At 46.5% G+C, this 288,358-nt stretch overlaps 1 protein-coding gene and 1 non-coding gene across 4 annotated transcripts; one reads left to right on the forward strand and one right to left on the reverse strand.

Annotated features, from left to right (window-relative positions):
* Positions 1–19,415: 19,415 nt before the first annotated feature.
* On the reverse strand, positions 19,416–19,521 carry LOC119806040. Its single transcript, XR_005284088.1, has one exon. It is a non-coding gene; the product is annotated as a U6 spliceosomal RNA (small nuclear RNA).
* An 11,593-nt stretch (positions 19,522–31,114) lies between these two features.
* Positions 31,115–213,224, forward strand: Tgfbr3 (transforming growth factor beta receptor 3). 3 transcript variants are annotated; one of them, XM_038329129.1, is made up of 17 exons: positions 31,115–31,424; positions 53,057–53,238; positions 102,729–102,913; positions 142,814–142,951; positions 163,120–163,303; positions 167,741–167,909; positions 169,401–169,548; positions 174,891–175,083; positions 176,151–176,494; positions 176,912–177,064; positions 179,379–179,522; positions 179,676–179,843; positions 183,578–183,874; positions 185,995–186,112; positions 195,377–195,430; positions 198,090–198,197; positions 211,603–213,224. In XM_038329129.1, the coding sequence occupies exons 2-17, from the start codon at positions 53,169–53,171 to the stop codon at positions 211,719–211,721; spliced, it is 2,592 nt and encodes an 863-aa protein (XP_038185057.1). In that variant the 5' UTR covers positions 31,115–31,424; positions 53,057–53,168; the 3' UTR covers positions 211,722–213,224. The 3 variants fall into 3 exon arrangements, with proteins under 3 accessions (XP_038185057.1, XP_038185065.1, XP_038185074.1); XM_038329137.1 differs by lacking the exon at positions 31,115–31,424 and adding an exon at positions 50,555–50,664; XM_038329146.1 differs by lacking the exons at positions 31,115–31,424; positions 53,057–53,238 and adding an exon at positions 64,806–64,918.
* Positions 213,225–288,358: the final 75,134 nt, after the last annotated feature.

Below are 288,358 nucleotides of genomic sequence, written 5' to 3' on the forward strand. Positions count from 1 at the left end.
CTACTGTTGGATTTTTTTATTCATTCTCCATAGTTATTCTATTATTCTCTTGGGCCTTGTATAACCTTACAATATGATTTAATTCTTTTTCCCAGTTCTTGAACCTTGTCCCAAGCATTCAAGGCTGCTGCATAGCATAGGGACAATATGTTTTCATTGTATGTAGCCTGACTATCTGGATCAGCATAAGGGCCCTCACCAAGAATTTGATTGTGGGAGATATCAAAACCTCTGACTCTACCTTGATATTCAAGGGCCTTAACCTCTTCTCTCCAAAAACTCTCCCTCTGAAGCTGTGGACCATGGTCTAGTGAAGCTGAGACCAGTTAAAGTCAGTCATCTGCAGTGACCTTATTTCTTGAAGCCCATGTTTTTACCAACTCCCTCACATATGGTGAATGCATGCCATAAGATACTACTGCTTGCTTAATATCTCTTAGGCCTTTCATACGAATTGGCTCCCACTTACATTCTGTGTATCTATTTGTGTATTGAGTATTTGCTGGCTTTTCAGAGGTAGTAACAGGTTAAGTAGCTAAAACTCTTGGTAAATCATCTCTGACTGTGAGAGATACTGGTGATGCTAAATCCCTTGCCTGTACTTCCTCTCCTTGCTTATCAGTTCTGACAAGTTCCTCAATCAATTCAAATCTTTTTATCACTGTCTTTTGTAAAGTTTGGATCTTTTTACCTGTAAATATTTCTAATATTTTGTCAAATCAATCAATTTCTGGTTCTCATTCTGCACATATGAATCCAAGTTTTTAATTTTTTTCCTTTAGTGATGTCTTCTCATCCTTAGAGATTATTTGGATAGTATGTAGATTGCCTTCCAGGAGGGATGTTCTATCTGCTACCTTATAACTTTTTAACAGATTTTAATTGTCAATTTCAACAGTATGGATCCTTTCAGATAATCTCTCAGTTCCCTTTTGTAAGGTTTCATAAGCCATTGCCATGAATTGAATTTTGCCTCTCAAATTATGGTTGTCATTTTCAATGGTATGAATCCTTTCAGCCAACTTCTGATTACTACTCTGTAAAGTCTGTATCATTTCTAAAGCTTCTCATTCTTGACTCCATTATTAAACTATTTCTTTAAAGATACATGAATTAGCAAACTGATGACAGCTATGACTAAGAAGGTTTAAGTCCCAGGTAGGTCACACACCTCTCCTAGAATTCCATCCATAGCAGAAACAAAAAGGTTATTAAATTCTTGGATGGTGATATTATCTTCAGTTATCATAGGGGTGGTTTACAAGTTACAAAAAATAATTATAATTAGCAGATGACTTACCTCTGCTAAAATCCTGGTTTAGCTGAGACTTTCAAGGTATGGTAATGGTGTGGGTGAGAAAAACCTGTGGATTTTCTAAGTAGAACTCAGAACTAAAACAGAATGGAGTTTTGTTAAAGAGATGCTGGTTAGGGCAGCCGTGAAGAAAGCACAGACATGTTATAGAAGTCATGGAGAGCTGTGGTAGCCATGTGGGAGACACAGCATGCAGGGCTGGGGGCAAACCACGGGACTGCAGGAGTCACAGTAAGATGTGGGGGGCTACCGGAAGCCATGTGGGTGCCCTATGGGGTGTCAGCAAGGACGGGCCCAGCAGGAGAGGAAGCTAAGCCTGGGCAATGGGAGCTGGGAGCACTAGTGCTCCTCCTGAACCCAGATGGATAGGTTTGGGTTCTGATTCTGAGAGCTGGAATTCCAGTCCCAGCCCTGGCCTGGGCTGGTGGCTAAAAAGTCTCAGGCAAATGGCTTTTTGAAAATTCATGCTCCAAAAAGTTGGGCACGATTAATAAAAGTCAGAGAGAGCAATTGGGGTTCAACCTGAAGATACGAAAAGCAAAACAGCCAGTCACTGGCTCTTACCTAGACCTCAGTCTAAAATGGCGATCCTGCCTCCAGGAATCTCAGATAAGACTGTGCCCGAGAGCTGCCTCCTCCCATCCTGTATTCCTCTCTAGGGCTGGGATTAAAGGCGTGCACCACCCGATTTGTACGGCAACTAGTGTGGCTACTGGGATTAAAGGTGTATGTTAGCCATCAGAGCACTGGACTGAGCTCCCAAGATCCAGTTGCGGGGTGGAAGGAGTGGGTGTGAGCAAGAAATTCAAGACCATGAGGGGTTCACCCACTGAGACAATTTGCATGAGCTAATGGGAGCTCACCAGCTCCAACTGGACTGGGAGTGAGTGAGCATGGGATCAAACTAGTCCTGAATGAGGTTGACAGTTGGGGCAGACAGAAGGGCCACTGACAGTGGCACTGGGATTTGTCTCTACTGCCTGAACTGGCTTTTTGGGATCCTATTCTCTTTGGATGTATACTTTGCTCAACCTAGATGTAGTAGGGAGGGCCTTGGACTTGCCACAGGGCAGAGTGCCTTGTCCTCTCTTAGTATTGGAGGGGAGAGGGGTCCCCAGGCGAGCTTTATTCATTACAACGTAATTGAAATGCCACTACAGGTGTCAACCCCACTAAGAGCAGCACTTTGCTGGGCTCTCTGACATATCCAGGTAATAATTACTCTCATGTTCAATGAGTACATACTGGCAGAAAACAGGTTGGACTTCAATGTGATGCTAGGCAACTCGTAAATTTTAGTTCAAATAAATTACAGTTATGTATTTATGTGTTCCTTATGCTGCTTTCACTACTGAATTAAAGACACAGAAGTCCAATGTCCCGCTGATACTGATGAAAATTGGATACATTGAGAGATCGGTTTGAAATGTCCGACAATATTAAGTTACTTTATTATTCCTTGGTATGTATTTCCCTGTAACCACTAGGTGGCAGAATATGCCCGTATTCTCTCCAAGGAGCCTTCCTCTCTTAACCTTGTTCAAGTTAGAGAAATTTCACATTTGAAGAGTACTTTGACAAACGAAGTCTCAAGGTGCTCCTACAAGCAAGGAAGGCAGTTATTAATTTTATATTATTATTTTTGTTTTGTTTTTGTTTTTTTGTGACAGGGTTTCTCTGTGTAACAGCGCTGACTGTTCTAGAACTTCCTCTGTGGACCAGGCTGGCCTTGAACTCTGCCTGCCTTTGCCTCCCGGAAGTGCTGGGATTAAAGGCATGCACCACCACCCAGTTTATCTGTTTTTGTTTGTTTTTGTTTTTTAAATTCACTCCAGAACCAATAACATTTGTTAGCAGTTAGAAGTGGAGTTCTGGTCCTGCTGCTGTCCTAGGATCTGCTGTGAGCTACGGGCTTGCCCTGGGAGCCAGTCTTTCACTCTGTAGCCCTGGCTGGTCTGGGATTCACGGCCCTCTTGACTCTGCCTCTGAAGTCTTGGGATAACAGGAGCAAGGTTTTCAAATCATTTAATTTAGGATGGATTCTGGCACACATCTGTTTTTGACTTCCAAACATGTTTAGGGGGGAAAGCAGTTTAAGTTTCAAGACCTCTGAATTGCCAGCTGAGGGTCCTTGGAGCCCCAGGGAGCCAAGACGTGTGAGTTTGTGCACTTGAGGTTTCTGCTTCTCCAGCAGCTGAGTGCTGTGGGTGTGTGTGTGTTTGTTTGTTTGTTTGTTTGTTTGTTTTTCTGTGGAGTGCTGTAAAATTCCTGGGAACTGTGCAGGCTTCAACCTGCCTGGGAAGGATCTGAAGGATTCTGAAATGGACCTACATGTAAACAAACTCATTTCAGTTCATCAAACATTAAGGTTGTCTGAGTTTATTACATGCAATAGCAAGGGGCTATTTAATAGCGGTGTCCCACTGAGGTGTGTGCCAGTTATGGAATCCTTCCCCTTGAGTCGTTGGCTAAGAGTCTCCTGGAGACCCCCAATACTGTACAGGCCATTGCCATTGATCCTGATAGTGAGACCTGGTGGTCATTTGAATGCAATTGGCCCCATAATCTTAGCAAGTGGCACTATTAGGCCATGTGACTTCGTTGGAATGGATATGGCTTTATTGGAGGAACTGTGTCACTGTGGGGGTGGGCTTTGAGGTTTCCTATACTTGGGATACTGCCCAATGTCTCAGTTGACTTCCTGTTGCCTGCAAGATGTAGGACTCTCAGTTACTACCCAGTACCACAGATGGGGGTTAACCCAGAAATTCAAACCTGCCGAAGTGCAGAGGCGTTTCAGTGGTATAGTCAGCCGCAAATGGGATGTCTGGGTCACACCCAAGGTTTGGAGACCATCATGGAGGAAGGGGCAGAAAGACGGCAAGAGCCAAGAGGTCAGGGGAGACGAGAGCGAAACAATGTGTCTGTCTTTGGACATGAACTGACCGGTGTGTAAACAGCATTTTGTCCCGACCACCTGGTCCCAAATAAGCACACAGAAGCTTGTATTAATTACAAAATGCTCAGCCAATAGAAACTCTTACTTTTAAATTAACCTATTTCTCTTAATCTATGTATTGCCACATGGCTCGTGACTTTACCTGTCCTCTAGCCTCTTGATTTTTGGGTGACTCTCTGGTGTCTCCCTCACCTCTGCCCTTCTTCAACCAAGTCTTCGGCCTTTGATTGTTCTGCCTAACTTTGTCCTGCCTGGCTATAGACTGATCAGCTTTATTATTAACCAATGAGAGTAATGCATATTAACACCATACAGAAGGATTATCCCACAGCAGTGCTGCGGTTGCCTGCACAAAATCTGTTGATCAACCCCCTCAACATTCTAATAAGGGGCAGGGAGCCCCCACTCCTAGCTGAGAAGATTTTGATAGTTGATTTCTGCTGGAAGAAGAGTCGGTTTTCTTTAAGGCAGTGGCCTCTTTTAGGTTGAGCACCACAGAGCCATGCAGTGAATGGATCCACACCTATGAGTCTATGGACGGCGCAAAGGGGACTTGGAGAGTTAGTTTGAAAGAAAAGAGGGTGTGGCATTGGGAAGGGCTGGGGAGATGGGGTAGTAGATCTGTGGGAGTTAGGGCAAATGCAAAAAGAATACATTGCATTCATGTGTGAAATTCTTGAAGGACTAATAAAAATTATTACATTAAAAATAAATTTGAGGGGTGGAGAGATGGCTCAGAGGTTAAGAGCACTGGTTGCTCTTCCAAAGGTCTTGAGTTCAATTCCCAGCAACCACATGGTGGCTCACAACCATCTATAATGTATTCCAGTGCCCTCTTCTTGCCTGCAGTGCAGGTGTAAATGCAGACAGAATGCTGTATACATAATAGATAGATAAATCTTAAAGAAGGTTTCCATGTACATAGAAATAAACTTAGTAAGGTGGAGAGGATGATGTATTGAATAACAATGGGGTGCTGTGGGATAAGGTTCCTGTACACTGTAAAGATTTGCCACCCATATTGGTTTAATAAAAACACTGGCCAATAGCCAGGCAGGAGGTATAGGTGGGGTGACCAGATTAGGAGAATTCTGGGAAGAGGAAAGGCAGAGATGCAGTCGCCACACAGACGCAGAGGAAACAAGATGAGAATGCCTTATTGGGAAAAGGTACGAAGCCATATGGCTAAACATTGATAAGAATTGTAGGTTAATTTAGTTTGTAAGAGCTATTTAATAATAAACCTGAGCTAATAGGCCAAACAGTTTATAATTAATATAAGCCTCTGTGTGTTTCTTTGGGATTGAACTGCTGCAGGACTGGGAAGGAGAGAAACTTCCATTTGCAATGGAGAAAAATCCTGTTACTACAAATGGATAGTTTATTTTAAATGAAAAGAAAAGAAATTTGACTCACGGAGGCTCTACATTATCTGTGCTGCTTTGGAGCCATACAGGAGTCGGGAAGGGAGTCATGAGCTTCAGAGGCTGAACTCTTGGGTGTGGCTGTCCTTATTGGTGGGTCAACCCTCAGCTGCAATTAAGCCTCGTTGAGCCGCACGTGTGGAATGAGCATGGTAACACCTGCTGCACAGAGCCGACCAGGGGAGGAGGCAAGACAATGATTACAGCAGATGTGCAGAAATGAAAATGTCTGGTTGCAAGGTGATTGTTACTGTTTTGGGGTGTGGTGGTGAGGGCTGGGATGTGGGGCTCTTAAACAACTGGGCCTGCCATTCTTGTCAGATGTTCACATGGAGTAGCTTTGCCTTGTATTCCCGAACCCCAGATTTCTTAAAGAGGAAAGCAAATGAAACCATCAACACATTCTTTATTGGGGGTTTGTTGTTTGCCTCTTTCATTTTTTGGAGCTGTAAATCATACTCAGGGCCTGCACCACACAGTGAACCTCTCCAGCCCTGACTGTGCACACTCGGGGCCTGGCACCACACAGTGAACCTCTCAAGCCCTGACTGTGCACACTCGGGGCCTGGCACCACACAGTGAACCTCTCCAGCCCTGACTGTGCACACTCGGGGCCTGGAACCACACAGTGAACCTCTCCAGCCCTGACTGTGCACACTCGGGGCCTGGAACCACACAGTGAACCTCTCCAGCCCTGACTGTGCACACTCGGGGCCTGGCACCACACAGTGAACCACTACTTGTAGTAGTCACCCAGATGCAGAGGAAGCAAGATGAAAATACCTCACTGATAAAAGGTACTGAGCCACATGGCTGACACAGACAAGAATTATGGGCTAATTTAAGATGTAATAGTCAATAAGAAGCCTGAGCTAATAGGCCAACCAGTTTATAATGTAGACATCTGTATGTTTCTTTGGGACTGAACTGCTGCGGGACCAAGCAAATAGAAACCCCAGTAAATAGCCAGGATTACACAGAGAAAACTTGTCTTGAAAAAAAAAAACAATAAATAAATAAATACCAGTAGAAGAAGAGGAGGAGAAGGACAGGGAGACCATTGCTGCCAAGAGGCATTTGAAGCTGTCCTAGGCATTATCAGCATCTGAACAGCCATGACTATTCGCGAGACTCTCAAGGTTGAGCCTGCTGTGTAAACAGAGGTGGTGCTTTCAGTCCCAAATAATCACATGGAAACTTGTATTAACCACAAACTGTTTGGCCAATAGTTCAGGCTTATTACTATCTAGCTCTTACATCTAAATTAACGCATTTCTATTAATCTTTGTATTGCCATGTGGCTGTGGCCTTTACCAGTCTGCTGGCATCTCTGGCAGATGCTTGAGTCTCTCTTCACTCTGTCTCTCCTCATCCGAGTCCCCAGCTCGATTGTTCCGCCTAACCCCATCCTGCCTGACTATTGGTCAAACTGCTTTCATTATTAATCAGTGGAGAACCATACATATTCACAGTGTACAGAAACATCCACAGCACTGTTGATCCTTGATGTTCCCTCATCTGAGAAGGGCGTGGGCGGGATCCATGCGCCCTCACCTGAGATTCCATCTACTGTGGGCAATTTGTATGCAGTTCTGTCTTGTTTGACTATGGCCTGTGGCTCAGGAGGTGCTAGTAGACAGAGACTGTGGAGGGCTATGGTGGCTTGAACGGGAATGCCCTCATAGGCTCATATTTGTACATGTTTACTCCCCAGTTGGTGAACTGTTTGGAAAGATTGGGTGTGACCTTATTGGAGGAGGTCAGTGCGGGTGGGCTTTGAGGTTTCAAAAGCCCACTGTGGCCCAGTGCTGCTCTCTGCCTGCCTACCCTGTCTGCTCTGTCTGCCCTGCCTGCCCTGCCTGCCCTGCCTGCCCTGCCTGCCTGCCCTGCCTGCCCTGCCTGCCCTGCCTGCCCTGCCTGTCTGCCCTGCCCTGTCTGCCTTCCATGTCTGCCTTCCCTGCCTACCCTGCCTGCCCTGCCTTATCTGCCTTCCCTGTCTGCCCTGCCTGCCTGCCCTGCCCTGTCTGCCTTCCCTGTCTGCCCTGTCTGCCCTGCCTGCCTGTGGATCAGGATGTAGCTCTCAGCTGCTTCTCCAGACCATGCCTGCCATGCTCCCCACCACAATAAAGATGAAACTAAGCCTCTGAGATCCTAAACCAGCCCCCAGTTAAATGCTTTCTTTTTATAAGCATTGCCTTGGTCATGGTGTCTCTCCACAGCCATAGAACAGTGACTAAATCAGCTATCCACCTCTGTAGCTATGGGGAAGCCATCATTCATTCTAGGGTAAGACATCTCAGTTACAGTATGGTTGCTTTGGGATCACCCATACTCCCTTAAGTAATCCCAACCCCATGCTTTGTAAGTAAGCCCAGTAAACCCACAGGTTCCCCAAATTGGACTTTGGGGGCTCTCTTTGTCTTGTCCTTGGTGCTCTGCAGGGAGTGGACAGATATTAGCTTATCTCTCCCCTGGGAGAGAGTTTCACCCACAGACGTCATGGCAGAAGTCCACAAGAGAGTCAGAAGTTCCTAAAGTTGGAGTCATAGCAATGGAGCAGGGAGCAATGAAAAGAGATGACCTGAGATGAGACACGCAGTCTAAACCCAAGCTCTCCAGAGGGGATCTAGAGTGTGAGGTTGAGTGGTGACCCTCAAAAGATCAGAGTCTCCACCTCCCAGTGCTGGGATAACAGGCACCTGTCCTTTTCACTCGGCTTCTGGGGGTGCAGCTCCAGGCCTCAAGCTCATGCTGAGTACTTTAGTGATTGGACATCTCCCTAGCTTCCTCCCCTACCTTTCCTCTGTAGCCCAGGCTGACCTAGAACTCACTATGTAGTCTAGGCTAGCCTTGAACTCGTGGTGAACCTTCTACCTCAGCCTCCCATGTGTTGGCATGTTACAGGCACGAGCTACCCAGACCAGCTCTGTGTGGTACTCTGAAGAACAGACTCATGCTGAGTCTGACCCATGTCCTGCCTGGTGAAGGCTTTCTTTGAATCTAGGGAGGAGACTGATGTGCATTGGTTTCTTCTTATGATGGAAATTCGTGTAGGCCCAGGGAGTAATGGAGCCATGTCTTAGTGACTGGCAGGCAGGAGGCCTCTGGGACTGTGGTTTATGAAGGAAGAGAAAATGCCCTGAACGATGTCTGTTCAGAATCTGACCGTGTCCACAGGGCATGCAAACGTGCCGCACACACCTGCACAATATGCCTGCTCATCTGGAAATGTTCGGCCTCCCTGAAAGGAAGAGGAGAGAAACTCTATTACTTTAGATTAAAAGGCTGATTAGGCATGGTGACACATACCTTTAATCCTAGGTCTCAGGAGGTGGAGCTAGGAGGATCTCTGTGAGTTTGAGACCAGTCTGATCTACATAGCAAGTTCCAGGCCAGCCAGAACTACATAGTGAGACCCTGTCTCACAACAAACAAACAAACAAATAAACAAAAACAGACAAGAAGGCACCAGACCTCAGCTTGACCAAATTGCTCAGATTTGGGAAAAGTCTCCAAGTGTTTCTTACAAATTTGAAGTCTCTAATTTTTGGCTCTCATCCTTGAAGCAAAGACAATATGGTAGACATCTGTGCATTTGTTTGCTTGTGGCTTGGGTTAATTATCTACAAAGAAAAAAATTCACAAAATGTTTCATGTTCTTCTCTTTTAACTGACAAGCCAGGAACCTCTGGGGCTTTAACAGTTTGTCACATTCCTTTGGAAGTTTTATTAACGGAGATGGAGTATGTTTTTAATCTTTTGCAATATGGTTACCGAAGTTTATTTTTCTGTGATTCATTTATGCTTGATCCTACCATATTTTAAGTAAACAAAGTCAGCACTTTTTGCCTTATAAAATATATCGAGCTTCATTTCTTTAAACACTGTGCACTCGTGATTGATGAACAAATCGTTTTAAACAGTGTTTTTTGTTTCAGAGAAACAGTCTTCCAAACTCATGAGAGATTAGTATCTACGCAGATTTTTGTGCCAACAGCAGACATTCCTCTGCAAACACATTTCTTTCCGATCAAGCTCTTCTGTGTCTGGGTGTTGTATTGCTATGTATCTGTGAATGTAGAGCCAGGATCAGACCATGTCCTTGTGTGTCTCAGGTGATGTTGTGACTTGGCAGTTGTCATTTCAAACAAGTAACCAGAGAAATTCCAAAAAGAAAAACATTTAAGAGAAGCCATCAACACTTCCTACTTTGAGTCCTTGATTATAATTGTGTGGTCATTCATGTTTTTGGTTTTTTCCACCCCCCCACCAAACCTGCCATTCACAGTTTACAGACTCACTGTTGAAGTTCTACTTAAGGTGTTTGGAGCACAAGTGTCTACTATTAGTCATTGCCTGAACCAAGAGCAGTGTTGTTCTTAATGATGAGTGTATAAGAGGAGCATATTTTGAACAAAATAGAATTTGTAATTCAACGGTCTTAAGCTAGAGAGTTTTAGTGAAATGCCCAAGCAGAGGCTATTACAGCAAAAACAAAGGCCAAAGCATGTACATTTTATGTCAGCTTGACACAGCTAGAGTCATCCGAGGAGAGGAAATCTCTATTGAGATCGGCTGAGGCAAACCTATCGAGCAGTCGTTCTTAGCCTGTGGGCTGAGGTCTCTCCGGGAATCATATATCATATATCCTGCATATCAGATATTTTGATTCATAACAGTGGCAAACTTACAGTTATAAAGCAGCAACAAAATAATCATATGGTTGGGGGTCACCAGGACATGAGGAACTGTATTCAAGGGTCGCTGCAATAGGAAGGTTGAGAACCACTGCTGTAGAGCATTTTCTTAATCAGTGATTGATGGCAAGGGCACACAGCCCATTGTGGGTGAGACCATCCCCGGCCTGTCAAAAGCAGGCTGTGCAAGCCGTGGGGAGTAAGCCAGTTGGCGGCACCCCTCCATGGCCTCTGCATCAGCTTCTGCCTCCAGGTTCCCATCCTGTCTGAGTTCCTGTCCTGACTTCCCTCTACATTGAACAGTGCTATGGATGTGTTTGCCAGATAAACCTCTTTCTCCTCTACTTGCTTTTGGTCAGGCCATTTTATCAAACAGTGGTAGCCTTAGCCGAGATAAGACTTTTGGTTGAAATATATAGTATTCTTTTTTCACAGCCTAGAATTCAGTATTTAGACCAGGCTAAGTATAACATACAGAGATCAGTCTGCTTTGCTCCAGAGTTCCTTTTTTAAGTTGCTTTTATTATATAGATTTTTCTATCCTTATTGTTGTTAAATTGGTACTATAAGTTATACATGATAAGCTTATAAGACAAAATTTTAAAAGTACTTATTGCCGTACACCACGCCCCCGTGTCTGCGTTCGGTGCACTTTTACCCAGTTCGCGAGATTCGGACAAGGGGCTGGAGGTTAAAAAACACAGAGAGACAGAGACATGGGCCATCCTTGAATTCTCCCAAGAATGCCCCCTTTATTGTGTTCAGGGGGCAGATTATATAGAGATAGCCACGCCCCAGCCAAACCCACCAGAAACCACTCTGCTATCAGGAACTCCTGAAGGTCTTGTGCTCAGAGCAGCCGTAGGCACGCAGATCTGGGATTACAAGAAATTCAGGATCTGGGGTCTCATTGCTCCCAACACTTTAACAGATCTCAACTCTATTAGTGACTTATCAAGTTTTAGAGAGATACAGATCCTCAGGCCTACTAGCCTTTAAGGAGTTGAAAAGAAGGTCTAGTAACAGAAAACGAACTTCTTTATATCAAAGCATCTGGCACAGAAGTCTCAGAAAATGCCAGAAAGAGTCACCTTCATTATTCATTTCTTCTAGTTCTGTAGTGCTAGGGTGGGACTCAGGCCTTCAAGCTAGCTGGACAATTGTTCGGCCACTGAACTACACACCCTCCAACCGTCATTATTGAGTAACTAACAGCAACTACTTAACTGCTCAAGGTTTTGAGAAGACAGAAGTAAACTAGGGGATCAAAATCTCACCCATAGGAAGTGTCTGTCAGTCAGATAATGTGAAACAGCCACCGTTTAAGCACATCTATTTCATCTTTTATTTCTTTTTATTTTGTTTTGCTTTGTTTTAAATCAGGGCCCTACTTTGTGGCTGTCAGATAGGCTCAGACTCACATGCCCCTGCCTCCGTCTCCCCCATGCTGAGGTTACAGGAATGTGCCTCAACCATGCCTAATGTAACCACACCTTTCTTTATTCTGTTTCTAAAGGGGAGAATGTAGCTTCTGGTTAGTCTGTGCTCAGCAGGTGCGGGGCCCAGCCTTGTGCCACAATGGGAGTCTCATGTCTTTGCTATGGATGTCTAAGAAAACCATGGAAGAAATGCTGTACCACTAGAATTTTAAGGTAGGTTTGATATTATTTTATGTGTATGAGTGGTTTCTTTGCATGTATGTATGCCACTTGCATGAGTGGTACCCTTGAAGGCCAGAAGAGGGTGTTGGGTCCCTTGGCACTGGAGTTACAGATGGTTGTGAGCTGCCATGTGGATGCTGGGAATTGAACCTGGTGGACAGTAAGATCCCAGAATTATAAACCTTTTTGTCAACAAGGGTCACCAGGAGGAGGTGATAGCACCCATGACACCAGTGACTTTTCTTTCTTAGGAAACTTGGCTGAGCAGTGAGAAGGGCTGGGGCGCTGCTGCCCTGGGACGACACTTAGAAGTATTTGCTAACTCATTACCTAGTGACTGAATTTGAGGCCTTCTCAATGAGGTTTGACATCCTAGTGTTACAAGGATTGAAATCTGGGATACATCATCGTTGGGAAGACACATACATTCAGAAGGTGCCACTCATTTATGAGTATACGTGGTGTGTTTTGTGTCTGTACGTGTGTGTGTACTCGTGTGTGCATGTGTGCACGTTCACTTGTTTCTTTTGCAGAGGGTGACCTTGCAGCATTTCTAACTTTTTCTCTGCACTGTTCTCTTTTGGATTGTGTGCCCACATGTATTCAGTTCAAAGAATTCAAAAAAATTAAGTTGCATTAAGGAATTTATGTAAATATTTTTCTTGTTTTCCTCCCTGATCATAAGCTTGCCTTCACTCCTGGGTCTGGAATGTAACCAGATGGAAGAACAAGAACATGTTTGCAGAGCACAGTGAGGTCGTAGCAAGAACCCTTGAGCTCAGTAGCATCGGCGGCCCCCACTCGTCATCTGAAAGATGTCATTTAAGCACTGAAATGAAGCAACACACATGGGATTTCCTTTCCACATTTCTTAATATTCCAAATAAGGCATTTTTTTGCAAATATGATTCTGTTTCCTTTAGAAAGATTGACTCAGGCAATAAGAGCTATTTGCTACTGCAAACAATGCCATTGCCTTCCTTTTCTTATACTGTATTTATTTTCATTATGAAAAGTTATTTTAATGTTAACTTTTGGGTTGTTTTTAAATTGGCAAAGGTTTTAACTCTCAAACTCTTCTTTACTAATTGACCAACTTAGCTTTTGAACATGGAGGACATTCCCCCCTTACTTAGCTTTTTTACTTGCATGTGGCTGCTGTCGTCTGTGCCAATGCCGGCTGAGCTGCTTGGGAGTTGGATGCAGAGCACATGAGGATCACTCTACTTTATTTATTTGCAGATGTTCACCACATGTGGAGCTTAGTTAGCATGGAGAGTAATCATGAGTCCAGAATGCTGTACCCCAATTCTGTCCTGAGACACTTTTTAACGTGGCTTCATGAAATGGCCGTATGTTTCAATGGATGCTGCTCTGGCCATGCTGAAGTCCTGTGGCAGCCAACACAAACCAGCCTGTGGCAGCTCCTGCCTTTCCCTGATATCTGCTGACCGTCTCTGTCAGTCCATGATGGGACTGGAGTGCTTGCCTACGGTGCAGGAAGCCCTGGCTTCTGTTCTGATGGTGCATGTTGATCCCAGCCACACTGGAAGTGTGCAGCCAGACTGAGATTGCAAAACAAAACAAAACAAAACAACAACAACAACAAAAACAAACTGGGAAGGAAATGGGAAAGAAAAAGCAGAGAATGAACAAATAAGCAAATTGTTCATACTTCTGAGGGGATCCTTGCCCTCCCTTGTACTCTGAACTAATCATTGCCTCAGGTTTGCTCTCAAAGACTCACTGTTACAGGGAAGGGAAGGCATTGTGAGACAGGGGAGATGGAGCTGCTTTGCAAGTGTGAGGACCTGAGTTTGGATCCCTGATGCCCACACAGAAAGCCTGGTGTAGCAGAGAGAGCTCGTTACCATCCCAGTGCTGGGGAGGAAGGGATGGGTGTACACATGGCGTTTATTGGCCAGCCATTGGAGTCAACCGTGAGCTTCAGGAAGAGATGGCGTATGCATGGCGTTTATTGGCCAGCCATTGGAGTCAACCATGAGCTTCAGGAAGAGATGGTGTATGCATGGCATTTATTGGCCAGCCATTGGAGTCAACCATGAGCTTCAGGAAGAGATGGTGTATGCATGGCGTTTATTGGCCAGCCATTGGAGTCAATCGTGAGCTTCAGGAAGAGATGGGTGTACACACGGTGCTTCTTGGCCAGCTGTTCGAGTCAACCGTGAGCTTCAGGAAGATGCCTCAGTGGGTAAAAGTGCCTCCCACCAAGCCTGAGAACCTGGTAAGGGACCCACATGGTAGAAGCAGAGGATCAACTCTCACATGTTGTACACAGACACACACACACACACACACACACACACACACACACACACACACAGTAAAAACTAATGACCTGGAGGTTAAGATACCCTAACTTTCCAATCCATAGTGTTGGGATTATAGTCATTTGTTCCCATGACTAGTTCAAACGTTGTTTTGAAAATCTAAGCATGTCTGTGAATGTTCAAGTCTGTGCTTTTAACCACTGAACATTCCAAGTCTCTAATATGTGTTCCTGACTCTGGTAGTCATGTTAGATTGATTCATTACATTTACCAGCCATATTTAATGATAACTTCATGAAAATTCATTCAACCATCAATTTTTCAAAATATTTTGGAAAAAAATGTTGCTTGCATGTACCATTAGCCAGATAAAAGGATTTTTAGTATATCTGGTAGTCTTAATTCAAAACTCCTCTTTTTTTCTTGTCATGCATCTGTGGTGTGTATGTGTGTGTGTGTGTGTGTGTGTGTGGACGTGGGAAACGTGCAGGCATACCTGCTTGTGTGTGCATGTTCTTAGGAGACCCGAGGTTGAGATCAACAATCTTCTTCAATTGTTCTTCCACCTTCTGAGACAGTCCTCACAATCGAAGCCAGAGCTGGCTGATATGGCTGGTCTCCACAGCCACCTTGCACTGGGATCCCTCTCCAACTTCAGGAAGCTGGACCAGCTGGTGGGGTCCCACGGGCACACATGTGGGTTGTGGGGCTCTGAACGCCAGTCACAGCTTACTAGGCCAGTGTTTTGACCTCTGCGACACTGCCCTGGCCCCAAAACTCTTATAATTTTCCATGCAAAACAATGTATTGAATTTTAAATTCTTTTCTGTAGAGGTCCAGGATAGCAGGAAAAAGAGGAGATGGGAAAGAGGGGAAGGAGAAGAGGAGGAGATGGGGAGGGGGAAGAAGAGGAGGAGGAGATGGGAAGGGGGAAGAAGAGGAGGAGATGGGGAGGAGGAAGAAGAGGAGGAGATGGGGAGGGGGAAGAAGAGGAGGAGGAGATGGGGAGGGGGAAGAAGAGGAGGGGAAAAAAGTGGGGGTGGGGGAGGAGACTGAGGTGCTGCTGGCTGCTTGCCAGCTCTGGGATTCCTGCTTCTTCCCCAAGCGCAGGGCCTCTGGGTGGCAATGGAGCCTTGGAAGGCCTGTGGGAATGGCTTGCCCCGGGCTCTACCCAGGACCTTCTCCTCTCAGGCCAGGCCTCTGACCCCATCCTCCGGGTGTGTGACGGTTTTCCTGTCAGCTTTTCACAGCGATATTCACTTGCATGAACCTCTCCCAGGGCCTTGAAAGATGTGGAAAAAATATTTTGAAAATATTGTTTCAAATGTAACTGTGGCCCTTAGTGAAAGAGTGAGAAGTCGGGATTTAGAGAGAAATCACTCAGCTATGAATTTTACCTATTTATTAAATATATGTCATTGAAAAAATTGTTTTTACTTCAGTTTTTCAATATACATGTATTTTGAGACAGGGTATTATGTAGTCCAGGCTTGGCTTAAGCTTACTATGCACCTTTGGATGACCTTGAACTTCTGACCCTCCTGAGTTTGAATTGTAGATGTGTACACCATGATTTACCTGGTGCCGGGATCAAGCTCAGGGTTTTCTGCATGGAGGCCAGCACCCTACCAACTGAGCTACATCTCTAACTCCTCGCAATGGTATTTATTTAGATCCTAAGAATACAGGGATGATTAAACCAGATCATATGATTGCTGGTGCTTTGTAAATTTGAAAGCACTGAAGTTATTATAAAACTAATATATCTGCCGGGCAGTGGTGGCACACGACTTTAATCTCAGCACTCGGGGAGCAGGGAAGGTGAGGGTGGGCAGAGGCACGTGGATCTCTGTGAGTTCGAGATCAACCTGGTCTACAGAGCGAGCTCCAGGACAGGCTCCAAAGCTACGCAGAGAAACCCTGTCTCGAAACAAAACAAAACACATCCTACTAATATTGATGATAAAACCCCCCTGGAGATGTTTTAGTATCAGTGAGCAACTCTGATATGTTTATAGTTATAAACTTTTGGGAGCAGCCGAAAAGCGATAACTTGAATAAACTATGTCACATTCGTGGTATTCAAGTGCGCAACACTAACATATGGTGGAGTGAAAACAGATGTAGATTTGCAGGCTTTGTTTTCCTTTCTTGTTCGTCCCACCAGGCTTCCAGGCGGCCTGAATAGTCCTGACTGCTTGGCGCTCCCTGTGGAGAGCAGGCTGGCCGCGATCCTCAGGCTTCTGCCCCCTTTGCTCTATGGGTGTACACCTCTATGTCCACCCAGTCCACGTAAGCTCAATCACAAGAATGATTCGGGAACATGAAAAGATGGCCTTTCTTATTCTTTCTGTAACTGTAAACCTGAGATGCTGAGTAGACATGAGGCGATCGGTCACACCCTCTGGTCTCCAGGGTTGATCCTCTCGGTGCGGCTGGGCTAGGCAGCTGTCCCGGTCCTCCCTGCTCCGTGTGTGCCCATAAAGCTGTGTTCACACAAAGAGGATGGCCCTCTCCAGTATAGGACTGCTCTCCGTCAGGGGCACACCAGAAACAACCTGCTCTCTCTCTGGCTATTGTGTGTGCTTGTGTGTGCAAATGTGCACATTTGCACACACGCATGCTATGGGACATGTGAAGTTAATAAAGACATTTTAATACAGGCCCGAGTAAGGAAGCAAGAGTCGGAGAGCACAGGCCAGGCTCTCCTTGAGTGTCAAGGTCAGTGCGCTGCACAGTGTGGCCACAGGCTCCTGAAGGACAGTCATGGAGCAGTCTTCGTCTTTACAAAAGAAGGAAGTTTTGCTACACACCACAGTGTGGGTGAACCAAGGACATTATGCTAAATGAAAAAATTCCAGCTACCAAACCATTATTTGTGATTCCATCTACATGAGGTAAGTATCTAAAGCAGACAAGCACACACACACATGCACGCACACACAGAAATGGAATGGGATTCCTAAGGGTCAGAAGGAAGGAGACGATAGAGAGTTGTTTCATGTTCTTGTTTCAGTTTTAAAAGACTCTGGACAAGAAACCTACATACGATAATGCAAATACAACATATACTACAGAACTTTATATTTTAGAATATAGGGACAGGGTACCATGTAGGCCGGGCTAGCCTGGAACTCAGGTTAGCCTTGGACTCCTGATACTCCTGCCTTCTCTCTCAAGTACAGGATTATAGCTTGTACTGTGCTTGGCTTCAAGACAGTTAAATGGTGATAAATTTCATTCTGTGTTTCTTTTTAAACCACACTTTTAAAAATTATATAAAAATATTTTTCTGTACAAGTTGTATTTATTGCTAGACATTTTAAACTTTCTTTTAAAGAAGTGTTTGAAAAGTAGGTAACATAGGAAAAAACAAACATAACTCAGAAACATTCTTGTGTAAATAGATGTAAACCATGGAGGGCCAGCAAGGGGACGCAGCCGACAAAGCGCCACTCCTGAAACTCGTAACAAGTGGGAGGAGAGAACGGGCTCCACAAGGTTATCCTCCGACCCCCACACACCAGGCCGTGGCGTGAACAGCGCCCCCATCATAATGCACACTAATAGTAAATTAGAAACAATTTAAAAGCCCCAAAATACTGACAGTGTGCTAAGAAAGGATGAAGTGCCTCAGTGGACACAGACCACTCAGGGGCTAGTGGGACAGCTCAGCGAGCGGCTGCGCTTGCTGGGACCCACGCAGCAACAGACGCCCTGTGACTTCCGCGTCTGCGCCATGGCCTGTGTGAAGCAAAATAATGTAATAACACTACTAAGAAATAATAAAATAAAAGCACTCAAAAGGGATTAAACTTGTGGCACCTGGTCATCAAGTCGACTGAACTTTCACCATGTCAGTGAGCCGACTTTAAGATGTCCAGCATCTTAAAGGTGGGTTCAGAGCAAGTCAGAGTCTGCATGTGACCGGCTGCATGTGTGCACACATACACGAACACACACACACACACACACACACACACACACACACACACACACACAGAGAGATCTGCATTGTGTTTAAAGCTGGGGCTTCCCGGATCTCAGCCTGATATCCCACACCCACTGAGACGTGCTAATCACCTCCCGGTCTGAGCAGGACAGCAACCTAGGACAGGTCCTCCTTAGCCTCTCCACCCACATCAGTCCCTTGAAGCAGATGGCACAGGCGGCAGCCCACCCTGAGCCCCTGTCATTCTCAGCGGAGGGACAGGGAGCTGTGTCCGTCCTTAGAGAGGAGGATGTCTCTTCATCAGATAAAGACAGGACGCTGTGGGAAATGCACAATTGACCCCACGTGTGGCAGGCACCACAGAAGGGTGTGTTCTGTGGCCCCGGGAACTCCCCAGAGGACTCTCCACCAAGGTTGCAGAAAACATTCCTGGCCTCGGCTGTTTAGAGGGATTTCTCAATAGCAGTGGTGGCAGCTCAGAGGCGTTGGTGAGGAGCTTCTGCACTTTGGGTCACCGAGCAAGCCGGACGGCCGCGGCAGAGCAAGCACAGCTCAGGGCGGCGGCAGCGCCCGTTAGCCACATAGTTCTCAGCGTGATAGAACGGGAGGATAATCACCGTCCATGTGGTCAGCCTCGCGATGTCCTCTTGACCCGCTGCGGGGAACAGGGCTTGGCCGCAGGCTGTACACGCAGAGGCGTGATTTCTTCAACATCAAGTGACCACACTCACAGTTTCTCAGCTGCCTGCAGAAACCCTGACAACAACGACCATCACAGCGGACAGAACTGCGGACATCAGAATGCCTCAGCTTAGTTTGCCCTAGAAGTCGTAGAGAAGGGTCTGGAACCTATCTGAAACCCCGGCAGGGAACGTCCCCTCTGGTACCTGCTCCCAGGCATTGCACAGGGCATGTAAACCTCGACCTAGAGCCGTTGTCGTTGGATTTTCAGGGACACTCAAAACACCCCCGAGTGCTGGGATTACAGGTGTTTACCATCACGCCGGGGTTCGGGACCAGCCACTCAGATATCTGATTCAGGTTACCAACTATGTCACCTTGTACAGTAAGGTAAGGGTTGTGGTCAGAGTTGTAATCAGTTTCCTATTATTTTTTAAAAACATGGAAATCTTCATGCGTCTGCCTGTCACCCTTGTAGAGAGGCCGTGCTAATATTCTCTGGATTGTTCTGGTTTTAGTCTGTGATGTTCAAGTGGACATTCTCACCAATTTGGAATGCTGTTTGAAGGCAGCATTCTGGAACTTCATTCTGTAGGCATGGTCACCAACACAGTAAATATTCCTTGATAAAATACATGAATAAAATGGATTGTTTAAATCAAATAATCACATGTATAGCCTTTTATCAGAACTTCATAAGCCACACTCTATGGAATATTAGTTGTACAAATTTTACATTTTAAAAAAGTATTTGAAAGTCAGAAAGTGCAGTAGATACAGGGCTTCCGTATGGCAGATTTGTGGTCCAGGCTGATGGATCTCAGTATCAGCAGGGTGGAGGTGGGAGGGCCGCCATTAGTTAGCCCTAGCCTGAGGACATAGTGAGTTCGAGGCCAATGTGAGGACATGGACTGAGATTCTATCTTAAAAAATAAAAGAAAGAAATGAGAGCGGAGTATGTTGGCACGAACCTATAGTTCCAGCTGTTCAGAAGTCTGGGATAGGAGATCACCCGAGGTCAGGAGTTCAAGGCTAGCCTGGGCCACACAACAAGACCTAAAAGAGAAGTTTAATTTTTTTTATGCAAAAGAAAGTTAAATATTTTTTCTCTGTAATTTCTCAAGGGCTTTATTATGCTCATGTTATTATACAAATATCATAGATAATCAACATTAATATTAGTTTTAAAGTGTTTATTTTCATCATTAGTGGGTGTGGCACACAGAGGCAGTCAGAGGACAACTTTTAGGAGCTGATTCTCACCTTTCGCTGTGAGTCCTAGGGATTGAACTCCCTCTGTCCAGGCTTGTACAGCAGGTGCCTGTACTTCCACCAACATTTAATATTTATGATTAATATTCAATGTGTTGTTGGGTATGGTTGGCACATGACTGTAATCCCAGCACTTGGGAGGCTGTCCTTGGCTACATATTGAGTTCAAAATCAATCCATGCCACACAAGACCCTATCTTAAAGAAACAAAACAAGAAAATTTTTAATGTTGATGTGTTTATATATTTTTCCTAACTTTATTTCATCAAGGAACCCAGGTTTGAGAATGTTCTCCTACGTTGTATAAGACAAGATGGCTCAGGAAGTAATGTGCTATTCCCTGCCTCCCCCGCAAATGTGTAGAAGGTAGAGGCGTGACATTTTGTAGGGTATTTTCCATAAGACAGTAATTGTCATTTCTCCTGACTCTGCTTCCACGGTGACCACTGGTGATGGAGCCGTAAATCTCTGTTTCTGTTGTTTTGGGATTGAGAGAAGACATCACAATGACTTTGCCGCGCTGCCATCTCAACGCCGGTTCCGTCTTTTCCAAGCAGCCTCAATGTTGAGCCGCGGCACGGATTTGCGCGGGTGTCAGTGTTGTCTCTGCCGCTGGCAGAAAGGATGAGTTAAAACACACATTCTGTGTTTCCAGTCATGTGTTATCTCCCGTGGAGAGCTCCAGCATGCTTTATCTTCTCAAGACCAAGACACAGCATCGAGGGACGGCAGGGAAAACCAGCAGTGGGGAGCCCCAAGTTAGGACAAACCAATGAAATGTGGAACCACCAATCCAAGCCCTTGGAAGAGATGATAGTGTCAGTAGAAAGGAAGGCTGTGTGTTTCTATACTTTTGGAGTCTTTCAGTAAATGTTTTTCTCTTTAGCAAAAGGGCTTTCTGAACCTCTCTTTCAGAAATCACCCTTGCCTTATTCATTTTATTTATGCATTCAAAGCGTATTCATTGGGTACCTACTGTCTGTTAAATATTGGGTTGGCAGTGAGGGTATTTGAGTTGGTAGCCTATCTATGAAGTGTGTCTTATTTGTGTTAACAATTTAAGAAGGCCCTGGGCATGGGGAAGGCCATCAGAGACAGAGAAGCTGCCGTAGTGAAACTCACTGCTTTTATGTTATTCTTTTTTGTTTGTTCGATTTTTTTTTTTGAGACAAGGTTTCTCTGTAGCTTTGGAGCCTGTCCTGGAGCTAGCTCTTGTAGACCAGGCTGGTCTCGAACTCACAGAGATCCACCTGCCTCTGCCTCCCGAGTGCTGGGATTAAAGGAGTGCATCACTATTGCCCAACTATTTGTACATTATTCTAAAAACTTAATAAAAAAGAAAAAGAAAACTTTCAACAACTTATTCTCTTTGATACTCCAAATTGAAAATATGTGTGTTTTTTTGAAAAACTACTTGTAATTTTCTGTTTTGGAACAGGGTCCACTCGTTGCTCTGGCTGACCTAGAATAGATGATATAGTCTAGTCTGGTCTTGAGCTCTCAATGATCTTCTTCCTCAGCTGCCTGAATGTTAGTCTTACAGGTGTGAGCCAGCACACTAGACTTAAAATTCTGAAAATCAAGCCAGGTGTAGTGGTATACATCTGTGATCCCAACATTAAAAAACTCAAACAGGTAAATAATAATTGTATGTTTTGTAGGCTGTAACAGGATACTTCTATATGTGTATACACTGTAGGATAATTAAGTTGGACTAATTAATATATCTATCTCTTTATATGTGTTTTGATGTTGTTTTAAGATAGTGTCTCATTGTGTAGCCCAGGTTGGCCTTGAACTCATGACCTTCCTGCCTCTGCTTCCCAAGCACTGGAGAGTAAAGTTTCTATCACCTGGCTCTATCTCATGCTTACTATTTCTTTGTGTGTGAGGTCAGAACATTTTGAAATGAAATATACAATACTTACTAGTAACAACAGCCATCCTATAATAAACTCAAAAGCTTATCCTTCCTGCACAGCTGAAGCCTGTGTTCTTTGACCAACATCTTTCTACAGTTTTGTTAAGCTTTGCTTGGTCTCAGGCTAAGATGTGCTGGAGCCACCAGGTCATGGCTACTATTTTTAAGCACATGGAACTGAGACAAGAGAAAATTTGATGAAGAAAAGGGAAGAAATATAAAGGAAGGGACAAACATCACACAGAATTATAAAAGGGCTGAAGATACAGTCAGAGGCAGAGAGCTGGCCTAGCACAGACAAGGCCTGGGTTTAATACTCAGCATCGTGCTTATCCACACACTCATGCGCACACGTGCATACGGTGTGCACACACCTGGTAAATCCTATGAAGATCTTTGTTTATTTACTCTTTGTCTTTCAGTACCGTACAGGCCTGGACAGTCAAGGAAACTTCCTTGAGTTGTAAATACTGTTGAGGATGTTGTCCTCTCAGGGGAGAGCTGGTGTGTGTGTGTGTGTAATAATAAGTTCTGCCTTTCTTCCTCTGATGGGGTACAGCCAGAGGCCTTTCGGGTCTTGTTTCTCCTTTATTTTCAGTGTCTTTAGTACTTAAGACAGCAGCATATTCTAGAAATGACATTCATACGTCATTTACAAATACAGCAACATGGATACGATTTTTGTCTCCACCAACACAATTCCACAGTGTATATTGGAAGCATTCCAGACTATATCCACCATTCAGGCTGCCTGACATTCCCAGCTAACTGCTCAGCAGGCCTGTTCGCACAGCCTCTTGTCTACTTTCTGTTGAGGTCGGGGAGCCCTTACGTTAAGAGCCTCTGGCTTCCTGGTCAAGGTTCACTCATGATATTTGCTTTTGAGTTTAAACACTACGTTTATTTATTAATTTATTTACTGTGTGGCAGTGTGTGCATGCCTGCATGTGTCTCGGGCATGCATGGAGGTCAGAGGACAAATTATGGTCTGTCCTATCCTCCCATCACGTTGGTCCCAGGACTTGAACACAGCTTGTTAGGTTGGGCAGCCCTGGGTTTGAAGGCTGAGCCACCTTACCAGCCCCTCATAGGTTTGACACTACTCATTGCTCCCAGTCTGGACAAGTTCCAGTTCCTTCATTCTGCTCCCTCCTAGATCCTTAGAGTGTCGTCTTAAAGTTGTCCTAAAGCTGTTCGGTCTATCAACATCTGACTCCAGGGCAAAGCCATCCTTTCACGGATGACATTCATCCCCCGATGGACGCTGAGGTTCCTTCCCCACTGCTCCTCTTTTGGACCCAGCAGAGCCACCTCTGCCAAGGTCAGCCTGCGCACTGACCAGCGGTGGACTCTTAGTTTTCTTCTTCCTGAACTGGACATGAAACAGAAATGCTGTGTGATGTAACTCATCTTGACCGCCAGGATGGATTTGTTGAGATTTAGACTCACAACTGAAACACGCTTCTGGGTGGGTCTATGAAGGTGTTTCTAGAATTGACAAAGGGGGGAAGATGTGGGTGGTGTCTCTCCACAGGCTGCAGTCCAAAACTGAGTAAAAAAGAGGCATTGAGCTGAGTACTGGCACTCATGTCTCTCGACTTCCTGGCTTTTCATGCAGCCTGACCAGCCACCCCAGGCTCTGGCTGTCATGACGTCTCTGCGGGACGGACAACACAAACTGCGAGCCAACCAAACTCTTCCTTCCTTGGGTTGCTTTCATCACAGCAACAGGAAGTGATAAATCGGGAGAGAGATTGGTGATTACACGGGGATGCTTGAGCGGTGAGGGAACACTTAGTCCTTTGTCCCCACCAGGAACTCGAACCTTCCACACCTTCCAGGCTTGGCTTCTTCCAAACACTGAAGTAAATGGAATTTTAAGGTAGTTCTTACTGAAATCAAGGCTTAGTTCAGTGTGATGTCTGTAACCGTTAAACCGAAACACTGCAGTTCTCAAGGTTCCCAAGCGGTGGCGCCATGAGGGGCAGCGGGGCCCAGGCAGGGAGCCGCGTGGGGAGTGGGGGTGGGGCAGGGAGAGACCTCAGCAGGTCAGCTGGTCCCAGGAGGAGCTGCAGCAGGTGAGAGACGAGACAGATAGGCATGCCAAGCAGTGAAGTTGGATATTTATTTAGTGGGTTATGAAAGGGAAGGGGAAAGGGGAAAGGGAGGGAGAAGGGAGATGAGGAGAGAGAGGCAGAGAGAGAGAGAGAGAGAGAATCAGAGAGAGCGACAGAGGAGGGGGAAAGCGGAGAAGGGGGGAGAAGGGAGAGAGGCAGAAGCTGGGAAGGAGCTCAGGCTGGAAGGGAAGAAAGATCTGCTTGCAGTGGAACAGGCAGCAGGTCCCAGGCAGGGAGCCATGCAGCAGGTGCTGAGGTCTCTTACCAGGTCAGCCAGTTCCATGAGGAGCTGCAGCGGGTGAGAGACAGAGACAGATAGGCATGCCATGCTGAGAAAGTAGGTATTTATTTAGATTTATTTAGTGGGTTGTGGAGGGGAAAGGGAAATGGGGGAGAGGAGAAGAGGGAAGAGCAGACACACACACACACACACACACACACACACACACACACAGAGAGAGAGAGAGAGAGAGAGAGAGAGAGAGAGAGAGAGAGAGAGAGAGAGAGAGAGAAAGAGACAGAGGAATGGGGAGAGGGGGGAGATGGAAAGGAAGGAGCTCAGGCTGGAAGCAGAAGGAAGATCTGCTTTCCTCAGTGGACAGGGGAGTGAATGGGCGGTGCTTATCTCTTAAAGGGACAGGACAGACCATTACAATGTCTCTATGGGAAAGGCCTAACCTGAGGACTTTAATTCCTGGAAACCATGTGGTAGAAGAGGACTTACTCCTGCAATTTGTCTGATGTTTATACATGGACCATGACATACACATGCACACACATAGATGCACACACAGAAATAAGTGTAAAGAAATCAAATTTCATCTGCCAATCATCAAAATCTATGTTTGGATCTTTGGCTGAGGATCCAGTAAGCTTAAGATGTTTGGGTATATTAATTGTATCTCTATAATAAAGAAAAGAATGTTTATAAGAATTTGTCATCTCACGACTTTGGTAAAAATTACATACATTTACTAGGAAACAAACATTAATAAGATAAAGACCCTTTGGGGCCAGGGGGAGGCTCACTCGGGACTGTGTCTGCCTGGCATGCAGTAGCATGCACTTGCACCAACAGTGGACAGAATGGGTGTAGTCTGCCTGGCATGCACTAGCATGCACTTGCACCAACAATAGGTAGACTGGGTGTGGTGGTACACACCTGCAATCCCAACACTCTGAAAGTGGAGGCAGGAGGGTCAGAAGTTTAAGATTTTCCCTGGCTATAGGGAGAGTTGGAAGCCAGCCTGGGGAATAGCAGATCTTGTCTTTAAAGAAATAAAAGACAAAATAAATGGTCCTTTGGCCCTGGGGATGGGTTCCCCAGTCACTCATATCTTGCAGGTCTTCCTGAATTTAGGTACAACACTAGAACAGAAGGTGTGAGCAGACCCTTAGTTGACTAAGGGACCCACAGTGACCCCGTAGCTTAAGTTATGAGCTAAGGTTTATAACATTTTGAGCTATTAATACATATCCTGGGTATCTCTGATCCTTGTATGTTGGCTTTCCTGGAGGGAGATGACATTTAATAATAATTCATAATACTTTATTTTTTTCCCTCTTATCTAGGCTCCAAACCCACAAAGAGGAAGCAGAAGAAGCAAAGAAGGGCTAATTCTTTGCTGTGGAAAGGGGCAGGTGTGTGTGGTCCCCTTTAGGTTACAGCTTTCAGTTACAAAAAAGAGCAAGCCCCACCCCCCATCCAAACCCCCATCTGCTGAGTGGAGACCACAAAGATCCCAAGTGGGGTTGCTGTTACTTTGAAATGGTACAAGTTTTCTGGCTTCATCGGAACCCGTGCTGTGGGGACACCGAAGGCAGTTGAATTCTGAAGTCTCAGGAAGTGGCATGTTGGTAGAGGCTGGAGTTTCAATAGCAAGGGAATCCACTCCCTTCTTTCCCTTCCCTGGCAGGAATCACCCAGGTCCCAGACAGGTGTTTCTGGCTCTCTGCCCTGCATGCAGGGTCATTGAAAGTAATCTTTCCTAATTAATTGGAAATTTGCCTGTTGCATATTTTATCAGCCCAGTCTCAGATACAGATATGGAAAAACGTGGCTCTGAATCTTTGCCTTTGATTTCGATACCATCCGAAACACTTGCAAGTGTGCACTGGTGTCTTTGGAAGTGGACCCTCGAAATGACGTCATATATGCCTGTGACTACATGCCAGCTGAGTGGAGGGTGAGCATGTCCACTGGGGTTCGTGGACCACATCCTGTCCCCCGCAATTTCAGAGCAGCATTTGGTTTGTGTCCTGTCACGCATTCTTTGGAACAGTTGTGCAATTTTCCCCAAGCTGCTCTGTGCTTGACAAACTTTATTCGTAACTGGGTGAAAGGGGCTTGCGTTTCTGTGCTAGTGGAGAGCAACAGTTCTATTCCACAAACTCTCTATCTTGTGAAGCCTCCAAAGAGCTGAGCTTTAAAAAACCAAAACAACAAAACAAGACTTTCTGTCACTGAAAAAGGCTCATTGTCACCTGTGGTACACAGTGCAGACTCAGAAGACGGACTCTGGAGTCAGGAAGTCACCCCGCTCAGCCACTTGCTGGTAAGTGACCAAACCTCTCTGTGTATCATTTTATACTCGGTGAAGTGTGGATCAGAGAGTAGCTTGTTTGCTGTTCTCTGACAGGCCTCACGGCACTCAGGCTGGCCGCATGATTGTTCACAGCCAAGCATAACTCTGCATTTCTGATCATCCTCTCTCCACCTCCCATGCGCTGGAAGTACAGGCATCTGCCATGTGCCCTGTGTACGTGGTGCTAAAGATAAAACCTAGGGCTTCATTTATACCAGGCAAGCCCCTTACCAACATAGCTAAATCCCCAGCCCTGGTCAAGGGTCCAGTGAATTAAATTTCTAAAGCGTAAGTAAATGGAGTTCTATATGAGGACTTATGGAAATGAGAAACAACCATAGAAGTTTAAACTGACTGAGTCTCTCAGAAGACTGGAGTTCTGCAAGGGCGGGATGCCCCTAAAGCATATGTTACTGACAACCAGGTCATTATGTGTCTGTTCAGTTGTCTGCTTATCAGGGGGATCTGGAGACATGCCATGAGATGTGAGTCAATTTAAGAGTGGGTCCCTGCTTAGGGAAGGCACCACTCCAGGGCTCTGTAAATCACGGGGACTCTGCTGTCAAGCATTTCTTGTGCAAATAAGATAACGTATGCTTCCAAAAAATGTCAGTTCTCTGTTTACAGTTCCTTTCGGGAATGGAGGGGCCATTTGTTTGCCTAAATAAGACCTGCACAACGACAGTACCGGTTGGAATGCCAGCGTGGATGGGGGAAAGTTCACAAAGCCCTGCTCTTGGATGAAGGGCTCCAGGCTATGAAGGACTGCTAAGAGAGAAGAATCAGTCTTCTCCAGGGGGGAGCCCCCCAGTAGGTTGTTCAATTCTGAATGGTCAACCTCAAACACACACTTACAGGAGCAACACTAAACAGACTCAGCAGGTTCTGTCTGTCTGTATGTGTCTGTCTGTCTCTCTGGGTGTCTATGTGTGTGTGTCTGTGTATGTGTCTATGCATGTGTATCTATGTGTATGTCTATGTGTGTGTGTCTGTGTGTCTCTGTGTGTGTCTATGTGTGTCTGTATGTGTGTCTCTGTGTCTGTGTGTCTCTGTGTCTGTGTGTATATGTCTCTGTGTGTGTGTCTATGTGTGTGTCTCTGTGTCTGTGTGTGTGTCTCTGTGTAAACAATAAATAAAGATCATAAGTTTGAGAGGGAGTGGGGGAATGAACACAGGAGGAGCAGGAAGAGAAAGAGGAAGGTATAGAAATGATGTATTCAAGGATGAAATTCTCCCCAAAAGAGTTTTAAAAACTTAAACTCTAACTGGTGGTGATGTAGAAGGTCCTTCTTTATATGTGTTGCTTTTATTGGTTAATAAACAAAGCTGTTTGGCCTATAGGAGGGCAGAATGTAGACAGACTGAAAGACAGAGAGAGAGAGAGAGAGAGAGAGAGAGAGAGAGAGAGAGAGAGAGAGAGAGAGTAGGTGGAGTTAAAGAGACGCCGTGTAGCTGCTGAAGGAGACAGAAACCCAGGAACCTTACCAGTAAATCACAAGCCTTGTGGTTGAAATGCAAACTAATAGAAATAGGTTAATTTAAGATGTAAGAGCTAGCTAGAAATACACTTAAGCTATTGGCCAAACAGTGTTGTAATTAATATGGTTTCTGTGAGATTATTTGGGTCTGAGCAGCCAGGAAACAAATGAGCAGTCTCTGTCTACACAGTGGGGTTTGGTGGTCCATGCCTTTTATCTTGGCACTTGGGAGGTAGAGGCAGGTGAATCTCTGAGTTTAAGGCCAGATTGGTCTACAGAGTGAGTTCCAGGATAGCCAGGGTTACACAGAGAAACCCTGTCTTGAAAAACTAAAACAGACAGGGGTGGGGCGCTGAAGGTTTAGCTTAAATGTTTGTCTACCATACATGAAGTCTTGGATACGTGGTGGCTCATGCCCAGACTCCCCAGAGGTGAAGACAAGAGGATCAGCAGTTCATGGAGTTCATGGTCATTCTGTTACCTAAGAGGTCGTAGGCCAAACTGGGATAGTTGAGACCCTGCCTCAAATCAAACAAACACAAAAGACAAACAAGCAAAAACTGAGAAGGGAAAAAATGATCAAAGAAATTATTAAGATACTACCTCAGAGCAAATACAACAACAAATGCTGACTGACATTTCAACCAATGAGATAGCAGGCAAAGGCACCTGACACCCCGGCCGGAGGTTGACCCCTGGAGTCTGCAGCAAACGTCACCAATGTCCACAAGAGTAGGAAGATGAGAGAGAACATCTTTAATGTCAAACACCAAACAGATTGAACTGTAGGGCGAGGCTCTAAAAGCTCAGGGATAGCCCCCTCCCCCAGAGATGCGCTACCTCCAGCAAAGCTGCACCACCCACGCCTACCTCTCCATAACTTCCCCAAACAGCACCACCCACTGGGGACATTTCCCACTCAACCACCACAGATAGGAAACCAAGAGACTTTCATAGTAACGAATCTGATCGATGATATTAACCTTTGTCAATGAATCTCTGTAACAAAACATAAAGAAGTATTTCCTGTTTTCTCAAAAACAGTGGATTCCAATAACATTCCAGATGCCAATTTACTTCCAGTCAGTCAGGAGGGTCCTTGCTTAACATGCATGAAGCCCCTTGTCCATCCCGGCCACGTCAAATCAGATGCTGTGCGGTGGCTCATGTCTGTAATCCTCCCAGAATTCAATAGGTGGAGGCAGGAAGATCAGAAGTTCAAAGTCATCCTGGGCTCTACAGTCAGTTCCGGGCCAGCCTGGGCTATGTGAGACCCCATCACAGAGTGAAAATAGAAATAATGTAAGTCATTCTATGAGACGTCTCCTCAGGTGGGTGTGCTGGCCGGCCCACACCTCTAGTCCGTGAACTTGGGAACTGGAAGGCAGAAGCCAGAGAATCGAGAGTTTAAGGTCTGCTTAAGGAGTTGGAGGCTGGCCTGAGTTACAGGAGACCTACTGGGGGGAGGGGCTACTATTCAATTCTGTGGTTAAAAGCCTGAGATCCCTGCACTTTTTTGGGGGGAGGAAGTCTAGCTGGGGTGACTGGCTTGTGCAAGGTTCCCTGGATATCCAGAAGCGGTTAAGACCAGAAACTTGTCTTTGAAGCCATCACTTCACAGCCACCCCATCTGCCGTAACACCTGTAAGAGTTTCCTGTGAAGTGGCTGGTGACATAATTCTGTGGGTAAAGGCTCTTGCCGCCAAGCCTGAAGAGCAACCTCAGCTGGATTCCTAGGTCCCATGTGATGGGATGGGAGGCAGTTGTGTTCTGATATCACACACACACACACACACACACACACACACACAGTAATTTTACAAAGTAAAACTTACTGCTAAGTAAACAGTTTATTATTTGTTTATAGACAGGGTCTTCTAAGGGACTGGCTCTGGTTTTATGTGGTGCTGGGATCAAACCCAGGACTCTGTGTGTGTTTAAACACTTTACTATCGGAGCTACAGCTCCAACGGGCGATTCACCTTTTAATTGGAAAGCGAAGTGTAAATTGGAGTATCAAATTTGTGTTGGTGATTGCACTGACCGCACTTAAGTCTTACAGGTGCAGTTCACGGGCAGAAGAGAACAAGACCTTGCACGCTCACCTAGCCTTTACATCCCGAGGGCTATGGGGAAATTGCAGCAACGAAATTTAGGTAGCAAAGCAACAGCTGGGGAAGACGCTCTGCAAAGATGCTCTGCGCTAGCCTGTAGAGAGGAGAAGGCAAGACCCTGTCTACGCTACCGGAACATATCTTTTGATAACCAGAATTGGAAAATAAAACCAACTGGGGTAGAATGAATGTGTGCGAAGGGACTGCGATGGGGAGCGGGCTTATCTGAGGTTATATATATATATATATATATATATATATATATATATATATATCAAAAACCACAACCAAATAAAATCCGTGTCTTCTCCAGAGAGCCCTGGTAGTTTGAAGGATTCAGGGAGAGGCAGCCAGTCCCGGTACCCCACTCTTTCCCAAGTTAGGGATGCCCACCCTCCACTTCATCCCAGGCCGCTTCCTAACTTCCTTTCCCTTCTTTCAGCTTCAGATTTCTCTGCCCGAAGGGACGCGCAGGCTAGAGCAGGCTCTCTGGGCTCATCCATCAGCAGGAGAGGAGGGGCAGGAGGAGGAGTTTCTAGGCGGCCGAGCCCCCGCGGCCCGCGGCGCCCTTCCCCCCCCCCCCCTACGCGCTGATTGCTGTGGCTGCGCGCCCGACCCCGCCCGCGCGTGTGCGCGGCCGAGCGAGGGCGCCGCACGGGCCTGATGGGGGTGATCCAGGGTTTCGGGGACGCTGAGCGCCACTTTCCTCCTCCCTGGCAGTGAGAGAGAGAGGGACAAGGGGGAAGCGGGCTGCTGTCCTGCCAGGCCACTTTCGCTGCGCTATTCCGCGAGCTCCCGGCAGGAGGTGAAAGTCCCCGGCGGGGTCCGGATGGCGCAGTTGAGCTACGCCTGCTGAACTCGCGGCCGCCAGCGCTCGCAGGGCGCGGGGACCCGTCTCAGCTGCTCCCCCACTTAGCGGCGGACGGACGATCGGTTCCTGGACACGCCGCCTACGAGGTACGTGCGGACTCTGCGCCTGGTCCCCTGCTGTGCAGGCTGCGCGCTGCGGGCTGGTGCTTGCTTCGAGGGTTTGCTCGGGCCACCCGGGACCCCGAGCTCAGGACCTGGCTTTGATCCGGCCGGGTTGACGTTGAGCGGAACAGGGATCCGCGGCGGTCCCGGGTGGGCAGCGCCGGGGAGGAGCTCTCCACCGCCGCCTTCGCTCTTCCTCTCCGCGGTTTCCTAGTCCAGTGCGGGGCACACAGGCCACTGCCCTCCCGGCGCGTAACAGCGTGGGTGGGCACTCGACGGTGATGGATAGCAGAGGCCGCGGTCGCAGGACACGCGCGCCCAAGCCAACCCCGGGTCCCAGCCGGCCGCGCCCTGGCACAGGGAGGACGCCCGGGTTAACCCAGCCGCGCTCCCGCTGATGTTAGAGGCTCTCTCGGTGTGTGAACTTGTTTGGGACAAACACGGGACTCTTGGATGTTGTTAGAAGAATTGGCTTGCAGACTTGCGCATATTAGGGCATTTGTTCCACTTTACGGCACCCGGATAGAAGTGCAGACAGCCTGCGTGCCAAGCCTGAACTACCTCGGCGGGGTAGAACCTGGCGGCTTAGGTGTGGGTGCCAACAGTCGCCCTGCTCGCTAGCTGTGGGTTGGGGGGACCGGGTCCCGCAGGGTGGCATTGAGGCTGGAGGAGTGCACAGATGTTCCGGACGAGGACCGCGCGGAGCGGTGCACAGGTGTTAGCGCCGCGTGCCGCGCCCTGCGGTGAGGGATCCTGCGAGTGACAGATGGAGATGGGGAATCAGGCGTTTCAAAGTTTCTTCTTCCCTCGCAGAACTGAAAGGCTTGGTAGAAGTTTCCAACATACAAAACCCAAAGCAAAACAAAAAACACACCATATCGTGATCCTTTAATATCCTTGGAATGGTCGTTTAGACCGTAGTTGGTTACTCCAGGGAGCACTCAGCTGGTTCTTTTGAGGTAATAAAGCGGGAGTGTATTGGTTCACTGCTGTGTGCTCCATAATGTCTCCAAGGCAGCAGTCGGGCTTAAGTCCCACCCCAACTCTGGTTAAAATCTTGTGATTTTAGTAGACCCATTTTACAGTTCGCATGCCAGACTGTAGCCGCTGGAGGCTAAGTCACTTGCCCAAGGTGATATACACAGCTTTCTGTTTGTTTCAGTCCAAGAGCTTCTCCGGTCCTGGCGGGAAGCGGCAAGTACGGCAGTAAGTCCTTGGCCCTCTGTCTTGCTTAGCTTCCTGTTTGAGTTGAATACATCTTTTGAAACACTAATTATCTGTGATTAATTTAGGTGATCATACACGACCTTTGCAGGGGCCAAAGCCCAGCTCCCCTGAGCCTGGCTCCAGATAATTATAAATAGAACTCTGACTCGTGTTAAGCCTTAGTCCTCATTGCTTTTATTAATCTACCAGACGTTGTTGATCAAGGCCACTAGGCTTCCTTAGGAAGCAGCTTGAGGTTGGCGCAGGAGGTAGGGAAATAATTCTTACCCCCTGAAGGGCCATTAAGGAGGAGTTGATTTCATGGGATCGTGTCAGCTAGAGGATGTTGCTCTTGTTTCTTGATGTCCTCCGCTTTTGGCTTGGATTCTGCATTGTCTAGCGTTTCAAGGCTTCAGCGTATTTTTTACTCTTGGCATTGCTGTTAACTTTAAAGTATCTATTGTGACGGAATATGACCACCCCACATCAGCTTTGCTTAGCTATTGGGTAAGAGATATACATTTTAAAAAGATAAAGTCGTCAACGGTGTTTTGAGCCCCAGTACTTCAAAGGCCAATCCCCTGGGAAATTCATTATTCTTTTTAACATTCGCCAGTAGGGGGAGCATGGTGTACTTATTGACGTCCTGCGGGCACCTAAACCTGTTTTACTGTATGTACTATATATATTTCAGAAATGGAAAGCGTTGTAGCTTTATCTAGCAAAATAACTAAGCTGATTTCTGTGGAGGGATGGGTTTAATTTCAACTGGTTAAAAGCAGGATGACCCTGAGGTCTGGGCCTGAATGTTAAATGTGTTTACAGTGGCTTGTAGGCGCTCTCTCTCTCTCTCTCTCTCTCTCTCTCTCTCTCTCTCTCTCTCTCTCTCTCTCTCTCTCTCTCTCTCTCTCTCTCTCTCTCTCTCTCTCTCTCTCTCTCTCTCTCTCTCTCTCGTTTGCTTTCCTTGAGATATGTGCCTGTAAAATTTTGTGTTGTTTGAATAATATTTCAGGTTTTTTTTAGGAGAACTGGCAACCCAAAGAGATTCATTTGTGAATCCTTTCGTAATGACCCCTATTTGTCTCATGTATAAAACTGCATAAATGAACTCTTTGGGGAGGCTGATGAATCCAGTACCGCCATCACTATCTTTCATTAACACCTTCCAAATTTGAGATAGTAAGAGTAAGCTCATTATTCCATGTAGCTGTGCATTCTCTAGATATGTTTGTTTCAATACACGTTGAGTTCCCTGAGCAAAAAAGTGCTTGGGGGATGGGGGGTAAAAGGGCTCTAGATTTTATATCTGCATATACATAATGATCTCTTGGGGAGAGGTGACCCAAATCTAAGCGTAATTTGGGTGTCATATAGACCATAAAGGTAGTTCCATACAATGTTTTTAGTGTACCTACATTATTACTCTGGCTAGTTACACAAGATCAGTGTAAATTTTCCACTTGTGGGGGTCATGTTTGTGCTGAGAAAGTTTTGGATTTTGGAACATTTTGGATGTTGGATTTTTGGATCAGGGTCCTTTACCTGTGTGTCAATAGTTCAAAATCCTATCCTGTGTAAGTACAGGTGTCTGTGGTGTGTTTAGGCAATTATGCCTATAAATATGTTTACAAAATATTACAAAAAGGATTAGCATGCCTGTAAATCAGCCAAACTGAGTATTTTTTATTAAGTAAAAGTTTTCCGTCTTTGTAGCTCCATTAGCAGTCTTGTTTCTTGTGTATCTTTTATTAAAGGTTTAACTTTCTATTAGCTGTTAGGGTCAGATGGGTCCTATTTTAAATCCCTTTAGAATTTAGCCCCTTTTCTAGCTTGCAACCTGCATTTGACATTACAGACTCGCGGTTTTCCGGGGTCTCCGTTAGTCTTCCATTCTTTGATCTACTCATCTCACAAATGTTTATCAGTCCCTCCCCCCTCTAATCAGTCCCCGTTTCCGGGCTTTGGAGTTCGGGAAATTAGAATAACGTCTTTTGATAGCTGGGGTCACAATGGTCTGAGGATGCCAAGGCTTTCTCACAGAAGAGCATTCACGTGGCAAAACTAGTTTGCTGGAAGGAAACTATTGTCTCCTTCTTTTTTAATACTCAGAGGAATTAATCTTTTCCTTTTGCATACAAACTTAATTTATAAAAATCTGCCTGCCAGCCAGGCTGTGGTAATGCACGCCTTTAATCCCAGCATTTGGGAGACAGAGGCAGGCAGAGTTTGAGGCCAGACTTGTCTACAGAGTGAGTTCCAGGACAGCCAGGGCTGTCGAGAAACCCTGTCTCGAAAAAACCAAATCAGTCAGTCAGTCAATCAGTCAATCTGCCTGCCTAAAAGCCCAGGGAAGTCCTGTGGGGTCACTTCTGGCTTCTTTTAGTTCTCAAGTGGTCTTAAAATTCTACAAGTCTATGAAAGGTGTTTTACACCTAAGGACAGACAGGTAGAATTTAGAGTGGGCAGGTAAGTGGTATTGTCACTACAGCACACACACCACCCCCCTGTTTTTGTTGTTTTGAATTAACCGTGTTCTTGACAAATCATTAAATTTCCTTTTTGGGGTGTGTGCATGTGCACATGTGCATGCACACGCATTTGCCCTATGCATGCATGTGAATCTTGTGCATGCCTGGTTGTCAGAAGAGGGTGATGTATCCCCTGGAACTGGAGTTGCAGACATTGGTGAGCCACCATGTGGCTGGGAACTGAGCCTGTGTCCTTTGAGTGCAGACTGTGCCTGTTGCCGTGCTCCAGCACCTCTACAAGTCATTTTAATGTGCATTTTCTATAGTCTCAGTGCTGCTAGGTGGAAAGTGATTATGGCTGCATTTGTTGGTTAATGGAGGACAGCCTTTCCACCACAGGCCATTTTTAGTAAGAATTTTAATAGCTTATTTCAGCCAGTTCCTTATTTTCTTATATTTTCAAACATTGATTTTTTTTTCTCACATTTAAAAACCTTAACTTCTTTTTGAAGTTTACATGTCTGGTTAGGTTTATGTTCTTAGAGGTCTTTAACTCAAAAGTAGTTTTTCACTTCCTCAGGAGTGTGGACTGTTGGGAATATGAGAGCGAGCCTAGGTTAGGTGGAAACAATTACTGTTACTATTGTGATTGTTATGTTGAGGAGCTGGGGTTTGCAGCCTTATGCATTTGAGACCCAACCCCAAATAAGGAACACCAGTGTAGTGATATTTTGTTTGTGTTTTAACACATAAAGCTTGCCTGAAGATCAGAGTATAGAGCTAAGCCAGTAGAAGCTGGGCAGTGGTGGTGCATGCCTTTAATCCCAGCACTAGGGAGGTGGAGACAGGAGTGAATGGCTGGACAGAGAGAGGACTGGAAGGCCGGAGGAGTCTGATGCAGTCAGTCTGAGGATGCGGTCTGAGGAGACAGTCTGAGGACAGGATCTCCCATTTGGTTGAGCATTGGTAGAGGTAAGAACTCTCTAGACCGCTTGGCTTCTCTGATCCTCCAGCATTGACCCCTATATCTGATCCGGGTTTTTAGCATTAAGATCGACTAGAATTTGTGCAACACATCAATGAGTGACAGACTCACTAAGGTGTCTGTGTCAGTGGAAGCAAGCACAGCCCATGGCAGGAAGTTCTGGTTTCCCTGTCTTCTGACCACACGTGTGAAATAATACCACTTCTTTGTAGCATTTTGTCAAAACAAACTGTTATTAACCTGTTCAGTTTCTAGTCGGGATGACATAAACCAACCACCTAGAGAAACTGTACAGAAAGAATCTGGGTCCATTTCCTGGGCCCTGTCTATCTCTGGATGTCTTGCCTTTATAGTGCCTGAAATCGCAGTTTAGTGACTTACTTGGCCTCAACATGGATCTCCAAGCATGCTCCCTCTCCACCTTAGGGACCAGTTATTTGGATCTCCAGCTCTCTCAAGAGTGTAATATTTTGGTTTTGATGCACTATTCATATAAATTCTGCCTGAGGCTACTCTTGTTTGGACCTCATTCTGCATTTTTCCCCTTCATTTTTTCAGAACAGAGATGGAGGCTGATATAGGTTAACAAGCAGTTATGAGGCATGGAGACTGTATTTAAGAAGATCCTGCAGTAGAGGCTTGGAACTATGCCTTTAGGCTATCCGAGTGCATCTGCTGATGAGAATTATGTGTTTGCCCTGCACACGTGGTGTGTATGCATGTGTGCATGTGCACAGGCTGTTAGCCGAGCGTGGTGGTGCATGCCTATAACCACAGTTCTTGGGAGGTAGAGGCAGAAGAATCAGGAGTTCAAGATCAACTTAACATCCACAATGAGTTTGAGGCCAGCTGGTTACATAGACCCTGTCTTAAAAAAACAAAAAAACCCAAACAAACAAACAAACAACCCCCCCCCCCAAAAAATCCCCAAAATCAAAAACGTCTCCCAAATCTGGGCAAAGGACTCTCGAGCAACATGTGACGGTGGGCAAGTTTCTTTTTTTTTTTTTTTCAAATTTGATGTCACCAGACTAATCATTTAGATTAAGTCAGAAATACTGGATTCTTCTTCAAGGCTTTAAGAAAAGATAGTACAGAAATGCCTCTTTCCCTGGGTGAGGAGGGCCTGCAGAGCTGGGTACTGCTCACACCGAGAACAACAAATAGTCAGTTAGTTCATTTCTCTGGCATATGTCGAAGGTCGGGTTTTTGTATAAAATTACAGTAGGACCGTTTGTGAAAGCACATTTCCCTTGATTAATTCCTGGAGAAAAAAACGAGAGAAAACCTCTCTAGAAAACAGCCTGGGAATGGAGCCCTTGGGCCTTTCTTGTCGATCAGATTGCCCTGGGAGCCGAAGTGCTTGCTGCACTGACGGCCCATGTGGAGGGTCTGGCAGAATGTTGGGTTTCTTTTTATTTTTTTCTTCTTTAGCTTTTTTTTTCATGGAAACTTGATGAATACTTAATTCCATTTTGTGTGTGACGAGTCCCTCTGGCTTCTGTCATCCTGTTAGCATCTTTAGCAATTTATGTGTTTTGACAGTATGATGTTGGCCCTTGGATACAACACCATGCTGGTGACTGTTTGCGGATTTCACTTCATAATTATCTAACTGTGCAATAATTGCCAGAGCAGAATATGACTTTTTCCCCCCTTTCACATTGGGAAGGTTATTTGAGGCGAGACACTTTGACACAAAGCCTAAATAAATATCATTGTGCAATCCTTACTCTGTTATGGGGAGTTATCTCTTTTGTGGCTTTTATTCTTTTAAAACAAAACACTCAACACAGAGACTTCTTAGTATCCAGAAAGGGTATGGGCCTCTTTCTCCTGCATGGCTTTGTACAGCAGGCTGACAAACTCGGTTTGACTGGGAGGGAAAGCATCGTTGAGTCATAACGTGCATGAGCATCAATGCAGTACAGGTCTTCCCTGTGTGGGAAGAAGTTTCTCATCTTCTGAATGTGCTGCTTGACTCTTCGGGTCTACCTCCTTCTGCCAAGGCCTCTTTGGCCAGACGTCCCTCTGCATTTTCCTTCCTTCCTTCCTTCCTTCCTTCCTTCCTTCCTTCCTTCCTTCCTTCCTTCCTTCTTTTCTTCCTTTGTTTTACTTTTATGACTTTAGAGAGAGGGTCATGGTCATATATTCTTAACATGACTTTCGAACCATGAATCCTGTATGAGTAAAAGCCCATTTTGGGATGAGAGGGCTGCATCCCTGTCTTGGTTCCTAATCCCTACTCATTAACTGCAGTTGCAGCCTGGTTGTTGGATTCGTGATGTTTCCCACAGCAGCCCAGGAAGGAGGGAACCTATGTGCTGTATTCCACGCTGATGGCTTTTCAGTTTGTGGCATCTGTTTCCTTTGCTAGACTGTTCACAGTTTTATTTTGATGCAGCGTGTGGGCTTGAAGAAAGAGATTTCCTTTAGAAGGAGTTCTGCTAAGTTCTTGAAAACGCCTCCAGAAAACGTCTCAGATAGATAACGTTGCTGAATAGGGTTTGAATGGGGGTTCATTGACTCAGAGCAGGATTCTTTGGAGTTTAACTGGCCTGGGAGGCTGGGAGAGGGGGTGGGGTGGCTCTCCTATAGGAGAGCTGGAGAAAGCTTCCCTGTTGTGCCACAGGATGGAACTGCTAGCAAGTCTCAGGAGGCCTGCAGGCAGGAGCTGTAAGGCTTGCTGAGGTTGTGAGGCTACAGCTGGCAACTCTTAGGATCCCAAAGACGATACTGTTCTCCAAAAGCATCTGGCTCGAGTTATGCACCTCTCTCTCTCTCTCTCTCTCTCTCTCTCTCTCTCTCTCTCTCTCTCGCACACACACATTCATTCATGCACGCATGCACGCACAGATACCCAAAATTAAGACAATAAAAATGATCACCTGGGTGTGGGGCTGTTATTTACAGTGGAAAAGACAAAGGAACGTCGCTACATGCCTTCAGGAATCTGCCGGGTTTTCTGCTCACTTTCAGATGCCCCTCAAGTGCTCTGTACCAGAAATTAGAAACAAGTTTAGGATGGACATTTGGTTTCTCAGAGAACAGAAGAGCAAGCAGCTAGGCAGCTTCCAGAGGTGCTAAGGTGTCAGGAGTTCTGGGACCCAGCTGGTGTGTTTGGTGTAGTGTTTTCCTGTCCTCATAGTGCCAGGGTAGTGTGCAAGGTCCCACAGTGTCCCACACACTTTCCCCTTCTTTCCTGTAGTGTCTAGGCTCAGTGGGTTAGGAAATGTGAGACCCAAGAGTGAGAAGATGAGGGAGACAAGATGAGTAAGGAGCTGGATGATGCTCATGAACACCTTGTCCTTCACACTGGGCAGACACACCTAGCTTTGCCTTTCTTTGTGAACACGGGGGCTCATGTCTCTCAGGCTGGCTTCAAACTCAAGTGTAGCAGAGGATGATCTAAACCTCTGGTCTCCCCGGTGTTGGGATTACAGGCATACATCACCGGGCTTGGTTTATGTGGTGCTGGGACTTGAACCCAGGGCTTTGTTTGTGTTAAGCAAGCACTCTGTCAGCTGAACTACAACGCAAGCCCAGCTGCTAGCCGTGTTGCAGTGCTTGCTGCTGGTTGTGGGATCAGTGGGCTCAGGAGACCCAGGTGGCCATGAACCTCTTTCCTGTTCCAGTAGCTCACACCCAGCATGTTGCTCACACCCAGCGTGTTGCTCACACCCAGCGTGTTGCTCATTGGAACACCGTCCCAGCCTGCTGCTTGCTTCTGCTCTTCTCTTCCCTCCATGTTCCCTTCTGTGGTTTTCTCAAAACTAGCTCTCCTGTCTTCTCCTTCGAGCTCCTGACCTCTCTTCATGCTTCCCTTTCAGTACTGAGCCCCTGTGTGCTGGCATTAGCATTAACCCACTTTCTGTCACTACAACCGAATTTCTAAGACCGAGTCATTTATACAGAATGAAGGTTTGCTCAGTTCATGCTTCTGAAGGCAGGGAGACCGCGCCGCCGATAAGGCGCTTGTTGCTGGTGGGCTCCACAGCATCTCCAGGTGGCGGAGGGGGAAGAGTGTCCCAGCTCAGGTGTCTCTCTGTGAAAAGCTGTAGTCAGGGTCAGGGCCCTCACTTGACGACCTCACTTTATTGCCATCTCTTGATCCCTCATTATGGGGATTAAATTTCAGCGTAAGTTTTGGTGGGAACATCTGAACTGTTAGCTCTTTCCTTGGCCCTTCTTTCTTCTTCTCAGTCTACATTTAACTGTTCATATTTCCATGTTCAATGGCCATAACTATTCTACAAACTTCTAGCTCTCTCGTTTAGACTCGGCTGGAGATAGTCTCGTGTGGTTTGAACAGGTCTTCCCGTTAAATTAAACCCACCCTCTAGTGCACCGTGCTGTTCTGTGACCCACCCACCCTCTAGTGCACCGTGCTGTTCTGTGACCCACCCACCCTCTAGTGCACCGTGCTGTTCTGTGACCCACCCACCCTCTAGTGCACCGTGCTGTTCTGTGACCCACCCACCCTCTAGTGCACCGTGCTGTTCTGTGACCCATAGTTTTCTCTTTTTCACTATACACGTCAGCAGTGGAAACCAGAAACGAAGCTAGCCTCTCGGTCTTGCTTCTCTGCTCCTCCCCCCTCCCCCCCCCCATCCATGGATGTGGTCTTAACTCAGCAAATCTCCGCAGATAACACTCTCTCCTCAACCCCCAGGACTTCCCAGACCCTGGGCTATTCCCATCATCATCGAGCGATTTTCATGGCGTCTACATCTGTCACGGCATCTTCTCAGGCCCATCTGACTGCGCCTCTTGCTCTATGCGGTCCCTGTGACTCTGTTCTCCATAGCGTGGACTGCGTGGTTAGTAACTTTCAGCCACTTCTCTGCCTCCTCCCTCTGCTTCTCGTGAACCTCATGGTGTTTCCCCAGTGTGCCACGCGTGCCCACACACAGGTCCTTCTGTCACTAACTGTCTGGTGTTCCCAGCTCCCCTTCCAGCCTCTCTCTGTCCCTAGCTCTTCACATGGTTCGTCTTGGAGATGCCCTCTCTCAGTGGCTCCTGAGAAACTTCCATTGCTTTGGCTTTTCTTCCTGAGGACTTTCCTGGATCAACACTGAGCTTTTCAGTCATCTTTTCATCACCATAGCCACGTACCTGAGATCGTTCTAACAAAGAGAGAAGGTTCTTGGCTCACAGTTTGGAGGGGCGCGTTCAGAGCTGGCCCTGCTGTCTGTGGTGAGGTAGCACACACGGTGGGACGTATGACAACAACGTTGCTCACCTTATGTCTAGGCAAGAAATAGAAGGCTGGGGTCTCGCCACCTCTTCAGGTGCCTGCCCTCAATGGTCTAAGGTCTCTCACTAGGTACCTCCTTCCTGAAGGCTTTACCGCTCCTTGTGGTCCTCCTGTGAGGAACCAAGCCTTTAATAAATGGGTCTTTTGGAAAACATTCTGTTCTCCCAGGTATCTGAAGCTCAATTCCTGTGCATCCTTGGTCAAAACAAAGAAAGAAGTGGAAGACTCAGATGCACACTTCCTTTCCCCTTCTCTGCTTTCATCTTCTTAGCACGCAGTTCCACCTCACATACAGTTGTGTGTTGTGCTCATGCTCGGTCTCCAGACCTCTTGGGGTTGGAATTCGCACATTTTCTTCCTTGTTGCATTTCTGTGTGTGAAGCAGTGGCCGACCGGCGAGGGACAAGTCCTTCAGAACTGCACCGTTTGTTGCATGAATCAATTAACTAGAAGATGCAGGCCTTTGGCAATTTTGGGGTACCTCTGGTTCAATATACACTCAGCTCTCTGTCCTGCTGGAAGGTGGAGAATCTGATTTTTCACAGCCCCATTGAAGACCTCATGGGCTGGAACACTGACGGCTCTCCCTGCCGTACAAGTGGTTTGGGGAGATTCCCATTTCACTCCACCAGGCATAGACTGTGGTTTCCCTCTGCCTGTGGTTTGCCCTTTAACCCATCCTGCTAAATAGATGAAAAGTAAACACAGTAGTGGAAGAAGGGGCTCAGGGAGAGGGGAAGAGGGTGGGCAGAGCTGAAGGCAGAATTTCATCGTGGCCCTGACATCCTCCTTTGGCTCTGAGCTCATCCTGTTGGCAGTTCACGGAACCTTCCAGAATTGCCCTGCCTGGGGCTACAATAGCTGGGAGACAGCCAGGCCTCATGTCTCTTGAGTGGTTGTTTTTTGTTTTTTGTTTTTGGTACTGTTTTCTTTGAAAAGAAATGTTCTACTTTAGGCAAGAAAGACATAGAAGGAAATTAAATTACCATCTCATGTAGCCCAGGCTGGACTCAAACTCAAGAACCTTCTGCATGTACCTCTTGTTCACTGGGATTACACATATGTACCACGATACCCAGTTTTTACCATCTTAGGAAACTTTTTTAAAGATTAATTTTTATTATGTTTTATTTATGTGCCTATGTGGGGGAGGGGTCAGAAAACAACTTTGTAGAAGCTGGTTCTCTCTGTCTGTCACCTGGGCTCCCGGTTCAAACTCAAGTTGTCAGGCTAGGCAGTAAGCCTCCCTTCCCACCTACCTCATCTTTAATTTAAAGTGAAGTTTCAACCCTTCTTAGATTGTCACAGTGTTTCTCTATCCTCTGCTTAACTGCCACCTCACCTGGGGGGGGGGGTCTTTCTTGACTCGTCTAAAACAAACTCAGCCTGTCTTTAACCCTTCACAGACCTTGTCTTCTGTTCCCCACTAGAAAGGTAGACTCCACAGAGTGTTGCTAACCTGTGCTTATCTCCGGGAACCAGCGTCCAACACATCATTGTTACTTTTAAATGTTTTTTAAGTTAATGAATGAAGCAACACATAACTGCTGGCCAGACCTTGCCATGCTGACTTCAAGACAAAGTAACTTGCCCTGTGTCAGCCCCTGTCAGCTAGAAGCTGTCCCTTGTCCCTGGCCAATGTCCACAGTGATATAGGAACCTGCACAGGCCCTTTCTTTCCTTTTCTTTTCTTTCCGTTTCTTTTCTTTTTTTTCTTCTTGATTGTGAGCTATTTCTGGCACAGCCCCTGTTTATAGTGGCTAAGAGCATGGGTTGTGGATTTAGACAGACTTGGGCTCAAATTCTGGTCCAGGGATGCTTAGCTGGTGATCTTGGGGTTGCTTAGCAACTTAAAGGAAGCATCAGTCTCTGTGGGTGGTTGAGAGAATCACTGAGATGCTATGTGGGGTCAGAGAAGAAAGTCAGGCAGGATGCGCATAGGAACAGGCTAAGGCACACACTCAGGGACAGCTGTAGCTGGAAAGCAGTCTGGGAGAAGTAGAGGACCAGTCATGGAGAGTTCTGAGTTCTTAATATGGCTATCTGTAAGAGACTGCAGTAGGTATGATCCATCTCTAACGCTGAGTTGGCTCGAAGTAGGTAACAAGGAACACATTACACACAGGAAGGATATCAAGGCTAGGATTAATTGTACATGGCTTTTAGAATAGGAGGGTGGAATGGGTAGTTCTTAGACTTTGAAGACTGGCATAAAATGGCAGTTTTAATTAAAAAACCAACTATTTATATATCCTTTATATATAATAAAAAATAAACAAAATGAGCATGTCTGACAGAAGTTGGATTTAAACGCTTGCGTTGCTGGGAGCATACTGCATCTGTGTTCACATAAGTTCTAGATGAATAGTGAGCATAGCAACAGTGCCATCGTTGGCACTGTGTATGAGGTTGGATGTTTGCCGTGGATGGTTTGTTATCCTGCTGGCCTGTGCACAGTAAGGCATTTGAGTCTTCCACAAGAATGCATGGGAGTTCATTTTCTGTGAGGGACTCTGTCAGCTGTCAGTCATGATGACGACTGTACGGGAGGTATAGAAGAAACGAGTTTTTATTTAACCTATTCATATTAAGGATGAAGAAAGTTAAAGCCCAGAATGCCTTGTGAGACCCTTGGATGGCAGAACTCTTGCCTTCTGTCCTCTTGAGCATACTCAAGAGTTCTTTCTTGCAGCTGCTTCTGGTTTGCTGGTCATTCACTACTGGAAATGTTCTAACAAATTCCTGGCTTTCCATAAATTTCCTATTGTAATGCATATAATAGTTTCATTTCTTTTAGTAGCGCTAGTGATCTAGCCCAGGGTCTTAAGCATGTTATAGGCGTGAGCCTCACCATTGAGCTATTCTCTTGTGCTGGTTGGTTTTAGTTTAACTTGATACAGACTGGGGTCACCCAGTGACTATTGCTGTGGAAAAACACCATGACCAAGGCAGTTCTTATAACAATAGCTGGAGCATGGTGACACACATGGCTTTGGAGCAGTAGCTGAGGGCTGCATCCTGATCCATAGGCCAAGAGAGAGATAGAGAGAAAGTTGGGGCCTTGCATGGGCTTTTGAAACCTCAAAGCCCACCTTGAAGATTTCAAAGAAACCTCAAAATAACACTTTGACTCCTCCAACAAGGCCATTCCTATTCCAACAAAGCCACACCCCCAATCCTTCTAATCCTAAAATAGTGCCACACCCTGATGACTAAGTGTTCAAATATATGAACCTGGGGAATCTATTCCTATTCAAACCTCCACACCTTGGAAGAGCCACAGTGAATAATCACCTCTATTACATTGGCCTGTGGGTAGGTCTGTGGCATTTTCTTGATTGACATTGATGTGGAAGGGACCAGGCCACAGAGAGTGGTGCCATTCTTGAGCAGGCCTGGACTGTAGAAGAAAGCAGGCTGAGGAAGCCACAGAGATCAAGCCAGTAAGCAGCATTACTCAGTGGTTTCTCCTTCAAGCTCCTGCCTAGAGTTCCTGATTTGGCTTCCTTCAGTGATGAACTGTAACCTGAAAGTCAAATAAACCCTTCCCTCCCTAGGTTGCTGTTGGTCAGTGTTTTATCACAGCAGAAGACAAACTAGAACACCCAGTTCTGTCACAGCTCGTCCAATGGGGAAAGAAGAGAATCGCAGTTGGGAATGTGCACTACACTGAACCTTGATGGAATCCCTTGCAGCTTTGTAACTAAACCCTCTTGATAACAGCTGGCTCCTCATTCTGAACAGTTTGGTTGGGTTATTGACCCTGATAGGCAGAGTTCCACAGTCCCCTGCTTAAACCTCTGAAGATTTGAGAACCAGAAGGTAGAAGAGGAAGTACATACAAATCCCTGCCTTAGCCATGTCCAGGCAGCAGCTCCTCTATTGGGGACAGCTTCACAAGCAGTTGTGAGGGGTGTTAGGGCTGTGTCTTTTCGTGTTGATTTGAGAAAACGTCCCCCTGTGTAGCTCTGGCTAAATTAGACATGGCTGCATAGATAGGCCGGTCTTGAATTGTGATAGTCTTCCCATTCATAGAAGGCAAACTAGAGCCTCTTGAATGCTAGGATTTAACCCACCATGCCTGCTTGGCTCAAGACTCTTTTGTTTTATTACTTTATTTACTTAGTGTGTGTGTGTGTGTGTGTGTGTGTGTGTGTGTGTGTGTGGTGTGTGCACGCGCGCGCACACACACACACCCATAGTAGCCATGTGGAGGTCAGCGGGGACTTTTAGGAGTTCTCTCCTACTATCTTGTGGGATCTGGCAATCAAACTCAGGTCATTAAGGCATATGTGCAAGCTCCTTCACATGTTGAGCTATCTATGCTGACCCAGGACTCATATTAAAAGTGTTTTATTTTTATTTTTAAATGTGTATGTCTCAGTATGGGTATGTGCTACTGAGTGAAGCTGCCCATGGAGGCTACAGGTATAGGATCCTCTGAAGCTGGAGTTACAGGTGATTATTGTAAGCCACCTGATGTGGGTTCTGGGAATCAACTCTTCAGCATATCTCTCTCTCTCTCTCTCTCTCTCTCTCTCTCTCTCTCTCTCTCTCTCTCTCTCTCATTCCTCTTTCTCCTCCTTCTTCCTCCTTTTTCCTCCTCTTCCTCTTCTTTGCCTTTCTTCCTCCTTTTCTTCCTCTTCCTCACCCTCCTTCTTCCTCCTGCCTCTTCCTCTTCCTCCTCTTCTCCTTCTTCATGACAGGGTCTCACTATGTGGCCCTGGTTGGCCTGAAACCTTCTGTAGAACAGACTGGCCTTGAACTCACAGAGATCCATTGCCTCTGCCTCCCAAGTGCTGAGATTAAAGGCCTGTGTCACTATGCCCAGCTGTGTTCTTTTGCTGATAGAATTTTTGAATTCTAGGAAATAAAGTCTTATCTCAAAATTAATAACTTTCCATAAATTAGTATCTATGCTTTTCACTGGCAGTTTGCCCATGAATTAGTATCTATGTTGCTTTTTGCTGGCAGTTTGCCTATTAAAGTCTTGTGCATATTTTAACCACTAACAACTGTCTCAAGTGTGGGTCAGGAATCAGTCTGTGAGTCTGAATTAAACATGGTCTTCCTTAGCCTTGGGACATTTCTCCCCATTTGCTTTCCTCGGGGTAGTGTGTTTTGCTTCCCTCCTGAGCAGACCAGAGACATCATCTAAACAGTCTTCCTGTAGCAGCTCCTTCTCCAGGTGGCCATGTGGGCATTCCAGACAGTGCTGTGTGTGTCCAGGACACTGACACAGACCCCTGTTAGTGCTGAGGTCATAGTGTGGCTGGATCAGGGGCTGGCATTGAAGTGGGATTTGATAGCTGGATTGTGGACTGTGTCGGAAACCCATCTCTCTTCTATACCATCTGGGATTTCCCTGTCTGAGGCCATGGACAACTCTTCTTATTGGTCATCGTCCTCATTCTCTTTACCAGGTGGGCTCCGTGGGGTCACAAGCCATGCCTGCAGCTTTGACTCTGTGCCAGCCCTGGTGCTGAAATGTGCTAACTTTTACCATTAAACACAATATTGAGAGAGAGAGAAAGAGAAACCCTTCACAGACAAGTGCACGCCCACAGGCCATCACAGTGTGGACAAGCCTCCATAAAGACTCTCATCCCATGTGATCCCAGGTTGTGGCAGGTTGACAGTTAAAACTAACCATCACAAAGGGGATCAGTACAGCCTGAACAGAGGCTGCAGGGTCCATAGGAGGAGGAGGAAGGGCCCTGAGATGTTCTATGGAGAGCTGACTGCAGGGATTACCAGAGGGCATGAGATTAGCTGACATTCTCAGAGCAGGTCAGACATAAAAGGATGGAAGGCAAACTCAGAATGGAGCCTTTGGTCTTCCCCTGTGCTCACACAGGACATCCTCAGAGCTCCTGTCCTCCCAGCACTTGAGAAGTAGAAGCAGAAGGACGTTTAGGAGTTCAAGATCATTCTTGGCTTTTCCAGATGTTCTAAGCCAATGGGAATTCTATGGGGACCCCCACCCCACCCTGGCCCATTCTCTCTCTCTGAGCTAAGAACATCAATGTACCTGGCCATAGCACTCTTGGTTTCTTAGGACTAAACCCTATTACATCCTTAAAAACCCAGGTATGCCTGATTAGACCCTTGGTGGAGAAAGGGGCAGTGTCTTGGTGCTCAGTTTTCCAATTGTTGGCAATTAACATGAACTGATGAGGCTCCATCTTTCTCCCTCTACGTGGCTCAGCCCACATCCTCATGGGCCCTGGACTCCTGGTCCCTAGTCACCTGAACTCCCACCCCTCACAGCCCCTGCTCAGCCTGGAACAGAGGGGTTTTTCATAATTGGTAAACTGAGGTGGGAAGAGTCACCCTGAATTTGGGTAGCACTGTCTCATGCCTCTGCGCAGTGCAAGCACAACAAAAGCAAGCCATGTGAGCAAACGTTCATTTAATCTGCTCAGCTCTTGGCGGATGTGATGTGACTGGCTGTCTCCAAGCATGTGACCCTTTGACTGTCAGGGCCTGCAACTTGGATCCGTGAGCTGAAATCAAAGTATTTTATCATAATAACAAAAGCGAAATAAGGATACTCACCCAGTGTCTTTCTGTGCCCAATATTTAAAGATATGTGTCTCCTAAAAGTCCTTCCTTTATAATTCTTTCCATACTGTGTAATCCATGTTTGTGACCATATGCCTGTTTGCCATACTGTAAATCCCTAAGTGTAAAAAGCATGCCTCTCAATTGATTGGCCACTATATTTCTATTATCTCATGCAGGGCAAATAGTAATAAAGGTCTGTGGACAGAAGAAATGATGCTGAGAAATTAAATGTCTCATCCCAAGAAGCAAATGACGTTGCTTTTATTTGGCCCAAACAAAACTCCACCACGCAGAGGCTTGGGCCCTTTTCACATCGCCATACCCTTGGCATCAGACCGGTTTGCCTGGCACACAGTGGCTGTAAATATTTGCCGAGTATCATCGACGCTTAGACACGGTTCCAGAGATTTCTCATCCAGATCCACTCCCCCACCCTCCCTCTCTGGGTACCTGAGTGATGCAGCTTCTCTCTGTATGGAGGGGAGTTTAGCCGCTGCTAGGCTGCGCTCATCTGTGTACCGTTCTAGGGCATCCAGGTGTTACCAGCAACTGCTCTGCCACCTCCCCGGCTACCACACGACACGCTGATGTTGCAGTCCACACTGCTGTCACTGAATAGTGGACAAAACAGCTTTACCTGCTTTAACCATTTTCTTTCTTTTTTTTTTTTTTTTTTTTTTGGTTTTTCGAGACAGGGTTTCTCTGTAGCTTTGAAGCCTATCCTGGAACTAGCTCTTGTAGACCATTTAACCATTTTCAAACACAAAAAAAAACCCACCTAATTGACAAAGTAGAAATGTTTTAAAATTTTGCGTATGTGTGTGAACATCTACATGCATACATGTGCACATGTGTGCACATGGCCATGGTCATGCATGTGCTGTGACACTCAAGTGGAAGATCAGAAGACAGTTTCCGGTTCTCTTCTTTCACTGTAGGTTCCAAGGATTGAACTCGGGCTGTTGGGTTGGTACAGCAAGCACTTGGTCTGCTGAGTTGTTTTGCCAGATCCCTTCATTTCTAAGCCATCAGAAACTCGAGTAACTCATTATTTGAGCTCAGGAAATGCCATTTCCCCTGGCAACAAAAGGCCTTGGCCTTCCTGATCCTTCTGCCTCTGGAGTGTTGCGATTTCAGGCATGTACCACCCGGCCTGCTCTATGTGTTATTGTGAACGAAGTGTAATATTGTCTGTGTAGCGGGCAAGCATCCTGATGGAGTGTGCACTGTCTGTGTAGCGAGCGAGCGTCCTGATGGAGTGTGTACTGTCTGTGTAGCGGGCCAGCATTCTGATGGAGTGTGTACTGTCTGTGTAGCGGGCAAGCATCCTGATGGAGTGTGTACTGTCTGTGTAGCGGGCAAGCATCCTGATGGAGTGTGTACTGTCTGTGTAGCGGGCAAGAATCCTGATGGAGTGTGTACTGTCTGTGTAGCGGGCCAGCGTCCTGATGGAGTGTGTACTGTCTGTGTAGCGGGCCAGCATCCTGATGGAGTGTGTACTGTCTGTGTAGCGGGCCAGTATCCTGATGGAGTGTGTACTGTCTGTGTAGCGGGCCAGTATCCTGATGGAGTGTGTACTGTCTGTGTAGCGGGCCAGCGTCCTGATGGAGTGTGTACTGTCTGTGTAGCGGGCCAGCGTCCTGATGGAGTGTGTACTGTCTGTGTAGCGGGCCAGCGTCCTGATGGAGTGTGTACTGTCTGTGTAGCGAGCGAGCATCCTGATGGAGTGTGTACTGTCTGTGTAGCGGGCCAGCGTCCTGATGGAGTGTGTACTGTCTGTGTAGCGAGCGAGCATTCTACCAGCTGAGTAACCTCCAACTCCTACTCATGACAGTTTTTTAATTCTGTTTGCTAAATCAATCTTCATATGATCTTCAAATCTGGGTCAGTGACGATTCAGCCGACTAAAGTGATGCTGACAACAGGAGTTCAGTCCCTGAGATCCTAGTGGAGGAAGAACATTGACCTCTGAAAGGTGTCTGCTGCATGTGTGAGTGCTGTCCATGTGTGAATCTGTGTGTACACACACATACACCACCCTCACACACACACACATCACAATAGACAAACTCACACACCAAACAAACATACATAAGACACAGATACACATTAACACACATACCACCACCACACACTCACACAGACACACATACTCACACATCACACACACAAGACACAGATACACACTAGCACACACACCATCACATGCTCACACCACTTATCATACAATACAAACTCACAACAACAACAACAACAACAACACACACACACACACACACACACACACACACACACACACACACACACTCTTTAGCCCAGAGCAGGTTTTTCTAAGCTGCTCCTTTCAAACCAGGGTTTCAGACCCTGGTGTTGTCAAGGATTCGGTTGAGTAGGCTTTCCCCAGCTAATCCCTCTATTTACCCACGTGCTTTGCTGGATCCGAGGAATGTGCAGCAGCCAGCTCAGATTAATGGCCTCAGAAGTAAACACAGCACGATCTGAAGTCAACAGACTTAGTGGCACAGTCCTCTCTGTTTTTAATCTGTGACTCCCGCTCTCCATGTTCTTCTGTTAATTTGTGGCGCTTGCTGCTCTCAGTCCCTCTGCTTTGAAGCTGTAAATGGTGAGCGGAGAGACCACTCCTCTACAGTAGCCTGCAAATTGTTCCAGGACCTCCGTGGGCCTTTTCGTGTATATTCTTGTCGCTCATGAGCCCAGAGAGATCGGATGACGTCAAGGAGGGTGAGCAGCCTCTGGTCTTTTCCAGATGAATGTGACAGACCCTCACCGAAAAGAGGAGCTTGTGTTTTCTGATTTTATTTGAAAGCTTCAACTTTCGGAGGCCTGGCTTCCCCCAAATTCTGCCGAGGGACCAAGTCTCTGAGTGTTGGCTGGAGATCAGCCAGGTAGGGCTCATGTGGTTCCCTTTTTAGTCTCCCGTGTCCTAGACCTCTGTCACCACCCTGGGGAGATTAGACCAAAGCTCTCTGCAGTTTGCTTTCTTCTTGGACGAGTTCTGTTAAAGAGGGACTTTAGCTCAAAGAAGGCCCCCTCTTTGTTTGCAACAGCTGTGTGGAGTTCCAACTTGTCTTGGACTTCCTCAGCGCTGTCTTGAGATCCGGCGTGAACTTGCTGTGGTTTGCCTTTGGGCATCAATCTGTTTAGCTTGGCTCAGTTGTATAATAATTATATAATTGCCCAATATTCTTGTCAGCAATTTGCAGTCCATATTTTTAATAGAATCACTTGCCTTTCTTTCCATGGGTTCCCTCAGAACTGGTGTAAGCTCCTGGATTAATGCAGCCCAGCCCCACGGGCCCCATGCAGTTGGGGGCAGGGGTGACCTGAGCCCTGTGCTGCCTGTGGCCATTCGCCCATAAAAATCCTCCTGTAAGCCATCTTCTAAGTGCTCCTTATGGGTTTTGCTTTATTAAAATTTCTGCTAGTATTTGTTGAAATGTTGTGTCCTTTGAGAGAGATTCTTTTCTTTATTAATTAACCCATTTAGGAAATCTAGTTTTTCAAAGAGGAAAAACTGGGACAAACTTTCCTTGTTGTTCAGTTCTTAAGTTAATAGATATTTTCGTTTCTCTGACACAGCGTGGAAAGATGGTGGAAATCTGAGGCTTAAAGGGGTTGTTGAAGCTAATTGCATGGCTTCCAAATCAGTTTTCTAACTCAGTTAGCATCGTGTCAACTCCATCTAAGCACTGTGCTGCTCTCTGGGCCTTCATCCCAGCTCCACTGGCCACTTTTCTCTCTCAGTGGCCCTGCTCTTTACTGTAGGTTCTCTCCTTTGCAATAGGCAAAACTTGCTGGGTTTGCTAAGAATTACATAAATAACCACGCCCTGATCCTTCCAGTTTATCAGTGAGAAGACCTTAAGGAGAATGGAGCAGTGGACAAAGTAGTTGACATTGATGTCTGATTGAATGATTGATTGTATATGATCTGGGAGCCACTTTTCTAAGCCTGTGCTTGCTTTCTGTCTCTCTCTTTCTCTCTTCTCTGTCTCTCTCTGTGTCTCTGTCTGTCTGTCTCTGTCTGTCTGTCTGTCTGTCTCTCTCTCTCTCTCTCTCTCTCTCTCTCTCACACACACACACACACACACACATATTTCAAAGCAAGACCCTATATTAAAGAAAACAACAGATCCCTGAAAACATACATATAAAAGTCACAAAACTCAACTGGGCATGGTGGCTCACGCCTTTAATTCCAGAACTCAGGAGACAAAGGAAGGTGGATCTCTGTGAGTTTTGGCCCAGCCTGTTCTTCATAGTGAGCTCCAGAACTGCCTAGCTTACACAGTGAGACCTTGCCTCAAGCGAACAACACCCCCCCCACACACACACCACAAAAGCAATAATAAAATCCTGACAGGGCTCTAGACAGGACGGGGTTAGAAAGATCCTTCTAGATCTCCTGGCCCAGGACTGAGTCTTCTGCAGGACAGAGGGGCAGTGAGGACTTTATTGCTTTTCAATGTTGGCAAAAAGGTGAAAGAGCTTTGTTTTTTTATGGTTCTGTGTGTGCGTTTTGCAGATCAATTTTCAGTGTAATTGAATTCAATCTTGGTGATAACTCTGTCACTTTGGCACGCGGCTCGGTTTCTAGGAACTATTTCTGCTTGCTGGCACTCTGAGCTACATGTCCAGTGTTACTGTTGGCACTCTGAGCTGGGTGTCCCATGTCATTGCCTGCTGCAGATAGGACAGGTGACCTGGAGTGTCTGTAATGGTCCTGAAACTACGCAGGACCACACAGGTCTGCCTGAGTGTGTTGGTACATGCCTGTGATACTAGCTATTCAGGGAGGCTGAGACAGGAGGGGCTTTTGAACCCCAGAGTGCTGGGCTAGTCTGGGAAACACAGACCCTGTCTCACACAATCTTCAACTCCCCAGATATTTAGAATGTCAAGTATAAACATGTCACTTTCAAAACTATTTTCTATGACGGCTTTGTTAAATAATCACCGTCCCCGCCTTAATTTGCCGGAGTGCTGTCCTGGTATGTTTCTTGACAAATTGTTTCTTTTCAGAAATTCTCCATTTAACTTTTAACATTTAATGTGTGCTTGTTGGTGAAATTTCAACACTGTGTTTTCTTACTGAAATTTGTTTATTTTTATAGACAATTTGACAGTTGCAGAAAGGGATTTTAAGGCCACTTCTGCCTTGCCAAGCACGCCTTCGACCTGAAAAACCAAAGGCTGCCGTCACTGGAGGGGACCCCCGTTGGAGAAATGGCATTGACTCCCCGCCACGTGATCACCACCATGTTCGCCCTGATGAGCTCCTGTCTGGCTACTGCTGGTAATGCTCGTTTTGAATTTCATCTTCTTATCGTTTCGAGTGCCTGATTTCTTCCCCTCCTCAGTCTCTCTGATGAGAAATATTTAGGCCATGTTATCTTTCTGTTCTTTATTTATGTTCTTTAGGCAAACAAAATACTTGACTACCACTCAGGGCCATAATGTATTTGCCTGTGTTGTAGTTTACGAGACTGGAACTAGACATTCTAACGTCACAACACGGAAGCCCAGCTACCTCTGTTGAGGCTGGCAGACAGCCAAGAGCCTGCTTGATTCTGATACATGTGTAGATAATAGCGACATAAGAATTTTATGGTTCTTTTTATTCTTTTCAAAGACTATTCTTGTAAAACAAGTAGGTCTTCTAGGTAGAGGTAGCCCTCTCATCATGAGATTTGGGGAGGGGGTGTTTAGTTTCAGCCGCTTCAGAGACATTAGTAAGGACTCTTTAAGAAGTCGAGAGAGGTCTAAGAGGTGTCTGGGAGTTCTTGTCTTGCTGGGTGAGGTCTGCAGTGCCAGCTCCAGCACGGAAGGGAGAAAGGGGGAGGGCACTTTGTGTTTCCCGGAGACCATCAGAGTAGAAGGTGGCGTTTGGGGAGCAGATGACCATGTGAGGACTCTCATCCTGCCCACCAGCATCTTAGTGTTTCACGCCAAGGCCATGCCGCTAATTTGGAAGATTAATTTACTCTATTTTGTCATCATTTGCTCTGTGTGTGTTCCGCAATGAGCCATACAAAAGCAATTCATTGGCTCAGGCCTGGAAACTGTCAGTTCTCAACAAGAACAATACCGACTTAAATAGGTACTACAGCCAGCCTCTGGGTGAAATGATTATAGCATATAAAAACGAGTAAAAATTAATTTAAATAAGCTCATGTAATCAAACCTCCGATGAGGTGTAATTATTTGTGACATTTTGTAGGAGATAAAATGAGAGATGGAGACACACAGTTCCTTTACACGGAGTCGTGCAGCTAGGGGGATGGAGGATCCAGATATCACACTTTACATCTCGAGTGGTGGGTGGCAGATAGCATCTGACCACAGAGGCTCCACAGACAGGCAGGGGCTGTTTGCAGACAGACTGCGGGAAGGCCAGTTGGCAGAAACCAGTGTGTAAGACTGGGGGATCAGAATGCCACCCCCCCACCATGGCAAACATTTTGAAAGAAAGTTATTATTTTGGGTTTCTGTTTTAAAATTGCCAGTGTGTGAGCTTGAACTGCCCATCCTTATTCTGTTAGAGCGACTTCCTGCCAGCACTTCTGTTCTGTGTCATTAGTGAAGGCTTTCGGTCTGCATGAAGATGAATTTTCCTTTCCTCTCAATCTTTCTTTCTTTCTTTCTTTCTTTCTTTCTTTCTTTCTTTCTTTCTTCTTTCTTTCTCTTTCTTCTCTCCCTCCCTCCCTCTCCTTCCTTCCTTCCTTCCTTCTTCCTTCCTTCCTTCCTCTTTCTCTTTTTCTTCTTTTATTTTTGAGGCAGGGTCTCTCTATGTAGCACAGGCTTGCTTGGAACCCACGGAGATCCACCTGCCTCTGCCTCCTGAGTGGCAGGATTCAAGGTATACACCTGTATGCCAGGCAAAAATGCATCAACTGGATCAAGAGGGGAGAGAAAGAACATTTGCTGTGATGAGGTGTGGAGCCGTGGCCGGGTTACTGGTGCGAGGCATGCGTTGCACAGAAAGCATGACTGGAGAGTTGCTTCATGGGAAAGTGTGGAGTGTGATGGCTTGTGTAGCCTTGGGAGTTTTGATAGTGGATCAGTCTTGCCAAAGCATCAGGGAAGAAAATTGTATACCTAGTCTCATGCATATCCAAAGCTTTGCAGAGCTGGAAAATACAGAAGAGGCACAGATCTTACAGAACCACAGGGTGCCTGGCAGGTAAGAGGGACAGACACCTCTTGTATTCCTGGTGTGTGTGCACGAGTGTGCAAGCACATGTAGGTAGGTGGTAGTACAACTTCAGGAGTCGTTTTGTGCCAAGACAGGCCTCTCACTGGCCCAGACCCACCGAGTAGGCTACGTTGGCTAGCCATTTGAGCCTGGGCCACTCCTCTGACCCTTCCTTGACACCAGTGGATCACAAGTGTGTGATACAACACTCGGCTTTTTAAAGTGTGGGTTCTGGGAATTGAACTTGCAAGTCAAGCATTTTACTGACTGAGCCCTAACCCCTAGGGTTGACTATATTTTTAACTATAGAAGTTCGATAATTGGTGTCATTTTGCACAATCTAATGGGGCCAGATGAATGGAGGAAGCACAGATCTTGCCTGTGCTGATACGTGGTTAGCTCCCTTCTCTACCCCCTCATATAGATAGCCCAGCCTGATGTCGTTTGCTAGTAGCTGAGGATTGACCTTAAGCTTCCGATCTAACGTCCTTCACCTTTAGAGCGCTGGAATTATTGCCATGTGTCCCCATGACCAATTTATATGGTGCTGGGCATGAAACCCAGGTCCTCACATTGCTAGGTAAGCACTTCACTGACTGGATCACATCCCAACATTTAACTAGCTCTCCACACAGACTCAGTTTACTTCACAAAATGCTTCCTGGGGAATTCTGGCTAAGCTGAACTCCAAGAAGATCATAATAATGAAAACTTACGGAGTAATTACTATATGCTAGGTCCCACTTCCAGAGCTTCCTACATATTATAATTTCATCTCCAAAGCAACCCTACAAAATGTGAACACTTTGATTATCCCTATTTTATAGATGAGGGAACAGAGCTACAGGAAGGCTGGGTCATCTCCTCAGGGCCATACAGTTCGCGAACAGCAGAATCAGCCATGGGTTTCTTTAGTTTTTTTAGGGTTGGCAATTGAGCCTGCACATTTCTGTAGTAGGACAGCATTTGCTTTGGCTTTGGCTTCTTTTCATTGTTATTGTTTTGAAACAGTCTTACCTTGTAGCGCTGGTTGGCTTGGAGCTCACTGTGTAAAGCATGCTGGCCTTGAACTCAGAGATCTGCTGGCCACTGCGTCCTGAATGCGGTAACTAATGCTGTGTCCCACCGCACCCCACCTGAAAGGCGATTGAGGGAGCGATGGTGGGTTCTCCTTGAGCTATCCATCCTCTCGTTTTTTAGTGTCCATTGGTTCTGTGAAACATCTCTGTCCTTTTGAAAGGCCACGCAGTCCTGGCCAAAGTACAAGCACAGCAGGAGGCAGTGGTTTGTGAAGGGATGGACACTTTATGCTCCTCTCAAATGCTTGGGCTTTAGTGAGACTAAATATAACCATATTCAAGGGTATCTGAGCCAGGCATGACCTGCCATGAGTCCTAGTGCTTGGGAGATGAAGGCAGGGTGATCGGGAGTTAAGGTCACCCTTGGTTGCATGGGTCTAGGCTAGCCTGAGATACACAAAACTCTGTCTAAAGAGAAACAACACCAATCAGCGTGTGAAGAATTGCCCAGAGGAACCCCCAGGATGGGAAGTCTTCGTGGGCTAGAGCCCCTGGGGACTCTTGTCTACTCTGTGTTCTGAAGGCTGGGCCTGCTTCAGGAAGGGGAAGAGGGCTGACAAGGTAAGAACATTGGCGTGGGGGCACTTGGGCCATGGCCTCTCTCTTCAGGTGAGAAGACTTGGAAAACTTTATGGGGATGGAGACAGGGCTCTTTTGGGACATGAGGAGGGAGTGGGGGCCTTGAATATCAGAACAAGACTCTGGATTTTTCTGTGCTTTGGGTTAACTCTTCTTCAGTCCACTGAGGTCAGGTGCACACCCTGATTAATAAAAGTTTAAGCACATACGCCCTGCTGTGCAGCCGAGGGTACAGACAGTCTCCAGGTAGAAAGACTACAGGCACACGTGCCGTGTGTGTGTGTGTGTGTGTGTATGTGTGTGTGTGTGCACATGCGTGTGTGCACGCTATGAAGACCACCTACTACATGATCATTGTCGCATGAATAATAATGGGATGGGGAGCGGAAGGGATGAAGGAAGTAAAAGTTGTCTTGTGTGTATTTATCACGGGGAGGGGCAAGCACATGAGACACAGCAGGGTTTTGTGTGTTGACCCCTGGCTTGGCAGGCCCTTTTGTGGAAGTCTTTTGCTCTTTGCTTGTGTTGGGGAAGAGGAAGGTGAAGTAAGGCAGGCTGTCGGCAGCCATGACCAGGTTACCAGCTGGTGTGACAGAACTCATTCATCTTTTCCTCCCAGCCTTTCTTCCTGGTATCACATGGCAGCGTGGGCGGGAGGGTGCCGATCTTGAAAGATGCACCGTGTAAGAACCAGAATGCCTTTTGATTGGAAACCACCGTAGGCTGTTGACTGGCCCCTTTTCAGAGATCCTGTGATCTATCTCACACCGAGAAAGCAGAAAGCTTGGAAATGAATGCTTGCCACTGCAGGCTCAAAGTCTGTCTTCGCTTTAAAGACGCGCCACACATCTCCAAAGAGTCGTGGTTGCTGCATCTGAAGTTTGCCGGTGTCCGCCGGGGCTTTGTTTCCACAGTCTCGGTAATGAGATAAAAGCAGGCAGAAAAAATTCAGGGAAGTCGGCTTGGCGAGAGGACACAGCCTTGGCTGCATTTGCTGGCTGTGTGCCGGGTCAGCAGGTCTGCCGAGGTGAGCTCTGCAGAAACTCCCCTGCCGTGGCACCAGGGGCAAGAGGTGATGCAGAGGTGATGCTGGCTTTTTCATTCCTGGCTTGATGTGGTGTCCAGGTGTGACCTTTTGGAAACTCGCCCACAACCGCACACACATTTTATCCATCAAACATGCTTCTTCTCATTCCATCTGGATACACCAGGGATTCCAGGTGCAGTCCACAGGGTCGCTGAGATGGTTTTCATCTACATTGCTTTCCTGCTGGGAAAGCTTTGAAGTCCCATGTCCTGGTGACAGACAGCAAGCGGAGGTGCTGGATGGGCAATGCTAGGTTTGGAGCAGACTGAGCTGTCAGCGTGGAGAGTGTCTAAGCCAATGATGCTATCCTATCGTAGCTGCCGTTATGAAGATGCTTTCTCTGCCTCCCATTTCATCTGAACCTCCCAGCAGTCTCAGGTGGGCAGATTTCAGTCTCATTTCTAGAGCGAGAATGTTGGGGCTTAGACGAGCGAGTAATTTAGAAAGATGATTCAATTCTTGGTCCAGCTAGAGCTCAAATGTTCTTCCACAGATAACCTCTTGCACCCTCTGCTAGAGACTACCCCCTCCCACACAAGCACACAACACCTCACCTCCCCAAGCTGTAGCCTGGCGCCTTTCTTGGCAGGTGACATAGATTCGTTCATTTAATCCTCACAGAAAACTCATGGCCTTGGCATTCAGCATTGCTCACCGCTGATGTTATTGCCACTGGCTCTGTGGCCAATATTTTAACTCCTGTTGCAAATGAGAAGACTGATGTGGGAAGGTTAAGTGCAGATGCATTGAGAAATAAATTCCTAAGTTAATGTATAGCCCTATGAAAGAGGGGTGGAGAAGTGGTGGTCAAAGTTCCGTGCTCTTGGGAGGCAGAGGCAGAAGAATGAGGTGTTCATCTTCAGCCACGTGACAAGCTCAAGGCTAAGTCTGCGTTAACTATGTGACACCATTTAAAAACAAAAATCCCCTCAACCTTCCCCAAAACAAAGCAAGCAAATGAAAAACAAGAAAAAAAGAAACCCAGAGTTTACACTCTTTCTGTTATGTTGTCCAAAGATATTGACACTCAATTTTTAATTTTATTTTTTAATTGACAAGTAAGATACGTTTGTGAGGCCCAACATGATATTTTAATATATGTACATTGTATGTGTTTATATTGTGAGGTGGCATATTTAATACCTGAATCACGTGTTTTAATTTATTTATTACTGTTTATGTATATGTGTGTGGTGTATTGCCATGGTTGGTGTGTGGCGATCAGAGGTCTCTTGTGTGAACTGCAGGGCTAAGACTTCCTTCTTTTTAGAGCTGACGACTCCACTGTGTCATGTGCCTCGTTTTCTTTGCCTATTTGTCCTGTGAATTCTCTGGCTTTTGCATTAATGGCCCACAGATTTCAGAATGGGGACCAGATACCTATCTAACCAACAACAAAACCCCTGCCAAAATAGCAACAAAAAGGATCAAGCGTTGGAGTCTTAAAGGTTCAGAGCAGATTGAGAAATACTTTCTCATGTCAACCTTGAGGTCCTGAGACACAGGAGTTGAATTGGTTTCTGTGGTGGTTTCAATGAGAATGGCTCCCATAGACTCATGTATTTAAATATGTGGTCCCTGGTTGGTGGAACTGTTTGGGAAGGATTAGGAGGTGTGGCTTTGCTGGAGGAGGTGTGCCACTAGGGTAGGCTTTGCGGTTTTAAAAGCCCACACCATTCCCGTGTCTCTCTCTGCCTCTTGCTTTCAGTAAAGATTTAAGTCTCACCTACTGCTCTAGTGTCTTGCCTGCTGCTGTATTTTTGCCAAGACAATCATGGATTCTAATCCTATAGAACTGTAAACCTCAAATAAACCCCTTCTTCTATAAGTTCCCTGTTCACAGGGAATATCAGGGATAGAGATGTAACTAAGCCAGCCTGTAATCATTTTTGTCTTCAATTCTTTACTTTAGTGTTTAATATTTCTTTTTGATATATAGAGAAAGCCTATTGTCAGTAAAGTATGAGCCAACACCAGGGTACTAAATTTTATATTTATTCTATTTTAATTATATTTATTTAGTGTGTTGTGTTTTGTGTGTATGTGTTTACATGTGTGTACCACAACATAACACACACGTATAAGTCAGAAGTCCTCTTGGGGTGGGGGAAGTCCATGTGGGTCCTTACATGCTGAGCCATTTGACTGTCATACCTGCCTATTCCATATATTCTAAAGAGCAAATGATTGTTTTTAAAAAAGACCCGAGTGGCTGCAGTGGCCTGCCTTTGGTCTGTGCTCTCTGTGGGGACACTGTACACATCTGCAGGTGATGAAATATCACCTCTCTCCTTCCCACAAAAACAACACACATACATACACATACAAATGGTGTAGCAAGTAGTTATTTCCCAAAGATTCTCTCATACTATACGTGTGTGTGTGCATATGTGGGGTATGTGTGTATATGCTGTGTGTATGATAGCTATTAATAAGAATGTGTGTGTGCGCGCGCGTGCATGTGTGTGTGTGTGTGTGTGTGTGTGTGTGTGTTTGCAAGGCAGTTTACTAACAACTTCTTGGTTGGGAAGCTAGATAAACCCACAGAATGGGAAGGGTGAATGGCTAGCAGGACAGCAAGTGAGATTGTTCACAGATCTGATGTCAGATTCGTCAGCAGCAGGTATTCTTTCTTTCTTCCATCTGTACCTAGACTGTGTAGCTGCTGCCCTGCTCCTATTTCTGATAATTTGAATTATTTTAGGATGCCAATGGCAGTCTGCTTTATGAACGGTGACTAACATTTTCGTCAGGACAGAGTTACCTGCATGTTCCCAGACAGCTGTGTAATGGCTAAAGTTTACGGTTCTGCACAGTTGTGTATGGAGGGAATTAGATAACGGATCCTTGCTACTTTGGCAGCGACACACACTGTGTGGCAAAGCAAATGCGGCTTAGCCCCTGTCTGGCCCTGTGCCTTTGCGAGCAGACGCAGGGGCCATTCATTTTTTTGCATTGGCTCTAGACTTTCAGATACCCTCTGTGCTTTAGATAAAACCTGTGGTCTTGTCAAGAGATCACGAGTAACCTGCTAAGTCTCAGGCACTTTGCTGGCTTCTGAGGCACAGAAAGGGGTGGAATTTAAGAGTCAGTGCTTTTGTCCAAGGTCTTTTTGTATAGTTAAACTTCTTAAATTGCTAATTGGTTGCTAATTGAATGCCAGGATTTGTTGAGAACTTCCTGCATTTAAGACACTCTTCTGGGTGTTGGAGATAATAATGGGGGGCAGTTCATTGTCTAGAGTGGGGAGAAATGAAGCAGAAACAATAATTATGCCTCTTTAGTGAGTCCAGTCTCCCCTGGACAAAGGCCAAGGGTACAGAGCTTGGTAAGGGAGAGCAATTTAAAGCTCAGTTAGAGGGGTGAGTGCTTGCCCTGTGTGCCCAAAGCCCTGGTTTAATCTCCACTACTAAATAAAACAATCTGAGTGGTGCATGCCTGTGATCCAAGACCTCACAAGGTCAAATGTTGAGGATTAGAAGTTCAAGGTCATCCTTGGCTACACAGGGAGTTCAAAGTCAATGTTGGCTTCCTGAAACCCTATAGAAAACAGAAGAGGAAGAGGAAGGGAATAGTTCAGTTGGAAAAACTTGCCTCAATTCCACTAGGCCCTGGATTTTATCCTAATACTACCCAAATATATTGATTAAAAAATAAAGTTGGAATTTGGGCTTGAAGCTTAGTAATAGACTATAGGCATCTAATGTGCAAGACCCATCATAGAAAAGCACATCCATCCATCCATCCATCTGTCCACCTGTCTGTCCATCCATCCACCCATCCACCCATCCATCCACGCATCCACCCATCCATCCACCCATCTGTTTATCCAACCTCCCATCTGTTTATCCATCCATCCATCCATCCATCCATCTTTCAGTCTACCCATACACCCATCAATTAGTGCGCCCTGCCACCTCTCACCCACCCACCTGCTGATCCTTCCGTTCACCCATCCACCCACTCATCCATCTCCCCATCCACGCACACACACACCACAGACAATGATTATGGTCAGGGAGGGCCTCATTGACTTGATGTTTATACAAAAGATGGAAGGAAGTGAGCAGAATGACTCTCTGGAGAGCAATAGTAACAGAAGGGTGTGGGTCCTGAGATGGGAGCTGGCTTGGAGTACTTGGGCTATGGCAAGCAGTGCAGGTATCTGCTGGTATAACTAAGTCGGAGAACTGATTGTGGGCTGAAAAAATCTTGGGGTGGGCGAGAGAGGTACAGTGTTGTATGTAGGACCGTACAATGTAGTTTTGTATGTAGGACCGTACAATGCGTGTAGGGTCTTTTAGGCCATAGGACGGCCCCACCCCTTGAGATGGAGCTTTGGAGGTTTTGAGCCAAAGAATATGATGGGGGGGGGGAGACTTTTCTCTTTTTCCATTTTCATATGTATATGCAAGTGTGTATGCATGTATGCATGTTTTGAATGTGTGTGAGCATATGCATGTTTTGCATGCATGTGGGTGTGCATGTGGAAGCTCAAGGCTGATGTGAGGAACTGCCTACCTTTGAGATCACTCTTCCACTTTACACAGTGAGACAGGTCTCTCAATCAAACTCAGAGCTCACTGATAGGGCTAGTCTTACTAGCCAGCTTATTCTGTGTATCCTGCCTCTACTTTCGGAGGCTGGAATTACAATGGGCAGCAGAGCCCACCCAACATTATCATGGGTTATGGGGATCTGAATTCCAGCTTGCACGCTTCTGTGGCTAGTTCCTTAATCCTTGAGGCATCTCCCCAGTCCTGCGAGCATGATCCCACAGGCTCACGTTCTGGAATACTGTTTGACAGTTGTAATTGCGTTAAGAGATTGTGTGCCTTTGAGGAGGGGGAGGCTTTCTGGTTTGCTTTCTTAAACCTCATCCTTGGCATTAAAAGGCCTGTGCAACCCTGTTTGCCAGCAGCCCCAGGAGGCAGTCTTTCTGTTTTAGAGACAGAACTAGGAAAGGTCAGAGGAATGCCATAGTATTTTCTCTTCTTCCCCCCAGGTATCTTCTACCCCTACCCATTTCTTTTTCTAGCCCCCCCATGTGTTTATCTTGTGGGCTGTAATAGGTTTCTGAGTGGCCTAAGATCATGAAGAATAGATAAAGTGTCCAACACATGGCTGAGCTTACAAGATAGGGGGCATCTTGGCTTTTGTAGGATTCTTTGAATAGAAGGTGGGGAATTAAGAGGAGGAGGGAAGAAGGGGGGGAGAGGGAGCAAGAGCGGAAGAGAAACTGTATTTTTATATTTTTAAGGTACTTTTTTGGGGGTGGGTATGGAGAGGGGATGGGGAAGTGACCTAGAAACAATGTCAAACAGGAAAAAAAAGTTTCTGGTAAAAGAAATTGTTTGAATTTCAGGCCTGTTAATGATCTAATTGGAGAGTGGGCCCTGTCCCCAGCACCTACCTTCCTTGTTGGCAGGAACAGCTCCGGGTCTCAGTTGTGGCTGTGGTGGGCGCCCCACAATCCTGCATCCTGCGCTTGCCAGGATTAATTAGCTCTAGAGGATGCTATCAAAGGCTGTCTGGCAATGGTTTGTTAATGATAGGGGACAGATTCAGAGGCACTAATTAATTGTTAGATTGTTTGCAAAGCACATGCTGGAAAACCTGAAGCCTGTAGTGAGCTTTGGCAGAGATCAGCCCCGACCTTCCAGGCTCAATTGCCTTTTGGAGCTGGGCCAAGGGGGGCGTAACTGTGCTTTGTGGAGAAACACACTTGGCCTTATTCTTCCCTGAATTGTCAGTTCGCTGTTCCAGCTCAGGGTAGCAGAGCTTTTGTGGCCCCTGAAAGACCCAGAATACGCAGAGGACACCCCTAGGAAGCTGTGTGTGGTTTTCATTTAGTAAGAGAAATACAATCACTTAACATTTATTAACTAAATAAATACTTCCCAAGGGCCTCTCAGAGAATGGGTAGGAAGCTGCAGTTTGATCTTGAAGCAGTTTAGGTCCTGAGTATTAAATGTTCAAAGGCATGGGGTTTAGGCTTTTAGGGGCTTGGTGTCAGGACACTTACTGATATCCCTGAGCCTCTGTCCTTCTTCTGCAGTCTTACCCAAAATACCTGCCCACATGAGAAAGAACACTCAGCATGTTTACAGCCTATTTAAAGGGGGTAAGCAGGAAAAAATGAAAAATATACATTCCTAGTGCATTAGGAAAATAATGCTTAAAATTTCAGAAAAGGTTAAAAACCCCTCAATTTGAAATTCTGTGTCCCAGCGGAAGATCAGTGTAGGCAGTGTAGGGGAAAGGGGAAAGAAATTGACGCTCTTTTTCTTTTGGGGGTGTATTGGCGTATCTTACAGAATCATAGTCCCTAGACTTAGCTCCATCAGATGACTTAGGAAATCAGTAGTGGTACCCTGAGGCCCCTTAAAGACGAGGGGATCTGAGACCTTTCCAGTGACCACCAGTTTCTGCTGCTTCGAAAGGCAATGCTGTGGAAGAAAGCAGGAAGAATTCGTTCTTATCTAAGAGCCAAGCAAGTCCATGTAAATAAGAGAGCTGCTGGAGCCTGTGTTAAAAACAGCCGTCAGAAATATTCCAAGACCCAGGCCTGGCCCTAATCCCACTGACCGGCTTCAATGTCACCCCCGCCTCCAATCCTTCCCTGCCCCAGAAGCCGAGGAGTGAGTGGCTGCAGCAGCCAGACCAAACTGCACTTTATTAACCTGATTCAAAAGAAAAGAATTCTAATGGAAGATCTCAGAGATCTGTGCTGAGCCTTTTCATGATATTGTCAGATCTTCCTGAACCCAAGAAAGGCCCAGGAAGGGCTGCTACTCCTGTTTACTGCTCAGTTTGGAATCTACTAGAAAGCGTTTTTCATGAGTCCCCCAGAGAGGGTGAGGCTGGAGGAAGGAAGCGCTCACCCCAGCTCAACTGGTGTCCTTGTTTACCTCGAGGCCCCAGGGGCTGGACTTTGAATCTTTCTGCCGGCATTTCCCAGACCACTCCATGGAGACTGATGAGACTGGAGCTCTCATTTCTGTGCAGAAGGGGTTGATAAACGACAAACTTTGTGGTGGGTATGTGCCGCGTGTGGATTAAACCCACGGCCTCATGTATGCCAAGTGTGTCCATGACCCTGCTGCTTTTGTTGCTGTCCATTTCTGTCAGCTTTATTGCACTTTTACTCTGGGATAGTGACGTGTGTCGGGGACTGGTGTACCCCAGTGAAGCTGTACCTGCGGCCAGTATCTAGGTTTTATTTTGTCACCTTTAAAGGCTTTAACTTAGCTGTTTTAGAAAATAACCATTTTTTTAATTTAAATAAATGAAAGTGGGGGAAGGGTCCAGGGGGAGGGAGGGAGGGAGGGAGGGAGGGAGAGAGAGAGAGAGAGAGAGAGAGAGAGAGGGAGAGAGAGAGAGAGAGAGCGTTAATTGTTGGGAGTCTGCAGCTCATTGTGTTTGTTTTGCTGTTCATGAACATGGTACACCTTTTTTTTTAAAGCATTAACTTTATATTATGACTCTGTATGCTCTTTATCATTTTTTCTCCCAAGCCTATGTGCTTTATCTAACACTGTGACCCATTTAGAGGTCATCTTTTATGTCTGAATCTGTCCTATTGCATTGTCTTTAATTTTCTACTGTCTTGAAGAGCTTTTAAAATGCTAAGCAGCTTGGTTCTGGCTGCTCTGGATGTTGGCTCTACCTCTCTCCAAGTTCAAAATGGTGGACATACCATTTCTGCTAGCTCTGGGGCTGCCAGGCAGGAGCTGCAGTCAGCAGTCCAACCGAGAGAATGAGCATGCCACAAATAAATCCTTTTTATCTAAGTTGCAGCCAAATCTGCCACGCAGAGCACTACACAGCCTGGAAATATCTCTCTGTATGGCCGCAGAAATCAGCCATGCTCTCCTGCTTGTCCCGCCGCCTGCCCAGGCAGGGAGCACTGAGTCACAGGCATGGTCTCAGCCAGTTTCCTCCCAACCCTAGTGGGCATAGAAACACCCGGATCCCACAAATGTCATTGAAATGCTTTATAGCCAGAGTTCGCGCTGGTGGCACAATCCAGGAAGCTGCATTTTAAAATGGCATGGATTTTTTCCCCCCTCCTGCAGCTGCTGAGTCAGGAAAATTTCTCTGCGGCATCCCGCCAGAAAACAGCAAAAGGCTGTGTTAAACTCTCTCTATTTTTTTTTTTTTTGGTCTAGAATTTCTTTTTAAGCCCTCTTAGGTTTTACGTGGAGTTAGTAGATCACGTTGGAGCGCCACTCTGTAGTAGAAGGAGTGGGCTGCATCCCACCGCCTGGCTAGCTTAATCCCCCCCGAAATAATCACATAGAAACTGTATTAATTAAATTACTTCCTGGCCGTTATCTCTAGCCTCTAATTGGCTAACTCTCATATCTTAGTTAACCCATTTCTATTAAATCTGTGTATCACCACATGACTATGGCTTACCAACCTACGTCTGTCTCAGGTCGGAGATCCATGGCATCTGCCTGACTCTGCTCTTCTTCCCAGCATTCTGTTCTGTCTTCTCTTACTACCCGAGTTCTACCCTATCAACTAGGCCAAGGCAGTTTCTTTAATAACCAATGAAAGCAACACAAATACAGAAGGACCTTCTACACCAAATATTTAAAAAGTATTCAGTTTATTTGGACTTTATTAGTATTTGTTTATCCAAATATTCTTTTTTGGTTCTAGGATCCTCCTAGGTTTTTATATTTCCTTAGGTTCCTCTGTTTGTGTCTGGTCTTTGGTCCTTTAATGATTTTAACCCCTGAGGAAAGCACTGGTGAACACGTCGGTTTGGCTTGTCTGTTGCTGTCTCACAGTTGTGTTGGCCTGGGGCTTTACTGGGAAAGAGACCATGGAGCTCCAGCGCCCTTTCCTGGGCATCAGATCAAGAGTGTATTTTGTTGATGGCACTTATGACTTGGTGATATTACCCTTAGGTCATGTGGTCAGAATGGCTTATGCCAGAATCCCTGCTCATTCATTAAGTTACTGTTTTTTCCCTTTAAAATGATTCAGGACTTTGGAAGGATGCAATGGATTTTAATGCATTGGAGTATGGAAATTTCATTCTGTGACTCAGAGGCAGCGTTGCAAGAAGCCTCACAAATGACTGTTGATCTTTGTTAGAATATGGACGAGGACATAGGGCACAACCTCATGGGGAGACTTGAGGTTTGCAGCTTCCAGTTGCTGAGACTGCTAGCCCTCTGCTTTGCTGCAGGATTCATAGCTGAGGCTTTAACCAAGCACAGAACGGAAGTACGTAAAACAAATTGCATCTGTACCAAACCTCTCATCATTATTACCCAAATAATTCAGTAGAAAAACTGCATTAGGCATCATAAGTAGTCTAGAGGTGATGTGAAGTACCTGAGGGGACGTGTGCAGGCTGTGCCCTCTGCATAAGGGTCTTGAGTTTGCCTGATGGCAGTGGGGGGCCCTGGGACTAGTCTCCTGAAGATACCTAGGGACAACTGTGTCTGTGTGAGGCCACACTTCTTCCTGTCTTTTAACCAGAGTAATACATTGTAACAAATTAAATGCAGAAGGAGGTCTGAAACCCAGCTGTCTTTTATTAAGCTGGACATTAAAGAGATTTGCAAAAATGTAGAACATTGTAATTCTACTCTCTGAATTGAGCTGCTTTAGAAACTATTTTTCCTGGGAGATGCTGTTTATGTTGGGATGCACTGCATTGAGGTTGGATGTGAGCAACTTAATAAGCACTTAGATATGTCTCTGTTGTGGTAAACATATATGTAGTGTAAGCACACACATATATGACTCAAAGAAACATAATCTGTTTGGAGTCCTCACTTGCCCCAGCTGGCCTCAATCTATTAGGCTCAAGTAATCCTCCTGCCTCAGCCTTCTGAGGAGCTGGGATTACCCATATACCCCCATACACTATGCCCAACTAGTCCTTAATAATTTTAGGGTACAAGCAGATTCTAAGACCACAACATGTCAATTGCTACTTTCTGATAATACAGAGGAGAAAGCTGAGGGGAACTTTTCTTTTGGCTCAAACAAAGGTTTAATGAGGGACTCTACCAAGGAGTCCTGGCCCTGGAAGAAGTCACTCAGCCCTTGACTGGGAGTTTACTCAACTGGCCCACAAAGGGGATGGGTCCGTTGAATTAATGAGTTTCCTTCAACTCTAAACTCCGTGATTCTAAATCAGCATGGCTTCAGGACGCCATCTTGTCAGCCTGGGCATTATGAGTAATGTCCAGTCTTGCTGTGTGGTGTGTGCAAGGTTGAGAAGAGGGCAGTCTACGATACAGTTTAGGGACAGGGATTCAAGGGCCTCACTCTGAGTTTGGGACCTGCAGTTGATTTCTCTGACACTGCCCTTAAAAAGCCCAAGTTTTGATGTTAATAGTATCTTCCTACAATGAACAAAGGACTTTTAACTATTGCTGAGTGTTTATAAGATATCACCAATTTAAAAGTATCCAATTTCCTAGAAATTATCTGCTCTAATTTTGTATGCAAAGTTATCTAATGTGAGGTAGTTGTTTTCATAAATCATTTTGTTAATTTTATTGACTTTTTGAGATTGATCCTACCCATATAGTCTAGGTTGTGATCCCCCTGCTTCAGCAGGGTTAGTCAATTGCCTGTGATGTCTATATTGAAGCAGTTGGTATAGGTGGTAGGTATTTATAACTGCTTATAATCTTTATAAAATTGTTTTTACTCTTTAAAATCTGACCACTAAGAAGATAGTTTTGGCAGCATTGATATTTGTAGAGAATTTTTAAAAGCAACAACAGCTGGACCACAGAGTCCAATACTTTAAAAAATTAATTAATAATCTCACACTTTGGAGCTATTTTGTTTTTTTGGTGTTCTGTATTAGTCTTTGACCGTTTCATACAGATGTACTGAGTTTTTGGGGCCCTTTTATCCCATATTCAACTCTCATTCCCGGGTTTCCCTCTGAGACCTCTTCTCAACAGTATCTTTCCTCCTTTGCTCTCTCTCTCTTTCTATCATGTTATATTAAGAATCCAAACCTCAGAATTGATTTTTTGGGGAGTAGGGAGTGATGCTGGGGATGTGTAGGGTTTTCACACATTCTAGGCAAGGACTCTCCCACGAGCTACCCTTTGTTATTTAAACAAACAAGGTGGGCAGGAGGAAAGGCAATACCTTAGTAAGTGCCCACTAAGTGTCCATCCAAGTCAGGGTGTAAACAGGATCCTGCATTCCATGTAGTAGATTTGTAACGGAAGCTGTCATCGTTGAAGTCCAGCGCTGTTGTATTTGCCCATTTCAGCGTATCTCATCTTTAGCAGAAACATTAATGTTTGTTGCACTGTCATGGGAAAATAAATATTGTCGCTGAGTTTGAGCTTAATTATTTTTATTTTCATGTGTATGAGTGTTTTGTTGGCATGTCTGTTTGTGTCCCAGGTGTGTGCACAGTGCCTGAGGAGACCAGAAGATAAAGTCAGGTCCCCAGAGACAGGAATTTCAGATAGTTGTGAGCAGCCTTATGGGTGCTGGGAATTGAAAATGGTTTTTTTTTTTTTTTTTTTTTTTTTTTTTTTTTTTGGAAGAGCAGTCAACGTCTTTAAAGCTGAACTATCCCTCCAGCCCTTGCACCAAATTCTTTTTATGTCTAAGCTACTACTTGGACCTCTGATCTCGGAGCTGAGCTAACTTTCTGAGCACTGGTCCAGTATGGCAGATTAGTTAGTAAGTTCCATGCATACTGCACGTGGACTAGAAATGTGTGGTGCTCTTCTATCAAAAGCACTTCAATAGACTGCAAGTTTTATTTTATGCTTTAGGGTATTTATGTGACCCAATCTAAAAGGAAAATCCTCCTCACCCCTAACAAGAGACCTGAATTGAGTACAGTGCTTTGGAGAGTTGATTAGAGCCAGATTCCTGGTGCACCCACCTCAGCTCTGCCAGGAAAATGGCCTTGTGACTTCGTTTGGTTTGATCCCGTATCTGTCCGGTGGCCTGGTTTTGAAGCACTAATAGCATATCTTGTTTTATGCACAAAGCCCTACCTGCCACTTAACTAACCCTGGTAAGTATTGGCGTGGTTTTATTAATCACTGTCTCGTTAACTTGTGGCTTATTTTGTCCTGACATTAGGATGTTCTGATGGCTGTACAGTGCACATACTCACAGGCCTGAAATGAACCTCGTGTCTTTCCCCATGAGCTGTCCCCTCTTTGTTGTTGTTTTCTGGAGATGAGAGTCTCTCACTGGGGCCAGAGCTATCTGCTGGGGCTGAGCCCGCTTGTCAGTCAACCCAGAGGAATCCTTCTGCCTCTGCTTTCCCGTGTCCCCAAGAACTGGAATTACAAGTGTGCCCCAAAGACCAAACTTAAGTACTTGTGTTTGTACTGCAAGCATTTTATCCCCTGATACGTCTCATCAGCTCTGATATCAGAAGTTTTATCTCATTAGCAGCATTATCCTCAAGCAAGTTATGCCTGGAAACTTATACCTATGAACCTAACGTAGGGCGTTATAGAAGTCTAGTAATATGTTAAGATTTTTAAAGAATCTTTATCTTGTTCAGTTCAGCCTGAATTGGTACAAATTACCTAATACTCTGTTGATGGAAATCCTCAGCGTTTGTTTAAATGTTTAAAAACTTCCTGGCTCACAAAATTCTTATGTTGTCCTGCAATCTTCCTCCACTCCTAGCCCCAGATCTGCCCTGCAGAGCTATATGGAACTTACTTAATGAAAACCCTCAATGTTGACAGTGGACAGATGGGTTCTGGACAGTTGGCTACTGGCTGAAAATGACTACATTTTGTCATAATTTAGATGGCTCAGAAGACTTTGCTTTCTAAAGATGAAATAACTACGCCTCGAGATTGTAGCTTCAGCATAGGGACTTTCCCCTTGAACCTGTGAGGCTGTGAACTAGATGGGCATGGACAGTGTTTTGATTTCTGGGCACCTCTCTCACAAAAACATCCCTTGAATGGTCGTCCTTTCTGGTGGTGGTCACTGTTGCCAACACCTGGGAGGACAAGTTTGGGAGGACAGGCTTATTTTGGCTTGTAGCTTTGGAGGCTCAGCTCTTGGTTACTGGGTGGCAGAAGGATGTATAGGAAGAGGTCCTTCATTTAATGGAGGACAGAAAGCAATGAACCAGGCCAAAAGAGGCCAGGGCTCATTTCCAGTGACCTACTCCTAGTTAAAGCTCCTTCTCAAGTTTCTAGAGCCTCCCCAACCTCCCCAAACATTACCACTATGTGGGGACCAAACATTTGGTGAAGGAATCTATGGGGGACATTTGTATTCAAATTCTAATCCCCGGCTGCTTTGGCTTAAAATTCAACTCTGGACGTTTGGTCTTTGTGTGTTCTCCTCAGGATGGAAGCTCTGTGAGGGTGGAGTTGAAGCCGCTTCCTATTGACCCCTGAAAGAGATCCTTGCAACAGGCAAGAGAGCCTGCTGGCCTGGAGCTCTCTGTGGTGAGCTGGCCTCCAGCTCATGGTGATCCTCCTGCCTCTCTCTCGGGTGCACCACCACACCCAGCTTGGAGCGGCATAGTTTATACAGCTTCCAGAACTTGGCCTACAATTCAGTATTGAAGTGATGCCATTAAAGGTGAACTAGAAATCTTCAGTGTGAACCTGTTCTTCACTTTGCACAAGGAAATAGTAACTAATCTCTCTTGTTTATCACAGCCAATCAGTTCTTCAGGTTGGGACTGAAAAGGACCCCTCTAAGGAAGGAGTAAAAGACCTCGCAGGAGGCATATCTGCAATTATATGCAACTTCCAAATACATTCAGAAAAGCATTTTTCCCCAGTGTGAGGATTTCCTAGAGAGAAAGGTTCTAATCCTATCCAAGGCAGGAGTATGTGTGCTATCGTTGGTTACTGGGTCAACCCAGCTGGCAAAGGCTTTCCACCACAGCCCCGGCCAAGTGTTGCGGGAACCTAGCCTGACTTTCCCTGCTAATTAAACAAGAAATATGAATCACGAGGTGCCATCAAGACATTACAATGTAGAAGAAAAATACAGTGTGGAAATTCCATCATTTTATGTCCAAGTAGTTCCATTTTTCTGGGGACTTTAATCATTTTCTTATGTAATTTGCAAAGACTACCTAGAATTGTAGAAAATATGTGTAAAATTAAAGTGACAGGCGCTGAGAACCTGAGCAGATAATTAGGGAAATGTGGGTCCCTTTTCCTGAGGTGTTTGTGCCTGTCTGCCACGCCAGTAGCTACGCTTGCTGTGAGTGAGGACGTATGTTTGGGTCAGTGCTTGCGAGCACAGTCCAGGGACTAACGGGATTGTTTCTTCAGGAAAAACCCCCTTTGATTTTGGAACCAGGAAGGCAGCCTGCCTTCTGAGCCAGCTTTCACACTTGCCCTGCAGTAGGATTGGTTTAATCGTTTGATTCAATAGCTTGGTGACTTTGAGTGAGTTCATAATAATTCAACGTGGACAGAATGTATAGGAAACAGAACAACAAAAGACTGAGTATCGGGAAGAGGAAGGACTGAGTACAGGTAATAGACATGAGTTATGGAAAGGGATTGAAAGCTAATCGTTTCTACAGCTCTAATTCTGTCCTGGAAATTCTTGTTTCCGGTGGTGGGTAAATGTGAAAGTGTAAAATCCCATGGAAGCTCTCTCGCTCCCACTCCAAACGCCCCTGCTCTGTGGTGTGGAACAAAAACTCCGTGCATGTTGTCTTATCATTTGGTCCCTGAAGAGAGTGGTGCAGGTTTGAACATGTCATCCACCAGCCGCTGCCCAGAGTCTACCCCCCTTCCCTGTTAAAATAAATTGGCCATTATATTTAATAACACTTTAAACAGAGGTAATTAATTGTGACATGTTTTGATGTTCCGTAGGGAGAGGAAACACATTATTTTGAACAAAGGTATAAGGGAGTCTTTGAAGGCTGAAGTTACTTGCCTAAGAACAATCTTAACTATTTGGTTTTTCTCTGGCTTGTAATAAAAATATAGGGGCAAGAATGGCAAGAATTCCAGGATTCGAACATTAGGTCTATTTACATAGCAGGTTCAGCCTATGTTTTCGGTTTATGAATTACTAGGATAAATTAGGGAATTTTCAACCCTATAATGATCTGATTGGTTCTTTTGGTAAAAACAGATATGTTTTTTGAGAATGGCACATCCTATTTTCATTTGTTTTTTAAATGACTATGTATCTGAATATGGTACCAAGCTTAAATGTTTTCCCCTTTGGGACAGTCTTACTATCTGTAGTCTAGGCTAGTCTCCAACTCACTACATATTCCAGGCTGACCTTGAACTGCAGGTAATCTGCGTGCTTCCGCGCCTCCCAAGTGCTGGGATTACAGGTGTGAGCCACACACTCAGCTGCCAAAGACTGATTAGTGCATCTGTTTTTCATATGAAGATGGGTCCGGAAGTTAGGCAAGTGGGGTTATGTTCACATGGATCCTGTAATTTCTGTGGGCCCCAGTCAGGGAGATTTGATTTTGCCCAAAGGAAGGGGCTTGATTTGTAAGTAATCTTACTGTTTTGTGTATGTGTGTATATGCATATTTATGAATGTGCATGCATGAATGTGCATTTATGAATATGCAGCAGTGGATAGTAGGTGCTCCTCTATTGCTCTCCACCTGATATTAAGGCAGGGTCTCCCCAGAGATTTCTGGTTGGGCAACTCTAGCTAGCCACCTTGCTTCAAGGATCTCCTGCTTGGCTTACAAGTTGGCTGCCACAGCTGATGTATACCCCCCCCCACACCGTATGCTGTGATTACCATGAATAAAGAAAATGAATAAAGAAAACTGGGTTGGCCCTGATAGGGTAGACCAGAGGCAGGGGAAGCTAAACTGAATGCTGGGAGAAAGAAGGCGGAGTCAGAGAGAAGCCATGGAGCAGTCGCCAGAGACAGATATGCTGAAACTTTGCTAATGGGTCATGACATCGTGGTGATGCACAGATTAAAGGAGATGAGTTAAATTAAGATGTAAGAGTTAGCCAATAAGAAGCTAGAGCTAATAATATAGTTTCTATGTGATTATTTTGTGTAATTATTTGTGATTATGTTGGTTCCTGGGCAGCCAGGAACCAACCAGTGGCCTCCTCCAATACCACACCCACCTGGCACTTACATGGGTGCCGTGGACCCAAATTCTAGTCCTCCTGAAGATACTTACTCACTGAACAGTCTCCTTAGCCTGGAATGATTCATCTCCTATAGTCTTTGTTATAAGCCGTGCACCCAGAGGACAGAAGTCGCACTCCCTGATTTTTTGCAGGTAGATATTCCCAGGACACACACACAGGCTCCTGTGCTTCCACATGGGCTGAGCTCAACCCTTCCTCAGCGTGCATCTCAGGCCCAGCAGATCTCTAGGCCTTTGGGAAGTGTTGCCTTAGGAAGGTAGAAACAGTAATAGTGGTTTCTAAACTGAAGAAGCCTTAGGATTTCAGTCCAGTTTTTTTCTCTGCTAGACGGAAGAAATGGTAAGCTCCTTTCTGTGGGGTACAAGAATGGGTTCTATCTTGTCCAGAAGGCGGAAGGGCATCAGTGAGCATATACCATGCATGTCTAAGGTGAGGATGCTACCGCTCCAAGGTGTGGTGGAGGGGAAGGTTTCCATTGTAGATATGAGGGAACATACAGCCAGAGGCGTCTGGAAGAGTCTAGAGCAGGGGAAGTCATCCACGAGTGAACTAGGCTGTGAGAGAGGAGAGAAAGGGGAAGAGCAAGAGACACCAAGAGAGGGGACCATGAGAAAGGGGCCAAGAGAGTGCCTGGACAAGATGGCAGGATTATAGGGAACCGATAAGGGGGTAGGGTGTGGGGCGAGGAGAGCCGAGAAGAGCCGCAGGTACCCAGTGAGCCTGGAGGCCAGCGCGTGCTTTGGTTTGCTAATAGGGACCACAGATAGCCATTTGTCCTGTTTCCTTTGGACCTGAAAATACACAAGGATCTCTGACCCAGACCCAATTTCACTTCTCTAAGATCTTTCTCTCCTCTGCTCCCTCTCACCACCCTGGGCACCACTGAAGCTCCCCACAGGAAGTCTCTACTCTTCCTATGCCCCTTACTCTTCCTGAGCCTCCGTGCCAAGATCTGTCAGGTGGGACAGACTCATGTCTGCATGGAGCAACTGGCTCTGGTGTCCCCAGGGTCTACAGTCCTGGATGAAGTCCTAGCCGGTGTGACGGCAGCACCCGCCCGCTTGCCACCGATGCCTAGGAACAGACCTTGGGGCCCAAGGAACGCTCTGGGTGACCTCTGCTATTAAGCAGCTGCGCACAGCACCCGTTGCCGTGGCAACTGGGCTCTGTTTACAAAAATGAATAAGGACTTCAAGCCTGGGGCATCCGCACCATGGATAGGGCTCCCCTTGGAAACTGACTGCCTGCCAGATTGCCAGGGCTAAACCAAAACAAAGACAAACTAACCAAAGTAGCCTGGAAGTATTCTGCCCTTGGGGGCATGGACCTGGCCCCCAAACGTCAGTATCGTTCTTCGCTGGGCAAAACATTCCAGGCTGAGCTTATCGCGGTTGTGTCAGAGAAAGACAGACGCCCAGCGGCCCCAGTGTGGTGCTGCACCAGCCAGCCTGGCTTCTCAGCTGTGGGTTCAGGTGGAAGTAGTGTTGGGTAGTATTAGGCACTGGAAATGCAAGGTTTTGAAATCTTCTTTTAGGTTATATCTTTTTAAAAAGGATTTATTTGTGTGTGTGTGTGTGTGTGTGTGTGTGTGTGTTTGTGTGTGTGTGTGTGTGTGTGTGTGTGCGCGCCTGCCTGGAGGTATCAGGTTTGCTGGAGCTAGAGTTATAGGTGGTTGTGAGTCATCTGTCATGGATGATGGAACTGAACTGGACTCGGGTCCTCTGGGGGAGCAGCGAGCACTCTTAACAACCTCTGAGCCACCTCTCCTGCTCCCAGACTGGGTCTTGATGCAACCAGTGTAGCTGCATTTAAGTCTGCACCCTCCAAACCTGTCAGGAGCAGGTAGCATTGGCGTATATCCTCTCTGAGTTTTTTTTTTAACGATGAGTGGTGGTCTTTTGTGTCCGAAGTCCCCTTCCCTCTAGAAATGGTGAGCTACTGACATCCTTGAGCATACTGTGAAGTGTGGAGCCTCTTGTGACCTGTGTTCTGGGTGCTTCTGTGTCCTCGGGTTTCATAATTCTGGGGCTGGAGCCTTTTAGCACTCATGTGTCTTCACCTTGACAAAGCAAAGTCAGTAGCTGGGTCTTCTGATGCCCTGCTATAGAGCTCATGCCCCAGACTCTGTCTTATCTCTGTGAGTCTCCTTGGGCTGTGGCCCAGAAGACCTCGTGGAAGGAAACGTGCTGGCATGGCAGAGAAGGTGGGCATCGGTGTTTTGTCAACAGAACACATGTCAGGGTTATGGACCAGAGGAAGTGCAGTCTTGGCTGTACAGTTACTGCATACTGCATACGTTCAGTACCTCCGGCCTTGTTCACTACCCCATGGCCTTGTTCACTACCCCATGGCCTTGCTCACTACCCCACGGCCTTGTTCACCACCCCATGGCCTTCTTCACTACCCCATGGCCTTGTTCACTACCCCCATGGCCTTGCTCACTACCCACATGGCCTTGCTCACTACCCCTTGGCCTTGTTCACTACCCCATGGCCTTGTTCACTACCCACATGGCCTTGCTCACTACCCCATGGCCTTGTTCACTACCCCATGGCCTTGTTCACTACCCACATGGCCTTATTCACTACCCCCATGGCCTTGCTCACTACCCCATGGCCTTGCTCACTACCCCATGGCCTTGCTCACTACCCCATGGCCTTGCTCACTACCCCCTGGCATTCACTACCCCATGGCCTTGCTCACTACCCCATGGCATTCACTACCCCATGGCCTTGCTCACTACCCACATGGCCTTGTTCACTACCCCCATGGCATTCACTACACCCATAGCATCTTGAGGTCCCTCAACTGCTCATCCTGCCCTCATCAAGAAGTTGAGAGAGACAAGAGGAGGGATCCTGGGGTGTGCCCTCGGTTGCAAAGACAGCGATGAGAACTGGTTTAAACCAGAATTCCTTCTTAGAACAATCCAGGTCTACCTTTGCCCCCTCAGCCCCTCCTTCCTTGAAGTGCGGTGAACCCTGGAGCTTGGCCAGGTGTTTGAGACAGCAGCACTACCTGGGAAGGTATTTAGCCCTTGAGGCCTGCGCAGCTCCTGGGCCAGCTGCTATTGTTTGCTCCTGATAGTTTCTTGTGAGGTCTCCTGATGATAAACCAAACCAAATCAGCATTAGTTTTCCTTTAACTAAGGATTTCAGTTAAAGCATAACTCAGCAGTTCCCCCGCTTCGTGGTGAATCATGGTGAATTTGACTCCAATAGCCCATACCACAAATTCCCTTTCTATTCACTTGCTAATGAGGCCAATATACTGAGGAGGGGTGGTAGGGATATCTATTGGCTGTATTTGAGAATTTCATCACATGGGGGAGGTGCTGGTAAATCTAATATTCATTTAGTCTCTGTGTATATGTGTATGCATATGCATGCACGTTCATGTGTGTCGGTTATACTAGTCCATGTGTGTATACGTGCCCGTGGGAGTCAGAGAAGAACCTGGGTACTAGGGTTCAGACACTGTACCTTTTGACTGAGACAGGCTTTCTCATTGACCTAGGACTTTACCAACTAGATCAGGCCGGCCACCGCCCCCCTCCGTCTCCATGGGTCTGCAAACGCTCTCCTCTATACTTGGTTTTTCACTTGGATTTTGGGGATCCAACCTCGGGACCTCATGCATGCAAAGCAAGTGCTTCATTGGTGGGGTTCTTGCTCCTTTGAGTCTAGTGCTTCACACCAAGGAGTTGTGAACCCGGGAAAACAGCAAGCTTTCCCAGGGTTATCCTGGAACTGCCCGGGAGTCCCAGATGCTGTTGGGGAAGAGTGTCCTGCCTGGTGCCTAGGCTGGTTCAATCTGGCACCAGGATGCCGTTCTGGACAGTACAGCAAACGGGTCCCTTGGGATCTGTCAGACCGTGGGCATGGCAATCACAAGTTGGTTGGAGGGAAGTCTTCACTGGCCATAGCTACCTTGATTCTGAATGTGAGTTGGAGAAACTAAATAGTCATTCATTTGGTGAGCAGGGAGCGGCAGCAACCTTGCTCAAACAGGCTGATTTTCAACATTTTGATGTTGCAGACTGTTGTTGTTGTAAATAGGAGTGGCCGAAAATGTGACCCTGGGGGATTCAAGGCTTTGTTCTGCTCTGTGCACAGATTCTGTTTCCCCGGTGTCCCTGAGCATTGCACAAACATCGATCAAGGACCAGAAACACACAGAGACGCCTAGAGAGGGGAGGGTAACCAGTCCTCTGTGTCCCCTCTTGTCCATCCTTTGGTGCCTTCCATCGGGGAGAGGAAATAGCAGTCCATTTCGATTGGCTACTTTGGTAATAGCAGTTTTAAGAAAGATCTGGAACAGGAAATTAAAACTCTTGAGAAACAGGTGGTCTGGGGCAACTGCTGAGTTGTATTATTCTCGTTTCCCGGGGACTCTATCCAGTTGCCACTGGTAATGGCTGCTTTTTATGTTTAACTAGCTTGTCGGTAAGTCAGTGACATAGACTGAGAATAGAAACCAGCACCGTCCCATGCTCTAACTGCCAGCCCGGTGTCCGCCCCGGTTGTGTGGCTCAAATGCTAACCACATTTAGCAATCTGGCATTGCCCTTCACACCTCCAGAGCCCGCACTGCAGAATGCTTCCTTCCTTGGTAATCTGAGACCTTCCACGATGGCACCGTGAGGTGTGGTTGAGAGGACGGACAGAGCTTTGCCTTGATACGGTGTCTTTACTGGAATACACAAGGGGACCCGTGCGCTCCAGTTTCAATGGGGAGGGCAAAATTACTTTTCAAGTTTGCTTTTTAAAAGTGTTTTCAGCCAAGTTCAGCAAGGATAGACAAACTAGGTCCTTCTGTTGTGTTTTCTTTCTTTATGTCACTTGTATTCTCTGACCCAGTGCTGAAACTGAAGTCGAGGTGCTGCCCCTAGTCCCAACTCTCCGAATGCTTCCTGACCGGGAAGGGAAGAAAACACACAGGCAGGGGGGAATGTTTTATACTAAGTGGGGTCTAGAATGTGCAAGGTCCTAGGTTCCCTGTCCAGCACTTGGCTTCTCATATACCTCAAGTCAGGATAAATATGCTATTTTGAGCATTTGATCTATTTGTATAGCTCCTGTACTTCCTGCAAAGTACAGATAAACACCATTGCAAATGAAAGAATGAAGCCTCAACATACAGGCAGAGCCAAGGTGCAATGCTAAGCATTTTCACAACTGCATTTTGTATGTGTATATTCAGATAGGGTCTCTCTTTAGCTCAGGGTAGCCTGGGATTTGTGGCAATCCTCCTGCTTCAGCCTGCCAAGGGATAGCACCATGCCTGCCGGCTAAGACTCCAGCTCTGGAGGACCAGACCAGAGAGGAGGAGGAAGTTGGGTTAAAGCTTTCAAGATGACAGAAGGGTGTTGTGGGGCAGGGGATGTCATGGGGCAGGGGTGTCGTGGGGCAGGGGTGTCGTGGGGCAGGGGTGTCATGGGGCAGGGGTGTCATGGGGCAGGGGTGTCGTGGGGCAGGGGTTTCGTGGGGCAGGGGTGTCGTGGGGCAGGGGTGTCGTGGGGCGGGGGTTTCGTGGGGCGGGAGTGTCGTGGGGCGGGGGGGTCGTGGGGCGGGGGTGTCGTGAGGGCAGGGATTGGTAGGGCGGGATTCGTGGGCGGGGTGTCGTGGGGTGGTGTGTCGTGGGGCAGGGGTGTCGTGGGGCAGGGACACGCGATTACCGAGTTCTGCGTCCTAGAGGGATGCTGGAGTTGTTTCTGTGGTACTATCCGGAAAGCGAGACAACCAGGGTGGAAGCTGATCCAGCAACACTGGCCTTGGTCTGAATTGCTTGTACCATAAAGGAGAGTACATGTTATAGCTTTAATGTAGCTAATACTCAAAAACATTTTCATGGCAAGAGTTAAATGACCAGGAAGCCTAGCGTGTAGCTCAGTTGGCAGAGTGCTCTCCTAGCGTGCGTGAAGCTCATGGATTCAGGTTCCGGCACAGAATAGTGGTGCATTGTAACATATGCCTGTGTTTCTAGCACTTGGAAGGTGGAGGCAGGACTTATGGGTCATCCGTGGCTACATAGTGAGATCAGGCTAGCCTGGGGCTACATGAGATCTGTCTCAAATACACACGCTCACACACATGTGTATACATGCATGCACGCACCCCAACATACATGCCCCCACATATACATGTGTACACCTGCATGTACCCCCAATATACATGCTCCCCCCACATACATGTGCACACATGCATGCAATGTAGAAGGACATAGAACAAAGTCATACTTCATTTCCCAGTTCACCTCTGGCATCAGTGGTCAGTGGCCCCTATCTTAGGAAAATGCTGTTTAGAATTAGTTATTCATTCTATCATTTTTCTGTTTATATATATGTGTGTGTGTGTGTGTGTGTGTGTGTGTGTGTGTGTAGTTATAAAGATTTAAGAAATCAATTTTTCTTTTTCTTTATTTCTTGTGCATGTGTGTATGCACACATGTGTGTGTGCACGTGTGTGTATGTGTGTGTGTGTGTGTGTGTGTGTGTGTGTGTGGTTTGAGCCAGAGTCTGACACTGTATCCTGGGATAGCCTAAGGCTACTCTGCAGCCCACATTGGTCTCAGACTGGTCATAACCCTTCTGCCTTGGTTTTCTGAGATCTGGAATTAAAGACCATGCATCATAGCAACCGGTTACTCTTTACGTGTTTTTCTACCACTAAAAACTTCACATCGTTGAGACACTTCCGTGAATGTATACCACTGAGAATGCAGCATGTGTATTTCATGGTCCTAGGTGTGCCATTGCTGATGGACATCTAGGTTTCTGCCCAGTGTTTTGTAAATACTGTGGGAGTTGTGGCCCTACGACAGCTTTGCAGTTACGTTGTGAAGTGATCAGGTGGCATGCTCACAGTTCTGCTAATTGTCGTATGGTATGTGATATGGCGTAGTCTTTTACAGAGAGGCTACACAGCTCATCTGATGCCAGAACAGGGATTAAATTCCCTTTATTATCAAGTGACCATGCTCTCCAAAAAGTATGAATGAGCACGGTGATAGCTCTCTGGTGACTAAGCACCTGTGGTGTTACTAGGTACTCACTTAGACATTCTTTCGTGATAGTACCATCTTGTGCGATGTCACTCCTATAAACTACCTGAAACTCACTCAGACTCAGAAAGGGCATGACCTTCAGCAGGTGATGCAGCTTCCTGGAAGTCAGTTCGAGATTCCAAACACCTGGGCCAGCCCTTGCAGCACCCACCCACAGACCTGGTGTTAGGAAGGCTGGAGCAGGGAGGCTGTGGAGTTCAAGGCCTCTTGGCACTGCCTAGCAAGGCAATGCCACAAACATACAAAAACACGTGGAACCCAAGTCAACAGCAAGCAGATCCTGCTTCTCGTCTCTCACTGACAGTGTTTTTGTTCCTCATTGTTCTTGGTCAGTCTATTCCCTTTGGGAATTTAAGGAGAAAGTACTGAAATCACAGAATCAGAAAATGAGTAGAGAAAGCTATAGTAAGTGGCCCTGAAGCTGAAGGTGGAGATTGTGTTGAAGCCTCCCGTCTTGTCACTAGACCCCAAGGTGTGACTGGTGACTCTGGAATCTGAGACCTTGGTATCCAACAGGGGAACCCTGCCATTTTAATTGGGAGATTCTGTGTCATTGTGAGAATCCAGTCACCCATGGAGGCAGCCCATCCTAGTGGCCTCTGCAAGCTGTTAGCGGAGGAACATGAACAGTAGTGTTGCAATCAACACTACTCCATGTCAAGAGACCTGTGTCCATAGGATGTAATTTTAGTAAAATAATTTCAAATTACAAAATAAGCCATTAGATGTGTTTTTGCAAAAGAAAGCTAATGTAGATTGAAGTTTCTGTCCCACCCCACGCTGGGCGCCATTTTTAGCTGGAGGTTTCTTTCCTGCCTGCCAGTTCTCGAATAACCACTCTGAGGTTTAGTATTAATTACAAACGGTTTGACCTATTAGCTTGGGCTTATTATTAATTAGCTCTTATAACTTAAATAATTAACTCATTTCTGTTAGTCTATATTTTACCATGAAGCTCGTGGTTTGTTACCTCATGGCTTGCTTCTCCTCTGACTGCTAAAGGCTCCGCCTTATTTCTTCCTGTATCTTTGTTTGGATATTCCACCTGGCTCTATTCTGCCTAGCCGTTGGCCAGATCAGCTTCTTTATTAACCAATGGTAATAAAACATATTCACAGCATACAGAAGGGCATCCCACATCAAGCTAAGAAAATCTATGGGACAAAATGCAAGCAACCCCCTCAAGACTAAAGCTTTTAGTAGCTAATAGGATACATAATATTTGAGTGAGCGTGTCAAAGGGCAGAGGGCGTGGCTCAGGGCTTACCTAGCATGTACAGGGCCCTAGGTTCAATCCCAAGTATTATGGAGAAAGGGTGGGGGCATGTCAGTTCAATATATACGTACATACATACATGCATACATACAAACATACACTTATACACACACACACAGTTTAATAGCCGTGTGGTCGTATGTGTGACTCTGCCGTGCTTATTCACAAGTGAAGAGCTTAAGTCAGAGCTTACATTAAACATCCAGGATGCACATGCACTAATACCCCCACAAGCGTGCATGTAATTACATCCCCGATTATTCCTCTGACCGCAGTTCTTCCCTGCTTCCCCAAACACACACTTTGGAACCTCTGTAAAGAAATGTAGTATCTCGGCCTCACGTAGACCCATTGGAGCATACTCAATTGACCCACACCTCTCTGAGCAGCGTAGAAACCGGGGATGAGGTCCTACAAGTCTGCAGGGGAATCCTGAATGCTCATTTCTAGCCATGACTATGTGTAATTAAAAACAGCAAGCAAGGAGGTGTGTGCAGAGTCAGCTCTCCTGTGTCTCCAGCCTCAGTTTCCCTGCTCTCCTCAACTTTAATAAAAAACACAGAGAGAGGGCTGGGTAGATGGCTCAGCAGGTAAAGGGGTTGCTGTGCAAGCCTGGCAACCTGAGTCTGACCTCCCCTGAGCCCACATAGAGGTGAAAGGAGTGTGTCCTCCGACTGCCATCTGCGTTTGTGCATGCACGCACGCGCAGTAATGAACAGTAAAGAAGTTTCTAAAACGATAAACGGCCGAGGATATGTCTCTCTGGATAAAGTGTAAATGTGAGGATCCAAGTTCCAATCCCTAGCACCTCAATAAATTCCAGGTGGGTATGGGGGCTGAGTGCTTGGGGCGTGGAGCAAGAGGCTGGCTGGACTGGCTTCCGATAGAAGGCCCTGTCTCAGGATGTAAGGTGCAGAGCCACTAAGAGAACATCTGATATCCTCCTCCATGTTCACGTTTATATATGCATGTGCATGCGTGCACGCACACACACGAAAAAGAAAGAACTGGGTGTTCTGGCAAATCGAGAGTCAGGCAGCAGGATTGCCAAAAGTTTGAGACCAGGCTTTTATTTCTTTGCTACTCACTTTGTTTAAAAAAAAATACAGTTGAGATTTCTTTTTGTTTTAGCGTGCCAGAGAGAAAGAATATTATGCTTAAATCCAGGCCTGCAGATTGCTCCCAGCCACATGCCTTAGTGTTTGGAAATAAAAGGGGTTTTGGCCCTTCATAAGAAGTAGAAGTAGACATCAAAGAGCTCTCTCTCTCTCTCTCTCTCTCTCTCTCTCTCTCTCTCTCTCTCTCTCTCTCTCTTTCTCTCTCTCTTTCTCTCTCCTCTCTCCTCTCTCTCTCTGTCTCTCTTTCTCTGTCTCTCTCTCTCTGTTTCTCTCTCTTTTCTTCTCTTTTAAGAGCCATGAGCACAAGGAAATCATTTGCTACAATAAGGATTTGTTGAAGCATATTTTTTTAAATACAGAAAGAGGAAAAAATGTGCTAAGCCTTTTCTACGAACAGTGTGGGAATCTGAGTTTCTATAGCATGGTTTTAAGCTTCGTGGGTGACAGGCTCATTCAGACATCTGTTGGTGCAGACATAATGCAAAGACCCAAGACAGATCTGAATATCAAGGCCAGTCACATTTCCCCCTTGTTATCAGTACTATCCTTCACAAAATACTGGTTAAAAATGAAGGCTGTTTCCACTTTCCCGTTTTTTAGTTTACTTGCCTCATGGTACACCATGTCACGGCTGAGCTGGGGCCCTCATTCCAGAAAGCACACTTCCTTTCTGGTTGGAAATTATCCATATTTTGTTTGACCTTCAGAAGACTTGTGGCCTTACTGGAGGGCATGCCAAAGTTTGTCCTGGCAAGGCCGGGGCTGTCGGAGGCTTGTCTCCATGGGGACTGCTTTACGGAGCCATTAGAAGCAGTGGGCGGAAGGTGGCTGAAGTAATACAGGCTTTCCAGTCCTTTCCAGCCAAAAAATCAAGGGGTGGTTTTAAGATGGGCAGTATTTTCAATCCCTGCCCCAGAGTTCCTGTTTGTCTGAACCTTTGAGGACTTTGCCAAGGTTAGGGTGTTCTTTGCAGCTGACCTTGGCAGGAAGAGGGCATCGTGTCCCATTCGTCACCGTGTTAGTGCCTGTAATCCTCTAAAGTTTGTCAACTGCAGAGCTCAGAAAACGGGTCATGTGCCTTTTGAGCAGTGTGTTTTTTCGGGTTCTTCATAAAGATGTCGTCAGCTGAGGATGTAGCTTATGCTGGCTCTTGCCTAGCTTGTGTGCAAGATCCTGGGTGCATGTGGGAGAGAGCTTCGTCCATGACGTGTTTGCTGCTTGAGCTTGCGTGCTTGTGTTCAGTCTCAAGTTCAGTTCCCAGAATCTACATAGGAAGTCAGACATGATGGTTCGTGCTTACTATCCCAATGCTGGGGAGACAGATTACTGAGGCTCACTGCTCTGTCAGCTTGGCTTGATGATAGGCTCCAGGTCCTAATGAGACACCCTGCCTCAGAACAAAAAACAAAAACCGGAACATAACAAAATGGAACAAACCCAAACTCCAAACCAAAATAAATGGCTCCTGTAGAATGATACCCAAGACTGATCTCTGGTCTCTGTTTCCATGCACATGTATGTGCGTGTATATCACACACATTCACATTTGCAAACATACATATACATACATATATGTACACACGCACGCAAACATGTAAATGCTCACATACACACACACCTTGGTTTGATAACTGCAAAAATATAACAAGTTAATAAGCCCGTATAAAAATACTGTCAGATCGTTAGGTGGCTAGAGATGGCTGCCATGGCATCTTTCCTCCCATTCCTCAAGTAAGAAAGAGGCCAAGGCACAAGATAGTGTTCAAAGTCCTTACAGTAAGCCGGGCGGTGGTGGAGCACACCTTTAATCCCAGCACTAGGGAGGCAGAGGCAGGTGGATCTCTGTGAGTTCAAGGCCAGCCTGGTCTACAGAGTGAGTTCCAGGACAGCTGTAACACAGAGAAACCCTGTCTCAAAACTGTAGTGGAGATGAAGATACTAAATACTTGGGGACTAGATAAAGCACACATGGTAACATTAAGATGTTTACTTTAATAAGAATATCCATTATATGAGAGTAATTAAAAATGATCATTTCATATAGTCAAGCTTTCAGATTCTTTTGGGGCAGGGGAAGTAAGTACCTTATATCACACTTACATAAATAGATATAAAAATATGGATTATGACATTCTTTAATAGTTCATGTCACCTTTGATGTGCTTGAACCTTACCATGTGGGTCCAAATTTCATCTGAGCCCAGTGAATGGGACACATTTCTCTCATAATTTTCAGAACATAAGGTTGGAAAGGCGCTACAAAAATCCTCCTGTGGGGTCAGTGATAATACGAACATCTGCCAATCCAGATGATTCTAGAAGGATTCTGATCTTATAGCTGTGTATCAGCCACTTTGGTTGGCTGCTGGTTGACTGTGTGTTTTCTGTCTGTTGTCAGTCACAAGGGGTATAAAAATATGCCCTGTGGTATCTGTGCAGCCCAGCTTCGTGCCCATCACAGGTGAGATGACAGGATTGGGGAGGTAAACCCCAGAATCCATTTAAATGATGTTGTTTCTGCAGTCAGAAGGCAGACATGAGATCCCTGGGGCAAGCTGGCTGGTACTGTGGGCTGTAGTGGTGAAATCTGGGCTCAGATGAGAGACCCTGTGTGAAGGGAGGGACACCATGACCACAGCAACTCTTATAAGAATAAACATTTAGCTGAGGTTGCTCACTTACAGTCTTAGACATTCAGCCCATTATCATCATTGTGGGGAGCATAGCGGCACGCAGGCAGACACGGTGCTGGCTACATCCTGATCAGAGGGCAACAGGAAGTGGACTGAGGCACTGGGTGTGGCTTGGAAATAGATGAGACCTCAAAGCCCGCCCCCCACAATGACACACTTCCTCCAACAAGGTCACACCCACTCCAGTAAAGTCACGCCTCCTAATATTGCCACTCCCTATGAGCTTATAGGGGCCAATCCCCTACCTCAGTGAACACAGTGGGTAGCAACAAAGGAAGATTCCCCGTATCAACTTCCACATTCATGTGCTCCACTGGGAACACACATACATATGCACGTATAACACACTTGTACACACATGCACATTCAGTGCGCACACACACACACACACACACACACAGGAAAAACGTTTTGCCGCTGACAAAGCGAAACTGGTAAGCGTAGGAAAATAACTAAGGAAAATGAGTAAAAAGAAAGATGCATGTTTTGATAATCTTGGCGAAATGTTTTTTCAAAGGCCAACCTCAGATTTAAAGTATTATCCAGATGTAGTCTTTGGCCTCCAGTCATTTTCTGATAGGAATCCAGCCTTGAGGTGAACTTGGACGCAGGCTGTTTTCTCTTCCTTTTAATTACTAAGTGGCTGACCTGCTCTCTTTCTGTTTTCTGTTTTCTCCTCTTGTCCCCTCTGTCGCTTTCTCCGTGAGCTGCTGTTTATTCTGGAATGCTGGACATCCACATTTAGAAATTAGGGTTTGTGCGCCTCTATCCTAACCAGGAATGGGGAAAATATGATCTGATGTCCTAATCCACAAGTTTCAGTAGACTCGGGGGGCTTCTAATCCACAGCTATGTGCCCAGAATTCCAATCTGCAAAGCTTCGGTTTGCTGGTAATTAATAGCCTTCAAGGCTCACTCTGTGGAGGTTTTCCACCCCGTCTTCATTGGCTACTCCCTCACCCTATTTAAAAGGAATCTTTCCTTGTTAGCTAGCATTAGGCTATATGCCATTAAAATCCAGATTTTCTGTTTTTGTTTTGTTTTTAGTGCTGGGATCAAGCCAGAGCCTTGTACATGTTAGACAGATGCTTTATGCATAGTCCCAAAGTTCAGATTTCTTACTGGGCAACTCTGACTCATTAATCTCTTACAGATATCTTTCTCTTAAATTTACAGAATTCTTTGATGCCCAGAACTTTAGTCCATTTCTGCAAGACAGGCAGCATTTGCTCCAAGGCAAAACTCAAGTAAAGGAAATAAAAGCCAGTTGAGGCAGCTTGTGTGTTGGGCAGGTCGGGGGAGGATGGATCTGAACCCCAGTCTTCAGACTCTCAAGTTCAGCCTTTCTCACTTGATTCTCATCGTATATTTTCGTCTTCTCTTTTGGAGCGTAAAACAGAGTAGAAGGATAAATGACATATTCTATTGCATTTTCATATGTGAGTATTATAGTTTGGTTTGTGTCAAACTTTCCAGTTAGTTTTGAAAACCCTTTAAGCTTAAATCTTATTTGTTTTGATAACCTCCCTAGGGTCATAAAGACAGTTATTATCCTTATTCTTAAAAAGGAAATACAAGGCTGAGGACGTAGCTTAGTTGGTAAAGTGCCCGCCTCGCGTGCATGGAACCCCAGGTTTGGTCCCTAGCACCCACACCACATTAATTGTGCCTGTCACCCTGCTAAAGATCATGGCTTCAGAACTACCTGTTTTTAAATTGTTCATAGTATAATGGCTCTTAGGACCTGGGGCTGCTGGGAAACACTCTGGGTGGGAATCATTTCAGTATGGAGAGGTGGTGACCGTGGACGGCTATGGTGTCGACTCAAACCTGGGTACTGTTTGCTTCTCTGTGTGCCTGTTTCCTATGCTGACTTATTTATTCTAATGCATTTAAATAGAAAAAAATAATATAATTCTGTTTTGGCTTTCAATACACTTTTTGGTGTTTTTTTTTTGAATTTTCTCACTTATTGTCTTTCATATTCTAAAGTTTTATTATGACTCATTCTGGCTGTGCAGCAATAGAAGAGTGGCCCCTCTGGGGGCTGGAGAGACGGCTCAGCAGTTAAGAGCACTTGCTGCCCTTGCAGAGGACTTGGGTTCAGTTCCTAGCACCTACAGCCCCTGTAATTCCAGTTCCAGGGATTCTTACTCCCTCTTCTGGCCCCTGAGGGTACTGCACACATGTGATACACATACATGCATGGAGACAAACATGCATACACATAATAAAAGGAAAAAAATGAAGGAGTACCCTCCTTTGAAGACTTCAGCAAGTAACCTGGAGAATTATATCTTTGAAGCACATAAATATTTATTAATTTTCTCTTAAGTGTTGAGACTTGTTTCTTAGTTATGAGCAGGGCATGCCTGGTGTTCTGGATGAGAGACGTTAAGATGCCAGGAGTTAAGTGAGCATAGTTAGTTTTTTTTCTTTCTTTGCTCAAATGTGTAGTTTTACTATAAACTACTGAAAATTTCCTGTTCTGGCTTGATTGAAAAAAAAAACCACTTCCATTCACCGTTTCTGTGTAACTTACTGTGCCTTTTATCGTAGAAAAGATTGGAATCCAGGATAAATTACCAGTTGCCTTTGGGAGCAGAGAGACTGTGGGTTTTAGAAAGGCACTTGTGAAGTAGATCTTCCTGAGTCTGCCTGTGTGTGTCCTCAGACCCCTGCTCCTCTTGTGGGAATACTTGGGGACGCTGCACCGTAATTTGGTTTCTAAAAGTTGCAGGAGTATTGCAGCAGAGAAGGCATTCTATATGGCAGCGTCTGTGTTTTCTTTATGAAATGGCACTTGCGGCCTGTAGCCCTTCCTGGACTACTTGGCACACGTCAGCCGTTTATATAGAGAGTACTGGCTAAAGGATCTCTTCTCTACGACGGTCCCTGCCCTGCTGGTGCAGGTCTGTGGAAAGGAGCAGGGAATCCAGATTCCTGGGAGGAGCTGCAGAGGAATAATTTTGTCCCTGGTTCTAAGATTGCGGTTAATCTGGAGTATCAGTTACTGTCAAGATAAAATGCCTGATAAAGGCACCTCCAAGAAGGAATGGTTCTTTTGTTCACTGTCAAGAGGACAGTTCATCAAGGTGGGAAAACCTGGCAGCAGGGGCGTGAGGCCTCCTGGTCACACTGTGGTGGAAGTCCAGAAGTGGAGAGATGGATGCTGGCACCCAGCTCACTTTCTTCTTGTGTCTGGTCCAGGGTCCCATCCCCTGGAATGGTGGCATCCACGGTCGGGGTGGGTCTAACCCACTCTAGGATCTCCGTCACAGACTTGCCCAGAGTTTTGCTTCCTAGGTCATTCTAGACCCTGTCAAGTTGATAAATAATACTCACCCCCACATCTGGGAGGCATCGGTTCAGGATGCTCATCATCCCACTGAGGTGTTTGGGGAAGGAAACCATGAGAACTTGGGGGTAGGGCAGCCACAGGAGCATTTTCAGCCCTACTTATCCGTTTAGGTTGAGGTCTCCGAGCAATAGGAACACGAATGGTCTTTAAATGCCATCTTGCTGTGGACTAAATTTCCAACAGTCCACCCTTCCTCTTCCTACGTGAGCTCACTTTCTTTTTTTTCACTTAGCTTTTTCTATTCAGACTCAGGGAGTGTGGGCCTATGGTCCTTCATGGTATCTAATTCCATATCAGTTGTAAAGATGTTTCTTGCATCATGAAAGAACCCATAATGTTTTAGTGAGTTAGAAGGAAAACAGATGTCAAAAATCCATATGGGCCATTGTGTAAACAGGCAGGGAGCAACTGAGTGTCTAGCCCTGGCTAGGGTGAGCTCACTAACACCAAGGAGTGTCTAGCCCTGGCTAGGGTGAGCTCACTAACACCAAGGAGTGTCTAGCCCTGGCTAGGGTGAGCTCACTAACACCGAGGAGTGTCTAGCCCTGGCTAGGGTGAGCTCACTAACACCGAGTGTCTAGCCCTGGCTAGGGTGAGCTCACTAACACCAAGGAGGGTCTAGCCCTGGCTAGGGTGAGCTCACTAACACCGAGTGTCTAGCCCTGGCTAGGGTGAGCTCACTAACACTGAGGAGTGTCTAGCCCTGGCTAGGGTGAGCTCACTAACACCAAGGAGTGTCTAGCCCTGGCTAGGGTGAGCTCACTAACACCGAGGAGTGTCTAGCCCTGGCTAGGGTGAGCTCACTAACACCGAGTGTCTAGCCCTGGCTAGGGTGAGCTCACTAACACCAAGGAGTGTCTAGCCCTGGCTAGGGTGAGCTCACTAACACCGAGTGTCTAGCCCTAGCTAGGGTGAGCTCACTAACACTGCTGAGTGTGAGAAGGAATGAGCTTGAGATGGACACAGGCCTTGATCCGGAGCTAGAAAGGCCTTCAGAAGTATGAGAAGTGCAGGCAGAACTTTAAGTGTATAAATATGAGGCCACTCTAGTGGAGATGGAAAGAGAAATATCAGGCTGACTGGAGGACTCAGAGGGTAGAAGCTGCACAAGCCTGATGACCAGGTTTGATTTCTGGAACCCATGGTAAGAGGAGAGTACTGACCTCTGAAAGTTGTCCTCTGACCCCCATATGTGTGCTGTGATATGTGCATGCAGGAATGTGCATGCGCATGTGTGTGTACAGACAAATACACACACACACAAGTAAATACAAATTACAAAATAAGGGGCTGGAGAGATGGCCAGTGGTTTACAGGGTCGGCCTCTGGTTCTCAGCAACCCCATGGTGCCGCACAACCACCTGTAACTCCAGTTCTGGGGTGTGTGACGCCCTCTGCTGGCCCGCCTGAGCACTGCACACATGTGCACATGTAGACATGCAGGCAAGCACTCATACACATAAACACATGAAACAAAGATAAATAAATATTTCTAAAAATCCTTAAAATAACGTGCCAACCTTTGACAAACTGTAATTAGTGTGTATAATGGTAGACTTGAATTAATTCAGAAAAATGCAAATAAGTATTTTCAGCAGGCTCAAAATACTTACGATGGCCAGAAAGTAATTATGCATTTGTATGTGTTTGGTAATTTTTCATTTAAAACATTGCCAAAGTTCCTTTAGTAAGATTTACCTGGGGGTGGGGTTTGCTTGTGTGAACTAACTCATTAAGCAGTGAGTTTTGAGTAGTGAGATGTTGTTGTGTGGTGGGAAGGAGCAAGAGTGATATGAAAAACTGAGAGAAGAAATTATTTCAAATATAAATATCACCTTATGATCGTTTTCTGTTATAATCTTGCAAACAAAGTCCCTTTGCTGTGGGATTTGATGTGCAAAGCATTTTTGTTTCAGGCTGGACCATTTGTGAGTTCCCACTGGTAGAGTGGCTTCCCCTCTCCACTCAGGAGGAAAAGACAGGAGCTACTTGATCCAGAGTGGAAAAACACTGAGGAAAACTTCCCCACAAAAAACACCCACAGATTCTAGAAAAACAGAAATTGCTCTGACTAATGTGACACACTTCAAAATAAATCCCAGAGAGCAGCTCCAGCCTGCCGCGGCCTGGCAGCCTCTCTTGAAAGGATGCTTTGTCTGGGCAGGTGTACACACAGCACGGTACCACGTGTGGTGTTGCCACACGCGTGCTCAGTAGCTGCTTTGTGGGACTAGTACTGGCTTTATCTCATGTTTAAATTTGGGGGAAGATCTTTTTTAAACCACAAGACAGAAATCTCTGTGAAGCGACTCCTGAACCCACCGCTCCTTAACAGTGTGACTATAGGGTCTCTTAGATTCAAATCTAGGAAAAATACTTCCCTGACCTAAGAACGTGTTTGTTTCCTTTTTAGTGAGATCTACGTAAGCATCATATGTTCAGGTAATGTTGGTTAACAGTTAAATGCTGGGTTTGACTTCTTTAGATAGGTTCTTAATAAGATTTTTCTCTTGCCAGCGTTGACTTTTAATTGATCGGCAGCAGGAGTGGGCTTTCTGGGAATTTTTGCTATTGTTATGAGTCCTCTGATTTCTTTTATAGGAATAAGTACATGAAAAATGAAAGAATATGCATATTGGCATCAATGTTTTAGCTAGCTCACACTGGGGTCTGCTTAGGCCAGTGTGATACATGACCTGGCAGATGATATCTGAAAAATAGGGTGGGTTTGGAAGACTCCTCTGCTGGCTTGTGTGTAGAAGTCCTTTAAACCCACAGGACAGCAATGAGGTCACTGAACAGCATGGCATCTGCCGTTCATTGGGCTCTACTGTCCTATGCTTGCTATGGCAGAGGGAGGCTAAGCTGGATCAGGATGCATTTTTCCTTGGAGCATATCCCAAACTTGGACAGTTTGGTACTGGTGGTTATGGCCGTGTAATAGCCGAAGCCTGTTCATCCCATCGTATGGATGGAGAGATGGTGTGGGGTAGTTAAATAACTGCTCGAAGTCATATGAGCTAAGATGGGGCACGGTTTAGATTTAGATGTAAGGGAGGCACTGTGGTAGCAGATCCATCACTAAGAAAGACCTTGGGAATGCCTGCTGCATCTCAAGTGTGGCGCCTAGCAATGCAGAAGAGAGCAAACAAAGGAATGTGGTTCTCACCTTCGTGGATGTACAGCTAAGGAGTGTGAGTCCTCCACCCCATTCCCTCTCTTCTTTTGAGACAAGGTTTCACTACATAGCAGGGCTAATCTGGAGCTCACTATGTAGACCAGGCTCGCCACAAACTCCCAGCAATCTACCTGTCTCTGCTTCCTGAGTACTGGGATTAACGATGTGTGCCAACATGCCCAGCTCAGACAGTAGATTTCTAAGGGCTGGCCTTTTCTATAAAGGAAAACTCTAATACTAGGTTAACAGGCTTAAGGACTGTCTGAATTGAACGGGCCATTGACTATGCTTCAGGACCTACCTTAATGAGCTGGGAATGGCCCTGCTGTGTTTCCAAGATCCTTGGTGTCCACAGAGAAGTTCTGTGACTCTTGAGCCCAGCACTTCCATGAGCTGTGGGAAGTCCAGCTCCCCCAGAGCCGTAAACTTCGCCATGGAAGCAGCTAAAGGACAACTGTCCTGTGGTCACAAAACTCCCTACAGACCGCTGGCTATAGGCATCCCTGTGCAGAAGCCCCCGGAGCAGTGAGCAAGAAGACGAGGCGATTCAGGCTGGTCTCTATGGGGTTTGACATGCACAGTAAGCCGGGTAATTTGCTGTTGGAGTTGAGCATTTTCTTCATTTGTTAAAAGCCAATTGTTGACTGCCCAGATTGTGTATAAAAACCTTTGAGTAAATGTGTTTTAGTTCAGGTCCTGCTTCGTGCACATGGCTGTAATTAGCCATCTATCCCATGGCCAGCCCAAAAGTTGGCAGACTTTTCTTTTTAAATCTTCCTCTTATCTGTAATCAGGACTGGTGGTTTCAGGTGATGACTCAAGTCTCTAACAGTTGTGTTTTCTCTCTTCCATCCTTCCTGTCCCCCGCCCCCCCCCCCATATCTTACGCCACACACACAGCGTGACAGACGGCTTCACCCCAGGGTTCTGTGTCCGGTTCTTGCTGTGTCCCTCACTTCCTTTTCTTATTTATCAGACACCAATTAGATCTGAGGATTGAAAGATAAGAGGCTAGGGCAATGGCTCGGTGCTCGCACAGAGCTGTAGCCTCGACCCCAGTGCCAGGGTGGCAGGAAGAAAATGAGCTTCGATTATCTTGGGTATGGCAAGGCCTCGATCTGGGACTCTGTGGCCCTCAAAGTCTCCATTTGCCGCTAAGTGCTGCGTTGGTCGGGGCAGAGTTACAGAGTTTGTCACATGGATCACCGGAGGGCAATATTAAAAGTTTAGAGCAATTAAACATTTTTGTCATCACCAAGGAGTTTATTTCCCTTCAGTCATTTTATATTCCAAACTCAAAGCAGGAGGGGAAAAGGAAATCAGCTTGTTTTTTTTTTTTTTTACTTTAAATCTTAAATTTTATGTATTATTATCAGTAGTATGCCTGTATGGGTGTGAAGGGGGTGGGGAGGGGTGCACAGTGCAACGGTGAATGGCAGCTTGCAGAAACTGGTTCTCTCCTTCCACTGTGTCCCCATATTGAACTCAAGTCATCAGGTTTGTAGGGCAAACTCTTACCTCCCGAGCCACCGCTCTAGCCCAGACAATCTGTTCCTCCTAACCTCTAAGCCTTCAGATTCATCTTGGTCTCTGTGCTGAGCCATGCGGGCAATGCCATCGGTAAGTTCTCATCTCATAAACGGCATTGCAGGCTGTGTCCCCTCCACTTCAGCCTCCTTCCCTCTTCAGGTTAAGTCAGAAAAGCAGGGGCATGGTACCCTCCTGTAAATGGAAGACGGGCTGAAGCTCGGCCCCGCTGGAGCAAGGTAACCCTCACCAGAGTCCTCAGGAGGTGTGGGCCTGGCCCATTGTTCCTTTCTGGGTCACTCGCCCAGAGTGCGTTCAGGGAACAGGAAATTTCACTCTAACTTTGTGTAGTTTAATTTGAAGTCTTCATGCTGTGATTCTTAGAAACACTTGGGGTAATAGTAGCTGGCAAGGGGCAAAGGGACTCTTATCTTAGACACTAATTTGCTAAGCATTCTAAAGGCCACCGAGAGAACGTTTATCAATGGGGGAAATTCTTTTCATTCATCCATTTCTCCTTCCCCGGGGGAATTTATGTCTCTATGATCACTTGAAATCTGTACAGTGTTTTGCGTATTGCTTACGCCTCCTTTTAGCCATAGGTCAAGCCTGTAAGGGCATAAGAGAGAAGGTGGGAAGCTTACCAGGTCACAGTTGGAGGCTGGAGCCAGGGACAGAGTACTACTTCCCTAGCAGATATTACATTTAGGGTTCTATCCCTCGGATAGCACAGGCACAGCAAAACAACCCCCACCCAGAGATCCAACGTCAAACGCCAAGAAGTTGGACTTGGCACCAACTCCCAGGCCCCATACACTGGGGCCCAGCACCTCACGCTTCTTTACTGCAGTGCTTAGTGTGTGTGTGTGTGTGTGTGTGTGTGTGTGTGTGTGTAGAAGTGTAGCCCTCGGGGCTTCGGCTTCTCTTGATGTCAGTAGCCACTGTGGAACATAACCCTCTGACCTCTCTTCCTCCTAGATCCCCTCTGAGGACGTTGTAAGGAGCAGACTCTTGGTCAGGTAGAAGAGCTATTCTGCCTCTATAGCTTGGCAGTTTCCCAACTCTGAGAACTTAGGTTCCCAGTGAAGCTCTGCCCTTTGTTTCCGTTTGAACATTTCAAAGCACAGTTTGAACACAGGAAATTCTTCAACGTGGTTGCACCATGATTTCAGCACGACAGTATACAAAAGTGCACTGGGCTTCCAGCCCAACAATTGGCATTTGACTCCTTGGAAGAAGGTTGGTATTGTCAAGAGGAAGCTTAGATTCTGCCATTCATGTGGAGGGTACAAGGAACCCCAAGAAGCTGAGTCAAAGATGTGGGCTCTCTTCCACAAGAAATCCACATTTCAGGTTTAAGACTTTATCAGAATTTCTTATCAGAAATAAACTTCAGATTCTAACTGAGTCTTATTGTTGAAAACTCAAGTGGAAACTGTGGCCGAGGCCCTCTTCAAGACTTTAAAGCCCGTCATTCCCCAGCTCCATCCTCCAGGGACCTTAGAGCCCATGAATTGTAACTTAAGATGTGCAAACATTAGCTCATGTTGTGTACTGGCCAGAGGCTCTGGGGCCTAGGGCCTTCCAGGTGTTTCTTCTCTTTGAGCTTTATTTCTGCATCATACCCTGGCATTTGTGACATTCCTTCTCCCAGAGCTCAGTGAGAGGCAGGCTGATCTGTTGGCTGAGAAAACATCCCGGGTGCCCCTTTCTCACCAACTCTGGCGTCCCCCTGTGAGTAGAAGGGGTTTTCTGCTCAGGGATAGAATAGGCCTTACAGTGCCCAGTCCCACAGTCTGTGGGAGTTTGTCCCTCTTCGAAGTTGACAGCATTGCAGAATCCCCTAGGGTACAGTAACACAAACTCTTATTAGCCAATGGTGTCGTTGCAATAAAAACCTCCCCACTGCCATGTCCTGGTCCCAGGCTATAATGTTACCCTTAATTCCCATTGCATCTTTACCACTTTTATTACAGCTGAACACACGTTTCTCATTAGTGCACTGGGCGATATGGGGAATCAGAATACTGGAAATTGTGTGGAATAGGTACCAGATGTCTGCGTCAGTTTGTTGGTCAGGATTTAAGATGCTCTCGGATCACGTTGCGTAGATGTGAGAACAACTTTCTGTACCCTCCCCCAAACGATACCCTTCCCTCTGTGTGTGAGTCCGTGTTACGTGAGGTGGAAAGGCAATGGTTGCTTTGGGGGACAGGTAGATTAGACGTAGTGTGTGCAGCAAACACATCTGTTCCCAAAAGCTTCATCTGCGTTCTGTCAAGGCTGGGTACTGGCCCTCCGCCAGCGCGGAGCTCAGGCTGGGATTCTGGGTGCAGCTCAAGCATGTAAGGGAGGGGCAAGTCCATTTGCATTTTTCTCTGTGAGTAGACCTGGGGATTTAGGTATTGATGGGATAGTCAGATCTTATGTAGTTTCCCGTGTGTCCAGTTAATCAATCACTAACTGCCAAGGACAAGGAGGAGATTTGGTGAATGAGGCCATGGAGTCTTTTATGTTAGCTGCTGAGTACAAGTATGAACTGAGCAGTTTGGGTTTTTATCGATTTTTATCATAGTATATTGTGAGATGTGCTTGTTTGTGCTTTGTTCATGTGTCTGTTGATGGAGTCCTCAGTAAAGACCTGTGAAGTGCAAAGCAGATGTAGGTACTTTGTTGTTACAGGAGAGGCTGGGCCTAGAATCTGAGGAAAATGGTCTCCTCGGCCCGCTCCTGCTATTGGCTGGTGGAGTGTGACTTTCCTTCACTCTCAAGCCAGAATTTCAGCTACATCGTCCCAGCTGTATGACAGGGATGAGAAACAGTACACCTAGGGTGTGTGACCCTTCCACAGGGTCTCTTCGCGGGGTCTGTCACCCAAGGCAGCAGCGCTGGGCACTAAGTGTCTCACAGCGTCACTGTTGGGAGATGCTGCTCTGTGAAGGGGTCTGATGCGGTGACGGTCTTGTCAGCATGACTGTGGTGTGCTCTATGTGGAGGAATGACGCATGGAACCAAGTCAGCCTCAGGGCAGGAAGGAAGATTTGAGGAGGCTGGAGTTCCTAAAGAGCCAACAGAGAAGGATCAACTCAACTTATACTTGGAGGGCACAGGAAATTTGGCTGTTTTGGGGGGCAGGACAGGAGGGATAACTCAGGGCGAAGCATTTAGCAGTTAGTCAGAAGCAACAGAAAATCTGGTGGAGAAGGCACAAGTGTGGGACGGCTCTGGAGGGGATCTCTGACTGCATTAATGCATTAATTAATACTTGGCATCTTGCAATTATCTACTTTAGTGGAATAACTTAGATTTATTCTACCCACTTATAGAAGTTTCTGTGAGGATTCAAACCAAGTATCTGTAAGATGATTCTAGCTATGCAATAGTAGCATAGGGGTATGGCCTGTTTGCTTGTTTATTTGTTTATACGAGACAGTCTTGTGTTATAGCCAGAGCTGGCCTGGTACTTGCTATGTGGCCAAGGATTTCTTTGAATTTCTGATCCTCCCGCCTCTGTTTCCTGAGTGCGGGGATTACAGGCATGAGCCACCAAACCTAATTCTTAGGTGCTCGGAGGGCAAGCATTCTACCAAGACAAGTCCGAGGCCCTTTTCTGATTTTTTTAGTACAGGTATTCATGGATGCAGAGAACAGCAGTCTGTGTCCATGTTACCTCTCAAGGTGATGAGGGAGCCTTTGTTCCTGTTCACTGGTCTCTGATTACAGGGACAAGATTATATAGGAAGAGGAGGACTATGGGTTTCCAGCTAGGGCCACAAGAGAAGCCCATGGCTGTGGAGAAGCTGCACAGATCACAGAGCTTCCGGGTGCGTTGGCCTGGGGGCTGGAGTGGCTTTTCCAGGGGGTGGCTGGAAAAGAAACTGTCACTGTGCCCCAAGACACATGCGGTGGGACCCGTAGAGTGGACTGCACTCTTTCCAGATGGAGTGTGCTCTGGCCTGTAGCCAGGCGCTGCAGTGTGTGGGCAGGCTGAAGGGGACCTCCACCACTGTGTATCGCATCTGCGTTCCAGCAGGAAGAAGGAAAACCCAGGACACCTCTCCTTCCTTTTGTAAGGACTCTTCTTGGAAGAAGCTATGCATGCAGCCATTGGTTGCTTCTCAGAACTTGGTCACATGACTGTGCGAAGCCGCAAACAGGGCTGGGACAGGAGCCTCCATTTGAGATGACCCTGTGCCGAACAGTTCGAGAGAGAGCAGTTGGTATTGGGAGACTACTAGCGGGCAGGTGCCTGAGCCAGGAGAATGGCTAAACCATAGTGAGCAAGTGGTGGGGGATGGGGCTGGGCGTGAGGCTAGGCTAGGTCTGGTCGGGCTTGGGGTGGTTTGGGGCTTCACCTGGACAGTGAGAATTTAGGAGGCCCCTTTAAAAAGGACACCACCACATCGAGAGTCTTGAAATCTTTATTTTCTTTCTGTCCTCTCTCTGGGTGTTGGTTTCGCCATTGGTGCATGCTGTACTCTGCACACTTACCCAGCTATTTCTCTATGGTGAATTCCTGGAGAAAAGTCACCGGGTCAGAGGAAATGGCTTTTGCTCTCTCACCCAGTCTGTGGTTTCTGGAGGTGGTCCCGGCCTGATAGCTTTTTATAAGCATCCCCCCCCCTCCCAGTGTTTTAAAAAATGAAGCATTTCAACATAAAAAGATGTGGAAACTATGTTTGCTGCAGATCCAGATTCCACAATGGGCATTCTGTAATAGTTGCTTTATCAGATTTATGCGTGCCTGTCCATCAGGACATCTTCGTTTTGGATGCATTTCAGAGTAAGTTACAAACCTCAGGATCCTTTACCACCCACGCCTATGATGGGTTTTGTTTGTTTGTTTTTGTTTGCTTTATTCCCTTAGACTGTGTGGGCACAGCCCAGTCTTGCTCCTCAGACTGCTGTCGGCCAGAGGCAGGTCCTCCTCTGAGCCCTCAGGTGACCTTAGAGCAGACACATACGGGGAATCATCCTTTTTACCTAAGATGGGGAGGGTACCCCCCCCCATGCTGTGCAGCATCTGGCGTTGCCCAGCAGAGTAGGAGCTGGCTAAACAGGGATGATTTCATTTTTGTATTTACTCTATCTGTCTGACAGTAGATTGAGCTGCTGAAGGCATTTTATACAATCTTTAAGATTTGTTAGCTCTGTTTTTTTGCGTACACGGATGTGTGCGTGGGGGCGAGAGCCAATGCCAGGTCTCTCCTTCGTCGCTCTCCACACTATGTTTCGAGGCAGAGTCTCTCACTGACCCCAGCTCGTTAGCTGGGCTGTTGGCCAGTGAGCGCTGGAGATCTGCTTGGTTTGCCTCCCCAGTAGCTACGGTTACTTTCTACCACACATGGCTTTTAGGTGGATGCTGGGGATCAGGGTCCAGGTCTCACATGGCAGTCACTCTACCAACCAAGCCATCTCCCCAGCTTTCTTATGCTTTGCGGTGGTGGCAAATAATCACTCATATACATGCAGTATTTGTACTTTTCGTTTGATTTTAGTGTATGCCGAGTCATAGGCTGTGGGCTTCCTTTTTGTTTTTGTTTTCCAAACTTGTGGGGAAGAACATATAGTGAGTAACCACAAAACTCCAGAATGTCGAGAACACATTGTACCGTGCCGGTCGGTTTTCTGCCGCTGTAACTGAAGGCCTAGGGTGTGATTAAGGGGAAGATGGTTTGCGGTTAATGTGCCATTTCAGGGGGAAGGGCCTGGAAGTCCGTGCCCCCCTTCCTGGGCCTCCAGTGACTACCTTGCCCTATGCCCATCTCCTGGAAATGTGGTAGCTACTCCATAGCTCAGGAAGAGACAGCCATCATGCCAGGACCTGGGCCTCAAGAGTGCATTAAGATCCAGAACACAGCACAGGGTATACTTAGACAAGGACTACAGAGGGATCTTAGAAAGGGCATTGTCCCGCTGTGATTTCCCTAGACTGTGTGTGTCTTCCATTTGACCTTGGGCTGGAGCTGTACCCCAAGCAAGAGCAGTCGGCTCTTCCTGGGAGAATCTGAGGAGGGATGATGGCCTTGCAGAGGAAAGGCACGTCAAGCAGATTGCAGGCCCCTTCGTAGATGGGTTTTGGGTCAAATGACGGACCATATTTCTATTGTGTTTAATTTGTAATCATTGTAAATTCATGGCAGGAGGCTCTGAAACCAATTTAGTTCCCAAGCACAGTGGTTATTGTATCATCTACGTCCCCAGAATCGGGGAACAGACTTTCTCTGATGCTCCCCCACAGTTTCACCCCCCACCATTGCTGTGGCAGCCTCTTCCTTCACCACCTCCTGCCTTCTCTGCAAGCAGCTGGGCACCATCCAGCAATGGAGTGGCAGCGATTGTTTGAATAGGCACATGCTTCCATTTCAGACCAGATTGCTATTATCAACCTAGATAATTTCTGTGAGTCCCGAAATAGACGTGGCCCAGTAGGTGGGGTGCCTGTTTATGACATAGCATTGGGGTATGACAGTGGCTAGTCCAGAATTTCGAGTGGTGTTTGTTTGAGACTGAGTCTGCAGTTCTAAAGAATGTGTTTGTTACTTAGAAAGCAGGAGGAATTCACCGGAATGCGCCCAGGACTTTGATCTGGGTCCCCTTAGCAAAGGTTGAAGCTTGGTGGCGCCCTGTGGCCACAGTCCCAGCACTCATCCCAGGGGCCAGTGAAGAATTCTAGGCACCTCTGCCTTCTGATACGTCTTTGGGACACACCGACAAACACGGATTAAAAAGGAGAGTGAGACTAGGAATTTATTGCGAAAGAAGAAAATTCACAGGGATGTGATAAATCAAAAATCCAGAAACATCTGCTCCACTTTGGAGGGAGGGATTGTGGGTCTGGGAAATCCGAGGGTTTGAAAATGATTTTTAGGAGAACACAGCAGGCTTAGAGAACAAGAGGGGCCTAGGACAGATACACAGGGATGACAAAGGTTTGCAATGACCTCTCTGGAATATTGAATGGGACGTGGACAGGTATGTTGACATGCTGTGTTCTCTCAGCCTGTCATGAGCTCAGTCAGTGGAAGTCCCGGGGTACGACCAGAGGGGGGTTGTTTTCTTCTGTGAGGTCCAGACTTTAAACCCACACAAAAGCACCAGAGGGAAGGCAGGCATCTCAGAATTCCTTTCATTTCAACAGCTAACATACCAAGATTGTGTATTTTGGGGGTGACAATTCCTGGGTACCCTCATTATCTCATTTCCTCCTCCCAGATGTTTATCAACATGGGATGAAGCTGAGAGGTAGAGGAACTGCAGCTCATATCCCTGTCGGATCCCATTTCTCACTAGTCCCTTGTAGCCAACTGCAGGCCAGGAGTGGATGGGGAGAGGAGGGGGAGGGAGGGAGGGCCAGGCGCTAGAGTGGGGTCCTGAGAGCCTAGTGATGGGTATGAATAACGTAGCCATCAGGGAGGTGGACAGGTGTATTGTTGACTGGCTGTAGCAGGCGTATTCACCTGTAGTCACTGTGGTAAATGTAACAGAGGAGATAAGCAAATAGATTGTGGGTGTGTGTGAAGAGGTGAGGAATGGAACAGTACCCCCTCCAGCTTGTGGGTGGGGCTGGAGCTGAAGGGTGACTGTGGCAAACTGGAGTAGAGGCAGGGAGTTGAGAATCTCCCACCAAGAAGGGAGTGAGGTTGGAAGGACGGGAGGCTAGATCAAACCAAGTCTGATTGTGCACCCTGCGAAGGGGCTCAGGCTTAGCAGTTCTCAGAGTAATGGGCGTCTGAGATAGGAAGGGCGGGCGTCTCTGTATGAACAGTTGTAGAATTGGGCTCCCTAGGTTAGAAGGACTCCCTTGCTATAGAGCTGGCTTGGGGAGCTTGAAGGGTGCAGCCTTCTTAATGTAGGGGGCAGTTGGGAATTAGAGGCAGAGAGGAGTAGACGGATGGTTTAAAATCGAAAGTTTCATTGGCTCAAGGAATGGAAAACGAGTCTGCAGGAGCCAACTATGACCAGAGTTCTGCTTTTCTGATTTGTAGCGCTGCTCAGACTCTGCCTGTTGAGGGACGGTTTTCCTCACCTCTGCCCCAAACTTGGCCATGGAGGTCTGGCTTCAAATTCCTCTTCTTAACACATTTTGTTTTGTATTATTCCTAATAAAGAAAAACTCTTAAAAGGTATCAGACTATTCAGGGTCTTTAATATTTTTTGGTCTTTAATATTTAATTTTGGTCTTTAATATTATTTGTGTATTAGTATTATTTGAACTTTAAATAATTTATTTCAGCAATCTCAGGCTTTCTTCCAAGAGAGGAATTAAAAGCACAAATGTCAAATGGAAGGTATCCTTCATCCAAAGGGATACATACATTGGTGACTGTGAGCCTAGAGAGAATCTAGAAATCAAAATTATGCCAAAAATTGAAAAGATTGGGATTTCAGAGGATGAGTTTTGAAAACAACCGAGTCACAAGGGCTTCTCAGCTGGGTTAGCAGCGAAGCCATCACCCACAGTGTCTCTACTCTTGCTGAACAGCTCATGTCTGTGATTCTGTCTGCAGGTCCAGAGCCCAGCACCCCGTGTGAGCTGTCACCGATCAACGCCTCTCATCCTGTCCAGGCTCTGATGGAGAGTTTCACCGTCCTGTCTGGCTGTGCCAGCAGAGGCACAACTGGGCTGCCCCAGGAGGTTCACGTCCTAAACCTCCGCATTGCGAACCAGGGAGCAGGGTGGCTGCAGAAGGAGGTAGGTGCCGGTGTTGCCATCCCAGTCAGAGACAGCTCTGAGCATGGATTCTACACTTCTGTCTTGGGTCCTGAGGATCAGAATTCAAGTCATCAGCCTTGTAATGAAGGCACTGCTACCTGCTGTGCTGTCTCGTTGGCCCATTTACCTAAGATTTTAAATTATCTTTCATCTTTACTCCTTTCTTTTCATCTAACTGTATCTTATGAATGTATTGCTCCCGAAAGACGGGTCAGAAAAAACTCTAGAAAAAATGCAGTACCCTGAGGGGAGCTCTTATTGTCATTGAGATATCTTTTCCAAGATGGCAGTCTTGGTGGTCATGGGGAAGATGGGGAAGCAAGCTCGTGATTGTTCAGTGTTTGCTCTGGGCTGAGGACTGTTGGAAGCGATGCCCTGGCTTGGGGTTCCTTCATTTTGTTCATTTTACAGGTCAGGCTACAGGTGTGGGGACACGAGTTTCAGGGGCAAATGATCCATTCTTCCCCATGACTCTATAGCTTAGACTGTGGATTAATGGTCTCCTTGTCACTTTTGAGAGGATGGGTTTTCCCACAAAAACAACACACAGTTGTCATTTTTAGTTTATGTGCCAGCAATGTTATCAGGCAAGGACTGTCTCCCTAGGGAAAAAGCATCCACAGTAACTCCAGGCAAGGACTGTCTCCCTAAGGAAAAAGCATCCTCAGTAACTCCCAATGATGTGGAGTTCAGGAAGACAGCTGTAAAATGGAATTTTTCTTTCAGTTTTTTCTTGGTCAGGAAAGTGAATTCTACATTTGCTTGTCTATGTGCTGCGGGCATCTCCTTGCCTTTTGGGGTCTGTGGGGGTAGCGCAAGCATGGAATTCTACTAGGAAAACAGAACTGACTTAATCTGATGGAAGTGTGCAGTGTTGGCTCATTTCAGAGTCAGGGCATCTAGCCCTCTCCAGCTCCGTTGGAAATTATTGTCAAGCCTCTTGGTGGCTTGCCATTGTGGCTGCAACACATTTTTCAGGTCAGATTTCTTTATCCCAGTAATGTGTCTTTAATTCTCAGTGTATGTGGGAGAGTTTGCGGTGGGAGGGGAGCAGGGGGTCGGAAATACAACCCCTGTGAGGCCTTGCTGACTCCAGCAATTCCTCGGCGTAGCAATTACTCATTTTATATATGCTTCTCTCAGAGGGAGTGAGGAGGAAAAAGAAAGTCCGGGCTGTTGCAGGAATGTCAACAACCAAAAATTCTTAGTGTTAAATCGTGCGATACTTCTGCAGACCCTGAAAGTGGATTTGATGAGATTGGCAGTGCAGAGGATGTGTGGCTAGCTAGGGGCCTGGCAAGGCCAGCGAGAGGCCTTGTGCAGGGCAGCCCCAAACCGTGCTCATGCCATGCCTGTGCAGCCAGTGCATACATGCTCTGTGGCACGGATGTAAAGGCATTTCTGCCAGTAGACCGCCAAGGGGAAGTGCACTGTGGCCTTCCTGGAGACCTTTCAGGGTTAGGTGGCTGTAGCTCCAGCCTGCTTTCAGACATCATGTCGGGACTTGGACGCTCCAACCGACTCTGCAGAGCTGTCGTATAGCAGACCTCGGAGCACACATGAGTATTGAGGATGACACAAGGAAGAGGTGGAAGGGTTTGTTGATGGCCAAGGTAGGGTGGAGTGTTAAACCTTCTTCTCCAATTCCTGCCTCTGCTAATAGTTTTGAAATAGGTTACCCAGTCTGTGTGTTAGCACTACTACTCCAGGAGATACACACAACCAAAGCACCCATAAAAATTTCCGGTGCTATTTATAACACTTAAAACTTAGAGATACCTTGAAGGACTGCCATCTGAGGAATGGGCTAAGTTAAATGTGGTATATCCACCCATTGGAAGGTTATCAGATGATTAAAAAGGCACAGAGATACAGGTACACCCACGGCACAGGCTAAGTAAATGGTAGGCTCACACCTATGCATTGTGTAATTGCACTGTAATGATGTGTACAGAATACACAGACACAGAGAGGCAGGAGTTAAGTGTGTGTTTGCTTAGGGCTAGACAGGAAGGGAGGTGTGGGTTGAGTATCGGTAGTGAGGGTCTTAGGGATGGAGGAATAAATATCTTAAAATTAAATCACGGTGATGGTTACACAGCCTGACAACTATATGAAAATGATTGGATTATAATTTGAATTTGGTGGTACATGAATTCTATCTCTATTTTGTTTTAAAGTCCTTTGGACTTCACAGTGTTCTAATTAGCTCATAAAGTCAACTTTGGCCAATTCTACCCCCCTTCCTTTTTTCAATTAAAATTGCTTCATCTTTCAACCTAAACTTCATTTTGTTGTTGTTGTTGTTATTATTCTCACTGGATAGCTTGGTTTTTGTAGCTATGGTGTGGTCTGGGCTATGCTAACTGTAATGGCTGTCCTGTTTGGGGGTGTATGTAGAAGGACCAGAGGCAAGTGGACTTTGTAAAGTCTATACCAATTATTTAAGTCAAGTATTTTTCAAAATTAAAAAAAAAAGAGAGAAAGGAATGCCTTTGCTTACAAACTAGTCACAGAATTGCTGCACTGCCCTGCCCACCTGTGCGTGTCTGGCTCTCTATAGTAGTTCTTCCCTGGTGTCATTCTTGAACATGAAGGAATTATGAGACCAACCCTCCTTGCCCTCAGCTAATTAGTACAGATCAGCGTCAGGGCTATGCTAGACCCCCCCTTCTCTAACCTTTGACCAAGTCCCTACTTCCTGGATGCCGTTAACGAGCTTCATCTGAGGAGAGATTTCCTATTTTCTTCAGCAGAGGTGACAAGAGTCTGCACCTGGAAGTGGTCACCGGCAAGTTGACAAGATTTGAGGGAAGGTGGGATAAATGGTCACGTGGGCCTGAGGGGAATGGGCTTGCTACAGCCTGTCAGGATGTCCTGTTCCCCTGGCTCTCTGCTGGCATGAGCCTGGGGAAGCTAGATCTAGAATTAGGGTTTCTTCATCTGGGACCTACCTCTTGTATGTAATCACAGGCTTGGGAAATAGCAGCCTGGAGAGAAGTGAGCAGGAGCCTGGCCAAAGGCTCCGAATACAGAGGAGAGATGAGGCCAAAGGCCCTGAGAGAGTAGATTATGTGTTCATTGAATGTGTTATTACTTTCTTTTTTTCTTTTATTTTTTTTCTCATTTTTTTATTAAAGATTTCCATCTCCTTCTCTCCTCCTCCCCCTTCCCTCCCTTCCTCTCCACCCATACCCCGACTCCCTCCCTCTCCAGGTCAAGGAGCCATCAGGGTTCCCTTCACTATGTTAAGTCCAAGGTCCTCCCAACTCCCCCTAAGTCCAGAAAGGTGAGCAACCAAACTGACAAGGCTCACAGTGAGCCCATCGCCGTTGTCCTTGGTTTCTCAGTCCTCCTCCACCGTCAGCCACATTCAGAGAGTCCGGTTTGGTCCCCTGTTCCATCAGTCCCATTCCAACTGGACTTGGTGGTCTCCCGTTAGATCTGTCCCACTGTCTCAATGGGTGAACGCACCCCTCACGGTCCTGACTTCCTTGCTCATGATCTCCCTCCTTTTGCTCCTCATCAGGACCTTGGGAGCTCAGTCCGGTGCTCCAATGTGGGGCTCTGTCATTTTCTCCATCCAACGCCAGGTAAAGGTTCTATGGTGATATGCAAGATATTCATGAGTATGGCAATAGGATCTGGACATTTCTGGCTCCCTCTCCTCAGCTGCCCAAGGAACTAGCTGGGGGCATCTTCCTGTACACCTGGGAACCCCTCTAGAGTCAAGTCTCTGCCAACCCTAGAATGGCTCCCTTAATTAAGATATATAATTCCTTGTTCCCATATCCACCCTTCCTATATCCCAACCATCCCATTCCCCCAAGCTCTCCCCATCCTCCACTTCACACTTTTCTCTCCCCATCTCCCCTTAGCCCCATCTCACCCCACCCCCGAGTTCCCATTTTTTTGTCCGGCAATCTTGTCTACTTCCAATATCCAGGAGGATAACTATATGTTTTTCTTTGGATTAACCTTCTTATTTAGCTTCTCTAGGATCACGAATTATAGGCTCGATGTCCTTTATTTATGGCTAGAAACCAATTATGAGTGAGTACATCCCATGTTCATCTTTTTGGGCCTGGGTTACCTCACTCATGATGGTGTTTTCTATTTCCATCCATTTGCATTGCTTTGATTAGAAACACTATTACCGTCATCATCTATAGGTGGGCTGGGCTGAGTGGGTGGTGAGGAGGAATGTTCCTGGAAGTCATCTCCTGCCTTCCGTCTTCTCCAGGACTCAAACGCAGGTCTTCAAGTATTTTTGCTCTCTGAGCAGTCTTGCTGTCCACACCTAGTGCCTGTTGAGTAAGCAACCCCCTCCTCTCTGTGAAGCCGGGAGTCCGGTGCCTTGGGACACCTCCTGAGAGGGGTCACAGCACCCTCAGAGCCTGGCTGTAGCAATGTGCTTTCGCTAGATGGCGGGCCAGTGACAGCTTGTTTCCTGTCTTTTTGTTTCTTCTTGTGATCTGTTTCCTGGGTTGGTGTGTCTTTTCCCACCTATCTCATTGTTTCTAACCCAAAAGACTGCTGAGGGTCAGCCTCCTGCACCGCTACACATGAGGGTCAGCCTCCTGCACCACTACACATGAGCCTCCTGCACCGCTACACATGAGGGCCAGCCTCCTGCACCGCTACACACGAGGGTCAGCCTCCTGCACCGCTACACATGAGGGTCAGCCTCCTGCACCGCTACACATGAGGGTCAGCCTCCTGTACCGCTACACACGAGGGTCAGCCTCCTGCACCGCTACACATGAGGGTCAGCCTCCTGCACCACTACACATGAGCCTCCTGCACCGCTACATATGAAAGGGCCAGCCTCCTGCATGGCTACACACGAGGGTCGGCCTCCTGCACCGCTATACACGAGGGTCAGCCTCCTGCACCGCTACACATGAGAGGGCCAGCCTCTTGCACGGCTACACACGAGGGTCGGCCTCCTGCACGGCTACACACAAGGGTCAGCCTCCTGCACCACTACACACGAGCCTCCTGCACAGCTACACATGAGGAGACATGGACTCTTATTTACATCTGTTCCGATGTTGAAAGAGACACCGTTCTTTTTGGGGGTGGGGAGGGATGGGGATTAAATGTCCACCTCTCAGCGTGCTGTGATTACACCTGTGTACTACCATGTTCCGTGTATGTGGTGTTGGGATTTGGGCCCAGGGCTTCGTGCACTCTCCCAGGCCTCTGACTCGGCCCACGAAGTGTTGTTAGTGAGCGGGTGAGCCTGGCTGCAGGGCTGACGTGAGAATCAGGAGGCCTCGCTGCCGTGGGAAAGGCACCAGGTTTAATAACTCCACCTGCCAGAAAGCTCGTAGCCCCTCATAATTTGATGTGTTTGCTTCTCAGCCTCCTTCTAAAAGAGGATTTGGGGTGAGCTCCCAACGACAGACACATCAGCTTTGTGAGCAGACGTGAAAGGTGAGGAGAGAAAGCGTGCTTTGCTGGCCGTGTGGGTTTGTGTATTTACTATGACAGAGTCCGAAGTGTGGCTCCAGCTCCTTGATGGTTGTGCCGATGGCTGTGTTAATCACACATGTGGCTCTAAGCTGTTCTCTCAGTATGCCATCCCTCCGTATGCAAGCTGTCCCTTCCTGGCCTTTTCCTGGGGGTAGGAAAGACCAGAGTAGGAGAAAGAGAAGGAAGGAAAGACCCAAAATGTGCTACTGTCCTTTTAACTGCTTTCTTATCCCCAGACAATGGTAACAGCAGTTCTGGTGGTACAAGCCACAGTGGGCCTCCCCTTGCCAGTAGTAACAGTCTGGTGGTAAGGGCCACAGTAGGCTTCCCCTTGCTAGACGCTCACAGACCCTCAGATAATGGTAACAACAGTCTGGTGGTACAGGCCACAGTGGGCCTCCCCTTGCCAGATGCTCACAGACACTCAGGTAGCCCTGGGCAGCCTGAAAGGGAAGCTTGGCTGTCTGAGTGGAAGGGGACATCTGAGCTTTGAGAGGTCGTGCCACCAGTGGTGAGTGGGCCTCCCGCCTGTAAGCAGTCTCTGTCTACTCTGAGATGGCCTCTTTTAAGCTGTGACTTTATCCCAGGCTAAGTGAGCTCTGCCAGTTACTCAGTGGAGGTGGCTGTACCAGGGAGGGTTCAGGTTTGGGCACAGGCAAGTCACAGGAGGTTCTTGTTCTTGGTCCATTGTCATTGCTGTTTTAATTCCCTCAGGGCTTTACAGTAGTATTGCAATTGAGGCCTCTTCTTTTGTGAGGCCTCTTCTTTTGTGTGGTTTAGGATTAGCATAGCAAATGCCAGCAATTATAAAACACAGAGCTCAACCTCAGGAGCCATCGCTGGGCTCCCTTGGAACACCTCTGCCGAGGAACTTCCACCTCCTTTTCAAGTCTCCAGAAGCTTTCTGTGGCTGTCATTCAAGTCATTAGACACTACATGAGAGCTGGTGCTTCTAACTACATCTGCTTTGGCTGTGTGTTGGGGAGGGGGCGCTGGCAAATGAAGAAGAGACCCCCACCCACGGTGAAGTAAGATCCTCTCTGAGTTCACGTCTTTGGATAACTCCGTGTAACCAGCCGCTGCCTGGATGACTTTTTCTTCCTTGTTCACCTGTCTGTCAGCATCTAGTCTTTCCTTCTGTTTCTATGACATTAACACATGAGCAACTTTTGTCTTTTCCTCCCTTACTCTTTAAAAGTCAGCCACAGCAGTACTTGGAGAGGGAGGAAAGAGTATGTCTTGTCTGGACCCATCTCAAAAAGGAACAGATATGCCACTTAAGGGTAGATGTTTGGAAAACACGACAGAGCAGCATGCCACTAAACTGCTGCGTTTATTCCCCAAACATGACAAAGCAGCATGCCACTAAACTAGCTGCATTTATTCCCCAAGGGGAGCATGTTATTCCCTAAGGGGAGTGTGTCTGTTCTGCGGTTAATCACGAATGTGTTCCCAATATGAGTCCTGTGCATATATAAAAAGGAAACAAGCCTTCAGCCCCAAGAGGTTTTTTGCATTCCTGACACCTTATATGCAACCTACATAATCGTTGTCAATAAACTAGTGTGGACGTCAACTGCTCACGTACATAGACACTGACGAAACTTGGTTTCTTTCTTTTTAAAAACAAAATACTATATGTGTTTTGTTTCAGTGCTGGGTATCAAACCCAAGGCCTCCTAAACACTAGGCATGTTCTCTAGCTACCTTGGTAACTCAGCTACCTTCCCGCATCCTTTCTTTTTAAAAGAATGACATCAGTTTACTGATGGGTTGATATTCGGGGTTATGTGTGTGCTCTCCCGTGTATGCCATGTTGAGTGTGTGCAGAGGTCAGAGGACAGCTTGTGGGAGTCAGCTCTCTTCTTTCCCCAGTGGATTCTGGGATCTCCCTCAGGTCCCCAGGCTTGGCTGTCAGTGGGTTTGCCCACTGAGCTGTCTCGCCGGCCTTGACGTGACAAGCTTTATCTGACATAAGCACTGCCTGACCTTGGGAGTAGAGTCACTCCAGGGTGGCAGGGAGGATTATTCCTAAACTCCTCATTGTATCATAGACTGTAGCAGGGTTATTAAATGTCCCCAGATCTCTCTCTCCCCTCTTTCACTCCACCACCTCCAGGAGAAATAGCTTTCTTCCCTTCAAAGGGAGTTAGTCTGACCCATGGGACCAGAGAACCTAACTGGATAGGACATTCGCATCATTGAAGAAGGGTCCTCCCTTCGCTTGAAGACACCCAGTGTGGCTTAAATGATGCTGATGCTGAGCAGTGTGATAGTGACAGGCCAGGCCTGGGAAGAGGAGCAGCATGGGAGACAGCAAGGCAAGGATGTCGTCACAGAAATCAGTACGCCCGGAGCTGAAACTGCTCTGTTCAGGGTGGTTTCTAACAAGTTGGGGCAAGACGTGTAATCCGAAACGATAGCCAACTCTCAACTAAGAACTTCCAAACCAATTTTAGAATTCTGAATTTGAAAACCAGGGGTACTAGTCAACACCAGGTTTGGCAAAAAAAAAAAAAAAAAAAAAAAAAAAAAAAAAAAAAAAAAAAAAAAAAAAAGGAAAGAAAGAAAGAAAAGAAAAGAAAACAAACAACCAGGAAACACTGAGTGAAGAAGTTACAGCTTTCCTACCAGGACTCGGGCTGGTTAAACCCTGCCATTTACCGCTGGACTGTCCACATGGTGTAAAACTGCCATCAGAGCTTAGGTTAGACCCCTGCCCCAGCAGGGAAATGGAGCCACGTGGACTCCGTTCAGTGTGATGTAAATCCGGGTTGCATTCTATGCTGTCCCGAGCTGGTAGATTGGGAGAAAATCCAAACAACCTTCTTCTTAACCTGCCTGCCTCTTCCTCCTCTCCTGGACTCCTTTTAAATCTGCCCGGCAACAGTATTCCCCCCCCCCCCCCCCAGTGTGGTGTCTGATCTTCCTGGAGGTTAGGGTCACATCCTTGATCTGTACGGTCGCTGCTCTTGACTCTTTAAATCGCCTGGACTCTTGTTAGAGCATGTTTCTACATGAACGCCCTCCACATTTGAAAATGAGGTTTATTTTCCCTGTTAGCATTGCTAATAGCATATAAAAGCCATAAAATAATGCAAGGAGCAGACCTGTCAACAGTCTGAGCCCCCGGCGATGCCAGTTGGGCAGATGCCCAGTGTGTGTGTGCCCAGCATCCACTTGCCCATCTTATCTGCTATCTTGACATTTTATTGGAGAATAAAGGGAATTTTACTACTAATAAGTTTATTTGAAGAATTAAACGGGAGTGTTTATTATATTACCTTCCATCCTTTCCTTGACTGCGTTTTTGAAATATTTCTGTATAAATTAGACATATTTATTTTACTTTTTCGTCCCCCACTTTAAAGAGGCCTCTAGGCAATATCTTGTTTCTCCCTTTTCCTCTTCTCCCCCCTCTGTTGTGGAATATTATTTTAAGATGTGTTACATTTGTTTATGCTGTGGAATATTTGCTTAATGATGCAAAGATGTGTTGCCTTCTTTTAACTCTGTGGAGCTGTGTTACTTTGCCTGTCTAAAATACCCAATTGGTCTAATAAAGAGCTGAACGGCCAATAGTGAGGCAGGAGAATGAATTGGTGGGGCTGGTGGGCAGAAAGAGGAGGGGGAGGAATCTAGGCTTGAGAGAGGAAGAGCTAGGAGCAAGAAAAGGAGGAGAGGAGGACGCCAAGGACCAGCCACCCAGACACACAGACACACAGACACACAGCCACACAGCCACACAGCCACACAGACACACAGACACACAGCCACACAGCCACACAGCCACGCAGACACACAGCCACACAGACACACAGCTAGCCACCAGACACACAGACGACACACAGACACACAGACACACAGCCATACAGACACACAGCCACTCAGGCACACAGCCACACAGCCAGCCACAGAGAAAGAAGAAAAGAGAGGTGTATAGAATAGAGAAAGGTAAAAACCCAGAGGCAAAGGGAGCTGGGATAATTTAAGAAAAGCTGGCTAGAAATAAGCCAAGCTAAAGCCAGGCATTCTTTTTTTTTTTTTTTTTTTTTGGTTTTTTCGAGACAGGGTTTCCCTGTAGTTTCTAGAGCCTGTCCTGGAACTAGCTCTTGTAGACCAGGCTGGCCTCGAACTCAGAGATCCACCTGCCTCTGCCTCCCGAGTGCTGGGATTAAAGGCGTGCGCCACCACCGCCCGTAAAGCCAGGCATTCTTAAGTAAGAATAAATCTCCATGTTTATTTGGGAGCTGGGTGGTGGGTCTCTGAACTCCAGAGTGAACATCTGGGAATCCTTCTGCCCTCCCTGTTGCCTGATTTCTGTCCTGTGCTCCCCTCTGGAGCACACAATATTCTTTGAACAACTCATGGGCCAATGGGACTGGGAAGGGGCCTTCAAGTCGTCTCCAGAGGGGGCCAGAGCAGAGGGTAAAGTACCAATCCACTCACCGTGGACAGAACTGAGAGCACCCAGGGCCCCGTCCTGCTGGAGAGCACTTCCCACCCCTTACCTACTTTTGATGCCTTTGAGGTTGCTAAGCATCCTTTTCCTGGCACTGCCATCTTGGTTTCTAAAAGCTGTTCGTCTGGTGGTCTGGCTTCCTTTGTGTCTGTTTCTGCGTGTCCTCAGTTTCCCTTCTTTCCCTCTCGGGGGTTCTGGTCCAAGCCACTGTTTGGCCTTGTTTTCCTCTGTGGTCCTTGGGGTGGCCTGCCTTCTCTGAGGACTTGGATTGTCGCCTTTGACCTCTTGCATCTGATTCCTGAAAGAGGGCCTCTCAAGAGGAGACACAGTGGAGTCTCTCTCTAGGACTTCATGTCCCGGTGCCTGAGATGCCGCGTGGTTGATGGCCGTTAATGAAGTGAATCCTGGTTCTGTCACCTTCTGCGTGTGGGCTCCTGAGGAGCTGCTTATTTCCCCAACCCTGACTTCCTGCCTAGGACATGGAGGTGATAGTAGCCCTTGACTGAGAGACATTCTATGCACTTTGGGCTGGCTTGTTTGCCCGTCAATCATCAAATAACATTAATTTAAAAAAATTATCTCTGAAGTGGAATTTCAGAGCCTTCGTAAGTCAGTTCTCCTATCACAGGGCTGATTTCCCAGGTCCCTTCCGGGTGTCGCAAGTGTCACCACGCCATCTCACATCTGAGCATAGATTTAGCGGTCCCTTCAAGCCCTACATTTGGTCAGTCACCAAGTTTTGTCTCCAAATCCCCCTGGGATTTCTGTTCTCCACGTACCATGTGGCTTCCTCAGTCCGTCTCCTGGGACTGCCATCTTCAGCCTCAGGCTCCTATTGTTTCTACCTAGCCTGGGAACAGCTTCATAAATCCAGTCTTCCATAAATAATGCTCTCAGAACCCATTTGTTTACTCATTCGCAAACCCGTTTCTTGAGTTATTTACTAGGTTCTTCCTCATCCTGTCTGCAGCACCTGCATGGGATTAAAGAAGAATATGCTTGATGCAACATGACAGACAGTGTAATTTAAGACATTAGCAGGATTTGGCAGAAACTCATGAATGGGATGGAGTACAGGTGAGAGGAGGGTACCCAGAAGTCGACACATTGTTGCCTGGCAAAGTATAGGAGCCTCTGCATCGCAGAGGAAGGTTGGAAACCACACGGAAGAAAGATCTTTGGTGTGTGTGGTGTGGCTGTGACCGTCATCCTCAGGCCAAGTACTGCCTGTTGCTTTATTTACTTTTAAGTAACTATTGAGAGATCATTTACATACATAGGTTTCACCTGTTTGAAAATGGCTTTAGTATGTTCATAGAGGTGTACAATAAGTTGGCTCTGTTAGTAATGACTGTCAATTTGACCCCATCTAGCTAGCCTCATCACCAAAACAAATCTCTGGGCATGCCTTGAGGGATTACCTAGCTTACTTAACTGAGTGCAAGTCTCATCTAAATATGAGTGGTACCATTCAATGCAGGAGCTAGAGCCCTGGAGAAAGGGAACACGGCACAAACACTCATTGCCGTCTGCCTCCTGAGCTCGGATTTGGTGTGACCAGCTGTTCCACGGTTCTGCTGCTGTGCCTTCCCCGCTAGTGTGGACTGTACCCTCAAAATGTGAACCCCAGCAAACCCTTCCTTCCACAGGTTGCTTGGCCTGTTATCTAGCCATAGCCTTCTAATCTAATCCCACACGTCCATTATCCCTCAAAGAAAACATATCGCTTCCCATTTTTGTGCCTTCTGCCCAGCCTAACAACCACTAATCTCCTTTCTTCCTAGATTTGTCTGTCCTGGACAATTACATACATGGAATCATGTGACAGGGTGATTTTTATGGCTGGCTTCTTCCTCTTAGCATAATGCACTAGAGATTCATGTATGTTTTCAATGTGTATCTGTTATTTATTTTTTTGTTCCTGAGTAGCATTCTACTGTAGAGGAATACCATAATTTGTTTATCCACTAGTCGGTCTGTTGTCTGTTTTTGTAAATAAAGTTTTATTAGGACACACCCATATGCATTTATTTGTATTATTGTCTGTGGCTGTTTCATACGATGCCAGAGTTGAATGCTATAGAAGAGACCCATATGGCCTTTGAAGTCTTAAATGGTTACTGTTTGGCCCTTTGTAGCAATAGCTTACCAACCCAGGGAGAGAAGACTGGGATAATAGTGGGGTCAGATTGGGGCTAAAAAGCAGAAGACGAGATTAGAATGGCCACATCAATAAGGATTTGGACACAGTCACATGGGTCAAGGTGTGGTTTGTGAAGCCCCAGGTATCCTTGGAGATCCTTCAGAGCGTGTATTTCAAGCTCTTCCCCCCATGTTTGGTTGCCCATAGTCCCAGCTACTTGGTTGAGATAGGAGAATCACTTGAGCCCAGGAATTTAGAGCTAGCTAAGTAACATAGTTAGACACTGTTTATTTAAAACTATAAAAAAAAGGCACTGGGCGGACCTCATTCTTTACTCAACAGCTGAATCCATTGAGAGAGAGAGAGAGAGAGAGAGAGAGAGAGAGAGAGAGAGAGAGAGAGAGAGGGACTGCATATGGGTGTCAGCAGGCAGGCAGGTATGTGCACAGGAATTCAGGTGCCTGAGGAAGCCATAAGAAGGTGCTGGATCCTTTGAAATTGTAGTTACAGATGGTTGTGAGCTGCCATGTGGGTCCAGGAAGCAAACCCCGGGTTATTGCGAGAGCAGTCAGTGCTCTGAACCACCGCCCATCTCTCGAAACCCCTCTCATATTCTTTACTTCCGAGTCATGTGTATTAATCCTGAGTACCCACCCACTAAGGGAACTTCAGGTCTTGGGACTCTTTTGGCTTATGCCAGCTGGCCCGCACACGGCAAGAGGACAGTGTTTGAAAGTTCACCATATGTCTTAAATTACTGCATTCTGTGGTGCATGCTGGCTTGATTTGCGTGGTACCCATGGGCTTGCCTTGGTTCCCCAATGCTCCCTTTTGTATCCCTGCTCTTGTGTATTTTCCCTTAATTAAACGTCTCATTCACCTCACCCCTTTACCCTAAAGTCTGCAGGTTTCTGTTCTCCACAGCGGATTTTTAAATCCTTGTTACATTCTCCTCTCTTCCGGGCTTAGTCATTTGCTGGTAAACTAGTTAGTCTTCCCCTGGGCTGCAGAGGAAGCCGGGAATAGTTCCTTACTCCGCGCTGCTCCCCTGGGTCACTCATTTGATCTGAGCCCAGTTTGAAGTTGGGCCGTGTGGTATGGTCTGTCCCCACGGTGGAATTGGGGACTCCCAGCCAGTTCTTAATGTTGCTAAACTTAATTAAGTTTGATTCCTCCAATAGAGGATTTTACTCTACTGTTTCTTCTTAAATAACTAATAACTTGATTTTTTTTAAAATTTTGTTTTCTTGCTTGGTGACTACTTAAAATAACCCTGCCTATATAGTAATTTGTTCCTTGTTTAACGTGGCGCTTCCTTTGTTTACTCTGGACTCCAGTCTTTGTAGCTTGTTTTCTAAGACGACTCAGAAGTTGGACTTGGCAGTGCCTTCAAGCTTTACCCACCAGAGCCCTACAGGAAGTTGTGTGTCGGCCAGAGAGTCTATTTACTTAGAGCATGGTGTCCAGCAGAAGCAAGCCATTTACGAGGGTCTGCTCTTAAAGACACAGGAACACGACCTCCCCTGCACTCCTGTGCCCTAACTTTTCCTTCCAGCATACGGGGCCACTGCAGCTAGACCTCAGGCTAATCAAGTACTCCTTCCCACTGATGGCTTAGCCTTGTCTGAAAGGCTTGGACACTAGGTAGTTCCTCTTAAGTTGAAATAAAGCTGGCTTTTGTAAGGATTCGCCATGGGACAAGGATTCTACGGAACTGTGCTGAAATGCTCCTGGCACTAACTCCTAGGCTGAGTCCCTGACTTCTACCATAACACCCACAACAGTGCTTTAGAGTAAAGGTGTTTTCAGTCCAAACCTAAACGTCCTTCAGCTGAATCTAGAGTATCCTATCTGTTTGGAGGTGAGGGATGAAGGGGAAAGAAGGGGAGGGAAGGGAGCCAAGAGGAGATGTTTATGTGGCTGAAAGCCAGTACTAAAGCCAGCTCCAGGGCCCAGGACCATTGCGTAGCCTCTGGCCTGGAACCCACACCCTATCATGCACATTAACATGTAATTTCTATTTGTTGTCAAGAGTGTGCACACACCAGGTCCCTTGCAGGTTTCATCTGCCTTGGGTCAGCCATGGGATTGGTACTCGGTACCCTGTGCTGGTCTAAGTGACAGTGGTCTGAAGAGTAAGCCTTTGGATTAAGTGCCGTCTCACAGGTTACATGAGCACAACCCCAGGTGCTTTCGGGGAGAGGAGCAAAGACGTCCAGTGGGTGCTGAGGACTGAGGCGTGCAGGGTGCAGAGGGAGAAGGGAATGTGATCCTCAGAGATAGCCATGCCCAGGGGTGTTCTAATCATATACCATTGTTGTTTTGGTGAAGTGCAAGTTGAGATCTTTTGCCTATTAAAACTCTTAACAGAGCAGTGACTTTATTGAAGTCTTAGGTAAGTTAAGTCCAAAACAACACTTAGTTACTCTCTTTCCTATGGTGTCCCTTGCCTCAAGTGTTACTGCATAGCAACAGTGTTGCCTTGGGGATCTGAGAGTTTCTAAAGATGTAGACAAGGCAAGGGAGGTTGACTGGTTTTGTCAGGATGCACATGGTTCCATGTGAGGTGTGAGGCCCTTGGGTTGACTCCTCCCCCTAGTTTAATTTCCTTTTAAAATCAAATAAATAAAAGTGTTGCATGGGGCGCAGGGGATGGTGTGTGGGGGTTAGAAAAAAACGTTGGGGATTCAGTTCTCTCCTCCTACTGTGGGTTCTGGGATTAGCTTCTGATTGCCAGACTTTCAAATCAAGTGCTTCTAATCACTGAGCAATCATGACAGCCAGCGTTACTCTTGTTGCCCAGCGTGACGAATACTGATACTGATGGAAGGAGGGGCCACTCTGTGCCAGGGAAGCCGTGGCAGTGGGAGCCTACTTACTCACATCTTGGCTGACTGAGAAGCAGAGAAAGGCAGTGGGGCCAAATTGTGTAACTTCAAGGCTCATCCCCTGGAGCTGGGCCCCACCTCCCATAGGCTCACCACTCCCCTAAAGGCGTCACCAGCTGGACCCCAAATGTTGCAACACGTGAACCTGTGGGGTCAGCGCCCTGCAGAGGGCTGCAGAACTAGCTCCTTCCTGCCGCTTGTCTGTTAGTGCACGTGTTGCTGGCGGCTTTCATTTCCTGCTTTCACTGTTTTGAAGAGTCCACTCTCTTCCCCCCACTGGATTCATGTGAGGATAGTGAGACTCTAAATGAAATGGTAAGAGCAGCACTGTGAAAGAATCTTGTTCCTTTTTTCATGCTGTTGAAGATTTAATTCTCAGTGTTTTAATTGGAAGCCGTTCAAACTTCCCAAATCATAAAATCTTTCAAAGTCTGCCCCGAGTTACATTTTATTGATTCAGCTTTCCTCATATTTGCATTTTAAAAAGCCCAACTTGTTTGCTTACAGGGGAAGTGACTTGTGTTTGCTAGAGACCGGGAGTGATAAACAAACCCAGGACTTGCGCGAGCTTCTTAGGCGTGTTGTTGGAGCAACGTGCAAAGGTGATTCCGAGTCCAATTCTGCCACGTGCTCTTATATATGTTTCCCAAACGCTTTTCCTGGCTCGGTACCGTTACTAAGCATATGCTCCACATGTGTTTCCTATTTTTTATGACTCATACTTACGGTACTCATAAAGATTTCTTCTTTATCTTGGCTCTGAGTAATGAGCCTGCTTGTGCACTTCCAGCAGAGATGTGGGTTGAGGATTTCACATGTAATCCTGAGAGAGGCCCTCTAAAGGCACAGTGCAAGAACATGGCTCAGTCGTCCGTAGGTGCTGGGCTCCGCTCCCTACGCAATTCCGAAATTCTGCCTTTTGTTTGTTTACTATACTTTTATTTTCCAGATTCCCCCCCCCCCCACCCATTTTTGTCAGGCATTTTGCTGCTAATGAGTGAGGCCACCCCAGGGTGTTCAACTTCCGACCTCGCTGGTAACTGTGGTAAAGAAAGAAATGGAAGTAATTAACTAAAATGACATTTATAACCTGTGGCCACAGACACATACGTTACAGGGCTGTCTTCTTGGGCTTAGAGAAATGTTCAGATCTGAGATACAGGTGACTTTAGTGTATTCAAAAGAATCTAGGACAAGGATGATAACCTGTGAAAGGTCAGCAGTCCCTCTGTGTATGTGCGTGTGTGCATGTGAGAGCATGTGTGTGCTTGCGTGCATGTGTGTGTGTGCATGTGTGTATTCCTGTGTATGTGTATACTCATAGGCATGCTCTTGCAGCTCTGTGTGTACATGCACATGTGTATGTGTGTGCAGGGTGTGCATGTGTGTGTGCATGTGTGTATTGCGTGCAGGGTGTGCACGTGCGTGCAGGGTGTGCATGTGTGTACATGTGTGCCCTCATATGCTTGCACCTACAGCTGTGTGTGTGTGTTACCCTAATGTAAAAGTCTTATGTCCTGCCCCCGCCCAGGAGCTTCGCTCCATAGGAATAATCTACAAAGCCAGTGATCCCAGGAAGTCCGCTCATGTTGCTCCCTGATGGATATTTAATATTTTCTAGCAAATACATGGGTGTTGTGATTGGCATGCCAGGTTTACACAATTAAGAGAATTTACAGGAGATCAAATCCTCACGCGAAAGGAGAAAGTGTCTTGTCATCTCTATTCATCTCCAAAGATATGCCTATGTTCAGACTTCCCAAACATGTGAATGTTACCTTCTACAGAGTCTCTCGTGTATAATGGAGAACCTTCCAATGGGGGAGATTACCTATGCATTCCAAATTCAGTTGCCAGTTTCCTTGTAAGATTTGATGACATCGCCAGAAGAGGGGTTAGAGGGATGGGGTCACGAGCTGAAGGACACCAGCAGCACTGAGGAACCGGAAGAGACCAGTGGAAACTTGTCTCCTAGAGCCCGTGGAAGGAGAGCATCTCCAGACACCCCTGGATTTGGGCCCAGCAATACTGATTGGGGAACTCTGGCCTTCAAAACAGCGAAAGGATAAATTTCTGTTGTTTAAGTCACTACATTTTTTTACATGTTACAGCAGCCACATGAAATGTATATCTTATCAAGTTTGGAGAATTATTCTGAATTTCACACAACCTTGTCTCAAATTTGTTCTGTCTGTGTGTGTTTTCCTTCTCTGGAAAGAGCACCTACCAGTCAGTGGCGAAAACCCCAATGCCCTGGTGTTATCTCTCACTTCCAGAATCTGCCTGCCTTCAACCTCTCCCTGTGGTTTGCGCCACCGTGTTCACGTCTGAGGTGTGGTAGGCTTCTAACTCACCCTTTTGAGAGTTCAGGGTCTGAGGTGGGCGCTCACACTGGGAGCCAGGTTTTTGCTTTGGCCCAGGTCACTTCTCTGCCTCATTTCCTGGGATAATGATATCATCTGCTTCATAGGGTCATTGTGACAGAAATAATTAAAAGATGACAGAACGGTGGCAGGAATCAAACCATTACTCAATAAATGCCAGTCACTATCTTTATTGGCTAATAAGATGTGTTCTCTGAACAAAAGCCAAACACAATTCTTTAAAAATTAGGCCTGATCACAAAATCCACCCATTCGGCTTTTTAAGCTGGCTTCTTATATCTAGAATAAATCTCCAATCCCTCCCACTGTTGGAGGAAGCCACTTGTTCATTTCCCGGCAGCCCAGACTCCCAAAATAATCACACAGAAACTGTATTATTTAAATCACTGCTTGGCCCATTAGCTCTAGCTTCTTATTGGCTAACTCTTACCTCTTAATTTAACCTATCTCCATTAATCTGTGCATCACCACGAGGTCGTGACCTACCAGCAAAGCTTCAGCACCTCTGACTCCAGCACATGAAGCCACGGCTCCATGGCTTCTCCCTGACTCTGCCTTCTTCCTCCCAGCATTCAGTCTAGTTTTTCCCCACCTAGCTCTGCTCTACCCTATCACAGGTCTAAGACAGTTTCTATACTAGCCAATGGCATTCACAGCCATTGAACAGAGGAGAATCCCACACCATCCCAGGGTCTCAATGATCTGCCAGTTCCTCTCCCAACATTTTACCATTTATTGATCATTGTATTGGGATCGTTGACCCTGACCCCTTCCTCCCTTCCTTGCGGGGAACCTGAGGCATCTTTCCCAGTTATTTGGGAGGCTTTCATCAGTCCTGCTCCTTCATTCCATCTGCAGAGAGGCCCTCACTGGTCTCCCATTTATGGTACCAGTCCTCTCTCACATCCCACTTGCCACATATTCCACCGTGGTTTATCTTTGAAACAAATTATATCATCACCCAAGACTCTGAAACATGCTTGCTTTCTGTCTCTTCAAGTTGAAAACCCATAATAATAGACATTTTCTGTCCTCTGATATTTCCATCAACTAAAATGATACCTAACACATAGTCAGCACTTAAATATTTATGAGATAAATGCTTTGAGTGAATCAATACAAACATTGATAAACAGTTTAGCTTTAGCAAATATTTGGTTAGTTTTTTAAACAATGCCTTACTGTATAGCTGAGGTTAGCCACAAACTAACAAACTCCGACCTCCACCTCCTGAGCCCCGGGATTACAGGCATGAACTGCTATGTTTAAAATTTTGTATTTGGAAAATTCTCATTAATCACATTTTCTGGAAAATCTGGGTACTGATAGCTGACTATTGTAGAGGCCTATTTTACAGGCATAAAATAATGTTTCCTTAGAATTTATTATTACACTCATTATTTGTGTGTCTATGTGTGTGTGTGTGGGAGTGTGCCACCATCTCACACTCACACAGCTTGTGTGACTCAGTTGGCAGGCTTGGCAGCAAGCACCTTTACCCCTTGTGCCACCTCACTGGCCCCAGTAGTTCTAGACCAATGGTATAAAAGACATTATGGAGTCTATTTATGGTCTTCCTTTCCCTGTGCTGGTGTTAAGACCCAGCCCTGGGTTTGTGTATGTGTGTGTGTGTGTGGTATGTGGTGTGTGTCTGTGTGTGTGGTGTCTGTGGTGTGTGTGTCTGTGGTGTGTGTGTCTGTGGTTTGTGTGTGTTTGTATGTGTGTGGCAGGTGCTTCCTCAAGCTACATCAGCCCTGTCCCCAACCTCCTTGCTGAAATTCTAGTATGTGCATAGAGCCTTGGGAGCCAGTTTCCTTTCTTGCCCATAGGAAGGCCCTGGTGAGACTGAACTCTTCAGGTTTCCTCCCGTGCTGTGGTTTTCTGGGTCTGTACTGGGAATTAAGATCGTATTTTTAATGAAACTAGCCCAGGCCCCCAGAAGGAAAGGGGAGTAATTTGCATCCAGTGAGAACAGGGCTAGAGAATCGAAAGTGTTTCTGGAACGGGTAAACTAGAGAAACAGTCCTTAAAGACACTCTCAGCAGAGGTGGCCAAGGAGACACCTCATAGCTGAACCGGTGACTTACTTAAAACAGAAGACTTAGGTGACACAGGGTTTACAGATCTGGGGGTGCGCTTCCTCTCAGCGCTTGGAAAAACACTTTCGAGTTCAGTGCTTAGATCTCCCCCAGTGTTGAGCACTTCATGGCTTTCCAAAGCGCCCTGCTGTTCTGTCGGGACAGAATGCCCGCCCTCCTGAATCTCCCTCCCTTTCTTTTGTTTATTGGAATCATTTCAGTTTGCTAAACCAAAGGCCCTCTCTGCAGAAATTAGAAGCAGGCATTTGGACGGTAGGCCATGCCCGCTTCCAGGACTGTGCGGGGCATTGTGGGAATGATGAGGGAAGCAGGCACAGAGATCAGGATTCCCTGTTCTGCCCAGGGAGAAAGAAAGGACAGAGACCGAGAGTAACATCGCCTTCCACACACACAACAGAAGGTTAACCATAGCCATAATCAGCTCCAGCTGGGCTGAGGTAAACACTCTCTAAGTCATCCAGCCTGTTGGAAGGGCCCGGCTGGAGTAATTGGAGCCAGGTGTGTTAACCTGGCCCTGCTTTTTGGAGGTGAGAATTTGGAGACGTTTGAAATAGGGATGTGGTTTGGCTGGGGGACGGAGGCAGAATTTTCCAGGACCAGCGAGGAGACTGGTAAATAATAAAGCAGAGCCGAGTGGATGAGGACAGCAAGTGCCTCCACAGCCCTGACAGCTTGTGCCTGCTGGAACGGTTGGAGCATGTGCCGAGACAATGTACCGCGGGTCATTAAGGCCAGCTGAGTTAATATCTTTAACACTGGGCAGGATAATTTAGGTAATTTAGGATCTAAAGGGAGGGTGTCTTTAAGCCTCTGAACATAAACACTTGTCCCCAAGCTTCCCAGTTACAGATCTAGAGCAAACTACAGTGTTCCCTCACCACCACCACCACCAGGTGAGCCCAGCCATCAGGGAAGCGGTTCGTCCGCTTTAGTCTAGTGGTTCCTGTGCTCCTGGCTCTCCACAAGGGGTACCCCAGGGCTGAAAGGCAAAAAGCATAGGTGACTAAGTTTCTGTTCAGGACTTTTGAGCAGACAAGGCCCTGGGCATGGGGAGCTACTGAATAAAAGCAGTATTCTCAAAATCTTTCTCAGTTGATTCAGAACTTCTGAAAATGGTAGAGCTGTTGCAGAGTGAGCCCCAGGCCTGTGCAGGCTTACACGGGCTGAGGAAGCAGATGCGCCAGCCAGGGCAAAGGTGATGGCCGGTGACTTGCCAGGCTCTACTTCCTGGTCCTTCAATAAGCTCTCAGGAGGAAAGCAAAGACCTGCAAATGACAGAAACCATTATTTCTTTATTAGGAAGCAAAGTTGAGTGTAGCTGTCATCACAACTCAGGGACCTTGTAATGGCGCTCATGGTATCAGCACACTCCCCCAGCCGTGAACAAACACTGGGAACTGCACAAACATTGTTTTATCCTGTCTTCTCAGTACAAAGGCTACGTGCTTAGTTCCTTATGCAGGTGTGGGAATGGAGGCTCCCAGTGGTCTTTGGAATTCAGGGGCTCCTGAGATAGAGTTCACATTGCCAGGTTAGTGGCCTTGGGCAAGACAGGTTTCCCTGAGGTGTCAATGGTTCTTCAATCATTAACCCATTATTTGCTGCGTACCTGTTGTTGGCCAGGCACTGGCAATCCTGTGCCTGTGGCTTAAGGATTTTGCCAAACAGAGCAAACTTACAGTGGACAGCATGCTTCTCTTCCCTTGATCCCTGCTCCATTTAGTGAGCGCCCCCTCTTTGCTACTTTTTTTAAAATGTGGGCTTCATTCAGTGTTGTTCTGGGTTTTGTCTGTTGACATAATCATCGGAGGTAAATCTGAGCTGCCAGGAAAGAGCCATCTGGTAGGAATTCGATGGGATGGCTGCATAGTCATCTACATGTGAGGGGCTTAAGAAGAGGGACAGGTTGGGGACCACTATCATGGCTAATGTTCTATCCAAACGGCTCTCTTTACTCGGTTATTTGTGCCAAAATATTACAAAGTAGCTTAGAAACAAGTTGGTGTTTTGCCCTTTACAGGGAAAAGACGGTGGAGTTGCATTTGGAAAGGAATATTGGTAAATGTTTCAATAATATAATGTATCGTTCACATTCCCCCAGACTCAGCAGTGCTGGGAGCATCCAGGTGAGCTGGGAGCGTATTGTAACGTGGTCTTAGCTCTTGCCTCTCTTGACCGTTTGAAAACATTGATTACTTTATTGATTACAGTGCAGGAGATGCACTGTAGAGAGAAGCCTTTGAGTAGGCTTTCTGCTTTCTTTTCCCTTTCGTTTTATAAAACCCCAAGTGAGAGGATGTCCTCGCATCAAGCCGTGACCGAACCCCACATGGTGAGCCATCTTTCCTTTGTCTCCATGGATGTACTTCATGTAACAACTCTGTTTTCTGTGAGGTGCGCTCTAGGGTGGAGACAAGCTAATAACAGCTATATTTCCCCTCTTGATTCCCCTCCCCAATCCATTTATCCTTCTTGGGTTTTTGAGACAAGGTCTCACTGTGTAGCTCAGGCTGGCCTTGAACGCATGCCCTATCCTAGTGCTAGGCTTACAGCTGTGTACTACTATGTCTAGACCTTGTTTCTTTGTGTGTCTTAGTCTCTGTGTTCTTAACCAGTGGCTCAAGAGCTGGTCTTGAATTCCAAAGACACACAGAGTCCCTGTTTCACAATAACAGAGGTGTGGCTATTTAAGAGCTGGCTGGCGGGCCGAGTAGAGGCCAGGTGATGAGTGGGGTTCTTGTCTCAGTCACCAGCTGTGAGACTTGGACACCTCAAAACCCGCTTGGGTTTGTTTTCTCGACACCTGGAGTGGAATATCACAAACTCTCTTCTCAGTTTATTACACACACATTTCATTTTGGGCTCTGTTCTCATCTATGACTTTTACCAGTGTTCTTGCAGTAGCCAAGCCCTCTCGCAGATTCTGATTTCATTCCCTTTGCTTCCAGAGCAGCTAATGGAGAATATGTATACGTGCCAGGAAGAAGTAAACAGTGGGGAAAACAGAGACCCCCCCCCCCTTCCACACATCCCTAACGGCGCCCTAATCAAGATTTGCCTCTGTCCCCTTTAAGAAAGATTGATGCCATCAAAATTTTATTTTCAGACCCTGGCACCATGACTGTGTCATTTTCATTTACTCTTGACTTTTTAAAAAACTTATCTGAACATATTAGAAGCTATATATTTCAGTTAAAACAGACAACTCAGGCCTCCTGAAACCCAGTCTCAGCCATACAGCCCTCTTGTCTTAAAAAAGTGAGCAAGAGCCAGTATGCGACCTTGTCTTGAGGCCACCAGCTCGTCTGCACCACCTCTTAGAAGGATGCCACACAGCGTGGTCCCCTTAGGGTGCAGCTGCAGTTCACCACCAGGGAAAGCTCCAGGGCCCACACTGCGAAAGACCCACTGTGACATTCACCCCATGGGAGAAAACTAGATAAATTCATTTTGGGTCTTTTCCCTCACTGAGACAGGCCACTTTTTCTCTTACATTCTCTTTGGCTAGTTCTTTTTTTTTTTTTTTTTTTTTTTTGTCAATTGTCCCTTGTATATTTGTGCTAATAAAAAAACGTTAGTGTGACCTCACACCGTGGCCATGATAACTTAGTCACACCGGCCCCTTGTTCATCCTTACTTCCATCCATTCCTAAGGGTGTGCACTGGAGAGTTGCTCCCTACCCCATCAGTCGCTCTGAGAGCCACAGGCATTGCAAGTGGCCATGTGTGGGGCTTGCAGGGTGGAATCGAGGAACAGAACTTAGGTCCGGCTTGGTAGGAGTCATCCTTACCCACTGAGTTATCCAGCCTGCTAAGGAAGGTTTTTGTTTTGTTTTGTTTTGTTTTTTAATCTGTAGGAATCAGTCCATTTAAGGTCATCTTGGGATAAAACCTGCCTAACATTTTATCTGGAAAACCACTCCCGCCCTTATTATTTATCCAGAGTCAGGACCAACAGCTGTTCCAGTATGCCTGGGTAACTTGATCTAAGGACATACATCTTCACCCTGCCTTGCTCTTAGGCCAGATTTGAAACGGTTGCTTTGGGAAATGTACCATGCATGAACTCCTACGCAGACCTTCAACACTGACGCAGGAGGCTCAGGCTGGCACATGCTTGGCGGTGACATGCAGCTCTCCGAACACGGCTTTGATGTTTTACTTGAGGCCTTGGGATCAGCACACGGAGCTTGAGGTGCAATGTTGACTTTGATCCTCTTTCAATTCCGGTGCCCTGGCCTTTTCACGGTGTCCAGAGTGCTTTACCAGAGGTCCAGGCCAAAGCCCACGGACATCTTTGTAGTCTGGTTGCTATGGTGATACATAGCCTTTCGTGGAACTTGTGTCTCCAGGGAAACTGAAGGCCTTGTAGCTGTCCCAACCTTTCATGGTAGAGGTCTTTACCAGGCTGGCAGCAAGCTCTGCAGCGGTTGGTTTGTGGAGGAGATAAATACTTGGAAACAAGGCATCTCGCCCGGGATATTTAGTACTTCAAAACAAACAGCTCCCCGTCTCTGTCCCCAATCCTATGGGGCCTTTGAAGCATCTCCAAGTCTGGCTGGAGGCCGAGTCAAGTGAGTCCCAGAGATGCTCGTGAGAGCTGGGTGGAGGAAGTGGGTGCCCTTACGAGGGAGAAAGAGTGGACGGGAAGGAGGAAGCTCACCGGAGCTCATGTGTGGCCAGGGAGATGGAGCTGGCTTAGGAATGCGGCAGTATTTAGTTTGGAAGACCATTAAGGCAAGCTCAGCCTCTTTCCATAGGAACCAAAGGAATGGGGAACAGTTGTTGGTGATTCTAATAGGGGAGACATAAGACCAGAGCACTTAACTCATGCCCCTCAGTATTCTGAGTGATTGACACAGTCACATCTTTAATCCTCTGGCACCTGATGAGATCGGTAGATGATTGGCTCCTGTGACAAAGATGCAGGAAGACTCAGTAAACTGACGGCCATGTTACGGCTGGTGGGGAGAGCTGAGGTCCAGCCCAGAGTCGGTCTCTGAGTCACCAGTTTCACCACCTGCTCAGATTGCCTGTAATTTAGAAAGGAAGGCCAAGTGACCCGAAGGATTACGTTACGGGAGATGCTGGCCATTGTGGAAGGGGTTGGATTTGTTTTACGTGTTTGCGTGCTCGCTTTTTCATTCCATGCTTATGTATTTCCCTCCAAATGCCAGATACTGAGCCAGGTTCCAGGATGCTAACACAATTCTAACCCCCTCCCAGTGTGCCAGCTTCATCTCTATGATGCAGTGTGTGAGATAATTAACTTACAGAGAGGGAAGGTTTTGTTTGGCTCCCAGCTTTGGAGGTTCTAGCCTTGATTGAGCCCTTTGTTTAGGATCTGTAGCAGGGCACACAGAGGAAGAGAACGGGATCCACAGCCCCCACTGTGGGCTTCCTTCTCTGAGGTATCTCACCAGTCCCTTCCTCTCATTTTAGTTACAACTAGAAGAAGTCAAAAAGGTAGGTATGACTAGCCACATGACTATCCAGTATGTTTGTTTGTTTGTTGTTGTTGTTTAGAAATAGCAATGCAGAGAAATCATGTGGTCAAGGGACCGACTAAGTCTTACTATGCAGGTGCCCAGAAGTCAGCTGTTGTGTATGTGGATGGTCGTGCTCTCTAAGGAATGTAGTATCCAGAGGCCAGTCTACTAGATGCTTGGTGTGGTGGCTTAAAGAAAATGGCCCCCAAAGGGAGTGGCATTATTAGGAGGTGTGGCCTTGTTGGGGTAGGTGTCGTCTTGTTGGAGGAAGTGTGTCGCTGTGGAGGTGGGCTTTGAGGTCTCATAAATGCTCAAGCCCTGCAGAGTAAGATAGACCCCTTCCTAACATCTTGCCTGTGAGCCAAGATGTTAAGAATCTTCTTCTCCTTTTCTAACACTGTGTCTGCCTGCACTGCCTTGCTTCCCGCCATGACAATGGTGGACTAAACCTCTGAACTGTTGTCCAGCCACCACAGTGAGATGTTTTCTTTATAAGAGTTGCCGTGGTCATGGTGTCTCTTCACAGCAATGGAAACCTTAAGACAGAGGCTGGTACGAGGGGCTGGGATGTTGCTGTGATAGACCTGACCATGTTTTAGTTTGGAGGATGTGGACTTTGGGAGTTTGGGTTAGGAAAGCAGTGGAATGATTAATGGGCCACGCCAGTCAGGAGCATGGAAGACAGTGGTGCTGAGAGTGGTTTGAACTGCGGGGTCTTACTCAAGAGGTTCCAGAGGAGAAGACTTTTAATATGTTGCCTAGAGATCATTCCTGTGATATTTTAGTGAAGAATGTGGCTGCTTTTTGCCCTGGTCCGAAGAGTCTGCCTGAGGCTAAAGTGAAGAGATTTGGATTAATTCCACTGGCAGAGAAAAATCTCAGAACAGCCTAGCATAGACTCTGTTGTGTGGTTATTACTGGTCGCTCATACTGATTTGTAATGAAAAGGAGCAAGAAAATGTACAATTTGAAGAAAAAACGGAGCACCAGGAAGTGGAATGGAGCTAAGTCCTGTGTTCAAGGAGACAAACAGATTAAGAAATGGAATAAAGGGAGTGATAACCTCAGAGAAAGATCCCACCCAGCTAAGTTTCCAATTTGTGAAAAGGAATTGAAGAAAATCTTAGAGCTGGGTGTGGTGGTGCACACCTTAATCCCAGCAAATTGGAAGGCAGAAGCTGGTGGATCTCTGAGATGAAGCTAGCCTGGTCTACAGAGCAAGTTCCAAATAGCCAAGTTTAGTCAGTGAAAAACTCATCAAACAGAAAGCCGGTGAAGATGTAATTGAAAGAGCTCTGAGTTCAAGGCCAACCTGGTCTACAGATGGTTTCAGGACAGCCAAGCATAAGCAGAGAAGGAAACCAAAACACAAAAACAAACAAACAAAAACAAACAAAAACAAAAAACCAGACTGCAGGTGAAGATGTAACTGGACAAGGGGGCCCTGTTCCAGCCCCAGCAAGCAGCAGAACGTGACAGCTTCCATCACATGGTTCTGGAGTTAAGGACTGAAGAAAGGTGTTGAGGAGCTTTCCTCTGTGACGAGGAAAGCTGCTGAGCCCAGGCGTGTGGCAGAGGTGTCTCTAACTGGAGGCCTAGAGGCCCTTGCATGGTGCTGTGAAGTTGAAGCCTGGATTGCCTTGGAGACCTCAAGATACTGGAGATGCCAGAGTCTCGAGATCCCTGCCAAGAAGAGCTGCTAACAGGGAGTAGAACCAGCCAGGAGAAAGAAGTGTGCGCAGTCAGCAAAGCTGAACAGAGCTGGAGACCTGAAGAATGTCTTGGCATCAGATGCAGAGATGCAGTTTGGAGTTTGCCCCGCTAGTTTTCAGTCTTGCTTTGGTTCAGTATTTCCTCACTATGCCGTACATTTTGAGATGGTATTGTATAGCCTGTGCTATTATATATTGGAAATATGTACTCTGTTTTTTGATTTTGGTTTTATAGGGGGTTACAGTTAAGACTTTGAACCTCGGACCTTAAACATTGAGACTGTCATAGACTATGGGGACTTTTAAAGTTGGACTTAACAAGTTTTGCATTTTGATATTATTAGAAGTTTATGGGGACTGGGAGAGGAATGTGGTAGTTTAAATGTAATTGGCCCCCATAATCTCATAGGGTGGGGCGCTGTTAGGAGGTGTGGCCTTGTTGAAGTAGGTATGGCCTTGTTGGAGGAAGTAGGTCACTATAGGGGTGAGCTTTGAGGTCTTTTAAGGTCAATACTGTCCAGTGTCTCAGATCACTTCTTATTGCCTGAAAGTCAAGAAGTAGGAATCCCAGCTCCTTCTCCAGCACCATGTCTGCCTGCCATGTCCCACCGTGATGACAATGGACTAACCCTCTGAACTGTAAGCAAGCCACCCCAATTAAATGTTTTCTTTATAAGAGTTGACGTGGTCACGGTGTCTCTTCACAGCAATAGAAACCCTGAGACACAAGAGATCCATAGGTTGATGAACTGCACACTTCCTCAGTTCACATTTAGCAACCCCCCTCCCAAGAGGAATGGCGTCAATTTTGTCCATTATTCATACTTTATTCCTAGGGTTACTAGAACTTTCTATAGCGATTGGGAAATTATTAGAAGAGGAAATGAAAATCATACAAGTTTGCTGTTTGTTGACTCTGGTTAGAAGGTTTGTTGGTGCAAGGATGTGGAAACTCAAGGCTAGATGATGCAGGTAGCAATCTGGCTTTATCGGGGTTCCAACTCTGATCTGGTGGTGTCTTAGAATATTGTGCATCTGAGATGGTCTGGAAAATGTAACTTTTTTCTTTGAATTGATAAAATTTCTCCTATACATTAATTTTACAAAGAATTATATTTGTATCAGATACAAATGATTTTGTTATCTTGGCATTCCCATTATTTTAAAATTAGGCTAGATTAGAGCCTGGCTCGTTGATAAGAGCCTTGGCTGTTGTTCCAGAGCACTGGAGATTGGTTCCTATCACTTACATCAGGCTCCAGCTGATGTGACTCCAGTTCCACGGAATCCAGTGCCCTTTTTTGGTCTCTGAAGGCTTCTGTGCATGCCTGTGTACACACGTTCACATCCATACCTCCTCCACCCTCACACACACACACACACACACACACACACACACACACACACACAGAGAGAGAGAGAGAGAGAGAGAGAGAGAGAGAGAGAGAGAGAGAGAGAGGGAGGGAGGGAGGGAGATACATACGCATAAGTAAAAATAAATGTTTTAAAGTTAGGAGAGATTTAACAATACTTTATGAACTACACATGTCTCTTGTAAAACTATTTTAATTTCAGAATCTTGACTTTAAAAAAAGTGGCAGGAGTCCCTTGGATTCCCTTGTCCCTAGACAAGGACAGCATGACCTGAACCTACCAGGACAGCTTTCCAAGTTCTTTAGGAAATGCTAAAATGTTCTCATAAATTTCCTTTTAAGTTGCTGTCATTTTATTCTGACATCTGTGGAGAATCACTATGGAGAAACAAACTCTAGAACTTGGCTAAATGTGTAGAGGTTAAATAGCAAACATGGGAACCAACATCAGCGAGTAAATTAAATGGGGGGAGAGGTAACGAGATTCTGGAAGTTTGCCTTCTTTTTTTAAGGTGTCCATCATGAAGTTACGAGATGGTTGGACTCCAGGTCAGAAGGGCTCTCAGTGGTTATCCGTCTAACGTGGCTGAAGAAAATTAACCCTGAAATATTTCTGATAATTGCTCAGCCATCTAGTAGTAAACAGTTCAGAAATGCAAGGAACAAGGAAATTTACCCCCAAGATGTAACATGTGTTTATTTATTTTTCCCTCTTGCTCCCTTCCTCTTTCCCTCCATCTTCTTTCTTTTTGTGTTTCACTAATGTAGACCTGGCTGGCCTGGAAGTCACTGTGTAGACCAAGAAACCTTGACTCCCAGAGATCTGCCTGCCTCTGCCTCCTGAGTGCTGGGATTAAAAGAGTGACTCTAGGCCCAGTTTGTTTCCTTTTGTTGTTGATCTATTTCTTCACAGACGTATGGGTCCAGATTTAAATTCTTAGCCTTGGTCTGGCCCACCCCATATGAAAGTCTACACCATAGTTCATTGTGGTTAAATACATGTAACAGTTCACCATTGTAAGAGTTGATGTAGGTGTCAGTTGGACTGGGTCAAGGGATGTCCATAGAGCTGGTGAACATTCCTTCTGAATGGTCCTCGAGGTTACTTCTAGAAGAGGTTAGTGTTTTGGATAGAAAACACAGAGCTGTCCCCGTTGGTGAGGATTGTCCATTCCTCCCAGAACCCACGTGGCACAGAAGCAGAGAACAGGCAAATTTCTTTTCTCTTTTGAGGACATTCGATTTCCTCCGCCTATGGACATAAGGACGCCCAGTTCTTGGGGACCCTACGACTTACATTACTTACACCCCAGGCTTCCGAGTCTTGGCTCATGGACTGGAAGTTACATGACAGACTCTGCTGGCTTTCCAGCTGTAGGTCCCGAAACTTCTCAGCTTCTATAATCTCATGAGCCAGTTTCATGGTAAATCTCCTTTTATGGAGATAGTCCTCCACGTAAGGAGCCTTTTACAAGTTGAAAGTGTATTGAACACCCTGAATGTCCAAACTTAGCCACACAGAAATCCTGGAATGCCAATTGTTTGCTCGTGTGATCCTGAGGACCTCGGGGAGTATGGCTACCCACTATACCCCAGCATTGGGAAAGAGTATCATACCACAAATCACTAGCTTGGGAAAAGATCAGAATTCTAAACATGAGCTGGATGTGGTGTTTTATCTTTGTAATCCCAGTTACTCAGGAGACTGAGGCATGAGACTCTCCAGTTTGAAAACATTCTGAGTGAGAGCAAATTTGAGGCCAGCCTGGTCAATATATTAAGACCCTATTTCAAAAGGAAAAGAAAGGAAAGAGAAGAAGATCCTCCAAGTGTGGTTTCTGTCAGTCCTGTTACTGCGGCCTTATCTGTGAGGTGTTTGTTTCTCTGAAGAACTCTGGTTAATACAGGCTTCCTAGTGATTCTAAAGTATGCATTCAGTGATGTTTGTGTATTTGCAGTGTTGTGCAGCTAGAGTGATCATCAAAAAGAACCCATGCCAGGAACTCTTCATTCCTCTAATCCCCAGAGTCGGCAGCTTCCAATCTGGTTTCTATTTTCATGATTCCCTGGTTCTGGGCGTTTGTTAAATGTAAACATGCAGCTCAGTCTGTAGCGTTTTCTGTCCGGTGTCTGCCCCGTTGCATGCCGCCTCTGTGACTCGCCCATGCTGGATCCCAGGCCAAGGCATCTTCTCTTGTTATGATGAAATAATAGTTTATAATCGCATGGACAATGCCATATTTTAATTATTTAAAATCACATTTTAAAAGGGAAAATTTTCTATTGTGAACCTAACCTCTTTTTTCTATCTGAAGATCACACACAGAGAATTTGAGTTGCTTCTGCAAAATTCTGCTAACTGTGGTTATGTTTATAATTGAGGTCTCAATGTCTGCAGTGCACCACATACTCCCATTTCTACTTTTCCTGTTTGGGCTCTAATTTCTGCTTATTAGTGGTATTTTCAAAGCATTAATTAGAGGCAGAATCATATATTAGTTCTACTGAAGATTAGAAGGCTAGCCACTGTTGACGTGAACTCTTAGAATCTAACTGAATTATAAAATGGCTTAAGGAGTACAATCCTGGCATTTCTAGGATTTTTCAGTTTTGGGTAATATATGAAAACCCATAGAGACACATTACAAAACAGTTAGCTCAGACCTTATCTGTTTGTATGGGAGACCAAACCTTTGTAATAGTTCAAAATCTGTACATAGGCACCCAATGTTAGCATCTCGGTCAAATCCCCCACGTTTATCACATTGGGTAGTCTGAAGGCATCATCGGCTCATTTTATAAAGCACCCATTGTTTAAAATGCCAGAGTGGTATCTAGTACCTTGTATGCAAATTTTTAAAATATTTAAAAGTCGAAGTACTTAAAATTTATTTTGTAGTTAGGGCAATAACAAAAAAATGGAGCTCATCTTAAATATGAAAATTTGGCACCATATATGTGTAGAAATAAAAGTTTGACATGGTGTTGCCATATGTTAAATAGAACCTTACATTTTCCATTTTCAAATATAGAAAAAATATTTTAATTATTTGCTTGAAAGGTAACTGATATCTTCTCTTTTTTCTGTTACACAATCACATTCACAAATTCTCAGGATTATGAGCTATAGACGAGGGTTTAAATTGGTCAACTACACACATAGATTTGACAGGTTTTCTGTGTTTTTGTTGCTCAGAAATGGATGTCTTATTTTAGTTACACATTTTATTCTGTAGTTGAGGTCTCTCCAAATCCCTGCCATGGCCTTCACTTCAAATTCACCTGTAAATAAATGTTCATAGTGTCGCTGTTAACTTCCCATGGTGTAAGTCTTTTGCCTTTTCTTTCTTTCTTTCTTTTCATTCATTCACAAATACTGAGAGAAGATGTGTGTGTGTGTGTGTGTGTGTGTGTGTGTGTGTGTGTGTGTGTGGTATGCATGCGCGTGTGCACGCATGCATTCATTTGTATAATGTGTTGATGGGTGCTTATGCCAGAAGAGCCATTCTGGTCTATTATTCTCCATTTATTTGTTTGCAGCAGGGTCTCTTCCTGAACTTAAGAACCATGTTTTCCCGGCTAGCCTGGGATGCAGGGAACCCCCAGCAGTCCTGTCCCTACCGTCCTTGGACCTGGATCTGGAAATATACTCAGGGCTCACGCGGAGGAAAACAATTAAAGTAATGGACTCTGGTGTCTCCTGCATACCGAATGTGCTTCCCTGTGTGTCAGGCTGTATGTTCCAGCTGCTCTGGCGTGGGTACCTGATTGGTTCACAGTTTGAGAGGGAACAGTCCATTCCCAATGCCTGCCTCCTCCAGCAAGGCTCTAGTTTCCTCGTGAAGGTTCTAGAAGGTTCTGACACTTTACCAAAGGGGAGACTATTCGGACACATGAGCCATTTCACATTCAGACCACCATGGCCGTTCTGAATGGCTTTTAAGAGGAAACTCAGGTATTGGTCAGGGAAGATTCTCTCTTTTTTTGTTTTTTTTTTTTTGTTTGTTTGTTTGTTTTGTTTTTCGAGACAGGGTTTCCCTGTAGTTTCTAGAGCCTGTCCTGGAGCTAGCTCTTGTGGACCAGGCTGGCCTCGAACTCAGAGATCCACCTGCCTCTGCCTCCCGAGTGCTGGGATTAAAGGCGTGCGCCACCACCGCCCGGCCAGGGAAGATTCTCTTTATCAGGAAAATGCTGCCCAGAAAGATGAACTCCAGGTTACTCTTTCTTCCTGTCTCAAGAAAGGCCACATGACACGGGAGCTGAAGCTCATCCAGCACATTTCCTGAGAGCCCTCACCGGGCTGGATCAGATTGCCCACCCAGACTCAGGATTGTTTCTGTTAACGTTTTCAGAGAAAACCCGAACACGGAGTCCTCGAGGTTTTCCTAGGGCCTGGGTGAGCTTCCTAACCACTTCAGGTTAATACAGTCTCTGGGATGATGCATTAGCCCCAGAGAATCCGATGTCACCCTCTGATGTCACTGCCCGAATATTGCTGTATTTTGTGGTCTTGCTATCACTGACTCCAATATCAGGCAATGTGGGAGTTGGGTTCCTGCAAATCAGCTTCTAATGACCACACCAGTGGTTCTGTTTGTATGATTCTATTCTGCGTAGTCAGAACACATGGGCTGCTGGGAGACTCTGTTGCTGAAGACGTAAACATGCCAAGATACACATTTACTAGACAGATAAATAGAAATAACATTTCTTGCCTATTTTCAAGTATTAATTGAAGCACATTCACATGGTGCATGGTTATCAAGAGCATGGTTGTACATCCGTGTGAAGAGCATGGTTGTATGTCCGTGTGAAGAGCATGGTTGTATGTCCGCTTGAAGAGCATGGTTGTACATCCGTGTGAAGAGCATGGTTGTATGTCCGTGTGAAGAGCATGGTTGTACATCTGTGTGAAGAGCATGGTTATACGTTTGTGTGAAGAGCATGGTCATACGTCTGTGCTGGTCACAACCCAGGTTAGACGGAGTCCATTCATGAACTGTGTCAGGAAGTATTAAACAGAGGCACACAAATGGGCTTTTCCACGTCTGTCAGTGTGCAGATACCAAGCTCCTTTAGTTCCTTTAGACTTCATTTTTTTGCTGTTTTAATGTTCCTCACCGCCCAGGTGCAAAACAGGTCCTGTGTCTCCGAAAAGCAGTGGGGCATCTGAAAACAAACAAACAAACAAACAAACAAAAAACACTTTGTCTTTGTTATCTAACCTTAAGGAGCACAATTCACATCAGAGATATTTTGCATGTTTTACATATCTTATGTAACTGTGAAAGATAAGCTTTTCATTAATCTTTAGATTTTTATTTTTAATTAAAACATTACATGATTTCCCCCTCCCTGCCTTTCCTCCAGCCTCTTTCATGCTACCCGCTCCTTCCCAAATTCATGGTCTCCTTTTATTTATTATTGTTTTACACACACACACACACACACACACACACACACAGTTGTGTGTGCTAAATATTTAAATACAACATACTGTGTACATTTAGAATTGCTTGTATGTATGTGTTTTCGTGGCTGGCCACTTGGTACTGGATAACCAATTAGGGAACTCATCTGGGGAGAAGACGATTCTCCACCTCTCAGAAGTCATATTTATAGCTCTTCATCTAGGGGTGGGACCCCATCAAAATTCCTCCATTCATGTCGGGATGCCAACTGGTGGTATCATTCTTAGGGTTTGCTTAGGCAGCCATATTGCAGAAGTTTCCCAGGTGTTGGTTCCCTGTGACGTCTAGAAGGCACAATCTCACAGCTCACAGCAGCAGCTTCCTGATCCTTCGGCTCCTACAGGCCTTTCTGCCCTGTTCCCTGAGCCTTGGGTGCAGGAATTGTAATGGGGGTGTATTGCTCGGGCTGGGTACCCCATGGACGTTTGTCTCGAGATTGGCCAGCTGTGGCTCCAGTGTATAGCCCAGCAGTCCCCAGGACTTGTTTTGGTAGCTGGGATCTGTTTGTTTTTCTTGACCCTGTTTTAAAGTTCAAGTTGTACTTGATAGTGAAATGTTCTCTTGATGAGGTGTCTCCCCTCTTCTGGCCAGAAAATCAAGACAATATGACCTCATGGCCATTATTGGAGTCACATTTCATTAATTTTATTGATGAAATTTATTTATGGTTCCTTGTATTCGTTTTTTTTAAACCCCCCCTTTTGATCTCTTCCTAGTTGTCCGGCCTTGCATTAGGCACAAGGCTACAGAACCGAGCATGAGTCCGGTTTTGCCCTTGAACTGTTTACTCTGAGGGTTTCGTAGTGCTACAGAGAACACTCTGCAGTGTCTTGTGGGACTTCCCGGCTCTTCCTGAGGATAGGGAATCTGGGAACATGGCTGTCGTGTACTTTAAGCCAGAAGCCTATATGACCTTGATAATATATCCATGACATAGTGCACTGTCTACACAGCCTGTGCTTCATGTCGAAGGACAACAGAGAAAGAACCCTTGGGTTTGCTGTGGCTGGCGGCCTGCTGAGGGTTCCAGGTGTGTTCTAACAACAGAATACACACCAAGACTCTCCCTTTCTCTGCCCCTTTCCCTGAAGCAGCTGAACCACAGGCTTCTCCGGGAAGGGAGGTCCAGTGTCCGTGGAATCCCTGTGTGAAGCTCCCAGGACCCCTTCAGAGGGCCATGACCTATAGTTTCATAAATACTGTTCTGTTTATGTGCGAACTTGCCCCTCACCCCCAACCCAAATTTAGTTCCTAGTATTTTTCCAGGGCATTCAAAATATAGAGCAAAAAAAGACAGACTATTTCTGCATCAAAATGCAGACTTTTAGTTTTCCCCCCCTTTTGTGTTGCTATATTAGATTATTTTAAGACGCTCCCAGGGAATCCAGAATCATGTCCTTGTTGGGGGGAGGACAGTAGTTTGGGAATTCTCTCTGTTTCTCTCAGCTCAGTAAGTAGCTGCAGGATGGAAGGGCAGGGAGGAAGCTTGATGTCATCTCCATGCAGTGTGAAAGCTTTGGGGCTTCTGTAGACGGGGAGGATGGTCCTATAGTTCCCTGGGTAGGGTGGGGACTCTCAGAGGTCTGGATACCTTGGATTCAGCACCAACTAATTCTCCGTTGGAAATCATCGTCATATAAAAATTTCTAAGGGACATTCTTTGTTGTTGTTTTTTTTTTTTTTTTTTTTTTTTTTTTTGCAAAACTCTAAATCTACCCTTCCAAGAATGTTTTAAGGGGTCTTTTTGTACTAATTCCCAAATGGTGGAAGACAAGCCCTGCAGTTACAATGTCAGCTGTCAGAGTTCCTCAGGCTGGAAGACCTTTTAAAGCACTCAGCGTTGATTAGCTAAATACAGTTTCCTTTCCCACAATCAGGTACATATTTCAGAACCATTAGGGTGTGTGGGGGGTCACAATTGAGTTCCTGAAAGTATTTTTGCCCAAGTATAAGAAAAATCTGAATTCAGCCAGGGGGCCCTCCAAGTCTTCAGTCATCTATGACCTCTATCTCTCTCTGTAACATCTGAATGTCCAGAGGGGAAGATTCAAGGCGTCCCAGTCCCTGACACCACTGGGTGACGCCTTCTCCCCTCTGCAGAGGGGACAGGTGAGGGGCATACAGAAAACCTCCTGCTTTTACAACTCTTGGTTAGGGGCACACTGCTGGAGTTTTCTTTCTTATCTGTAGCGTAAACTGATTATTGAATCATCCTTTTTGGAACATTACTTGGTTTGGTTTTAGATAAGAAGTCTCCCTGGGACAAGTTTTCAATGACTTCATTGCTTCATGGGTCCATGTGGGGCAGAAGACTGGCCTAAGATTTAAAAATGTTGAAAGGAAATCTCAGTGACATGTTAGCAAAACGGCATTTGTTACTCACATATCAGTTGCTGTGTGAGTTTTGTTTTGTTTGTTTTAACAAACCCTAGGAGTTGGGAGGGTGGGGTCTTACTAATAAGAAATCTTTTGAAATCTCTATGATAGGAATATCTTGCTTGTAGATTATGAATTCCAGGAAATTCAAAACAATTTTTCTATGGCATCTTTCCATAAAGAGTAAGTTTCTTCTTCTACCTGTAAGTACACAGTACATTTTCAGAATGACTTGCAGGATTTGAGAAAATGTACATTGCTTTTTCTTATCGAGTGTAATATTTAGAAAGTTGAGAAGCCAGCTGGGCTTGGCGTCACACGCCAGAAATCTCAGTACTCAGGAGACTGAGGCAGAAGGATTGTGTATGAGGTCAAGGCCAGCCTGGGCTACACAGTTTGACCCTACTTCCCACTCGAAGGAAAGAAGGAAGGTGGGAAGGAAGGAAAGAAAAGAGAATAGAGACAGCTTTTCCATCTCAAGAGTCAGAGAACCCGATCCCTGTCCTTGTTTGGCAGTGTATGATCAGGGTGCATCTCCCAAACAGGAGGCTAGAAATGCGCTTCCCCCTCAGAGGCCCCCTGAAGCTGTGCAGGGTCCCGAGGATGCTCTCAGCTCTGCTTTGAGTCACTTTATAAAACCGCGTCTGGAATGTTTGCACACAGATAGTCTCAGTGCAGGTGGTGCTACCGAGCTGATTAAACCAGCTGGTGCCCCTCCTGGAGGCGCGGGGAGGTGGGACACGGTGTGGCAGACCAGATTTATTTGCTCTTTCTCGTGTCCCCAGCATCATGGACCGCTCGGTGCATGTTGACACACCTAAGTTTAGAGCAGGATCTCTGGGCGTCATGAGGAGTGGGAAAGAAGAGAGGAGAGAACAGAGACTCTAGACGGTCACTGGAGTTGTGTCTGTGAAGCTGTTCCCGATGACCTCTTAAAAGCAGACATGTGCATCCTAGCTCAATGAGATGAAGCCTTTTGTTTTCAATTCCGCTGCTAGAATTTACTGCTCTTGTACAGTGGTCTCCTTCACCTGGGTTCTAGGTGCATTTTTCTCACCTTGGTGCAAAGTTTTGTGTGTGTGCCTATGAAGAGAGAGAGTTCTCAAATGCTGTGTAGCTCTCAGACCCCGATTATAGAATCCCTTCCCTCAGGAGGCTTCCGGCTGGTCTCCTCATCACATCACCCCTCCACTGAGTTCTCTGTCGCCTTTGAAGCTCATGACACTCAGCTTTGTGTGTATTTTCATGTGTGAGTTGGAGAAAGGATTGAGGGTGGACTCTTCAAACTACTCTTTGGATTTCTTAGTGGTTGTCGCGTGCCACCTACCCCATTTCTCAGATGGAGATTTCTTTGTTGCAGTCTGCCTCGGCTCTTCTCTCTGACTCCCAAGGACAAAATAACTATCAAAACCTCTGCAGGATTGTTTTTTTTTTCTTTTAATTTGGGGATGGTGGCTTAAACCTCGATCCCCCTGCCTCAGCCTCCTGAGTGCTGGATTACATGTGAATCACCACATCCGGTTTGTAATTATTGTTTCTAAGTGATAACTGATCCTAAAGGTTTTCATTCTTCTGCATTTTTTGTTTCTTTTTCTGTTTTTCAGACTAGAGAAATTAGGCAATAGTTCTTTCAAATGTTTGGGCTGAGCTCTCCTCACATTCTGAGGGGCTTTTATACCTTCCTGTGTTTGCTGGGTTCTGGGTGTCTGCATCCCAACCCCCATGTGAGGTTTGCTCAGGTGGAGAAAGAACAGGAGAGGAAGGCTTCTGAGGATTTGGTTAGACTGAGCTCATGGAACTTTTTGTGCCTGCCAAATGCCAAAAAAAAAAAAAAAAAAAAAAAAAAAAAATGGGGGGTAGTATTGAGTATTTGTATTTTCCTTTTAATTTCCCAACCATAGTGTGAATTCTTTGTTGCCAAGTGGCTTTGGGGCTTTGCCTGGGACATCTGTGCCAGAGTCAGAGAGACTCATCTTGGCCAGACATGGCCACATATTGAAGAAGGAACCGTTTCCAGGAAAACTCAGAGCTAAGCTTCTTAGAAATCTTTCCTTGATTGTCGGAGCCAGGCCTCGACACTCAGACCATCTGGGGAACTTTGGACCCAAACACACCAGTGTCTGTTTCATGCATCTTCTCATTTCATAAGTTTAAAAATATTCTTCATTTGAGATGTGTATTTATTGATTTTACACATTTTGAGCAACACTTTCGCATATTTAGCAACTTTAAGAAAACGTGTCTGCCTTCGGACTGACAGCAAAGCAAGGAAAGAGTCAGCTACCCTGGAGATGACAGTTGCTATTCTCTGGGCCTTGGTGGTTCTCAGTGAGCCACAGGCACACCCTGCACAACCACTTACCATTAGCCAGCATCCACGAAGCTCTGTAGTTCGCAGGTGCAGAAGCCGTGTCCCCTGCCCTCCCTCCTGATAGCATGCTCCCCCTGTCGCATGCACCTCTGTGTTCAGGCAGGGCTGGAGTCGGGACATCTGCCTCCACTCTGCTTTGACGGCATCTCTTGTGTCTGGCGGCTATCGATCTGTTTATTTCTAGATGACGACGGTGACTCCGGAGTGCGCTATGTGTCTGAACAACCAAGGAACACATTAGTTTGCTGGAGCTGTGGCTGACATCACAGTTCATTTAGTGCTTTGATTTGATTCTGTACTCGCTCCAAGTCTAAAAATGGTCCTGCGTGCAGAAATAGCTCCCCATAGTTTGAGAATTGCTGCTTGAGATTTGTATTTTGCTGCAAATTAACTAGCTAAACCCCTTTGAACATAGCGGTTTCTTCAGCCTCTTTTTCAATCTTTTGGGTTACCTATGCATTTACTGAGTGGCTACAGGGAGTCAGTAGTGTTGCTGCATGCAACATATTGATACCAATACTCGATTCAAGATGCATCTTTTTGCGTAGTCTGTTTGGAAATTAAGATGGGCACATTCGGTAGTTGTATGTGTATGTGCAAACTCTCTGTAGACTCATATGCCTTGTGGCAGCAAGAGATGGAGAGTTAAAAGATCCTGCCAGCATTTAGAAGGTGCTTGTCATAAGCTAAAGCATGGGTTTTGAAAAATAAGAAAAGTGTGGTGCATTATTTATCCATAACTTGGGCACTCTAATAAATGAAATTGGTTCTCAATTGTCTCTTAAAAACAAGGCAGAGATCAAAGTGGGCCAGCAGCCATAGGGTAAGTCCAAACAGTTGGGTTTCTATGCTCTGCTCTGGGGATTGTACAAACTCAGATGTGTGCAGGGGTCATCTGAGGCCAGACGACCTCAGGGCTGGATCTTCTGGGGCTGCAGCTACAGGTGGTTGAGAGCCACCACTCAGGGTGCTGGGGACCAAACTCGGGTTCTCGACAAGTAAGCGCTCCTGACTGCCAAACCACCTCTAGTGCCTCTTGTCTTCCGCAGAGGCTGTATATCATCACTGTTTATCCCATCTGACCGCTTGGAAATCCCCGTTGTGTTGGTAGCTAGAGGGGGAGGGCGCTGCCCTTGGCAGCTGCTCTCTTCACTTTCAGCAGGTTTTCTTTGGCAGAGCCTACCTAACTTTGTGCCGGTTGGAGGAAGTCACCTGGAAGAGAAGAAGGTCCTTTCTGTCTGAGCCCAGGGGAAAAACCCACCATAGAGGGTTCTGTTCTCTAATCCCAGCTTAGTGTTCTGAGTTGAAGGATGAGGAATCCCTGAGGAAAGGTCATTTTTATTCCCATGCCACCGGTTTGGGGGTACAAGAGAGTGTTCTGCGTCCTTTGTTCCATTCTTAGTGGGTGAGCCATGTTTTAGTCTAGATGACTGGAACTGACCAGGTGACATAGCCACTAGGCAGTAAAACAAGGGCCGGGCGTGGGCAGCATTTGTCTTAACCACGTATGGCATCATATACATCGATCTGGAGCTGCCTGTGATGGTCTTGGCCGTGAGCCGTGAAGCGTCTGGGTGCTGCCTAGGTGCTGGGATCAGCGCTGAGCTCTCTCCTTGCTTTCTTGGTCTCCTAGGTTACGCTGCATCTGAGACCCATCTCCTCAGTTCACATTCACTACAAGCCTGTTGTGTTCCTGCTCAACTCCCCACAGCCCCTGGTCTGGCATCTGAAGACAGAGAGACTGGCCAACGGCGTTCCCAGATTTTTCTTGGTAAGTGTTCATCACTTTCCCCCGAAATGCTCCTAGTGCAAGTTTATAATGACTCTCAATTTTTGCAAGATATTTTGTTTCTGGAAGCAATATTTTGCTATGTACCCTAGCCTGGCTTCCCTCGGTCCTTCTCAGTGTCCCGACCGCTGCTGGGATTATAGTTGGGTATAGTGTGCCAGTTTGTAATGCATTTTGAAAAAAAAATAAACCTTTCCATTAAAATGATACCAAAGGAGGTTGTGCTTTTACTTGTGCGCAGGGGATGTCAGGATGGCATAGTTAAGAATCCACAGAGAGCCAGAGCAGATGCAACTCTTGTTATGTGGAGACAGAGTCGGGCGTCGTTTGCACGGTGGTGCAGGACCTGCTACCGTGCTCTGTGTGGCCTGAATGTTCCCTTCCGCCTTGTGGCATTAAGAGCACTGTCAAAGCTGTAAATAGCCTCTGCTGTGTGGTCTCTGACCACAGAATAAATACACACGAGCCCGTTTCTGTTTGTATATAACTCGGGCCTCATTCCCGATACGAGAGACTGTTGACAAAGTGATACAATGAGCTCCAAGCATGAAATCATTTGTGTTTTATATTTTTTAAAAAGCTGGAGCCCGGCACTTTGCAGAGTGCTCCAAATATTACCTACTATTTGTAAATCATGTCCCTTGGAGTTCGCCAGAACGTTTGACTTTGCTAGTTGTGGAGAAATAGATGGGTTGTTGGGTTGAAATGCTTGTCGTGTGATATCATGTCTGATGAACAGTGGCATTGCAGCTTGGCGGGGATCCCTCTCAGTGTTGTGAGGGCTTCACGCTGTCCTTGTGACAGAGCCCCAGGCCCCCCAGAGCTCACCTGTAAGCAGCAACTCTGTTAGCAGGCTTGCTTTCGCCCAGTGAATCAATGTTGCCTCTCTAGTGACTTTAGTACATGTTGGAATTTGCTGTCACTTGCATTTATTTGAAAAGCATTTTGAACCACCTGAGGGTATCTGCCGAATGAGATGAGGATTCACATACATAGCTGGAAGTTGAATAAGTTCGTAAAGTAGCTCTTATGTGTGGTAAATGCTAATTATTAAATACACGTGGGGAAAGTGATGGAGGAATTGCTGTTTTGTAACCATCACAGTGAGAGCTGATCAGACAAGAATCTCCAACAGACGTTAGACCCAGTTACTGGAAAAGGAGGGGTTTGGAGGGGCTGAATATTCAGATACTCTCGAAATACTTTTCCCACAAATTATTTATTAACTAGAGAAGGAAAACTGTAACTATAGACAGTGGGGAATCATCGGGGGTGCTTCAGGCAAGTGATCAGAATTAATGGCACCAGCATGGGGCAGACAGACAATGTGTGTCTATAGATGAGGAGGAACAAACATCCCTCACGTCTTAGTCAGGGTTTCTATTGCTGTGATGAAGCCACCACAACCAAAGCAACTCGGGAGGAAAGGGTTCATCTGGTCTACCCTTCTACATCACCACCAAAGGATGACAAGCAGGGCAGGAACCTGGAGACAGAGCTGATGCAGAGGCCATGGAGGGGTGCTGCTGACTGGCTTGCTCCCTGTAGCTTGCTCAGCCTACTTTCTTCTAGAACCCAGGATCGCCAGCCTGGAGATAGCATCACCTAAAGTGAACTGGGCCCTCCCCCATCAACTACTGCTTAGGTAAATGACCTACAGCTCGATCCTGAAGATGCCTTCATCTGACCTCCGTGGGTTTGTGGCATGCATGTGGAGTATAGACATACATGCAGATAAAACAATCATTACACATAAAACACACACGCATGCGCGCGCGTGCGCGCGGTGAAGGTTCTTAAGAGGTTAAATTGTGCCTTTCCATTAGGAATATCTTTATTTTATTTCGCGTGTTCTATGGGGCACACATGCTGTAGGAAGCATGGGATAGTAGATACCCTGTGGGATTCCTTCCCATTTGCTCCTTCCATATGTGGTTCTGGAGATCAGCTCAGGTCACAGGTGTGGGAGAAGGTGCTGTCACTCGACTGAGCGAGCTCACCAGCCCTAATTGTGCCTTTTTGTGGAGATGAAATCTCACCTGTGTGTAGTGGCCTTTCATTAGTATTTTAATAAATAAAGCTTGTCTGAAGATCAGAGAGTAAAACAGCCCCTCTGGTCAGCCTTACAGACCAGGTAATGGTGAACACACCTTTAATCCCAGTAGCCACACTAGTTGCCATAGAAACTGGGCAGTGCGTGCTTTTAATCCAGTGGTGCACACCTTTAATCCCAGCCCTAGAGAGGATTATAAAATGGGAGGAGACAGCTCTCACTCACAGTCCCATTCTGAGATTCCTGGAGGCAGGATCGCCATTTCAGGCTGAGGTCAGGGTAAGAGCCAAGCAGCTGGCTGCTTTGCTTTTTAGATCTTCAGGTTGAACCCCAGTTTCTCTCTCTGAGTTTTTATTAACCGTGCATCAACTGTGTATACTTTGTAGACCAGTATGGTCTCGAACTCACAGAGATCTGATGTTCTCTGCCACCTGAATACTGAGATTAAAGGCATGCACCACCATGCCTGGCAACTTTTTTTTTAAAGACTTAAAAATCTGGCTATTTTACATTTAAAAGATTAGCCAAATGATAATTAGTGGTCGTTATTATTATTATTATTTATTAATTTGCGTTAATGCTCAGTGCCATTCAGGAATTGCACCAAGGGCTCTAATACTTTTTTTTATCTCTTTTTTTCCCTCACAATAGCCCCAGGGCATTTCCTTTTTATAGGTGATTTAGAGGCTTAACAGCACTAGGCTAATTTCTGGCAGGGTTTGGATTTAAGCCTAAACTAGGACCCACTCTGCAGCACATATGCTGAATTGCCTCCTTTATACGCCGGCCTTCTGTAATTAAACCTACTTGCGATACACATTTACTCTGTATACTGTGGTCCAGTGCTACAGAAACTCCCTATGCACAGCTGTTTAATTAAATCTAAGCTGAGGTTGGTGGTACAGGCCTGTAATCCCAGCTGCTCTGGAGGCTGAGGCAGGAGAATCACAAAGACTGTGAGCTGTTTAGTAAAGTTGAAGCTGGCTTTGGCAACAGAGGCCCTCTCTCAAAAGGTGGAAAGGGAGCCATCAATTGGGTAGAGCGCTGGCGAAGCACTCACAAGGCCCTGCGTTCAAGTCCCAGAGCCTAAAGGAATTTTAAGATCCCATTCTTGTGCTGCATACCCGGCCCTTGGGACTTTCTGGAACGTGGTTACCACCGTGGTAGCCAGGATAACAGCAGGTGTAATGAGCAGAGACTCCACCCGGACAGCGGTGGTCCAGGTGGTAATTAGAAAGATTCATCTCTGCAAACCTGACTTTTCCCAGTTGTAATTTAGGAATAATGACAGCCTTATGATTAGAAACAAGCATTATCTCGACATGAGGAAATTGCGTGTAAAATGTTGCATGCAGTGCCCACCGCTGCAGAGTTTACTTGCGTTTGCAGAAATTCTGCTGCAGTTATCAGAGCAATGAGTGCTTGGGAAGGGTGTTAAATTAGCACAGTAACTGTAAAGTAAAGTTACAGCTCCCATTTCTCTGGGCTTGGGGTCCATGCACCGTGTGGGCCACACACACTGTAGCCTGCTCACGGCTGTTGGCGTCCTCCACTCTGCGGGATTTGGGGGGACCCAGCCTTGTTATTGTTTGTTCCCTCTGTGAGCTCTAAGAGCTCTGTCTTGACTATTAGTTGAAAATACACTAACGAAGAAGATAATTTCAGTATACAACTTAACATCAACCTTATTTGGAGTTAATTCCATGTAAGGACATCACAGAGGGACACTGGAGAGGCAGCTGTGGAGAAGTTACTAACTGAAATCCCCGGACACCCAAGCTCAGCTTCCTTTGGCCTTCTCTGTCTGCTCATTCTCCATGGTCTGCGTAGTCAGCAAGACATCGGTTGCTCAGCCAGATCAGGGCAGCACAGGTGGTTCGAGATGACTCACAAGCCGGGAAACTCCCCCTCCCCAAACCCTGTGATGAATTAGTGTCCCTCATCCATGTCACAACCTTTGTGATGACAGAGAACCGAGAGCGTGTTCAGTTTGTCCACCCGTGAGGTGTTTCTCCAAGGTGTCAGTAGCCCAGAGGCTCCATAGAAGCTAAGTCCTGAGATTACTCAGTGGGCCAAGAACTGTCTTGGAGAAAGGCTGGGTTCCTGGACCCTCAGTCCAACATAGATACATGTTCTCATGCCCTTGTGACATGCAATGGTAAAGGGGTCGCATGACTGTCTCCAGGCTGCCTTTTCTGTTACAGTTATAATTCTTTAGTGGTTATTAATTTTTCTTATGCAGGGTGATGAGAAAAGTTTGGATAATGGCATCTACCAGCGAATTTAAATCAATAAGCCTTGGTTGTTTTAATTGCCTACAGTGTGTGTAATTAGTTAGAAAGACCTTGTGTTACTCAGAATGTCTCATTTGCTGATTTCTGCAATATAAAATGTATTTGGTTTTTCTGTTATTATTACACTATCTGATAGAGGCATCTGCCTTTTGTCAATTTATCGTTCCTAATCCCACAGCACAAGCAAGAAGTGTGTCAGGGACCAGAGGGATGGGGGTGGATTTAGTTTTCTTTGCAAATGCAGTTGCTTTGTCCAGCTAGGGATGGATGACGTGTTTCAAGGTGCTTCTCAAGTCACATACAGGCACATGCGTGACAAAGTTGTCATAGATTTGCAGTATTTTCTGGGCGCTCCAGAGACTATTCGGTAGGTCGGGGTTGTCCCTGGGTACGATCAGAAAGAACAATGATCCTGCCACAGGGGTAGAGATGGTAGAGATCTAGCTTAGGGGTAGAGCACTTGCCTCATATGCATGAGCAATGAGCTCGATCCCCAGCTCTGCATGTTACTGGCTGCGGTGACCCATGCTGTTGTCCAAGCACAGCTAAACTGACAAATTTAAACCACACAAGAATCAGTGGTCATGGTTCAGGCAGTGCTGGGAGCCGACCTAAGGCACTTTTTGTACAAGGCTCCTCACTGAATTGATCCCCAGAATCCAACGAAAGGTGGACAGCAAGAGCTAACGCCACAGAGCTGTCCTCTGACCCCCAAACCTGTGCCTTGCCCCCCTGAAAATTATTATTTGTTATTATATATCATTATTGTGCTATTATATTAAATGTATAGAAATATTGTATATATAATTATAATTTCTATGGTTAGGGTCATTTTAAGCCTTGCTTTGTACTCCAAACCTGAGCTCTGTTTCCCCTTCACACTCAGAGTCTAACATAAGCAGAAATTTCCAAGGCTGAGAGCCTAGTGACCTGGTGTGGTGACCCATGCCTTCAATCCCAGTGCTTGGGAGACAGAAGCAAGAAGATCCAGAGTTCAAGGGCAGCTTGCTGCATAGTGAGGTCCTGACTTTGTGTGCATATATACATACAGATACATGTATGTGTGTATACATGTATCTGTGTATGTATGTGTGTATATATCTGTATGTATATGTATGTGTGTATGTATACATGTACCTGTATGTATATGTATGTGTACACATATATATGTGTGTATACGTACAGTCACACACAGACCCTAATGATCAACTCTTAGCAACACTAAACTGGTCTAGAGGCCACATCTAGACTATTTTAGAGTTAGCTGCTGTACGCACTAGTTACAGCGGGAAATGGGGATATCCAAGATTAGCAAAGTCTCACGAAATGGGGATATCCAAGATTAGCAAAGTCTCACAAAGAGCGGCTTCTTCCAGTGTTACACTCTCTTGGGATTACTGTCCTGTGATTCCTTCTTTCCCAGCCATTTATCATTAAAATCAGGAAAGAAAAATGCGGATATCTTTGGCAGCCAGATGGAGAGTGGGAGGGTCAATACGGTGGCCGGAGTCTGGCATATAAAACTGCAGGCTTCCAGTTAATGTTGAATTTCAGATAAACGCTGACTAGTTTGCTTAAGTATGCCTCTGCTGTATCTTGGACATAATTATACTAACAAAATTGATCTAGTCTGAAAATTCAAGTTTAATTTGGTGTCCTATATCTTTTTTCCTGGTAACCTGGGTTTTTGCGTTTTGGTTTAATCTCCTCAGCATGGGTGCTAGCCCTGGCCCCACCGCTAACCAGTGACACATCCCTGTACATGGTGGTGAGCTAGGCGGGCCTCAATTCCCACTTAAGATGAAGGGTTTGGATTCGGCTGCTCTCCAAAGTTCCTCCCAGTTTCAACTCTGATGCTTTGATAATGCGGCCGCTAGATACTATATCCTAATTTAATTGGAAACAGGAACTAGCAATATGAACCCTGCCCTCCTCAGCAAATCCAAGTAAATATCAAGGCATGGCAGTTGGAATAGGCGAGGGAAAATGAACTTTATTCTTTGGCTTTGGATTAAAAACAAATCAAAACGTAATCCTAATGAAAAATGTAAATTAATACCGGGAACACACTGAATATTTTAGAAACAGCTCTGCAAGCCCAAAGAAGGGGGAAGGGTGGTTAAAAAAAAATTCCTGTTGCCAAAATCTGGTTTATTCCTTTTATTTAAACCGGAGGGGGCGGGGAGGCCAAGTCTTTTGGGTCCCCCGCCACCCAACCACAGGCAGTTCCCTGGTCCACACTGCAGTTTGGATGCCTGACAAGACTCAGCAAACAAGTGCTGTTTGTTTCCCTGTGCCTAGTATTTCACTGGAAATCAAAAGGCTAAATTTCCAATCAATTGTTAAACAGCCCCAGATGTGAGCTCAGGGCGGCACCAAGAGCAGCCTCACACAGCGCATGCCCAGCCATTACCGCTCCACAAAGCCAAGCGATGTGTGACTGTGGGTTGCCGGGCCCAGAAATGCCCAGAGAATAACTCCGATAGTCAAACTTACATCTGGAGGAGGGGACTTAAAAACCATCAACAACAACAAAAACCCTGTTTTCTTACTTTATTGCACTTAAGAGTCTGGACTGAAACAAAAAATAGAAAACCCCTTTTTTACGTTCTTCTTTGGGGGCCCTGCTCTCATACAGGAGAACCCACAAAATTAGCATACCTATATGATGCTTTGTGTGTGAACTGGTCACCGACTCAATGCCCACTTTTCTGCCTGTGTGCTTGAGTTGAATGACCCATGGGGAATTCGGGGAATGTTGCGTGAGTCGCCTGCCTTCAGGGAGCTTTCTGTTGTGTCGAAGAGCTAGCTAGAAAATGGGGAGGTGAGGTTCAGTATGAAAATGTACCCCCTTTTAGATCCAGAAGGTGGAGAAAATGAGAATTGTCCTCTTGCCTGTGCAGCTGAGGTAGCAGCCTCTTTGAGGCAGATGCCAGGGAACGGCATGTGGGCAGAAGGGTTGAGGAGTAAACAAAGACCACTTCCCTCACAGCCAGGGGTGTCACCCCTGTATCCTAGGGGGTCTGACTATACCATTTTAGCTTTCCCAGTGAGGTCTTTCCCCAAATAAATTCTCCTTTGAAGGCAGATTAAATAAACCGCTCCCAGATTGGCGGTGGTTCTTTTCGGTATCTGGTGGAATGAGTCATTGTGTCCTGAGGAGGTTCCAAGTGGTTGTGTACCATGCATTACTTTCCAAGAGGCTGCTTATCTGTTGGTTTGCGGCTTGTCCCTAAGAGTCCTAATTAAATAGGGCTTGATCCTTTCCTGAACTGGGGTCAGTCAGCTACCGTATTTCCTGGGAATGAGGTTCTGCCCCTTTGTGGTAAGAGAGCTCTTCTTTAATGTCACTGTGGTATTTAGAGCCTTGGAGAGAGTCCAGTTTCAGCTGGTAAACCTGGTCCAGAGAAAGTTTATAGAAGCCGTCCTCGGATTTATCCTAACACCTAACACACGAGGGCAGGGTGACGAATGCTGCCAGTGGATGAGTGGCCTGGGGCCCTGGTGCACCCTCTCGTAGTTTTCTGAAGAAGACGTCCTGTCCAGGAGGACTCACACCAGCGTGGACTTTTCCTGGCTTTGCTCGGGGTGTTGTGTCATGTCTGTGTGTAGGCACAGCCCTAGCCCCGTGAAGGCTTTGCTTTCATTCAACAAATTGAGGTTAAATAAACTTGAGTACACTGAAGGGAAGACTGGTTTTCCTTGTGTCATCCAAGGAAGTTCTTGAAAACTTTGGAATAAAGCTAATCTGGTGAGCTAATGCATCTACCCTTCCCAAGTCTTTGGGTAGTGGTTTCAAATGTTAATCTTTGGTGCTGTGGGCAGCATGGTAGACAATCTCCAGAGAGCTGTATGGTTAGAAAAACGAGTGTTTTGTTAAGGGAAGTTGCAGAATATTTTATTTTCATGTAATTGGAGGAGAGAAAAACAAACAGGGGGAAGAAAAATCCTATCTCCCAGGAGGCTCTGGGATGCTGATGTGGAAACACTCGGTCGTGCCTGGGTGCAGGCCGTGACGTTGTGGTGAGGTTCCCATAGCTGCCTGCACAGCCCTTCTCAGGGAAGGACTGCACAATGGCCGGAGTCCTTTCTGGGGACATATGGTCCTGTTTATTTGAGATCATGTGTTTTTGGATCCCTGATCCTTATCATCTATCTGGCTTAGAAGTAACTCTTTTTACATCCACATGCGGTCAGAGTTTGTGTTCTAAACCCTGCTTTTGCCATTGGTTCCCAAAACCTGGTTCTAGATGGCTTGGCATCTTTGTTGTAGATATGAACTGTTCCCGATGCCTTGGTGAGGAGTCATCATTATGCCATTTGGATTGTGAGGGGCAGTCAAAACCCAAGGCTCACATGCCTGCCACCTAGGCAAGAGCCCACAGTGATGATAACGCATTTGATCGCTAGTCCCTTTATCTTCTTTTATCCTTGAGAAAGTGTTCTTTGTATCCTTGAGTGCTGGGGCATATAGATATAGGTCATCATTGCTTGGATGTAGGTAAAGAAATCCCTTTCCAGGAGTTTGAATAAGAAGGCTAAGCTTCTGCTCCAGGGAGGGACAAGCCATGGCTGTGAGCCTCAAGGCTGATCACACAGCTCTTGCTACCTGTCTGGAGGATATACACGCGTGAGTACCTGTCATGAAACCTAAACGGGTGCGTCCAGTGCCGAATGATTCAAAGCAGCTGCATACATTACTTTATTTGGTCTCTGTGCCACGTCTGTGTTGTAGGTGCTATGATCATCATCATAAAATTCTTTATTTTGCCTTAGGATGCAGCGTTTTTAAAGGTAATTTCCACACGGGTATCGTTTATCTTTCAGATGAGGAGATAAGACAAATAAGACAAAGAAGTTAGCGTGTGTGGACAATCAGCTCCTGGATGGTGACTGTAACACATAAACTGGCAAGGGCTGGACTAAGGGGCCTGGTTGGGGAAAGGCACATGGCCTGATGGGAAGACATGAGTGTGATGCCCTCTGTAAGTCTGGTGTGTAGCGTGGACCCACTAGTAGCTATACCAAGATTGGGACTTCAGGTTAGGCTAATAAAGACCTCGTTTTAACAATGTATGTTGTGAACGACTTCAAAACTGGGATATAGGCCTTGCAGTATTCCACTTGGCCAGGGCTTTGGAAACTGTTTCTTTGACCCCTTCCCCAAGTGCACTTTTCCTCTGAGCTCCTGGTTGGACTGTTTTTGGATCAGCTCCATAGGTAGCCTTTCTTAATTAGTACACATATATCCATAGCACCATTGGGACCATTTCATCATTGAGATTAAATGTGCTCTGCTCAATTTCCTTAGCTTTGGCAGAGGAGACCATCCTGGTTGTCTGTAGAGATTGTCAATTATAAGTTAGAAAATGGGGGCATAAAAATCCGACTTGGAATTTCCCGAAGGATACAAACCAGTTGTATCTGGCTTATGGCCCCTTCTCCATTGCATCTCCCCAAGGAAATGTCCTTCAGGCCCTTTATTCCCTAACCATTCGTGGGTTTAGTTGCTTAGTGGGCCAGAATATATGGCTCTATTTCTCTTGGGGCTTGTATCAGCCATTCACAGAAACTGTATCAGCCAGGGTTTCAGAGAATTAGAGCCAGCATGGGATATACACAAAGAGAGTTATTGCAAGGAGTCGGCTGACCCCACTGTGGGGACAGGCAAGAGAGTTGGAGATACATAGAGAACTTTCTGGAAGGGAGCCAGCACCCATGGGCATGAGCTACAGCTGCCCCCACAACTGGAACCTCTTCTTCTGGGCAGCCCTATTCTGGGCTCTTAAGGGCTTTCCACTGCCAGGATCGGGCCAGTGGCCTAGGGCAATCCCTTCCTCAAAGTCAATCAGTTTTGGACTTTAGTCACACCTACGGTACACCTTCTCAAAGGCGTGCAGGCATGGGGGTAGCTAATGGAAATGTAGCTGTTTAGGTCATCTACGGCTGTGACAAGACCCGATTTGGTTCAGTTTGACCGTCTACAGTGAGGAAGGCGTGGTGGCAGGAACAAGGGGCATCTGGTCATGTGCATCCACGGTCAGGAAGCAGAGAAGTGAATGCCGGCCCCACTTCCTTTCTTCTTTGATTTGGGCCAGAACCCAGATCACAGATGGAGGATGAATACTCTTACCTCGGATAACAAGTCTACAAAATCCCGTACAGACATGCCCAGAGGGTGTTGAGCTGCCAACGTTAGCCATCGCATAGCTGAGCCCAGGCTTACGTGTAGGATGCGCCATTGTGCCTGTCTTCACACCCGACATTTGTACCACCTGAGATAGTCTTCCAGCACTCTGTCCACATGGGTTCTAGTCAACCATTTCCAAGTCACTGGGTCGCTGGGGATTTGTGTTTCCTCTAACTTGGTTTCCAGCCAGATAACTTGCATCTGAAACAGTCATTCCTGCCTGTTCCGTCCCTTCTCTTTCTGCTCACTTTTCCTCAGGCAGCAGGGAGGGAGGTTTAACACAGAAAGCTGGATGGGTCAGAGAGGGCAGCGGTCCTTCAGTACAGCCTCCCACCCGGGTCCCTTGCTGCTTCCCTCCAAGCGTGTTTCCCGATGCCCACTCAGCCTCGGCAGACAGTGCAGATCTTTGCTGACCTGTGGGCAGACTCCTTCCCCAAAGGGATGGCCTTTCCAGGCGTCCTCGTGGAGAGAGCATGGCTTGGGGAGTCCAGCGGTTGTGATCTGTACGTGTGCTTTGTGACACTGTGTGCTCTGGCCCTGTCATGGCTCAGAGTTGTCACACGTGAAGATTCAGATTCCACGTAGGATCTGCTTAGCAAGAATGCAGATCAAGACTGTGTGACTGTTTCCTCCCTATGTTCTGTTGATGGGGGGCCCAGAGTTGAAGGAGGTTGACTCTACCCCACGGGGACTGCCTGTTGACTGACTGACTGCTCCCTAGGTCTGGCTGGAAACGGTCTGTTTATCCTGCTGCCTACCGACTCTGTGGCTTGGGTAGGTCCTTCAGTTTCTTTGAGTCTGTATTTCCTATGAGACACAGAGATTACCAGTGTGAACAAGGAGGACCTCTGAAAGGCCATCCTAACATCCCACCTGCCTGACTTTTGTAAAATTTAGTTCATACCCTTGAACTTGACGTATTAGACGTAAAAGAAAAAAAGTCCTCTATAGTGAGAGGTTCCTAGAAGCATACATGGAGGGTAGCCACAGCTTGAGGAGAGTGGTAAATATTAGAAACAGTGTCAACAACACCCAACACCACCTCCTTCGTGTCCCTTGCCTTTGCTAATGCCCCCCCATGAGAAAACACCTTTTAGGTGGCAAATGTACTTTGAAATTAGGCTCAAGTAACTCTTTTGTTGTTGATTTCCGTTTTATTTATTTGTGACAGAATCTCACTATTAGCCCTAGCTGGCCTGGAGCTCAGTATGTAGTTCAGGCAGGTCTCAAACTCATGGAGATCTACCTGAGTCTCCCTCCCAAATGCTGGGGTTAAAGGCACGAGTCACCATGCCTGGCTAGTCTCTCTTAACGCTGTGTGATGGTAGAAGGTGAGAAAGGGTGAACTCAGAAGTCGGGGGGGGGGGTGAATGCATCTGGGCTAGCCTGGGGTTCTCAGCTGGTTGCTTTGGGGTGGCATGGGAGGGTGCAGGGCTAGCTGACCTTCAGACCTTGGGGAAGATCTGCTTCTCCGTGTATCCATGCGTGTTCACATCCAGCTCCATTCCCGTGCTGCCTCTGTGGGGATTCGCATGTGGCTCTCACGCTGGCTTGTGTTCAGGTTTGGGCGTGCTGGTCTCCCTGGCAGCATCAGCATTTTCTTCGTGCTGTGCACAAGACTGTGGAGTATGAAGAGCACAGAGCGGTCTCGGTTCTTCAGCATCTTACATTTCAGGAAAAATTAAAACATCCCGAGATGGTCATGATGAATGTTTTGAGAAAAAATTAATAGTCAACTCTTTTTCCATCTTCCTCTCGGAGAGGCAGCTTCGCTTCTGCCTCTCTTCCCCTTTCTTTGTCTCTCTCTCTCTCTCTCTCTCTCTCTCTCTCTCTCTCTCTCTCTCTCTCTCTCTCTCTCTCTCTCTCTCCTCTCACCTCTCCCTCTCTCCTTTAATAAAGCTTTATGCCTAAAAAAAAATTAATAGTCAAGTATGTTCTAAGTCATTTTATTGGGGGGGGGGGAGAAAGTAACCTGGTTTGGGTTACAAGATAAAAACACCTCAGAATTTACAAAAACAGTTACATGAGTTTGCATTTCCTGAATGCGTGATTGGTAAATGCTGTAGTCATTTGGCTCGAAAAATATGTAGCTTTGCAGATTATGAATGTAGGTTCATGGGCATGGAAGTTATTATTTCTTTAGAGTAAGCTCTTTCAAAACAGAGTTGAGTCATGACATATGTTAATAGAAAACATGTTTCAGATTGAATTTCATATCACGGGACTTGTAAGGAAATAGGCGAGTAGCATCCTCCTGGGGGTTGGGTAGAACGAACACGTGACTTCTTTTGGAACAAATACTTCAGTCCTCCCTGAAAGTAAATCTTTCAGTCCTCTGGACTTTGCAGGCAGAATACATCCCAGCATAATCTCCTTGATGCCTTTCTGTGCAGGCTGTGAGGCACCCCGGGGCCAGTTTGCAGATCCTACTGAAGCATGGGGCTAGAGTCTAGTCTCCTCCATTGTCTTCCCCCTGGAACTGAGCAAGCAGGTTCCCAGCCTGGCGGGAGTTTTCTGAAATATCAGTGTTTTCCTGGGCCTCATCTGTTTCTGAGCAGGAACTGCGTGTGTGCACATCCTTGGGAGCTGTGAACGTGAGAGGCATAGTGAAAAGAGAGAGGATGTGGGGCAGGGCAGAGGGGGCTAGAAGCTGATCTCTACTGCGCACGTGTGGAATCTCCACCAACGTCCCATGAGCAGGCAAAGGCGGTGCGTGCATTTGAGCAGCCCTGCGGGTCTGTAATCTCACCCACTGATAACCCAAGGTCCCAAGCATCAGGCTTGAGCTGTAGGGACTTTCTTGGGGGGTAGGGGAGTGCGTGAGTGTGACGGATCCTGGGACAGCTTTTCCTGTGAGGCCTCCTCAGGCCTTTCTTTCTCTTTGTAGAGATGTGTTTTCTCTTATTTTGTAAGGCCCACTTCTTTTTAAATGTGCAAAGTGATGACTTCATCCACGGTGTGGCTGGCCTCCCTCCCTCTGGGTGCTCTTCATTGCCAACTTGATCCTGTGCTTCCGACCTCCATGTGCCCACTGTGGTAAATACTCCCCCCACACACACACATCATGCACACTCATAAAAACAGAAACACCGTGGAGGCACGGAAAGGTAGATACGATTCAATTCATTGTATTTTTATGTAATTATTAAAGAATGTGTAATAAATAAAATCAATACCAGGCCTGATGATGTAACTCGATGGCAGAGTGCTAGCTAGTCTAGTCTTCAAAAGTCCCTGGCTTCAGTCCCCGGTACCGTGAAAACAGATTAGTAAATAATATTTGTATCTCTGGCTTAGACCGGTTTCCTCAGTTGTAAGAATTATAATGTAGTTTTCAGGGTCCCAGGTTCCCACTCCCTACCACCCTGGGATCATTACATCTAGACTGAGAACCAGACGGGCAGGCGCACATCACTAGTCTGTAAGGGCATTCCTTCCTATGGTCACATTGGAGGAAGACGTGTGATAGAAATCAAGAGTGAGTCACGTGTGATTTTACGTATAAGTAAATAAAAATCTAATTTAATCCATTCAACATGATATTTAAACATATGATATAGAATAAAATTCACAGATATTTTAGTTTTTATAAAAAAAATCTTGGCCGGGCGGTGGTGGCGCACGCCTTTAATCCCAGCACTCGGGAGGCAGAGGCAGGTGGATCTCTGTGAGTTCGAGACCAGCCTGGTCTACAAGAGCTAGTTCCAGGACAGGCTCCAAAGCCACAGAGAAACCCTGTCTCGAAAACCCCCCCAAAAAAAAAAAATCTTGAAACTCTGTTATGTATCTTCAATCTTTGATGTGGGTCAGTTTAGCAGTAATTCAGATGCATAGTCATTGGTGATATGCGGTCAGTAGTTATTCTATCAAATAATACGTGAATTTCCAGAGTCCGGCATTCATAATGGGTTGTGACATTCGCTCCCGTTTTGCTGTTCCTGTGACCTTCAAATCCTCTTTAGCGCAAACCTTATGACAAGCACAGCCAGCCAGTGAATTTCAAGATGCATTCTACGACACACTTACCGTCCTTGGGACACACCCCTGCGCAGCCTGGGTGAGCATTCCAGGCTCTAAAGGAAGAGTTGGGAATGGGCGTAATAAATGAATATATCCTGTAGCGTTTTGGAAAGTGATGAATACAATAGAAGTAATACACAAAGAAAGATGGGGGACCTGGAGCATCCAGGGTGGCAGGCTGTTGGTTGTGGGGTAGGTTTAAGAGCGTCCAGGGTGGTAGGCTCTTGGTTGTAGGGTAGGTTTAATAAGAGTGTCCAGAGTGGCAGGCTGTTGGTTGTGGTTGTAGGTTTAAGGGAGGCTGTCTTCTGAAGGCTACATGAATGGACTCGAAGCCGTGGATGTGGAACAGAAGGCAAGACCTGGTCACCTGTGGTCCTCTGCTATCTGAACGCCCATCTGGGGTGCTCATCTGGGGGTGTTTTTTTGGGATTGGGGATAGGGTGGAGTCATAAGATGGGAGGATGGACCCAGGACTAGCAGAGGCATTGGGCAGCCACAACATTGCCCAGGGCAAAGCTCCACCCTTCTCCCCTCCGACTGAAGTGTGCAGCCACCCTGGACCTCTGAGTCAGCTGAGATCAGCGCTAAGAGGAAGAAGCTCACTTCCAGGAAGACACTGTAGAGACTCCAGAGGAGCTTGGCCTTTGCTCTGGCCTGTGAGCTCAACTTCAAGGCATGTGTGAGCCCACTTAGGGCTCTGAGAGTTAACGCTCAACCACAGGTGTGGAAACAAAAGGGCTGGATGCCTCCTTGACTTTTTTTTTCCTCGTGTACTTTTGGAGGAGGTTATTGAATCTGATCCAGAAAAAATAATAAACTTGGCTCTTGTAGCCTCGTTGTAAGTTCTTGCAATAAAACTCTAGCCTTGGCAGATAGAGTAATACTCTGCTCTCGGAAAAAAAGAAAAAGAAAGTCTGGTAGCTTAACCAGAATTCAAAATACCAGTGCTGTGCACAGTTCGAGCATGAGAGAACATTCTGGCGAGGAAGGGACCAGGTGCACATTGGCTTCCTGGGAATTGTAAGGCCGTAAGCTACCGGGCGATTGTTCCTTCAGCAGACCCCTCAGGAGTCAAGGTCCTTGGAGCTGGGCGGTCTGCGGATTCCCACAGGAAGACATCTGTCATATTTGGGGCTGGGAGGCTGGGTTTTAATTAGAAAGTGGGAGGAAAGTTCAGGGCTGTGTGGGTGGAGACACAAAACTGCTAAGTATGCTTTAATAATTGGGTTTTAGCTGGAGTTATTAGGTGAGAAATCAAATCATTAGCTTTAAAGGCCTGGCTGAGAGTCACTTTCTGGGGAGGTGGGGAAGCAAGAGGCTCTGTAACTGGAGGGCTCTTTTCTCGCAGGGAGCATCAGGGAGGGAGCTTCCCACCAGCAAGCGATGTGTTTTAGAAAATTTGCTCATGTATTTATTTTGTGGTTGTTTTAATGCATTTTTAACAGGCCAATCCCAGTTTCACCCCCTCTCCTTCCACTCTCCTTTACCTTTCCTCCACCCCAGCCCCCATCCACTCCACTTCTCAGAGAGGGTAAGTCCTCCCATGGGGAGTCAGCAAAGTCTGACACATCACTTTGAGGCTCTTCCCCCTCTATCTAGGCTGAGTAAAGTATCCCTCCAAAGAGAATGGGCTCCAAAAAGCCAGTTCATGCAGTAGGGATAACCACTGGTCCCGCTGCCAGTGGCCCCACAGACTGCCCCAGCCACACAACTGCCACCCACATTCAGAGGGTCTATCTAGTTCAGTGCTATGCAGGTTCCCCAGCTGTCAGTCTGGAGTCAGTGAGCCCCTACTAGCTCAGGTCAGCAGTTTCTGTGGGTTTCCCCATCTTGGTTTTGACCCCTTCGCTCCTCTCTCTCTCTCTGAGATTGTGCTCGGGGAGCTCAGCCCAGGGGTCAGTTGAGAATCTCTGCATCTGCTTCCGTCTGTTTCTGGACGGGGGTTTTAGCTTCTCAGGTTGTGGACTGTAGGCTGTCAGCAGTGACTCTTAACCCCACCTTGTGTCATGCACCATGCCAGGTAAAGAGATTCAGGATGGACACATGCTTCCTCTGCTCAAGGGGATGGGCAGGAGGCATTCAAGTCCTGGAGAGAGCAGGGGCCTGGGAGAAGGCAGGTGAGGAAGGATGGAGGACCCAAGAGCAGGTAGTATGTGAAGCGTTCTGCGGCTGTCATTGGTTCTTTATGGTGAACCCTGGGATCGAGGAAGCAGACACCCTGTTCCCCACCCATGCTAAGACGCTCAGGTGTTCTATATTATCACCTATTTGCATTTTAGGAAGATTTTCCAGGTGATAATGTGGAATATGGTTGAAGGGATGGGATTGACTGCTGTGTGGCTTGTGTGTGTGTGTGTGTGTGTGTGCGTGTGCGTGCGTGTGCGTGTGTGTGCGTGTGCGTGTGTGTGTGTGTCTATGTGTGTGTGTGTGTGTGTGTGTGTGTGTGTGCGTGTGTTTAAGATAAAAGGCCAGAAATGTGTTAGCATGACAAAGACCCTGAACCAAGGTTAGGATGGATAATGGAATAAACAAACAATAATAATGGAATAAATAAATAAATCTATAGGAAGTTTCTGTTATTTTTTCCAAATATAAAATCCTTGTGCTTACCCTTTCGTTCCTTTAAAACGACTTCACCTTCACTTATTGTGGTGCACCAAGACATAGGTTTGGTCCCTGCTCTTTGTGTCTGGCACACATCTCCTAAAACCCTTATTGTCCCTAGAGTGATGTCGCCTATGTTAATGTGATGGCTGGTGACGGGGTGGGGGGGGGGGGTCCTAGACGGCATCGAGTTGGGGGCTGGTTGCTAGGGGAACCAACTGCTTTATTAGAGGCTGGAACTTTGCACCAGCTGAGGAAGGAAATAGAACTGGACCTCTTCACTGCTGGCCAGGAATTTAATTCAGTCCTGCCCATTCAAAGAGACCCTGAGTCTTGCCCCGGTAATGCGGTCAGACTCTGAGCTGGTAATGATTGGACAACCGTGGTGTCTGGGGGAGGAGCCGAAGACTGAATACGTGATAAAAGCCCACTGACATCGGCAAATATTTGAAGGCGCGTGTAACCAAGGACTGAGGACTGAATTCTCTGCCTTGGTTGGTAGGCCTGACTCAGACCAGCAAACAGAATCTTAGGGGTAGAAAGAGAAGAGGGCTGGAGAGATGGCTTTATCAAGGGCTCTATATACACAGGCACACAGCATACACAGCACACACAGACACACATCACATACACACACACACCACATCACATATACACCACACACCACATACACACCTCATAAACACATGCACACACACCACATACACACGCACCATATGCATATACCACACCCCCCCACACACATGCACACACACACACACACACACAATGCGAATGTCATTTTGAAAAGAAGAATATAACCCTACCATAGCAGCAAATGTGGGGATCTTTCAAGGGTTAGAACAGAAGCCCACAGTGTCTGGAAGTCCCAAGCCTCATGCATGGGTCTTGTCCTGGTGCTGAGGGACACCATCTCTCTCCAGTTCCTTTCCTACTGTGGAATCCATAGTCATTGCTGGTCCTGAGGATCATGGCGGTCACCCGTGAACCATGGTCTGTAGCTCCATCATGGCAGAAGGCCTCGGTAGGGCCTGTGGAACTGGCGGTTCAGGAGAGGGTGCTGACTGACCGTTTGTGGAAACAGGAAATTTCCACTGACCTGCAGTAAGGGACACCTCCCTACCCCTGGCAGCTTTGCTTTCTTCTTATTGGAATGTGCCTGAGGAGTGGCGGTAGTTGTGCTTCCAAATTCCTCAGCCCTGAGTTTATGAACCTTGGGGCTGCCTGGATGGTGTGTGGCAGGGAAGACAGACAGACCAGCAGGAGCGGCCCTTCCTGGACCTCACAGTCACGCGGCTCTTTGATGACTTCAGGCTACATTCTGCTAGCTGCTGGCCTCTTCTGCTTACATGATTCTTCGTGCCTTTGGAATGCACCAATAGAATATATCTCTCCATTCACAGTGAAAGGAAAAATGCTTGCTTCTCATAATGCGCTTAAAACCCAGAGTTAAAGCCGGGCGGTGGTGGCGCACGCCTTTAATCCCAGCACTCGGGAGGCAGAGGCAGGCGGAACTCTGTGAGTTCAAGGCCAGCCTGGTCTACAAGAGCTAGTTCCAGGACAGGCTCCAAAGCTACAGAGAAACCCTGTCTCGAAAAACAAAAAAAAAAACAAAAAAAAACAAAAACAAAAAAAAAAAAACAAAACCCAGAGTTAAATTTTATAGCTATAACACAAGAAAGGACACAGGCAACAAACATGTAGAGATCCTTGCCTTCCCACCCAGGCGGTGCAGGCAGTGGGTGAGAGTCCGCCCACACTGCTGCAGGCTTTGTTCTTTCAGTGACAAGCTGAATAACAATATGGAAGTACTTTCTGGCAGCAAGAAGGTTTTACTACAGGGCTAAAGGAGCGGGGGGGAAGTCTCAGATGGTGTGAGGTGGTGCCCATGTGTGGCTGCTCCCCAGCAGAGATACCCGGAGGTGGCATGGTTAGTGTGACCCAAGAAGATGGCTGGCGAGCCTTGACATGAACAGACAACATCAAAACAAGGCCACCGCTAAGGCTTCCACACTGCCGTTGCTTAGAATCAGCACAAGGACCCTCGGGAGTCGGAACCATACCGGCAGGGATGTGGTGTTGCCCATAACGGTCATTCTTGTGACAGTTTTTAGCCAGCTTATTAATGACTAGTTCTGTGCCTCCTAAGCCGGTACAGACCAGAAAGGCTTCCTTAAGAACCCATCAGGGGTCCATGAAGTAGCTCAGTGGGTAAGGCGCTTGCTGCCAAGCCTGACAACCCCTAAGTTGTCCTCTGACCTCAGCACATGCCCACATACATATATGTACCCACATACATACGTGCACAAAGTAAGTGAATATTGAAACAAAAAAGGAACTAAACTTGACACGTATCATAAAACACGGAACATGGGGATTCACACTAGGGAGTCAGGCAGATGTGTGAGTAGTAAGGACACTTGGTCATTGCTATCTACACCACAACCTTCTACAGACAGCCAGTGTGTACTGTCAGCGTCTACAGCGAGTTTGCTCGGGCTCCATGTTAGTGGCATTACTAATGGTCCCCAATCTAGAACAAATTCCATGCAAAGAGTTACACCTGCTGTTCAGGAAATGACAAAGCCAAAATTTTTAAAGTTTGTCAGTATTGAGAGAGGTGCAGTGTTTCCCCTAAAATGTCCAGTTCAGTCCACGGGAGAGCATCAGTATAAAAGAAGACCAATAAATGAAGACCTGGAAGGTGGGTGGGCCTCTCATGGAGGCTTGTGCGAAGTAGCAAAGATGATTCGGACTGTTCCCAGTTCCCAGTTTCTCATCACAGGTTCTTTCAAAGTTCGAAGGGATTATCTGGAACAAGTGGGTTTGGGGGTTACTTGAGCAGGGCTTGCCTCTGTCACATCTGCTTGCATAGTGGAGAGAAGAGACAGATTGGGTATGATGGGTAAATCTGGCCAGCGCTTTCCCTAGCTCCGGTTTGACTCTGGGTGACTATGCCATGTTAACTATGCCGTTCTGTCTGCTTCAGGTGTCGAAGGGTTCTAAGGTCCAGTTTTCATCAGGAAACTTCTCCTCAACAGCGGACACAGAAGAGAGGACTTTTCCTCAAGGAAACGAGCATCTGCTAAACTGGGCCCGGAAGGTATACAGAGCAGTGACTTCATTCACGGAACTCAAGATAGCAAGAAACATCTACATTAAAGTGGGGGAAGGTGAGTCCTGCGTGGCTTCTGTTAAGGACAGATTTATAACCACTGATTGTTGGCCTTTCTGAATCTAGGTGGTCAGGGCCAGGGATGGTAGGATTCCAGAGAGCTGGAAACGGCAGGGACCTAGGGGGTCTCTTAGGGAGTGACTCTTCCCCCACACACCTCCTCCTTCTCCTTCTGCATAAATGGGGCTGGTTATAACCAGCTGAGAGATAGGTGTAGTACAGTTGAGAGAAAAGCAGGTTGCTGTGTAGGATTTAAAGCATCGTCAGCTCTGGCATCCAGAACAAGCAAGTGTCTGAAGGTGTCGGGAGAGGCAGTGGCAACTGATGCCATGAAGGGTCTAGCGGGATGGGTTTGACACCCAGGGCAGCTTCTTACTTGCTGTTTGTAGATGTTTGAAACCATTGTCCCTTTATGGTGCTGAGACATCAGTTGAATCTTAGACACCAACAGAGGGAAAATATTATTTTTAGTACTAACACTTGTTACAAGAACACAGTTTGGAGAAAGGAACTGCATATGCTTTGATAAGAGTTGGCTCATTTTAATTTCCTTGCCTTGCAGAAAGATATAAATATCCAACAGCTCAGTTTTGAAAGCCTATTTTTTAAGTATTTCAAAATCATTTTTAGCCTCTGCCTCCTGAGTGCTGGGATTAAAGGCGTGCGCCACCACCTCCCGGCTTGGGTCTGCACTGTTTTAAAGTAAAAATGAGGCAAGTGCAAGAAAGGCGGGCACCGACATTGGTGTGTACGGCAAAGACCGTGTCTAGAGTTTTCCCATGTACGGCATGGCAATCCCAAGAAGGAGATATTGTTTCCGTCACTGTATGTGGATGGGGTTTAGGGAGGGTTCAGCGAATGTGCCACATTACGAGAAAGTGGCAAAGGCCGTTCTCAACTGTAGAACCCCTCACTCTTGAGTCTAACGCTGTCTAATGCTTGAAGGAATCTGCCCTCCCTTAAGTCTTACCCAGGTAGGCATATTCCCGAGTGAAGGTGAGAATGGAAAGTGACTTGTAGCCTGAGAGAAACGGTTTTAGACGGGAATCAGGGTCGAAAGGCCTAAGTTTGTTCCAGATTGGCCTGGATTCTCATGGTAGTCAGACCTCACTGGAATAAAGAGATTGGAAAAAAATTAATAAAAAAAATACCCAAGATCTCTGCCTGTCTGAGGCAGAATCCAGTAGCACAAAGGGTGAAGGGATAACAAGTCTTGCATTGTTAGAATAAGGAGATTTGGAGTGGAAACGTGTAGAATACTGGGCCCCATTTCCTTGACAATGTGTATAGCGCAGTAGTCACCTGTGCCAATGTTGTAAGGAGGCCGCTTGTTTGTTTCCTGGTCTCCCGGCAGTTCAGACCTAAAATAACCACACAGAAACCGTATTATTTAAATCACTGCTTGGCCCATTAGCTCTAGCTTCTTATTGGCTAATTCTTACATCTTAATTTAACCCTTTCCATTAATCTGTCTATCGCCACGTGGCTGTGGCTTACTGGGTAAAATTTTGTCCAGCATTTTTATCCGGCGGAGGCTCCATGGCTTCTCTCTGCCTCTGCCTCCTTTCTCCTAGCATTCAGTTTAGTTTTACCTGCCTAGCTCTGTTCTTCTATGGCTCTGCTATAGGCCCAAAGCAGTTCCTTTATTAACCAGTGGTATTCACAGCATACAGAGGGGAATCCCACATCATGTTAGGAGTCAGGACTCTCAAGTAGCTGAGACAGGGAAGCAAAACTAAAAGACCTGATGTCCCAGTGGTAAAAACTGGGTGACTCTGAGGATCCCTAGGATCCCTTGAAGTTTGACTCTACCCGTTAGTTGGGTCTAAATCACTGTCCCATGTCACTGACAAGAACATTTGGGGTGGGGGGAAACTCCTTTGTTAAGCTCATAGACCCCAGGCAATGTTACTGATTATCACCTGTATCAATCTCAATCAGCTTCCCAGACAGGGACTAGGCAACGAGCCCCTAGGCTACGAGCCCCTAGGCTATGAGCCCCAGAGGTTTTTAGAGTGCAGCTCCCACCTTGGAAGCATCGGTGTTTCTGAGGACCTTGTTAACTCAGTCCTGGCCAGCTAAATAAGAATTTAGGACAGGGTCACCGAGGCACGTTGCCCTGAGCCATCCAGGTGGTGGTACTCACTGTCCACCCAGAGTGGAAGAAGTGGGCATTCATTGGGGCTCTTATCCAAGCACCGTGGATTAATCTCCAGGTTGTAGGCCTTCACTACGGGGAAAGGAGCCTTTGTGTGACCACCGAAGCTCATCCCTGCGCTTAGAGTCCTTAGCCACGTTGACCTGCACCTTCCCCACCAGGCTTAAGAGGTTCCTACCTGGGGCTTCCCTCTCTGCTTGGCACTTGAGTATGTTTTTATGCCACGCATGTAGAAAGTCACGTGACCGGGGACTCCTCGCAACAAAATGTGATCGGTTCGCTCAGCATAGCTGACAGTGGCATCTGAACTGTAGGAGCAGCTGACAGTGGCATCTGAACTGTAGGAGCTCAACCTTTCCGAGTGGCTCGCCCACCCGGGGGCCTTTGACTGTCTCAAATTTCACATCATCATCTGCTGACTCCAGAAGCCTGTGCTATGTGTCCGTTACGCGCCAGCTACAAGCCTAGACACACCTGTGTAGGAAATGCAAGCCACAGTCCCAGGAGGGGCCTGGCCTCTTGAGTCTTCTGGCCCATGTACGCACCTCCTGATTCTCAATCAGATTTCAGCCCTACGGTTCCAGTATCATTTTCCATCTTGTGACCTGGGGGAGGCATCCCAGGGCTGCAGCTGTGAAGTATGCATTCCTCATCTGCACATCTGGAAAACCCCTTAGCAGATGTAGCGGGTGCCGCTCCAAGAGCTCGAATTGTGAAGCTGTGGGCTGTTTCCTTGGGCGAGGTTTGTAGAAAAAAAATGCAGGACATGCACCAGCCCTCTCCTGCAGCAATCACACAAGCAGGGGCCATACTGACGACTGTGCCCTTGGTGCCAAGGCAGTGCCGAGGATATTGCAGGGGTTAGGGCCACGGTGCCACCGTGTGAGCTGCAGACCAGCAAACAGAAGTTGTACAAGGTTGGGGAGAGGGCAATTTCAGCACAGCCTAAGAACCTTGAAAGCTCATCTCCTGTGTTTGGGTGCCACTGTGGATGTGAACCCCAGCATCCTGTCCTTAACATTTAAAAGACACAAGGCTACGTCCCTGAAAGTGCCAGGTCTGATTAATTCCCCTCCTGATAGTCTGCCTTCACCTAGAACTTCCTGGACACCAGCTGTCACAGTGACAGAAGCTTCTGTTTAAATATTTAAGCCATGAGATGGAAATCCCTTTGGGGATAGTGCTCTGTAATTAGCATGGGTCACTGGGGAGTATATTCAGATTTTGGAACTGGCATGTCTTTTCCCAGGTCAGGGTGGTGAGCAGCCCTCAGCCCAATGGTATTTGTAAAAGCACCTTGAGAATGGGAAAGAGCCATGTCAGGGTTAGTTGTGTAAGACAACCGTGTAAAAAAGAATAAAAGTTTGTCTTCTCTCTGTTCCCCATCCTGCCCACTTTTAATCTTAATTTCGGGGTAGAGAACCAATAGGCATTGGCATTGAGGCTGCAGGTATCCAAGGAGAAGCCTATAAGATTGAAAAGAGACTCAGTGTTGAGTGTACTCATGGGAAATAGGTGTGTAGGCGGGAACTTCTTTGTAGACAGATGACAGTTGGTCTGCAGCCCAGAGGAGGAGCAATGGCCTGGGAACAAGTGGATACCACAGGAGTGGCTGGGTTCTCTGGAGGAAAGAGCTAAGGTTCTGAATCTGGGTTATTTGGTCACATGCATTTCCTGAATATGTCATGACTTCATTTTTCCTTATGGCATGTATATCTTCCTTGATTTTTGTTTTTTTGAGATAAGGTCTGGCCCAGGCTGGCCACAAATTTGCTATGTAGCCAAAGACGATCTTAAATTTCTTGTTTTCCTGCCTCTGCCTCTTGAGTGGCCAGATTATGGGGCTGTGCCACCACACCGCAGGCACAGCACTGGAGGTGGAACCCCAGGGCAAACACCTTACCACCTGAGCTACGTTCCCCAGCTCAGGGCTGAGAGTCTCAGCCTTGGCTTACGTTAGAATTAACTGCCGAGCCCTGCGGAAAGGAGAAGTGCCCGTGTCCCACCTGATATCCTGAGTCGGAGTCTAAAGCACAGAGTCTTAACAGGTCCAATCTGGATCACAGGAAATGGGCAGGAACCAGAAAAACAAGCCTTTAGGAGCTCACTGGTAGCCAAAGTGGGGCACGTTTCTGCAGTAACTGAGGCACAGATGAGCCCGCCGCCCCCGCCGCCCTTTGTCCTGCATTTGCTCAGCTTCACTGCCACCTCTGTCCTCTGGTCTGGTCCCGTAAGCTCAGTGGTTTGACCAGGCGCCCCTTCTGTCTTTGCCTGCAGATCAAGTGTTCCCTCCCACATGCACCATCGGGAAGAATTTTCTCTCGCTCAATTACCTTGCTGAGTACCTTCAACCCAAGCCTGCTGAAGGCTGTGTCCTGTCCAGTCAGCCCCAGGAGAAGGAAGTGCACATCATTGAATTAATCGCCCCCAACTCAAACACACACAGGTGAGCCAGTGTGGACATGTGACCTTGTGCGTGTGTGGTGTGTGGTGAGTGCGCGTGTGTGCGTGTGTGTGGTGTGTGCGTGTGTGCATGTGTGGTGTGTGTGTGTGCATGTGTGGTGTGTGTGTGTGTGGTGCGTGCATGTGTGGTGCGTGCATGTGTGGTGCGTGCATGTGTGGTGTGTGTGGGGTGTATGTGAGTGTGCATGTGTGCGCATGTGCTTGTGTGTACATGTGTGTGGTGTGTGTATGCGTGTGTGGTGTGGTGTGTGTGTGTGCATGTGTATGTGTGGCGTATGTGTGTATTGTGGCATGTGTGTGCGTGTGTGTGCATGTGTGTGCATGTGTGTGCATGTGTATGTATGGTGTGCGTGTGTGTGTGCATGTGTGTGGTGTGTGTATGTGTGCATGTGTTGGTGGAGCGGATCTTCATGGTACATACGAAGGATGGCACAATTTGCCACTTATGTTCTTTTTCTGCCTCTCAGCTTCCTAGGCTGGCCTGGAAGTTTGATTCTTCCTATTGAAAATAATTGTTTGTTTTTTTAAGTAGAAAAAAATTATTATTTTCCACGCTGATCTGTATTTCATATGGACCAGTGACTCAGAATTTACACTTGTATTGTAGAGATATTTTTGAAATGACGTGTATAATAGAGTTATCATTTCAATATTGAATAGACTACAGATCGGTTTGGGTAGGATTCTGTTCAGTCCCACGTACAGAACTCGGCAGAATTCAGAGGGACTGGGAGGACCTGGAACAGCATGCAGACCTTTGAAGTCAGGACACCCTTGTTATCATGCTTCCTAAGTGAAGCCAAGACAGACTCCCCTCAAATTCAGGATGAAGGATGTGATCACTTAGTAAATAAAAATCATAAATAAAAATCATTCTCTTTCATGCTGAATTCTCTGACCCATAATTTTCTTTAATAACTGTATACCCATAAGTTTGGGGAAGTAAATGCAGCTATGATTATTTAACCACCATTGATGCCTAGTCAACTCTTGCATAAGCCAAGAGGCCTTTTGCTTCTTATTTTATTATGAAGTTTCCGAGTGTCTCCCACCTCCCAGTCATCAGCCACTCTTGTCAGGATTTCAAGGGTTTCTGCATATAGGGTCTTAGAAGTTACAGGCTAATGAAGGGCGGGCCACAGAAACTTGAAAACAAACAATTCTGCTTCAAAATGAAGCTCGCTTGGTGTTCTCAAGATCCTTCAGATGGTGCTGCATTGAGTAACTGCCTTTCTCTCTCCCCTCTCTAGAAGGAAAAACTTGTGTGGTTAATTAGCATCAGGCCCATGTTCCTATTGTTATGTAAACCCATTTTGTTATGTGTGCAACAGCAATGTGTTTTGCACATGTCATCTGCCTGGGACCCACGCCAGTATTTTAATCAACTGGCCAGACACTGGAAACACGGGGCTTGGGAGCAGTGGCAGAGCTCCTGGCATTCGGGTCTTGACTTTGCCTTGTATTCCACACACAGCCCCCTCCAGGTGGACATAGTCATCGACATACAGCCTGCCCGAGAGGGCCCTGAGGTGGTCAAAGACATCATCCTCATCCTGAAGTGCAAGAAGGATGTCAACTGGGTGATCAAATCCTTTGACGTCAAGGGAAGCCTGAAAGTTATTGTAAGCTGGCCGCGTATTTCTTGGTCTTGTTAAACAGCAATGATTTAAACTGAGGTTGTGTGTGTTATTTTTGCAAGGATTCTGCCTCTTTGAACTTTCTAGATCTGTTAGCTTCTACTTTGCAAACTTTGCTTGGTTTCGCCTGATAGATAGGACAGTCGGCATGGTGGGGTAAAACACGGCCCTAGGGAGTATAATACGTGGGTTTGAGTCTTGGTTCTACTTAAAAATTACAGCCTTGGACAAGTCCTTGAAGCTTTCTGAATTCCAGTTACCTCATTAGGAAAGTTTTGAAATGAATCAGAGTGTTTTCTAGTCATAGTAAATATGAAGCAATGAACAAAAGAACATTTTTCATGTCTGAGTATTCTAGAGACTCAATATCATGGTCCTGAATTTAGCTTTTACTCTGGAGTTAGGTGCTTTGGGAGGAAGGAAAATCCATCTGATCCCAGCCATGGCATAGACTTTCCTGTTGAGATCAATATGTATTCCCAGTGCTGGAGTGAGGGAGGCAGACTCAGAAGAATCCTCAGAGCTTATTGGTCATCTGTACAGCCTGCTGAATGGTGAGCTCCTGCTCAGTGTGAGACCCGGTCTCAGAAACAGGGGCAGGCATAGCGTGAAGAAAACCCCTGATGTTGACCTCTGGTCTCCATTCACACATTTGCACACCACACACACACTTGTGCATGTTTCGCACGTGACTTTTTTTTCAAAAGTAACCACAGGTGTACTCCAGTTTATCTCTGAAACACCGTTAAGATGGTAAGGTGATAGCAAGGTAGCTAGTTTGTTGGGAAAGTCAAATGTTAAAGTTTGACAGAATAAAACTCATCTCAGGGGAAAACTAGTTGACTGAATATTGGAGGAAATTATATGTATGTAATGGACGTGTGTGTGCATGTATATGAATTTATGTATGCATGTATGTATCACACCTCTTGACATATTTTTGTAGAGTAAAATTTTAAGGTATTTTTAATTGGCCGGCATTTTTTTCAGTGCCTTTTTTGAAACAGCTGGAGTGAGTCGATTTTAGATTTTTGATTTTTTTAAAAGAGATTGCCTTTGGTTGCTTTGGTTCTGTGCTCACTTGCACACAGCACCTTCCATGGGATCCAGCAGTTGGCAAAGCCAACAGTTCTCTACAATTCCAGCCTCATAGGTGAACTCACCAGAGGAGCAGACAAAGCCAGTAGCACACAGATCTCAATTTTAAAATAATTCTTCCTTGTTCCTAGGGGGTTTTTTTAAAAATTTATTTTTCTTAGACTTTGAAACAGTCCAAATACCCATCAATTGTAGTGTGACAGATGAAGCTGGTGTCGAGTGCAAACCCCAGCCATGATTTTCCAAGGTCATGGGTATTTTGATTGCCTTCCGCTGGCATGGCGTGAGGGGAGAGGTGGTGGTGACCTGGAGTGTCTGCTGCTTTTGCTGCCTGGCACATCAACCAAATGTTTTTAGCTTCAGAATAACAAAAACAGGAAAGAGAATCAAGCTTTGAAAGGCAAAAAAACATACGGTATGTTTCAGTTCCCTGCTGGAGTGCTCGCGCATGCTCTCAGCCCTGACCTGTGGCTCCTGCTGTCCCTGAATGCATGTGCCTGGACAGCAGCAGGCCTGGGCTTTGCTTTGAAGGTCCCTGTCTCTCAGAGGAATCAGAAAGACTAGAAATGAGATCGGCCATCATCCCAAGCAAGATCTGTTTCTATTCCTCTCTTTGGCTGGACTCCTGTTCCAGGCCAATTTTGGATAATACATGGCAACATTGCTAAACAATTAGGTAATGTTCCATCATGTTCTTTTTCTTCTCCAATTCTCCACTCAGTTTCAAGCTATTTGACTTCTAACTCCCTGTCCCAGATGTGAATCCGAACTGTGTCGTGAGGGATGGTGCGTGCGAAGACAGAGATTTTACTTGCCGCTTAGAAAAGGAGACGTAGTTTGTGGAGAGCTTAATCCTTGTCTTCCCTGTACTGACAAGGTTGCTAAGTGAAAAAAAAATAAAGGGTCCTGACTGGACCAGACAAGGCAAGCTTCAAGGTCCATCTCCCAGGTCATGGTGGAGAGTCTACCCAACAAGGGGTCTGTTTCTGTAACTGTCAAATGGGTACAGGGTGCCAGCAGTCACCTTGAAAGCTATTGTGTGGTTTAGGTGACTTCATTGATCCCTCAAGTGTTTAGGGCACACAGGGTCTCTCTCTCTCCCTTAAAGCACACAGGTGGTGAAAATTCTCAGCTATGTCTGTTACTCAGTTGCAAGTTTCAGCTTCTCTTTCACTGGCAGAAGAATGGCAGAACCTCACTCACTCCTTGTATTAAAGGAAGATTAACTAAGAAAATATATGTAAATATTAGCATGGACCCATTGTAGAAAGAACTCATCCTCTTTCCATAAGTGCTTGCTGGAAGAGTTTGTCCACAGGAAGTGAAGTGCTTCGTGAACCAAGGTGGAAACTGGAACCACAGTTCGTAGGGAGGCGAAAGAATGACCCCGTGGCACGTGCGTGGCTGTGCGGAGTTTGTCAGAGCTCCAGCAAGGGCAGCATGCAGCCTGTGTAAGGGACAGTGGTCAAAGAGACAGAAAGAACGATGCAGACACAGCACTGACATGTGGCTCCGTCTTGTTCCCCGGGTTCCCTGTAGACAGGGTGCTGTGACTTCCACAGCAGGGAGAGCTCCAGAACAGGGAAGGTGAGGGGGGCTTCATAGCCGTTCCCTCTCATGGGTCAGAGAGATGGGTAAAGGCTCCTGTGAAGAGTTCTGTTCCTGGGCCTGCATGGTGGAAGGAGAGGACCAGCTCCTACAAGTAGGCCTCCAAGCACCACCTCTCTCTCTCTCTCTCTCTCTCTCTCTCTCCTCTCTCTCTCTCTCTCTCTCTCTCTCTCTCTCTCTCTCTCTCTCTCTCTCTCCACACACACACACACATACACACACACACACACACACGATAAAATTATAATAAATTTAAAAGCTGAAAGCTGTTTCCTCTTGTGCTCTTTGATGCAGCGTCATAAATATGACTCCTTCTTAGAAAACACATTGCTAGTTTAAAGCCTCAGTGCATATATATATTCTCTACCCACTGCTCCCCAAAGCCCTTCTCCCTATGCCATCATTTCTAGGGCATGGGGCACAGCCACTTAGGCTCCACTTAATTAATAATTCATAATAGAGCTGAGGAGTATGGTGATGGTGTTTGGGGAGACTCCCCTTGAGCCCCCACTTGACTGTACTATGGTTGGGAAAGCCTGGAGAGTCCAGGAATAGGAAGGTGAAGAATTTACTCAATGCTGAGAACCAATTTGCCTCCCATTATCCCGGGTCTTGCTGCTTTACTAGCATGTAGAGTGACATCTAATCTTTTAAGTTCCAAGCCATAATTAATAGGAATTACCCTGACAGCATCTAGATTTATGTGGAAAGTCATGAACAGATCACTCTGTCCTGGTACAGCAGGACAGGTGGCCGTTGAGATGATGGGATTCTGGAAAGAGAGTATTTTCTCAGCTGTCTGACAACATGAACGTCTAGGGCAGATGAGGCCAGGCAGTATTGTTTAGGCCAAGGTTGCAGTTCCAGCCAGTCAAAACACATGCTGCTTTGAAAGACTGGAAGAAGCTGTGCCTCAGAAACTCCTGTTGACCGAATAGTAAGCTCTAAGAGCTGCCTGGGTCTTCCTTGATTTCTGTCCCATTTCTGTCTTTCATCCCTTTTTCTTTACCACTTCCTTTTCTCATCCACCCTCCCCCTTCCCTCTCTCCCTCGCTTCCCTTTCTCTCTTCTCATTCTTCCCTTAGGATTTTCCTCTGAGTTTGAGTAAGAACTAAACTAATCTCAGTCTATAACAACCGAGCTTACAAACGGTAGCAGGGCCCTGTTCCTCTCCATCTGGTTTCTTGCGTGCTCACATGGAGTCGTGAGCGGCCAGCCTGGCAGGTTTTCCCTAGATGAGCTCTTTGGGTAACAGGCAGCTAGTATATGTGTCCTCAGACAGTCTCCCACAACCGAGGAGGCCAAGAGAATGAGAGCCTGTGCGTCTTTTATGACTTTACAGTGGGAAAGAATTAATATTTAGTCATGTTTGGGGCAAATAGAATGGGAAACAAATGAGGCATTTAGAAAAAATGCTGCAGATATGCAGGAGAAAATCACTGGGCATGGAAATTAAAGGGATTTTGATGCAGCATGACAATGGCATAATCTATGCTCTGGAAGCTTCTCTGGTCCGCCAGAGCAGTTGTGCAAACTGGGCCTTGCCCTTGGGTCCCTCTGCGGTGGTCAGGTCCCTTGTCCACTGACAAGATCCCTGTCACGGGCGTCAGCAGAGCACATAGACACTGCCACGCCCTGGCTACCCAGAGGCTATCCATATCCTTCCTTGAAAGAAAACCAGCATTTTAGCAATTATAGCTGATTATTTCATAAAAGCTAACCTTTCAATATGGCTTCTTGAATTTTCATGTTGTCTTTATATAACAGCCACATCAATCCTGATGTCCTTTCAGTTTCAATAGATGTGTTGCCTGTATAAGAATATATAGTTTGTAGATTCCTCCTTTATTACTAAATAAAATACTAATACTTAACCAGCTTCTTAATTAATACCCCAATCATAAAGTATAGTATGTTAACAGAATTGGGAAGTAAATACAATTTCAGGATGGCTAAACCAATCATATTATAGATAAAATGTAAAGACTTGAGTTTTACCATGTGGAAGTCAATAGCTCATATAGCATTGGGAGAATCACAAGATCCTACTGTCTTTCCTTTAGGTTGAGGCTGCAAGAGGGCAAAACCACTGGAGTGTTTGTAACACAGTGTGCACACCTGGGTACTTTATACACAATTTTGAATAAAAATAGGAAGGGAACATTTAGAATGTGTACTTAGCACAGGCGGCCAAAATAAAGTGAGAAGGCAGCGTGGGTGGGCGTCACTTTGTGTGTGTTACTTTGTATCTCAGTGTCTTATCCAAGGAAGACAAGAGTTCTAGGGTAGATCCTTATACAATCTAGGATTTGCCGATTTCAGTTAACTCCTTATTCGAAGTATCCTTTTAGAATATCTCTTATTCTTTGCCAACTTTATACATGATACAATGTATCTTAATCATGCCTACCCCAAGCTCCCACCTTGATCCCCCATGGACACCCCATAAAATATTCCCTTCCCACTTACGTGTCTTCTCCATCTTTCATTTTTGTGACTCATGGAGCCAGGTCAGTGCTGCCTGTCCGAACGCTGACCGACCAATCCTCTTGACCTTGCGCGGGTCCTGGAAAGCCCTTTCAGTTTTATACTCACAAGTGAAATTTTGCTGTTCCCTTTAGGCTACCAACAGCGTTGGCTTTGGAAAAGACAGTGAAAGATCCATGACAGTGACCAAGTCGATAAAAAACGACACCCTTTCCACCCAAGAGAATCTGGTGCAGTGGGCATTGGATAATGGCTACAGCCCAGTGACGTCATACACCATGGTGCCTGTGGCAAATAGATTTCATCTCCGGCTTGAGAACAATAATGGTACGCCTGGTGTTCTGTCTCTCGGATGAAGTGTTTCTGTGAAAGACACTCACATCCACGAGATGGTTACTGGTTGTCTATAACATCCTTTTCAAAAGAATCATGTGGAAGGAGGGGTTAGGTCTCCTAATCGTTTCTGCCTATCTTATCCGGAGGCGGGTGTGGCCTTAAGCATCTATCAGCTGGGCCCAGATAACCATGGATGCTGGGAATTCTGCGGAAACACAAGTTTCTCTCACATTTTATTGGAAATATGGTGATGCTGTACATTGCCTTTACGGAATTCTGTCTTCCTTTCAAGGAATAAGGGTGCCTAAGCGGCCCTCCTCTCCCAGAGATGAGTCTCAAAAGGACCAGGGTACCTGGATATCACCTAGATTTTTATCAGTCAAAAAGAAGGCAGCAAAATAATTCTAAAAGAGCAGTATCCAAGTGGCAGCGGACTCACCCACTTTGATAAAGAACCTGGGCTCCGTCCTTGGTGCTGCAGAATATAAAATGAAAATGCCAATGTTGTTTCAAGAGATATTTTTGAGAAATGATTTTAAGACCCCTGGATTAAATGAAAGTATTTAAGGTCCTTTGCATAGCATGTTACTGCCCCAATTGGCACGGGTATATAGTTGGTAGGAACTTAGAAGTTGTCGAGCAGAACGGCTCAGTCGTGGTCGAGCATTGCCGTCACACTAGAAGCCTCAAACGTTCACTGGAGCTGCATTTTATCCAAAGCCCCAAAGTAATTTCAACGTGAAGCCCAAGTTGAGGATCATGGTTACAGTCCAAACTTTTGAAGTTTAAAACTCGGGAAACTGAGTCCCAGAGAAATAAGTCACATTTCCGAAGCCACTCAGCTAGTTAGAACCCCCGGATCAGAATTGGGGTTTCCACACTGCTTAGGCCATTCTATGCCCAGCGCTTTGACTCCAGTTTTGTTACCGGTGACCCCCTCTCTAATGATGACGCAGCCTGGCATCAGCCACCCACGATGCTTCACTGGTGACCCCCTCTCTAATGATGACGCGGCCTGGCATCAGCCACCCACGATTCTTCACCTTTTGTTTCCACAGAGGAGATGAGAGACGAGGAAGTCCACACCACTCCTCCAGAGCTTTGGATCCTGCTGGGCCATGGCCACAGGCCTACCCCGGATAACCCACCCTTCCTGGGAGGGAAAAGCAAAGATGAAGGTCTCCCCTTCTCCTTCCAGAATATCCCCAAGAAAGGCTGGAAGGAGGGAGAAGATAGGATTCTCCGTCCAAAGAATCCTGCCATTCCCAGCATCCCACTGTTTCAGGAACACAGAGAGCCGGAAGAAGTACAGGGGGGTGTGGCCAGCGCCTTGTCAGTCAAGTGTGACCGTGAAAAGTTGAGGGTGACTGTGAGCAAAGACTCTCTCAGAGACTCTCTCAAGGTCAGTGGCTCAGTGTGGTCCCCCAGCCAGCTGCAATCCGTGCCAGCGATTTCCCTGTAGCTATTTCACTTTTGAACCCTACACTCGGTAGTTTTTTCCCTTAGTTGGACCGGCCACTTCCCCTGGGCTACAGCCCTCATCCGACTTCCTGTTGTTCTCAAAAGAGGAGAGGAGTTCAGATCCCCCTGTGTCAATATTTTGCTATTGAGTTTTCATTGCCAATGAACACAATCGGGCTGTTGACAGGTGGTGGCCGGGGAGAAGGCGGGAGGGGGAGGGGTACGGCGCAGGCCGCAAGCTGCCTCTGCTTTGGGAGGTAGGTACGCCTCTGTCTGAGGTAGGCTGAGGTAGGCACTGCTCCTTCCTGGGTGCGTTGAGTGAAGCCCTCCACTCTGCCTTTGGTGTTGTCCATTTCAGACCGCTAACTACTCAGAGATAGAGCTCACCCTGTCAAATCATTCATGCAAAGCCAAGATGAATGGCACCCACTTTGTTTTGGAGTCCCCCCTGAATGGCTGTGGCACTGGACACTGGCGGTCAGCCCCTGACGGTGTGGTCTACTATAACTCGGTGAGTATTGGTGGCATGGCTGGATATCACTCAGTGTTAGTCTCCCCATGTCTCCGAAGACGACGGGGATGGAGATAAAGCCAGAAGTCAGATCTCAGCAAAATGGGATGGACTTTGACCCGAACTCTTGTTTTGGTTTATCAGTGAGTCTGTGGGATTTGAAGGTTCTGTTTTCTCAGCTGGGGCTGTGGTAATCACACACTTCCTCCTTTCATCTGATGATGGTTCACCAGGAAGGTGATTGTGCCTGTACCATCCTGCTCTGGTCACACCGGAGGGTCAAATAGGTTGGTCTTTATGGGACTAAATTCCCAAAGCCCTAGGTTATATGTGCATCTCCGGATGGATGCACAGTATTTTGCTTGTTCAAAAATAGGAGGAGACTCCTTCCCTCATGAGTTTAAAATCAGAAAAGAATCTTGGTGAAATGATCAAGTCTCTCTGCCTCTAAGGAAGACCCTAAATTTAAGAAATTTTATTTTTCAAGTTAACTGAGAAAAAGCTGCACAAGCGCCCCCTCCCCCCACTCAAGAGATAATCCATTGTGGTCCGTATAATAGTGAGGTACTTGACTTGGACATTTTAAACTTATTTCCAAATTAGCACTGGGAAGAAACAGCTGCTTCTAAAGAATAAGGATATCCTGGTCCTAGAAGTCACCTCTTTCTTGTATGCTTTTGTTTTCTTGACTGTGAAGAGTAAGGTGTGAATTCTCCAGCTGCTTGCCTCAGTCCCTTCCAAGCTCTCTTGCCTGCCTCTCTTCTTCTTCTTCTTCTTCTTCTTCTTCTTCTTCTTCTTCTTCTTCTTCTTCTTCTTCTTCTTCTTCTTCTTCTTCTTCTTCTTCTCCCTTCTCCCTTCTCCCTTCTCCCTTCTCCCTTCTCCCTTCTCCCTTCTCCCTTCCTCCTCCTCCTCCTCCTCCTCCTCCTCCTCCTCCTCCCTCTTCCAGCTCTCTACCTTTATTTGAGATTCAGCAAGTTAGTTCGCATCCTCATTGACTGTAGATTTTTGAACGTGGCAACCAGTGTGTAAGTTACCAACGTGTAGAGCTTGTTTGTTGAGTCCTCATCCTCATGACGTTCTCTGGACAAACGTACCCGGATGCGGTATGGAACATTCCTTATTCCTTTGGCCCGGACGGCTTTATTGAGCCTGGCATCAATCCGCACATCTGGAGTCCCCATCTCCTTCATGGCAAATTTCCAGATGTCTTTGAGTGCCCTAGGGGCATGCTTCTTGAAGCCCACAGCATGGATGCGCTTGTGAATGTTGATGGTGTATTCTCGGGTCAAGACCTCGGTGCCTGCCTTCTTGCTCCACCTACTCTGTCGCCTTCCATGAATGACACAGCATTTTGTAGGAATCTTCAGACTTTCTATTTGTTTTTATTTTCTATTGTGTTCACAATTCAATCATATGAAATGGGAATAAATTAGGATTTTATTTGTGGAGTTGTGATCTTTGGGTCGCTTTTCCATCCTATTTAGAACTAACCCAGTACAATAATTTCAGCCAATGTTAAGACAGATTGTTGTGAATAGAACATTTTCTTTTCTATACCCATACACACAAGAAAAGACAGTGGGAAGGACTGAGACTAAAAAGGGGGCGAGGCATGCAAGACCAGAGAGAACAATTGCTCCATGGAAACATTAGGCACCATGCTTCTAACCTAAACCAAACTTTCTGCAAACCTTAAAAGGTCCAAAGAGAACCAGTGGTTTGATCAGTGGGTAAAAGCACCTGCTGCCAAGCCGTACAATGTGAGTTCAGTCCCCAGGATCCACATACAGAGAAAGGAGAGAACTGACTTGCAAAGTGTTCTCCAGCTGTCTCTCTTTCTCACACACACACACACAAACACACACACACATACACACACATGCACACGCAGACACGCACTTGCAGACACGCACACGCAGACATGCACACACGCAATCCAGACATTATAAAAGAGTAAACACTGATACAAATTAAAAGGTGCCTGAGGACCCACAAGATGAAGGCAAATCTGTCAGCAGCCCCAGCTCTTCCACTTCCATGTCTAGTGTCCCCACTATTTAATGTAACTTATAATTATTCAACATGGTTATAAATTATAATTTTTTGCAAGGAAAAAAATCCAAGTTTTGGTTCAGATCTCCAGCTTGAGTTGAGCTTTTCTGTATTTTCTCATCACTTTGAGGCTTAAAATCCTAAGAAGTTTGAAGAATTTTCTCTTGCTGTCGTTTGTACCCAGTCCGATTTTCTGTTTGCACTGAATTGTTCCATGGGAAGGAGGCGTATGACACAAATCTGTGCATCTCCTGCATTCTAGATTGTGGTGCAGACGCCATCCCGTGGGGATGGCAGCGGCAGCGGGTCAGGTGGCTTTGAAGACTTGGAGTCAGGTGACAGTGGATTTTCAGGAGACACCGATGAAGGAGAAACTGCCCCCCTGAGCCGAGCTAAAACTGTGAAGGTATGTATTGGTTTCTCTTAGTGGTTTGCTTTGATTTGTTGTGGATTACGTTGTTCATTTGGTTTGTCTTCATTGGGAACTCTCAAAACAAAAGCATTGCATGTAAAAGGCCAAAGTTCAGCATGTGACTGATGTAGCCTCGTCTGCTTGGAGGTGTTCCAGTTTAACTGCAGCTTGCGGCAGCTGAGGAATCCCAGTGGCTTCCAGGATCCGCTCGATGGAAATATCACCTTCAACATGGAGCTGTACAGCACAGACCTCTTTCTGGTGCCCTCCCCCGGGGTCTTCTCTGTGGCAGAGAACGGGCATGTTTATGTCGAGGTAAGAATAGAGTGCTCGCCGTGGGCATCCAGCCTAGTACCCCGTGCAGCTCCTGTAACACCAGCTGGCGCCTTGCGCATCTAGGAAACAGCTTGGCTCAGAAAAGCTTTTCCGGGTCACTTTCTGACAGAAAAAAGGGGGGGATATTGGGATATTATGGCATATGCTAAATGGATGTAGTGGGGTTTTTTGTTTTGTTTTTTTGGGGGTTTTTTTGGTAAATGCCAAAAAGAAAACAGTGAGAAAAATGTGACATCTACCAGTAAAGCACCCCGCTTGTTTCTCTGTCCACACTTTTAGGGACAGTTTTATTCAGTCATCCAGTGTGAGGGTTCGGCATGGATGCTTTCAGATTGCCTCACACTTTATCTTGGATTTACTGTCAAGTGAGAAGCTGTATGTGTGTGTGTGTGTGTGTGTGTGTGTGTGTGTGTGTGTGTGCGCGCGCGTGCGTGCGCGTGTCTGTGTGTGCATGCATGTGTGCGTGTGTGTCTGTGTGTGCGTGTGTGTGTGCTTCTGTGTGTGTACATGTATGTGTGTCTGTGTGTGCGTGTGTGTGCATGTGCGTGTCTGTGTGTGAAGTTGTTTCTGCCGAGTCATTATCTAAATCGCCTCCCGAATTTGTCAAAGCCATTTCCCACCTACAGCAGCAGTCATCGCTCAGAGCTTAAATCTGGAACGTCTATGAAAACATTAGGCAGTGGTGGTAATGACAAAATAGTAACCGTGGATATGTATTGCTGTTTTATGACGCACCGAATGCAGTTGTGAATATCATCATCATGAGTTGACTTGTTAGCAGGATCCTGTGAGAGTGGACTCATTTTTAAGATCCGACTTTCAGATGAGAAAATTAAGATTCAAGCCGTCCAAATAGCGCAGCTGTGGAGTCCTACCTCTTGAGGCCACACTACTGGCCACCAGCTGCCTCTGTCATGGCCCCTCAACTTGTCATTTGAAAGGGAAGAAAACATAACTCTGTATCAACGTCAGTGCCTAAGTTCACAGATCCATTCTGGGGAAGACAGACCTTGGCAGCAGGCTGTCTGCAGTCTGTGTGACCCCATTGGGCATACCATCTGCTGGTCTCACTGAAAGGCATCTTTGGCTTTGGCACGAAGCAGCTGGCTGCTGTTGTGCCTCGTGGTGGGAGGGGTGAGAAGCTTCCTTAGGTGACAGCCACTGCAGAGTAGTGCACCTGGGTACGGGGTTGGAGCAGAGACAGGTAGCCCAGGATGCTTTCTGAGGTCATACTGGAGCGGTCTCCCCTGCGCCCACCCCTCCATTGTGCGTGCATTGCAGCGCTTTGGGGGAAAACCACTGCTCTGTGTGTGTTGTTCCTAACCATGATTGCCCCTACGAGAGGGCTCTTTTCCTCAGCCTTTTCCATGGCCTCATTAGTCAGTGACTCCTGAGTCTGCCGTGGGTTGGAAAAGACACTACTTAGCTACAGTTTGCTCTTTTCCAAGCATATGCCTAGATATGTTCCTTTGTGGCTTTGCCAGTTTATGCCAGCCAGTGGCGTGGCTAATCTGCCTTGTGCACCCCACCCTCAGTATTTTCCTTTTTCTCCCCTTCCCCCGAAGTACTCGCTTCCTTGAACTGTGGTGTTAGGAGGTTCCCTCTCCCGCCCTTCTGCATTTTTACTCTTGATTTTCTTTCTATATCTTTTCACTTACCATATTTTTATAGTTAAATTTGATTTTAAAAGTAGATCAATTTTGCTGTTTTAAATATCAAGTATGTTAAGAAGGATTTGGAACTGGGGAGTAGTTATGAACCGGTTTAAACTTGATTGAAGCTACCCAAAACCTGAAAGAATCTGTAAATGTTTTACTAAATAGGGTAGCAACTGGCTATGCCCTGTCTTTCTTTCCCTGTTTGGACTCCTCCTCTGGTAGGAAAATTTTTTTTACTTAAGTAAAATAAAACTTCATAAGTCACTGGCTTAACCTGAAAAGTCATTTCTTGGTTTCTTCTCCAGCTGCCCTCCTTAGCCTTTTCTGGAACCTTCTCATTCCTCTAGTCCACAGTTCTTTCCCTTAATCCAAGGTGGTCATTCCTGGGTGATGCCTGGTGATACCATGTTAGTTCTTCTCACAGTTCATCCGGCTTAGTCAGCATCTAGAGTCGCACTGCTAACAGTGGGAGTTCGTACCGGCTGGGACCCACGCTGTTGGCGTGAACCTTTTCTAGTCGCTGTTTCTCACACTAACTGCATCTTCCGCATTAATTGCTGCTGCCATCCTGTAGGAGGGAAGAGAGCTTTTGGTTGGCACGTCAGGAGCAGAGCGTGAGAATTCCTCGGTCTGGTCTCATCCCCAAGCCTGTAATCTTCCTGCCATTCACTTCTGGTCCATCTGCAGCAGGACCTAAGGTTTTTCTCCTCCGAAGCACTGAGGAGACAGTCTAGGCAGACATTCTGCCTTTGCATGCCTTTGAAAGTGAGAAGAGTCAACATGGTTTTACAGTGAAGACTGAGTTCATGTTAATGGCATTTTGTGTTTGTAACATGTATGTAACTTACCTGGTACTCTCTCTAAGACAGAATAGCTGTTCATCAGAAATAACTTGGAAAGATAGTGAAGGTAAATATTTGTGGAATGTTAAACTCGCTGGTAACATCATAATCAGCTTTGCCCTCTGTTCATGTCCGTGTTGAATGTCCCACAGTTACCAGTGTGGGATCTTTCGGGCATGCTATGGATGAGGGTTCCTGCAGTGTCGGGGATTTCCCCTGGGTGGGTTCCAAATGCAAGGTTTGTTTATTATCTCTGTCTTTTTAAGCATTTGGGGGCTCATGGTGTATGGATGAGGACTAGCTTTATTTCTGAAGAGTTGAAGTTTATTATTTATACTTGGTTTAGTTAGGGAAAGAGGCACTGAAGTCAGACAAGTAATTTACACACATTACGTGTCACCAGGCAGTCAAGCCAGTCTTGCTCCAGGGATCTAGCAGGGTTGGGAGACCTGAGGTCTGAATGCTGTTTACATCCGGCTAAGCACTCCTTCCCGTGTCTAAACAAAAGAAGCCTCAGTAAGACCTGGACACGGCACACACATGTAAGAGGGAGATATAAAGGAGTTGGGAATGTCTTCAGGTTAGTTTTCCCTTTAACACGCACCCGCCCCCCGCCCCAGGGGGATTAAAGAATGACGGGAGAGTTCTTGGCAAGGCTGGCTTGGTGCCAGGTTGGTGCCGGCCACTGGGTCACACTGTCCCTGGTACAAAGAACCACGGGCCTGCTGACTGACAAAGCAGGCTGCATCTACCACATCCTGCTCTCCTGGCATTGCTCCACTTTCTCGAGTAGTCCTGTCTGCCTCTGTCACGTGGATTTTCCTCCGTCCTGAGCTACAGGGCAGCATTTTAAAAAAACTGGTCCTGGTCACAATCTGCTATTGTGGCATCGCGGGCTTCGCCTGTGTTTGCTTATTTCGGAAAATCCACTTTGGTGCATAATTTGCTTTCACTTTTTTATCTCCGAGGGCTTACAGAGGGCCAGAGAGACTTAACCCATTTTGTATTTGTAACTTGCAGCGTTTGAATTAAACAGTTTGTTGTCATTTGCGTCAAGTCTAAATGGGAAATATCTTTCATCAATCAGTGTGTGTTTCTGTTACAGCTAGAAAACTAAATATGGTATGAAAACAGAGCAATGTTACCCAAAGAACTACGTCGGGAGAGTAAACAAGACGCCAGCCATTTCTGACTCCACCTTGTTCCTCGGCAGGTATCCGTCACCAAGGCCGACCAAGAACTGGGGTTTGCCATCCAAACCTGCTTTGTCTCTCCGTTTTCAAACCCGGACAGGATGTCTGATTACACCATCATCGAGAACATCTGTCCCAAGGATGAGTCTGTGAAGTTCTACAGCTCCAAGAGGGTACACTTCCCCATCCCACACGCCGAGGTGGACAAGAAGCGCTTCAGCTTTGTCTTCAAGTCCCTGTTCAATACCTCCCTGCTCTTCCTACAGTGCGAGCTGACGCTCTGCACCAGGAGGAAGGGCCCGCAGAGGCTGCCGAAGGTGAGTGGGCTCTGTCTGGACTGCGACTGGGGCATATCCTAACGGGAACGTGGAATCCAAGTTACTGCAGGCTGAGGTTGTAGTTTTGAGTTTTTGAAGTCTTCTGGTTGAAGCAACAGGGAACGATGTGCTTTAGGGTTTTGGAAAGTAAACCCTGACAGTGAGTTAGTTTTTCCGTACGTGCTTAGCTGTACCTTAGAGTGATAACCCAGGAATGATTTCTACCGAGGGAGAGGCTGGCCCTGGCTCTGTTGGTCAGACAGCGTGCCGTGCCAGAAGAACAAGGAATCGAAAGGACGAGATCAGTGCGAGGATTAATTTTTCCAGGTCCCAGTGAGACTGGGATTGCAATTGTTTTTTTGACCTTCTCTGAGTGGGTTATATGATGGCCTTATCTCAGGAGGATTTCTAAGGGAATAACAAATATTTTACTTTCGCCTGGTTTCTTATCAGCTCATCGTATTTGCCTCGTGCCATTGCCCATATTAAACGGCCGTGTTCTGTTGCCATAACAGAAATTAGAACCCTTTGGCCTTGTCGGAGCAGCCACTGCAGGGGCTCTGTTGGGTCAACTGTGACACCTTGTTAGGTCTGCCTTGTGTGGGACAGGTGTCTCCTGCTGTTGCTTCATTTCTATGAGCTAATGTGATTTCATATAATTTCCTCCGTGTGTTTATTCTGTAACTGTTATACACAGTCTTAACTGGATTCTAATTCCCTTGGAATCTGGGATCTACTAGTGTCTCAGAAGTCCAGAATCAAGCTGTAGCATTTATATGTTTAGAATTCTCTTATACAGAGACTGGAAGAAAAAGTAGGTGGAGAAAAATACCTATTAAATAGATTTCTACTGACCTGAATTCCTTGAATCATTTCCCTGAGAAGTTGCTGAGTTTTGTCTACAAATTAATACACAGCCGATCACCAGTCCTCAGGGAACAAAGCCAAAGGCTCGGGCTCTGCTCACTTGTCTGCTTCTACAGCCGCTGCTACCTTTAGTCTTCTAGAAATGAAAGTAACACACACTTCCCTCCTGGGTGAAGAGCAAAGGAGGGATGCTAGTAGGAACTGTTAATGCCTTCTTCTCAAAGGCAGCGGTTCACTGTTCCCAGTAACTCCTGAGTACTTCTGTGACATTCTAGGAAAAGGTACCCATGATCACCAAGTCTTCTTGCCCTGCCCTTCGCTGTGAGTTAAGTGTTTGGGCCAGGGTCAGCCTCTAGGACAGCGAGCAGTAGCATCGTACACTCTTATGTAGCTGGAGGGCTAGCCAGACAGTCAAAGAAGCTGCAGCAGTGGAATGAACTCAACATCTTCTCAACAACATGCCTTCTTCCCACCGTGACCTGCCTTTCCTTCTGCAGGAAAGTTCTTCTCAGGGAGTTAGGGGTTGGATGTCTACTTACGGTGTGATTCTGGCTTGTGTGTGGCCCAGAGAAGCATACACTTTTTCAGATATGATATCCTCCACCTCCAGACATGTCCCTGATAAGTTTCCAGTCTTAAAAAGCTAGAAACCGCTGGTCTCAGACTTCCACGCCTGGATGACACAGTAGAGCATGTGTGAGGTACCGGGTTAAATGTTTGCACCAGGGGAGAAAACGAAAAGTCCAAACCAAAACAAACAGAAGATGATTGTGGGAAACCTAATTTTGTAGAATGTAAAAAAAAAAATCCAACAAGTGTGACAATATGTTTACAGTTATCAACAGATATAAATTCCATCATAACGCAATAAATGCAGCTTCCCACAATCACAGATTACAGATGTTATCACAATGAAGCCATTATTGGACAGGGCCAAGAACATCAATCACATCTGTAGTTCACCCATTTGTCCAACGAATTCTGAAACTTTAACTCTTTGTGGGGAAGGGCCGAGGAGGATATCTGTAAGCTATCCATTGATATTTGCATCTTCGAGTACAGTGAAAAACTACCAGGCCTGCCTTGCTATCTCCCTGATCAGTTAGGGTTCTTTGAAAAGCACACAGATGCCCTGCCTTCCCCACGGTTAGCAGCCGTGAGCTCTCTGGTGAGGGACCAGAAGACAGCGTGTGCAGGACTTGTGACTTTCCTATGAGCCATGACCATGACTGCTTTGCTCCGCCTCTCCGCAGTGCGTGAGTCCTGATGAGGCCTGCACCTCTCTAGATGCCGCCATGATCTGGACCATGATGCAGAATAAGAAGACATTTACCAAGCCCCTGGCTGTGATCCACCAAGCAGATTATAAAGGTGAGAATGGGGGCCTAAACCTGCTCCTCATAGAGATCCCCAGAACACACATGGTGAAGGAGAGGATGACTCATGCAAGGTTCTTCTAACCTTCATCTGCACGGTGTGACACGTATGCACACATGCATGCACACAGACACACAGTAATGTTTCCTCTGACCATTTGCACAATGTGACACATGTACACACACATGTACATGGGTGCACAGAATAACTATTCCTCTGACCATTACTTACATCATATGACACGTATGCACACATGCACACACACAGACACATGGAGTAATGTTTTCTCTGCCCTTCATGTGCATGGTGTAACACATGTGCCTCCACACAGAGATACACAGAGTAGTAAATGTCATCCGACCTTAACTTGCATGATACGATACATACACACACGCACACAGAGTAAATAAATGTTTTGAAAAATTCAGTTCTGTAAATCGAAGTCCAGTTTTGTTTGAAAAAATCAAGAATAAGCCAGCGCTAGTGAGATAGTTCAGCGGGTTAAAGTATTTGCCGTAAAGCCTGACGACCTGCATCAATCCCTGAACTCACATGAATGTAGAATGAGAAATCCGACTTCCCCAAGTCATCCTGACATCCGTCCACATGTGTTCCATGGTACACACATGCATGTACACCACCTGTAATGAACACATAAATGTAAAAAAAAATAGTGTAAAGCCAGTCAATTTAGAAAATACTTCCTTGCTCCAAGAGAGTTCCAATTCTGCCGTTGTGGCTATGTGTAATTATTTACAAATTCTTCTTTAAAGAACAGATGGGGGAGCAGAGAAACAGCTCAGTGGAGGGGGGCTAGGTAGGGCGTAGAAGACAGTGCGTTCGATCTGCACACCACAAAAGAATGACATCATCGTAAAGGCTGGCTCCACCGTGCTCCTCTCCGCTGCACATCAGATGTGCTCCTGTGGGTCTGGGATGTGCTGGGACTTGCACGCTTGCACGGCCCAGCTTTCCCTGCTATGCTCACGGGTCTGCTCGCTCCATGCTACAGTAATGCTTCGTCAAGACCACAGTTACCTCTGGGAGGGGTTCTCACCCGTGAGCATCATCCACTTAGGAATACTGGAAGGAAGTTGAGATTTACAAAGGATTTTTCAGAACTCGGTTGCTCCTCCTCATTCCCAGGGTTTCCATTCCTCATGTGTAAGAACACTCACTGAGCTATACTGACTAGGAAAGAAGGACAGACATGTCCTGAAATGTGTGGTGTCAGCACCAGGGTAGACAGGCAAGCCCAGACAACCAGCGGGGAACTCCAAGGACTGCCGGGAGAGCATCACAGCCCCAGGGACCTGAGAAAGCCAGGATGCATCAGGCAGCTGTCAACAGCTGAGGGGTGGGGCCGCATGTCACATTGGGTGATCTGAGAAGCTGCAGTCCTCCCTGTCTAGAAACAGCCTGTCACTCTCCAGAAGCCTTGCTCTCAAAGGGTGTCAAGCTGAGAAAAGACTGGCAGAGTGAGCAGGATGAGAGGGGTGTCAAGCATTCAGGGTGAGATATGCCAGCATTGGAATCCTGGACCTTGTCCCGCCACCCTGAAGGGCAGAGAGAAGCCTAGCAAAAGCCGGCAAGCAGCTCAGTCCCAGCTGCTGAGTGTTAGAGGGAGCTGTGGTGGCTGACACCAGGTCTGGGTTTAGGGTACCCTGGGATGGTACTTTGGGACCAGGACTGGCAGGGCTTAACAGTGGGTGGCTCTGGAGCAGTCGTGAACTACCAGAGAAGATGCAGGTGGGTACTGGTCAGTCTCTCAATAAGAGGTGGCCATTCCAGGTGTCTTGCCCCTTCAAAGAGGCAGGAGAGCATAAGGTAGAGACTGGCTCACAACCCGGAAGTTAGGGCACTGCCCTTACTCCCTCCATACACAACGGGTTATGGCAAGCCCTCACGACCTCCCCGGTTCATGTTCTTCATCTGGAAAGGAGAGGTTAGAACAGGGACACACAAGCCTTTGCAGCTGTGACACTCGGCTGAGCTGTTGGGAGGAACAAACAGATTTCAGTTCATTTCCTAACCACCCTAGACGCTGGGTGCACATATCAGGTGTTTATTGGGGTTTGTCTTGAATGTGGCTTGTTTGGCTTTAATTGGTTGGTTCTCAGTCATTCAGTAGGTAATCTCACTTCAACTGGGTTGCCCAAATACTGCTACCCTTATTGTTGAGTCCAAGGGAAGGGAATAGGAATAAATTATGTTGCAAAGAATTCATACTTGAGAACAGCTGACCGTGTTTTGCGCTATAAAAGTAGTTAACAATAGCAGCAGCCACCTCGCTCCCGTCCCTTACCCTTACCCTATTTTGAGAGCACGCATTCAGCTGGTAATTGAACGCAGCAGCTGGTTGTGCCCGTGCCAGGCAGTACTTAGGGGTTAATATTACAGCACTATAACTTCCAGCAATTCTTTCATTTTTTTTTTAACTCCAGTGGTATTTTTCTAAGTAATTTCTCCTGTAAATTAGGTAATTACTTTTATTTAAGCTTCGAGTCATTACACTGAGCACTGTGTTTTCTTTACATAAACGCTCAAGAGGAAAGTGTTGTTTCTTTAACCGGATATCAAAGCGATTTCATGAGATTCGCTAATCGAGGTGAGATTTTAGCGGAGAAGCCAGTGGGTGAACAGTTTATGCTTAGGTTTGTGAAACAAACTGAGGAGACTGAACCACAGTTTCCCAAGGCTGTATGCAAATTCATCTTCCTTGGCAGGAGTAGGGAGGTTTGCTGCTGGGTTTTGGCTCCATAATGGCTCCCCTTACCTTTTGTGTTTATTTTCATTGGCTCTGAAATCATTTCTGTTCCATGTAGATCACTGAAATCTAATCTCTCAGCCACACAGGGCACTGGAATATTTTGGGGAAAAGGCAGGTGATCATTGGCCCCGTAGCAGTGGCGTATTTAAACGACAGTAACTAATGTTCTTCCTTGGAGTGGGAGATCAGGGATGACCTGTGGGGTAAGAGTGCCCAGCAGCTTCACTGTCTTGGTCCGTTCCTCCTGATGTCCTTGCCATAGAGCCAACTGTCCTTGGCCATTTGGCCTGTCTTTCTTTTTTTTACAGTTGAGGGTTCTGGGATGATAGATACAGGCAGAGAGTAGCAACCGCCACCACCAATAATGGTGACATCTTCAGACAGTGTTTCCTCCTCTGTAGGCAGGGAACGTGGCCATCAACGATGTGTGCATAAGTCTAGGTTCTTTCAGTAGGCTATCATTTTTAGTGGAACCTTTGGTCTCTTAAGTCCTTTGGAATCAGCCTTGGCTGATCGTCGGGCTCCTATAGTCTTCAACAATAGATGAAGATGCCAGACTGTTGAGGTGTCAGCGACGGCGATGAGGATCCAACATTCACAAAGCACTTCTTTTGCTCAAGGCCCTGTCCTGAGTGCTTAGGGTGTTATCGAGTTTAGTTCTCACAGAGGCTTTGTGGAGAGGACGCTTTAACAAACATGGCCACACACCTACATATAGCAGACTGGGTTGCGAATCCATTCCTTTGAATTTACACCTTTTGCAAACCCCCGTATGTAGGCTAATTCTGGTTTTTGGTAACTGCCAGGACTATAGAGAGCTGCCTCTCTTCACCTCCATCCCCTCCCTGTCTTCTGCCTCTTCCTCCCATGGCCACTGTTATCAAGACAGTACTCAAGTAATCTAAAGAATATGAGCTGAAAGTCAGATGAAAGATTAAAAAAAATGAAAACACATTTCTTGACAGGGTTAAAATATTAGGGTGTGTTTAAAAGTGCAAGCTCAGACATTCTTTGACTTTCTGACTTGAGCGCACACAAAAGCAGAAAACACAAATAGCTGATGCATATTATGGTTTATGGCAAAACAATTAAAATAGTTGAGGTGGTGCCATCCTGCCATCGTCTCTGAAATGCTGCAGCACATTGGCAGGTTTCCCGGATTTGCCATGATTTATGCTCAGCTTTTAATTCCTAGCAAGTTAAACTTTTAGAATTCTGGATTTTCTCCACACTTGAAAATAAAAGCACCTACATATCATGACCGCTCAGTAAATGTGGATTTCTTCCTTTTCCTCTCGGTCAAACTGGGGTTCTTTTAGAAGAGGAAGGTATTGGGAAACCGTTTTAAATGTCAGTTGGAAATTAATCTAAAAGAGGCGTGACATTTTGGAACACATTTGGATTTTCCAGAACCAAAAATACTCTTAAAAAAAAAGTTTGTCCTCAGGTTAAGGCAGACATGAGGGAAGACTAGAAATGCTGGCTGACCGAGCGAGGTCTCGGTCCCTGAGGGAGCAGGGTATAGACTCTCATCTTTCCAGCTGCTTTGCAGTTTTGAAAACCTGTTATTAAGAAGATTTTAAATGCATGTAAAATTAGAATGAGCCCCCCAGGAACACACCATCCTGTTTTAGCAACTACATATTCATGGTGAATCTTGTTTGACCACTTCCTGTAGCCCCTTTGTGTGGAAGGAAACCAAACAGTTCCATCCATCAATAATCCAGGAGATACCTCTCTGAAATCTAAGAAGCACCAAAAGATCTTGATGAGAAGGCTGGGCGTGGTGGCGCACACCTTTAATCCCAGTACTTGGGAGGCAGAAGAAGCCAGATCTCTGTGAGTTCAAAGCCTGGCGGGGCTACGCAGGGAGAACTCTGTTGAGGGAGGCTCTGGTGCTTAGGATTGTTTAGGATCACCACTCTGAGAGCAGTGCAAGTGTTGGGCTTCTGGGAGAAAACCAGCAAGAGAACGTGAAATGATACTTTGGGTTGTTGATTCCAAAAAAACATGTTTTCTGAGTCCCTAATATTAGGGCTTTATAGTACAATGTTTCTCACTCTGAAAAGCACCCACCTAGGGCTGGGTAACTCTGATGTGGGTGCCCTGTAGAATTAGCATCATCCTTCATTTCTAGAAACCTCCATATTTTCAAAGAGCCCCCTGCCCTGTTCCTGGGTGAGGACCATTGTCTAGTGGCAGAGTGCAGATAAGTTAACAGGCCAAGGCAAAGCCTGCCATAAATACTGAAAAGAGCCCAGAGCAAGGATCAGAATCAGCTGAGTAAGGTTAGGGGGAAAAAAACTGCTCTTGAATAACCACACAAAGTCATCACGCCCCCAACCCCCACCCTGTTTCTTTGTGGGCCTTCTCAGCCCTGCAATGTTTACAAGAACTGAATTAAAACGGGAGGCCAAAAGCTGTGGTCAGTTACTCATGCATAACCTACTCTAGACACGCCGGTTGGCCAAAGCTAGTTCTGACAATCTGGGGAGAGAGGTTTTGGTTCTAGAGGTAAACCAAAATTTGTTCAGACTATATGAGAAGATTTGATCCAGAATGTTGATTATAGTGTATTCTTTCTGCAGAGAGAGATCCACTGTTAAAATTCTCTTTACAGCAATATCTAGGATTCCTTTCTAACAATCCTTTCCCTAAGTAAATACGGCTGTTCCCTTCCTTTCAGCAGGCGGGTTCAGTTGTAGGGCGCTGGAAGAGATGAAGCTATTTTTGTTATAGTCAGGGGTTATGGGGAACTGGGGAACAAGAAATGTTAGTTGGTAAATCCTGGAGCCTCAGCTTTGTGGTGTGGGGCTTGTCTCTGCACGGATGGTCACGATGAGACTTTGACACAAGGAAATAAGGCAGGGCTGTTTCTGTTTAGCTCTCTGGGAGGGCCCTATTTAGGGTGAGGGGGAGTATTAGATCACAGCGTAAGTCCATTTTTAAACAATATCATCCATCACAAAGACCTTGCCATAAAACCTAAATTCTTACATGTGAGGTCCTCCCTCTGGGAGAATCCTTCTTTTCAAACCACTTGGGGATTCTGAGTGACACAGTGTAACCGCAGGAGGAAGGCTGGTTGGAGCTCTTGCCAGAAGTGTGTATATACTTCTTCCTGATGCACACTGCTGAGGCCTTCAGATGCCTTTGCACTTAGTTCAGTGAGCCAAACCGTTACTTCTTGAAAGTAGGTGGATTTGTGGTCAGATGCTCACACTTGAGAGAGTTCCTAGGGGTGTGAGGTAAGAGACAGAGACTTTAGAGTATTGTCCAAATCTACAAATGTCAGAGCTAGTGTTATTATTGCTGCCAATAAGCTGATACCCAGGAAAGGGCATTTTAGGCAAGCACTCTACCAACTAGGCTACATCCCCAGCCAGGAAACGCATCTCTAGAAACATGCATTTTATTATCTTATGTGTGCGGGCGTTTTGCCTTCACAGTTATCTGTGCACTGCTTGCCTGTCTGGTGTGCTCAGAGACCAGAAGAGAGCATCAGAACCCTTGAAACTAGAGTTACAGATAATTGTGAGCCACCATGTGGGTGCTGGGAACCCAGCTGTTGTAGAAGAACAGCCGATGTTCTTAACCATGGAGCCATCTCTCTAGCCCCTAGAAAATGTATCTTAAATAATTAGTTCAATGAGTGTTGAGTTCTGCTTACTAAATTGTATCATTTTTTTCTCTAAGACTGTGTTCTAGTTTTACTTCTGTTGCTGTAATAAAGTATCCAAACAAAACCACCCACGTAGAAGAGGAAGGGTTTATTTGGCTTATACTCCTAATTTAGTCTATCACTGGGAAGAACTTGAATCAGGAACTTCAAACATCTGGTCACATCACACCCGCGGTCAAGAGCAGAGAGAAGTGTATGCGTACCTGCTTCTTGCTTATACTCAACTACGTTGCTCCATTATTCCTTGTTCTGGGAATAGTGCCTCCCATACTGGTCTGAATCTAACCCAGCTAATTTAAGACAGCCCCCGCAGACCACCCAATCCAATCTCGACAGTCCCTCAGTGAGACAACCTTCAAACCAAACCGTCACAAGCAGGTTCTCATTAAGTGGGTCAAACAGGCCTGAGGCCACTGTGTGCCCAAGCTGTCCTCGAACCCATAGACATTCTGCATCCACCTCCCAGGGGTTGGGATGTAGGATCATACACTGTGCCTGGCTCCTGGATTAATTTTTTAAGACACCTTAATTTTCTTAGTAATTGTATTGACATATAACTTGAATGTCTCCTCAAAGGGCCACCATGACACTCAGATTCAGGGGCCTATACAGTATCTGGTTACCTCCTCAGAACCGGACCTGGCCTGATTGCGAGGGTTAACCCCAAGAACTCCCGTCTCCATTCACACTATCAACCTTATTATTTAATTTTGTAAAGACCAACTTGCATTATTTTTTTCTAAATCCCACAAGTTCTTTTTTGTTTTGCTATGAATCCAAAGACTAAGTGTGTCCTTCTTTATGAATGATGATGAAGGTAAAGCCGAGAGGCACAGAGGACACACCACTTTGAACTCCAAAGAGAAAGGTGGTGTCTGAGCCAGGGACTCTTCACTCTTTCTCTATAAAACCTGGATAGATAAAGTATTTGGTTTGGGGACTGTCCAGCCCCTGTCTCAAGTGTCCGGTTCTATTGTTGCGGCAGGAAAATGGCCATAGATCATGTGTACTGCGCACGACCACGGAACACCGCTTTTGGGATAAACTTGAATTTCATGTAATTTTCACCTCCTGCAATATTCTTCTTTTACTTTCTTAAATAAATCATTTCAAATTACAGTTTCTCGTTTCAGGCCACAGTGTCCTCACCCCAGTTTAAGCTCCTCGCACTGTGGAGAGCAGCAAGCACCGGGCACAAGCAGTTACTAAATCAGAGTTTCCCCAGCTAAGGACAGGGTACACCCCCCTTACTCCCCACCTGTAACCTGTGAAGCCAGAGTCAGAAATCCTGGTTCCGCCCTTTCCCTGATGTTTCCCAGCTGTGATCTTGAACTGGTCACAGGATGTCAAAATCTCAGGCCGCTCATTTGTAAAAACAGCAATTGCAAATTCTCTTTCTGATGGCCTCAAAGGACCAGGTTTAGCCTTGTTGAAAACCTTGGTCTTGTGGCATCTAAGACCAGGAACCCTCAAGGCACAGAGGCGTTCCGGTTGTCTTGTTTCTTGTTTCCTCCACTCTCCAAAAGGGAGTCAGCATTTTAATCACCTTCACCAAGCTCTCCTGGAAGTCTGATTCTCTGCCGCTCTGAGGCTGCCACTAAAGACAGGGCAGGGAAAATGTTGGGACCCTCTACAGGCCTTGCCATGCCAGAATGTCAGAGTGTGACCTGTGTAGCTGAAAAGGGGTGGAGTGAGCAATCATGGGAGGGGTCAGCCCTGAAGGATAGAACCAGGGCCAGCGAAACAGAAATTGGCTAAGAAAGTGTGACGAAACCGGGGACAGAAAGGGGCCAGTGGGAACATTAAATAGGGAGGAGACACCAGCATCCGTGAGTGAAGGATCTGGGAAGGGGGAGGGAGAGGAGAAGCTATGTTTCATGCTAAACTGACCGGTTTTGTTTTTCTCTGTACACAAAGGGTAGTTAGTCACTAGGGGGACTCTGGAGAATTCCCTTTGGGGGAGTTGTGCAGGAGAGAACATTTGGAGTTTGATGGGAGGAGGGAGGGTCTGGTAATGCCAGAACAGAACTAAACCCTGTGGTTAATGAGGTAAGAAATGAATAAGCCATAGATTTTCCCCAAGACAGGGTCTCACTGTGTAGCTCTGGCTGTTCTGAGACCCTGGTCACTATGTAGACCAGACTCAGCCTCGAACCCACAGAGATTCATCTGCCTCTGCCTCTGCCTCTGCCTCCCAAGTGCTAGGATTTAGACTTGTGCTACTATGCCCGGCGAAAAGCTGTAAATTCCTAAAAGAATATTTGAAGGGGTGAACAGTTTTGTGAATGTATTGGAGAAGCCTGGTGTTAGGAGGTATTGAACAATAACTAGAAAGATGAATGAATACATGCACACTCTGTCAGATCTGAAGTCTTTAAATTGAACTGCTTGCCTTCAACTTCAAATAGAGAGCCTCTGTAATTAGTCCCTAGCAGAATACAATGCCTGGAATTTCTGAGACGTGCCTTTGATACGTTAAGAGGAACTTTAGCAGTGGTTTCACAAAGTATTAGCTTGGGCTAGAGAGAAGGCTCAGCAGGTAAGAGTGGTGCCTGTTCTTCCAGAGGTCCAGAGTTCAGTTCCCAGCACCCAAGTCAGGTGGCTCACAACCACTCCAGCTCTAGGGATCCAACACTCTCTTCTGGCCTCTAGTAGTACACGTACACACATGCTCACACACGCACACGCACACGCGCACACACACACACATACACATTTATTAACACTTAGAAAAATGCCCTTCTGCTGAGAGTCTGATGATCTATTGCGTAAATGGAATGCATTGTGACTTATGCTTTTGTTTCAGAAAATGTTCCAGACACTAAAACTAAGGAGTCCAATCCAGTTCCTCCCCCTCCACGTAAGTCTTTATGCAACTATTTCCAAACAATGCCTCTGGGCTTTTCTAAGAATGTGTTGGTCGTGGAAACCTCGCCAAGCTGAACTGATAAGGCAGCTCTGCCTCCTTCCCTCTTCCCCTTCCCTCTGTCCTTTACCCTCTCTGTCCTTGTCCTGTGGCCTTTGCCTTTGCCATGTTAAAATCCTGACTTGTTGACACACTAGCATGGGCAGTCTGAGTGTGAAGGCTACAACTTCACACTATCAAGTTAATTATTTTCATGCTTTTTCCTCTTGTGCTGGAAGAGTGTTTGCTAAGGAAATAGCACCATGCATTTAAAGTGGGAAGAGCCGGAGAGGGCAAGGAAGAGAATGAGATTCAGTATCATTGGTACAGAATGTTGGGCATCATGTAGGTCACTATCATTTTGTATATATCTGAATGAGTTATCGTTGGCACTGAAGCCAGGCTCCCTCCCCCCCCACCCCGGATTCTAGCCGCCCACCCAGAGTTCTTTTTGTTCTTGTGGCCCTGTGAGGAGAATTTGTGTTGACTCCCGGGGCTGATTTCCAGTGCTGATCCCAAGATGTACACAACATTCTTCTTTCTTTCTTTTTTCTTTTTTTGTTCTGTTTTGTTTTTTGAGACAGGGTTTCTCTGTATTGACCTGGCTGTCCTGGAACTCACTCTGTAGACCAGCCTGGCCTCAAACTCAGAGATCCACCTGCCTCTACTTCCCCAGTGCTGGATATAAGTCATTTTTAACGCTTTTATACAAAGCCCCATGAATGTCCTAAGTGACTTATTTCCAGGAGACTATGAAACAGGAGTACCACAAACTGGGTAACAGACATGGTGTAGACACCATTCTTTCATAATCATTGGGTCGATTTTTGTAAACGACATCTCTGCCTTCGGAATTTCAGGATGTTTTTACTAAAAAGAAAGTTATCATCAATCTATCCTTTCATCCATAGGCATAAGAAGGCTCATTGCCTTTTTGCATCTGTCCCATGGACTAGTTTATGCTCAGAGACTGATGGCTGGTCTGTCATGCTGACTTCCACCAGGCTCTCCCAGGTTCCCAGCTGCTGCCCAGGACTGCTCATCTGTTGTAATAGCTCTGTGTTACTCCTACCTGTGGTGGGTGGAGCCACCCTCAGTTTCTCAGAACGTAATGAACACACCAGCAGATATAACTGGAGGAGCGAGGTCCTTCTTGACTCCTCGCATAGGGAGTTACCTAACGGAGAGACCTCTGGAGTGCCTGGCTCACTTAGGCTCACATTGGCATATAATCGAATCTTTTGTGTCATGTGAGTTGGAAAACAAAGGGATTTCACTACTAGAATGACCAGCTAGTGTTGCTTCTGAATGGGGTAGAGAGAAGAAGCTGTGTTTAGGTCATGGAGAGAGATCATACCTTCAATTTATGCATAGATAAACAGATTTTTATTTTACCAAACACTTCCTTACAAGCTAGTCCTAACTCAAAGGCAGTTCTTCCTCAGTGGGAGGAAATCTCGGATTTCTGTGAACTGAAATCAGTTGCAAATGTAAAAAAATCTCCGCCAAGTAGAGGGACAATAAGTTCTTTTATATATTTTGCTGACCGTAAAACTGACATGGCAACCCCACTGAGAAGTAATTCTCTTCATGGAAAGATGGGGGTTGGAGAGGCGGCAAAAGCAGGTTGTTTAAAATGAGGCAGTTCTTCAGGGTTAAGAGGGGGCTTACTGTGATCCAGGGCAGTGTTCTGATGCTCAAGAGTAATGTATTCTGTTCTCTTCCTTTTTTCTCACTCCCTTCCATCTTTCATACTCTATAAGTGTTCACAGAAGTACTGCAGAGGATGCTAAGGCTATGATGTCTGTGTAGTGTGTGGGTCATGATTGCTAGCAAGTGCTTGGTGAATTAAGAAACAGTGAGCCTGGTTTTGAAGATGAAGTTGACGCCTCCCCCACCACCACCACCCCCAGACAGGATCTCACTATGTAGCCTTAGTTGGCCAGGAACTCACTATACAGACTAGGCTGGCCTTGAACTCATATTCATCTACCTACCCATGCCTCCCAGTACTGGGATTAAGGGCATACCCCACCACATCTGTTACTTGACCTACTTAAGAATTTTAACTTGTGAATTTTCAAGTTACCTTCTCAGACCAAGACAATGAGACCACAGATAAAAAGTATCACAAAATTTATGTCTCATTTTTAAAAATGACTTTTTGGGGAGCTGAAGAGATTTCTCAGAGATTGAGAGCACTTGTCACCCTTGCAGAGGACCCAGGTTCAATTCCCAGCACCGACAAGATGTCTCATAGCCATCTGTAACCCCCAATCTAGGGTAGGAGATCCAACAGGCACCTGCGTGGTACACATACCTGCATCCAAGCAAAAGATCATACAAATAAAGTAAGAGAAACCTAAATGTTTTATTTTAAAAAGTCTTTACACAGAATAAATTGCTAACCAAATATTTAACAACCCAAGTGATCCATCTTTTCCTTTGTCAGCAGATTTGCAAGTAACAAACTATAGAGTTCAGTGGAACCCTTACCACAGTGTCTGAATTTCTATCAGCACCCAGGCTTATGGCTGTGCTTGTATTGAGAATGAAATGGAAGTGTGTAAGACTGACTTATGCAGAGTGTGTGTTTCTGGTGTTCTCCTTCTAGAGATTTTCCATGGTCTGGACACACTAACCGTAATGGGCATTGCGTTTGCTGCCTTTGTTATTGGAGCACTCCTGACGGGGGCCTTGTGGTACATCTATTCCCACACAGGTGAGTGTGACTGCTTTCTCTCAGCTGGCTCGTATCTGGGCACCTGCCACATAACAGACATGCACAATTTTATGAATGGATAAAATAGTAAGCAAAAGAAAGAACATTTACCTTCACGATTCTTATATTTATGTATTTGGTATAAGTTAGGTCATGTAAAATATAACTTGTCCCAAGTGATGCTTAGAAAAAGAATGGTTTTCCTGTGTTAGTTACAGTTTATCCTATGTTAGTTACAGTTTATCCTGTGTTAGTTACAATTACAGTTTATCCTATGTTAGTTGAGTTACAGTTTATCCTATGTTGGTTACAGTTACAGTTTATCCTGTGTTAGTTACAGTTTATCCTGTTAGTTACAGCTACAGTTTATCCTATGTTAGTCACAGTTACAGTGTTGGTGATATTCAGCTTCTAATAAAGCAGTGTTGTCATAGGACTTAAAGAAAGCTTATATTGGACTAATTAGAAAACATCCCTACAAAGAAAAAATATTGGAATCATCTGAGAGATACCCAGGATGCGACGAGAGAAGCCAGTCACTTATTACCACAGATGCCAGGGCACTGAACAATGCCCACCAGCGTCCCTGTCAGTGACCCTAAACCATGGTCCCCTGGCCTCTAACTCATGACATCTTTGATAAACAAGTTTCTCCTATGTTTACAAAGTTAGGATTTCAAAATATACTTTTATTATTTATAAAAAGCCTGAAAAGTGAGACGCAAATTTTAAAGCTGTGCCCTCCCATCCCCACCTCCCGATTTCGATGTTCCCTCCAGCCAGCTCCAAGGTTGAACCTGTTCAGAAGCCAACACCGAACACAGGCCTGGCAGGGATTCACTTGCTCAGTGGGGAAGGAGACTGATCCTCTACTTCCTCTAGTGCTCTTTGATAGCTTTCTATGTGGAGACGTTTTAAAGTCATGTTTGTTTGGGGATTTGGAGTTTGACTGTGACCCTGGGTAAACTAACTAGATTGGTGGTTCTGAGGCAAATGGACCCACTGACTCCTGTAGACTTTTCCTCAGCTGGAGTCATTCAGCTAGCTTCACCAGAAGAAAGACTATCGGAAGGGAAGGGAACGACTGGAGGGAGCCTCAGGTGTCACTATACCTTTCAATTTTCTTCATGTCTGTGCATGTGTGTATGAATGTCCTCATGGGTGTGAGTGTGTGTGCATGCACACATGCGTGGAGGCCCAGAGTTGACTTTGGGTGGTTCCCCATCACTCAACTTTATATATTGAGGCATGGTCCTTCATTGAATTCAGAGGTGCCAACATTGCTGGTCTAGCTAACCACCTTGCCCCACTGATCCTGTCTTTGCTTCCCAAGTGCTAAGATTACAATTAGCCACCAACCTGACCTGGGTTTCACATGAGTTCTGGGGGTCCCAAATGCCAGCCCCCATACGTGGGCAGCAGGTGCTGATCCCCCGCACTCTCTCCTCAGCCCTGTGTTTTCTGTTAATTGCTAGACAAAGTCTAAAACTGTTGAGAAAAATATATGGCAGAGCTCTTTTGTTAAAATTTCTGACTCTTTCTATCAGCAATTTCACTTCAAATGCCATAGCCCTGGACGAAGGTGTTTTAGGTTATGGCACACAGGGAAGCAAGCCCTTGGTGCCTGGCCAGGCTAACTCCAAAGCCAGCTAGTGACAGAAGCTTAGTGTTTAATAACTGAGCATTGAGTCCTCAAAAATTGTTGTTCCCAGCCAGCAACCTTACAGTGCAGTGTGCTTCATGTCAGGGAAAATGAAGCCCTAAGTGGGATGGTTCCGAGCATTACATAAATGCCTCTGAATCATTTGAAGACTTCTCCTCCATGTAAAAGTTCAGAAAGAGAGGAAAAAAAAACAAAACCCTGAAGAGACAGCTTTTAGCAGAGTCGAATGTTGGAGCTGATGCTGTTATCACAGCAGTACTGACATGTTTAGATCTCAAGCTAATAGTTCTTCGCAACTTTTTCCAACCTCCTGCACAGGGGAGGTTCTGGGGCACTTGGCACCCTGTGTTTGTCTACTGGGAATGAACTTGGACATACTTCAAGAAGGCTGTAGTCCTGAGGATTTTATGTGGGGCTGGTCACACACAGATGTTTTCTGTGTGTCTGCTCAGCCACTGGCTGACTTCGGTCTCAGAGCTGATCCTGAAACCCACACGGTCCATCTCGGGCTAGGAAGCCAGGCCCAGGCATAGCACAGGGCTAGCAAATGGTACTCGCTATGGAAGAATACCCCCCTGGTACCCCTCTAGCAATTCCAGATGTGTCCACAGCCAAGCCTTAAGCCAATAAACAGAGAGCAGAGCTTGATTGTATTGTGTCCTGCTTCCCCTCATTGAACTTGGAGGTGGCTGTTCCTCACCCCCTCCCATCGGAACAAAAGCCTCGGATGGGAGCTTCAAGTATTGTTAATACAAAATAAAGTTTGCACATAGATTTAAGGCAAACAAAAGCCCTTCCAACAAACAGTTTTTTACTTCTGTTTATGCCAGCCCAGAAACTAAAAGGCCTATAGACACTGTCCTTGGGACTTAAAACTCCGCTGATACTGCTTATGATTCCACTCCGAAAGTACTTTTAAGTCAAAGTTGTGGCCCCAAGTGCATTTTCTGCACAGTTCGTAATTAATCTTAGTGTTACTCAAACACAAAGAGGGCTCAGTTCAGAACCCAGTAAATTTCTGACGTGGGTCAGCCAGCAGCGAGTTTAGACAAACAGGGATGGTCAGGATGGCGTGGCGAGCAAGCAAAGATGGGCAAATCCAAACACTGACTCAGTCCTGTTCAGTTTCCACAAGAAGCTCCACTGTGGAACTCAGACCTTATATGGTCTATGTGGGGGCTCGGGCTGCGTCTACCTCTGTGTCCAGAACAACGCTTGATTTGGACGACTCCCCTCTGCTTCTGTTTTCCACAGCACAAACCAGGTCACAGATTTGAACTGTGACTCCTTATGTTCCTGAAATCGTTTTGGTCTAAAAAAGAAAGGCAGGGTTCCCACTGTCACATAGCAACTCCAAGGACTGCGAGAGAGCTCTTTCGGGCTCCCTCAGTTCTGTCTTAAAGCCATCTCATGTTTAGACATGAAGGACGAGAGGAGAACATGGCTGGAGATAGGCGTAGCTCTGCTCCAAGATTTCTCACCTCTGGTGCCACGGGTCCCAAAGTCAGAGGTGTGTTTACATCTGTTGTTTTTTAGGGGACAACAACGCTTACCTTTGCTCTTTAGAAAACCGTGTTAGCCTCATCGAGATAGTACGTGTAGTTTAAACAGTAAGTTTAAAGTAACTTACTGTTGAACAAGTTCTCAAAACTTGCTACAAGGCCAGACCCTCACTCACCATTTGTCTCATCCTCTGGAGTAACATTTATTTTCGTTCTTGTCTGATTCTTTGGGATACTAACTGATATCTCTAAATAGCAAGTAGACCATGTTATTTGACTGCCCCTTTTGGTTTGGGATCTTCCCTGTCAACATCCTACTCAGAAAGTGAGGGTTTATTTCCACTTTCCCCGGCTGTCCCAATTATCCCCCTTTCCCTTTTCACCCTGTGGTAGATTTATACTGAAGTCTGGTTAGATCCATATTCACTGTGTCGTTATGACCACCCACCTGCCAACCGCGATTTAGCCATTTAGTGACAGTTCTGTTCTTCCGCCTGTGTTTTAGTTTTCCTAGGGATCAGTAGCATTCCCCTGCCTACATCTATCCCATCCCCCATTAGTTTAGTTTTCTAGACATTTATCACCCATTCTTCTACTGACTCCCAGCTGTTATGACCTCCTAACACATCCATGGGAAAATAGCTGGAGACTGCTCAGCACTCAGGTGTGCTGGTCGTTCCTTCAGGGAACCTGGTTTTGGTGCCCAGCACCTGTGTCCCACAACTATTTACATGCACATGTGCTCACTCTCCCCACCCCTCTTAAAAATAAAACAATTTTTAAGTCATTTGGGCCTAGCTAATGTCTTATGCCATATATCCTAAGCCTTCCTTCTTCTTGGCCTATAGAGGACATGGGAAATGCATGTTTCCTTTATGCCGTGAGTCTGGAATATCTTCATTTTATAGAAACCTCTGATAGATGAACATGGCAGAGATTATCAGATTATAAACAACCCCTTTGGAATGTTGAAAGTGCTCCTCATTTTCTTCTAGCTCTATAAAGATTGCTGCTGAGGGGTTTGAGGCCATTGAGCTTTGGATTTCTTATTCTCCGTGTGATCTGTCTTGCCTTTCTGGAACCATCTTTATAACACTGTCCTGATTTAGATGTGTTTCCACAGTTTGAGCTGGGAATTAATTGGGCTTTCAGCCTGGGAATGCCTGCCCTTCATTCCAGTCTTCCTTCCATCCCTTCCTTTCTTCTTTCTTGGTTTTTTTTTTTTTTGAGGGAGGGAGGGAGGGAACATTGATATAGGAAATATCAGTGCACAATAGGTTGGCCTTGAACTCACTGTGTGGTCCAAACTGGCCTCAAACTTGCTGTCCTCCTGCCTCAGACTCCTAAGCACTACAGTGACAGGCATGTGTCCCCTACCTGGCTCACCGCTCATTGTTTGCTCTTCCTTTCCTCGCCCCTAGTTTTCATCTTCTTTCATTACATATTACTACATCACATTACATATTACTACATCACATTACATATTACTACATCACATTACACATTACTACATCACATTACATATTACTACATCACATTACACATTACTACATCACATTACACATTACTACATCACATTACACATTACTGCATCACATTACACATTACTACATCACATTACACATTACTACATCACATTACACATTACTACATCACATTACATATTACTACATCACATTACATATTACTACATCACATTACATATTACTACATTACATTACATTACATATTACATTACATTACATATTACTACATTACATTACATATTACTACATTACATTACATATTACTACATTTTATTTGAGAGATGAACCTCGATAGTCCCCTACCCTTCCTCATCTTTCAGTTAACCTATGATACTGTCTGGAAATTTTTAAATTCCAAGAACTTTGAATTTCCTTTGTTTTGTTTTTTTAAAGTTCTGTCCTTACCTCGTGCCTGCATATCTATCTGACAGTCACCCAGGAGTCGTGAAGAATGAGGTTCTGCCAAGGGCACTTCCTTCGAGCGTGTTGGGAGGGCTGTTTTATGGACGAGCCCCAGTGTCACCTCCCTGCATCTTTCCTCTGAACTCATCAGGTTTTCCATGAAGCAGGCCTTCCTGTTTCCCACCTCAGGGTATAGGTCTCGCGGTTTTGAAACCTAAATGGGTGTTAATAATAAGAAGTGCTGACACAGCAACATGGGAAAAGAAGCACTCAAACTTCCTGGGCAGGGCACGGTGCTGACACTTTCCCTGAATGTGGATAATCAAATACGTCCCGTGTTCTGGAGGAAATAAACGTGTGAGCTGTGGCTAGGGGGCCAAGGCCACTCTGCTGTAGTAGCCGTGAGGTTGGGGAGGCTGGGCACTGTATGTCTCCATTGTCTGACTTTTGAAGCCTCTGTGGTATGAATGAACTGTTTCTCAGTCTTCGCCACTAATGGCCTAGGTTTGGGCTCTGTGATCAGCTCCGAGTCCCCCAGCTCCTCAGCATCTCCCAGTGTTTTATTGCTGTCTTCTTGGTTTCTGGGATTCTGCTTTTTAAGAGCCCCCTCTCTTTCTTCCTGTCATCCTGGTGAGATTTAAGGAGGGGTACAAGTCTACGTGTGCCTACAAAGCACTGTCTTTATCTGCCTCTTTGCTAAGTCTTGCCCTCAGTTGAGATGTATATGTATATGTGTGCATGCACACACACACATGCACACATACGCACACACATGCACACGTATACACACACATGCACACACATATACACACACACGCGCACACACATGCACACGCACGCACACATGCACACACATGCACATGCATGCACACATACACACACACATGCATACACACACACACACACACACATATGGGCCAGAGTACTGATGTGACAACTGGTGGTTCTCTACATTTTTAGTCTACTTACTTCTTCCTGTTCTGTAGTATAAGCTCTGAGAACATATGGCTCCAACACTTTCATCTTTGTGTTGCTAATTGGTGAATAAGCTTATTACTGTGTGTTTAATATATTCTAATACTCTGATTAATGGTGCAAATCTCTGCTTGGCTTATTTACAAGTCTGCTCATCCTGTCACTCACGCAGTGAAACTCTTAGCTATTGGTCAATGCCAAGTGTTGGCCTGGGCCCTGGTGTAATGCTGGTGACCAACAGAGCCGTAGCTCCCTTGTGGAACTTACATACATACAGAGAGCAAACGGGCCATGACCAGTGGTTCCGGTGGAAGCCCAGATCCCAACAGAGAGAGGTCAAGCCTCAGGACAGCAAGGCTTAGTGAGTTTTTCAGAAAGGCAAGTCTCCCCAGCAGGAAGAAGAGTGGCTTCAGGAGCAGGGGAGGAAGAGCAGGGATGGGGATCATCGGTGGGAGATACACAGGGACAGACAGGAAAGTGCCAGGTGGTTGTCTTAACCTCTGTTCTTTGGCTATTTTGAAAAGAACGGGAGGGGCTTTTCTGTGACGAGAGGGGGTCCTGCCATCTTCACAGCCCCAGCAGGCTTGCCTCTACCCAGCTCCACCTTTCTGGGGCTCTCTTGCCCCCAACCCTGCTCAAGCCTTTCTCTAGCTTGGTGACCTCCTTTCTGTGGTAGTGGGGAGGGAGGACTTTGCTAAAACTCCAGACCTCTAGAAACACAGACATCTGCAGAGAATCTCCTCACTGAAGCTCCTTCCCGACTCAGTGGGCTTTTAGGTGTGTGCTTGGCTTCTGCTCCTTAGAACGCATGGTGTGTTCAGTGGCGGACGGCCGAGTAGGCCTGAGGGATGGGAGCAGGCAGTCCTGGGCCAAAGCCTCTGCGTTTTATTTTGCTCTGTGAAACACTCTGCTCCTTCTGCCTGTACACTGTTTTCTGCTTACACCTTGGAGCGGCCTGCAATAGCTGACATTTTTATGGGGCTTTGGTATTTGAAAGGCTTTTCATGGATGTTTCTTGTTTGAGCATCTCACCTCTAGGAACGTCCTGAAGTAGCCGTCTATCCTGCATCTACCGGGGAAACAGTAGTAATATACCTGGCTCAAATGACAAGCCTGGCAGTGAAATTAACTAGAGAGCTTTAAGCCTAATTTTTTAACAATGAACTAGGCCTTATAAAAGTACATAGGGGTGCGGTCTGGGGACGTAGCTCAGTTGGGAGAGAGCTGACCTACTGTGAAGGAAGCCTGGCGTCTGATCCCCAGCATGGCGTAAACTGGGCAATAGCAGCCACACTCGGGAGGAGGCAGGAAGATCCAGAAAGGCGTCTCTCTCCCTCCGCTAGCCTCCCCTGTCTTCTCCCACCCCTTCCCTCTTCTCTTAGCCTTATAGCCAGACCTGGATCACATTCTGTTCATCACAAAGTCACGTTAGCGTAAGATGTGGGAAACCAAAATGCAGTTGGTAGCAGGTTGGCCACAGCTAGGAATAAAGACAGACAGGAGATCACCGGCAGAGAATTTGGAAAGACTTTAATTGCCGCCTTGCGGTAGTATTTCTTTTCTTTTCTTTTTTTTTTTTTTCTTTTATTAAACATTTCCATCTCCTCCCCTCCTCCTCCCCCGCGGTAGAGTTCTGATGAGTTTTCATCAGAACTCATGGCAACAGCTAACACCCCCGCTCCCTACTCCCCCTTCCACACCCCACACTTCCACCCCCACCTCCCACCTCTGCAGTGGGAAGGAACGGGTTCCAGGAAAGATGAGAAGTGACTGGCCACTCTCTAAACTGAAGGTGGCCAGGTTCGCCTTCCTTGGAGGCCCACGACTGGTTGCAGCTAGTGTATGAAAATAACAAAACAGAACAAAGGAGCAATACCAATTGGTGGAAAACTGCACCCCACACATGGGCCTGAAGGAAAACCTCCCCCCTCCCTGCTTAACTACCTCCCAAGAACAAGGTCCTATAACTTCCCTCCCTGCCAAGCCAATGGCCATAACCTGCAGCTTCTTTCTGTGTCTCATGAGTCCCCACCCCGACACTTCATTTCCTCACTTCCTCACCTGCAGGGGGATAGAGGACAGCTGGTCCTGCTCCCACGGTGCTCTCCAGGACATCTGCATGGTCTTCTTTAGGCTCCATAACCTAGATTCCTGCTACCTTTCTTTCCTTGTTAGTCACCTGTCTCCCTGTGTCTTCCTGGAAACCAACAGAGGACTCCACTCTGTCCTGGAGAGAGGCTCAGTCTTGAAGGAGACTCTGGTGTGGCTCCCAGCACCCACATTGACAGGCTGCTCACTACTGCCTGTAACTCCAGCTTCAGGGTAGCCAGCCTCATCTTCTGGCCTCTGCACACCTGAACACACATGGATATGCATACACGCTTATGCAGATACACATATACATGTGCTTTAAAAAATCCAGTTGTGAAGATCTGGCCAGCACCATGCTGAGGTACAGAAATAAAAGCCGTTGTCCTTTAGCAAATATACCTTCCTCCTCTTTAGATCACTGGCTTCATCTAGGCCCAGCCCAGCCCAGGAGATGCCTCGGATCAATCCTTGCCTTTCTTATCTTGTGTCTCTCCACCCTGCCCCACCCCTGGTCCAGAGTGCTCCGGGCTCTAAATGCCCCTTTCCCTACTCACTCTTCCTCCTCCCTGGCTCTCTCTTCCCATCCCTGTGTGCTTGAGATTTCAGAAGCACAAAGGCTGAACATCTAGGCTCTGGTGGCTAAATTTGCGCTGTGAGGAACAAGCCTCTCCTAGAACATCTTACCTCTCACTGAGCCTAGGCTACTTAGCTGCAGGGTCCTCCCAGCCTACCTCCTTCACAAGGTGCCCGGTTGTACCTGTCACCAAGGTACACTTTAGAGAAACCTGGTACTTGTGATAGTGTGATGGGGGGCAGGAAGCCAAAGGACTACTTGGGCACAGTGCTGGCAGTGGGAACAGAAGTGTGGGCACATTAGGCTTCTTCGTGATGAAATCTTACAGTGCCTCCCCATCTCACCAGAAAGGGACAGGGGAAGCTTTTCCTAATTTGCTAAAGGATGAAAAAAATTAAAACTTGGTTATACTGAGAAATATTAGGTTTTACATGTGAAAATAGCCACAGGGCAGGTGAGCTAGTCTGTGGAAGGGGTCTCTTCCCTTTCTTAAGATTAGTGCTAGTGTGTGAAAGTGAGTGTGTGTGTGCACATGTATACACACACACTCACATGTGCCAGAGGCTGACCTTGCACGTTCCTTGGTTTCTCTATACCATCTATATTGAGAAGGGTCTCCCACTCAAACCTGGGGCTCACAGATTCCTCTAGTCCAGGGAGCCAGCCTGCTTCAGGATCTGGGGAGGGGTCTTCAACCTTTACTAACAGGTTCGCTGACAGATTCTCCCTAATCAAACTGTGCACTGAACCAAAGTTAGCATAGTTTCAGGTTAGTGTGGCTCATCCACCTCAGGGCAGATCTTGAATAAGGGCTCTTTTAGGCTTTATTTTTTGGGGTTTTACTTTGGGAAGCATTTTCACATTACCAAGGCAAGAGTAGAAGTTGCAAAATTTGTTTTCTCTCTCTCTCTCTCTCTCTCTCTCTCTCTCTCTCTCTCTCTCTCTCTCTCTCTCTCTCTCTCTCTCTCTCTTGTTTTTTGGTTTTTTTTTTTTGAGACAGTTTCTCTGTAGCTTTTGGAGCCTATCCTGGAACTTACTCTATAGGCCAGACTGACCTTGAACTCACAGAGATCCCCCTGCCTCTGCCTTCTGAGTGCTGATAAGATCTTTTAATGGGCACTGATTAGAATAAACTATCACAGCAACAAATTACACTGGACAAACAGGTACCAAGAAGCAGATATTTGGACTTCCTGGGAAGGATATAGTGCTGACATTTTCCTGAACATGAATTTTCAAACATTTGTCCTGTTCTGGGAGACATAAATAGGACAAGTCCCTAGATGAGTAAAGATGTCCTGCTTCAGCCACTAGAGACCAAGCTCACCAGACCAGACCAGAGGAGCCCAAACGGATGGCAAGACCTGTTAGACCAGTGTGCCCTTGATCTAAATGGGGAGATTTGTGTGTGTGTGTGTGTGTGTGTGTGTGTGTGTGTGTGTGTGTATGGTTCAGGGGTTAGAGATTTAACCTAGTAATAGAGTGCTTGCTTTAGCCAACTCAAAGGCCTTCTTGGGTTCAGCTCCAGCACTGGAGAGATAGATAAAGGGATATGATAGATAGATAGATAGATAGATAGATAGATAGATAGATAGATAGATAGATAGATAGAGAGAGAGAGAGAGAGAGGTAGGTAGGTAGATAGATAGATAGATAGATACATAGATACATAGATAGATAGATAGATAGATAGATAGATACATAGATAGATAGATACATAGATAGATACATACATAGATAGATACATACATACATACATACATAGATACATAGATAGATACATAGATAGATAAGAGAAATAAATAAATGGGTTTTGTGTGCCCATCTTAGCCTTCTAATGGGTAACATGAGGATCCAACTGAGAATGGGTCAACATGTGAGTTGTAAAGATGCGTGTGTGTTTGTGTATGTATGTGTGTATGTGTTTAAGTATGTGTGTATGTGTATATGTATGTATGTGTATGTATGTATGTATATGTGTGCATGTGTGCATGTGTATGTATATATGTGTGTATTGTGTATTATGTGTGTATATGTATATGTGTATATGTATGTATGTGTGTATGTATGAGTGTGTGTATGTGTATGTATGTGTGTATATGAGTGTGTGTATGTATGAGTGTATGTGTGTATGTATGTATGTGTGTATATGAGTGTGTGTATGTGTGTGTATGTATGTGTATGTATGTGTGTATGAGTGTGTATGTATGTATGTGTGAATGTGTGTATGTGTATATGTATGTGTGTATGAGTGTGTATGTGTGTGTGTGTGTGTATGTGTGTGTGTGTACACACACAAGAATAGTTAAGGGCTGGAAATATATGGGACTATAGCTTGGGTAGAGCATGTGCCTATCATTTACAAGGCTGTGGGTTCAAACTCTAGCACTGAAAAGAAAAACACAGAAGGGAGAAAGAGAAGGGGAGGAGAAAGAAAGAAAAAAAATTGGGTTGTTTTCTAGAAATAATTTGCCATTTGGGAGAAAGTAAATTTTTGGCTAAATGTTGTTACCCTCAAAGCAAGCTTCCCACCGCTGATTACATACACTTGAAGGGCCAGTGCTGGGGAAGATACCAAATGCTCCAGGAAAGAAGAGCATTAAAACAGTGTCTGCCTGCTCCTTGGGAATATCCACCCTTTCCCTCCATCCCTCCAGTACCAGGAGGAAAATTAATTACAGGAAATGCAAGGACCAAGTGCACATATAATAGCCTCAAGTGCTCTGAGGTGGATGCAGAAGTCCATGGGGCTGTGGTTCATAAAACAGATGTCAGGGGAAGCTGAAACCTGGCCCGGGGAATGAGCTGTTGGTGCATTTTGCAGAATGGCTCTTCTGGCCGAGATTTTTGAGGCGCCCCAGGAAGGCATTGGCTGGACAGGTCTCTAGTCCCTGAGCCTGCTGAAGGTCAGAGTCTGCTCTAGCTGCTGCTGGGTGGTGTTTCTAGGAAGCTGGAGAGAGGGCTGCTTATCTCTGGCTGATAGATGTGCGTTTCAGCAGGACAGGGAAGAGCTGAAACAGGCCTGCCTGCTGGGGGCTTCTCACATTGGTGGGGGTTGGAGACATTGAGAGTTCCTATCAATTTCCTCTTCCTAGAGTTTTGTGTTGGTTTTTTGTTTTTTCCTTCAGGGGAGGAGTTGGTGTGAGGTGGGTTTTACTGAAGAGACTAGACTGCTGGGCCTCTTTCACAGTCAAATGCAAACCACGTGTGTGACCTGAGCTTTCCTGGCTCCCCAGAGTGCTGCGCACTTGGCACAAAGCATGGGCTGAGCTGTAATGAGGTGGAGTGTGTAATGATGAGAGGGCTGCTTAATGTGTGGGAGTTAGACGCGTTGAATACAACGGAGCTGCATCGTGCAAGGAGGCTGCTTAATGTGTGGGAGATAGACGCATTGAATGCAATGGAGCTGCATCGTGCAAGGAGGCTGCTTAATGTGTGGGAGTTAGACGCATTGAATGCAGTGGAACTGCAGCATGCAAGGAGGGTGCTTAATGTGTGGGAGATAGACACATTGAATGCAATGGAGCTGCAGCATGCAAGGAGGCTGCTTAATGTGTGGGAGATAGACTCATGAATGCAACGGAGCTGCATCATGCAAGGAGGCTGCTTAATGTGTGGGAGATAGACGCATTGAATGCAATGGAGCTGCAGCATGCAAGGAGGCTGCTTAATGTGTGGGAGATAGGCGCATTGAATGCAATGGAGCTGCAGCATGCAAGGAGGCTGCTTAATGTGTGGGAGATAGACGCATTGAATGCAATGGAGCTGCAGCATGCAAGGAGGCTGCTTAATGTGTGGGAGTTAGGCGCATTGAATGCAACAGAGCTACAGTGTGCAAGGAGTCTGTTTGCCACTGTGTTGGGAAATAGACACATTGAATTCAACAAAGCCACAGCGTGCAAGGAGGCTGCTTGCTGGTGTGTTGGGAGATAGATGCATTGAACACAACAGAGCCTCAGCATGCAAGGAGGCTGTTGCTGGTAGCCACTGCAAGTCCCACATGCAACCAGCTTAAACTCCTTGCCCCAAAGGGATTTCCCATAGCAGCCCCCTCCCGGCTCCTACTTCTCAGGCAGGTTTCATGCTAGGCACACAAAGCTTTTTATGCCACAGGCAGGGCAAACTCTTAACTTCACTAGCCCAGATTTAAACAAAGCTTTGAAGCAAAGAGGTTGGGGATAGCTCAGTGGTATTTGGCTCTCGCCTAGTGTGTGCAAAGACCTAGGTCCCATCCCTAGCACAAAAAGGGGGTCAACCAATCCACAATTTCAAACTTACTTAGACCATTATGATACTGATTTGTGATTAACTGTGTAACTCATTCGTGTGTTTCTTGGTCATGAGCTTGTTAGATAGTTGTAGATACCTGTGCTTGATGGCTGTGCAGTTTCCTGGCATTCGGAAGGCTCACCCCTGGGTCGTAGGCCCTAGAATCCAGAGTGCTGGTCCTCAGCCACACAGAGCCCAGCCACAACTGGCCATACAGAAAGCACTTACTGCCTAACAAAAACAAGAACAAATCAGAAAAAAAAATATAGTGCAAGGCCCTCCCGCCAATCTGAGAAAGCTGCTTCTGCCTACAGTTAAGAAAAACACCAGGTAACATATCAAAGAAGGGGGGGCATTCCTTTCCAGAACGCGTGTGTGTGTGACGGGTCTTTATTCACTGCAGGGGAGACAGCACGAAGGCAGCAAGTCCCCACCTCACCACCGGCCTCGGAGAACAGCAGCGCGGCCCACAGCATCGGCAGCACTCAAAGCAGCCCCTGCTCCAGCAGCAGCATGGCCTAGCCGGAGCCCGATGCCTGCCACCGCCACCACCGCTACCGCCGCCGCCAGGGCAGGGCCCGAATCCGGCGCTGCGTGTCCAGACTCCGAAGGCTCCATCTGGGCTCCCTGTAAAGAAAGAGTGAATTTCAGTGTACCGACAGCCTGTTGCACCCACCCTCCCCATCACCCCGGACATCTGTCACACATGAAAGCTAAGCTGGTGGCCTTCTCCAGACCCTCGGAGGATGAGGGTTTCAATGTGAAACACACTAGTGTTTTCTTTTTTAATGCTGCTTTGTCCAGGTGTCCAAACAGCCATCATTTGGGGTCAGAAGTTTGACCCAGAGTAAGGGGGAAGGAGAAAGGAAGACAGTCGGAGAATAGAGCCAGGGAGACGTGGCCAAATATGCCCTCCTAGCTGCACCAAGATGTAAAATAGAAGAAATGTTCCCCCCGTATCAAATCCGCACCTCTCTCTGGGTGCCCACTTCTGACCTGCCACACCCTACATGGTGCCCTTTTTAGCTTGCTAGCCTGGGGGAGCGGGCTACACGCTGCCACTTGTAAAGGCAACATTCCTTCCTTGGGCCAAAATGAATGCTGATATCTGTTCCTCCATGCACATGCACACACACACACACACAGGCACACGCACACACACGTGCGTGCACCAACTCCATACATATCTTAAAGCCAAATTTGTTTATTCTTACAGGCATACAGAAACAGAAAATGGCCAAAGTATGGAACAACAGGTTGTACCTGTTTCTGACATTTTGTCCTGATCATATTTAAACTTTAGGGGGGTGAAGGTGCCGTGTGTGTGTGTGTGTGTGTGTGTGTGTGTGTGTGTGTGTGTGTGTATGGGCATATAAGCACAAGTGTGTGGCATGGGCACAATGGAGATAGGACCACACCCTCTTTAAAAATGTTCTATGCTTCCAGAGTCAGAACGTTCTAAGCCGTAGACTATGTGGACTCAACACAGCCGCCTTTCGGATGAGCCCTTTATCAAAGCCAGACCCTTCCAGGAGGCCCCAGGTCATCTCACAATGTCACCGGTTCTGCCCTCAGAATGCAGAGAGAGAAGGGCACTAGCTTTAAAGTAGCTCACAAAAAAAGGGTTTCAGGTGAACTTCTTCAACAGAAAAATATGAGGCCGCTCTGACAGCGCTGTGTAGCACTGTGTTAAAACTGAGCCCCAGAGGGGACTCTCCATGGCGGATCCACCGCAAATGAAATCAGATTGCTTTCCCAGAATTCCTCCAAACAACTTAAGAGTCCATAAGTAGAACAAGCTCAATTCTAGCCTGAAATTCTCAAGCGCAAACTCCACTGCCTTTCAGAGTCAGGCGGCTGTGCTTCATGAGTGCAAACTTCAGTAGGAGGTGATGCTGGTAGAAACAGGGCAAATGGATGAGACGGCAGTCTCTTTGTCAGTGAGTCGTAGTCTGACTGGATGGATGGATGGGTAGGTGGACGGATGGGTGGGTGGATGGACGGGTGGATGGATGGATGGACGGGTGGATGTGTGGGTGGATGATGGATGGATGGGTGGATGGATGGATGGATGGATGGATGTGTGGATGGGTGGATGGGTGGATGGATGTGTGGATGGGTGGATGGATGGGTGGATGGGTGGATGGATGGATGGATGGGTGGATGGATGTGTGGATGGATGGATGGATGGATGTGTGGATGGGTGGATGGATGGGTGGATGGGTGGATGGGTGGATGGACGGCTCTTATTCAATTGGGATAATTCGAACCAAAGCAGATTCCTTCTGGGCTGACAGCTTCAGACTGATGCATTGAGAGTATTTCAGATTTCCACCTATGAGTGCGAATGGTGTGAGACCAGGGAAATACTTCTAGTTCATCGTTTCACATGAAGCTGTCATCGTGGAGGACCTAGATTATGCTACCTGTGTCTAAAAATAATGCGCTTTGCCTAACCTTCAGCAGAATGTAATTGTTAAGTATATATTCTATGTATAAAATGTTTAAAGATGTCTTCAAAGAAGACTAGAGTCTTTAAATCACTTATAGCTATATTTTACTACAAAAAGTCTGTATAAAGATATATTTAAATGTTTTAGAGAAATTTAAGTTACTCCATATGAAATGTTTAATTTCAGTTACTGTGAATTCTCATCAGTTACTTTAAAAAAAAACCTTTACTGTCTTGTTAAAAAGAAAATTAGCTATGGGAAGGTATTAAAAGAGTCATTTCTTAGATGGATGGAGTTTAAAAATTTTGTAATATATTTAAATGTATATTTTTGAGAGAGATACATTACCAATGATTTTATAATCTTAAATTAACTTACAAATTTATAAATTGCAAACAAAAAATATTTTTAGAAGGAGAAAGAAAAAAAATCACCTTTTATTTCCTTGGATCTCATTATCAGAAGTATTACTCAGCTCAAGAACCCTGATTCCGTATTGGAGAATGAATGTGTTAAGTATTTTTGAAGTGTAAAGCTAGGGTCTCCTCCCCAGCCTCTTGTTACAGTGTTTCTGACTGCTTCCTGCCAATCACAGATTCAATACAAAGTATAAGCTTTACTTTTATAACATATTCTGCAAGTTTCCTAAGACTGGCTGAACCCAGTTCCACCTGCAAAGTCTCTCGTTGTTTGGGGGGGCCACACCGTGGTCAGAGGCCACGCTAGACTGCCCGAGTCCATGGTGACTGCAATGCCCAGCTCTTCGTGCTGTGGTGTTCTCCCACTGTAACACTGCGTTTTCAAAGGTTGGAGATTTTTTCTTCTGCCGGAGCTGGTCATGTAGCAGTTTTTTTTTTTTCCTAAATACAAAATGGTCTCTTGCTTGTCTGGTAATGTATCGTGAGTCCATCTCCTGTGTGTGTTCTCGGCAGGCATGCCTGAGTGTGTGGGGTGCACAGGCACGCCCTTCCTTTTTTACTGTAACTACCTCATGGTTTGAATGATGCGTATACTGCTGGTTGTGTTAACAGCACATGTCGTTGGCTGAGTCGTGTATGCAACCTTTTTCTTAACCCTGTTTGTTTTATCTGGGGGTTCATTCATAAAACTGACAGATATTTTTCTAGGAAGGACTATTATCAGTTTCCAAATACAATACTCCTTCCTCTATTCTGGTTTTTCCTGAATGAGCCTGACTTTGTTACTGTTCTTTGTCTGTGAGGGTCAAAGCGTACCCTGAAAAATCCCTGTGGCCAGTTGGAACACCCCTGCTGTAACCTTTCCTGTTCGTGAGTCAGAGACTTGTGAACCTGCTTAGAGGTATAGTTTTGATAACCACAGTTTTAATTCCTTTATCTGTGCATAATAAAAAGATATATCAATTACTAACTTGTGTCTTATTTGGTCATTGCTAAATCTCCACTTGGGCTGACACAACTCTGACCACACCTGCCACACCAGATGTGATGAGGAAGATGAGGGGAATGGAGGTGAAAGACACGGGCCCAAGAGAGTGGGGGTGAGGGGGTGCTGGGAGTGGAGGGGCTGTGCCCAGAGCTCATTCCTCGGCCTTCTGCACTCTCACCGTCAAGGGAAACATCGTGTATTTAGGCTCCACTCCTCCCATCTCCCCTAAGTGTCGAAGCTGCTTCCATCACTCACTGTCTGTCTGCCATTAGCGTCTTCCGGTTACCCAAGGCAGAAACTGGGATATAGCTGGAGCCTGACACCACACCCCACCTTAGCAAACCTAGGCATCGTTCACCTCAAGAATATCATTTTTAAATGATGAACTTATTCCTACCCCTACTGTTCTCCACTGTCTGGGAGCCATTCTCTCTGCAGCTAAGCCGACCACAGCAGCCCCTGACCGGGAACCAACTCTGTCTTGCTTTCCTCCAAAGTCTTCCTTCACCACAGAGCAAAACTAAAAACCTCACTTTGTGCTACTGCCCAGCTTGAGCCTTTTAAGTGATTTCCCCTGTTCACCTCACTTTCTTCTTAGCTGCTGAAGTGAACAGCTACTGTAGAAGATGGTCCCACAGGTACCCCGAGTTCTTCCAGTCCCTTCCCTGGAAGAACCAGTATCAGCAACCTTAATTCAAACTCATGTTTTCATAAATAGGGATGCCCTTCTGTCCATAAAATAGTGTCGCAATAACAGACTCCACTGGTCACATCATACGGCACGGACCTCCCCCTAGGTTGACAGAGAGCAACTTCATGTTTCTTGATGGCTACGTACCATTCCCTACAGCAAGGGGTTGGAGGTGTAGCTGAGTGGCAAACCCTGGCCCAGCATGCCCGAGGACCTGGTTCAATCACGCTGAAGAAGAAAAGGGAAGGAAAATGTGGGTCGTCTGGCACTGAGAGATAATTCCGTGTGAAATCATAGACCGGAATCGCATAGGATTCGCTAGCCTCGGGAAAGACAATTGAGCTCTGAGAGACCCAGCTAAGATGTTAGCGTACCACAACGGGCCATAGTTTTTGTCCTGTTCTTAAATATTCCATGACCCCAAAGAACATGTTGCAACTCGGAGCCTTACGTAAGCATGAAGGGTTGTGTGATTTTTTTCCTGGAAACAAATCTGGCTTTTCCCTCCCTGTTTTTGCAGAAATGTTAAGAAAAGGTGGTCTGGTCAGTAAGAGAAAGCAGACCAATGCCAGATCTACCCAAAGGGTCGTGGTTCAATCCTGAGGTCATTTATAAATCAAAGATTATTTATGATGTGTTGTTTCTTCCGGCCACCACTGAATGCTATAATCCTATACAGTGAAGAACTGTTACCAATGGTCATTTTCAAGGAAAATGTAGGCATCTTTTTCTTGTTTCTCAGCAAGCCAAGCCCTCCATCGCTATTCCCTAAGGTAACTTGTTTAAAAGCATGCAAGCTGCTTCATCAGTTTTTGCAGATGTCATTAACAGTCTGAGGTTTGAGTCTGGGCATTTCTCTGCCTTTGTCTCTAAATTTCCATCTCGCGTTTTTTTCCCAGAGGAACTGCACACTGGGCTTCATGGAGATTTGATTTTCATACTAGAGTAAAGGTCATATGATCTCACCCCTTTTCCTCGGAAGGCCACAGCTTGAATTGATTTTTAATGATTTTTCTCTACTTAACTCCGAGAATTCGTTAAAAAGAAAACCAAATTCAAAAGTAGAATCCCAGGACTGAATATTTTATTTTATTTTTTTCTGCTTTGTCCAAATACCCAAAAGGAAGCAACTTACGGGTCTCCTTTGGACTAAATCCGAGGGGACACAGTCTACCTTGAAGCAGGAGGCCTTGCAGCAGGAAGCCCTGTGGGCACAGGAGGGGTCACAGGGTGGGGCCCTCACCCCCTCACATCTTGGCAGAGCAGGAAACAGAGAGCACACAGGAAGTGTGATGGGACTGTAAAAACCGAGGCCCATCTCCCAGTGACCAACTTCCTCTGGAGCAGTTCCATCTTCCAAACAGTGTCAGTAGCAGGGGACCAAATGTCCAGACACACAAGCTACACCACCCACGACCTTGGCTTCAGAAGCGAGGCTGGGAAGGCGTGTGTGCTCCTGGAAAATTTGGTCCTGGTGTGTGAGGGTCAGCCTGCAGGTGCCCTGACCAAAGAGACACAGACAGATCTAGAATCGTGCTGAATGTAATTTTTTTTTTTTTTGGAAGACCTACATGCAAAAGTGTGGTCCTATGTATCCAGATGAATGCATTTATGGGGTCGCACAACCGTGACTTCATCCTGCCTGGAATTTACCTGGCTTCAGATGATATTAAAAAGTCAGGGGCATCCATAGTCCCACAGTAAAGTCCCACATCTGCCTCTAATATTTTAATCCATTTATGATTTGCTGAGAAAGTATGCAGAAAAGAACAGGGTTTCTCAGGGATATTGTGTAGTTATGGTTTTAGGTTTCTGCAGTCACATCAAGGTATATCCTTACAATCTCACATCCTACCCACTCCTAGAATGTGCCATCAACCTGCCAGGGGTTTGAGCATCATGTAGACAGCATGCAGCAAGACCTTTTGTCCAATGTGGAAACAGAATCCACAGCAACAGTCGAGGCAAGTGTTCAAAACCAGATAAATAAGCCATGCAAGCAGTTAACGACTAACTTCTACTCAGAGCCTAAGAACCAAGCTAACAGCTCAGCCTGCCTCCTATTCGGGAGATGCGATTGGGAGATGTGATCCGGCGAGGCATAAACTTTCATTTGCTACCTGTGCAGTCTCCAGGGACAGCAGGAAAACAGCAAGACTCACACTGTGGGTAGAGAAAATAAACACTGGCCAGGGGCTTATAAAGGGGTAAATCTGTGTCATCCAACAGCACAGGGCTGTGAGCAGCCTCTCTTCTGGAGGATACAGAAGCTGCTGGGAACTGGTATAGCGGAGCAAACACCCATGCTGACTGGTACTATGGAATCTGTGGTAGTTTGACTGTAAAAATGCACACGCACGCATGCACACACATGCGCACACATACGGGTGTGTGTGTGCATGTGTGTGTGTGTTTGAACATGTGGTCCCTGGCTGATGGCACTGGTCTGGAAAGTCGTGGAGCTTCTGAGATGTGACCTGACTAGCAGAAGTGGACCACTGAGAGCAGGACTTTTAGGCTACAGCTGGCCCTGGCCCCATCTTTGCTTCCTGGTTCTTGAAAACATAACAAGCAGTGACCATGTGATGGGCCCCACCACCACGGACAGAGACGTTTCGGTTGTCACGCCTTCCTGGCCATGATAGACTATTCCCTGAATCATGGGTCAGAACAAGAGCTTCCTCCCTTAAATGTCTCTGTGAAGTAATCTGTAACTAATACATAATCCTTTCCAGGTGTGGGGACACCCATCGCCTGTTAGCATGACATCATCCGCATAACGCAGTCAGGTAACAGCAGTGGGAAATATCTATTGTCTTCACTCCTAAGTGAAGAAACCCTGCCTGTCAATCTAGTTTTAAAAGAATTCTGACAATGGCATCCAGAAGAGCACGGCAGAGCCAAGGACGTGCTATTTTCCAGCACTTCGGCCACGGTAGGCACCACAGCATAGGGGGCGCGACCTTATGTAGGTTCCCATACTCCTCCTCCTTCACACTCCACCCAACAGAGTGTATACACGAATACAATTTGACATAACTACAGCCATCTTAAGTGGTAGCCATTACCCCCACATAACCCTAAATGGCTTCCCCCTTCTCTTCAGAATCTCAGTTCTGTCTCACATCTGAAAACAATTATTTCACTTTTACTCCCCTCACCCAATATAGGAATTGTTTACAACAGGGAGACTGGTGTGTTCCTAGTTTACTCTACAACGGAAAGAAACGGGAGTTGCCTCTTTGGGTGCATAAAATCTCTCTGTCCCTAAGCTGAAGGGCTCCACTTACCATATATTTTCCCTTAGAATAAATGGGATAATTGGTGACATTCAGAGACACTTTAAAACACAACTAAACTACTATAATAATTAAATTGATCCCTGGCGTAACTCATTAAACCACAGTGTGTCGGGAGTTAGTGGTAATCTCCATGGGACAGACCCATGACTATGGCATGTAAGTGTCTAATGTGCAGGCTTGCTTTCTTCCCTGTTTGGGGAGATGCTGGAAGCCACTCTCTATTTTAAACTGATTTAGTGAACTTGCAATCGAAAGAAAGGATTCCTGCGGTGACTCAAAGCAAATACTCCTAAGTGAAACGAATAAACACTTCCTAATCTCTCTTTAAATATAGATTTTTATACATTTGGCTGGCTTGCCATATTCTGAGAAATTTGTTTGCTAAAGCTAAGTGTGGATGTGGATGAGTGGGAAGTGAATAAAAAAGAATGAGTTTACCCAAGCCATGTCATAAACCCTGCTGGTCTGGGCAGAAGCCAGGAGGCTTGAGAAACCTATTTAAAATGAGATAAGTAACAACACACACAAGATGAGAAATCAGAACACATGTACACATGCACAAACACAAGCACAAAGACAGACACAAGCGAGCACACATAGGCAAATACACTGACACACACACACAAATGCACAAACACAGACACACACACATGTGTGCTCACACACAAGAGATGAACATACACAGAAATCAGGTGATATACTAGTTTCAGGTCATGTCTCTGCTGTGAAAATTTGTGATTTATGATTGCAGCAAATCTTTGGTGCACACTGTGTGCAGTTGCTGTTGTAGGTAACGGGGCCACATCAGTGGACAGCAGATCTGCCTTTCCAGGACTTCCATCCTGGCAGAAGACTTTCAAACAAATGCTCATTAAAATAGAGCAAGATAAGGATGATAGGAACTAGCAGGTGTGTGGTGATGTCTGTTTAAGTAGAGCTGATGAGAACCTCCTTCTCATCAGACAACAAAGAACACGTTAGCAGAGACCAGAAGAAAGCAGAGGGCTGGATGAACAACACAAAGATCTAAATTGGAACCGTGTTGAAGGTACCGAGGACTGGCAAGAACATAGTAGTTAGAATGAAATCAAACTGGGAAATGCAGGCATAAGAGCTGAGCATAGAAGGGCTGGGCAGTATCCTATCAGGTGGCCCGAGGGCTGCAGCAAGGATCAAACTTCATTCTGAATGAGACAGGAAACCGTTGAAAAGTCTTGCCTACAGAACACAATCTTACACTTGAGAAGGCAGCCCTGGCTGTTTGGTAGAGAAGAAACCAGTGAGAAGACCCCAACAGCGGCTCCTGCCACAGTGCTGACGGGAGATAGCAGGCGGCTCAAGACAAGCGTGTAGCAAGTACCACTGCCAACAGTCGGAAATTCTGAAGAATCGCTGGTGGGTTAGGTGGGATCTGAGACAACAGGGGGAATCGTAGAAGCCTCGGCAGTAAGAATGAGGGTGTTAGGATCTGACAAAAACAATAAAAAAAATAAAAATTTCTACTTGAACTCTTGTGTCTTTTCCTGGGTCTCCAAATGAGATGCTGTATTGCCCAGTGAATGTCTAGGCAGTGCTTTGAGGTGCAGAATCTGAGAGGAAGGCACAGATTCACAATCATCAATAAGGAGATGGTATTTCTTATCAATGGAACCCAGGGCGTAGTTCTTCAGCTCCTGTGAATATCCCAAGTTTAACGTCACAGTTTCAAGGACAGGTTCGTGCTGAAGGTGGGAAGGCTGGTATCTGTAAGGGTGTCTGAAGTTGTGTTAAGTCGAACAGGCCTCTTGGGAGAATGCAGTGGGCACTGGACTGTCCCCAGACCTAGGGGTGCTGGAGACATCTCAGCTGACTATTTCCCTCAAGGTCAGGCCCCTGCCCAGCATCAGCCTATCCTTAGCAACTGGATGATGAGGGGTATTGAGTCTTGACCTCATCCCTCTAAACAGAATGGGACCTGAAGGGCTGTCTAGGTGCCCGGCTCTGCTTGAAGGAGGAGCTAAAACTTGGAATGCAGGCTGGCCTCCCTCCACTCTATTGCTCTTCTTGCTCCTTTGCAGACATGTGTCCCTGGAATGTTTCCCCATAAGTCTCCTGTGTGTACATCTCAAAAGTCTTGTGAACCATTCAGCTGTGCAGGTAAAGAGAAATTATTTCCAGAAATAGGTACTGAAATGAGAATTTGGGCTGGTTCACTCACTGGTGGGCTGGCTGTGAAAACCTTGGTAGGTTTTCTACAAAAAGCTGCATTCTATTGCAGGAGCTCCGTTAGCTTCTTCAGCCAATAGCCTTTGAGATACCAGTCCACTGGGGCGTGGCCTCTTTCTCTTTGAAAAGCAGCGGCAGCCCTCCTCTCGCTCTCTTGTTTCGGACTCTGGTTCTGGCAACTAGACTCCTTTCCTGGTCGTGTAGACGGTGTTCTGTAAGTTTTCCCCCTCAAATAAATAATCCTTTTATCAATAATAATTCCAAACTGGTGTGGGATTGTTTTGTGCATTAGCAGTCATTGGTAAAACTTATAACTAGGTCAAGTCCTAATATAACCCAGCTGGGTTCTGGGTCTACAAAGGGAAGGAAGGAACAACAGAACCTATACTGGTGGGATTTAGGAAAATGTGTGTGGGGTACTAAATCTTAAGAGTACTAAACCAAGTTTTTGGGTGTGTGGGCAGAACACAAGAACTGTGAAGAGAACATGTATTAGTCATGTGCCGTGTAATACTTCCACAACCTAGTGGTTAAAACAATGCAGATTTTCTTTAGTTTCTGAGGGTCTAGAACCCGGCACTGCTCTGTTAGGTAAGTCTGCCATCAGGGTGGCAGCCCAAGCTGAGATCCCATATGAAAGTTTGACCAGAGAAAGCCATACAGCTAAGCTTGCTTGGCTATTGGCAGGATTCAGTGGTGTAGGATGTCCTTCTGTATATGTGTTGCTTTTATTGGATAATCAATAAAAGCTATTTCAACCAATGGCTTAGCAGGGTAAAGCCAGGTAGGAAATCGAAACATTATAAGAGAGAGGGGGGGCAGTGACAAAGAAAGGTGATGTAGGAGTGTTTCTATCTATCTGCTGTTTCATTGGTTAATTAATAAAAAAAAACTGCTTGGCCTGATAGGTCAGAACATAGGTGGGTGGAGTAGACAGAACAGAATGCTGGGAAGAAGGGAAGTGAGTCAGATGCAATGACGCTCCGACCCAAGATGGACGTAGGCTAGAATCTTCCCAGTAAGCCACCCCTCGTGGTGCTACACACATTACTAAATATGGGTTAATCAAAATGTGAGAATTAGATAATAAGAGGCTGAAACTAATGGGCCAGGCAGTGTTTTCTGTGTAATTATTTTGGGTAAAGCTAGCCGGGTGGCCGGAAGCGGCCCTCCGCCATTCCTTCTACAGAAAGGCCATGTAGCTGCCAATCTAATGGCAATACACAGATTAACAGAAATGGGTTAATTTAAGATGTAAGAGTTAGTTAATAAGAAGCCTGAGCTGATTGACCAAACAGTGTTGCAATTGATACATTTTCTGTGTGATTATTTGGGTCTGGGCAGTTGGGAAATTAACAAGCAGTCTCCATTTACAATTCAGACCCTTATAGATTGTCTAACTGAAGGCCTTAGTTTCTTGATGCCTGTTTGCCAGAGGCCACCCTTGGGGCCTTGCTACCTATTCTTTGGGGGCCATTCATATTAGCAAGACTGGCATTCCAATCTCAGATAGCTGCCCCCCATCCTAACATGGTCTCAACTGCAATGAGCAGAGGGCTCCATGGTATGACATTCTATGACATAGTATGATATGGTATGACATGGTATGACATGGTATGACATGGTCTCAGCTACAGTGACCAGAGGGCTCCATGGTATGACATGCTATGACATAGTATGATATGGTATGACATGCTATGACATGGTATGACATGGTCTCAGCTACAGTGACCAGTATGACATGGTATGACATGGTATGACATGGTCTCAGCTACAGTGACCAGAGGGCTCCATGGTATGGATACATGGGAGTCAGGATAGCAGCCTCCTGAGACTCTCACCACAGACAGAGTAAACTGTTACAGGAACACAGTCCTACAATGAAGGATTTAATACCTTGGCAAATTCCCTAGGAAGTAACACTAACATGCCTCTCAGAAAAGACAAGGGCCCAAACTCAGCGAATGGTACACTTGTGGAGGTTTTCGTGGTGGATAGTTTAAGGAACCAAAGGGTTCAGACCACCAGGCGTGCAGGAGCGACTCCAGGGTGTGAAGTTGGAAGCCTCCGCGTCCTGCTCTTCAGGAGAGCTCAGGAGTCCTTATCTGCCCGCGTGACGTCTCACAGGCTGAGGGAGGTGGCGAGCACCTGCTCGCGGAGGCTGTGGCACCGAGCCAGGCACCATCCGCCTGCGGCCAGGAGGAAGGAGGCAGTTGTGGAAGTGGTGAGAAGTGGATGGCTTCCTGTCCGGAGGGATGTGGGATGAAGGGACGGGAGGAGTAGGGTACGCCTGAAGGCTTGGGCTGAGCAAACAACTAAGGTGCATTAAGAGCAGGAAGACATTTAAGGAAAGTAGCTTTGTGGAAAAATTCAGGAGTTTTATTTTCCAGTCGCATATCTGTTAGACACGCACACAGAGATGCCAGCAGGCCACTGAACATGAGTCTGGAGTTCAGGAGAAAGGTCTAAGGCAGGTGGTATGAATGAGGCCGTCATCAGCGTACGGATGCAGAGCTCTCATGGACTCCTTCATCCATTTAGAGAGTACACGTAAAGAAATAAGGGGCCCAAGAGGCTGGGACCTCAGAGCATGTCAGCATCACGAGGCTGAAGATGGAAGAGATTTCGGGAATAATGGGGACAGGGGGGGCACACTGTAACAGATGGGAGGATTCAGGCAATAATGGGGATCACACTATAGCAAGACGAGAGGATTCAATGAATAATAGGGAGGCGCACTGTAACAAGGAGAGTTGGTTGGTAGACTATGAGATCGTGTGAGTTATAGGTGTCCATCTCTGTTTTTATGTAACGCTTCACAACGGCCCAAGCTGTGGAATCAGCCTAAATACCATGAACAAAGGAGTGGGTGAAGGAAACATCACAAGTATAGTCAGTGAGCTGGAGAGATGCTCAGCGGTTAAGGCTCTTTCCAGACAAAGAGAAGCAAACTGAGTTCAGTTCTCCAGGTCTCACAAAAATGCCAGGCAGGAAAGGCAGTCACCTGGAATACCAGAACTGGGAAGGTAAAGACAGAGGAACTCTGGGGAAAGCAGGATAGTTAGGCTAGCCAGAATTAGTAAGCTTTGAATTCAATGAGTGACCCTGCCCCCAATGAATAAAGTGGAGAGGAATTGAAGGCTCCCTACATCAGCTTTGGGCCTCCACATAGAAGCAAGTCATTCACAAACATGTGTGTGCCCACACGTGTAACCAAGAATGCACACACACTAAAAATACATAAACATGCAAAAATGAAACAAAATAATGAATAAAATTGTGTCATTTTCAGAAAGATGAATGTAAATGTAGACATTAAAAATAAAGCTAAATTAGCCGGGCGGTGGTGGCGCACGCCTTTAATCCCAGCACTCGGGAGGTAGAGGCAGGCGGATCTCTGTGAGTTCAAGACCAGCCTGGTCTACAAGAGCTAGTTCCAGGACAGGCTCCAAAGCTGCAGAGAAACCCTGTCTCGAAAAACCAAAATAAATAAATAAATAAATAAATAAATAAAGCTAAATTAGTCAGACCCAAAAGATAAATACCACTTCCTGTTTTTTTTCTTTCATTTGTGGATCCTAGATTTTATAAAGATTATATAAATATATAAAATTTACATACCATGTATGTATATGACAGAAGCAGAAGCAAGATTGTCCGGGGATCTCACGAACATAGGAGACAGGAAGGGGAAGGATGGGAGGTAGATATGCATAAGGTACCTGAAGTACTCGTATGAAAATATTCTTATGAAACTTGTCATTGTAGACAGTGGGTATTTTAATACCAATGTGTATTTTAAAAGAGAATGAGAACCGACTCCTAGGTAATGTCACTGGGTTATGTGGAAGATCTCCACACATCCCTAGACTGACCTCTCACGTTTACAAATCCCCTGAACTCTAACACAGTACAGCCAAAAGTCTGTCACAAATCTCTGGTTAGATATCTCACAGCAAACCCTACAGTGAAGCAGAGAGGTCAGACAAACAGCACAGGAACTACTGCCAGGACACAGACAGAGAGGTCAGGCTGGGAATGCAGGACCTTACTAATGAGGGACTAGGAGATGGTGCCTCTCTCCCTCTTTCCCACGGTGGCGAGCCACCGAAAACAGTGTGATTTCTAGAGCGTTCTGTCCAGCCCCTGCTCCCATCTTGCACAAGCACACCGGTCAACCCCCTGCTGAACTTCAGTAAAGACATTAGGCTTAGAACAGGAGAGACCAAGATCAGAGGTAGGTAGATGGGGAGGGGCTGTTACAGCAAGGAGCTGGCCTGGGCGAAGATAGGAAATGTGGAAAGTGGAGGGGCGTTTGTTTGTTTGTTTGTTTGTTTTTAATAAGTTTAGATTGCTCTGGGAGCTTGGAGGCAGGAGAGAACTGGGTAAAGAAGAGAGACTGAAACTCTCTGGTCCATCTGGAAGATGAGGAACAAAGGCCAGGCCTTGCCAGTCATTTCTTTGTTCATTTGTGCTTTTTGTTTCCTTGTTTCCCAGGTTTAGGGGCCAGGCTTGTGGGTGTCATCTAGGGTGGGGTGGGGTTTAAGTTAAAGATACTTAGGGTTCAAAATTCTCTTTTGCTTGTTTGTTTTTCGAGACAGGGTCTCTCTGTATAGCCTTGGCTGTCCTGATTATTAAATTAAGTCAAAATACTTGATTCAAGTCAAGCTCTGGATTCCTAGAAGAAGCAAAACTCAAGCGGACAATCATTAAGAATACCATTACGGAATGCCCAACCAGTGTATTCATTCATCTGTGTTTTCGTTGATCCACTCATGCAGCTGTCTGTCCCATTTCTCTTGCATTCCCCATACCCGCAGGATGGACTATTCCACAAGGTGCTCGGCTGTGCCATTCCTGTGCACGCTGTGGAGGAGAGCCGTGTGTTGTACGCTGTGTTGGCAGACCATCTCATCTGAGAACGCCGTGACCAGTCCCGCACCCAGTACCAGCTGTAATCACTTTCCAGTTGAGTTTCTGTTTTTCCTTCGGTTAACAATGGCAATTTTCTAATCAGGAAGACTTGAACATATCTCACTGCTTTGACTGTATTTTTTTCGACAGCTGTCAAGCAAACATCCCTTGTGTGTGAGGCAATTTTCCCGCTATGGTGAACTGTGTGTACCTTACCAGTTCCCCTACTTAGAATCTGCCCTGGTTTCACTAGCCATATAAAAATACTTACATATTATTCCTGATGAGAGAAAGAGTCACCATCATCAAATGTAGACCTGTCAGCTGTGACCTGTCTGGAAGGGGCGGGGTCACTTTTTGCAGACACAAGCCTGCTGATTGTCCTTTGTCTCTCAGTCCTCAGCATCCTACGGCTGATATGAAGTCAGGTGACAGAACAGAAAAACCTATACTCAGAGGAGAAAACAAGAGTTTCCTAAATCTCTCAGCCCACTGCATAGAGCCCCAACCCCTCCACCAGGTCCCACCTGCTGCCCCTCCCCCCACAGCGGGTGGTCTCCTTGCCAAGCCTGAAGGGATTATCCGGGATCAATATTTGAAATAGTTAATTTTTTTTTTTTTTTGGTCTAACTGGAGTTAAGTTTATAAGCTTTTTTTATTTAACCACCAAACACCAGAAATAAAATCCTGGAAGGCCTCCAACTTGACTCCGAGCCAGGGCCCTCCCTCTCCCTCGCTGAGGAGAGGCATCCGCCCCCGCCCCCTACCCGTTGCTTTCCCCTTGCAGATTGCTGACAATTCCTTTCAAAAGCCGAACAACCCCTTCACTTCTCAAATTCCTCACGGGAGTAACGCAGCCCCCAGCGATTCCTAGAGGTCCTGTCTACCCAGCTTGGCTCCTGATACCTGAACTCCTGCTGGGACCGGGAGCCTCTTCCTGAGGCCTGGGACTCCACCTGACCTGGGCCCCAGCTCTGGTACTTTCCTAGGGGGATTTTCAGTTGCTGGCTCTGCAAATGTTAAACAAGGCCCGGCGGTGGGTCAGTGGGGCAAGGATCAGAGCGGCTGAGCTTCGATCCCTGGGAAGTGGGGGAGGGGCTGTCATCGTACTGCTCCCCAATTAAAGACGAGACTGCAGGGTTCTGGAAGGGTTTGCCACCTAACACCCATGTATGGAGTACACACACACACACACACACACAGGGCTATGGAATCCGCAGTCCAGTGAAAAAGATAGACATGAAATAAATAATTTTATAACCAAATTTTAATAGTTACAAGTGTGAAAATTTTGTTTAGTCAAGTGGAAACAAATCTGTGACTTTGTGTTTACGTTCCTTTCCTTTTAAAGAATCAGAGAAATATGCCTCCAACACTTAGGGATGGGCAGCCCTGACCAGAGCTGGAGGGAGGCTGGGCGAACCTGAATGTGGTTCTTGCTTGGGGAGCTGCTGGATTCAGCCTTGACACCCTCACAACGCCCCAGTCAGCTCAGTGCTAAGCCCTGTGGGGCTGGTCCCAGGGACAGCCTTTGTCCCACGCTGGCCTTGGATGTGACTTCTGACTGAGCTCTCCCTGACCAGCGCCTTGAGGGCTCCTCCTCTCTCCCACTCTTCATGCTCAGAACTCAAGTTCCAGATGGGCTCAGCTGGCAAACATTTGAGACGTGTCTCAGCCTGGTGTGATGTGTTCCTGAGCCTCTGGGCCTAGTGAGTCACTGGCTCAGACTGGACTCCTGATTCAAGCTTCAAGGTCCTCTGCCCATAAACCAAGGTCCAACAAGGCTGCAGGCACTCTGTTGGCTGGCTCTGCTCTCCCCTCTGTTCAAGCCTTTATCTCTACGATGATTCTTCATTCTGAAGCCTGTTGTCCTCTACCTTCTGCCATACTAGGCTGTAAGACTGGATAACAGCTGGGAACCCTATCAAGGCAGGGCTATTGCTGTTACATCCAGAAGGAAGGATTTCTCTCTAGAAAGTTGGGTAGGTGGAATGACCAGCTCAGGCAGTAGGAGGAGGAGGAGAGCCCTTCACCACAGCACGGTTGAGAAGGCAGACCAGATGGGGATCCTGACGCTGCTGCTCCCTGGCTAAGCAGCAAGTGTTCTGCTTCAGATCCATTCTCTATAAAATACAAGCACCCAGGTCATAAAAATTATGATGATAAAATGAGTTAAAACATACAGATCTTTGTGAATTCCTGGGACGTTGTTAGTAGTGGCGCTTCTTGTCCCTGTTCTTGTAGGCACTTAGCCAGGTTTTACAGGGCAGCTTTCTGCAACCTCAGGTTGATAATGTGGATTTTTGTGAAAACTGTCTTCTTCCTGCTGCCTCTTAGTACTCCCCAATAGCATCGTTCCTCCCTCTTTAAAGCTACATTTTATTTGATTTGTTTGTGAGTGTGTATGCAAAGTGCACACATGTGGATGTCCAAGGACAGCTCCCAAGAGGCATGTCTCTCCTTTCACTACATGGGTCCTGGGGGGCGCTCAGATCATCGGGTGTGGTGGCAAGAGCCTTCACCACCAAGCCAACTTATGGGCCTCAAGCAACAGCTTCTTTTCTCCCAGCAGGTCAATAGCAATGGGCTAGACCACGGCATGCTATTTCCTGGTGTGTTGGCTCCAACTGCCCGGTTTTGGATCTGCACTCAGCCCATCCACTGCTTGGACCTCAGCTCACCTCACAGGAAGCTGTTCACAGTGGTTCCAAGCCAAAGGGGCCATGGGGAAGTCGGTTCCCTACATGCAAGGCCAGTTCCTGTGGTAAGCCTTCATCAGCCTGTATTGCAGCAGCTGAGAACTGAGAATTTAACCCTAAATGAGATACACCTACTAGAACAGAGTGGATGAAAGGCTCAGAGGTGGAGTCAGGAGGGAGATGTGGGCTAAGAGCAAACCACTGACCCACACACTTGGAAGCTCAAGGAAGGGCCTGTGGGGTGGTTCTGGGGGAGCACCTAAGAGTGGAGGAGGAGTGGTCCCCCAAACAAGGCGACTCCTTGTTGTGGAGGTGGGGTCCCAGCCTCTTCCCCATGCCACTCATAACTGTGGCCATCAGACCCCAAGAGCCTAGCAAGGCAGGGGACAAGAGAGCTTTCAAGAAGGACAAGCTAGAACAAGAGACAAGTCCCAGGGGTTCTGCTGGGGACTATCAAAGAAGTTAGCCACCTTATCTAAAGCCTTGATGAAGATTACCAGGCAACAAAAATTATTCATATGACCTCATTCAAAATACTATGTCAGTGATGGCCCTATGTACTTGACTAAAAGCTTAGCACAAAGGATTTAAGAAAACGATTATTTTTATGTTCTCTGCCTATCAATATTATTAATAAATATATTTTTAGATCCCGTAGTTTGAATGTGCAAACCCCAGTGTAACAGTGCGGAGAGGCAGAGCCTTTCAGCAGGTGATGAGGTTTGAGGGTCCCGCCCTGTGAACAGAAGGCTGCCTCTGTAGTGGGAGTGGTCGGTTGTTGCCAGTGCAGACCTGGGGTCAAGCTGTCAGCTCTCTCTGGACTGGATGTGAAGCCTTCTGCCATGCTGGGTGCAGAACAAGGCTCTCAGCAGATCTGCCCCCTAACCTCGGGATCCCCCGGATTCAGGGCTGAGTGAGTTTCTGCCAGTTAGAAGCTTTCTGATCCGTGATAGCAGGAGACAGCCCAGGGAGGAGAGCCTGCAAAACCACAGTTCAAAGTTTTTCACAGAAAAATTTCTCAGGATGTGACCCTCCTCTCACAAAAAAGAAAAGTGAAGCCCTGAGAAGGGAGAGACCCAGCTGGCTCTAGAACCTGCTGGTGATGGATGAGGCCACAGGAAACCCAGCCAGACCCTCCACCTGTCTTCATGGTCTCTCAACTTGCCCCCCTCCACAGCTCCCAAGCTGCATTTCCCACAGGGTCCTCATTTTGGGGAATTCTAGGAGCCATTTCCCACAGTTCGCAGCTTGTTTTGAAGCCAGAGGACAAACAGCTGAGAGGATTTTAAGCTAAGTTGAGAACGGTCAGATCCACTACAGTTTATCAAACCCTCCATTAGCCCCTTGCAGGTCCTTATCACAGTGTTCAGCTGGATTGGCTCTAAGGTCAGCCACCAGGATTAGCGAAGCCCTGTCACAGATGGAAAGCGAGCCACCGGCCTCTGCACTCCCCACAGCACGCAGTCATTTAAAAACATATTTTAAAATCTATTACACCGGGTTGCACAAATCCAGTCATTTTCACCCAAGTATAAAATGTTCTTTGAGAGTGTCTGTCCCGTTCCCAGCCACTCGCTCCCTCCTCCCTCCCACCCTCCCTTTGGTCCCCTGATCCCCTAGACAGTTGTTTCTACTTTCACATCATCTGTATGAATATGATTTCACGTGTCTCTATAAAAAGCTAGGCTCTCGGAAATGAGAAAAAATGTGGCATTTTTCTTTCTGAGGCATATTTAATTCATTTAAAAGGATTATCTTTGATTGTATCCATTTCCTTCATATGACACAATGATATATAACTTCATTCTCCTTTATGACTGAAAAGGAATATACTGGGTGTGTAGAGACCACATCTCTCCGTGCTGAGATAGACACTGGCATCCAAGCATCTCTCCTGTGTGGCCTTGGAGTCTCCAGAGGTAATACCCGGGAGTGGCCAGACTGGGTTTTTAGTTTTTGAGACCCTTCCATACTGACTGTTACAGTGGTAGGACCAGTTCACACTCGAACCACCAGTGGATCAGGGTTCCTCCTTGTCCACATCTCCACCAGCATTTGCTGCTTTGTGTTTGTAACAACCGCCATAGACTGGCTGCCCATGCCTGTGTCAGCATTGCCAGAGCATAAACTCCATCCGTCCATTTCAACCTCTACAGGACTCCTGCTGTTCCCACCTTAGCATCTTGACACCAAGACTGTGGTCTGTAGCAGGGGATTTTCAGAAGAGTGAAGGGGCACTAAGAGCTAGTGTGCAAACCGAAGGAAGGAGCAGGAGGCCTCGGCAGGATTCCCTCCAGATACGGAGCCTCTCCGTTCAGAGTACATGTGAGCTAAGGTGTCTCACTGACTCTAAGTTTTGAGATTTGATCAGCTTCTCCTGCAGTTTAGAAGGCCAGGCACTGGGTTTTCGTCTTAGCTTGTCATTTCTTTTCCTTTAGCAGCAGTGTGTTCCAGCCACATGACATCAGACAAGCAGGTCTCGAACTGCCAGCAAGAGGAGATCAGATTAATTCTCTGTGTAGAGAACAGAGAGATTTGAAATTGTGGTGACATGGTCCTGAGCCTCCAAAGAGCAAATACACCCCCCCCACACACACACACAACAGCATCAGCAGGAGAGCAGAGATTACATTCTCTACTCCTGAAACAGTGGATTTCCAAACCTATTCACCAAATAAAGACCCATACTGCTCAGCCCAGGACAGGGTCAGGTGGTTGGTTCTCGGCAGGCAGGCAGAACTGAGAGCTATGACAGGACGCCCTGTCATGCTCTACCATTGAGTCACACCTCAAACTCCTGCTTCATATACAGCCAGGGGAAAAGCAGGCAGCAAAACGTGAGATGTTTCAACAAGCAAGCACGCTCGCTGCCAAACCCAGTGACCTGAGTCTGTGGAATGAGAAAGGACTCCTGCAAGCTGTCCTCTAACATATTCACCATGGCACACAAGAAAAAAAAACATGCACAACATGCACACACCCACAGATACAATAAATGTAATAACTAAAAATATAAGTAAAAAAATATAGCCTCAATACATATTGACTGAGGCATTGAAAGGGATGTCCAGGAGAAAGCACATTAGAACTCTAATACAGTTGCCTTTATATGGCAAAATAGGGGTGATTTTTCATTCTCTATGTAGAGATACCTTGCTCAGTCTAGGCATGATGGTGGTGGTGGGGGCCCTTGGTCCTGACTCAAGGAGATGAGACAGACTTAACTGACTCCCCAAGGGAGGCTTTAACCTCTCTGAGGAACAGATGGAGATGGGGTGGGGGAAGTGGGGAGCAGGAGGAGAGGAGGGAAGGAGGGGGAACTGGGATAGGTCTGTAAAAAATTATTATTTTTTTTAAAAAAATGGGTAATTTTAATATGCTAACAAGACCCCAAAGAGAGCTCTTACTGGGCCTTCCAGGGATCTTTATCACAATTGCTGACATAAACAACAACAAATTTTATAAAAACTCAAATTTATTTTGTCTTCACTTGCTAGCTAAATTATTAACCATCCTAGTAAACAAATATTAAGTGGAAATAAGGTGCAAAGGAAGAGAACGTTCTTGCCTCACCACATCTCACAAGCCACCTTAGAACCCCTTGGTCTTGATCTCACCGTGGCCCCTAACTCACTCCTTATCCCTCACCTGCCTCCTCAGGCATCACTGGATGACTGGCAAGCCAGGCCTGTCTGAAGAAGGAGTGACCACCCGCGGAGGGCGGACAATTCCCCGTCAACTTGACCTCTCTGACCTTGCAGTCCTGGGAAAAGGAGCCTGAGCCCACCCTCCCCTCGGACTGGGAAGCAGTGGTGAGACAACCCCACAGCTCTTGCTCCCAGGCCAGCCTTATCCCTGCTGCCGGGCCAAGGCTTCCTGGCAGGAAGCCCTGGGCCTGCACACAAAAGGGGTTATCAGTTGCCATCAGGGGATTAGGACCACGGGTGCCACACTCTCGGTGGCCAGGCCTTTCCTGTGTGAATCCTTACTTCCGGAAAACCTCTAACTTCAGTCTTTTCTGAAATGGAAGCCCTTCCACTTCCTACCTCTTTGACTCCGAGCCACCAGCCCTTCACTCTGGCACTTCCTCTTTTGGGTTCAAATCATCCAAACTGATGAAGAGCAGAACCTAGGTGAGATGTTTTCATTTTTCCTAGAGCTTTTTCTCTTTGTATCGTGCACAGATTTGACGTACTGACTGACATGTGTTCCTCATGAGAACACTTCTATTGGCTGAGAAAATTAAGAACCCATACCTGTGATGAGATTTGCATAATTAACCTATTGGTTGATTTATTTACCAGCCCTTAACAGAGGGCTGTTCCATAATTTTTTAAAGCAGAGAGTTTTATAAACAAAAGAAAACAACCCAAGTAGATTGCTTAAAAAAGAAACTTCCGAAAGGAGCACAATGTTTGGGTGTGGTGATACAATGTAGCCACAGGGCTTGGGGTGTGGTGATACAATGTAGCCACAGGGCTTGGGGTGTGGTGATACAATGTAGTCACAGGGCTTGGAAGGGTGAGGCAGGGACCTCTGGGAGCTTAAGACCAATATAGGCTCCGTTGCAAGATCTTGTCTCAAAAATAAAGTTGGAAATGGGTGGTAGTGGTGCACGCCTATAATCCCAGCCCTTGGGAAGCAGAGGCAGATGGTTCTCAGTGAGTTCGAGGCCAGCCTGGTCTACAGAGTGGTCCCAGGACAGCTAGGGCTGTTACAGAGAGAGACCCTGTCTGGAAAAACCAAAAAACAACAAAGCTGGGACAGGGGTCTGGAGAAATAGCTTATCAGTTAAACCCACTGACTGTTCTTCCAGAGGACCTGAGTTCAATTCTCAGCACCCACATGGTGGCTCACAACCATCTATGACTCGCACCCCAGTATGCACAACCCCCTTTTCTGGCCTTCTTGGGCACCAGGCACATAAGTGGTGCACAAACGTATATGGAAGTGGAACACCCATACACATAAAATAAATATTTGTAAAGCTGAAGGTGTGTGTGTATGTGGGAGGTGATAGAGCATAACTTATCACATTGAGATTCTAATTCTTCATAATAAAAATAAAATTGATTTTAAAAAAAATCTGGTTTTGGCAGGCAAAGGGATACACACAAATAATCCTGTACCTTGGAGGCTGAAACAAGAGCCAGGCAAGTCAGAGGCCAGGCTATTTTTTGTAGTGAGGCCCTGTCTTCAAAACAAGGGCTACCCTTCTTAAAGTCACTGTCAAGGGGCTGTGTGAACTAAAGATCCCTGGTTTTATGAATGACAAAGGGGACCTGTTGGCTGAGGTTTCTGTCCTGCCCGATTCCTGTAGTCGTTAAGTCCCAAAGAAATCACACAGAGGTCTACATTAGTTATAAACTGATTGGCCTATTAGCTCCGGCTTCTTATTAACTCTTCATAATACTTGTCTGTGTTAGCCACGTAGCTTGGTACCTTTTTCAGCAAGGCAGTCACATCTTGCTTGCTCTGTGTCTGGGTCACAACTGCAGACTGAAACTTCCCTCTTCCCAGAATTCTCGTTGCCCTGTCTCTACTTCCTGCCTGGTTACTGGTCAATCAGCATTTATTTAAAATACAAGTGACAGGGTAGAGACCATTGTCCCACAGCAGTGACCCTCTGACTAGTTTATAGAGATTACTCAGGGTGAAAATCCAGCCTTTGTGGCTGCAATCTGCGGCCTCCCAAAGCTGCTGACAGGTTCACACTGGCCAGTAACACTGACTAGTATTACTATGTAACCATACTAACCTCAAATGTCTTCCCAAACTCCAGCACCTTGCCCAGGACCCTGCATGCTCAAGAAGATGAAACGGCCCTGGTGTTTGTTCTTACAGCCCCTCACGTAACCCAAAGAATAAGATAAGCCACAAGAAATGTGACGTTGAGGCTAACAAAGGTGTGGCTTCCCCCCCCCCCGAAGCTTGTATTTCTGTGTATGATTTTATATCTATATAGATATGATACTTTTCTGAACAATTATGGGGGTTCTGCCCCGTGGACCATTGGTCCAAGCTTATCTATTTATTGGCTAATGAGATATTCCTAACTTTACTTCTCAATGTGGGAAAACAGAAAGAAGGAATGATGGGGGCAGGGACAGGAAGGAAGTAGGGAGGGAAGGAAGGAATGAAGAGAGGGAAGGAGAGAAGGAGGGAGGGAGGAAGGGAGGGAGGACTAATCAGAACATGCTGACCCCTTCTAGCCTGTGATTTGTGATTTCTGTTCGTTCTTCCAGAGTCCAGGGCTCAGGGTGCAGCCTGTCAGACATCAGGCCCACTCTGACTCAGCGGGCCCCCAGCCAGATCTGTACCTCCCAGCCTCATTCAGACCCACAGGGACCATCCAAATAACCATTCTGATGAGCTCTCGCTGCCCTGCAAAGCCTGGTGGGGATGTCCGTGTTGTTGGCGCAAACACCCTAACAGCCAATTTAAAGCATTGAATTAATTTTTATGGCATCCAGTCAGCCGCCTGAGAGACTGATCTCTGAGCTCATGATGACACATGGTTGGGGCTCCTCAGATGTCTGCAATTGTCATGACTTCCTTGGGAGCGTGGTGTGATGTGCATCTGGAAACTAGTTCATGAGAGAACACATGTGAGGAGGAAAAAGGACACTTCCGGGAAGGATGGTGACTGCTCATTTTGGGGAGTCACATGCTGTGTGCCTCGGACATGAGACCTCAAACAAGTGTGCGACTCCATGGCCTCTGCTGGAAACCCCAGCGTCTCTGTGTGCTCTGGGAGCTATGGACCTTCGAGCAGCCTGGAGACTTTCAGGAGAATTCAAATTATCTTCCCGAGGGTACCGAGGTTGCCTTAGTTAAGTGTGCCTTGGATGAGCTCAGGGCTTCAGCAACTTTTATTTTATTTTATTTATTTTTTGAGGAAAGCTTTCTCTGTGTAGCCCCGGCTGTTCTGGAATTCTCTCTGTAAACCAGACTGGCCTTGAACTCAGATCTGACTGCCTCTGCCTCCCGTGGCACCACAGTCTGGCTGGCTTGGTGATCTTTAAAGATTTTAGTTATAATTACGTGTCTGTATGTGTGTATGTACTCATGAGGACAGTTCCAGCAGAGGCTAGGAGAGGGTGTTGGGTCTTCCAGAACTGGAGTGACAGTTGTGAGCCTCCTAATGCCAGTGCCAGGAACTGAATTTGTGTTTTCTTCAAGAGCTGAATGTGTCTTAACTGAGCTACTTCACACATACCCCCAACACACACACACACACACACACACACACACACACACACAAAACCTTTTTTAAAAAGATTTATTTTATGCTCAGAATGTTATGACTCTCATGGCCTGGGAACCTTGGTGTGATCCTCAGCACATTGGGGAGTGGCGTTCTTATGCAGCAAGTTCTCAAAGGTCTTAGGACCCAGCCAAAGAAAGAGTCCAGCCCTGCTTCATCCAAGCTAACAGTCCCTGTCAACCTGGGCAGAGGAAATTCGCCTTCCTCTGCTGGGACTGCCAGAAGTAAAAAGCTGACTGCATGACGGTTTTGACTAATTCTGACCTAGGGCTCCAGGGAGGCTGGGGTGGGAGGTCTGTGGAAGGGGCACACCCATAGTCCCTGAGAACATGCTTGTGCATACTGTCCCTCTGACTCCTAGCATCCCTCCTGGCGACGTCCCAACACGAGCCTCCCCTGCCGGGGGTGAGAACACAAGTTCTGTCCCTGATGCTCAAACCCACAGCTCAGGGAGACATCAACTGGTAGTGAATTCCATAGCAGTGAGGTGCAATTCACACTTAGGCATTTGATTCCTTTTCACCAGCTTTACGGTTCCCCATGTATATTTTATCTAGTTTGCTGTTATTACAAATACAGTTTTTCTTTATTCCTTTTCTTAGATTGGATATTGCTAATGAATAGAAATAAAACTGATATTTGAATATTGATCTACTATCCTGCATCCTTGGTAAACTCATTTAATGGATTCTGTGTAGTTTTCTAAGGTCATTTAATCTTCAAATTCTGAGTTATATTCTCTTCTGATTGGAATGCCTTTTATCTCTTTCTTTTGTCAAGTTGCGCTTGGAGAACAATATTGACGAGATGTGGAAGGAGCAGACAGCCTTGGGTTTCCCCTGATATCAAAGGGAAGCAGGTGTCCGTCTGCTCGGAGTAGCTCTTTATCAGGTTAAGGAAGTGCCCGTCTTGGGCTGTTGCAGCCAGCTTGAGGCAGAAGCACCATGGCTGTCCCTGACTAGCCCTGGACTATTTCCTGAATGGTTTCTCAACCAGGCCAAGAAGGTAGAATGAAGTCACTTTTCCAAACCTGCAAATGTGCTCCTTATTCTGAATAAAAGAGGCAGGGGAGTCACGGGTCTGAAGGAGGAGCTGAGATGCCCTCCAGTCGAGACAGACGCTGTTCTGATCTAATGTTTTAATGAATCAAAGCTGCTTCCAGAAGACGCACAGTGAGCCAACTGTCAGTTGTTAGGTAAGGACAGAAACAAGCCACTAGAGAATGTCACCGTGCCCACCACTGTCACACATCCGGGTTCTTTACCTTTGCTCTGCATTGAGCCCACTGGGGACAGTGACCGATGGTCTATTAGAGTTCTGGACACAGGAGGCGGCAGCTCAGCGCCAGAGCAGCCCAAACTGTGGGTTTGATCCAAAGCGCCAAAAAGAAAAAACCCCTAAAATCTGTTTCTGAATGAAAAACAGCATCTGCTGGTAAAATTATATATAAGACATCAGAAGCTCAGTGGAGACACATACAAAAGAGTAACCATAGTTTCTGTTTTTAAAATGTCTTCTATAATTTTTTCTTTTCCTGGTATTACCAGTTCAATGACCTAACTTGCTTAAGAAAACAAGGCTTCTCCAAGAGAAACAACACTTAAATCAGAGAAAATTCTTACCCCAACAGATTTAAAAAACAAAGAACTGTGACTGTTTCAAGTCCTCCAAAGACAGGGCTTGGGAGCTGGAAGCCAGGGCCATCGTCCCTCAAGGAGCCAACCCTTCAGGAGACTTTGAGCTGTATTTTGGAAAGTTATTAAGAGCGGGTGTTTTATCTTTGTGCTGTGGTACAGAAAGGAGGTTTCCATTGTTATTATTTATACTGGAACCTAGTGACAGACAGCTAGTATTAGGCACTCATTCACGGGTGCCCACATAGTTAAAGCACTCTGCTGGGCTGGGAGTCTAGCCCTGTGGTGGAGAATTGCCCCATCGTGTACGCGGCCTAGGGTTCCATCAATAGCACCACACGTCCATAATGTGTGTGTGTGGGGGGGGTGGTGTACAGAGAGAAAGGGGGGAGGGAAGAAGGGGGTGGATGGTGCCGTGCACCGCCCCCCCCCCCCCCATCTGCACTCTATGTGCTACAATCCAGCTCGCAAGCTTCAGGCAAGGGGCTGGAGGTTGAGGAAACACACTCAGAGACAGACACACGGACCTCCAATCACTGGTACAAAGCCCTCTCTTTAATAGCACCATGGAGGCTTAAATACCCAGCAGTCAATGGCCAACAGGTGAAAATCCATCCTCTGATCCTCTAGGCAAGGCACAGCTTTTAGTAACTCCAATCAGAAGGCTCTAGCAGGGAAGAGCAGCTGAAGGCCAGGACTCCAACTGGTCCCAACAGGGGAGGGGTGGGAACTGCGCAAAGATGCAACTAAGAATTACAGACCAATCTCCCTCGTGGATATTGATGCAAAAGTGCTCACTGAGCTACTGGCAAACTGAACCAAGAACAGATCAGAACAATCATCAGCAGATCCCAGAGACGCGGGGATGGTTCAGCATAGAAAATCCGTCAATGTAATCCACCATATAAACAAACTGAAAGAAAAAGACAAATGATCATCTCATTAGATGCGAAAAAATTAGACAAGGCTGTGTGCATCTACAACCCAACCCCAGTGCCTGTGGAGGGAAAAGTCAGGAGAATCCCTGGGTCTCGCTGACTGTCAGCTTCTCTTCGGGTCTAGTAAAAGGTCTTGTCTCAAGGGAGTAAGGCAGAGTGTGGGAGAACATGTGTCCTGCATGTGCACATGGGTGTGCCCACTTGTGCACATGGGTGTGCCCAGTTGGAAATGCACCACACACACACACACACACACACACACACACATCACTCAGGAATAAATTTATGTGATTAGTATGTTATATTGATTAAATATATAAAGAGATTAGTTGTCAAAGTGGAATTATTTAGATTTAAGGCTTGATAGTAACTTGATAAGTATTGGGGAGTCTGGCATTGAATAATTACATAAATGTGTACTTTTTAAAAAATAACTGATTTTATCCTTTATGCAAGAAAATACTAGTAACTAGTTCCTCCTCCTCCTCCTCCTCCTCCTCCTCTTTCTCCTTCTCCTCCTCCTCCTTCTTTGGTTTTTCAAGACAGGGTTTCTCTGTAACTTTGGAGCCTGTCCTGGAACTAGCTCTTGTAGACCAGGCTGGCCTCAAACTCAGAGATCCGCCTGCCTCTGCCTCCCGAGTGCTGGGATTAAAAGTGTGAGCCACCATTGCCTGACTCTTTAAAAAGAAAAATTCTTAAAAATAAAAAAAATTGTTTGCACTTCTGGGTTTGTATCAATAGAGAAGTTTTCTGATCCTTCCCTTTTCACCCATCTTTCTGAGATTAAGTAAGCAACAATGAACTTGTGAATTCGGCCCTTTTTATTTTCATTTTATCCTGAAAATGATTATGGGAGGTCAATTTCATGACAATTCAAATTTCTGCCTGTAAGTTCCATTTGATTTCGATTGGCTCTGAAAGGCTCTGCTCTGGGACGTCTCTCCTGGTGACATCACAGACCCGCTCTGGGATACGCCTCTCCTGGTGAGGACACAGACCTGCTCTGGGACACGCCTCTTCTGGTGAGGGCACAGACAGTGCTTAGTCCTGGAAGGGAATGGCGAAGGCCACAACGTGGCCACAGCGCTCTCCCTGTCCCGCTACTTCAATTTCCTGATCTGCGAGGCAGGTCTAAGCTCTGGTGCTGGCTCCGCCAGAAGGGAGCTGCAGGAGAACCTCCTGGTGCCATAGTTTACGTCATTTCTTTCGAAATCTGTTCTGGAATAATCCGTCCCTCCTCATGGAGTACCCCGAAACCAAAGAGGCACATGGATCTGGAACTCTGTGGGGTGCAGTTTGTTGGGAGATTGTTGACAGAGTGTAGCCGTGGGTGGCTGCAACAACAGTTTGACTCCAACAGGCAGTTTGCTGCGGTAATTCCCTGGGGATGGTGTTGTTCTAGGGAGCAAGATGGCTGCTCGACTATGAAGTTGACCTCAAAACTCTTTGCCAGGCCCGTCTTCTTGCTTGAGGGGCCTTACACTTTGAGCACAGCGAATGGAAGTCTCTCCTTTGGATAAGGATGAAAGGTTTGGAGAAAAAGTACCCCCCTCCCTTTGTTTACCGCAAAGAACAAGGGCTTCCTAGGTGGGTACAAGAAGCCATCTAAGAGAGACACTCGCAAATGGATTTCAAAGGGCCGCGTCACGGTAGCTCTCAGCGTGACTGTTCCCGAAGGAGCCATCTTTTTCGTTACCAGGCTATTGAAACCGTGGTCCCCAAGTGAATGGAATTTCCCCTGGAATTCCATGCTGAGAGAAAGAACAGGCTGGGGCCCTAGACAAAGCCAGAACAGGGATTTGTCTCCCAGAAAGGGCTTCATGCTGCTCTGGACAGCTTGGGATGCAACCTGCAGGAGGGGAGCCTGGTGGGTGAGTGAGGGGAGGCCCACACCTGGCCAGGACGGCTTAGTCCTGCTTGCTCTTGCTCTCTACCAGGACTCGAAGAGACTGCACCTCTTCATTTGTCCCTTTTCTCAGTGTTGGAAAAAATCTTTCTCTGCCTGTCACCATTGTTTGTCTCTTTAACTGACTCGAGGGGACAGGTGACTGAGCTGTCCAGGGCTGTTGGAGCCCCGGCTCTGACCCTCACAGCTCCAGGGACATGAGTGCCTTGGCAGAAGAGTCCTCCATGGAGCAAGTATGCTTCATGATGCTCCTAAAGCAGCCATTGTGCTGAAGGGAGGAGCACCGTTCTATGGCTGGGCGTGGGGAGCCCATTGGAAGCTGGAGTTGGACCTACGACTGGCTTATTTGTTCACTTTGTTTTGTCTTTTGAGACAGTCTCTCTCTCTCTCTCTCTCTCTCTCTCTCTCTCTCTCTCTCTCTCTCTCTCTCTCTCTCTCTCTCTCTCCCTGGATGTCCTGGAACTTGCTCTATAGACCAGGCTGTCCTAGAACTCCTGTGTACATCTGATCTAAAGAAACTGAATGTGGGTCCCAGAGAGATGGTTCATTCCTTAAGATCAGTTGTTCTTTCAGAAGACCCGAGGCTAGTTCTTGGCGCCCACATCAGATGGCTCGCAACCATCTGTAATTCCAGATCTCTGGCTTCCATGGGCACCCTCATGCATGTGGCATACATGCACAAAGACACAGACCATGAATTAAAAAGAAAGACACCTGAATTCGGAAAGAAAATGAGCTTCCACTTCCAAGCTAAGAGGAAGAATGGTAACTCTTATTGGGAAAGTGAGGTGGTGACAAGTACTTCCTGGGTCATGGAGGATCCTGCACTTAAAAAAAGAAAAAAAAAAGTAAAAGCAATTGTCAGCAAATTGAAAGAAAATAACCACACACCACCATAAAAAAAAATACCCCAAACAATTTCATTTATTTCCTTAGTTTCTCCCATGCATTTATGTAATGGGGATAGCACTCTACACTGATTTCTAAGAGTCATTGGATTCAAAAACTGTCAGGGGTGGTAAACTGAGAAAGAAGATTCATGATATATAATGTCTGTCCCAGGGTGATTTATTGTTTTCATCATTTAAAAAAAAAAACAAAACTCAATGAGTTAGATCATTTAACATGAAGCTTAAAGATTCATAAAACCATTTCTCACGTTCCTTAGCAATGAGAAAGTTCATTATGCCATCCGATGCAATACAGCTTTTGTGTAGAGAGAGGGAGAAAGAAAAGACCCTTTGTTTAGTGATTTTTCTTGGCATAGGGTCTTTGCTATGCAATAAGCTTAGCCATTGTTCAGAAATTCTGGACGAGAACAGCACCCACTACTGTTACCAGTGACCGTCAAATAAGGCAAGAGATTCCATATGAACTCGGGGTTAAAGGATGCGGCTGCAGAGATGCGGTTTCTGGGCACCAAGAAGGGCGTAGGAGAAACAGCCAACACTGCAGGGCTTGTTCCTTAAGACGACTTGGGCTGTGTGAGCGCAGATTGGGCTCATTTGTGCTTAATAAGAACAGACTGTATTGCACTGTAGTCCAAGCTTGGTTAACTCACTAGTCAGCAGTATCAAGCAAGACCCAAGGTGGCTCTGCCACCTTGAATGCTTGGCACCGCGGACCAGTTCCCGCCTCGGCTGCAGGATGACTTTCCTTTAAGTTCATGGCTCAATGAGGAGATAGACAGGAACCAAGTTAGGGAGAGCCAGGAAGAAAAGAGGAGGCACTGTGAACTAGCAGCCAGCATTGCTTCTCCTCAGAGCTGCTAAGCTGTTCTGAGACACACAGTGCCCCGGACAACAGACACCGTCTACCAAACTTGAGAATAATCATGTCAGCTTAGGTAACGTGTGCCCTGCTCCTTCACAGGCTTGTGCATGTGTGCTGTCAATCTTTATCCCTGATTCCAGTTGATCAATGCTTCCTCGGTGTTTTCAGAAAGAGACCGTGGACCGATCTACTATGAGTCTTTGCCTACCTGATCACGCCTTTCTGTTGCTTTCATTAATCAATGACAACATGAGATGGTAAATCTGCATTCACGATCCTTCTCTGTGGTCTGTAGACATAACTACATTGTTTTCTGGGGGCAAGCGTGCAGGGCTTGCTGTTTCTTTGTTATGCTGTAAATAAGCCATTATTCCTTTTTTATCCTTTAAAAAAACATGTTCTGGGCTGTATCATGTCTTTAGTTTAACCTTGAGTGAAGTGACCCAGCCCACACGCTCCACTGTTCTTCAGGGATGTCTTCTTTTGCCTGATGTTCCCATCCCTTCCACACACACTCATTTGAATCACGCTTGCTCTCTGTCTCCTTTCCCAACACTGAAACCTTTTCTCTGTGTTATTAAGAGTATTTTCACCATGGTCCCAGAACAGTGTCTTCACCATTGCCTCCAGAATGCTAACCTCCAGTCTGGGGGCTTAGTGCTTCTCCTCTCTCATTCCAACTGAAGCTAATTTGCTCACTGAGCATCATACTGTACTCTCCGGCTACCATTTTGTTAATTTAATTTGCCTGGCCTGTGTCACATTGATGCTTAATGCCACTCTATTATCCTTATGCCTACCCTGCTCTCTCTGTGACTATTTGTATTTCTTTCATGGAAGCCGTGTCTTCTTACATCCTTCCAAGACTATTACACTTTACTAAAATGTTTTCTGCCCCGCTACGGAAGTTGCTGTCCGAGGAATGCTCCTCACCTTGTCTCCTAGTTGCTTCAGGGTTCCCAATGCTGGTTAGTTTTCCTTTGAATGAATGAGAAAAGCCAATGTCAGCATCACCCACAGACAGGGTGGAGATTTTATTGGGTTCTAGTGAGGCACTTGGGTAATGATTGGATCATCACGATTCTGCAGCTGGACAACAGTTTGATGTGGATGCGTTCCGGCCCCATCCTGAGAGCTCGGCTTTCATGGTACCATAGCCCTGATACACAGAATTGCTGTCCTAATGCCCAGTTCCAGGTCACTTTTCTGACTATGCATTGCTACCCAGGTTCCTCCTCCTTTTTTCCAAGCATAGCATTTTACTTCTGGTGAGAAGGAGCACACTCAGTATCCAAGAGCACATCTCCGAAGGGAGCTTGAAAGATAGACAAGAGAAGAGAACCAGAGAATTGGTCCTTTAGCAAAAGAAAACAGAGAGAAGCCGGGGGACCAAGGAGGGCAGATGGGGTACAGAGAGAACCAGCCACCCCTAGTCTTGATGAATCTGTCTACGGGGGCTGTTGTTGAGGGTTGAACAGTGTTCAAGATAGAGTTTTGGTGGGAAAACTGAGTTTCACATTCTTGGGCCAACTGAGGAAGAAATAATTAACTACATTTTATTGCCGTGGTGGTTTTAGCTTTGGGTTAAAGGATATTTTGTGTGGCCTAAAACTCAGGATGGTTGTTTGAGATAATATATTATCTAGCTGCTCGATGAGATTATTTTAACTCCAGGTGTTGGGTGTCTGATGAAACTCTGGCTTAGCAGTTTCAAGTTGCCCTTCTCATTGCTCCAGCTTCTTGCCTATCCTCACAGAACTGGCAAGAAGTCTTTAGCCTCAGCTCATGATGTAACCCCAGAATGGCAAAGTGACATCATCTCTAGGCTTCTCATGGTGTCCACCCAGGTTTCCAAATATAGGGACATTTTGTTGCTGGTCTCTTAGCTTTGAGTGGTACATGGGGCTTTGAACCATCTGTGACTTCATGCGTGACTTTAGAAGATACCAAGGCAAGTTTCCACCCATGAATGTTTATTCTGGTTCATTTAAAATCAGAAATGAAGGTGAGTGTTTGTCTTGCATATACGAGGCCCTAGGCTCTGTCCCTAGTGCTTGAACAACACAGCTACCCTCTATACAACCTCAGCACTCGGGAAGTTGAGGTCAAAGACCTCGAGCTCATGGCATGGATGTGTTCTAAAGTGAGACTCATCTCCCAAACAAAACCATGGGCTGGGAAGGCAGCACAGTTGGTACAGGGCACAGAGCCTGGGATTGTACCCTCAATACCACATAAAACTGGTACAAACATGCAGCCAGCCCTAGGGAGGAGGAGGCAGAAGATCAGACACTCATGGGCATCCTCGACTGTGTAGCAGGTTTGAGGACAGCGTTGGCCCCTGGAGTCAAACAGCAAACAAAAGAACAATAAAAAAAAACTTCATAAATGAAAATAATTTTAGTTGACCCAAACTAGATATGAGCTAATCATACACCTGGCTGTTTTAAAGAAAGGCTTTCTTAGCATATGGATCAGTGTGGAGTGTTATTTTTATTTTTTGAACCATGTGCACATGTGCAGGTGTCGAGGCCAGCAGTAGTCGGGTCCCTTGAGCTGGAGTTCCAGGCAGGAGTGAGCCCTTCAGAAGATGAGTACACTCTTCACCTCTGAGCCTCCCTCCAGCCGCAGGCAGAGGTATTGTCATACACAGGTTTAACCTATAGGGCTTTTTGAGCTAATTTATGTCCCCTATTGCTAGTGCAAATTAGGAAAGTTTTCGTGATGAACGAGAGCAAATTCAAACACGGAAAAACAGGATGCTAAGATCACGTGAATTGTTCTGAGGTGGTGGAGAGAATAGGGCGAAAAGCGCAGAGCGGGTAGAGGTGGGGAGTGGGTTTGGCTTAACTCAGGCTTGTTTGGCAAAGGAATGGATGTCTCACCCCAGAAGGCAGCTGTCTGATTCTAGGAGCTGAGATAGAGCCTTCATCACCCGGAAACCCCCTTCCCTCCTTTCCCTCAGAAACTGAGGGAGCACTTCTCATCCAAGATGACCTGTATTTTAACCTGGATTTGGTGGGTTTACCTTTTTTTTTAACCTTCCTCCCTCCCTCCCTCCCTTACTCCCTCCCTCCCTCCCTCCCTTCCTCCCTCCCTCCCTCCCTCCCTTCCTCCCTCCCTCCCTCCCTCCCTCCCTCCCTTCCTTCCTTCCTTTTTTTGTCAAAAGAGGGACTTGCTCCCCCCTTCAAAAAAAGAACCCACTTTGCTGGAGAATTCAGCTGCTCTGTATATTGGGCTCCTCGTGACAAATGAAGACGCAGACAGAGCATGTTCCATCTGCTCTGGAGTCCCACGCTTGGCTCCCCAGGGCAAAGGCTGCCTTAGGAGACAGGTGCTGACCTGAGCTGCTGCAGGAAAAGTGCAAGCATTTTGGGTAGCAGCACCATCTCACCATTATTACAGCCTAGGGAGCGCTTTCTTTGTGAAAACATGTTTGTTTATGCATGTGTGTTATGTTGTGTGCGTGGCATGTGTACTTGTTAGTGCGTGTTCACACATGTGTTGGCATGTGCACATGCGTGTTGATGTGTGGAAGGCAGAGCTTGGCTTGAGTCTCTTCCCTCAATTACTCTCCAGTTTCATTTTTTGAGACCTGACAGTGAATCTGTAGCTAGATTTGGCTAAGCCTGACTGGCCAATGAGCTTCAAGGATCTACCCATTTCTGCCTTCTGCCACCGTTAGTGTTGGGGTTACATGTCACCCGGTCCAGCTTTTTACATGGGTTTCTAAGATTCCAGACTTGAAGGCACTTCACGGACTGAACCCTCTCCAGCCATGGATGGCATTTCCCAGATGAGGGACTCCAGAACTGGGTTTGTTTGTTTGTCTGTTTATTGAGACAGGGTCTCTCTCTGTAGCTCTGACTGTCCTAGAACTCACTATGTAGAGCAGGCTGACCTCCAACTCAGAGATCCTCCTGCCTCTGCCTCCCAGTGCTGGGACTAAAGGTGTGCACCACCACACCCAGCAGAGGCTCCAAAATTTTAAGCCTTAGGGCAGCAACTGGTTTAAAATGAGCGCTTGGGGAGCCTGCCATAATGCACATTTGAAGTGAGCGCTTGGGGAGCCTGTCGTTAAGCCGCACTTGAAGAATGTATTTCTGGCGATACATTGGTTTGTCTTTTAGCTTCAGCCTCGTCATCTGTACTGAAATGTTCATCTGATGTTTGGGATAGCTATGGGGAGTCGATAGAAACAGGGACAAAGACTGTGCCTCTCTACACCTTGTCCAGTCGCTCTCTGGTATCTTATGGGTGAGTGAAAATTAAGACCCTGGTCTGATCCAAAACATAGTTTGACCTATGAGCGGAGCAAAGGCCTTTTTGGAGGCCAGGGATGGTTTGTCCTGCTTTCTTTGGCTTCATTTAGACTAATCTAACTAAACGAGGCAGGAGAAAGCGGGCCGCGTGACTTAGCCTTTTTCCAATAACCTTTCCCAAATACCCGAAGCCTATTCAGAGCATGGCCTCTGTCCTCTGAGCTGGCTCCCCCGCTCTGGTGGTCCAGGCCCCTGACTGTGCTACTTGTGTCCACACACCCTCAGGAAAACACTTGCTGTCCCCGGTGGGGTGCTGTAGTCAGTCTGCTTCCAGGCTAGACCTCATTCTTCCTCCAGGTCACCCTGCTGGACTCTGCTGTCCCGGATGTGTGAGGTGCTGGCTCTGGCTAAGCAGTCTAAGCTCCAGGCTTTTCTGCTGCATTGTGTAAGCGGCAGCGCCCACGTCACGTTTCCATGGGTTTTGGACTGGGCTGCAGAGTCCCTTCGGGATGTTCTAAAGTTCATGGCCCCTCGGAGCCAGCAGAGGAAAGCCCAACAGCAAAACAAGTGGAAAGAAAGACAGGGTGTTCTGGTCACATGGTCTCAGGCCTTTGAAAGGCCTGCCCATATCTATTTTGTTGCTGGGAGGTATTTGTTATATAATCTTGTTAAATGCTGGGTCTGTTGTCTTTCCCCCTCATCTAAATCTTCTTTTCCCTTTTAAACATTCAGCACCCTTGATCCCAATCACACTTGAATCTAGGGAGTTTGTCTACCTTCTCTAATCTGTAATCACCCCAATTTACCCCTTAGCCCTGTTGCCTGGACATTCTTTACAATTCTCCCTGAAGGCCAATGTTCAGTATCAAAGAAATCAAAAGCCATAATTGCTCCCATAAAAGAGGGCCGCCCCTAGCCGTGCGTTAGCCTGCAGAGGCCTTCCCTGTTAGCAGGTGGGTGGGTTTTCTCTGCTGCGGAACACCGCGTCCTTCTGCTCTGGGTCTTTCTGCCATCACTGCTGAACCTAGGACACCCCGTTTCCATAGCTGCCGTAAGACCCTCATCCGCTCAGCACACACAGCTCCTGATTTGTCCTTCAGGTGAGAGCTCGTTGCGTGGTCACTTCCGGATGCCATGAGAAGTACGGCTTGTGGCTGGGCAGACCTTCCCCGGTTATCTGTTTCACAAGAGAGGTGGATTGAGAGTGTGCTTAGCCGTCTCTGTCGCAGTGCTGGGTCCCTTCTGAAGACCGTGGTCCTCTGGAAACGATGTCCTTTTACTTTCTTGTGTCTTTTTTTTCTTTTGATTTGCTACAAATATTATGCGCCTACTTTCCTTGGGGTGTATTAACGCCTTGTGAAGATTTATTTTCTTCTCTTCCTCCTCTTACCCTCCTCTACTTGTCTGTGTTGGGAATCAAGCCCCGGGCATCGCATGTGCTAAGCGGGTCTTTTACTATGCTCTATCACTGTCTCCATCACTGAACTTTGTTTTGTTTTTTTTTTGTTTTTTCGAGACAGGGTCTCTCTGTGTAACAGTCCTAGCTGTCCCTGCACTAACTCTTGTAGACCAGGCTGGCCTCAAACTCACAGATCCGTCTGCCTCTGCCTCCAGAGAGCTGGGATTAAAGGCGTGCGCCACCACCGCCCAGGTCAACACTGATGAATCCCTAAGTCTGTTGTTTCTGCTGTCCACCTCACAGTGATGTCTGATCTTATATTTCTGGCTGGCTTGTAAACATCAGCCTCCTTGATTCATTAAATAATTAGCCTCTCGGATGTACCTAACTAAAGAATTTGTTTCTAGATATTTATAATAAAACATACTAAAATGCAAGTCAAAGTCATATTAGTTCATTAAAAATGTTGTAATAGATACAATAATAGGGCACGAAAGCCTTTGCGTCAATTTTATGGTCATTGTGACCCAGCACCTGGAAAATCAACTTAAAAGTAAGAAGATGGCTCAGCAGTTAAGAGCGCTGGCTGCTCTTCCCGATGTCCTGAGTTCAGTGGCTGCCAACCACATGGTGGCTCACACCATCTCTAGTAGGATCTGGTGTTCTCTTCTGGCGTAAAGACATACGTGAAGATAGAACACGTAGAATACATAAAATTAAAAGAATAATTTATTTTTGTAGGTGCGTGGTTGATCGGCAGTTATGATTCACCAGACAAGCTTTAATATATATAATTCAGTTTTAATAAAGGAAAGGAAAGGGAACTTACAGATCCAAGGTTCCAGCAAGGAGCGCAGGAAAACAAAGAGCAGGTGGGCCGCAGGCCCGCAAGATTTTATAAGTCAATATTAGCCTAAGGGGGACACACCTTTAGCCAAAGGGGGACATGCCTTTAGACAAAGGGGGACACGCCTTACAAAACAAGGTTTTTGGCTAGGCTTCCCCTTCATATTTTGACTCATGACTTTAGATAAGCTCATCTGACTTAAAATGTCCAGAGAAATAGAAGGGCATACAGCTCACATGTGTGAGCTGGAAAACAGAGCAAGGGCCGAGGGCCAGCTCTAACCTCCAAAGCATGCCCAGTGGCCTACATTCTTCAGGTAGGTCCTACTACCTAAAATGTACACCACCTCCTTAGACAGTCCCCAGCTGAGGACCACGTGTGCCAACAGTGAGCCTAGAGAGGACATTTCATACTGAAGCCACAGCAATATGGTTTCCAAACGAACCAAGCTACCTAGGTTCAGCCACATCCGAGTCGGGCACATTGTGATGGCCCGTTCTCACAGTCCTTCACTTTGATTTACATTTGCTCGGCGTGTGCCATCCAAGAGGTGACATGAAGCGGAAGCTGAGATCATCTTGGTTGACTTCAGCACAATGGAAATGAAAGCCCGTGAATTAGACTGAAGAGTAGACCCAGTGTGAGCCACATGTCTCAAAACAGATGACAAAGTTTGGGAAGAATGGGTGGCCCATGGTTTCCCGCCAGCCAGCAAGGCTGACGGGCAATAACTGCTGTACCAAAACTCCAGAGTTTGACCATCAGGGACAACATTATCTAACTGATCCCGATGATCTTTTTGGGTCCTTCACAGTTTTCTGCCACTCTGCTCCAGCCTGGTCAGCTCTCTGGCAGCATCTCCTGTGCCCTGGCACCGCCTCTACCTCTCCCCTTCTTTCCGGTGCCCATACTCAGTGCTCTGAGGCCTCCCTCACTGGTCTCTGCTCTCCCTCTTTCTTTGTTAAATCTATTTAGGGCGCTTCTGACAGGCTAATCTTTCTAAAACACTTTCGCTGTGTCACAGCCAAGAATTCTGCTTAAGAACCTGTTGTCACTTTGGAAATGTGGAATAGCTTTACATAGTAACAGTCTATAAATAAGACCACTTGTTAGGCGAAGCAGCACGTTTGTAATCTGAGGGCCAGTCCGGCATAGCCCATGCGTGCACAGACTGATGGACAGAAAGGCGTTATCACGGTCCCCCTTGCCTCTGCTTCTAGCCAGGTCTCAGAGGCTTTGTTTCAACCTGAACTCTGTGGGCTCCTAGGGTTTCCCCTTTTCCTCACAGCACGGGGACTTTAGAGACACAATGCCCCTTTGCCTATAGTTTTTAGCTTCCACTCTCTCCCAGCCTGGTCATTCAAACGCTCCTAAATGCTTCCACACTCTGTCTAGTTGCTTTTGTCTAGTTCTGAACCGCCTGCTCATCTATGTTGCAGCAGACTGTCAGTGGGCCACCTTGGGCTGCTGTGGAGGACTTGAGGTATTTATGAAGGCATTGCTGCATGTTAGGTACGCAACTCAGGAGCTTTGTGACCTCCATCATAAGGAAATGACGTGTGTGTATGTGCGCGCGCACACACACACACACACACACACACACACACACAGAGTGGTCCAGCAGTGAAGACTTAGCAAGATATTACATGTGCCTCTCACTTTGAAAAACGCTAAACCACAATTTAGTGCCATGACTGAATGGTGAGTTAGCTTTGCTCATAAACTGACTAGATTCAGTCGGTCAGCAAACGTTGCATAAGACCAAACCATTTAAAGTTGCTGCTATTTGATCAACGTTACCTGTGTATCCCCAGAAGTTTCCTATGCAGACTTACGTGGTACCTGAGAGATACTTGCTATTCTTTTCACTGCACCTCCTTAAATCCTCCAAGACCAATGAAACCAACATCTGAGTATTCAGTCAAAGCCACCTCAGAAGTAAGGGCCACTTACTTCTCTTTCAGTGGCTACTGCAGCCTCTGGGATTGCAAAGCATAGCTGCACCAGAGAGGTTCTACACAGTGACTATGTGCCTTAAGAAGGCAGTGTGGTGGTTTGAATAAGAATGTCCCTCATAGACTCCTGTATTTGAATGCTTTGTCACTAGGGAATGGCATTATTTGAAAGGATTAGAAGGATCAGGAGATGTGGCCTTGTTGGAGGATATGTGTCACTAGGGGTAGGTTTTGAGGTTTCTAATGCCCATGCCACCCTAAAAGTCTTTCTACCTATGGATTAGAATATAGCTCTCAGTGCCTACCTTCATGCTGCCATGCTCCCCACCATGATAATGGACTAATCTTCTGAAACTATAAGTAAGCTCCCACTTAAAAGCTTTCTTTTCTAAGAGTTGCCTTGGTCAGGGTGGCTCTCCACAGTGACAGAACAGTAATTAGGACAGTAGTGGCCTGGGGCACATGGCAGCCAAACGCTCTATGCTATGGAAGTGGACTGAAGAGTTTAACTTCAACCTTGTCTGAACCTGTGACCTCATCCTTACCATCCAGGTTTCTGGTATGGTATTAAGAGGGCCAGGTTTGGAAACCATGTCTCAAGCCTTCCTACTTCAACTTCTGTCAGAGAAAAGGCCCTTGCTTCACTAGAATTCAGATCTTATTGGAACTGTAACAACATGGCCACCGTGAAGAGCACTGAGGGGATTTGTGGAAGCTGGTCATAATTATGAAATAAAACATAAATAAATAAAACCTAGAGGGGCTGGAGAGATGGGTTGCTGGTTTTGCAGAAGGCCTGAGTTCAGATTAGAGTACCCACATCTGGTGGCAACAATCACCTGTAACTTCAGCTCCAGCTCCCTCTTCTGGCCTCTGCAGGCACTGCACTCATATGCTGAGGGGGGAGGGGGCATGCATGCACACACACACACACACACACACACACCAAAAAACAAAAACACAGTGTATTACTCTCCCTCCCCTGAGTTATTACTCTTGCCCCCCTCTTCCTCCTAGAATATTTCCTGCTGTATGTTAGGACATAATATGTGGTAGCTACTGATGTAATCACATTTTTCTAAGACATGAGAGAGAGCAGAGGTTTTGTCAGTATTTGTAGACATAACAAATAAGGGTTTTGGCAATTTGATTCTAGGCTAACGTTGCTCCAATGGGACTCACCCAGTGTGATCATGTGTCACAGTTGACCCTTACTCATGTCCAAAGGGGAAAGGTTTCAGAATGGGTCTGGTTAGAGAAAGCCTAGAATCTCTCAAAGCTGACCGGTGGTGGTGCACACCTTTAATCCTAGCAAAGGCAGATGGATCTCTGTGAGTTCAAGGTCAGCCTGGTCTACAGAGTAAGTTTCAGGACAGGCTCTAAAGAGAAAGTCTACAGAGAAACCCTGTCTCAAAGAATAAAAAAATAAAATAAAATAAAACACAAAAGAAGAAAGAAAAGAAAAGAAAAAAGAAAGAGATTCTATTGACCCCTCCACCACATTCCCTTCTTTCGGTCCAGGCCTGGAATGCCATCCCCAGACAGTTCACCTCCGTGAAGTCAGCCTGGAGGTCTCCACAATGTACTGTGTTGACCATCGGCCACAGGTTGAGACAACTCAGTTGCTTCTGCTCATCCTCAGGGAGCCAGGGAAATGTCAGCAGTGGCCTGTGTCCTTCACACACTCTGGGGAACAGTTGCTTGGGCTCCTGAGGAAGGTTACCTTCCATGTTCTCTGTTTCCTCCTGTTTCTGCACTGAGGAAATGAGATGGACTGAATAGGTCACACATACCCAGGGGACAGGTGGGTTGCTTCATAGAGGCTGGCCTCTGGGAACCCCAGGAAGGAAGGCGTTTTATGAGGTCCCAGATACCCACTTCCCTCTGGATCTCCATCCATACAGGGACTGTTTCAACTCATAAAACCCAAGGTTCTCTCTGTAGTCTCCACTCTGAGGTCACCAACACCCACACACGGAGTGGGTGGAACCCTAAAATCAAACCCATCTGTTTGCTCTCTTCAGATCCATGGCAGACACTCACTCCCTCAGTCTGGTGACATACGACTACCCCAGTCTTGCAGAGGCTGGGTACACAGCAGTGGGGACAGGGAGTGTCCTGTGCTAGCGATGACAATGAGTTGGATGATCTGCTCCAGCTCACTTGCAAAGCCCCAGGAGCCAGGGCAGTGACTTCTGAGGCTCTGCAATAGTGCCACACCCTGCCACGTACCTTCCCCAAGTGTGACGGGAATGTCTAGTTTCCAGCACCAGTCAGATTAAATTCAGATCCTGGGTGGAGGATGCTGGTGTGTCAGATTTTGGGGTGCTGCCTTTTTGTCTATTTCAGAAGGATTTGTTTGTTTGCAAAAATGGAGGCTGAACATGATAAGTGTTAAAAGTAAGAAAATAAAATCATCACACGTAGAAGGGAAAAGGCAAAATATTTTAACTGTGATGAGGCTTAGAATGGCCTGCTAGTGTTGGAAGAGGAGACCACTGTCTTTCTTGGAAACTCCCTTCTTGATAATAGCTGGCATTTATCGGGGGCAATTATTATGCAGCAGCCTCCATTCTAAATACTTTGTTAAATAATTTATTCCCCACAACAGAGAAGGAAAGAATGATATCATTGTTCCTATTCTCCAAACAAGGGAGCTGAAGGCCAGAGTAGTTGAGTGCAGAGCTGGGAAATGGAAGATTTGCACCAGCATTCTGGTGGCTTCCTACCTTTTAGGCCAAGGCTAAAAATGTCTGCATTGCAATTCTCCCAGCACTCAAGCAACAGAGCAAGGCCTGAATATTAAATATTAAATATGCTTATAAGTAAGTGAATAAGTTAATGAAAGATAACCTTTAGCCACAAACCTTCTCTGATAAGACCCCTTCAATTTATATAAAAAAAAGAGAACCCTCCACCCCTAGCATTTTGTCTGCACTCCATGTCCTCTGCCTTACCCTAAGTGTCTTATTCCGAACCTCAGCTCTGTTTGCTCCTCCATTGTTGACTTTCCTACCTTGGATTCTCCCTAAGCTCCAATTTATATTAAACTGGGATTTTAATTTTACACGAGCTTTCATTGTATCATTTTGTTTACTGCATGGATCAAATCAAGTTCCTGAAACGTAATGACTTTGGGAAAGGCTGCTTGCCAGTGCTAGGGTCAGAGAGGAGTGTAGATTGAAGTTTCTGTTCTGCCTGGTCCAGCAGCCATTCAATCCCAAAGAAATACACGGAGGCTTATCTTAATTATAAACGGTTTGACCTATTAGCTCAGGCTGATTATTAACTACCTCTTACAACTTAAATTAACCCATAATTCTTGTCTATGTTTAGCCACATGGCTTGGTACCTTTTCCCAATAAGGCATTCTCATCTTGCTTCCTCTGCGTATGGCTGGTGACTGACTCTCTGCCTTTCCTCTTCCCAAAATTCTCCTAGTCTGATTGCCCACCCCTATACTTTCTGCCGGGCTATTGGTCAATCAGCCTTTTATTAAGCCAGTATGAGTAACAAATCTTTATAGTGTATAAGAGCATTCTCCCACAGCAAAGGAGGACTGGAATTGTGGGTACACTAACAACTTTTCAGGGAATTGGTGTAAGCTGCACTGTCTCACAGAAGAGGGATGCAGGCTGCAGCCATCCTTAACTTAGAGATGGGGAAACCGAGATGCTGGGGTGTGGCCTGTCCCTGTAGGTGGAGCTTAGGTCTCTGGAGTCCTAATTGAGATGCTGATGGGGGCTGCATTCTACCATCTGTGTGACCACCTTGAGGCTCTCAGTACCTTTGCCTTCCCTGATTCTACGACCTCATTTCCTTCCAGAGTAGAAGGACGCTGCCGTGTTCTGTGTTTCTACGACCTCATTTCCATCTAGAGTGTAGTGACTCTGCCGTGTTCTGTGATTCTGTGACCTCATTTCCTTGTAGAGTGGAGGACGCTGCCGTGTTCTGTAACCCCATTCCCATCCAGAGCATCATTACCCTGCGTGGTCCATGAAGACCTTACTGGTTGTGATGTCGGACCACCCAACCCCTTTAATTTTCCTTGTGATTTCCTAACCAGAGCAGAGAAAAGGGTCGATGATGAACAGGATTTGGGAATGTCTGTGCACAGCCAGGAGCTGATGGACAGAGAAGTGCAGACTCTGCCGTTCCAGAATCTCGATTTCAGGCTCCTTCCTGATGCCATCCCTAGCGCTGGGAGCAGCTCACCCCCAGTCCTTTAATCTGAGAGGCTCAGTTTGTTCCACCCACACATGACACAGCACCTGCGTATGAGACAGCTCTCAGGGGTCTTCCAAAGCTCCGGGTGAAAAGTACACTCCGTGACTCATCCAAACACAGGCCATGAGGTGTGTCCTGGGAATGAGAACACAGGCTGACTTGAGCACAGTCCCGGGATTGGGTGCCGGCGGGACCCTGGCAGTTCATCTGATGCCCTCAGCCTCTCTCCATACACTCTGTGTCTTGGGTGTGACCTGTAGAGTTTGCGGCTTTAATAAGCTGCTCCTCTTCCACGCACAGGGACCTGTGACTCATGCTGTTCACTGCCGTGCTTGTATTATACTAATAAACCATTAGTAATGTGGATGCCCATCTGTCAGGGAACAGTTAGGTAAATTACGGTGCCGCCGTTCGGTGGAATCTTTTGTAATATTAAACAGAAATAGAGAACATTTGCTAAGTAGAAGAAGCAGTCTGTATAGTTTTGCCAACTTATGCATCCTTCCCCCTGCCAAAGAACAATGTATACACATATGTGTGTATTTTGTATGCACCACTATTTATGAAACTACCTTTTTCATTTATACTTTTGTGTTTTCTTGAAGCTATATTTTAATTTTTAAGAGTGCTATGTTTTTGAAAAAGTACCTTAGAAATTGTTTTGGAAATTCGTGAGGTAGATAGGAACCTGAATCTTCCACCAACATACGCAAATCGAGCCTTGAAATCTAACTACTGACGTGAGCTGGGCCCCACAGATCACAGTCCATGGATTACCAGGGATTAACATGGCTGTAACCATCCCCTCATATTCCTGAGCCATTCGTCCCTAACCAGAGGATAAAATGACACAGTGTCCGGTGGAAACAACACCCACACTGTGCTGTGCCCAGCTTGTTTTGTGCCCCTGTGATTTGCTGCTCCAGCTGCCTGGACTGATCTAAGGCAGGGAGAGACAAGTGGGTCCCAACAGTTGCTGGCATCGGGCATTACCTCCGTCTCCTGCTGGTGGCTCACATTAATACCCCTAGAGGCAAAGGGTCCCCCTACCTCTACCCTGACCATGCTAACCAAATAGACCCAGTGACAGTCTGGAAGGGTAAGAGGAGTTTCAGGCTGTACACGGCCTGAAAGATGCAGAAGTGGTTGGCTGGTACGCTGCCCCGCTTTAACTTAGTGGCAGAGGGAAGGGGGCATGCAGGTTCCCCGAGCTGCTCCTGGGACTCCAGGCATTGTTCAGAGCAGCCGAGAGCCTTGCAGAGCCATTGTGTAAATGCTGCTCAGATGAAGCAAACAGCAGGAATGCCCCTTCTGTGCTTCCAGAGAGAGGAGGTGAGAACCTCTCAGTCCCTCATGGTTATCCTGGTTGGCAAAGGGTCCCTTAGGGTGATGTGAAGTTTAGCTTTTATGTCTAGCAAGCACATGGATGATTCAGGGGCATCAAGATAGTGACAGTCACGAAAAAGATGCAGTCATCTGCTCAGCTGTCCACCCAGTGCTTGCCGAGAGCTCGCCCCATGGACCGTGCTTACAGCATGGGATCAGACAGGTAAGGACTAAGGTCTCACAGAGCTCGTATTTCAGTAACGGGAGAGAGAAATTACAAGTCGTGTTTTTATAGTGATATAACAATCACCCTGGGCTAGACATAAATGGGTTGGTGGTTAAAAGCTCTGGCTGCTCTTCCAGAGGACCTGGGCTTGCTTCCCAGCACCCACATTATGGCTACGACCATTTGTAACTCTATTTCCAGAGGATTCATTGCTGTCTTCTGGACTCTGCAAGCCCCAGCACGTGCACAGCACACAAGACACATGTGAATGCAAACACCATGTCCATAAATACTCAGGGCTTCTCTGTGTAACAGTCCTGGCTGTGCTGGAACTCACTCTGTTTGAGGCTGGCCTCAAACTCAAAGAGATCTTCCTGCTTCTGCCTATTGGGTACTGCCTACTGGGTGCACCACCACCGCCCCCAGCAATACTCAAGATTTAAAAGAAAGAAAATAAAACAACCCTCTGGGAAGGAAAGTTACTGAGAGTAGAAGCATTTGGTTCATATGTAAGGCCCCAAATTCCCATCAGGAGCCCACGAAAGGGGATAAATATGAGGGGCTCTTTCACCAAAAGCATTAGCATTCAGATACTCAAATGGAGCCTCTTCATTTGTGTGTGTGCACGCACATGTGTGTGCATGTGTGTGCGTGCATGTGTGTGTGTGAACATGCATCCTACTCATGTGGTTACACTGTGGCTCTCCCTATTAGCTACATTGTTTCTTCTGACATTTCAAATCTGTGTCTTAGTCTACTCATGACATCATAATAAAATACCTTAGAGTCATTTGTAAGCAACAAAGATTTATGTGTCATGATGGTGGGAAGGCTGAGATCATGGCACCAGTAGATTTGAAGCTTGTTGAGAAGTCTTTATTACTGTTTCCTCCAGTGCAGGGAAAGAGGGTAAATCTTCCTGATGTCACTTGTGAAGGTGGAACCCTCATGACTACATGTCCCAGAGTTTTTCCAAATATGGCTCCTAATACATGGCTTTGGTAGGGACGGAAGACGTTAATACTCAAATCATAATTGTGTGATTGGACCTTTCTCATCTCTCTGAATGGCACAGGAGGGTTGGTTCATGTGTGAGGCTGGGAGAGAGAGAGAGAGAGAGAGAGAGAGAGAGAGAGAGAGAGAGAGAGAGAGAGAGAGAGAGAGAGAGAGAATGGAAGAAGATCAAAGGAGTACTGGGGTCCTATGTAGAGCAAGAAGACCGAGAAGACAGAGGAGATTGGAATGGATGTTTCCTAGCCCGCTTTCTCCCTTCTAGAGCACAACCTATGAACTCATGTCAGAGAAAACTGGAGAGTGGATTTATGAATGCATAATGTGTGCATGTACATATGGATACAAGTATATGTGGGTGTACTCTTCATACATGTACTTGTATGAATATGTACAGATGTATGTGTGCATGTGGATGAATATGTGTGTATGTGAGTTATATCCTTGTGTATGTGTGCATGGGCATATGCATATGTAAGTGTGCACATAGACATAAATGCATGGGTGTGCATTCATACATGTATGTGATATGTGCACACACGTGTGTCGAGTATGCACATAGACATACATGTATGTGTGTATTCATACATGTATGTGCTATGTGCACATGCATGTGTGGATGCATGCATAAATATATGTGGATGTATTTGCATATGTATGCATGCACATGAATATTGTCCTGGCTAGTTTTATGTTAACTTGCCACAAACTAGAGTTATTTGAAAGGAGGGAACCTCAACTGAGGAAATGCCTCCATTACATCCAGCTGTAAGGCATTCTCTCAATTAGCGACTAGTGGGAGAGTCCAGCCCATTGTGGGTGGTGTCATCCTTGGGCTGGGGTCCTGGGTTCTATAAGAAAGCAGGCTGAGCAAGTCGGTAAGCAGAACCTCTCCGTGGCCTCCACATAAGCTCCCGCCTCCAGGTTCCTGCCCTGGTTGAGATCCTGCCCTGACTTCCTTTGATGATGAACAGTGATATGCAAGTGTAAGCCAAATAAACCCTTTCCTCCCCAAGTAACTTGGGTCATGGTGTCCATCACAGCAATAGTGACCCTAAATAGAATATTAACATGTGTTGTAGGAAAGGCCACTTGGTCATTCTGGCTGCTCAGTAGCTCAGACCCGAAATAACTACACATAAGCTGTATTAATTAAATCACTGCTTGGCCAATTAAGTGTATTGCTAGCTAGCTCTTACATCTAGAATTAACCCATCTTCATTATTTTATATTTTACCATGAGACTCATGGCCTACCAGCAAGGTTTCAGTGTGCCTGTCTCTGGCGGCGGCTCCATGGCTTCTCTCTCCTCTGCCTCCTTTCTCCCAGCATTCAGCTTAGTTCTCCCCACCTAGCTAAGTTCTACCCTGCTATAGGTTCAAAGCAATCCTTTATTAACTAATGGTATTCACAGCATACAGAGGGGAATCCCACATCAAACATGTGTGCATATGCAAGCGTGTGTATATATGTGTGTGAAAGCATGTGTTAATACATATGTGTGTGTACATGTATAAATTGTGTTTGTGTATGTTTCTCCCTCAGGACATATCTTCAGATTCAGAGCTCTGTCAAAGCTTTGGTGTTCTGGTCTGGGATCTCAACTGTCAGTTCCCAGTGGGTGTCAGAGGAGTCAGCTGCCAGGCCCACAGTCATGCATCCCTCTCACGGCTGCTGTCAGCACTCTAGAGCTAGGAGAAAGTGCAGTGATGGCTGATGAGCTGGTGACGGGCTCAGGAACAGCTGGACTGGGAGGACAGGTCTGTCAGGGTGGGCAGCTCCTCCAGAGGAAGGCAGCGAGGGTGGGGAGTGAGGACAAGCCATCAATTGCCACTAGCAGGTGACACCTGCAGTGGTGTCTGTCTTGGCTGTCTTTTCTCCTATGCAGAATGCATGAGTCAGGCAGCAGAACAGGCACCCGTGCCAGACCTTTCACGGGCCGGGGCAAATGCTCATTGCTGCCTTCAACACATGCAGGGTTTGTCTAAGTTGGTTTTCTTAGGTCCAAAGAATTGCTTCGGCGGAGGAGCAAGAGCCTTAGCATGACTGCGCTCTTGTCTGAGAGAAAGGGTCACATAGCAGGCTTACATTTCCTGATTCTGGGCCAACCCGAGAGACAAAAATTATTACAGGGAAAATAGTCATTCACTGAGTGTTTTTATTTCTACCTGTTTTGTGTAATAAAAAATATTCCCAGTATTCAAAGACAATTAAGGTACAGTTCCTGTCCTCAAGAACTGGCAGCTGAACAAGAGGTGACAGAGTAAGAATCAGAGCATCAGATGTAATGCAGAGACCAGTCTGTAATCTGGGTATCAACAGAGCTGAAAGTACGTAAAGAAGGTTCGTGCTGGCTAGAGTCACAGAAGGTAGTGAGTGGCCTGCTACAGGAATCCAAGGGTGTGTGGGAGTTTGAGGAGAGCAAGTAGTTCGTGTGGTTTATCCTAGGAAGGGGTAAACCACTGTAGAGACGTGGAAGAATCAAAGAACACGGTAAATGCAGAGACTAGGAGACATGAGCAGGTGGGACACTGCCAGCTCTTGTGGAGGAGGGAGAGGGTGTGGAGGAGGGAGAGGGTGTGGAAGAGGGAGAGGGTGTGGAGGAGGGAGAGGGTGAGGAGGAGGGAGAGGGTGTGGAGGAGGGAGAGGGTCTAGAGGAGGGAGAGGGTGAGGAGGAGGGAGAGGGTGTGGAGGAGGGAGAGGGCACAGAGGAGGGAGAGGGCACAGAGGAGGGAGAGGGTGTGGAGGAGGGAGAGGGTGTGGAGGAGGGAGAGGGTGTGGAGGAGGGAGAGGATGTGGAGGAGGGAGAGGGTGAGGAGGAGGGAGAGGGTGAGGAGGAGGGAGAGGGTCTAGAGGAGGGAGAGGGTGAGGAGGAGGAGGGAGAGGGTCTGGAGGAGGGAGAGGGCACAGAGGAGGGAGAGGGCACAGAGGAGGGAGAGGGCACAGAGGAGGGAGAGGGCACAGAGGAGGGAGAGGGCACAGAGGAGGGAGAGGTTCTGGAGGAGGGAGAGGGTCTAGAGGAGGGAGAGGGTGAGGAGGAGGGAGAGGGTGAGGAGGAGGGAGAGGGTGAGGAGGAGGGAGAGGGTGTGGAGGAGGGAGAGAGTGCGGAGGAGGGAGAGGGTGTGCCCACTCTGTGCCTCCGCTGGGAGAGCAAGAGAAGAGGGCACTCCAGGGAATGAGATGGCTCAGACTGGGAAGAAACCCAGGGCCTGTTTGGTGACAGCAAAGGCAGCAAAGGCTGGTTGTCCTTGCAGACAGTAAAGCACAGGCATGCCTAGAGATGGGCCTGGCTGGGATGCTTGGGCTTTTAAATTCACAAGCAAGTGGAGCTACCCAAGTTCTTGTTGTTGGTTTTTGCTGTCATTGTTGTCTTGGAGGAATAAGCCCACCAAGTTCAGCTTTCTAGAAGGAAATTCTCCTCAGATGTGTATAGTCATAAAACTCCACAATGACCCAGCCACAGAAGGTCTCCTTCATGCTGTAGAATGCACACGTCTCTACAACCAATCATTCCCCCCACCCCGCTACACCACAGCCGAACCACCAATACATGGTCCACCTTTGCCATTTTGATTTTACTAGGATGTTTGTTCCTACTTCTGCTACTGACCCCCTTCACTTAGAATGACACATTTGAGAGTCATCTATGGTTGTGTGTGTGTGTGTGTGTGTGCATGTGTGTGTGCGTGTGTGTGTGCGTGTGTGTGAGAGTGTGTATGCGTGTGTGTGTGCGTGTATGTGTGTGTGCATGCATGTGTGCATGTACATTTGTGAGAGTGTGTGTGTGAGTTTATGTGCATGCACGTGTGCATGTACGTGTGTGTGAGTGTGTGAGAGTGAAAATGTGTGTGAGTGAGTATGTGTGCACATGTGTGCCAGTGGCACGGGGTTTGGTTTGGTTCTGTTACTGTAACCAGCTTGCATTCTACTGGACATATGTGGATATGCCCACTGTTGTCTCACTTGCTGGAGGATGTTTGGGTTACTTATGTATACGTAAAACTTATTGCGCTTGGGCTGATTTTTTGTGAATACAACTTTACAATTATTTTGGGCAAATTTGTCAGCAGGTAACACTGCTGAGCTGGCGTTCACCTTTGTTTGGAAAGGAGCTGGAGGCGGGGCACTTGCTTAGCATGCTCAAGGTCCTTGGTTCTATCCACAGCACCGCCAAAATGCAAAGCAGGGGAAAAACAGTGTCTAAAAGCTTCCCTTGTGTTGTGTCTTCGCCAGAGAGAGAAAGGGGGAGAGAAAGACAGAGAGAGAGAGAGAGAGAGAGAGAGAGAGAGAGAGAGAGAGGAGGGAGGGAAGGCGGGCGGGAGAGAGAGAGTTATTTTAACCATTTGAATTCGTGTTTTCTGGACTCTTCAGTGGTGATAATTTGTTTTCCTCAATGTCTAACGATGTGGGATGGCTTTTCAAGTGACATTTGCCATTCTCAAATCTCTTGGTGAGACATCTGCTCAAACCTGCATGATGGCACCATTATAATTGTGTGTCGTTGATTACCCAGCAGTAGTGCCCAGATGTGAGCCCCAAAGCACCAGCACCTTCCAAGAACTTTGCAGCAATGTGGTCCCCGGGCCTCGTCTGGGTCCAGCTGACTCAGAATGCACTGTTTGCTCTTGTGGTTTCTGCACTGTTTATAGGTACACAAAAACCTGTGTGTATGACAAGAAAGTACGAGAGAAACTGTCTAAGGAGATGAAGAGGACTAACAGGAGGGAGGCAGAAAAAGGAGGGAGAATGTGTTCAACATATACCCATGTGGAAGAATTAAAAAATTAATTTTAAAATCCAGGGTTTGGGGAGGCAGCTCAAGTCGCTAGATTTCTTGCCTAGCATGCACAGAGCACTGTGTAAAACAGGCAGCGTTCTGAGGGCTGTAATCACAGCTGCTGGGCCGCAGAAGAGAGGGCAAAAGGTCATCCTCTGCTACAAGTGGAGTTTGGGCCAACCTGGGCTACAGGAGACACATTCTCACCACAATGAATACCAGATTAACCAGTCTTGAGCTCTGTTGAAAAATAGGACAGACTGCAGGGAAAAAATCCTACTGCAGCTGACCTTTTTAAAAAGTCCCCTCGCTGTGTGTTTGCTGGTTGATGCCAAGCAGCACTGAGGATTTAGGAAACACTAGAGAAACAAAGTTAACATACTTATTTAGGCAGCTGTGAGAGACTGTGATCTCAGGGAAGCCGAACGGAACAGTCAGAAGCCCTGGAAATTGGAGTGGACACCTCAGCCAGCCTGGTCCCGAGGCTTGACTCTAGGTTTGCTTCCTGTCTCTTAGCTGATCCCACTACGGGACAAAGGCCCTTACACAGAGGGTCCCTCAGATGGAACCACGCCTGGGACAGCAGACATGCCATGAGCTCCGGGCGACGGGAAGACCTGTCGGTCTGTGAGGCAGAGCAGGAGACAAGAGTTCCATGGGTTACAGAAGTGATGAAGTACACCCAGATAAGGCCCAGCCCTCTGAGGAGCGCTCACGGTCTAGCTGAGGGAGAAGACAGACTCTGTTAGTCTGTCAGGTATTGTAGCAGAAATACAACTACCGTGCAGTCCCGAGAAGGTGGAGATTGGGGCGGGGGGAGGATGGAGAATTGAGGGAGGCAGGAGCGGGATTCAAAACAGAGCCAATAACCAGCCTGAGTTGTAGAATTTTAGCAATAGCTAAAATTTACAGGAAAAGAGGGGCTACGCTCAGAATTGTATCATGTTGTATCATATTGTAGCTTTTGAAACAGTCTCACTACGTAACTACGTGACAAGTTGGAAGCCAGCCTGGGATAAGGATAACATTCAGCTTCTGGTCCTCCTGCCATTACCTTCCCAGGAGTGGGGTTACAGGCATGAGCTCCCCTGCCCCTTTATCAACACAGAGCACTCTCCTAGATTCGGAATTTATATTATATATAACTTATATAAGAGCCCCACAAAGTACAGACTGTCCTTAGACTCAATGTGCGGAGCTGGTTACCATGGTGCTGGGGATTGGTAACTTGCTCCTTCACCTCCCAGGTGAATCCTTACTCGGTCGTCTGGCATTGATATTTGTGTTCACATCTGAACATGCACTGTGAGCCTGGGTACTCCAGGAAAAGCCAGGGAAAACAGAACACAGTCAGTCGTCCACCGCCCTCAGGGAGCTGCAGACCCCGCCCCTGCTTTTCCCAGAGGGATTAAGGATGGGCCTTCTGGTTGCCTGTGGGAAGGCTCAGCTCCAGGGCACCTGGATTCCCAGTACTGTCAGAGCAGCCCTGGGGTCAAGCCTCCACGATCAGCTGGTCCTGCTGGTGCCTTTCCCTGCAGGCAGAGCTGGACAGTGTCAGAAGCTTGGCTCTCCCTGGATCCCACATAACTGTGGATTTCCCCTCTATCTAAGGAGATAAAGGCCAAGGCAGGCCTTTGCTATTTCTCAGCCTTCTCTGACAGGGTAAAGGCCTGTACATTGTAAAGATTTCCAGAAGGGAACTCAGTGGGGGTTTGGAGAAGTACACATGGGGATGGAGGCTAGACATGACCTTTCCCATGCCTTTGGAAGGCTTCAGTGCCCCCTACCTGGGGAAGAAGCCTTTGCAAGCTCCTGGACTCTGTTCCTTCGGCTTTCCTCCTGTGGAGTCTTGACACTGGCCCACAACTGGCTATTGGGGTGCTGGATGTGCCAGTCACCTTAGAGGCTGACCTTGGAGGGGCTATGCCTCAGTGAGGCTGAGCACAAACCCTAGCTCCAGGTTGTCACATTGAACCCTGTCTCTGCCACTTGCTTGTCACATGCCAGAAGAAAGCTGCTTTGTGATTGGGCCTTAGTTTTTCCTTGGTGAGGTAGCTGGGGATGTGACTTTCAATACCTTGTTACAAAAGCGGTCCTGGGAAGAGTAGCCGCTATGGGGTGCTGTGTGATGGGTCACCATGGAAAAGCAGTCTTTGGAATCCACCTGCCTAACTGTCAGAATCCCAGCTCCACCTACTTGAAGATATGACTTCTAGAAAGAACCTGACCCACCAGATTTCAGCTTCCACTTCTGAAAACCTGGCATGATGGTACCTCTTGCCTTCCAGGAAGAGGATTCAAGCAGTCAGGAATGTCATTTGGCCTAATGCTGTACAGAGCAGTGCTGGAACAGAGGGCTTCCTGAACCACTTCCAGCCCACTAGAGCTGAGGTAGAGGAAGTCAGGCCATAGCTGCTCTCTGGCTGGTCCTACAAGGTTGCCCTCACACCTAGACAAGGCAGCTTCAAGGCTGGCGAGCAACTGAGACGTTGAGTTGTTCTGTAAGACTTTGAGTCCATGCTGACTTTCTCAGTGTGGCAGAGAGGACACAAAGAATCCCGCCCCCTTGGGCATCCATTAACAAAACTAAGATCTCATGAAAAGAAACCCAGCTCCTTGGTAACCAATTGGCTCTTGGCACACATTAAACCAGAAGCGAAATATCACTGTATTTGGTAGGATGCACCTGTCTTAGTTAGGATTCTATTGCTGTGATAATCACCATGAACAAAATCAACATGGGGAGGAAAGGGTTTATTCCAGGCAGGTTCCAACTCTCAGGTCACACGCCATGCCTGAGGGAACTCAGGGCAGGAAGTCAGGGTGGGAACTGAAGCCGAGGCCATGGAGGAACTGCTCTCTGCCTTGCTCAGTTTGCTTTCTTATACAACTAAGGACCGCTTGCCCAGATGCAACCTAGCCCACAATGAGGTCCCCCAGTGTCAATCATTATTTAAGAAATTTCCCCACAGGCCAACCTGGTGGAAACATTTTCTCAATTGAGGTTCCTTCTTCCAAAATGTCTAAGCTTGTATCAAGATGACACAGCCCAAATAGCACAAAGTCTATAATCTCAGAACTCAAGAGGTAGAATCAGGAAGATTGCTACAAATTTAAAGTCAGGCTAGGCTACATGGCAAGTTCCACAATCTGGGCTGTAGAACAAGACCTTGTCTTAAAAACACAAAAACTCACAAAGCAAAAACCCGGGGTGTGTAATCTGTAGCCTTCTAGATGCCTCTCCTTCACCTTCCTTCAGTTTTCGAAATATCTCAGAGGCCACCCTCTTTGGATTCCCAACCGGCCAGTCACAGACTTTGCCTCACTGGAGATTTGTAGTAATCGTTCAATAATAGAAAGGAAAATTGCAAATGAAACTATCAAGTCCAGATTAAGAACTCCATGACACCATTATCATCAACTACCAGGGAGTGGAGGCGGAGCTAGGAGCTGCAGTATCCCTCAGGGCTGTTTTCCAGAATCAGCGTGGGACCGCACAGACAAGCACTTCTTTCTGTAATCAGAGGAAAGAAAATTCTCTGGAGACATCACTCTGCTGATGAAACCCAAGCAAGAGTGGAGAGCCAGACACCCCCAAACCTTGCAGTTGGCCAGTGAGAGCCAGACACCCCCAAACCTTGCAGCTGGCCAGTGAGAGCCAGACACCCCCAAACCTTGCAGCTGGCCAGTGAGAGCCAGACACCCCCAAACCTTGCAGCTGGCCAGTGAGAGCCAGACACCCCCCAAACCTTGCAGTTGGCCAGTGAGAGCCAGACACCCCCCAAACCTTGCAGCTGGCCAGTGAGAGCCAGACTCCCCCTAAACCTTGCAGCTGGCCAGTGAGCGCCTCTTCCCTAAAAAGGGATGAGGTTGGAGGGAACTGCATGCTCATCTGGAGCCTGTTTACAAGATTCAAGTTATCAGGATGGCCCGGGACAGAACAGTTCATTAGTCTTGTTTTCAAATGCATTTAAAATAGAAATCAACAAAAGTCAAGCTGAAAAATTTAGAGTCGTCTGGAAGAAAGTGTTCTGTTGAAAACAAACAACAGAAGGAGGAGAAAGGGATAGAGGGAGGGAAGGAAGGAAGGAAAGGAAAAGGGAGGGGGGAGAGGGGAGGGAAGAAGGAAGGGAGGGAGGGAGGGAGGAAGGGAGGGAGAGAGAGAGGAACAAATGAACTTAAATCTATCTGTCCATACTCCCAAGTTAATATTTAGAATTTGCTGTTTAAACGTGAAATTGCGACATTTGGGGGCAGTCTGCCTCTAGTTTAAACAGACTTGATTCGAGGGCCTTTACCGCCGTTTCCCAATTATAACCACGCCCTGCTTCCTCCCATGTATGACATCATACGCCTATTTTCATGTTCTAATCTTTATGCCGACCCTTCAGGCCGCATCTTAATGTTCTGACCATGTTTTCTTGTTTTCCAAGAGAGGCAGCAAATGGACACAGCCTCCAGGCCAGACTCAGACTTGTGATCCTCCTTCCTGAGCCTCTCAGGTGTCGGGATTGCATGCCAGGTGTGGCCCATAGGTAGTTTACTGTTCCTCCTTTGGTTATTTTAGGTCATTTCCAATGTCTCCTTATCAGGACCCTGTAAGTGTGCATTTACTGTGTTTCAGCATTTGGATTTCTTCCTTGGGAGATTGTTTCGTGACGTGGAAATATTGGTCTAAGCAGTATGTACATTTTTATCCGCTAGATGCCTGGCTGGGCCGTTTTTTCCAAGGAATTATACTTAGCTATTTCATCATTAGTGATTAATGACCATCTTCTTTTCACACTGTGATATGTTAATTTCCCCATTACTTTAAAAGCAAAATATGTGTTCCTGGAGGCTTTAGTTTTTAAGAAGGCCAAGCTTGCCTATCTTTCCTTCTTTCCTCTAGTTGCTTTGGGCTTAGCTAGTTGTCTCTTTCCACACACTGTGAACATGAGAACACGTGTGGATGGGAGCGCTGGTCCTGCTGGCCCGGCTCACACGGTAGAGTGAATGGGCACCTCTGGCACAGAGGTGTGGGTAGTGCTTTGAATGTAAGAGGGGCAGCAGCTCCCTATTTGGCAAAGTTGAGTGCCTGGGGAGGTTCAAGAGGGTCAAAGGAAGGAGCGCTAAGAAATGGAATAGGTGACCAATAGGTGTTTAAAGGGAAGGAAAGGGAAAGGGAAGGGAGGGAAGAGGAGGGGAGGGGAGGGGAGGGGAGGGGAGGGAAGGGGAGGGAAGGGAGTCTGTGAGAAGCAAGAGAATAAGGCACCTAAGAGAAAACGAGGAGAGGATAAGGAGGAGGAGACGGGTCAGTGTGTCAGAAGAGGGGCAGTGTGGTGACAGAAACCAGTTGCTTACTCAGAGGTAAGAGACGAGAAAAGATGCGTGAAGACACAGGGACATTTTGAGATGTGAGAATGGGCGCCACCTGGACCCGACCTCAGAGGAGCTTGTCCTGCTGGGGAGTGGGGTCAGGCAGTGGAAATGCTGCAGAATCTCTGAGGAGACGGGGAGAGGAAAGCAGAGGACCGCGAACTGAAGGCAAGGGGTCTTGTCACTTGATCAACAGCTCTATGCATGATGGTCCCCACTGAGAAAACAACAAAGCAATGGATGAATTTGGAACTGAACATTTTTAACTCTTGTGCAGTCCCATTATCCCAAGTCTGCGATGAGCTGGCTTTGTGCATCGTATCAGCCAGCAAGCAGAACCATGGAGGATGGTGTAGGAAATGAGGCTTGTTCCTTACTAAGAATTAAACCCTAAGCACCTGGATCTGGTGACGGCTGTGCACACCGTGTGACTCTGTGTCTGGTATTGGCACCAAAGATGCTTTAGAAGGGCAGGTAACACAGATGTCCTGAGAAAGAGAAGGGACTAGGCTTGTGAAGACAACGGGCCCCCCACTTTCCTATCCAGCCTTGAGGGTGGGGGAAATGGAAGTCTGTGCCCTTTTTCAGAGGAATACCACAGCCAGCCCCAGAGGGAAGAGCTGGAGGCTCAGACACTGTGCAAGGACAGTCTGACAAGATACAAAAGCCTCAGAAGGAAGAGCTGCAGGCTCAGACACTGCACAAAGACAGTCTGACAAGATGCAAAAGCCTCAGAAGCACACGACTGAAATAGCACAATGCCAGCTGGACCCCAGGGCCGGTAGCTTCTGTCCTCTGCGAGACACTTAGAGGCCATGCCCTCTTGGTTCTGAGAAAGACAGCCAACATGTGCCTGGTGTGTGGGCTGCCACCTTCATCTCTACCTGGCCTCTGTCTCGATACAGGTTCTGTGCAGCTGATGCTGTGTACTCTGACTTCTGCTCTCCCTGCCTCTAACTCCCAAGTGCTTATGTTACATACATGGCCATGCGTGTAGCTTTATGAGGTACTGGGCTTCCAAGACTTTGTGACATACTTGGAAGAGTCTACCAAGTGGGCTACAGCCCAAACCTTACTTCACTTCAAACATGAGATCAACACACACTAGAAACTAGACGGCCAAGACCCTCCCCCATAAGCCCAGAGGGCTAGGCGACCTGGGAGAGGGTCGAATTTCAGTCAGGTATGGACCATGAGTGTTTTACCACAGACATGTAATCAAGCTACACAGGAAAGCGGGATCATTTGATAGGACTTGGATTTGAAGGATTTGGGAGAGCATTCTCAGAACCATAGAAGTAGGCCTCTCGTGGCCTCTCCTCCATGGCTCTCCCTTTTCTTTCTCTGTGGTTTCCTTTTTCTTCTGTCTCCCTTTGCTTCTCTCTGCCCTTCATTCTTGTTCCGGATGCACAGACACAAGTCCCCAGAGATTAGGCCTGTAACTAGGCTGGGGACCAAGTGAGAGATGGTACCTGGGGGACGGGTTGACCAGCACACCACAGTATGTTGCTGTGGCAGAGGCGGAGCATGCCGGTGGAGCATGCAGGTGGAGCGTGCCGGTGGCTAAGGCGGGAACAGAATCACCTGATGGTTTCTTTCACCTTTGTTTCTCATTTACCTTCCCTGTTACCCCCCTTTCAGAACTTTGCTGTGGCTGGATTGTCTCTGAAAAAGGGAGGACCCAAGGAGCCCCAGGGTGGCTTGAAGTCATCTCTCATGCCAGCGCTGGACCCTGCCTTCCTGGTAAAGAAGGTATTCTAAGTGCCTACATACCCTAACTTCCTCACTGCCCAGAAGAACCCAGAGCAGTTTCAAGTGCCCAGCCAGGTACCCACCCACTGGTAATTAGAGCTAACGAGGACTGGGTGATGTTGGCCTGTGGATTTTTCTGCAGTTCTTCTAGATGCAAACCTGCTGCTTTCACGTCACTTTCTGGCTCGCTGCAGTTTGTGCTGTGTTTTTCTCTCATGTCCCGTTCACGCCAGTGCCTGCCCAGGGTCCTAAGGGAGTCGGGAAGGCAAGTTGGCTCCTGCTCTCCAGCTGAATTTATCATGCTTCCTCCCCTTAAATCACAGGGGTCCTTCCAATAGCAGATCCTAATCCTGTCCCAGCTGTTTCCTGAAGGAGCTAATTGTCAAGAATTAGAACTAGCTCTTAGGGGAGAGGCTTTGAAATGCTGGCAGTGTGGTGGCCAATTCTACAAAAGGGTGCTGAGCTCAAGGTTGCTGTGAGACCACAGGTGAGCTGGGTACACACGTCAGACCTTAGACCTGGTATCAAGAGGGAGCATGCTCGGCGCTGCCTGTTGCAGGCTCGAGGGACAGCATGGCCTTTCTGCACACCTTGTGGAGCAGAGAAGACAGCTCAGCGTCCTAGCTAGCTGTCTTGTCTGGTGACCAGACGGTACCTCATATCAAAATGATAACTTGGAAGCTTTGAAGCAGAATCATGGCTTTGACTTGGGAGCTCATTAGAAATACCGGACTCAGGATCCACGTGTACATCAGCTACAGAAATGACGGACATTTTCAATAAGACGCCAGGTGATCCGTACAGGTAGTGTTTGAGAAACTCTGCTGTAACACACTGTTAATTCATACAAAAGCCTGGTCTGAGGGAGACAGAGGAAAGAGGGGCTTCCCCAAGGTTCACAGCTAGAACTAGATGTTCCTTTGAATATATATATTTTTTACTATATTAACTACATTTAAGTTTATTCTCTAGCAGTCAACTATTCACACACTGTGCAACAGATTTTTAAATTTAAGTTTTATTTTAACAGTGCTGGGAATTGTATATGCTGGACACTGGCTCCATCTCTAAGCTATGCTTCCAGCTCTAGAAACTTCTGAGTGGCTATTATTTCAGAGATCTTTCTACTGAACCTATGGCAACAGTCAGGAGAGATGTTTCTCCCTTTCAAGGACTCTGTGTGTGTGTGTGTGTGTGTGTGTGTGTGTGTGTGTGTGTACACGCAAGCACGCACAGATACCCTTGGAGGCCAGCAGAGGGCATCGGATCCCCTGAGGCCACAGTTACAGGCAGTTATGAGCTGCCTGACATGGTGCTGGGAATCAATCACTTGGGTCCTCTACAAGAACAGCCCAGGCTCCTAACAACCGAGCCGTCTCTCCAGCTCTGTAGCGATGGACTAAGTGTTGCTTCCACTGAATCCTTCTGGATCTGCCATGTGGGACTCTCTATTTTCTTGCAATAGTTAAGTGAAAACAACCAGTGAATGCTGGAGCTGAGCTGGCGCGGGAGCTGGAGTCTGGATTTCCCAGTAGCAGCCAACAATAAGGAAGGGAGGGAGGGAATCTGTTGGGAATGACCCCTGTGACCCTGGGTGTGACACCTCACCTCAGGTTGTTATTTGGAGGAGTGAGGTTGAATTGAGTGAGTCCAACCTGCAGTCGTTGCAACATGATTCTGTCATCCACGGGTTCATGCTCCAGAACCCAATCTGAGTTACAAAAAGACATTGCCCAAAAGGAAAATTCTCATAACGCTGTGTGGAAGCTTAGGATTCATAGCTGTTGGCCATGTGTGGATGCCACAGGCTGGAAATACCTGATCTTTAAAGCAATTTCTGGACTTGAGATCTTAGGAATCAAAATTCTTTCCTTAACCTATTGATTTTTTTTTCTTCTGGATGGTTTTGATTTGGGATCAGAAAATGTCCACTCAGACCAGAGGGCAGGAGACAGGGACTGGAAGGAGAAATACTTCACTACAGATGACACAGGTACCAAGCTGTGTGTCCAAATCTTGCGCCTTGCTTACTGGCTAGCTTCAGCCCCACCTTTGGGTGGTGTCATGGGGTAGCCCTCAGCGTAGCTTTGCTATAGAATTTCTCATAGTAATTCAGGGTCAGTTCTTCCTGCCATGCCTTACTTTTCCAATTCAGCCACCAAGATGATACCTTCACAGAATTGTTGGTTGGGCCTAGAAGAGTTTCCTGCAAGCTGGGGACCACAGGATGAGTTAACTGCCAGCAAATCAAAACCATACGGCCCTTAAGGAGCTGCCCTCAGAATGTGCTGGCTTAGTAATCCAGGGAATTGCTGTTTGTCAAAACATTTGGGGCTTATTAGCAAATCCAGGACATCTCGATTCATTTTGAAATCTACTGTCAGACAAACCATCGTCTTGTGGGTCACAGGAGGCGTCTTTGCTCTGTCCACTAAAGCTTGTTCTCTAAGTACTCTGTTTAGTAACTGTGACCACCACGGGGTCTGACTGGGGCCCAGGTTTGTGTCTAAGACACCTGGCCCATTACGCCTCTGCGTAAGTGAAGTCCCAGCAAGCCTTAGTTCAGGCGCATTGCGAAGGAACACACATTCGCTGCTTCTATTTTCAGAAAATTAATGAACGACTTTGGTTATGGTGAAACAGCCATGCAGAGCAAGGGTCAGTTTGCTCTTTTAATCAAGAAACCTTGCCAAGTATTTACTAAAATAGGGCAGAGTCCTTGTAAAAGTATAAATAGTTTTGTTTCTTATTTAAAATAAAAAGGTCCCTGACACCTTATATGGTCTGCTCCTTTGATAGCACTCAAGGGTTTCTATAGCAGGATTTCTATTGTGGCTTCTGCTAAGAAAAAAAAAAGAAGACAAACAAAAATTATAGCATAAGGTCCAAGAAAGGTGATGATTTGTGTGAAGAATGATAGAAAAGTGCAGAATAAACTAAGTTGAGCTGTCTCTGGAGGACGGAGCCGTCTCTGGAGCACGGAGCCATCTCTGGAGGACGGAGCCGTCTCTGGAGCACGGAGCCGTCTCTGGAGCACGGAGCCGTCTCTGGAGCACGGAGCCGTCTCTGGAGCACGAGCCGTCTCTGGAGGACGGAGCCGTCTCTGGAGCATGAGCCGTCTCTGGAGGACGGAGCCGTCTCTGGAGGAAGGAGCCGTCTCTGGAGGAAGGAGCCTGTGGCTATGCATGTGTGCACAGAGGCCACAAGAGGTGGGCTGTTAGGTTGTTCTTCTTCCTCACAGAACCTTAATTGCTCTGTTCTCCCTCTTTCCCCAGTGATGAACTCAGGGCTGCTTACTCAGCTCCAAGGCTATGTTCCTCTTAAGCTGATCACGGGAGTCTTAGGAGCAGGCATGTGACCTGATTCTGTGTAGTGAGAAGTGGGGGTTTGACGGCGAGGGGGCGGGGGGGAATCTGGGAGACATTTTTGCTCTAAGGAGAACCAAGAACAGGCAGACGATTCTTCCCTTGATTGTCACGTGTGGGCACGGTTGTGGGGGAGTCTCTTGCTTTCAGGAGAGAAAGAAGGCTGGGCAAGGTGATTGTGAGAATCGGTGAACATGAAGCCCTGTTGGGATCACATCTGGAACCCACCTGGCTTTGCGTTTCTTGCTCTGTGAAATAAGTTTCCTTAACTCAGTTTGAGCAGGAATTCCAGCTGCCAAAAGCCTCCAGACTGGCCTAATGCAGCTTCCACATCCTCATGAAGACTTTCCATCTGTCTTCCTGCTACACTGCCCTGAACACTTCACCAGTAGCCCGTGTGTTTCCTGGACTGTTACATGGGTTCACCACACATGCTCCCACATACCACATGTAAGCAGTAACTGGGACCGTCAAGATAACTGGTAAGGGACAGGGTTGGTGATGAGGAGCCACAATAGTGGGTCTTATCGAGTCAAACCTCTGAGTGATCCCTCAGAAACAGAAGTCACGATACAAGTGTAGGCTTTATTGTTCCCAATCCTCCAACTGGGATCTCAAGTCTTATAAAAAGCTCCTTTGCCGGGGTGGTTTGGAAGAAAATGGTCTCCAAAGGGAGTGGCACTATTAGGAGGGGTGGTGGTTTGGATGTAATCATAGGGAGGGATGCTATTAGGAAGTGTGACTTTGTCCGAGTGGTATGGCTTTGGAGTGGTATGTCACTGTGGAGGGGGCTTTGAGGTCTCTTTTGCCCAGGCTCCCCTCAGTGTGACTCTCCATTGACTTCCTACTGCCTGCAAGATGTAGCGCTCTCAGATTCAGTACCACGCCTGCCTACATCATGATGATAATGGACTGAACCTGCAAGACACCCCAATTAAATAGTTTACTTTATAAGAGTTGCTGTGGTCATGGTGTCTCTTCACAGCAATAGAAACCCTAAGACATTTGCCCTGGGTGAAAACTTTAAAAACGATTGTATTTAAATAAAAAGCTTACATGAAGATCAGAGAGTAAAATAGCCCCACTGGTCAGCCTTACAGACCAGGCAATGGTGACACACACCTTTAATCCCAGTAGACACACTAGTTTGCCATAGAAACCAGGTAGTACATGCCTTTAATCAATCCCAGAACTAGAGAGGATATAAGACGGGAAGAGACAGCTCTCAGGCTCAGTCTCGTCTGAGATTCCTGGAGACAGGATCGCCATTTCTAACTGAAGTTGAGGTAAGAGCCAGTGGCTGACTGTTTTGCTTTTTGGATCTTCAGGTTGAACCCCAATTTCCCTAAGTTTTTATTAATCATGCATTAATGAAGTCTGTTACGTACAATATGAATATTCATGCTGTTGTTTTCCCAATAATAAGATCTCAACTTTTCCAATGTTAACTTGATCTCAGGTTGTCCCTTTCGTCTCAGGTTCTTGGCCTCATTAACAACATCAGGTATGATTCCATCATCTCCTTAAGGCCAAATTATTTACAGAGTGGCTTGGCACGCCCCTGACGTTCTTGCCACTACTGCACCAGTGGGCATCTCTTACAAACAGGTTGTTGTTATAGCTCACCGTGAGATTGCTGAGGCTACACAGGTCACAGGCCCTGTGGAAATGTCCCTCTGTTAGTCTGCCTAAGGAACATGACGAGAAATGATTCCTCAGGACAGACGCATGTTCTCACCATAGACCGGGTGATGAGCCGAGAGTTGGGGCCTTAGGGGTGTCTGTATCACATTCCTCCATCCATGACTCGGGGATCTGTGAAGACAGATGAGGCAGAAAGTAAAAGCGGTGTGGGTGGCTGATGAGTTTAAGTAAACAGCATTTTCCAGGCATAACAGAGCATACGAGTTCATATATGAACTCCCAGACTGTGACACGCAAGACCTGTACAAGCCAGAAAGAAATCCCCAGCACAAAGGAGGGGCAGTGGGCACAAAGTGGTACCCCTATACCCCTACATAAGAAATGATTCAAAGGTACCCTAAAGGAGCGGGAGGGGGACGGTTTCCTCCAAGGCAGCGACACACTCCGGGTGGCCCCTGCTCTAGAGCTGCTGGACAGCGCAAATCGGATTCCATAAATTTAGGTGCTTTCTGTTTGTCCTTTCATTTTCTTAAAGAGGGAAAGAACATTTAGTTAGGTGGGTAGAGATCAGGGAAGATCTGGGAGGAGATGTGATGAAAATGTGTAACATGCTCGAGGAATAAATAAAAAGTTAAAGCACGCAGTAACAGTGGGATGCTGAGCCATCTCTCTGCCTGAGGAGCGACACGGTTGGATTTTCAGCTCTGCCGTCAGTGGGATTTCTGCGCTGGACCGTCGTGCTAGTCCGAACTCTACAAGGAGCCTCTACACCCGTTTCCGCGGTAGCCGCACCACCTGTATGGCTCTCACAGGTGTGCCAAGTGCTTCTGTTTCTCCAAGTCCTTCCAGGCCCCAGCCAACATCTGTCTTTTTTCTTTTCCAGAGAGGGATCTCTGTGCTGCTAAGGCTGGCCTTGGACTTAAAATACTCCTGCCTTGATGTCCCCAGTAACTGGGGTTTCAGACTGCACACATCTGGTACACACACACACACACACACACACACACACACACACACACAAAATACTCGGCACCCTGACAGTTGTGAGGCAATTCCTCGGGGTGATTTTGATTTGCACCACTGATTTTTAGTGACAATGGACAGTTTTGCGGACACCTGTTGGCCACTTAGCACATTTTTTTTTTTTTTTTTTTTTTTTTTTTTTTTTTTTTTTTTGGAGAAAATGACATTTCAAGCACTTAGCCCTATTTTAAAACTAAGCAGGTAGTTTGTCTTACTGAAGTTGTTTGAGTTGCTCCTATATTTTGGGAATTAACTCCTTGTCAGGCGTGTGTCTTTTTAACATTTGTGTTTGTGCAGTACCCGCCTTTGAAGACTAATGTTTACAGTAGACAGGTGTTACTACCCTCTCCCTCCTAATCAGTGAAATCTCTCCACAAAGGATGGGGGTGACTGGGAAGGTGCTTGGTCCCACACAGGACAGTCATACCATCACTTCTGAAGCTCAGGGAACAATCCGGAAGGCAGAGTAGGAAGGATGTAAGAGCCAGAGACATGGAGGTGGACTGAGAAATGCCGTCCTGCACACGGCACAGCCAATGCAATCACAATCTTATAGCACCTGGCCATGCAAAGGGCCTGCCGAAGATGACACCAGTCAACAGTCAACCATAAACCAATGAGTTCCAATGGCCCTAGTGGTCCCTGCTGATCTATGGGCTCCTGACGGGTCCGGTGGGGGAAAGGGCATTACCTTCCATTGTGTACCCACTAATAAACCCACAGGCGTCAAGGAATAGCTCCAAACCCGTGGTCACACAGACAGCCCTGGTTACGACACACAGTAGCCACAAAACAAAGAGACATGAATGTGGGAAAGGCATTTGTAGGGAGGAAGGGGAGGGTAATGGGTGGGAGGAAGATGAGGGGAGAGTAATCAATGCAGTCTATATGCCTGAAATTGTCATAGAATAAAACTTAATAAAAGAGTTAGAAAAAAACCGAAGCAGAAAACCTCACAAATCATAAACCAAATGCCTGTGCTCCTGTAGTTTAGGCACCAAGAGTCCCTCTGGCTTTGCTGACATCTTGGTGTATGTGAGCACTCTCTCCAGAGACTGTGAACACAGCGTGGTGTGAGCAGAGCTCAGGAAGAATTACTGCTCTATAAAACAAGGAGGCACTGAGCGTCCTTTCCCTCCTCTGTCCTGGAAAGGTGCACAGCCTGCCTTGTTTATGTCCTGCACGGTACAACACACACGCCTCGCCCCTCAGCGCGCACACCCTGACCCTAGATTCACAGCTGCTGGAATTCTGCCCTGTGATGTGAAACCCAGCCCCCGAGGCTCATGAGCTGTGCTATCCGGGGCTTTTTGTCTGTTGTGATATTTCAGTCAGAAGGAAAGCCAGTCAGAGCCGTAACACAAAGGCACACAGGACTTCTCCTGTGGCAGTCACACTCTCCAGGACATCAGTTTGAAAAATGCCTTCCTGTTTGTTATTTTATGAGAAATTCTTAATCCCGGTGAGGTTCTATAGGCATAAAACACAGAGGAGAAATTTAAAAGCTCAAATTACCTTCTCAAATTCATAGTCTGATATAAGGCTGGCCCTTGCACATGGCCTCTTTACTCCAAATATTCCCTCCCCCTCCCATGATACCATCTTGGTCCTGCAGAAGCACAAGAAAGCCAAGAGTGTGGCTGATCTGGGCCACATCCAGTTCTGCCATTAGCATGGGGAACTTGGGAAAGCTGCTAAGCCTGGAGGCCTGACTTGGCTTTTGCACCTATGAGACAGAAATGGTACTGTGTACGTCATTGGGTTTGGAGCTAATGTGTCAATGCAGCAAGAGCACTAATCACAACGCTTAGCACAAAGCATGGGACTCAGTACTCAAACAAGATGTGCCTTAGTTAAGAACTTGAATCTCCTGGATGGAGGGGGGGAGGACCTTGGACTTCCCACAGGGCAGGGAACCTTGACTGCTCTTTTGAGTGGAGAGGGAAGGGGAGGGGGATGGGGGAGAGGGAGGGAAATGGGAGGAGGGGAGGAGGTGGAAATTTTTAATTAAAAATAAATAAATAAGTAAAAGAACTTGAATCTCAGTGTTGTTGACCGTGTTGATTTAAAAATGGCCCACGAGCTCATTTTCTGTCTCCCAAATCAAAGTAACAGGGGCACAATAAGAAAAGTCCTAAGAACCAGTCAATCTGATCTCCAAATTCCTTGTAATAAGTCTTCATTGTCTTGGATATATGCAAATGTGTGCATACATGTGTGTGTGTGTGTGTGTGTGTGTGTGTCTGTGTGTACACTAATGTGCATATTCCCTGGGTGTCTAGGAAGAAGGATGAAGGGGGTGACGGCGCTTCAATATCAGATTTACTAGAATTTCCTTTATGTTAACATTTAGCCTACGATCAGCCAAGAAGTTAGCAATGCAGATTAAAATTCAAAGGACATTTGGAAATTGCCACAGCTCTTGTGGAAAGTGTAAGAGCCACAGACAAAGCCACTGCTGATTTCATGGACTTAGTTCTTGGAAAGCAACAGTCTGATTTGGAAGTCAGATTTCTTAGGTTCACATCATTTGTTTAAAATACTGCAGGGAAATAATGATACTATCGGGGACAAACAAGCCAGCCATACGATTCCAGCACCCGGACGGACAACAGGAAAGTGAGAAAGCAGCGCCACGCGAGACTGAGTCATATTCTAGACCTAAGGGAACAGAACATTTAAAGTAGGGATGATGTACTCTGTGCCATACAATACAGTCTCACCAAAGCCCAGGGACGGAGTCACTGCAAGGGCCCCTGGTCCTCAGCCCCAGTGCTATTAAATGAAACTTACTGTTTGCTGAAGGTTCACAAAAAGAAAATAAACAGGAATTAGTAAAGATTCTTTCACAGGGCAACAATGATCTTGGAGGACTGCTGCAAGAACCAGGTTGCTCTCAGCCAAGGGGACTGCAGGTTAGCTCCCAGAGGGCTGACTGTGTCCGAGTTCAGCTTTTTCCGGGTGTGTGGCGGTGATCAGGTGCGTGTGAGGGACAGCCACTCTGTGAAAAAGTTCTTACCTCCCTCTTCTGGGACAATGAGGGCCCAAGGCCTTAAGACTTAAGTAGGAGGGATGAAAGAAGGGCCACTGGGCCTCTTCCCAAAGCAGATTCCCAGTCTCATCCTATAGGAAGACCAGCTGCAACTAAACAGCAGCTCCTGCTGAAGGAAACCCTAATGTCCACCTAGACAAATGCCCATTGTGTTCAAAGTACTGGCTGCTGGCTGCTGCACTGGAGAGATGGTACTTGCAGTACAAACATGAGGATTTGAGTTTGATCCCCTGTACCCTCATAAAAAGCCAGATGTGGTAGCATGTACTTGGAATCCCATGGCTGGGGAAGAGACAAGCAGTTCACTGCAACTGACCTCTGGTCTCTACACACACTGACCATACACCCAGACACACAACACCCTGACCACACACACACTGCGAGCACACACACACCGTGACCAGACATGCACCCCAACCACAGACATGCACGCCAACCATACACACACACACACACACACACACACACACGCATGCATGCATAACCATACTACATATACACACATTCCAACCACACACACACACACACACACACACACACACTGACCACACACACCTGCTGCCCACACACATCCCGACCACACACACCCACACCCACTGACCACACACACCTGCTGCCCACACACACCCCGACCACACACACACACACACACACACACATTGACCACACAACTCCCCAGACACACACACCAATGACACAGACACACCAGTCACACACACTCTGAGAACACACATACACCCCTGACCACTCTCACACTCACAATAGCTGCCTAGGATACAGCTTCCTCCCATTGGTTTAATGGACTGGCGTCTTCACAGTGTTTCTGAAGGGTCTGCTCTATTGACAGCTGCATGATCACTGAGATATATGCTAAAACGCAGATTCCTAAACCCTCTCCCTGGCCCAGTTACTCAGAAGTCCTGGTAATGGGTCCAGAAATGGGCATTTCACTCTGATGTATTACAAAGCTGACTGTGATCAATGAGCACTTGTCTTTCCTGAAGACTTGCCAGCACCAGCTATGCGACAGGAATGCTCGGCTCTGGAAGTGTCAGAGCGAGTAGACCCAGTGGGGCGCACCTTCTAGATGGGGAGATGGCGCTGCTATGGTCTGAAAGTGGACGCCCTCTCCAAGGGCTCATGTGTTGAAGAAAGCTTGGTCCCTGGTGCAACGTGTAGAGGTGAGAGTTTTGAAGAGAGGTTGGGTCATGAGGACGTGGACTCAACCAATGGATTAATCTATTGGTGGATCCATAATTGTTTTTGATTTTGAGACAGGTTCTCTTATAGCCGATCCTGACCTCAGCTTGCTATGTGGCCAAGGATGACCTTAAACTTCTGATTTTCTTGACTCTACCTCCCGATGCTGGGACTATAGGCTTTGCCACCCGCCATAACCAGATGCAGTGCTGGGTTTCTAACCCAGGGCTTTGTGCATACAAGGAAAGCACTCTGTCAGCTGAGCCACATCGAGTCCTAGATTCATGCTACGTGAACCACAAAGAGGGGTGGAGACTGAGAAGAGATAAGGCCTGGTTAGAAAAGGCAGAGCCCTGGAGAGTAACCTTTGGGGATGGATCTTGTCCTTGGCTTCTCCTGCTTGCCCCACATGCCTCCTGGCAGCATGGAGAGAGCAGCTGTGGTTCTGACCATCTTTATCATACTCTGCCCACAGGGATGAGGTTAAGCAAGCATGGACTCAAACCCTGAAACCATGGCAGTCAACAGCTCCACCATCTCTCAAGTTATCCTCACAGATTATTCTTCACAGCATCAAGCACTAGCAAGATAAGCCATTCTAGTAACACGTAGTGGTAAAAATAATAAAAATAAAAATATATGATCATAGAGGCCACAAGATAAGCCTTGCTTCCTGGAAAGATAACTAAGCAATGAGGTAGAAAGGGACAAACACCCACACAAAGGCTCCAAGACAGGGAAGATGACTGGCTTGAAATGTAGAACGCAGAGGGAGTCGGGGAGCAGGTGGACAGGTAAGGGATTGGAGGTGTGGGCTCAACCAAGGCCCTTAGGGGACTTTGTTTTTCCTTTAAGGGTCATGAGCTGCCTTGGGTGTTTTGACAGAGGTGAGGCACTCTCCGCATCTGGGCTAGAACAGGCTCTGTCTGCCGTGCGCTCTGCTGCCTCTCTGTGTCCCTTCTCTGTTCTCATCCAGTTCTGCCGCTAGGTGAGATTGTTCTCGTCAGCAGAGCTCCTCCAGGATGCGTGTCCTGTCGTGTGCAGTCTACGTGTGGGGCACGAGACCCCATCTCATTCAAGTCCACAATGCAGCCCCCCCCCCCCCCCCCTGTGTTCATGTGGGAACTGCAACTTAGAAGTCGCACCAGCTTGGAACCTGTCGGGGCAACTTTTAATCCAGTTTCGGATTTGTAACCAGCATCTGGCCCTCTCTTCCCTGACCCAGCCACCGAGCTTTCCTGTGCTCCTGCAGGTAGAAATCAAACACAAGAGCGGAGGAATCCAGGAGGAAAAGCAGTGGTGCTCGATTCATGACCACCAGGAAAGGCTGAACCAGACACGCATGTTGGAACCCTGGGATTCCAGATGAACCCAGGACGTCTTTTTGCTGCTCTTGTGCACTCGACTGTGAGTCACACGGAAGCCCAAAGTCACAGCCCAGAAAAGTTCCCAAACCACAAGGAGCTGGAGCCTGTTTGCAGAGCCTGCCCCGCTGCAGCTGACCACATCTACATCCGGCTCTAGGAACCGGCGCAGAGCTGCTTCCAAACCTGCCTATTTGTCCTTTCTGCTTTTAGGGCCTTCTTCTCCCTGCACAGCACGGGAGATTAGAAATCACAGTCTCTGTTTGGTTATTCTCAGTTACCAGGAGGTTGCAGAGAGCCCTGGCCGGAGACCATTCCCCTCCACGTTCTACTTTTTTATTTTATGTGCACTGTTGTCATGGGTGTCGCGTCCCCTGGGACTGACAGCTGTGAGCTGGGAATTGAACCCAGGTCCTCTGGAAGAGCAGTCAGTGCTCCTAGGCCTCACCTCCACACTCTAAAAGACAGTCCTCTGTGCTTGGTACCTGGGACACAGGTTCCTCCTCCCCTCATGTGTGTGTATGTGTGCAAGTGTGTGTGTGTGAAGGACAACCTTGGATGTCATTGCTCAGGACACTAACCACACCTTGTTGTTGATTGAGATAGATCTCCTGCTGTTCTAAAGTTCACCAGTGAGGCTAAGCATGGTGGGCCACGCACCATCTTGGAGTAGAGGTTTCTGCCTCCTCAAGAGAGAATACTCAACATTTTTTTTAAAAAAAATTTTGAGTCTTCTGGGACTAGAGCTCAGGCCTTTATACTCGCAAGGCAAGCAGGTTACTAACTGGGTTCTCTAGTCAGTAACATTTATTTAGCAACATTTATATAGCATTTTACAGGTGTCCATAGTCAAGAGCGTTCTGTAGGCAGCCATGTTCAGTCAGGGATTGTCTAATACAAAGTCATAAATATGAGCTGATAGTTTAAAACTTAAAAACAGGAGCTATTAATTGGTAAATTAAGGTAACCAGCAGAAAAATCACCAGGAAGTGTATCCCTTCACTAACACAGTAAAGTAGATTATTAGTCAATCACCCCTAAATCAAATCCCTCAATTCTGAATTAAATAAACTGCAGATATGTATGCTTAACTTACTCAGATGTCAGGAAAGGTTTATATTTTCTTACAGCTGGTCCAAGAGCAGAACTCCCCCCCCCCCCTTTTTGGTCTACAAAGAAGAAAAAAGGTGAGGGAGGAGGGGATGGGAACCCAGCTAACTCTGAGCCAGCTGCGTTTCTTCTTCAGGAAGGGCCACTGAGGAGGCCATAGCTTGTTTAATCTCAGCAATGTAAACAGAAGGAAGCCTGTCACAATTAAGTTAGAATTTAAGCACTAATTAAGCCTGATGCCCTGCAACGGAGATTTGGATTTAGTAAATATTGATCCCAAATGACTCTCCATTCTTTACACATCTCAAATTAATCTCGATGTAAACCAAAGCGCATGAGATCTTTTCACAGTAAAAATTGCTCATATCTGTATTCAAAGAGACATGAGATTAGAAGCCACAGAGATTATGTTTCCCAGGGATATATGTGAAAGACCGCAGCCTTGGAAACAGAGTTCTCTGTATTTGCCGCATTGCTTGGGGTTGGTCGGAAAACATAGAACAACAAAGGACTGCTATGAAATCCTGGGCAAGATCAAACGTGCGCATGCGCCGTATAGACCAACCCAACGTGTTACAGACGCCAGGGGTTTACGATCTACGGGAACTGCGTGCTAAGAATATCTGAAACAATTGTAATTAATCCGCCAATGACTCCAGGTCCCATTTCAGTCACCCTGCGATGGAAGCAGAAATCCAGCTTTTTAAATGATATTAGAGGAGGTGGCGGCTGCCCAGTTTACTTAGGCCGTCTTTGCCACATTAAAAGTAAATTCTGTCAAAGGTTATTAACACAGAGCGTTGCTTTTTTATGCAGACAAAATAGGCTATAGTATCTCCTTCAAGTTTAAATCAGTTGGCACCAGAGAAGCAAAAAAGGAAAAAGTCATAGAAAATAAATAATTATTTTCTCCCAAGACAGGAATTTTTTTTCATGCTAAATTGAATGACTAGATCAAAAAATAATTTTGGTAATGGAAATGTATAGAATCTTAAATTTTATTTTAGAACCAAAAGAGCTATGCCTCTATTCTGGGGCTGGGCAGGGGTGAGACTATCCTTGGACACATTTATATTCTGAACAATCTAAATATAAACAAATAAGCCAGACTTGGAATGGATGAGCAAGTAGAGGTGCTTGGTACACAACCTGGCAACCCAAATCTGATACACAGAACCTCAGTGCAAGGAAGGAGCATGGCACACCCGATCTCTCTCTCTCTCTCTCTCTCTCTCTCTCTCTCTCTCTCTCTCTCTCTCTCGCTCTCTCTCTCACACACACACACACACACACACACACACACACACATACACACACACACACACACACACACCCTAACAATTTTTTTCATAAATGAAATGTGGACATCTGTGTGCTGCCATTTCACAGATAGTTCAAGACCACTTCCGTGGCAGCTCCCATGCCCCTTGCACAGAAGACAAGCTGGATGAGACTCGGGATGTGTGTCTGTGTTGGCCAGCTGCATGTCAGCTCGGTGCAAGGCAGTATCATCTGAGAGAGAGGAATCCCAGCTAGGAAAATGTCTCCCTAAGATGGAGGCAAGCTTTGGTGCATTTTCTTGATGTTGGAGGGCCCAGCCCATGTGGGTGGTACCATCCCTGGACTGGTGGTCCTGAGCTCTATGGGAAAGCAGGCTGAGCAAGCCAGTCAGCAGCACCCTCCATGGCCTCTGCGTCAGCTCCTGCCTCCAGGTCCCTGCCCTGGTTGAGTTCCTCGCTGACTTCCTTCTAAGGTGGACTGTGATGTGGAAGTGTGAGTCAAATAAACAAGCTCTTTCCTCCCCAAGCTGCTTTTGGCCATGGTGTTTTATCCCAGCAGTGGAAATCCTAACCAAAGGATGAGTCCACATTGGATGGGATGAATGAAGGCTTCATTGGGAATCACTGGCGATTCCCAAGTTTGGGATTTGGGCAATTGGGTGGGTGGTGGAATCTCTACCTGAAAGGATGGTCACTGGGAGAAACAGTTTTGAAGGAGAGGACAAAAGCTTCCAAGTGTGTGTCTGTGGCAGCATTATGCATCCAAATGGGGGTGCCCAGGAAGCATTGGAATGTGGAACTCAAGGAAGCTCAGGGCCGCAAACAGAGCTAGGGAAGATTCCCTGACGGAGGAGGGAGGAGAGAGGGGCCCGCCTGGAGAGCACTGTAGGAGCAGCAGAGTGGAGATGCTCATATTTTGGCATCATTTACAAAATATTTTAAATATTTTAAAAAACTTTTAGGGGCTGTTCCTCCAGCGGTCTTGAGTTCAAGTCCCAGTAGCCACATGGCGATTCACATCCATCTATGACAGGACTTGATGCCCTCCCTCTTCTGTAGTGTAGGCACACATGCAAATAAAGTATTCATATACAGAATTTTAAAATGATTTATGTTGTGTATGTGTGTCTGTGCTGAGTATATGCCACATGCAGCAGGTGTCCTCAGAGGCCAGGAAAGGTTGTTGGATCATCTGGAGCTGGAGTTACAGAGGTGGTTGTCAACAACTCTACATGGATGCTGGGAACCAAACTTGGGTCCTCTGCTCTCGGGGGCCTTGAGTACCAGCCTCGGTACCCCTTCAGCGCTCAGAATACGATGTCTATGGCAGGTGAGATCTGAGGGTGAAAAAATTAACTCAAGCACGAAGTGAAGGGGCAGGGAGAAGAATAAGGGCTGATCTCCACGAGGTTTCTAGTTTTACAGACATAGTTGGAAAATTCCGTAGGCAAGAACAATGATAATATGCATATCAAAATCACAAAGGGGGCAGGTAGAACCTGGCAAAGATGTGTTCCTGAACATGTGAGCTGACCTAGGAAAGAGTCAGCATCCAAGGGGAAGTACCTGACATCCCAAACCATTAGATAAAGTTACTTAGCATCCCTGAATCCCGAATTCACCCATTCTCCTCATTAAATCTCTTTGGTGATAACCAGCTTTGGGGGCACCCAGATTTGTTTGTTAGCAAAGGTGGGGCATGCTGCCTTCCTACTCAGTGCCTGTCTTTACACATTTCTATGTGATCAGTAAGCAGATAATTTTGTGGAATTGACTCTGTAAATTTGACTGTTAGAACAAAGAGTGAATGCTGTTGCTCCAAGGCCTCTTGGTGTGGGCATGGAGCAAGGTCACTCCCTTGCCGTGCAGAAGTCACACTGATGAGGTGTTTGGTAAATGAATTCCATTTTGAAGGGAGATTTATGGCTTCACAAGTTTTTTACAGATATGACAGGGGCTTTTCCAAAAGACAAGTGTTCCCTCAGCTCTGCAAAACAGGTGACCCATAAGTTGTCCACTGTGGGTCTGCCTTTATGAGTCTGTCAGCTGCACATTTACTGTAGAGTCTTGTGGACTCCAACCCTCTGCAAGAGCAGAATGTGCTCTTAACTGCTGAGCCATCTCTCCAGCATCTACTAAATATCTTTATTACTTTGTTTGCAGTTGTGAACTCCTAGGCTAGGAATCATACCTACATTTAAACATGACATAAACATCCCAGGGCCTTGTTGACGAAATTTGGAGTATGTGCCTTAGAGCTATATTAGAATTTTACAAAATTACGAGTTTACTGTAGCAGTATTTTTATATTCAGGCTAGAGTCAGACATCTAAGGCTTACACGCTAGTTAACATCAGTTGTCTGGGTGATCTTAGACACACAGTTATGATCTGAGCCCTGTGTATTGGAGGAGGGAGAAGACTTAGGTTCAAATACCTGGATCAATTCCTAGCTCAGACATACTAAGCTCTCATGAAGTCGTAGTTAAAGGGATAATGCATGCTCTTCCAGACTTTCAAATCTGGTGAGAAAACAGATATGACTAAGACATCCCTCCAAGAATATTTAAAGAATTGTTGAAGTAAGTAAGCAACCTTGTGAAGACTCTGCGACCTTCCAGTCAGCAGGAGTCAGGCCCCAGCTTTAGGGCAGCCGAGCTTCAAAGCTTCAGGAACCGCATCTTTGCTTATGAAGGACACAGACTCCTCAGGACCAAGGGCTCAGGTCTACAAGCTGGTGCCACCTTGGTCCCTTCCTGCCTTTGCAAGGGTCTGTCTTCCTTACTGCTTGTCCTGTACCCACCCTTGTCTCTTCCCAACAGGAGCCTATTCTGCCTTCCCGGCTCACACTTGGTTATTTAGGCTGACGTTTGCCTAAATAAGCAGCTTCGGTCCCAGTAATAAGGCCATAGCAACCCAAAGACACACTGTTTGGTCCAGCTCTGACTATTGGGGCTCAGATTCTACTGGGTCACCCTGACATACAACCAGTCACTTGGGCTGGAGACACTGAGCTTCAAAGGGCTCTTGGGGGATCAAGGCTGAAATCCCCATTTTCATGGCCAACGCAGGTCTAAGGCTTCGTCTTTACTTTCATAGGTAAAGATTCCCTCCTCTATGGTGACACGGGCTGTCCTTACTGGATTTGGCTGTTTAGGCCCCTAGCCTGATTCCCTCTGGACCCTAAAGCGTTTCTTCTTAGTCATCCCAACACCAGCTGGAAGAGCAAAGGATGAAGCCTGAGCGGGGACACCGTGTACTTCCTGCCGTACACTCGTCCCTCTGGCAGCCGGTCTTGCTTCAGAGGCCAAGGGCAGAACTCAGTGCATTGCTAAACATGGAACTCAGCCAGGGCTGGGTAGCAGGCAGTGGGTGATCCACACCACCAGGCAAGGCAACGGGGTGATGCATGGCTCCAGGAATTTATAGCCTGGGGAGAGCAGCAACAGCTAAATGCTCAAACGTAAATGCCGTTTGCTGAAAGCAGCAAATGTTCCCTCTAACAGCATCTACCTCCATCTTTCAAACTGATCGCTATTGGCTGATTGACTGTCCTCTCGCTGGTCTTGCCAGGTGTATTTTTGCATTCTGGTTCTGATCTTGCTACTTTACTTTTCCACCTTGTGCTTGGAGAGCCAGTAGTGAGGCATCTTAGTGTGCCAAGGGACTCAGGCCAAGCCTGGCCTCCTACCATCAGACAGGGCCAACAAAGAGCTGCTCTTGGTCAGAGCTCGAGGAGGGCCAGAGATAAGTTTATTTCAAAGATAGACTCAAACTTTGGGCCCTTCTCTCTTGCACTGGCCTCTCTCCAGGCTCAGGGTCAGAGTTTATGTATTACGATTTGAGTTCTTTTTCTTTAAAGGGGACAGAGAGAACATGGCTTGAAGAATTCTGCTAGCCCATCCTGGGTGACTGGGAAACCATATAGGGTGTGGTTTTTGTGTCAACAGCACCTAGAACAATGACCAAGAATCATTTAGACTCCCGGGGCTCAGAAACTCCGAGAAAAGTTGAGAACACTTTAAAACCAAGGTTTTAAGCCAAAGTGAAGTTCTTTCCAATGGTCTATCAGAGCAACAAATTCACAGAAAATAAGGCTGTGGGCTAGTGATATAACTTGGTAGAATGCCTATCCAGCACCATGTTAAACTAGGCAGGATGGCAAATGCTGGTAATCTCAGAAATCAGGAGGTAGAGGCAGGAGAATCAGGAGTTCAAAGTCATCCTCAGCTATATAGGAGACATAAGAGACCCCAGTCCCAGGAAACAAAACAAAAAGTCAAAACCCAGGCTGTGGGGTGGTGCTGAACACCCACCTGCCACGTTCAGGAGCCTCTGAGTGTCCGCACTGGATCTCCTCGCCTGGGAGGCTGCATTTAAGATTCCTCATTCTCTCTGTAACGCTTTGGTGTCCCTGCTGCTGCTGTTCCTGCGGTTTCTGTATAACCCTAGTCATTCCCCCAGGAGGCTTGCGAAGTTCCTAGCTCCACGTTACCTGAATGGAGAACAGGGAATGTAAATAGTGTATAGATTCCGAACAACACTGTAAATACTTTACAGACCATGTGTTCCAGGGAGTAGCTGAGCCATAAAATCGAAATTAAAGCAACGTGTTTACAGAAATGTGCCAATTATAAAGCCTCTACTTTCTAAATGTAGTTTTTGTGATACGGGACTTAGGGTCCTCAGAGGGTGACTCAGAGCTGGGAGAGGCCAGGGAGGTCTCTGGTAGCCTTCTGTGAGTGCTCACAGAAACATCTTGGTCCTATTTCTCCACAGCGCTCTGCAGGGAC

The sequence above is a fragment of the Arvicola amphibius genome, chromosome 1 (assembly GCF_903992535.2).
Source record: "Arvicola amphibius chromosome 1, mArvAmp1.2, whole genome shotgun sequence".
Lineage (NCBI taxonomy): Eukaryota > Metazoa > Chordata > Mammalia > Rodentia > Cricetidae > Arvicola > Arvicola amphibius.

Bases quoted from the DNA above. Each gene is read 5' to 3' on its own strand.
- Tgfbr3 (XM_038329129.1), top strand. From the start codon at position 53,169: ATGGCATTGACTCCCCGCCACGTGATCACCACCATGTTCGCCCTGATG. The intron at 176,495-176,911 runs GTCAGTGGCTCA...TGTCCATTTCAG, and splicing joins CTCTCAGAGACTCTCTCAAG to ACCGCTAACTACTCAGAGAT. The intron at 183,875-185,994 runs GTGAGTGGGCTC...GCCTCTCCGCAG, and splicing joins GCCCGCAGAGGCTGCCGAAG to TGCGTGAGTCCTGATGAGGC.